The sequence below is a fragment of the Ammodytes marinus genome (genome assembly GCF_949987685.1).
Source record: "Ammodytes marinus genome assembly, chromosome: 16".
Lineage (NCBI taxonomy): Eukaryota > Metazoa > Chordata > Actinopteri > Uranoscopiformes > Ammodytidae > Ammodytes > Ammodytes marinus.
The window spans coordinates 21,220,154-21,499,759 of record NC_137220.1 but is presented as its reverse complement, the minus strand read 5'-3'; the positions used below and the strand labels follow the sequence as shown (position 1 = coordinate 21,499,759).

Here is a 279,606-nt window from a genome sequence, read left to right as displayed (position 1 = left end):
AAAATAGCTTATACTGTATATTCTCTTCATCGTTATGGAATTAAAAACCATTGTTGTGTGATGTGCTTCTATAATTATCCTGCGTATGCACCGTCTCAATGGGTTATTTATGGTGCTCTTTTGCTAAATCTGGAAACAGACTGCTAAATTATTAGGATCTCCGAGACAAATGACACAGTCGACATCAGTCGATGTCCAAATTGTTTGAGGGGTTGTTGTAGAGGGGATGATGTAACAATGAGCAGCTTTGCTCTTCACCAATCCAAAGTCCCTCACATCCCTCCCACACACTATCCATCTTCCCCCTCCCAAAAAATACATAAGGGCACAGCTGGTACAGAGCAGGCATGCTGCGAACCAGACTGACATGGATTGTGTGTGTGTGCCACAGATTGACAGGCCAGGACATCCATTACAGATTTTTCCCCTCTACCAAAGGAAAAGCGCTTCCAGCAATAAGGCTCAAAAAACACAACAATGTCCTTGGATGATGATGCACATATTCGCTTACAATAAAAATAACAAAATTCTGAGAAAGGAGCTTAGTCACTTTTAAAGCGCATGCTTGCATCTGACTCATAAACACATGTTGCTGAATGCATAACATGTTTTAACATCATGCTCAGAGTTCGTTATAAATAAATGTCCATCTTCTGAAATCAATATTGTCTGATGTCAGGTTCATGTAGGGACAATATGCATCTCTGTTGATGGTTTAACCAAAACACATTTCAGTTTTACACTTTTGTTTCCCTTGTGAAAGGAAGAATTTGACATAAGCTTCTTTTTTAGATTGAAGCGGGTATGATAGGTTTTGTAACTCGTTCATGCTGGTAGACGGTCGTCCACTAAATGCTGTTGTTGTTGATTGCTGGATGATTGCATTAAAATGGAAATATTGGGAGTGGGTTCCATCAGCCATATATATTTCCTCAGATTAATATTTAAATAAAGAATTGCAGACATCCACCTGACTGTCAGCATATAGGCTACACACAGGGCTGGCTACCGCACCCACATGGATTCATTCATGCAGCCTGGTGTTATGTAAGGAAGTGAGCGTCAACTCCCTAGTGCACCAGACCAGTACAGATGGAGAGAGAGAGAGTGGATCTACCCTCCATCATGACTATGCATTTTGAATTGTTTATGTTGATAGTCGTTTTTTCAGAACCTTATCCTTACGAGGATAGGATACTTGTATTATTTGTTATTATATTCAAACTATATTAAAAGTAATGCCCCTGAAAATGAGGTTTTAATATGTGAATAATCTCTCTTTGACCAAAATATATTTTGCTAAATAGGCAGTCAGCTATTCATATGTAGGCTAATGCTTTTAAGCTGATCTCATCAGCTGTGTGGGAGTGGTGCTGTATGTTCAGAATTGATTGACAGCTGCAACCGAAGCAAACAATCTCACACAACTATAATCATGTTTTTTCTGAGTTTTTTTTTTCAAACAGCGCCCTGCCCACTATGTCTTCATGCAGGCCCTGGACCCTTATAGTAAGACGCTAATTGAGAACATATTGTATGCTATTTTTCAACATCTATAACAAATGGCTACTGCAATTATTAAATATAAAAAAGTTTGGAGACATACAAAATATAAATCCAACTTGATGCAGTAGTAGTGAAGCTGCTACAACCCTACAGATTTTAGGTTTTGGTATGTCATTATGCTCTTCTCGAGCCTAGACGTTATATAACTCTTTTTGCTGTTGTATGATTTGGGCGTCACGTGTGAAATCGGTTGGGCTGACCTTTTTTTTTTAATCCTTCATGTAGAGATCGATTTTCTACTCAGATAAAGCTGCAGCAGTCTAAAAACAGAAGGCTAAACTATGTTTTGTTCAAGTGTTGCACGAGTCTGCGGAACAGTAGCTGCAGCAGTAGTTAAATCTTTTAGTATTCTTACTATTTGTTGAAGCTAATGGAGCCTTGTACAACACTAGTTATACGGCTCCCTCTGCAGGACACAGTTATTACAAGCCAGTATACTGTAGACCACACACATCTAGGCTACTATACAGCAGCCATAGCCTACAAAGCCTGTTATGTGTAATACATGTTTCAAACCGAATTTAGACCAGAACAATCTGTTAGCATTTTGTTTAGTGAAGTAGAAATATGTATCCAATGAAACTCATCAGCTCTCTTCAGACAGTCTTTAACTGCACTCTGATACAGAGCACCTGTTCAATATGTAGGCTTTCTATAGGCTGTGGTAATTTCCTTGAAAAGCTATAACTCAAAAGATTAGGGCTGTATTTTTCTGCACACTACATTTTGACAGATTTTGATTTGTCACAGAAATGTATTATTTCAAAGACATCATCATGTTAAATGTGTACTAACGACACAACACAGCTACAGAAATCCAAAATCCAATTAAATCTGGCTGGTGACATAGTTAAAGGAGAAGCAAGTGATATTTTTGTTTGTTAATATAAGTGTTAAATCTCTATATTTATACAGCAATCAATTAAACAGTACGCAGTTCATAACACAGGTCTCCCAGTCATTCGGTTTTGCAGTAGGCTAATTGCCAGTTAAAAATGTGAGTATCCCACTCCTTTTATCCAATCAGGAGAGGGAGCGCTATAAAGAGGCGGGTCTCTGTGCCCGTGAACGATGACTCGCTGCTCTCCATCGCGGCACTTTCTGACGAAGACGTCTGCGCATTCATCTAGTGGTGACGTATGGACGAGGGAGGGGACTGCTGAACGTCACCTACAACATCAAAAGAAACTGAGAAGAACTCTGCCATGTCCTTTTCAGTTTATTGACTGAATGTATGAAAAAAGGGCAACAACAATCACAAGTGTCATTAGATAAAGTGCACTTCAATATAAGCAGTTTTATAATCAGTGAGACTCAGTGAAAGTCTAGCGAGCTGACCAGTGACATCACATCCTACTCAGTAATGTGCATAATGGTTCACAAGTTACGGGGTTAAGAATGCACACTGTGACAAATAATATACACACTCAATAATGCACATGACTCCATAAATATAGTGGTATAGTTGTCTGTGCTAAGAAAGGAATAAAAACAACACTTAGGCTCACATGTACAGTATAACACAAAGCATGCTGCTGTACAATGTAAAACTGCATACTCTACTATACAAAAACACACATGTAAACTCACTCGTGTACAAAAGGTGTTGACTGAGAAGTTAACTTATAATATTAAGGTTAAAGGCAAATGTGTTTGACATTTTGGCAGTGTTTGATTTACAATTTACATTAACATGTATAGAATGACGAGAGCTCAAAAACACAAATTGGCTGTGTGGCACAAGAATCTTTACATTGTCAAAGGTTGCTTGATATAAAAGCTGTGATACATCTCCCATATTTGACAGAAGAAGAATTGGTTTACATTTTGGGAGTACACTTATTCTCTTTCTTGACAAAACATCGATATCCACTCTCCTGTCTATATGTTAGCTTAGCTAAGCATTAAGACTTGAAACAACAAGTTACCAGCATCTGTAAAGCTCATGTTATCCTGTGTAAAAACAAGGTGCTTTTGGGGGGAGGAATGGAAGTGCCTGGCAAATAAAGTCTGGAACATTTTGGGACAAATTAAACATATCAGTTGTTAATTGCTGGCTTAGTTTTTGGGCAAAGCTCTCTAGGTGTTGCCCCGTCTCCAGCCTTTGTGCTAAGCTAAGCTAACCGGCTGCTGTAATTAGCTTCTGAGAGTGCTATCGACCCGCCTCATATGACTGTGATAGCGGAGAATTTTTTTTCTCCCAAAATGCCAAACTTTTCTTTGTTTAATTTTGCTGTTCCAATAACACCACACCAGCAACAATTTTAACGGAACAATTCAATGGTCGCACAGTGTAAAAATGTTTTTGACTGAGGCAGGCTTCTAGACATGAGGGCAGTAAACATCAAAGACTGTGAAGTTTTATAAAACATACAAGACATATTAGCCAAAAATTAAAAACAGCAACATCATCCTCTAGTAGCCTGAAAATCCGATTCCACAACAGTAGTCTGGAGGACAGGACAAAAGGCGGTGACAGTGTCAGTATTTTCACTAATTGCCACAATGAGTGTGTTCAAACGCATATCGACATTCCCTTTATGATATTGTTCCCTGGAATAGTGAGCAGCAGCAAATCACTATAAACAAACTATTAGCCAACAGGACACAAACCAAATTATTAACAAATCTTCAGTGTGACCTGAACCGAGATAAATCTTATGTTCAGAATATTAGTGGGTGTATATAAACAACACACATAGTGAATGCAGTGCAGCTGGATTTACACATTGCATTACACGATCAGCACAAACGTATCACCAGTGTTAGGATAGTGTTAAAGGAATAGTTCAATGGTTGGCTTTTTACCTTACTCTCTGGCTCAAGGAAGGTAAAAAGATGAACTTCACAACATCACTAAACAATCCTGTGTGCTTGTTTGGACTTGTTTATTCACCACATTATGTTTTGCTCAATTTTTTTATACGTTATGTAATTTTAGAATCAAATACATACGTGACATCACGGGCACTTCCTGGTTTTCTTCCAGTATGTATTTAATTTCTAAATGAAATAACGTGTAAAAATTTAGAGCAAAACATAGCGTGTTAAATAAACAAGGCGCAACAAGCACACAGGACCGTCTAGTGATGTTGTAAAGGATTTGTTTTTACCTGCTCCCCTTGACTACCAGTGTTTGAGCTAAGCTAACCTGGACGAGCAACCTTTGCCCAATTCTATATCAAAAATGCACGCACAGTTACAGGAACGGTGTCCCCTTTTCTAGAGCCAGAGAGTGAGTCAAAAAGCTAAGAAATTTAAAAAAATTCAACTACTCCTTTAAGATTAGTTCTTCCTTCTGGACAGACAGTCTATCTGCATCCTCCTTCGCCTCATTTGTTCCAGAACCTTCCCTCAGCAGTCAGCCTCTGGTTCAGCCCACAGAGCTGTCGGAGGAAGCCGTCGTTTGGTCCAATCTCTCTTTTATGTCGCACCGTGGCCAGGGCCGTGTGGACGTCCATGTTTTGGCGAAGCATCAGGTAGGCTATGACCAAGGTGGGCGATCGGCTGTAGCCTTCCCTGCAATGGACGTATACTTTACCTGCGGAATTAAAAGATAGGCAAATGTTCAGGTTTGACCAAATTCACAACAGCTGCATCTGATATATTAGCCTACATTTAGGTTCAAAAGCTGCATCCTTTTTGTTCAGCCACTTCAGTGGCAGTGGGAAAAAGCTACAAATGTGATATTGTCATGTTTTCACCTTGCTCACGTGTTAGCCGTAATGTCTATTTAAAGATTCAGGATGGCAAATTAGCATTTATTTGGGATTTTTAATTCATTTTGTGCTTCATGGTTTAGTCCAATAATCATGAAAAAAAATCTCTTTCTAAGTTTCAGTTTCCACCGGCACTGGCTCTTTGCTAAGTGATCCACATTTTCACCAGCCAGGTGCTAACTTTGTTAGTTTTGTCAGCTCTGTGAATGGACATGTTGCTAGCTACAGTGGGCCCCCTTTGTTAATATACCAGTGTACAGAGCCTAGGCTGTGTATTAACACTGGATTTTTTCCAGCCATCACACAGTACATACAGGTAGGGGATCGTGAGGAGATATTCACTGATTTTTACAAAGAGGGATTTTGACAACAAATGTTTTGAATTGCTGACTCCACCTCTAAGGCTCATACTGTTTGTCAACCGTTCTTTAAATATCAATAAATAAGGGAAATTATTTATTTTGTTATTAATATTATTATTATTTCTTCATATAAAGATATAAGGGGATACACAAACCCCATATTTCTCCCAGAAACACAAAAAGAAATGTGCAGTTTAATTTTTATAGTTAAACTCAGCTCAACTATCCTTCCGACCTTTTCCATGTTTGTATGCCAGCGCCTTTTCGATGAAGTCCGCCGCCTCCTCAAAGTAAACGCTGAGGTCGAAGTGGTCAGTGTCGCTGGCCTGTATGCCGTGGTAGTTGATGCCCGTGCCGGCGTAGAACTCAGCATTGGTGTTGACGTGCATGAAGGAGTTTCCCTCCGCAGCGTTCAGGATGTGGGTGATTCCCTGACGCTTGAGACGCATCACGTTCATCGCGACAAACCTGCACGGTATTGGAAAAGTAAAACAAAATACATAAAATAGAGCTTATTCCACGCAAACAGGCATAATGCTAAACAGGCATGTTGCTACGGTGGACCCCTTTTGTTTACATACCCGTTTACAGAGCCTAGTTTGTGTATTAACACTGGATTTTCATTTTTTTCAGGGCACATTAACTGTAGTATGGACAGGTAGCGGATCGTTTCCAGATATTTACTGACTTTGACTAAATGTGATTTTGCCGACAAGCATTCTCAAGAATCCCTGACTCCAACTTTAAGCGGAAGGGGGTGGTGATTTTCTGAAAGATTGGATGGTGCAAAGACAGAAAAAGTGAAATAAATTAGTTGCAAAAAATATTGTGTAATTGGGAAATTCCCTTTTGAAAAAGGGGCAATTTAACATTTGTTTTTATTTTCATGTATCCACTTAACTTTCCAGTAGCAGAGTGCATCACATTATACACCATTTTCAGGATTTAAGAATCAGTTTTGTGTGCCTTGGAGTTCTTTTTCCTTTATCCACTTTTTTCCGTGTTCTTTCGTGCAGCACTGCTGTGTCAAAGAGAAAGCTGCTGCTTCCCACACACTGAACCTCTGGGATCACTGTACCACTTGGCAGCTCCTGTCTTTTAGATGTGGGGAGCTAAAAATAGTCGTTGCTGCTAATAATGAATGCAACGCCTCCACAAAAACATCAACAACAACAAAGAAATTCACACTGAAATCAGGACAGACACATCCAAACCTCTCAGAGAGAACGATGCGTGGGTGCATGCTCTCTTCACAGAGCGGGGTCTCTGTCTATCACTATACCCCATTAGGAAGGCAGGTGGAATAAATGAGTCGCTTGAGAGCTTTTCTCTACAGAAATACACTGGCATGACTCACTGTACTGGAGACAGTTTCTGTTTGAAAGTCTGTTATATCAGATCATAAATAAAATAGAACACACCATTTGCTTGTGAGCCTAAAACATTCTCTTTCCGGCTGGACAAACTGTACTGTACAGATCAGGACATGTTGAAGATGTGAACACGCTTCTCCTACTAATAAAGCAGTCAGGATATGCTCTATGTGCCTAAACACACTGAGTTTAGGCTGTATGGGGCTAAACTCCCAGTGTCCTTGGACTGGGAATTACTGCTCTATATGACATAACCAAGGGTCATTGTTGTCAATATCTTAAGAATTACTTTTAGACATAAACATATATATTTATTATTATATCGCAATAAGTCCTCATACAGAAACGCATGTATATCCTGCCTGTTAAACCAATACAGTATACCAATTGACCATATTGTTCGAATCATACATTTATCATAAATGCAAGAGATTGGTATTGATATGTGAAGAAAGCAAATAAGTGTAGATGTTTCCTGTAATGTTGAGCTTCTCTTTAAGCAAATGGTGAGTTGAACAGTGTAAAAAAAGCTGTACGCCACTGCACTTCTATAACAATAAGGAATTCACAATATATTTGAAAAAGGGTCACAATCAAAGCAGTAACCAAAAAACCTTGCATCCCACATTTTCAATAAAGCAACCGAGGTCAAATTGGTGTGGAGTGCCCGCTTCTTTTTTATCTTTCAGAACTCTTGGTATTTTTAGGGCTGGTATTCATTTAAAAGCAAAAGCATTCTTTTTTTTTATTTTCTAAATGGGAAATCATTCGTTATACATCCAGTTGGTAAAATCCACAATGCCTTTATGGTGATGTCAAACCCAGTCTGGTAATTCCTGTAACAGCCCGATATTGTCCATATTTTGTCATCAGATACCACAAGGTTTAAATATAAAATAATCATCATCAAGACAAGCTTCAGTTAATATACTGTAATAATAAAAATAATTATACATTTTATTTGTGAGCGCCTTTCAAGTTACCCTAAGGACACTTAACATGCAAAGATAAAATAGACACAACATTACCTAATACACGAGTGTTAAAAAGTAATATAGAAAATAAGAATCAGGCCTATGAATATACACACACATACAGTATAAGATTAATATTAATGGCAATATGCATTTACAAAAGATCAGGAACTGCAGATCAAAACAGGTATGTTTCTAGCTGAGATTTAAAATATATATAACTTTAAAATGACTTAATTAGCTATTGATATTGTGTGTGTGTGTGTGTGTGTGTGTGTGTGTGTGCGTGTGTGTGTGTGTGTGTGTGTGTGTGTTTGTTTTCCCCTCCAAACTGATGTTTGGCTGATACAGAGAAGTGATGTTCACTGCAGAGACAGAGATGTAGGGCATGCAGGCGACAAATGGGTTAAACACACAAGCCATTTATTTTTATCTTCACCAATTCCTTCTTCTGTTAAAGATAGTCTTTTTATATCACCTAATTTAAAACATTAATGATGGCCCAGCAGATATTCATAGGCTAATGTCCCTACTGTGAGCCTCTTCTGCAATAGTTACTTCTAGATGATTCCAATCAGGGCTGGACTGGGACAAAAAATCGGCCCTGGCATTTTTGGCCATGGCAGCCCACCGTTTATACGATATGTGGAGGCAGGGGCGTTGCACCAAATTCTGGGCCCCTATACAGGAAGTCCTGATGGGCTCTCTGAGAGGCGGTCTTACAATACAAACATGTAAAAGCTTTGTTTGTCTATAGTCCAAAACGTATGAGTGACTGGTCCCTCTCTGAGCCAGATAACAACACAATGTTTCTATTGATGAATGACCAGATTATTACGCGTACTTGAACACAACCCCTGGTCTAATGACTCTTAATAAACATACACACACACAGTGTTTCTCACAGGAATTTGGGAGACTGTGTCGTGGACCCTGGACCTTCTAGGGGGGTCCGGGGGAATGCTCCCCCGGAAGATTTTTTTTTAAATGTTAAAGTAAAATTCATCAATCTGGTGCACTTTGAGGAGAAAACAAAGGCTAAATCAACTGTTTCCTATGTAAGCTATTTAGTACTATTTTCTGGAATGATTCAAAGACACAGAATGACCAAAAAGCAGAAAGAAGAAAGTTTAAAAAATCCAGTCAGCTTCGGGAATTTTTTCCCTTCGTTTGTATTTTTTAATGGCCCAATATAGGCCCCTGATCTTCATAGCCCCTAAATAAAAAATGTCGGGGCCTTCAAAGATCAGGGGCCTATATTGAGCCAGTAAAATTAATATAAATCAAAAAAATAATTTATTTTTTCTTGGGTGCAGCCCCCCTCTGCCTTGGGCCCCCCCAAGCCTGTCCGCAGTCCGACGGCCCTGAATGTAAAACTGACCATCGTCAGATGCTCATAATTACTGAGTACAAGTTGAATGCGTGATAATACAACTCAATGCAGCCTCTGAATGGGCAGCCCTCTGCTGTGTGTGTGATTGGGCCAGGCCTAGCCTAGAACCAATCATAATGAGTAATGGCCTGGTAACTTTCAGGTGAAGTTGACAGCCTGCACGCACATTTATATGTCCATGGCACTCCCGAGAGGGAAGGGACCTCGGCCCTCGGCTGTGTGACTTGGCCGGGCCGGGCCGAGTCACACAGCCGAGGGTCCAAAAAAAAAAAAAAAAAAAGATTTTAATTTTTTTTTTTTTTTTTTTTTTTTTTTTAACCTCACCGGCCCAAAAGGCTGCCGGCCCCTCGGGCATTTGCCCGGTATGCCAGATGGCCAGTCCAGCCCTGATTCCAATGCTGGAAGGTTCTGTCTTGTTAACAGAAACAATGCATTTACCTTGCACTTTAAAATAGTTTTCAATGTTGATCCTCTAGGCTACTGCTGGTTAATATATCCTCTCATATTTTCTGGTATAGGCTATAAAATGTCATAATTACAAAAATTGACACATGATGTTGCTGCAATTGGCGAAGCAACGCATCCTTATAGGCTACGTGCTATAACCGCATTAATTAAGGAAAACGTGTTGATTGAATTGTATTTCATTGTTTTGATTGCGGTCCAAAGCAATGATGGGTCCGTGTCTATTTTTGATTGTCGATTGTAAAGGGATCACAACAATGACTTACGCATTGCCGACGTAGATCCTCGGGTAAACCTCGTGGAAGTGTTGTGTTGGCCAGTTGTAAAAGCCGCTCTCGTCCGTTAGCAGATCGTTGAGTTGCTGGAGAGTCACCTCGAATGCCGACATGACGAGCCGGTCCGGAGCCGCTGTCTTCACCTGTTGGCTGGGTTTATTCTTCATACCCGAAGAGCGAGGCAGCGACTCCGGCTGGAAGGCGGTGAATGTGGCGCACTGGTGTCGGTTTACCAGTGTGATGGAAGGCAAGCCTGCTCTGCTCTCCCTCCACCAGCCAGCGTGAGACGCTCAACACTAGGGGAGACTCAGCCCACATGCAGCAGGGCCGGCCTGGAGGTTTTAGGGGGAGGGGGGGGGGGGGGCACCACCACGCCACCACACCACCACTTCAGCGGTGGATCCCAAGAAAATAATTGAAAGAAAAACTATACGTTTTCAACACAAGGCCATGTTGATATTTGTACATTGAAGCCTTTGAGTTTTGTCTTTTTTTCTCAATGTAGACAGTAGCCCATATTTTTTTGTAAAAACACATAAAAATCAAGAAAAGTCAAAGGAAAAATGCGTGTTGATATAAAATGTACCGCTGGCTTCATGGTTGAGTTCAAATGTTTCAATCTGATTGTAAAGGTGCGAACACACCGCACTGGCCGCGCGACGAGATTACATACAAAGTCAATGTACTAGCGCATGGCCTCGCGTCCACCCAAGAATCGGCGTCCAGCAGCCGGCGGCGGGCGCATGCGCGGCGCGTGGCCGCGCCTCATCGAAGCGCGTGAATCGAAGGCGCTACCATTTGCGGCGCGGCCAACATATCCGGCGAACGCAGAAGATGAAAATATTTATCTTTTTGGCGTCGCCGCGATAGCCAATCAGCGTTGAAATTGCCCGGTGGTCTGCAAGACGATGTGGGCGTGTGGAGTGAGGACATTGGGCTTCCAATACATTCTGCAAATATGTGTATTTTGCATCTGTTTAGCTGTTGGTTGTACTTTAGCCAAGGTAGCACCGGTTAGCATAGTGAAACTCACCTAGCTGTGTGGTGTTCCGGAGGATAATATGAAACCAAACTTGACGGCAGTGTCCGTGTGGAATTCCAATACAGTACAGCTAAGCACAGGTGTTGTCCTCCGCCAGACCCGGCACACTTTCACTTTCAGGTAGGCTGATGTCTGCCTTTATTTTTACCGCTGAGCACACACTGCTGGTGTTAATGTGTTTAGTATGTTGCTGAATTGCTGTTAATGTGTGTGTATTTGCGATCGGGGTGCGTCTTCATGCTGTTTTAATGTTATTTGTGATATGACTGCCGCTGGTTACACAGTATAGGCCTACCTACATCTGTATTTTTTGGCACAGATGGACCATGTTATTGTTGTTGTTGCACCGTAAGTGTGACGGGTCTGATCTCAAAAACGACGTCAGGAATATATGGCCCAATATGATCAAGCGGCGAGCCTCTTGCGTTCACGCGGTTAACCGCCGCCTTCAATGAGGCGGCCGGCGGTGAATATGGCCCAATATGACCAAGCAGCGAGCCTCCTGCGTTCACGCGGCCAACCGATGCAGGGGGCCAGTGCGGTGTGTTCCCGGCTTTAAGGTGACGCATGTCTCGGTGCATTATGAACCTGTTTCACGTGTAACATGTCATTTTTCGGGAATTTGCCGAAACGTCTGATATACTGATGTGATTTTCTTGGAAAGACAGTTGTGCTTACTAAAAACAAAACTGACACGGAGAACTTACATTGCAAGAAATGTTTTTTTAATTATTGTTATACAGATTTTAAAGAAACATTGCAATTGATAGGCCTTCAAAGAAAAGCTGAATATAAAGCTTAAGTGCAAATGCAGCAGTTTGTCATCAGACAAGCATTATAGTTATAGGAGGAGAAAGATACTCTCCTTTAAAGCCCTGCATCCCAGTGTGAACAATGACTTTGGAGAGCGTCTGATGGAGGGATTTCATGCCACACCAGAGAAGCCGAACACTGAGGGGGAGTCACAGAGATACCACAGTTTGTGAACACAAATATAATCAGTTCACAATGCCAGACCAGCTGGAAACATCTGGGGAAGTGTCAGAGAGCCACGTTTAGTTCACTTCAATGACCCATTAGCGAGACTGGAAAAACAGTCTAACCCTTTAGATAGCCTTTAACTTCAAGTCAATAAGGAAACTGTTTCAAGTAAGACATCTGGCAAATGTACAAAGGAAATGTTTTTATCAAATTCCAAAAGGTCCAAAACCCTTAATTTAAATGCTTCCCAACTTATATCATTGTATATGTACACCCCTTTTACAAAATTGGATTGCACCATGACAGCTAAAAATGTGTCACGGATGATGTCCTGTGTGACCCCCCCCCCCCCCCCCAATATCTTAACCTTATAGCTTTTAATGCCATCTATTTAGCAATTACAAAATAAGCACAAATATCAGATTCCTAGCATAATGCTGATCTATTAGTTGTTAAGCAAGCTGTGAGAAGAAATCCTCCCTAAGAGTCAACCCTTTGCCTTTTAGCACATATCAGGATTCACTTTTGCCGCTCGGCAGCGTAGAACTTTCAGGAAGCTGTCGATCTTGTGGGAGTCCCGGCGGAAGCAGGACAACAGAAAATGGAAGTTGGTCAGTTTGGATATCCTGTCATGCCCGATGTCATTGCCTCCTCTGTAGGGGAGGGAGGAGATGGTCTGAGCCGCTGGACCCATCTGGCAGAGAGAGGACGCTGGGTTAAAATCAGTTTTTTAGAACACATTTCATATTAAAGGTGCAGTGCGTAATATCTGAATATGTAGTGGCATCTAGTGGTGAAAGTTCTAGAATGCAACGCTCCCTGGGTAACCCCACCACTTTCCAGTAATAACAGAAGCTACAGGGGCCTCCAAGGACAAGAAGCTTGTCACTAAAGATGGCATCATCCACCACTGCCTCAAGTCTTTCCACAACATCAAGTGACAAAGTGAAGATGTATTTAGTTATTCATTCTATATATATAATTATTTTTTTGTTTTCCAACAAGTGCATTTCCCCAGGACACCCACTTTAAAAATGCATTAAGTTGGTCCATTCAGAGCTACTGTAGAAACATGGCAGTTCAAAATGGTGGCCTCCATGTTGGCAAGCCCCGCTTTTATGTAAATATAAAAGGCTCATTCTAAGGAAATAAAATAAAAAAACAACTTCTATCTTCAAGCGATTATACATTATATGAAACAAACTTATGAATATTATATACCATTTCTACCAAATCTGTTCTGAAAAAATTTAAATATAAAAATTCTACACACTGCACCTTTAACAGTTTATAAACATGTTTGATTTAGCACACCTTGCCAGACAGGACGTTGAGGCCGTCTCCCAGGGTCTTTGAATGCCCCTGCAGCTCTATGATCTTGTTGGAGATGCTGTTGTGGGCCGGGTGAGGCAGAGAATTAGCAGAGGAGGACAGGGCTAGCAAGGGGTCTACCCAGGCCTGGAGCAGGGAGCGAGCCAATGACAACAGGTCAGACTCCTGGAAGAAGAAGTCAAACACACAGTCTGTGAGATAAAACAACAAGGCTGAAGCTCAATTGGGGGAAAAAGAGTCATCGAAATGGAAGAGAGAAAAACTGAATTGAGGGCGAGTAAATTAATCGTATGTCATGATAATAAATAGTCTGTGCAGATACAGTATTAAGGACAAGCACGGTCCTCCAAAGAAGTTGTAATTCCAACTTCTGGTCTGCAGAGGTCGGTAAGTATTGCATTTCTCCTACAGTGAATGCTTCAATGAAATGGAATGCCATTTATTCCATGTTGTCATACTGAAATAAGGTTAATGACTGTGAAAAAGGCAACAGATTTTCTTAAAACAAATTGAACCATGTGCCTGGGTTACATATAAGCTTTAGAAGAAAAAAACGTTTTTTGAATTATCTTGTAGAACTTTTCCAAGGTGCACTTCAGTTGTTTGGCAGAGGGTCACAGATGCTGAACGTATGGTACCCCTGATTGTTATTTCCAATCTTGGGCTATGTACAGTAGTTACAATTGACTTGACTTGACTTGGAGAGTAAGGAAAGTGACGCTGAAGCAAATTAGAATAAAGAAAATTGAGAAATGAGCCAAAGGTGTGAAAAGGGCCACGGTCACTTACTGATACTTGAAGGGCTTGTTCCTTGTCAGTGGGCGTCTGCAGAGAAGAGGTGTGGCACATTGAGGGGCGGGGCATGATCATCCGGCCTATAGGAGGGATGTGAGAGTCCTGGTGGTAGGAACAGTGGGGAAATATTATTATATACTGATGTACTGCACAATCACGGTTAAAGGTGGTGTTAGCGATTCTGGAGAATGCGTGTTGTCAAAGTCACTTAATCAATGAATATATTGGGGGAGGGGGGTGTGGCCTTGATTTTCAACTGACCAATTTTATTTAATTTTTGTGTGCTAGCGAGCGCGATGTGTGCTTGTGTATGGTCATAACCGCGCGAAAGGTCGCGTTTTGCAGTAAATAAACGTCCACGTGTCTCCAAGTGTCTCTGTATGCTATTTAAAAAGAAATCAAGCAAGTAGACTAATATTAACATTATTGAATTATAGGTTATCGCATCACAGAAGGCATATTGGCCTATAATAATAAAAAAACACCACCTTAACTATCTCTCTAACCTTTATTTATACAGGTATATCCCATTGAGACAGAAGACTCTTTTGCAAGGGAGACCTGTTTTCCTTTCCCACGTTACCATTCACACACACATTCATACACCGATAGCAGGCTAACTATTGACATTCACATGAGGCAAGGTGGGTGAAGTGTCTTGCCCAAGGACACAACAACTATGAAACAGGTGGCAGGGCGGGGATCGAACCTCCAACCCTTTGATCATCGGCTGACCCGCTCTACCAACTGAGCCACAGTCGCCCAACTATGTTTACAGTTTAAACATTTTTGAATTAAATGCAAACCTCAGTTAATCATTTGCTCTTGTTTCTCTGTCCTGAGATTCACACAGACTGAGCAGTCTTGTTTAAATGTTACAAATTGAGCTAATAAACTGAACTTCAAAAAATGTTTAAGTTGCTGCAGAAGTTATCTCAGCTAATTTTATAATCTAACATCTAATTTGATAATAAGGTGATTGTATGCAGAATGCTCATGCCAGAAACTCATACAGTGGTTTTGTACAGATAAATAAATAAATATTAGCAGGTTCTCAACAGTATTTCAATTTAGGGGGGCGGTGCGAAAAAAATTCTGTCCCCTAGGGGGGGCATGACAGAAAATAATTGAGAACCACTGGCCTAGGGTGTCTATTATTAAGACCAGATTTTATTTCAGGGCACACACAATCAGAAAGGTAGCGGATTGTGAGGAGATATTCACTGACTTTGACATAAAAGTGATAATGACGACAAGCATTCTCCAGAATAAATTTTTCTCTGTGATGGGAAGCAAGCTTTACAAATGATGCATGTTGCAACATGGCTGGCTATGGAAGTTATGGCTGGCTGAAAGGTTGACTTTACATCATACAAAACCGCTTGGTTGTGTCGGCTGGTGTTGAATAAATGAGATATCTAGACATACAGTAGTGCATGCAAGTTTAACAGGATATTCAGACCAGAGGTAATTAGGAAGCTTAGAGCACCAATGATTTAGGCTTTAAAAGGACGTTAAACACATGTTTGTATGTCTGGAAGGCAAACACACATGCACACAAAAACACACACACACACACACACACACACACACACACACACATAACTGACCAGCTCGTGGGTGAGCATTGTGCTGAGGGAGTGTAGCGTGTCCGAGTGCTGAGAGGCTCGGTCCAGCAGGTCATTGATGGGGATGGCACTGCACGCTGCCACCGTGAACAACACTGTGGAGCAGAAATGGAGATGGAAATCATACATTCGTGTTCATAATTTTTATTTGGTCCAGCAATAGTTTTAAATGTTAAAGGTGGAGTCAGACATTCTGTAAAACGCTTGTTGTCAAAAACAGTTGAAACAATCTGCTACTTGTTCCTACTGCGTGTGCACTGAAAAAAATCCAGTGTCATTAAAAAGCCTAGAGTCTGTAGACTGGTATGTAAACAAATGGTGTGTAAAGAAAGTGAGCCAACCCTAAATAGCAACATGCTCGTTTACAGAGTCTAGGCTGTGCATTAACGCTGGGTTGTTTTCAGCAGACACAATGTACCTACAGGTAACAGAATATTCTTCACTGATTTTGATAAAATGTGATTTTTCCAACAAACATTCTTATAGAATCACTGACTCCACCTTTAACATATACCTTGACAGGGAAACAAGTGAACCAGTCCTATCCAGCAGCAGGTACATTTCCTATTATTTCAGGGTAATCAATAGGATTGTTCAGATCCCAGATGAAACATTTCATCTTATTCCATAGGTGGAATAAATGAGGCATTCTAAGCTTGTCTCACCTGCCACAAACAGTTGACTTCCATTGGTTTTCCTGTGAGCCATCTCTTCTTTTTCAACCTTTTTCTCGTCTCTGCTTATTTCTCTCGCCTGTTGTTTCTTTCTTTTTATCTCTCCGTCCATTTGGCCTCCGTTTATATAGTTATTTGCTCTTCGACACTTTGGTTATGCAGCAGCAGGGCGAGTGTTTGCTGATTGCCTGGACCTCATTTGGTCCAGGTCATAATGAGAAACATGGTGAAAGAGGCCTGAATAGATGCAACAGGATGCACTCACAGGTTGATCGTGTGTGTGTGTGTGTGTGTGTGTGTGTGTGTGTGTGTGTGTGTGTGTGTGTGTGTGTGTGTGTGTGTGTGTGTGTGTGTGCGTGTGTGTGTGTATGTGCGTGCATGCGTGTGTGTGTGTGTGTGTGTGTGTGTGTGTGTGTGTGTGTGGAAAAAGTTCCATAATTAGAATGATGAATAAAAACACAGATGTTCACACCGTGTTTTGTAAGAACGTGTCTCAATTCATTAGAATTGAAGCGTTTGATGGTTAAATTACTAAAGTCCGAACGTAGCTGACCTTTTCAGAGGCGCAGTCGGAAGACATCCTCAGATGTTTTTTTACTTTGGTAAAAGTAGCAACACCACAGGTTAGAAATATTCTGTGGTAAAAGTACAACAGTATAGGAATTAAAATCTACTTCAACTAACAAAAGTAAAAGAACGTATTGTGAGGAACGGTCCATTTCACAATAATATGTTCTCACATCAAAGAAGGTTTGTTTTGTAACTGCCCCAAGTTTCCACTCTTTACTTTTTTTTATGAAAAAAATTTGGTTTTGATGCAACTTTCTTGTTTTACAATCAGTAAAAAACTGTGTGGACATCAGTTCTGGTTAAAGGTGAAGTAAGTGATTTATTTATCTTAATATAAATGTTAAATCGCTCTTTATTCATACAGTGATCACTTACAGTACATAGTGTGCGCGTTTCATAAAGCCGATCTCTCGGTCACCTGCTCTGCATGTAATCGGCAAATAAACTTTTCCGAGATCCCTAAACTAATATATGATTACAAGAGAGAATGCTATACACCGCCGGCACCCGTCTCACTGCCGGTGCACGCGCAGAGCGACAGATGGGTAAATGTTTATGTGCCTACAATGGCGGAGCAGGTAAAAATCCTTCCCAATGTCTGTTTTGATGGTTTTTATCATGTTTTATCACACTTATGGATCTGAGATTATGCTAGATAACTGGCTGCTTGAAGACTGCAGTGCATTAATGTGATGAGGGAGAGGACTGCTAACTGCAGGAAGTTAGCTAAACTGACCATTCCGCTTACTGAACCTTTAAAGAAACCTTTTACAGTTGTGAGGGGCAGAGGCCGCAGCTCAGTGGAGACGTCTGGTGGACGTGTGTGAAATGGCACGTCCACAATGACTCCGCAAGACGCATTAAAAAAACAGTTGAAGTGATTAGCTGATATAACATAAACTGTATATAATGTGAGGACACATTGACATACTCAGACAGTGTGTAGAGGCCTGCTATTTATTTTTCTCCATGAGCTTATTAAGACCCAATATGTAAAAGTACTGAAGTGTTGCCCTGTTCGTTTTGACACAAACTGGGCCCGAACATCTGATGAAAGTGAGAAAATACCACACCAATGCGCTTTTAGAAAAAAAAATATATATATATTTAATGTGTGTTATGTATGTGATTTACAGCCTGTTATCTTACCTATGACTGGGTTCAATTAGCCCTCACAGGGGTCACACTGCTTGTTAAACCTCTCGTAAACGTGATTTTAATAACGTCCCTTTAAAGTGGAGTCAGCAATCCGCTACCAGTATGTAGTATGTGCACTGAATGAAAGGTCAGGTCAATACCAACACCAATAAAGAGAATAGGAAAAGGCTGTGTCAGGTTTTCACAGCCGACAGAGGTTGCCATCTGTATAGTAGAGGAATCATTACATTAAACAGAGTGAGGGGTGTTTACTGAGCTGTAAACAGAATGGGGGAAGATCATAATTTCTTCTTCCTTTAAAGGAAACCCTTTTAGAAAGTTAAATATCAACTCTTCTGTCAGTGACCGTGGCAGCACCCTGCCTGCTGCATGGACCCAGTTCTTCTTGTTGAGCAGCCAAGAGGTAACCTTTGCTCCCCTTCCTGTGTCCTACCGCCAGAACTCATGCCTCCGCCATTCAATCTATAGTCCCCTGTCATGATGTGCCGCACACATGCGCCACACATGCACATGCGCAGCAGCTCTTGTATGTGTGACCTACAAACTGACTTTGAAGCTTCCTCTGGTTGAATCACTTGCACATAGAGGCCTGAGTCGCCTGCAAAAATGTCCTTTCTTTCCAGAAATGGCCTAAAAAGCTAAAAACTTTGGTTCTCACAAAAATTGTTATACAGACAGACACACACACACACACACACACACACACACACACACACACGCACGCGCACACACACACACACACACACACACACACACACACACACACACTATGTTATGTTATATTATATTATATTATATTATATTATATTATATTATATTATATTATATTATATTATATTATATTATATTATATTATATTATATTATATTATATTATATTATATTATATTATATTATTATTATATACATTTATTTCCAAATCCTAGCTTGCTTGCTGCAAACAAGGTTCCTGTTGTTGCCTTTGTCTTACAAAGCAAAAATTAAAAAGAAAAAAAAGAAAAGAAAACTGGTTTGTCTGTGGTTTGTGTGTTTTGGGTGTTTGAACATGGAGGCCCGTATCGGGTTTTGAAGCCTGAGGGGTCTTATCTCTGTGCAATGTGAGTGAGAAACGAGAAGGAGACCATTTGACTGAAGGAAAAGATGGAGGGTTATATTTCACTGAGGCATCGACCTTGCCGCAGTAGCCCTATACACTACACGCTGCAGACATGCGTAGGCCCCACGTTACACACGTCCCTCTCTATAGCTCTGCTCAACCTGCATGGAATCCCAAGCAGTCATCTCCTTCCCTTTTTCCCTTCCCCCTCCTCTTTGTCTTTCAGCCCTTGGCAGTTCACATACCATGAACACACACATGCACACACACGCACACACATGCTCACACGGTATCTGAAAGCAGAGCTACACGCCCCCTTTTCTATGAGCTCACATTCGACACAGAGCAGTTGCAGCACACTGAAGACCCCCCCTTGGCATTTTCTGCTGATTTCTGCACGCACTCAGACACTTTTTGCAGCTGTCTAACTCAGGACCAAGACGTCCCATCTGCAGATAGGTAGGTATATGTATGGATGGCATTGTTTTAATTGATTCAGTCTCAGGCAGTGGGGTTTCTGCACTGGAAGCCACGTATCTTACCTAAAGTACATGGTGTTCTTTCTAGTTCCTGGGCACATGGGCTCACAGGGAGGTGTGGAATGAGCTTCCCAATGAAGGACATTTCTAGATGTTTCACAGAGGAGCCTTTTTCTGTTACTCAAAAGGCTTCTTCACTCACAGAACCTCATTGACTTGGAGACCATGTACTTTGATGAATAATCTAGTGCTTCATTTAATTAAATTACATTAAAAACAAACCATTTTAGACTTTGTATTGCCATTGGTTCATACTTTGTACCTTGATTATCTTGTTTTGTTGCCAGAGAGTTTATGTATGAGGAAAAAAACATTATTTCTGCAGGTTAAGGCGAGGAGGGGAGTTCTGTTTCCATGCAGGGAGGTAAATGGTTGACATATGATGCTAATGTTATTCAGGCACTTCACACTTTCAAATGTGGAATATGTATGGGCTGCTTGCACTAAATTCGGAAGAAGCAGAGGCCAGTTATTGTGGGTTGGGCTTGATAACACACAGCTGTTGAGCAGAGGTTTAAAATGTAAAATAAATCAACTTTAACTCTCTCTACCTCTTTAAAAAGAGGTAGAGAGAGAGAGGGGGAAGTGTGTGGGGGGGGGGCTTCTGTTTGTCCCTTTCGCCATGACTACAACTATTCAGCTTTATATATTTTTGGGAGCAGCCTGAGGTTGTGAGGCACACACACGAGCGATTTCGCTCAGGACTACATATCCCATAATTCATAGGGTCCTATTAACTGACCGGTTGAGCGGCGGGGCCCAGCCAACTAAAGAACTGAGACACGCTTGGAGAGTTTTTTAGATCTAGATTTAAGTCATTGAAGTAATGATGCATGTGTTTGAACGAGGCCAGAAGATAAATGCTGCCAATATTAAGAGGAGAGTTGTAGAGTCACAATGAAAACTGTGCAGAGGAGTTTGGCCTGACCGAGTGTGTGCGGTGTGCGTTGATTGAGAAACAGCAACGGCGTCTTGCGCAACGCCTGGCGCACTGATTATACAATTGTCGGTAATGTGCCTCAGTAAAAGCGGATGATAACCTAAATCATCCATGTAACCCCGCTGACAGCGACCTATTAAGACTTAAATTAATTCCACAAAGTATTTATTTATTTATATATATATATAAATGATTAATATCTTAAACATTTTTTTTACAAAGTGTCTAAGTCATTGTGATTTTTCACAATACTTGTAATGGTAGACATTACACTTGGGCAGATATCTCTCAACATCAAAAGAAAACTCGATTATATTAATTGACATTGCTGCCTGTCTGTCCAAACTAAAGCTGAAACAATTAGTTGATTGACAAAACATTTGCATTATTTAATACGAATAGTATTGAGAAAGAGTTCGCAAAGTTATAAAAAGAGAAGATAATTAGTTGTAGGCTGTAGACCAAACTTTTTTTTTCGTCTTGGAAGTTTTAAAGTTCGATCAAGTTCTGAGTGTGACCTTAGAAGAACTTGAGTTTGTTCAAGGACACATGGCTCAATGGCCTCTGCTACCATGAATCAAATATCCACAATGTAAAAATAAAATCTATATATTATATTTATAACTGCATTGATCACTGATTTATAAAATACGCTGTGAAAGACAAATATCCCTTTTACTTAGTTTGGGCCCAAAACCTCTGGCTTCGTACCTTTCCCTGACCTCTGAAAAATGGCTGCCATGTGCCCTGATGAAGACTGCAGCAGTAGCAAGATGCTGTCGGCTCATGCACAAAGCTGCCACTAGGTGGCACACCTCATTCGCCTGTTACACTATGTTGGAGGAGCGGCTGTCTTTCTGATCATGTTCCAAGCACACCAGTAACTTCACCCCATCAAATAGTGCATGAGGCTTTTGAAATGTATGAGCGTGTTCAGTTCAATTCCCTACTACACTTGACACATTTAGTGTTTGGTGAGCCTTAGTCCATGTGCTGGTTTGAGCTTTCCAGTTGAGTAGGAAGCTTACTTGATGTAAGGTAGCAGTAGTAGTGGACATATCAGGCCAAGTTATGAGGTGACATCAAGGAACCTCAACTCACTCTCAATTCCCCTCCTATGCCCCTGTTTCCCAATGCTTCACCTTTGTACTTTAGTCTGGGTCACTGCACCTCAGCCCCTGCCCCCCTCCCCTCCTCAACCCCCCGCCCCTGACCGTTGTGTACACACATGTGCTGCTCACTCACATGTTTATCTCCTCCCACCTCCTCACTGTGGACCCTCCCCTTTCACTAACTCCCTCTCAACTCCACTGTCTCTCTGTCTCTCTCTGTGGCTCTGGGATCCATAGGCGTTCAGAGGACAGGAACCGGACAGGACTATCACCAGCACCACCAGCCACCCACCACACAGCAGCACCACAGACATGTCGGACTCAGAGACCGCCGCCGCCCCCGCAGAGGCCCCCGTCCCCGCTGCCTGCGCCAGCATCAAGGCTGACCTGGACAAATGGTAGGTGATGGTGTGAATATGAGAGGGAGATCAAAGTGTAAATGTGTTCCTTCAAAGAACTTCAGAGGAGAACGGTTCTTCATCAAGAGCTTCCTCTCCGCTCAACCAAACTTTGAGCGCAGAGAAAGCTCTTGCAATTGTTGGTCCACCTCTGAATGGTTGTACACATTTTTTTCTTCTGGCTACAAAGCATTGCCTTCAAACGAACTGTCTGACAGCATCACGTCAAAGCTTGGAGCAAAATATTGCCCAACAATTCTGAGACGATTTTAACCTTTAAACGGGTTTGAAATGGCGACCGAATTAGCAGCATCCCTAAGATGCGGCGCCATGCTAAAATGGAGTCTCTTCGGAGGAGGCTGTGTAAGCGCCGCAGACCACCAAGAGAAAACGATGTGTTGCATGTTGAAATGTAACTGGATTGGACATCCCAGCTTGGCGCAGGGGGGGTAAAGGTTATAAAAACTTGGGGTGCCGAAATGTAAGGGAGAGTGATTTGGGGATTAATGATGTGTGGCAGCGCGGCGATGTTTGATGCTCATCCGCTCGCATGGATGGAGGCTGGGAATCTGCTTGCGTCACTAGCCTCCCTTTCCCCACAATACCTTGCGTTAGCTAGTTCCGTTTGTCCTTTGCCATGCACCGTGTCAACAGCCAAGGACAACCGGCTCAGTGATATTTTAGAGGGATTGTTGCATTAATTTGTTTCTATCATCACGGGTTTAATGCTAAGACATGCAATGACAATGATTTATAAAGGGGAATAAAACTTAAGAATTTGGAAAATGTTCTTACAAAGCCCCACATGCAAAACCACAACAACAGATGCTGTTTTGAGTGCTCCTCAAAGAGAAGTGCAGTGACGTAACACTTTGGTGCACATCTTTCCTGCATTCAGCACATAAACTCTCCGAACCTCTTTTGGGAGCTGTCCATTTTGACAGTTTTTTTTAGGGGTTGGGGGGATGGTCCCTAAACTGGGACTTTAAGCTCTGGTCAAATGGATTATCTTGTGCAATTAACATATTTTTACATTTCTGTAACACTTGGTAATATAAGTATCATTTGTTATTGTTGTTTTGCCCTATTTTGTCATTTAATAAAGTGAATGTGTGCAGAGTAAACACATTTTGTGATCAGGTTGCCAAGTCTGTTCCAGCAGGACTGTCGGGCCTTGATAAGGTAGCAATGGATGTGTGAGGCCGTAAGATAAGGCCCTAGGTTTAGGTGGAGGAGGGCAGGGCAAGGCGTGGATGGTTGCCTAACCAAGTGTGAATGTTTAACAAGGGTCTACTCTGTCCCCCCTTAACTTAAAAAAAATGAAGTGTCTGAGGACAATTTGAGATCTATCTTAATTTATATGTTTGATAGTGTGATATGATGTATAATTTCCATGTTTATTTCATCAACAAAATGGTCCACTATTGATACATAACTTGTGTTAAAGCTGGAGACATTGTTCTTCACTTTTTATTCATGAGAGGCACAGACTGGTTTTACTGCAACTTGTCAAAGTCCAATTAGGCCTATCCCGGGAACTTTGGCCAAGGTTGGACACTATGTGTTTTAAAGCACAGAACAATAGGTTTATGGTGATAAGGTGTTCTAACACACATACTACATATCATGTTTCAGGTGATAACTGTATGTGAGCCATGATATGCAGAAGGCGCTCACATGACCCTGAGAGATGGAAAGTAGGCTAACGCTAGCAGATGGAGACTTAAGCTGCCAGTGATAACCGGAGAGCCACAGCGGCCCATTAATCTATACATTTTGATACTTTAACCGGCTTGCTCTGGATGTTTATTTGCAGATATATACACCAAACAAATTAGAGTTAAAGTAGAGCTAAAATATGGTGAATATTGGTCACAACTCCAAAGGATGCTAACGTCGCAATTTCAAAAAAGTGACGTGGCCGAGAAAATGTAGCGCTTTTGGACCAGCCATGGAGAGTTCTGTAAAAAAGAGATCAGAATTGCTGCAGCAGTGTCACTGACCTTTGCTTAGGGCACTGCCATCTTTGGAGCCATTTTAAATTTGTTGAAATATGCCAGCTTTCGGTCAAGGTAACTATTTGAAATGGATTAAGACTGAAGGTCGACATGGTGGTCCCTAATGAAACTTAGCTGTGTACAATATTTCTAAACCAGATTTTATAATAATTTACATTCTATTATTAGGTCTGCTGAAGGGAAGGTGTGTTCAAATTTCCATTACTCAGCCCACCCTTGGAACCCTGCCCCACTCTGCATGGGGCCCCTCGCATGACAAATGGTTCCACGTAGCACCACGTGCTGCCATGGGCCCTTTACCAAGACATTTGTAGATGCAATATGGCTGACTATGTGTAATGGATAACCACAACCCCTATGTATTTATAGACGCCAGCTTTTAGAAGTCATGAATAGAGGTGTGTACGAGCGAGACTGTATGTTAAGGATACCATGACATGTTCCCTGCCATAGATCACCTTACTGCTCCATCTGACACTTGCTTCTTTTAACCAGGCGGCCATCTTGGATATCGGCCATTCATGTTTTGTTGATAAAATAATTCTATTGTAGTTCGGTCTCCATCAGATATATTGATATCTCCATAGTTTCAGGACAACCTTTTTAATGGGATCTAGTTGGAGAATTAATTGTTAATATACTTTCCTTTTTAAATGGTAGCAGTAGATATTATGACCTTTGTCAAGGTCACACAGGCAAAGTCAGACAGTCGAAGAATGGGCAAAAGGCTATAGGCATAATGTACGCAATGTATTGCAATACAGTATTTAAACCTTTTAACATTTACATCAGTTTGATTTGTTCAACTATTTTATAGTTTTGGTTCCTTTGGCAGTGCTGCACCTTCCAGAGCTGGAATAAAGCAATAGCTTTGATGCTCAAATTGTAGTAACAGCACATACAATTCTTCCATTTATTTTTGAAGTACTACAGGACCAATTGTGTTTTTCTCTTTAACCCTCTGAGACCCACTGTTGTAAATTTGCAACATCTATTGGAAGCTGTTTTGTAGTCATTTTCCAGGACTAAATGTACACAAATACTACATATTCCAGCACTCCAGACTATACAATGTATCAAATCACCAATTTCGGCGGGAAAATATTAATATTGTAAGAACAGCAACATTTCAAATTCAAACAACATGGATGACTCCCACTGAGCTCCCAGCTCTCTCTGTTGGATCAATTTTAACAATTTTCCAAGTAAGTACTTGGCCTTTAATATTTTTTTCCTGTATTGTAAAGTTGTTCTGTAACATATTACTTCAATAACCAAACTAAAAAAGTTAAATTTACATGATTTTCAGTGATTTCTTTTAATGTTGCAAAAACGCAACACTGGGCTTCAATGGGAGTAATTTTTCCAAACAAAAGGCCCAATCACTTATCATGAGTAAATTGTGTATTATTTGTGTTTTAAGCTAAAGTTCACTAAAGTTAAAGGTTTAAAGTCATTTAGTTTTATATAAAACTAAATAACCTTAAACTTTAGCCTAAAACTATAACACAAATACAAAACTTTTGTTTTGAAAAATTACTCCCATTGAATCCCAGTGTTGCTTTATAGTATAATAATTTACAGTATATACATGTGTGAGATCTGCAAAAGATAAAAAGGGTAACCCTAATCCTAACCCCTAAACCCTAACCCTACCCCTAACCCTCTAACCCTAACCCCAACCCCAACCCTAACCCCTAACCCTAACCCTAACCCAACCCCAACCCCTAACCCCTAACCCTAACCCTAACCCTACCCCTACCCCTAACCCTAACCCTAAACCCAACCCTACCCCTAACCCTCTAACCCTAACCCACATTCCAACAAAGGAACCTTTTAACCCAAACCCTAACCCCACCCTAACCCTAACCCTAACCCTAACCCCTCTAACCCTAACCCTAACCCCAACCCCAACCCCAACCCTAACCCTAACCCAACCCAACCCTAACCCTAACCCTAACCCATAAGGACCCACGGTGACATCCAGGTCACACACACTTTGAATGTCCCAAAATTACGTATACGTCACATCGGGCCGTGAGCCTCAAAATAGTCAAACAAATTTGGAGTGATGTATTTGTCACAATAACAAAAATGGTAATAAGCTAATCAATTAATTTTAGTGTTTCATTTATTTTGAATTAATATATGTTCTTTTGCTAAATTCAAAGTACATTTGAACAAATCTAAACAAAAATTAATGACAACACATTGTAATATTAGGGTTAAAAAAAAAAATTTTGGATAATATTTTGGATAAAAAAAAATTAAAATTTCCAAAAAAAATTAAAATAAATGAGAAAACATCAGAAATGTGTTCTATGTGGTCTACTTAGTCTGTGTTCCATCCCTCATATTTTCCTATAAGTAGAACTGGGTGCGGGTTCTTATGGGCTAAATTTGTAACCACTAAGACCCGTTGTTGCAATTTTACAACGTTTTCACAAAATCCTCAGGAATTATAATTTTTTTTTTTTTAATATATTTTCCTGATCAGAGGCTTGCTAAAACAATTTTAAAAAGGAGAAAAAAATCCTACATCAACAAAATCAATGCTTGGGTTTCACAGGGTTAATCAGACAACAGTGATTGTTTTTGTGTCACTAATTGAGTCTCGCTTTATGTGTATTATTAATATTATCAGCATTGGTCAAGTATATTAAGTATCATAGTGTTTAGTAGAGAGGGATGGAGTATTTGGCAGTGTCTGTTTTGTGGACACTTGTTTGCAGGACTAAGATAATCAATGTACACAAATGGATCTTCAAAGCCTATGCTGAAATACTGTGCGGTATGGGACTTTTGAGATGTTAGTTTTTTGTTAATGTTTACCATGTATAGTATTTTGCCAACTCCTATAGCTAACATGTTGGTTAGTGGTGAGCCGATGAACTTTGGCCGTTTCTGGCTGTTTCAAAAGAGTTGAACATATGCACACAGACCACCCCCTGCCTTCGACACACACACACACACACACACACACACACACACACACACACACACACACACACACACACACACACACACACACACACACACACACACTAAAACACTGTCTCACTGATTGCCAGCAGTTGTATGTGAATTCTTGCCGGTGGAAATCATGCTGGCTTGCATTCTGGAACTGGGTGACTCGGCAGAAGTCAGAAATCCGAGTGCTGTGCTGTACAGTAGTTGTAGAAAACCGGGAACCTCACTTTTTGTACAACATGCAATAAAATAAAAAAGTGCTTATTGTAAACTATTGTGATACTTCTATATTGTCATACAAAATAACATGTTTGTGAACCTGGAACCAGTTGGGCCTACAACTTGGGAAGCTAGTTTTCTTATTGTGAAGTAGACAATGTTCTCTTTGTATCTTTTTTTTAAGCAGTCCAATCTGGTTTAGGTCACAGCAACCAGTGATGGTGGCTGACAAACCAAAATGTTTGGGGAAACACTGCCCTGGAGTCTGCATGGACACTTTGATTGATTCTTGTGTGTTCTCCACTAGATGAGGAAACGGCACACTCCGCCTTAATCACTGACACGATCCCTTGACTTAAAAGTTTGATCTCCACATCATCACTTGCTGCTGCACCTGCTTGATGATCCATTATGCATGTTTGTCCCAGAGGAACCACTACGGCTTGCTCAGTCTAAATAATTCAGCTTTCATCTCCTGATTGTGTCTCAAGTGGAATGAATTCACTGCTTCGCCACGCACCAAAATTCTGGTTTTGGAACACAGATTTTCAGAAAAGTGGGAAACATTTATTTTTCTCCTACTTTGGGAGTCTCTATTCACTCTTGGGACCCAGGTTAGTGTTGAGAAAAAACATGAACAAGTGCATTTTGTATAATAGGTGACCATTTTTAATGTGATGAGTATGTATTGAGTTTTGATTAGACAAAATTAAATGTGCCACTAGCCGCCATGACCTGGCTCTGAGTCCTGCCTTCTCTCTGGAGATTGCGTGATGGCTGCGGCGGGGGTGATGTCATCAGCTCCTCTCCCCTCTCCTCTTGCCCATGCATGTGACCACACTGCTCTGATGCTTTGTGTAATCCCCCCATCCACCCCACCCTGTGTGTGCAATTTAGATACAAATAAGCATATTCCTCTGGGCTATGCATTTTTTTAAATGTTGACTTAAATGAGAGAGAACCTGTTAGTCAATTAATTTGGGTTTATGATATTAAATTATAAATTAAGACATTTTGAACTGATGGCATTATGCTTAAATGGAACTTGTGGAGAGCTCACATTTGCAGCATAGAGTGTCACATCTTCTGTCTTTCTAACTGGTTTAGATGACATGGCACCAATAGATTGTGTCATTGAGATTCCTCTTCCATCCACCTCAGTTCAGTCAGCTGCTCTTGGCATTGAGCACCATGGGTGTGTGTGTGTGTGTGTGTGTGTGTGTGTGTGTGTGTGTGTGTGTGTGTGTGTGTGCGTGCGTGCGTGCGCGCACACCAAATGGGGCTGTGGCAGGATTATCTGACAACAAACCCTCAGGGTTAGACTCTGCTGCACCGATGTTGGGTCATCAGTACACTGCGTCAAATATATAAGCACTCATTGACTCATTGCAAACTCAGTGGCTTCCCTTTCCTCACGCACACACTTTGGCTCCATCCATCCTGGCAAAGAAAATCACTGATAGATAATCTGCAGCAGCCAGCTGTGTGTTGCATCACTAAAGGCACCTGGCCACAATAAAAAAAAGAGAAAGATGCGGAGATGGCCCCTGTGAAGTTAAGCTAGTAAATGGAAATGATTGTGATGGTGTTTGTTTCCTGGCTTTTCAGACTTGCAGAAGGGACTTTATTCAACCTTTTTCTGATCCCTCAATTCTGAAGATGTAACCAATTGTTGTTAATGTTGGCAATGGCTGCTGCCAGTTCACTTTATCGTGGCCTAAAGGCTGAAACCTGTCGCTACTTTTCTTTTTTGTTTGTGCTGAATAAACTAATTATACAACACATGATAATTGTTTAGCATTGGAGGTGCTGGTAGGTTGATTTGTTACCCAGCCGGGCTAACGGTTTCCCAAAATATTAAGCTTTTCTTTAAAGATGTAATCTTGAAAGGGACATTTGTAAGGATTCATCAATCGTGCAATGTGCAAAATGTTGTTTAAAGCCTTAAGTTATGTCACTTGAGCCAGCGGGCATGTGGAATTACAAAGAAGTGAGCTTAAAATCAAACACGATAATTCTCTATTTATTTACATGCATCCATTGTTTCCTGTAAATCCCCTTTTGAATAGGTTTGTCATCTGAATCCTGCACAGCATTGGTGGACTAAAAGAGAAAGAGTAGTAATGAGCGAATATTCAAACATTGTGTGGATATATTGGTCATCCCTAGAAAGATTCTTCAAAGTAAAATGGAGTTAGAATGGAGGGATGGATTTGTAGGAGATGAGCATTGCTGCCGAGTGATTGGAGGGTTAGGGTAGAACCTCATGATGACATCATGAGGTGATGGGAGGAGCCTAAGGATGGGTTTACATTCATGTATCATGAAACCCCTCCTACTGTGGGCTCGATCTTTTTCCTCTGTCGCTTGTAATTTCTGCATTATCACGTTCCCTCCCTCCCTGCCTGCCTCCCTCCCTCCCTAGTGTCCTATCAAACAGATGGAGGCATTCACATGGCTTTCTGTATCCTCTTTCTGCCCCCTATTTCTCTGTCGCTTTCACCCCCTCCCTCCCTCCCTCCCTTTTGCTCCATCACCCTAATGCACTGTGGCAGTGTCGGCTGCTGTGTTTGCTCCTGTATGGGAGCCTGAGATAATCTTTTAGTCTGCATTTTCACTTTCATTCCTTTTTTGTCTCATCCTTAACTCCTTTATTTCTTGTTTTTCTTCTGGCTTTGTGAGCCATTGCATTTTCAGATTTGATAGATTATACATATTTCGGGGGGGAAAGCTCAATAAAACATTCTAATTAACTGTTTATGTTGATCTTGCATCGAGGGACAAGACTAAGCAGTCTGACAACATGAGTCCCTTTCCATGTCTTTTTTATTAACTTGATGGAGTGATTTTCACTTATTCCCTCATTCATTTCTCCTCTATCCTTGACCAATAAAGAGACACAGGAATGGGACTGCGATGATGTTACCGTTGCTTGTGTTTTGTCGTCTCTGCCTTTTTAAGAATCTGTTGGCACATGAAACAACTGTCTGTTTTGTCAACAGAATGATTTGGACTGGGGAGTTAGTTGAGTCGGTCCACTACTGCTGACAAAAGCTGCAGACTAAAGCTGACGTTCCTCTTTTTTCTTTCCAACTCACTTGCCATCTGTCTGACAAGGTGACCTTGAAAGGCAACGGAAATGTGTGAAACAAAATGCACGTTATTCTTTATATATAATTGTAATTTTGTCTTTCTTTTTTTCCCCAGTGTGGCAGAGAAAGGAGCCGAGGGCTGCAAGGATCTGATTGAGGCCTTTGCTGCTTGTGTGAAGAGCGCAACTGAGGGGTCATGAGGAGTCGACCTCCCAACCTCAAATGTAAGGATGATGCACAATTTGCTGATTCATTTTATGTTCAAATAAAGTAGTTCCCATTGAGGGTGTTCATAGAAAAGTCTGGGAGTCATCCACATGGGCACTGTTTCTGGAAAGTAAAGTAAATTATTATTTTTTTATTTCCTTTTTTAATGATTTCAGTCCCAAAAAGAAGTGTAAGAATACATGGCTTTGTTTTTTAATAAAGCTACTTCTTAAATAAGCCAGAGGTCATCTAATGGCAACCTATGATATCTTGTAAACAGTACAGTAGCTCACAAAAAGATGAACATGTTGAGCTGTGATGCAACATTTAACTAGATTGACAACTGCAACAAGAACTAGCTACAGCCAGGCTTGCAGATCCGAGCTGTAGGCCTACGTGGATGCAACTGGGCATTTGCACCTAGTATTAACTAATGATCTGTATCTTAAATGCATGGTAAATGCCAGTTGTAAACGCACGCATAAAGCACTGCGATCTTAGTGCGATCCATCCGTCATCCACACCACATCTGGAGGTGATCTGATCACAATGCAGGCTAAATAGAGGAGGAGAATTCTTATTAGTACCAAGTGCACCTGTTGCACCAACTTCTTATATTCATTATCGATTCAACATTTTGTTTAATGTAATGTTAGAACATTTTGAAAAAATACCACCATTTGTAGCATCCATCTTTTTCACAATGTCTTGCTCATTATTGATTAATTGATGATCAAAATTGTTGCTTAATATTGTTGTCTTTCTCCTAACTGTTTAATGGACCATACGATTTCAGTTCAGCTTTATTCAAGACGCAGACCACACGTTAATACCTGGTTTATCTCATCTGTCTCTCCTCTCCTCCAGGTCCACTGCACTGAGTCCTCCCAAGTTCCCAGCATTCCCTTCTGCACCACAGCACTGGACTGAATGATGACAATGATGATGATGATGATAATTAGGTTCATGACGTGACAAACATTGTATTGTTTCGGGCTGAATATGGGATCTGGTGGCAGTAACCACAGTGTCCTCCCCCTGTCCTCCCCCCCTGTTCTGGGGTTATCTGGTGTCCCTCAGTCTTACCCTCCATTCCCCTTCTCCCTCTACAGCTGACGTACAGCACATCGACTTGTAGACAATTCCAGAGAGCTGATGGGCTGTATTGTAAAATTGTCAACTTGAGATGTGTACTTATAAATGGAAATAAAAGTATAAAATAATTCCTATAAAATGAATTGTGATCTGTTGTGTCTTTTTTGTTTTGTTTTAAGGGGAGGAGTTAAGTTGGTCATGCCTTGTATGCATGGACCATATTGATGTGGGGCACCCCCGGCGTGTATAGAATTCATCTATCAATAAAAAGGTTAAAACACCTAAAAGAAAATATATCTCTTAACCTTGAACACATGTGAACGTGAAGGTGCTAAAGTGTGACCATCTTTAGTCAAGATTGAGAAGACTGTCTTTGAGGGAATGTACAACCAAGAGGTAGGGTAAATAAAGGTAATCACTAGGCTGCAATATAACTGCTTGGCTGAAATGCAGATATGTGTTGTCATCCAAATATCAGAATGACTGAAAACCAAGTAGCCTAGGCCTGAAGTAACACTTTTATACTTTTGCTAATGTCTTTAAGCTTTTGTCAATAATTATTTTTTCTTACCATTTCCCTTTTTAATGCTTATGAGGAGATATCCATATCCATGTAGTGTATCCAGAAATGTGTTTGGTCCAGGGTTTTTGTGTTTTGAAGCTATAGCTAAGCTACATACTATTTGCTCAAGACAGTGAGTCACTCTATTCAGCTAGCTACCCAAAGCTAACCAAGTGGCATAAAACCAAACCAGCCAGAAATGTAATGTCAATCAACCATAAAGTATAGCCTACTATACCGCATACTGCAGTAATTATCTCTGAACAGACCATAGGCTGCATTTTAGCCAACAAGCTAATGCTTTCAAAGTTAGCTAGCTACCCAGCGGTGACCTTCTTCGAAACCTTCATCCAGGAAAATCATGGAAATAACTATTGATGTTTAATGCACTCGGCTTAATATTTTGTAGATATGTAAATTAATCTCATAATATTGAACTAAACTCTATGTGGTTTAAGAGAGCTAACTTTGTTAGAAAAGTAAACTATATTGGTGTAATTTGTATCAGGTCCCCTGAAAGTTGCAACTTCATGTTTTGTTTCTCTACTGTGACTTTTGAATCGATATTGATACCATTTAAATATAGTTTAAACCCTTTTATTATGTTCTGAAAAATTAATTATATAAGTTTTCCGAGATTGAGTTACTCAATGCCAGAAAACTAACACTTTTGAATAAAAATTATACAGTTAAGTTTTGTGTCACATCTTGACTGAAAGAAATTAGTAGCCTACATTATACATCAGTCACTTGTTATGGAATAGAAGAAAATTCCCAAGTGTGTACATTTTGAAGGTTATTCACATAAATACTGCCTGAAGAAACCAAGTAAGGGTCAATGCTCTGTCCAAACACACTTAAACATACACTCACAAGCAGAAATGAATACTGTCAGCTGTCCTCATCCAGCCCCAAAGGTTAAACGCAAACTTCTTTTGGCAACCCACTGGCACATTCCCAGATTAGCCTGACCTCTGCCGTCAGTAAGAGCCATGCAGAGGTGTAGTAGGCTACATCTAATGCCACTATGTGCATTTTGGAACACTTAAAAGCCATAAATAGACTGTAATACAGTAATGAACAAAAGTCTTAGCTCAACTCCCATCTCTTCTCGTAAAAAATATTCAGGCCTGCACTGTTCTTTTGGTGAAGGCTAACCATAGTCTCGTCCACTTGTTTCGAGTATGTTGATGAATAACTCATCTGACCTGCACATCTTGATAGACCAGTGCCCATAGTTTTTGCACACTGACATTTTACACTTTACAAATCTCAGTAATGCACAAGCATCAAATGTTAGCTGTAAACCACATCCTATTTATTGACATCTTTCCCATAGATCTAAATGCAAAAACACAAGCCAGTTGAACAGTCATTGTGACCTACGGTAAGCACCATGCCCCAAGGACAAAACCCTCTTTTAAAGTCACTTAGATCTTTTCCTCTTGCCATATTAATTCAAAATCAGAATCAGCTGAGCCTTCTTTGCACTTGTATCCATGCCACAGACCATTGATGTCATGTGAATGATTAAATATACAGTGCAGTGCACCTGTGTGGATGCATCTGTATCCATTATGTTTCTTCACTCATTCAGTTTTTTCCTTTAATACTGTATGTCAGCCGTCTGTACCTCCATTTAAAAAGTAGTTATATTTTAGGTACGATTTCTCAGACAACACAAGAGGGAGCTCTTCCTACTACCACACGCTATGTATAAGGTCCTGTCAAATGATGCAGGTGTAATGACCTGCTCTGCACGTGAATGTGACTAGTGTGGTTTCCAAGGTACGTTCATGTTATGTAATTCTGTACATGTGTGTACACTGTAAAGCACATGTGACCTATATGTAAACAGGCGTGCTATGTTTCCAGTAATGTTCCCTATCTATGTATCAACATATGAAAGAGCAAACCATGTCCCACATCCAAACACATGCAAACAGACACACACATACTACACTGCCTGTGAGGACAGCACAATACCCTTTTACCAAAGACAGGCTGTAATCTTCTGCCTTATCTTTGCAAGGGGCTCTGTTAAACACAAGAATTGGTTATGTCAGTCATTCATTTGCACACATGCACACACTTTGTACAGCCCTGTGCATGGCTGCACTTGTTGCAGTTACATGAATACAGTGGCAAACTGCACCGCTCTGCGTTTGACATCAGATATGTTATGTCCAACCACCTCAGTGGGGCGTCAAGTGAAATGCCTAAGGGGAGATATATCTGAGGGGGGAGGAGATGCAGTATTTCTGCCTGACTGCAGAGAGGGTACGAAAGGGCAAAGGTTAGGGGTGAGGCCAGGTACCGCAGTGGGTGTCTGTCTGTGCTTGTTGGAATGTGTGTAAAAGACAGTAGTTGATTGGAAGTAACCAGGCACAATTTATCGACCATCAAGCAATTTTCCAACCAATTGTTTAGAACTAGCCACAAGCCACTAGTGTCACAAACTAGCACACTATTCATACAGTATGATACATACATAGTGCTTATTAGAATCAACCTTTCTTTTGTTTGCCTATTCAGCTCTTGTGTGGGTCATATCAGTCACATTCCCTAGGAGTGGAGGTATATTATAAGAGGTTGCCCTTCAGCAAAATAAATGGTACCCTAACCCCTGAAACACACATTCTACCTCAACTGCACGTCTGCGTTTTTTCACCCGACCGTGTAAACACACCACATAGATAGATAGATAGATAGATAGATAGATAGATAGATAGATAGATAGATAGATAGATAGATAGATAGATAGATAGATAGATAGATAGATAGATAGATAGATAGATAGATAGATAGATAGATAGATAGATAGATAGATAGATAGATAGATAGATAGATAGATAGATAGATAGATAGATAGATAGATAGATAGATAGATAGATAGATAGATAGATAGATAGTATCATACTAACATGCATAGCTGAAATAAATCAAACATCTGTGATAAGTACTACAAAAGCAAATCGGAATAGCAGGCAAGAGGAATAATTGTGTAATACTTGTTAAGACTAAATACATATAACAAATGTAGCAAGCAATAAAAATGTGTCATATATCTATATGTGTGTGTGTGTATATATATACACTGTACAGTATATATGTACTGTATATACAAAATATATATATACAGTAGCCTACAGTGTGTGTGTGTGTGTGTGTGTGTGTGTGTGTGTGTGTGTGTGTGTGTGTGTGTGTGTGTGTGTGTGTGTGTGTGTGTGTGTGCTTATGTGTGTTATTTAAATATAGCCATGTGAAAATTATAGGGAAAATCACTCTTTGGTGGAAATGCTAAGAATTAACAGGCATCTGAAACGTGATATGGTGCCCCAACTGCTTTTAAATAATTTTTTTGGAAAATCCAAAACATTGCTAACCACTGGTTTAGTCTCTCTACATATGTAGAATATATGTTGATATGATAAATCATAATCTATAACGTAACTCTGTCTGTAAGATAAATATAGAGAAGTAAATATTACAGTATTTTCATTACAAATGTAGCACTGGAAAATTGTAAAGAACCATAAAATGTAAAATAAAATCCTCAATTTAGTTAGGCTACTTTCCACCACGTCCACCTGCAAGGCAAAACTAAAAACGCTAAGTCACCGCATCAATTATTGGTTGTCAATGACAAAGAGGAAAGGAACAGTCTCTGGACTTCATTTTTAAGTATTTGTTTCAAAAGAAAACACTACTCACATATTGTTCTCATAAAATGACCAAAAACACAGCGTATTGCAGCTGCAGCCTGAACACCAACCACTATATCACCATCTCATGGCTGGAAAACAACATTACAAATAGTGAGAAATAAAATGACAGCTCATGCAATAGCACCGCAGCGCCATCCTGTGGACAGAAAACGCACTTACCACGGCAGTACCTGATTCATCAGTGGAAAAAAAATATTTTTAGAGTTTTTATGTTGTTTTTGCTTACATCACATTTCTGAGCTCACTCTGTATGAATGTACACACCATCCTTTATTGATACGGTGATGCTTAAATAAGCATTTTTTTGAATGAAGGGTGTGTATTGATGGAGTAATTAAAAGTAAAATATAAACAGATGTACGAATAGGCTACGTTTCTGGGACACAAATGACACAGGCATGGACTCACACACAGCACCATTATATAAACTGAGCCGCATAACCCTGACTAGATAAAGAGATTAGGATCAAAGGGGGATTAAGATTTGGGAGTCAGCGTCATACAAATATCACAATGTGAGCTTTAATCACAGCATACAGTGATGCAGCACACAGGGATTCTACAAGCAACATCACAATCTGTCCCAGGAGCCAGTGGTGTGTATCCTTGCTGTCCTTGTTGTAGAAGTTTTTTCAATGTATTTCATTAAAGTATGGTCCCACGGTCTTAGCATTATTCACAAATATAACAAATATACATATAAAAGAGAGAAAGGACAAGAATCAAGAGTTGTTCCGTGAAAATATACTGTATTATTAGAGGAAGGTGTTACAGTGTGTCCATTATGGCACTGCATAAAGTCCACTTACTTGCTTGGTTGGTTGCTTTCAGTGATACTATGCAACTCTTAAATTAAGTACATATTTTTCCTTGTACATATTGCTCCATTCAAGACAATCAGATATTTTGCTACTGTAGCCGTAGCCTGGTACGTTTGACCAATATGGTCTATGGTGGCTTATTTTTTTTTTCATTTAACTTTTATTTATCCTCGAGAGACCAATTGAGGGGTGACCCTCATTTTCAATGACGTCGAGTTCAAACAAATTCAAAGGAAAAACAACAATACATTAACAATATTCAACGCAAATACATCAAATACACAACAGGTGAAGAGAAAAACAATTGAAACATTTACACAGTGGTGAAATTAAGTGGTAGCAATTAAAATTAAATGGGTGAGAGTACAATATAGCCTAATTAAAACAGTTACAGGTAGAGTTTGGCAGATTTAAAATAGTTTGTTTAAATTGGTTAAAGGATATGAAGTTATTTAGTTTAATTTGTTGCTGTAAGTTGTTCCAGGAGTCAGGGGCACTGAAGCTAAAAGCTGTCTTTCCTAGCTCAGACCGGGCTTGTGGGACATAAAGCATAAGCATGTCAGTGGAGCGGGTCTGATAAAGCCCATCTGAGATTTGCAGCAATTCAGTTAAATAACGAGGAAGCTTCCCGGTCAAGGCTTTGTAAATTAAAATATGCCAATGTGCGTCACGTCTCTCTTTAAGGGAGGACCACCCAACCTTTTCATATAAAAGACAATGGTGTGTGTCATAAGCATCTCCTGTGATGAACCTTAAAGCAGAGTGAAAAACAGAGTCCAGGAGTTTAAGACATGAATGTGATGCATGCCGGTAAACCACATCACCGTAATCAAGGACAGACATGAAAACTGCTTCAATAATCCTTTTCCTACTAAATAAAGGGAAGGTGGTTTTGTTCCTATAAAAATAGCCAATTTTTTGTCGTAGTCGACGAACAAGATTTTTTATATGAAAATTAAAAGTGAGTTTATCATCTAACCAGATGCCAAGATATTTGTACTCTGTGACTCTTTCAATTAAAAATCCATTATTTGTAAAAATATTAAAATCATTCAAATTTGTAGTTCTTGCTCTGGAGAAACACATATATTTGGTTTTGTCTGTATTTAGAACCAGCCTGAGGTCCACTAGACAGTCCTGCAGGGTGTTAAAAGAGCTTTGTAGGTTCTGAATAGATTGGTGCACCGAATCGGAAATGCAATACAGTACTGTGTCGTCAGCGTATAGATGGGCATGACAGTTTTTTAGCGATGAAACAATGTTATTTATATAAATTGTGAAAAGAACTGGACCTAAAATTGAGCCTTGTGGGACACCATTTGTAACAGTTAAAAACTCAGATTGGTATCTTCCGAGTTTAACTGACTGCTGTCTATCAGAGAGATAATCCCTAAACCAGCTACATGCAGAATGATCAAAGCCAATGTCATGCAGCCTCTGTAAAAGCAAATGGTGGTCAACAGTATCAAAGGCCTTTGAAAGATCAATAAAAAGTGCTGCACAGTGCTTTTTCTTGTCTAATGCTGTAACAATGTTGTTTACAACCAAAGTCACAGCAGAGACAGTACTGTGGCCTGCCCTAAAACCAGATTGGAATGGGCTCAAAATGGAAGCACTAGTTAGAAATGTTTTTAACTGATTATTAATAAGTGATTCTAGAATTTTTGCCAGGCATGGGAGTTTGGAAATTGGCCTGTAGTTATTAAGATTATTTTTGTCACCACCTTTATGTAAAGGAATTACGTGAGCTTTTTTCCAAATTTTAGGAACTATTCCAGAGGAGATGGAAAGATTAAAAATATGGGTTATTTGTTTTGATATTATATGTGTCGAAAGCTTGATTGAAAACGGGTCCAAATTGTCCTCTCCCATGTACTTCTTGGGGTTGATGGCGAGGAGCGCATCTACAACAACACTTGTGGGAAGAAGATCAAGGCTGAAAATAGGAGTTTGAGAGACAGGCGGTACGTTACTACTGGTTGTAGAAGGTGTACAACCTCCATTTTGAAAGAGTTGACCAGCAGCTACAAAATGTTTATTAAAAGCTAAGCCAATGTGTTAGCAATGTTAGATACTCTTGTGTGACAGAAATGGTATGAATCTTTTCTACTTGTGCTTACTTTTTACCATAATGGCGAGTCAGCAAAAGTTAATATTAAAGGCCAACCTTTATTCAGTTGCCATTAAAGTACAAGGGATTGGAACACTTGAAAAGTTGATGTTCAAGCTAACAGTGAGTCTAATATAAATGTATATCAGTTTATATAATATAATAAAAATATATATATATTTTGTGTGTTACAAAGAAAGTATTTACTACACTACAACATAAAATGAAGAAATAGCAAATGCAGTAACAAAGCGGCATGCTTTGTCGGGTGTTGGAATCCTTGCTCAAAAGGTCCTTCAATTTAAATGTATTTTTAGTAATGTGGTGGACTTCCACATTTATTAATTTAGTTGTACAGCAGAAATTATTATCTCTAATAACTCCAAAACATTTAGTGCTTACATTCATTTTATTGTATCATCACTTATAAGGTAGTATGGTAAATGTGACACACCATAACCCATGATAATGATTTTTTGTTCAGACAGTTTTTTTTAAATGTACCCTTTAAAGTTTTAAATTCTTTTTCAGCAGCATCACTGTAAAGTTGTGCAAGCTGCATATAAAATTCTTTTTTATGTTGTTGGCAACCTTGAATATATGATTTGTGTACAAAATAAATAGTAAGGGGCCTCACACTGAGCCTTGAGGAACTTCCTTGATGCATATCCATGTATTTTTTAAATCAAATAATAGCCCAAATGAAAACGACATGGACAAGAGTCCGTACTCAAAGTGCTCGTAATAGTGCAAAGTATCAACATCTTTGACAACTGACCAAAATGCATCTTCCCATGAAGAGGGTATATTAGGGTTTAAAGCATCAACAAACAAATGGGAGGACCTTGATGTAAATAATGTTCCCTGCTTTTGTCTTTTGTTGTATTTAAAGGTGAAGTCACTATCCTCAGGAATGCTTGTTATCTATATCACTTTTTGGCAAAATCAGTGAATTTCTCTTATCACGGTTGTGTCTGTACTATGTGCCCGCTGAAACAAATATCCAGTGTTAATACACAGCCCGGGCTCTGTTGGTAGCTCTACGGCTGGCCCCTTTTCTACATACCAGTTTACAGAGCCTAGGCTGTGTATTAACGCACTCTTTTGTTTTCAGCACAGACACTGTACGGACAGCTAGTCGATCGTGAGGAGATATTAATTGATATTGACAAAAAAATATTTTGACAACAAGCATTCTCCAGCATCAATGTGTCCACCTTTAAGTGGAGCTTGGAATTTTATGTTAATAATTTTTCCCTCTGAGCGCGTTATGGGTAAGTTTTTAGCCTTGGTGGAAAACCTAATATCCTCACATTCACTTTAGGATTATGATATACTGGATCGTACTGATCTTTTGTCCTATATTGCATATTTAAAGCCCCTGGTATGCTATTGTATTAATCATATGTCCATCTTAAACTCACAGCCCAACACTCAGCTTGTTAAGAACATCTAAAGAACACCGGGACATGTGGTATTGAAGTTCCTGGCTGGTATCCTAATATGTTTTTATTTTGTCTGGTGTTGCAGCCAATCACATATAATGTGAAACTATGCTGTGTATCCTAAAAAAGGGTGGGGGCGACAGAGACAGTCATATGGGAGGGGAGGGGAAAGCGGAACCCGGATGCTGAGGCTGACCGATTGAAGCTTGACAGAAGCAGGAGGAGGAGTGTGAGAAGTGGGGGGGTAAAAAAAAGAGAGAGAAAGGGGATACTACGGGCAGCAGCGAAGTGGAATGGAACAGGCAATCCCACTCCTATAGGTTTGGGCAACTTCTGACAACGTGGGAGATTATTTTTTTCTTGCAAAGCCATTTATGTTTAAATATATCTATACAGGCTTAGATATTCTCATTTGAGCCGGAGGACACGGCAGAGGGAGGAGAGATGCAGTGATATCATGAACAGAGCCGCCGGCCAAGGAGAGAGAAAGAGAGACAGAGAGGAAGAGGAGAGAGAGGGGGAGGGAGGGAGTGAGAAGGTGCACGGGGAGGAGGAGAGGCGGGGAGTCGGCCACCGCCAGGCCACAGCTGAGGATGCTTGTTGTTTCTAGAAACAGGATTCATCATCATCACCATCACCGGGCCGAGCGCTGATCCACGCGTATACCTCCCTCCGCCGCCGCAGCTGTCCCGACCGACCGTGGGCGAATTGTGGCACTTTTAGGCTTTCTATATCCGCTGTCTCGTCTCGCTCTCTCGTGTCTGTCTCGCCCGGCCCGCCCGAAGCTGTGTGTCTTTTTTTTCTCTTTTCTTGATGCTCTCTCCCCCTCCTCTCTCTCTCTCTCTCTCTCTCTCTCTCTCTCGCTCTCTCTCTCTCTCTCTCTCTCTCTCTCTCTCTCTCTCTCTCTCTCTCTCTCTCTCTCTCTCTCTCTCTCTCTCTCTCTCTCTACCCCTATTTCCTGATGCAGGGCCGGGGAGGGGTGAGCCAAAGTGTGCACCGGATATTGGAAAACCCATTCTTCTTGCTGATGCTGTTGTGATACTAGATTAGTGTATAATCTATGATGCTATATACATATAGCATCATTCTGGACAACGCCGCATCTGCAGAGAGCACAGGCAGAACAACCCTGACCAAATAAACGAGGCCCGTCTTAAAGAAGAAGAAGAAAAGTAAAGCTTGGAATGTATGTGCTTGGACGGACTGTGAAAACCGTATTCGGACGGTAGCGAGTAGGAGGGGAGGGGGGGTTCCTGATATCGATCACAGACATGGATTCAATCAGGGCATTCTGACTTGGGATATTTGAGACTCTTGCTGCTCTTTACGGGAATCAATCCGTGTGGCGAATGTATAGCCTTCCTGTGCAGGATCTGAATGAGATCTTTCTGTCCTGCTCCACTTTTGCCCCGCTGCATAAGGCTATAGTACACGGGATCAATCGAGCTTTAAACTACTATTTATAGCAAGAGAGTGGATCGCGTTTGGTGTGGACACGTCTCCCCATCACTGGCAACCGGTCAAACCTCACACGCTTTTTTTCTCTAAATATATATATTTTTTCATTCCCTTCTGAATGATGCTGCTTTCTCTACTGTAGTGCAAGAGACACGAGCTTGGATACACTTCCCTCAGTCCGGGGCCTTGCGGAGTGGGAAACTGGGGCCGGTTCTTCTCACACCGAGCACAGCAGACCTGAGCGCATGACAAACAAGTGCATGGGAGTAGCCTGCAGGGCCCGGCTTTAGATCACGACCAAGTCCAACGTGTGCAGGCTATAGGCTATACCTCTCCTCTCCACGTCGCCGCACAGCCGCCTGTGATGTGCGTTACGGCATTACGCACGGAGCAGCAGCAGCAGCAGGGACCGACCGCTATCTTGATCTGCCTTATATAGGCTCTATATACATACATATATCAGGAAGAGAGTTGCATCTCGGTAGAGAAAAGATGAGCAGCAAGGAGCTGACGTCGGGCCAGTCCAACCAGTATGTGGGGCCTTACCGGCTGGAGAAGACCCTGGGGAAGGGGCAGACAGGTAGGAACCACCCAAATCTATAGGCTTACAGTGCCAAGTCTGTGAGGGGCACCAGCTGATTTCAGGAATTCAAAGTCAAATCTTCATTAGATGTGTGTTTTTTGTACTGGGAAAACATGGTTCAGTTAGCATATATTTGAATTGGTCATGGTATGGCTCACCCTCCGCTCAAGGCGTTCATTCAACATAATCTTAAATCATTCACCAGAGCACCTCCAAAAGGGGATTGAAAAAAATGACCATGCAAAAAAGTACTTTTGGCCAGTCAGCCTTTATCTATGCATCCTGTGTTTCTGTTTCTTGCTTTTGTCTTGTATTTTTGTAGTTTAAAAAAAATAAACATTCTTGGAAGCTATCAACCTGCCAAGGACTGCATATGAAAAAAATGTGCCTGTATGGCTAAATCTGGCACATTTACATAAGGGGACTCTGGTGCTGATGTTGATGAATGTGCGTTGTCCCTTTAAAATAAAGAAATAATAAATATTTTAAAAAATCCCTCGCAACAGTATGACATCCAGAGCTCATAGTTTAATCCCTTATTCCTCGTGTAAGTCTTTTAAATCCTCCGTGCCTTTATTCTGCTACAGCCTTCTTAAAGGATGGCCTCAAACGCATTACAGGATGTCACTCTTTGAATGTGTGTGGAGGGAGAAGACTTCACACAACACAAGGCCTCCTGACAATTGTCTCGCTCGTTCTTTTTTTTAACGACAAGCCGAGTTTGGTCAATGTTTGTGACAATGTCAGTAAAGCCTTTTTGAATTATTTATGACATCCCCTCCTTTACCGTTTTCACTCTGCATGATGATTTCTGACACTCAGACCCTGTTCTCTCTCTCTCTCTCTCTCTCTCTCTCTCTCTCTCTCTCTCTCTCTCTCTCTCTTATTATCTCACTCTATCTCTCTCTCTCTGTCTGTCTGTCTCTCTCTCTCTTACTCTCTCACTCCATCTCTCTCTCTGTGTCTCTCTCCCTCTGTCTCCCAGGACTGGTGAAGTTGGGCGTCCACTGTATAACGGGACAGAAGGTGGCCATAAAGATTGTCAACAGAGAGAAACTCTCCGAATCAGTTCTAATGAAGGTTACTTCATCTACTCTATATCCATCCGTCTGTCTGTCTGTCTGTCTGTCTCTCACTCCGTCTCTCTGTGGGCATGTATCAATTGTGCCTGGTGTAGTCACTGTGGCTGTCAGGTTGACGAGCTCAAATTGTGTAAGCTCTCCAACCTTGGGAAATATACGTAGCAACAGACATTGAGTCTTTCTTTCTTTGTTTTTGTGTCAAGAAAAGCCCATTGCAAACTCGGAGCTGTCGAGTGTGTGGGCACTGCTTCTGTATGCCAAACAATAGGGATGATTTCTTTCTGCTAATTAAGCCCTCTGATGAAAGCTATATGCAGCTGAAGCACGCTGGACTGAAATGAAAGGGCGAATAGCTTCATCGTGTTGGCGTTTCTAATGTGGCTGATTACTTGCAGCGTTGGGCTTTTAAGTTTCTCTTTTAAGGTCAAACTGGGAGAACTTTGGGCACAGGGAAGTTGAGTTATGGTGCCTTATGCTTTAGAACTTAAAAGCAGGTATCCCAGAGTCTTGATGACACATTTTGGATATAATGGAGCGAATGCTAGCGAGCCTTGTTATATGTAAGATCAGACATGTGTAGGAGGTCAAGCCCTTGGTACAGTATGGCTCAAACACAATACATTTGTGTGTTTTTGACCAGATTACTTTCTTTTGGCAGATGACAAATACAAGTGGGGAAATAAACCTCCTTTGCACTCAAGACTTAAACCTCCCATTCATCCCCTGCAAATGCCACTGGTTCCCTAGTCATCTGGTTGACACAGACAGTATTGCTTTGGAAGTTTGCCAGTTGCCCGGTCTGTGGGCTGACTTCCAGCAACGCAATAATGGGCTGCTCTTTGTTAGCTCTAGCTTGACACGTTTCTGAAAAAGTGAACAAAAAGTTAGCATTTTGTGGAAAAGTTGTTGTATTTGGAACGCCTTAGATTGTACAGGTGTACCTCATAAAGTGGCCATTGAATACAACAGATCATCACAATCTTTTCATCAAATGAAACACAGTCTCTCAAGCACAGATGTGTAGGCTACTCTGGGGCCTTGTAAATGAATGCAGATGGACCAAAAATGGCTTTAAATCAATATAACCTGGTCCCAATTGAGGGATTTATTCTAAACCTGTTTCAAACAATTCTGACCACCATGAAAGGCCTTCAATTCCCAATGATTGATGAAATGGTTCATACTATGGACAGCTGCTGGTGCTGAAAATAAATCTGATTAACTCACCACCCAAATACATGACAACACATACTGTAACAACTGATTCATTTTAAAGGATAGTTTGGGATATTTTCAAGCCAATCCTCGTACAACACTCAAATGCCCTCATGTAGGTTAAAGTGGTATTGGTAACCTTGTTTCCACTCCATTCTCATTTTTCATCCACACTTTTGTTAATGCAAAAAAGTCATAATATAGTTGAGCCCGGGTAAAGTTATAAGCAGGACTCGACATGCACTTGAGCTAGCAGAGGGTACATGGACAAGGTGTATTTTATGTTCATTTTTTATTTCCTCCATTTATACTGGATACTTTTAAAAATACACGTCATCAAGTAGAAAATAATTATTATCTTATTTTGCCCCACCACCCTGTCGACAACTGTAACCTCCTTTGTTACCACAACTTGTTTCCCGCCTTGCAAATGAACACTAAAGAATTTACAATAACATTTAATACCGTCTCTCCCTCTGCTCCACATTTCAACTAACTCTGCCTATACACCTGCTTCTCCCCCCCTCTCTCTCTCTCCCTCTCTGCCTTAACCTTTCCTACGCATCCCTCCCACCCTCTGTCTGTCCAGGTGGAGAGAGAAATAGCTATTCTTAAACTAATAGAGCACCCTCACGTTCTGAAGCTGCATGATGTCTATGAAAATAACAAATACCTGTGAGTATCTCTTTGTCTTTCTCCTTTTTCCGCTGACTTTTCTTTAAAAATATGTACAAAAAGACTGAGATTAAGAGCCACATGGCATGGACTATTCAGAGTGGTCTGAGTGTGCGTATGAGTATGTATGAAGAAGATACTGTACGGCCATGATTTGTTTGCATGAATTTAGATAGCAACTTGTTTCTGTTAACAAGGATCCTTCCCTTTCCTAAACCAATAATCCTCTCTCATTTATACTGTATATATATATTTACCTCTCTGTCCTTCTGTCTCCCAGGTACCTGGTGTTGGAGCATGTGTCTGGCGGAGAATTATTTGACTACCTGGTGAAGAAGGGCAGGCTGACCCCCAAAGAGGCCAGGAAATTTTTCAGACAAATCATCTCCGCCCTTGACTTCTGCCACAATCACTCAATATGGTCTGTGAGAGTTTATTGACTACTATTAATATAGCATTTTCTTTTGTATGTGTGTGTGTGCTCCATTTCCAGTTTTATCTCTTAACATGTTGATGCTATGTAACCGGTGTTGTGTCAAAGCGTTTCAAAGATTGAACATTGGAAAGCTGATTTTATTATATTTTTGTGATTGGATATCAACTTGACATTACATCAGAGTTTAATTCACCTGCAACCTCGTACCTCTGTGTTGGCCAATACAATTCTTTGATCCTTTTGAGCACACACACACACACACACACACACACACACACACACACACACACACACACACACACACACACACACCTGTTCCTATAACTTTAATTGAAAATGTGAGAATTTAATTATCCTTAAGCTGATTGTAGTTTCTGAAAAGCGGACATGTTTCACATCTGCCAAAATCCAAAACAGTATTTAACCTAGTTCGCCCTTAGCATCAGAATGGCTTTGTGTCCTAGAACACTACACTGTATTAAACAGTAGATATCCCATTAGGTATAAATGTTATCGTGTCACGAGAAGACCAAGCAAGCGCACGTATAATGACAGTTTAGCCATAGTGACAGCTTATGACCTGGAAAAAGACTAGCGTGCTTATATTGAGCGTGTGTGTTTGTGTGTGTGTGTGTGTGTGTGTGTGTGTGTGTGTGTGTGTGTGTGTGTGTGTGTGTGTGTGTGTGTGTGTCCAGTCATAGAGACCTCAAGCCGGAGAATCTTCTCCTGGATGAGAAGAATAACATCAGGATAGCAGACTTTGGCATGGCCTCGCTACAAGTCGGTGACAGCCTGTTGGAAACCAGCTGTGGGTGGGTACTGATGGCTTACTGTAAAGGTCACATATTATGCTCATTTTCAGGTTCAAAATTGTAATCTGGGGAACTATTTTCATGGTGTAAAGTCCAAAAAAACCTTTAAAACCAACTGCCAGTTAGATTCAGGGGTATACAAGGAGGAGTTGGGGGGTAGTTTATCACAGGTGGAGGTATAGTAGTTCTAAGTTAGGTTATGATAGGTTTACTCTACTGTATTGTACATTAACTTCAAAGACTAAATGTATGTTTCCTAATGTGCAAGTTGTTTAAGTGACAAATTTGGTGCACTTTCCAAGTATAATCTGACATAGTCTATGTGTCGGGAGGAAGGTGGATTTAGATATAAATTAGCAGCTTTTACCTGGATTCACCTATTCAGTCTGTTTCATGGCCCAAAGAGCAGGTGTTCTATGTACACTCAGACCGGAGTGTTTTTGTTTAGTTTTAGTTGTTTTTATATAAACCAGAACTCTATACACACACCAACCAAACACACTTTACCTGTGTATGTTTGTGTATGGCTCAATTACTTCATAATGTCCTCTCTTTTAATTATAGATCCCCACATTATGCTTGTCCAGAGGTCATAAGGGTAAGTTACATCCTTCAAAGTGTTTGTGTGTGTGTTTGTGTGTGTGTGTGTGTGTGTGTGTGTGTGTGTGTGTGTGTGTGTGTGTGTGTGTGTGTGTGTGTGTGTGTGTGTGTGTGTGTGCGCGTGCTTACATGTCTAATGCTACCATGTCCTTGCCTTTGTTTTATCAGGGGGAGAAGTACGATGGTCGCCGGGCAGATGTTTGGAGTTGTGGAGTCATCCTCTTTGCACTTCTTGTGGTAAGAAGATCCATCACCTATTCTGTTCTTTTTCTATCTTTTTTTTCTAGTATATTTTGTCATTTTATCTGTGCACTTTGATTACCAATATTAATTTCATGTAGCAATGATAATATATTGCACTCATACGCTGTGTTCTTTCGAAGCTGTGCATGAAAATATATAATGAATATATGTATATGAATTTTTGTTTTGCCCTTAAATAATTGTACGGATAAAACTAACAACATAAAATGTGTTAAATTAGTGTGCTTTAGAGGTGCTGGTATGTGGATTTTAACAGAGCAGGGATTTAGCTGTTTTGCCCTTTTTTCAGTCTCAATGCTATGCTAAGCTAATCAGCCGCTCCTGGTAGAAAATGTGAATACTTTTATCACCCACAAACCCACAGACAGACGGTTAAGTGGTTCTACCTGCATACATACGAGTGATAGTATTTGTATCTATCTTTTTAATCCTCTTCTATCATTTCTGCTTCATCATTCCATCTTCTTCCATTCCTTCCCAGGGTGCCTTGCCCTTCGACCATGATAACCTGCGGCAGCTTCTGGAGAAAGTGAAGAGCGGGGTGTTCCACATGCCCCACTTTATACCTCCTGACTGCCAGGGTCTGCTCAAAGGAATGATAGAAGTCAACGCCGACAAGAGGCTCACGGTGAGGAGGGGAGGGGAGGGGACATTCTGGGCTTATACACATGGAGATGAAGAAGACATCTTGGCACATGTTCAAAAACAGCTGACCTACTACTTTAATTTGAAAATGTAGCCGTATCCCAGCTGAAACATCCTTTTGTAACCAAAGAGCGAGGGTTCTCTCTGGACAAATGCTCCATCATGGAATTCAATTATTATGTAATGTAATGTAACTTTATTTAAACAGGGACAATGTAGAAAAGAAACATTAACCTTGTTTAAAGCAAGGAGAGATGCATTGTACCAGGTTTTAGCAAACTGCTCTTTTCCACCTGTAGAATTATAGAAGCTTTTTACGAAAGCATATGAGACCCATCTCTACAAATACAATTTATAGCGTCAATATATTTGCTCAGAATTTATGAGATTTATGTAATTTTGAGTCTACAATCTCAAAAGACATTGGAATAATCTATCGAATTTAAAGTCCACCAAGAATTTGAGGGTTTTTGTCTTAGGGAGACTTGAATATCAGAAACTGTAAACATGACTAAGCGAGTCAAAAAGTTTATTTACTGATGGCATGATGTTGCTATTGGTGAACATCACAGAGACGACCCAACCAGCAATTGACCATTTGCTAAACCCCTTCAGTTAACAGCTATTGTCCAATCTTAGCTTAGCAACTAGCAAGTCTGTCAAGCTTTGGATGTCTCCAAAGCTTGAAGCTGTGTCCTTAAGGCTATACAAAACAGCGCACATGTAATTAAATCTACTTAACCATGTTTTTCTGCTATTATAGCTGCAAACATTAGCATGACAGTAGTTAGCTTATGGTGTTTGGGAGATAAAGGAAGAATACAGACTTTCTGCCCTATATAGTCTGTTGTTCTTCCTCAGTGCCACAGAGTTCTTGTTTAAAACAGGAGTTAGCTCAAAGCGAGTCGTCTGTGAAAATGTTTTCATCCGACTCATGGCACGAGTGTTAACTTAATTTGCTAGGTAGCAACATCTAATCAAATCTGTCGGCGATTACTATCAATTCATCCAGCGAAATGTTTGGTTGCAGAAATAAGAAGCCCCACTTTTGACTGCCTCCGTTTAGAACAAAGGACGTGCTTCCAAAAAAAAATTACTTGGCATATTTCATCACTAAAATCTGCCTCGGCTATCATTCTAAGCAACGTTTGCATGGTGAGCTTGACGGGAAATTTCCGAAGCACTGATAGCACGAACCAGGCATTTGGGGGGTGCTCAGGCAAGGAAAGAAAAGAAAAGACCCAGCTCCAGGCTTTGCTTCAAGATGTGACAAAAATCGATCCTGACGCAAGACCTTATCCAGAGAGGAAGATGGTCATGAGGAGGAAGGTGTGAAGACCAGAGCAGAGGGATGAATCTTAAAGCCCCTCCACAAAATCCTTCTACTATGTCATTTGGAGAATTGTTTGCGTGATAGTAAGCATCTGAAAAGAGTTTAGGCATATTTATCAAATCCATTTTAGTTTGATAAACTTAGACAGATATTCGGCTTAGATGAGGCGGGCTATGTTTGGTTCCTTATGCAACAATAAACACAGTATTTTGAACCAATCACAGCAGTTCTCTGCCCGAACGTTCTATAAAAACAATGACTGTTGCTACGGAGACCATTTGATACGGCCACGCCCACACAGTCCTTTCAAACAGTCTAGACAGTAGAAAAGCTGTTTTTTTTTTAACATTTATTATTACTTTATATTCAATCAGATTTTTTGCAAAAGTTTATTGAGACACGGATATCATGTAGCCTATTGATTTTTGCTATTTTAGAGTATAACATTTTTCCAGAGGCTCTCTATCTTTTCACCTAAATGCCAGTGTTCCCCCTCCTGAAAAGACTTGAAAAGAGTCTGAGAGGGCATGTGAATGAATAAATAAGTGAGGGAGGGAGTGGACAGCCAAGAGAAAATTTCCACTGGAACCAGGTTATAAAGAGAATCTGGGAGAATGCAAGCAGGCATGTGGGGTGGAAATAAATTCACGCTTAAGAGGCAGAAAAACTGACACACACAATTGTGATAATGTGGGCCTCAGGACGCTGTGAACTAAAGACACAGGGAGAACAGATAAGTCAGGCCAGTTAGTCGTTAAGCTACAACGGAGCAGATTTAATCAAAGTTGTGGGTTTGTTGATTAATGGAGCCTGAAACCAGGTCAGTGTCTCTCTCTCTCTCTCTCTCTCTCTCTCTCTCTCTCTCTCTCTCTCTCTCTCTCTCTCTCTCTCTCTCCCTCTGTCTGTCTGCTGGTATCCACCATGGAAATCCAATAAAGACTAGTCACATTACAGCTCTGAAGTATATCATGATATAGCAAGCAGAACATTAGCAAATTAACTCACATGTCTGCAATTTTGTCCCCTTTTCAACACATTCAATATCAGGCAGGAAGTGTGTCCTTTTTGCTGCATAGGCTATTCATTTATACGCAAGTTAGCAAAGCCTACTGCATGCAGCTGCGTGTTAGCATCCTCTCTTCAGACATACAAATACAAAATCACAGCAGGCCCCGCTTTTGACTTGTTTTTTTACATGCTTGCAGAACTGCAGCTGCTCCATTTATTCAAGCCAAAGAGATACTGTGCAGTTATTGATGCGGCTGCTGCCACGCTGTCCTAATGCAGAGAGGGGACTGGTACAGAGTGTAGCCTAACTGGGATTTAGAGACTGCGGGAAAACTTTTCCTGGGCTCATTGAAGTAGAAAGGTGATTCTGCAGCCACTCTGTGCTTGAGCTAAATGCTAACCTCAGTGCAATAACATGATCACACTCCGATGTTCAGCAGATAGACCACGTTTTTAAATAGCATACGTTTACCTTCAAATATACTAACTTAAAGCAGCTGCCCTTAAAAAATATGGACTCTAGCATGCTTTATGAAATTGGGACATACTCTGACTTGAACTTGACCCTCTTGCTTATTGATGCGTTGCATCTCTGGTTGTTCTCTCTCAGTGGCTCAGTCAATGTGATGTAACTTCCACTGCACAGAGGATTGTGGTTCAGAACAGCCAAAGAAGCATGCTGGTTTGCATACTGCAAAATGTGAATGTATGTAGTAGGACATCCGGGTATTTTTGGGCATATTGCATTTGACTTCCCATGTAGGACTTCCTAATAGTTTTCCTGCATGCTAAATTGCAGGGAAGTATGCAATTTGGGAGGCAGCAGGAGTCAAGTTTACTCTCTTATTTTTATTGTGTAAGAAAGAATGCTACCATTGGCTAATAAGAATTTAACACAGAGCACATTTTAGGCTGATGGGATTATCATTAGTTGTGCAGGTATTATGTCATGAAACAAAGCTGATGGCGCTAGATGATAAGTCATTAAAGTTCCCCCCAGGGGTTACAATGTTTGCACCATTTTTCACAACCAATCTTTTCAATGATTGTCGAAATATTTAAATCCGCACCCAAGTGATGGACCAAAATCCTAGTTTGCAGCACCGCTCATAAAAAATATCATTAGAATACTCTGAGACAGGCTGATTTCTAAAACACATTTTTGTTATCACATAAAAAAGCTTTTTATATTAGCACAGGAATGCATCTGCACTGCTGTCACGGTAGCTTTAAACTTACATAAGTAAAAGTATTGATATGAGACCATTTTATTTTTACACAGAACCCATTGTTAAGTTGGGTAACAGATGCTTGATTTGACAAATGCTTCAATATTGTCTCTTTTTTTTGTTGATTACAGCTAGAAGCAATACAGAAACACGCTTGGTACCAGTAAGTACATTCATTTTTGTTACTTACTTTCTTTCTTTCTTCCCTCTTTCTTCCCCGTTCTCTTATCCGCTCAACCTTAGCCTTACCCTTATGAACGAATACCGTGATCTATTTTCAGTCAACCTCAGGCACGAAAGTAAAAACCTCAACCCTGATTTTGTTGGAAAAATCATGTCGTCACACTGTGAAAAGTTCTCTCTCAACATAATTCTGTGTAATGTTGGACCATATTGTCTGGCTGCCAGGCTGGCTGTAACGATGGAGAAAATTATAACAATTCTGTTTGCACATCTCAACTCTTAACTAACGTACCCTGGCTCTCTCCCATCAGGAGTGGTCGTAACGAGCCTTGCCCAGAGCAGCCGGCCCCTCGCCGGGTGTGTGTGAAGAGAATCGTGTCCTTGACAGACCTGGACCCTGACGTCCTGGAAAGCATGTACTCCTTAGGGTGCTTCAGAGACCGGGTCAAACTAACACAGGACCTTACAAGTGAGGAGTGAGTAAATATAACTCACTTTGAATGAATGCCCCATATGTGGATGTAAACATCATGATAAATATTACCATACTAATGAAATACATCAAAACATGTGGTTGGGTCTCCAGTGCACCTGCTGAACATATGTAATCCATAAAGGAGTAGAACTGGCTTGCCAGGTCTCTGAGAGGCCTGCGTGCCATTTGCAGGTGTGCTTCAGTGCATGCTGACAAAACAAATGGCATTTTTTTTCTCTTTCTTTCTCTCACTGTGGCGGGTCATTTTTCGCACATCATTAAGCTGCCTGGCCAGGCTGGAACAAGAGCAGCAATATCTTCTTGTATCTCTCTCATCCCCCAAACCTTTGTGTCTCTCTTCGTATTCTCTTCTAAACTAATACAGCTTCTCATAAACAAAGCGATGTAACAGTGCAGTTCTCTTCAACAAGTCAAGCCAACAGACATGAGGCATTCACATTAAAGCTAGACTTTTAAACATTTTATATTAACAGTGGATCAAATTACTGTGCTATGACAGTGTGTTGCCCTGCCCCCATGTGGCCAAATAATCTATTAAAGCAATTTCCAATTGTGCTGCAACTTTAGTGATCCTCAACAACATTATTATGCGAATAGATACTTTGCTAAATTAGCTTGTGGGCTAATTAGCTAGTTAACAAAAATGTCAACCGAGCTAAACTTTTAAACTAAGAAGTACTACTCTTTGGGAAATGAAATTCTTTCACTTAGTTACTTTACATGACAAACTCATAGGCCCGAAACATATGCATGCCCACACACGACCTATAGACAGGCATGAGTCGTTCTAGAGAGATGGCATAGTGATCAAGCTGCAACTTGATCAAGCTGCAACATAGTCAGACTATAGTTTGGGGTTTGGTGTCTTGCACAAAGGGCACCTTGGCAGTGCCCAGGATGTTAGGTGGCACCTCCCTCCCTAGCCAACAGTCCAAACTGTATCAGCTGGTCCATGCTGGACATGAACCATCAGGCCTTAATGTTAAGTGTGGCATTCATTCTATACAGGAACATTTGATCAAATATTGCTTACTAATTGACCTGACTGACTGAGCATCAGTTAAAGTTATTTTCCATTACTTAGACATGAACCTCCAGGATGGTGCCAGCCGTAGTTAGGAGGAGACTTGTAATAACCCTGACAAGTCTCAGTCCTTTCCTGTGTTTTGCAATCTGTCTGCCTCCTCTACTCGCTCTGACCTTCGGTTACCGTGTCTGGGTTTGTGCAGGGAGAACCAGGAGAAGATGATATACTACCTCCTGTTGGACAGAAAGGAGCGATACCCCAGCTGTGAAGACGAGGATCTGCCACCCAGAAACGACTCGGGTGAGAACACTTGCCCTTCACCCCGTGTACTGTCTAACCAAGAGCAAGCTCAACAAAAGCTTGTTTATGAAAGAAAATGTTATTCTTGGCTTCTACCACTTACAAATCTTCCTAAAAGAGACCTTTTAAAAGATGCGAGAATGTAAGTTTTACATTTTTTATCCTCCAAGACCCACCCAGGAAGCGCGTGGACTCCCCTATGCTGACGCGTCACGGACGGTGTCGCCCGGAGAGGAAGAGCCTGGAGGTCCTCTGTGTCACAGAACAGGGGTCTCCCACCCCACCTCGCAGGGCTCTTGACACTAACGCACACAGCCAGAGGTACGAACCAGCACTGACAAACTATGACATATTTTTTTTTAAAGTAAAGGACATTTTGGAAATAAGCCAAGTTAATATCAACATCTTTAAAAAAATTCTAAGATACAGATTTAAATCATACATTTATTTTTGATTGTTGCACAAGATGACTCTCGTTGTTCTGTTGCTGTCTTCAATAGGTCTCGTTCAGTCAGTGGAGCGTCCTCGTGTCTGTCCTCCAGTCCCCTCAGCAGTCCCAGGGTAAGAACTTCACACCATCACAGTGACACAATGGGGTTTGACCTGCTGTTTTTAGACACACATTTTGTCTTTTAAGTCTTCAAAGTCAATTCAATGTGTATATTGTCTAGTTGAGTGATGGCGCTGGTGAGATTAAGGGTATTGGAACAGTCAGACGGCTGCATTAATGTGCGCAGTTTGCCCAGTTCACTCATTAAAATGACATCAAATATTGAACTCTGCAGCAACAGGGTGGGAAGTATTTTATATATACAGTATAGTACTACTGTTCTATATGGTGATTTGTTGGAATTCAGTTTCACAGATCATGTGTCTGATCAAAGGGGAACACCCTATCTTCATACCCAGCTATAGATTACAAGCAGTTAAAGGTGGAGTCAGTGATTCTGGAAAATGCTTGTTGTCAAAATCACTTGTTGTCAAAATGAGTGAATATCTCCGCACAATCCACCCCCTGTCCATACTGTGTGCTTTGTACCGTTTACAGAGCATAGGCTGTGTATTAACACCAGCTCTTTTTTCAGCGCACACACATAGTATAGAGAGGTTGCAGATTGGGAGAAGATATTCACTGGTTTTGACTACAGGGGATTTTGACAACAAGCGTTCTCTTGAATCGCTGACTCCACCTTAAAGGTATAGCTTGACATTTTGATGAAATACACTTTCTCCTTTTGGTTTGCCAAGAGTTAGATGAGAAGATCGATAACACTCTCTTGAAACTATATATTTGTGACCAGTTTTTAAACGTCTGTATCTTCAGTAGGGAGGAGTGGGTGCCAAAAAGTGGGGAAGTCAGGTAGCACTGAGAAGCTCTCTGCAGTGTTGTAGACTAAAAACAGTGTATCAGAAAGTTGCCTTATCTGTCTCTCCAGTCTTTTTCTATCGAGATGACATTATATATTGGCCCTAATAAGCGCAAATCCAAATTTTCTGTATGATGTTATAATCCCTGATAACTCTTTCTCAGACTCCCTGCTAGCCGTGTCTCTCCATCATACTGTCACATCATCAGTCATACACATTCCCATTTCATTTCTGCTTCATAAAAAAGTCTCTGTGCACATTCTGATGTGGACAAAAATGGGACTGAAAGACACTCATAACTGTACCCAAGAGTGGAGATCACCAACTCTATCATCCATGTAGTGCCTTGTTGAATTTTTTTTTCCATGAACCATAATTCACGACCATTGCTTTCTCTCTCATCTGTCCATCCCTATTCCCCCTCTCTCTCTCTCTGTCTGTCTGTCCATCAGAGCCCAGTCTTCACTTTCAGCCAATCAGAAGTCACCCCATCCTCCACCTCCACTACCTCCTCCAAAGAGCCCAAACCGGGAACTGCCGGCAGCAGCAGCACCACCTGTCGGCCCACGCGCCCGCTGCCTGACACAAAAACCCAAACCCTGCCCTCCAAGGGCCCCGCCGACCGGCCCCAGCTCCACTCCATGAAGTCCCTGCCCCTCGGGACCCCACGCTCCCCTTCCCCGTCCCCCTCCCCGCTCCTCTCCCCCATCCCGCGCTTCTTCAACTTCCCATCTCCGTCCGTCTTCAGGTCCAAGAACGTCCACGGCGCGTCCTCCCCCTCTAACTCCTCTACCACCCCTCCCCCCACTGTGTCGCAGGTCACGCCGCAGGGCTCCCCGCTGCCCACCCCGCTGGGCACGCCCGTGCACCAGATCCAGCACCCGTCCCCTCCCTCCTCCTCCTCCTCGTCCTCCTCCTCCAGAGCGGACGGAGGGGGAGGGGGGGCCTCTCTCTCTCTGACCCCGCCCTCCAGCCCGGGAGGCAGCGGTGGTATGGCCGCCTCCAGCTCCGCCCACTGGAGAACCAGGCTCAACTCCTTCAAAAACAACCTCCTGGGCTCGCCGCGCTTCCACCGACGCAAACTGCAAGGTAAGCAAATAGTTTCAGCGAACACAAAGTTATTCCTGTAATCACCATATCTCATGAAAATGGGATTTTTTCTTCAAACTCTGCACAAACGCCCACTCTAGTTAAAGGGGGAACTTATCTGGTTTTGGAGGTTATAGGTCACAGGTCAAGGTCACTGGGACCTCATGAATGTAAAGCTCAAGGACGCTTTGAGTATCAACTGATTACATTTTGGAAGTCAAAGGTTAAAGTCACGGTGACCTTGCATATTGTGAGCGCAATAGCTCATGAACCCTTTGAACTTCTTCAACGTTTTCCCAATTGTTGCTGCATCCTCACATATTGTGAAGTCGCTGTGACCTATACCATTACCTTCTTTAAAGCATTGCATACCACCTCTGTACTTTCACCTTTCGGCAATTGTTGGTATTTATTAATTGTATTGCATATAGCCACCAGGCGATATTTCAGGTTGGGGAGTCGTTCCTCAGCCAAGTCGAGGGTTTAAGGACATAGAGTGTTGTATTGGGGGTTTAATTTGAAGACGCTTTAATCGATATGGGGGCGACTGTGGCTCAGGTGGTTAAGCGGGTTGGCCAACGATCCAAGGGTTGGCGGTTCGATCCCCGCCCGGCCACCTGTGTCATGGTTGTTGTGTCCTTGGGCAAGACACTTCACCCACCTTGCCTTGTGTGAATGTGTATGACTGCTGTATGTTTGAGGTGGTGGTTGGAGGGGCCGTTGGCGCTGAATGGCAGCCACACTTCCGTCAGTCTGCCTCAGGGCAGCTGTGGCTACTCTCGTAGTTTACCACCACCGGTATGACTGTGTGTGAACGAATTGAACCAGGAACCCTGTAAAGCGTCTTTGAGTGCCTAGGCAATAAAGCGCTATATAAAACCTATCAATTATTATTATTATTATTATTGCTGTACAGATTGTAAAGCCCACTGAGGGAAATGGCTATTTGTAATATTGGACTATACTGTATAAGTAGAAATGATTTGATTTTTTCCACTGTGTGGAGATAGTAAATCATTAAAAACCAACCAACCACCAATTAGAATGTGAAGCTCTGCCATTTTTTGTTTAGTAGTTTAAACAATCAGACAGTCCCTTCTCTGATATATAATCTATTATTACCAGGAAACTACCACATGCCCCAGTCTGTAGCCTGAGGCTGTGATGATGTGTAATGTAATAATTACAGCAATTGAATTAGGGCCTGTCATCGGGATTCACTGCTCTTTTCCTTTTTTTCTTAATCTCTCCTCTCCCTCTCCCTTTCTCTCTCTGTCTCTTTTCTTTTCTTTAGTTCCCACATCAGAGGACATGTCCAGTTTGACTCCAGAGTCCAGTCCAGAGTAAGTCCACTGTCTCTCAGTTTGCCATACCTTATTTTCCTTGTGCATTTACACAATTTGAACAGTTTGATGTATTCATTGAGAAAACAGTCTCATCACAAGGGCCATTAGCTGTTCTGGAGCGTGAGTGCTTTCAAGCTCATTAATAGAGATTTTTGTGTCAACTACTGTTTCCAGGGTCATGAAAGAGATTCCGATTTCAATTTGATACCTTGTGTTCAGAACATTTCTCGATGCACGGGAAGTCGCACTGGAAACATTTGGAATGTTCTGTGGACATTTGGAAATCGGCAGAACTGTCCCTTTTCTTTAAAACTAAAAGTTTAATTTGAAGACGCTTTAATCGATATGTTTGTATTCACAATGGATCACATTACAGGCTATTCGAAATGAATACATTGACGCAAAATACCTTTGCTATGCTAGGTGATTTTTACTTGCTATGTGTGAATTCTGTTAATGGAACTAATCTGTCACAAACGATGGTGTACCTGTAGACTGGCTAAGAGGTCGTGGTTCGGGAACTTCATCAGCCTGGAGAAAGAGGAGCAGATCTTTGTCATGATTCAAGACAAGCCGCTCAGCTCCATCAAAGCGGACATCGTCCATGCCTTCCTCTCCGTGAGTACCACCCACTTTAGCTAAGCCTAGCTTTATGATAGCATCTGGCACGGATTTTTACTGAGTTTAACTCTTTTCTCTTTGACTCTCCAGATCCCTTCCCTCAGCCACAGTGTGGTGTCACAGAACAGTTTCCGGGCAGAGTACAAGTCTTCCGGCGGACCCTCTGTCTTCCAGAAGCCTGTCAAGTTCCAAGTACTATTACATTTTTAACTTCTTCAGCCCTACGGACCCAACACTTGATCTTTAAAAAAATGCACGTTGGCTGGCCATGCACGATTTCTAAGGCACAGAAGATTATTTCATACATAGACTTCGGGGGGATAAGGGGATATGTCCCTCTCAATATTTAGAAGAGGTTCATTTGTCCCCCTCCAAAAAAAAATCAAAGACAAAAGAGGCATAAAAACGAACAGTTCATGCGGTGGAAACATATATATATATATATATATATATATATATATATATATATATACAGTATATATTCTTCTTACCTATAACTGTGTATATTTACCAACGATTCCAGAAACCCCTTCAGTGGACCGTACCATCTTAACCTTACTGACCTCTCAAATTGGGGCCCCATACGAAATTACTTCCTTTACTTAAATAAAGACGTTTCCACCATATATTAATGCAGAAAAGGCAGAAAAAAATTGTGCATATTAATTCACCAAAAATGCAAGAAATTGAGTGTTTGACGCTCAAATTTTTCTGGGGGAGAATCCCCAGAGCCTAGCTTAATGTGTGTCCCCCCCCCTCAATTTTCTAGACAAAGGAACAAGTCAAGCAGAATTAATGGTTTAGGTTTCAGTGTGTGGTCTCTTTATGTTCTTGTTGTTTGGTATCTGTTTGATGTTTTGCATTCCAGGTTACAATCATTGGGATTTGTGTGTGTGCAAACCTCTTTAATTCAACAGTCTCGCTCCTGAACTTGGATGTTTTTTCTCCTTCAGGTGGACATTGCTTTCTCCGAGGGGGAGAGGGAGCGAGAGAGGGAACGAGCAGAGAGGGAAGGAAGGAGACAGATGGGCATCTACAGCGTCACCTTCACTCTAATAACAGGTTTGGATTGGGAAGATACCCAGAGAGCAACAGAAAGCTTAAGATACAAAACCCAATCACTGTTAAACTATATGTCTCATATGTCTAATAATTTGGCCAAACAGCAAATATTTAATGGCCCATACCCAAGAAGAAATTTGACAATCCAAAAACGGCTATATTCAGCATGTTCATATTAATAATTCATGAGTATTTGTATGTTAAAGGCTTTGCTTATCACTCACTATAATTCTAATAAGCATTTTTAAGCTCATTGTTTAGCCAACTGCTTTACAAAATGGCAACTAAATATTTTAAGATTCTGGACTATATGGAAAATGAGGCTTACAGACTCTGGTCTTCATATTTGTGATCATTATCCTTTGGGCTCAGTTTTCAATATTGTAAATTGGAGTTTAGACTCTTTTGAAATTGGTAATGAGTCGATCCTCTCTCCTCTCAGGTCCCAGTCGCAGGTTCAAGAGAGTGGTGGAAAGCATTCAGGCTCAGCTGCTGAGCACTCACGATCAGCCTTCTGTGCAGGCACTGGCTGGTAAGCCACACACGCACACACACACACACACACACACACACACACACACACACACACACACACACACACACACACACACACACACACACACACACACACACACACACACACACACACAGCTCTAACCCCCATATATTTATCCTGCTGAGTCGTTCACTCCTATAGGCATTTGTTTACTCATTTTTATTGACACCTATGTCTATAGTGAGCGGGATGCTGCTGAAATGTTTGCAGGACTATACAGTACTTGTGAAGACATATATTGACATAATGCATTCCCTACTAGACCCTTACCCCAACCCTAACCATCAAAAGTAATTGCCTAACCCTAACCCTTACACTAACCCGAAAGCTAAACTAATTATAACCTGAAAGCTAGTATCAACCAACAAGCAGCCATTTAAAGGCCTGTCCCAAAGTGAGAACAGGCCAAAATGTCCCCACTTTACAAAAAATGCCTCACTTTTAATGCCTAAAACTCAAATTGGTTCTCACAAGTACAAACACACACACACACACACACACACACACACACACACACACACACACACGCACACACACTACAGGTTCCAGATGCTTAGTTTGTTTCACGTCTTTCTTCCCCCATTTTACCCCATGCCCCTCAGATGAGAAGAACGGGCAGCTCTCGCGGCAGCCAAGCACTCCCACTCATCAGAACTCCAGGCGTTCCGAAAGCGGGTCGGAGCGGGTAGAGAAGGAGCGTGCGGCAGAGGCCATGAACGGAAGCGGGAGCAGCAGCAGCAGCGGGACCGCCTTACAAAGGCATGGGTCGGGGAAGGACAAGACCAGACTCCTCTCGTCGTCCAACGGGACACAGTCTCATCCATGAAAAGAATGTTGTGGAAGAGGGGCGAGGTTCCTCTGCCTGGCCTTTTTTTCTCTTCCTTCCCTCGATCCTACCCACGTTCTTTCCTTCCCTATTTCCTTACTTCCTGCCTTGCTTCCTACCGTTATTCCAAAGCAATGGGATGGAGGAGGGGGAAGTTTTTTTCCCCCTCAAAGCTGACCTAGGGAAATGACGGAGAATCGCCCCTCAAGTGGCTGATTTTAGCAGAAATGTATACTTGTTGGGGTGACGCCGGAGCTAGGTCGAACTGATCTCTAGTCAGCTTCACCCCAGAGGGACAAGACAGAAGGCAGGACGTCCAAAAAGTCCCTCCTTACCAGAGAAATACAGGAAATAGCTCATAGCCACGGATAACACATCATTCACCTGTTGTGAAGAGAAAGCAAGAAAGCACATGACCTTCCCACCGACCAATCACACGCAACACATGGTTCAAGTCCGACAGGAGACCTTCCAGGCAGTCAGTCAAATGGCGCAGGAAGTCACTGGCCAACAACGGAGCCCCTTCAGTTCTTCTGTTTTATCGTTTTCTGATCAGCCAACTGTCACCTGATGAGTCACGTGACAGGAAACCCGCTCTCCTTTCTTCCCCCCATTCTCTATTGAAGACCGATGTGTGCGAGAGAAGAGGAAAATGTGCAAAGAAATGACGAAGAAGGGATCTTTAGCCCTACAGCTCGGCTAATGTCAAAACGAGACAGACAAGACGCATCTTTTCTTTGAGTGTACGGGCAGCGTACAGTCCCACAATTATTTCCGAATTACACTGACAAAGCTATGATACCGTATTGCCTTTAACGGAGGAGAAAGAAAGTGGATAGCTAGTTAACACCACAGTTCGAATGTCTCCCCAATAGAAAAAAACTCCCAACTGGAAGAGAATAGAATAGATGGAGCAACACAGAGGATAGCTAGCAACAGGTACCTATTTGGTAGCAAAGGAAGGACAAGGCAGAAACTGGTAGCCAGAAAAAAAGCTAACGTAGAGATGAAAATGAAAGTCAGTTTGGTTAAACAGTAAATGTCGATTTGTTTCCCTCCTAGTCTATCTAAAAACAGCACATGCATTGAAAGAGTAGTAGTTTTTCCACCCATACATACTGGCTGTGAATACCTTCCTAATGCAGCTTCTCTGTGAAAGATGGTGGACAAAATCCAAATTTAATGCAATCTGATATTTTGCAGAACCTAATAGAAGGCTTTCGCAGGATGAGTTAGCCTTACATTTGCTATTACCTCTACCATGAGAAGCAGTTGTCCAATAATAGCTTAGCAACCATAGCTAGGCATGGGCAGGACTTTAAAACTTTGGATTTTTCAACATGCTAAAACTCTTTACTTTTAACACAATACCATGTAGGAACCAAATGCATACTTAATATCCACCTTTCAAAAGGTTTTCATTTGAAAATTGACTAACCAACTCATGGAGCTAGTTAACATTAGCTTAGTTTACAACCTGTGACAGTCAATTGACAGTTGCCAGCTAAAAAATACAAAGCCCACTTTTTTCTACCTCTGTCTGGAATCAAGGACTCACTGTCACAAAAATGACTTAGAGTTCGGAGTGGTAAATCTGCCATAATTGCCAATGTAATTTGCATAATAGGCTTATGCTACGTGTTAGCGCTTAATACTTCATATAGTACAGGTGCCTGAGAACCAAACAAACATGGATGCCTAATGTCAGCCAAAGTTCATTGTTCTTTATTATCAATCCAAAAATTAAATACAGCAAATAGCTGCTTTTAAATGAGCTTAATATATAGTATTAGCATTATTGATAATGGTTGATTTAATCAAGAAAAGCTACAACTGCCAGTAACTGTTGCTTCACGGCCATGTTACTAGCAGTCTGTTGACATTATAGGAAGGGTTCACTTCACAGCACATATGGCGAGATGGAATGATACAGTGGCCAACTACTCTCTCAATCTTTCAAAATACATACAGTATGGGCATGTGAATATTGTATGGAAGACTTGAAAAAAGCCCTATCCTATCCTTTAACTGAGAATAGAGAATACAGGAATTGAAGGTGGATGAGGAGGAGTTGACATAAAAAGGCTTGTCAAACAGGTTATCAAGTGTTTAAGCGTCTTAGACCCACTATTAGGCAACCGAAACTCTTCCTATGTCCCTTTTTGTTCGACAATAGATGCACAACTCCTCAAAAATGCCCTAAAAAAAAGCCTCTGCTGAGAGATGGAGGGAGGGCCAAGAGAGGCAGTTGGTGGTTAAGAAATTATTTAAAACAAGAAAGGTAACGAACTCAGGTGTATCTGTTGTCACAACATGCTGTCCTGAGGGGTATGGACAGAGGGAGGAGGAGGAATAATGAAGCCACACTTAAAGAATGATTGTTTTTTCTACTTGACATACCTTCTTTTTTTGTTCTGCCACCGACAAAACAGAGGGTGCCGCTTACCATGTGAATGTCAAAAACGTTTTGGGACTTGTTGCAAGGTTGTACACATATTTCTTTCCCACTTGTTAATCGAAAATGTATTTATTTATTAATGTATTTATTTTTTAATTTGCAATGTGTTTTCCATAAAAGGAAGGGGATGGGTTCAGAAAGGGAAAGGTCATTTGAAACTGCAGAGCAAAACCTTGCCTGAGAAAAGCTGGAAAAAAAATCTCTTTCACATTTTGAAAACGTATGCCTTCCATCTACATTGTACTTTTCTTTGTTTCTTTGCCTGTGTTCTGGTTCATTCATTACTGTTTGCTACTGAATATGTTCACATTTAACTACACTCGAAAAAACACCCAGGTGAGCCATGAGCTTCCAGCTCTAATCCCCAGATCTTTATCCTGCTGAGTCGTTCACTCCTATGGGCGTTTGTTTACTCTTTTTATTGACACTACGGCTATAGGGAGCAGGATTCTGCTGAAATGTTACTTAATAAGTTCAAATATGTTTTGTTGGGGCAATGTACGCACAAAAGACACACACATACCCTTTCAAATTATACATCTTTCTCATCTTCTAGTAATTTGGCTCTATTGATGGTAATGTTTGTCAGTCCACCACTTCGGGTGCAGATCGGAACATCTCAACAACCACTAGATGGATGGATATGATATTTCAGGAACATTTTGTTCATACGAAATTAACTTAACATTTGTGCTAAGAGATAACCAGCAAATGTTAGCATGCAAACTAGCTCAACTAATTAAGTGAACTTGGCGAATGTTGCCTGCTCAACGTCGGCTGTTGTTAGCATTGTCTTGGCGAGCATTGTCATTCAGCTCCGAGCACTCCTCCGCCTAAGCATAGTCTCACACAGCAGCTAGCATGGCTGTGGCTTCTGAGCCTCATTCACAAAGTTAAATAATTTACGCGACTGGACCACGCAATTGTGTTCTTTATCGTCATATTCATTCCCTGTGAAACTACTCCAACACTCCACTGAAACTTTCACTTTTCACTTCACTAGTTTAGCATTGGATATTAATGCATTTTACCCCAACCTTTCTCATGTAATCAGAGGCTTTCTTTTTCCATCGTGGGTCTCAGAGCGGGGCCTCCTGGAAAGAATCCAGCAGTGAAGTGCAACACATCCGACAGGTCAATGTTCAGGGAGGTTTATAGGTGACACACGTGCGTACACAAAAGAGAGTGTTTTGTCTGTTTGTTTGTTTTAAACACAAGGTCTAAGTAAAATTCACCTTACATCCACTATTAAAAATAAGTAAGCCGGGTAAAAGAGAGAAATGGGAAGAGCAAAGACATAGAAAAACAACAGAAATTCAAAGACACGGTGGGACACTCGGTGCGTTTTCCAGTGAAAGAAATCTCACCGCTCCCTCCTTGTTCCTCCTTTACCCCGCCACCCCCCCCCCCCATTCCCTTCACATTTTCTAGCCTCATTTCCCTCTTTGTATCTCTTGAATCCTGCCTCGCGCCTGTCCATGTCCCAAATGCACATATCTCACCCACTCATATACTATAGACACCCCCCTACCCTTGCATACATTTTATACACTGTATACTTCAAGGCAGACGCCATATACATTTGTATACGCCGTACGCCTGTCTCTGTCTCCATTGTATGCCATCCATATCTATGTAGCGTTCACTATCTTTTATCGACACTGTAGTCACCGTACTGCTCTTCCTCTCATCGTTATTGCTCATTCTTCTTCCGCAGTTGGAATTGTAGGCTATAATCTCTTGCCGCCCCCCTCCCCCCCGACTCCCCACCCCAACCCTGCCCATGTTCCTCTCCAACCACACCCCGCCCCTACACAACCTCACCCATCATGGCCACTTCTTACCAAACCCCCTGCATCTAAGACATTACCACTCCACACTCTTTTTTTTTTGTCACTCAGGATCAATTTGGTAACATCAGAGACAACTCATGAGAGAAAGAAAGAGGAGGTGTTTGGGAAAGGGTGGGTCGATAAAACTGCAAACACGACCAATGATGATGATGATGATGATGACGACAACGACGAAGAGAAATGTCTGTAGTATAATTACAAAAAAGGAAAAGTGCACTATTATGACAATGATTATTATTGCCTGTGAGAAATACTGACCAATTAAATAACGGGAAATAAAAAAGCCTTCTTGGGTGTTTGTGTTCCGTGTCGTTGTGCACTATTGTGCTCCTGGGGACATTTTTGTCCTTTCGCACTTTTTTATGCTTTGTTTTGTGTAGAACTTTGGCTGTGCTTATGTTAACCGAATACATTTTGGCCGGGGATTTTTTTTTACATATTTTGTGAATTTCTACTCAGCAAATTTGTACCATCTATACCATCTACACAACACTTTGTTCTTACACTCAGGACCCTCTGGAAGTTTTTCTCCCCTCTTGACTTCCATTCAAAACCTTTTTTTACCAGTTTGATCCTGCTGTCATTACAGCATTTCTCTGGTTGTCTGTCCTGCCATATTGTTGCACCCGACGCGATAAAAAAATATATTTCAACCTAAATGGTGTGGGTGTATTGATAGGATGACATTATGTGGTGCATATGTGTGTATTGTACACTCCGTACACTCAGCAATGTAAATCAACGCTGACATAATCATGCCAGGCCAGTAGGTGATGATAATGTGTCACGTCAAACACCATAGAAGAACATTGTGAACATGCACATTGAGCGGATTCTTGAACAAGGATGGCGCATGCTCAGTAGATGTAAACAACAATTGTCAAGCGCAAATTGAGGTCCTGACGCCAGTGTTTCTCAAAACCTACAGTTTTATCCCCACAACAGAGTCTTGCAAAATCAAAATATCCACTTTGGCCGTATAGTTTTCTAGTATCCTGTTGCGATGTTTGCGTTTGTACAAAAGGCCAAACCGCACAGAAAACTATCGTTAGAAAATATGTGTACTTGTGGGTGGCCTTGATAATGGCTCTAGCTGAGACTCTGAGCCTCAGAGTCACACCAGCATTATCTCCAAATGTACACATTGTGTTTTTTAAGGCTGATTTAGGCATTACTCATACATAATATATGGATATACAGTACATCTGTACAAATCTTTGGGAGATACACTTATTCACGTTATCGCTTGGAACCCAATGTTTATTGTTTTGAATAATGACGAGTTTTCGAGGGCCCAGACTAAGGCTTTACTCGTGTTTCAAGTGGTCATCATGCTAAGATGACCAGCTCACCTACACATACATTTGAAATGTCCAACTATTCCTATAAATTTTAATTTATTTTGCTGCAGCACTGTGCAGTATGAAGTCTTTGAAACAGCATTTAAATCGTCATGTAGGCTATAGTGAAGAAAAGCTTTAGCGTAAATAATGTGAAATAAGTTTCTCTAGGAATTCTTAATGGGGAGTGGGTTGGACTCCTGATTTGACTCTATTGAGTTTAAAAGAGCACGACCTATTCACCTATGTGCCTCTTAGAAAAAAAAGTTAAAGTATCAATGTGTCGGACGTGGGCGTGCCTCTGTGGCTGACGTCATTTGTTGCGCCCTGCAGAGAGACATGGAAAGTGAAGAGCTCTCACTCCGTCGTTAATAGGGTGTCAGAGAGGTAGAGCACACAATGTACACATTTCAAGTTCTCATGAAACAAACTGGACTTTCTCAGATAAATTAAGGTACAAATGCATACAAGTCATCTAAATAGGTGGTTGTAAAAAAAGACAATAGCCTATAGGTAGAATTTGACCTTATTGATTATATTGATGGCATAGATGTAGTTTTCTGTTGTAGCCTATCCTCTGATCTCATATTTAAACATGACAGAGGGGGGTGGAGGAATATCTAACACACGTTTGACTTCTTTGGGTCTATGCTATCCCTTTATTTTTTTTGTTTTATCTTATCTTATCACTAAGTGAGACTATCTCATACGTTATAGCCCTTGGCCATAGCTACTGTTCAGCATATCTTCGTCAGAGTTAACGCCTACATTTACACATAGACAGTTCGGCACCCCTTGGGCTCTCGCGAACTACTTCTTCCCTGAGCGCGCGCTGCTAAAGGCTCGAGAACAAGGGAGGGGTGCACACACGCAGGCAGACTTTTCTCTATCGACATTCTCAGCAAGGAAGCCCTCCAAAAAACACTTCAGGTACATTTCTGATAGCAGTTTACCAACTCTCGTCTAACTGTTGTACATATCCTTTCTTATTAGTTCTACGTAGTAGTAGTACGGTCCTGTTTCCCTCTGTGTTGGCTTTTGTGCACCGCACGGTGTGGGCGTATTAGGCTACTGTCTGTGTGAAATAACACATCCCATGTGTGCGGTTTTTATTGATTTATTTTCTCACAGAAGTAGCATATTGTGGAACATGTTGAATGTTTTCAGTTTGTTTGTTTTCCTCGTTCCTTCAACGTGACGACGTAGTGATGGAGAGGCGGCGTGGTTGTGTCGTCGCACTCATTAACCATTTCCTTGAAACCGTAAAGGCCACATTCAAACACTTTTTTTCCGGTAGATTTGGTTATTAACGTTACCCTTAACATGTGTTTACGTTTCTGCTAAAACTAAACAGGCCCGAGGGTACTGAAGTGACAGCCTCTGGACTCCACTGAGATCAAGCAGCACATTTTACACAACCAGCCTGTGTCAGCTTGCATAAAGAAAGTAAGTGTCACAGCGAAGCTAATGATCTGCATTTCCCTACTCCGGTTAGTAAACAATATGGAGCCTAACACCACGTAGTTTATTTGCTACACAACTTTGTGTTCAAATGCAGCTGAGTTGTAGCCTTGCGTTTGATGCACACACGTTTGACACATGCTATTCTCTTAACCTACTTGTTTCTGCTGTTGCAATATGGAAGTAAAATTAAAATGCAGCATGAGTTCATGCAAAAAGTATGAAACAGGCTTTAAAGAGTGCCCAGAATCTCTCTGGGTGACATTACTGCTGGGAAATCAAGTCTGTACAGGTAATTCCTGTTTGGTTGTTGAGCCGACCCTAGAGTCAACATCCCCCTTGGAGACAAAATGTTTGCATTCAATGTAATTAACTTATTTATGCTTCCTCCGGGCCGGTGGCAAAAAAGCTTTTATGGACCCTGCCAATTGCCCACACCTTTTCCTCCCACCGTCATTTGCTCTCTTTTCTTTGTCTTTTTTCGTTCTCTCTTGTGCTCTCTTTCATTAAGTCGCACACACTAACAGCTGTGTGAAATAGCTGTGGGAAGTGAGAAATATGCAGCAGTCATGCCCGGCTGCAGAGAGATGACAGAGGCCTCCCGCACACAACCCAGCCTCAGGGAGTTTGCATGTTGACCGACTTTCTGTAAGATGTTTGACTGTAACTGTGTACAGCGTGTCATTCACTGCATGCCAGAGGTCTCGTTCACCTGTCCATGCACACACTGCTGAAGACCATTTACTTACACTCTTTGAAGCTACAGAATGTTTTTGGACCTGAAAGACCAGTTCCCATTTGAGTAGTTGACATAGTCTTGGCCAGCCAGACGAGAAGGTTTCCTTCAGTCGACATCCATGTGTCTACATTCTAAACAGGTTACGCACTAAAGGGAAGGAGTAAAGGAATTCCAAACCAAAACAAGCCAGCAGCGCTGTCAGATTCCTTTACAATCAGTGACCGATTGGTTAGGCACCTCCCTGTCGTGCTGCCGAAGGCTGAACGATAAAATGTTCTTAGCCTGGATAAGAAAGTGAAAGATACATAACTGTACGCGCTGGGTCGGCGTGTAAAGTTTTGTTTTAAAGTTGAGATGCAGAGGGCCAGATACTGTCACCAACAGACTGAAAACACGATTAAGATGAAGACTGGAAGCCAATTTTATATTGATCCAATATTGATAGTCTTTTGTGTCCATATTATATCCATTATTGACCGCGTATTCCCATGAAGCAAGCAAGTCACTGTTGATGATGGGCGATAGCAGCGCTGCATTAGGAACGTAAACAAACAGCTAAGGTAAGCTAACGTTAGCATTACGCCAAGCATTAGGCTACTTTTCCTTCCAAAATCGCGCTAATGTTGTGGTGGTATAGAGTTAAGAGGAACACATAAGTTGCGTTCCGAATCGCATACTTTCTACTATATTGTATGTAGAAAAAAGATTTAGGATGTCCCGATTCTTGTGGCCAGATTTAGGATGGTTAGAAGTACCCGGATGTCCTACTTCATGCCACCAAGATTGTTAGTGTTGAAAACTGCATCCTATTTGGGCGATTCTGACCCACAATCCAGTGCGCACGTGAAGTGACATCACATCGACGAAGCCTCCACATGAAAACAAACGGGGATGCGACGGATATAAAAGCAAGAGGCAAGATCAAGGCGCAATGTTATGATGAAATAAGAGTAAAGTATGTCCCAATAGTATGCCTACTGCATCCTAACTAGATTATTTTTATCGTCGGATGTAGTATGTAGAATAGAAAAAAGAAAGAGTATGCGATTCGGAACGCAACCATACTCTATTCTTCCTCCATCTCTCTCTCCCTACTGCGCTTGGTGCCGCTTTTAGTTTGCCTCGCTCTGGTAACATCACGTAGCCTACAGCTGATATCACCGGTTGCGCTCTGAGAAGACAGTGGCCAACTAGTAATGCTGATACATCACGTTGTTTTTGTTTTTGATAACATACACCAATTTTAATAATGATAAAGTAAATTGATCTTAAATTAACTTTTATTAAATAATACTAGACACAGACCTCTGGATTCCTGTCCAGCCGTCTGTAAGTATTTATAAAAAACAAAATACAAGGTAAATATTGATTCAAAATAACAAATAGTGCAAACATTGCTCAACAGCAGCCACACTGACGAAGCTGCCTGCAGTATCTGCAAACATTATTTGTTTATGTTTTTTTTTTAGTCGGCCTCATTTGCCCAGTTATCTGACAATGCTGCAGATTATCTCAAAGTGCCATTATTCGGCCCGATTAATCAGTCTCTCTACCGAGACTTATTGAATAATTCCAAATGTCACACTGACTCAGATGATTTTATAACGACGGACTGCAAAGGTTTTGCACCAGGTTTAATCCTTTATATTTACAACATGCAGCTCTGTTTCCTGAGCTGAAACTAAAGCAAGCAGGTCACAAAGATGAATGACTGTCCATTAATGGGACCCTTCATTCTGAACGATGCATTCACCCTCCCTAATCTCAGTCACTTGTGCACAGTAAAAGTGCAGGAATTTGCCCATATAGTCATGCAACAGCACAGGAAACGCAAAGGTTACATTCATATAGGCTATGTGGCTAATAGCTGACTTTTTAATGTGTTCTTTATGTTAGCGGAATCAGTGCACCTGGCAGCTCCCACATAAATACAAAATCTTCAATTCTTTTTTTGAACATGAGCAGCTTTAGAATGTTGTATCTCAATAGTTAATTGAGGTTGTATTGTCTTCTTGTGAAGCTACCTACAACACAACACAACACAACACAACAAAGGCCTTGTACAGTGTATCACTGTGAGCAGCAGTGTTTACTCGGCAGTCTTGTTTCTGCAGCAGGATTCAGAGAGACAGCAACATTCCACTGACGCATTAAATTACCCAAGTTGTCCCAAAGCGTACACACAGGAGAGATGGCCAACACGCTGAGCTGCCAGCATGCTTCTAAAACAAGCTGCTGTACACAGTTCATGTCATAACACTAACTATGAAACTGTAACTGAATCCTATTTATATATTGGTGTTTCAATGTATGTTCACTTGTGTTTTTCCACAGCGATGGCGGAGGCCCACCAGGCAGTGGCGTTCCAGTTCACCATAACACCAGAGGGGATTGACCTGCAGCTGTCCCGACAGGCCCTCAACCAGATCTACCTGTCCGGAGTACGCTCCTGGAAGAAACGACTCAGCCGCATGCGGGTGAGGACGATGGGAAATGTGTCTGTGTGTGTGATGTTACTGAACCACCCAACACAAGGGTCATCATGATCCAGTAACCCAACAGTTATGTAAATAAATAAACCCGACTTTGGGTTATAACTCCCTGTCCATCTGGGTTATATTGACCTAGGCTAAGTCAATTTTTAACCAAGTGAATTTTAGTGTGTTGGCTACAACGCATTATATAGTGGGATGGGTTATAGTGAGTCATGGTGCCCGGACGTGTCTAAATAACAGGGATAACCCATGTTTACACACTTAAAGGTTCAACATTTCTGTGCTTGCATTTTTGAAGAACAAATGAGCAAAGGTCGCTCATCGCTAGTTAGCTTAGCTCAAATGTTGGTTGTAAATGGGAACTGACGGCCACAAAATTAACTTAACATCACTAAACGCTCCTGTGTGCTTGTTGGGACTTCTTTGTGACTCGTGAGAGCCGACCAGGACTTCCTGTAATTGGTCCGAAAATCTGAACCATCCAAAAATCCTCACACTGGAAACTGACAGAACCATGGTTCAGTATGATCCGGATGGAGACCACCTCTTTAGGTCGGACCAAGTTCCACCTGTTTAGTCCGGACCAAGATTTGCGGGAGTTTATTACCTGTAATATAGGTTTGGATCAAACTGAGAAGTCAGAAAGTCTGGACCAAACAAGGTTGGTGTGAAAGACCCCTAAACTTGGATCAAACCCAAACAATTGGTTTAATCCTACAGTGTTTAAATCAGCTGAGTCAAGTTTAAAGTTCAATTGGCTTTACAATTACCCGTTATGAACGAGAAAAGAAGTGGTACATTTTTTTTAGCAATTTTCTGACTGCATTCCACTTGAGCCTTATTTGCATTAACAGTTTTGCTCTCTGCTGTAATTTCTTGTTTTACTTTGACAAACTTTACCATGAGTGCAGTTAGCAGCAGCTATTGGTCCATTTTGGGATGGAGAAGAGTTGAATGTTGTGTGAAATGCCCCTCTTTTAATGTGAACGTGTACAGAGTCAGAAGAAGAGAACATGGGTTAACAAAGAAAGCTGATGAACACCTCTGTGCTATTAAGAACCAGCGTCGGAGTAGTTCACCCGTCAGGTGTTTGCCTCAAGTCAGCTTTATCTATAAAACTGGGAATCATGGTTCAGTCACTGAGGAGTTGATGTAAATGTAGGGATGCCATTTGTGCATGTGGGGAGCTGCCATTAGAAGGGTGCTATTACATGGTGTGAATTCCCTTCTGTATACATAAGGAATATGCTAACATGTACTGACTTGCATTTTCTCCCTGCTGTGGTGACAGGCAGGATACACACATTGTGTACTATAACTGTTGGAGAAAGAATATGCATGAAAGTAATGTTTTCTAAATTCAACTTGAGGGGAAATGTAAAAGGAGAACAGTAAAGGTTTCATCTATTTACATAGCCTGTCATTTCTTTTTCTGTGCTAACAGAACAGGGTGATCAAGGGAGTGTACCCTGCCAGCCCTTCCTCCTGGCTCTTTGTCGTCATTGCCATCCTGGCCACCATGTACACGCGCTCAGATCCCAGCATGGGGCTCATCAACAAGATACAGCAACACCTGCCACTAAGGTATATACACACGCACGGTACACAAACACACGTTTAACTCCCAAACTCAAGTTAAAAGATATAACGAGGACTGTGTAGTTGTATGTGCATTTGTAGAAATTATGACTTTAATGTTCTCATGTTACCATTTAAATATTTAATTTAAACACTACAGCCTCAAATTGGGTTGGGCTGAACGGGGATGCTGTCATCCATCGGCGATGGCTGTCAGGGCTTTAGGTTGCGACCAAATGCTTGCATTTTGTGACAATGTTTGGAGACAATGGTAGTATTTTGGTACAACTAGGGTTCTGTGTGTGTGTGTGTGTGTGTGTGTGTGTGTGTGTGTGTGTGTGTGTGTGTGTGTGTGTGTGTGTGTGTGTGTGTGTGTGTGTGTGTGTGTGTGTGTGTGTGTGTGTGTGTGTGTGTGTGTGTGTGTGTGTGTGTGTGTGTGTGTGTGTGTGTGTGTGTGTGTGTGTGTGAAGGGAGAGCAGGGCTCCACACAGAAGTTACAGAAGTTTCTTTTTACAACAAAAAGTTATTTAGATTTTTATTTTTTTAACAAAGTCATGTCGCTTCAAAATCTCATCTATTTGGCTCAGAACAGGCTGTTTTGAGCACTTTTCCAATAGTCTACTTTCAAGCATTTTCCTCTGTGTCCTGGTATGTGATGTCCGACACCTCTGGTCAGATCTACATTGTGGGCTATTTGCACTGAATTGCAAATTATGATATTTTAGAAGAAATGCACTGAATTACAAGGGTGTAGAGAATGGGTGTGATAAGAGCATTCAAATTAGAAAAAATAATGGGACAAAAAGAAATCAAGGGACATTTAGGCTAGAATAGATAAAAATGCGATTAATCGCGAGTTAACTATGACATTAATGCGATTAAATATTTTAATCGTTTGACAGCACTAGTAACAAATATGTCTAAATTCAGACATTATTATGCATTTCTTCCCAACTTGTCCCACAGTTCTGATTGGATCTCTTCTCCATTCGTCCCGCCCTAACAGTTTAGTCTCGTTCTTATTCGTAGACTATAGTGTCAGTTATATTCGTCTCAGTCTTCGTCATCATCTTTTTTATTTAGTTTTCGTGCGTGAAAATGGTTCGTTGACGAATATTTTTCGTCATAGTCTTAGTAGGGATGGGTCCGATCCAGTATCGGTATCGGGTCCGATATGGCCGAAATCTGCGTATCGGATATCGGACTGACAGCTCCGATATTAAAATCCGATTTTTTTTTTTTTTATATAATTTTTTTTTTTTTTTACTATGTAAGAGCGAACATGCGCCGACGTTCGGTGGAGGGAGAGAGGACATCACTTTAAAATTTGACATACAGTACATATCAGTTTGTTAGCCAGTTAGCTAACCAAAGCTAATCCAAGTCAAGGAAGTGGAGAGGCTTGTGACAAATCCAGCCAATGTAAAATACAGCCAGAGAGAGGAAGACTGTTTAGACAAACAGACCACCACATATTCTAGTGGGGCAGAAGGGATCATTGAGAAGGATTTTTTTTGTGTGACTCTATAATTCTGCCTTTAAGATAAACCTATATGCATTTGTGTATATTTATTGCTCTTTTAAATTAGAATTGCTTAAGCCTTCCTAGCCTAATACATAACATCACCACCAACAAAAAAATGCATAACAATTATGATATCGTATCGGTCAGTATCGGTATCGGCCGATATCCAAACCCCAGGTATCGGAATCGGATCGGAACTAAAAAAAGTGGATCGTCCCATCCCTAAGTCTTAGTCTATGAAATTAACACTGATTAACAGTCAAGCGATGACCAATGCCTCTGCTATTGGTTGCAGGTGGAACTGTCAAGTGTAAATTAATCCAATGTATTACAACACACCTGCTGCTGTAAATAGGCTATAGCATTAATGCTATTAGTTTAGGCTACCTCCAGGGCAGCAATAAATTTCACACGTTTGCTTAAAAAAATAAATAAATAAAAAACGGCCGATGCCGATAATTACGAAATATGCGATAATCGGCCGATAAATCGATCGGGCCCTAGTCTAGATATCGGCCACCTGCAGCAGACAGACGGCACCGTTACTGCTCTGTACATGAGCTGCCAGGTGAAGTTTGTATATACGTAAATAGTTTTATTGGTGCATATGCAATAGGTCACCACTTCATATTTAAAACTTATACTGGCAACAAAGAAAGTTTGTAAATGTAGTTTGTAAATAGTTAATTTGTAAACGGCCTGGTCTGCCTTTTCTATTCGTTTATCCTCTTCCAGCATTGCATATTATGAAAATGAGTTGATTATGTCATTTAGCTGCTACTTATTACTTTTGGTAGAGCCAACAGCTACTTTCCTTACAGAGGGGACATCCGAGGTATAGGAGGAAAGATCAGAGGGCTCAGATTTAGAAGTGGTTGTGGCGATTAATGGTAAAAAATTAGTTTTTTCCCTAGAGAAATGGCTGAAGAATTTCACATGGCTTAGGTGTTGCAAAATCACAATTCACTGTATAATCCACTGTCTGTGTGGTCCAAAACATGCTAGCAAAACAATATCATTGGCCCTAATATGGTTAAAATTGAGAAACATGAATAGATGCATTGCAGGTTGATTTGATTTGTACCCCTAGATTGTCTGCTTGCGCCCTTCAAAATGTTCAGTACGGAGGGCCAGTGCTCTAAGTAATAAAAGTCTAGTCTCGTCTGGAGCCCTGGCTGTCTATCGTCACATTGTGATTTAAAAGGCGTTCCTCGCGTCAGTGCCCCGCCAGATCTGGTAGAGTTTCTGTTCAGGAGTTATTTAATTTGTAAATTAAATCTTGTGCTTGAACGATGGTTTTATTCAAAATAGAGTCGCAAACCCATGACAAATGCCAAAAAATGCAGTGATTTCTCCTGCAGGAATATTGTGTGAGATATAAATGCCTTTTAATAATGTGATTTTAAGATTGCTATACTCCAGATGTCGTAATGCGACTAATATGCCTACCCCAAATATGACCTGATTTAAGGTGAGCAGCACAAACTGCTATATGCATTGCCGATGTCTTTTTCCAATATGACCTTAACTAGGTTTATATTGCTGTGCTAGTATGACGTAGACTATCACTGTTACATACACATCATATCTTAATAAGAAATGCAAAGCAATTGTGAGCTCATACGTCAGAAAATGTGTTTTGTAACATTTGTATAGAGAGCTTAGGTGATTTAACATCCAGACTGATTGGCTTAATCCAGATATATATCGGCCAATGAGAAATAGCAGTTGCACTGACAAGTATATATTCCTTCTGTCTAATTTCCTATTGGTTTAGAAATATGCTGCTATCATTAGTAGATTGTTCAAACTCCCAAATATCGATATAGGCATTGGCCTTTAAGGTCAGTCAAGTATTGACGGAGCGTGTGTGTGTGTTTCTGTCTGTCTTAGTTACATTCACAAGGAAGGGAGATCTAGGTTTGGCTTATCCAAAATACAAACAAACTAGAATAGTAATGGTATGTGTCATTGTGGAGCAGTGTGGGTGTGGTGCCTACCCTTGAACTCTCCCCTACTTACCTTCCAGTATATTCGCTAACTGTAGCTTTAGATAATTACAGCAATGCTTACTCACTGTCTTCCTCCATTTATACTTGCACACATCTGAAAATAGTGGACGCAAATGGGATGCATAGGCAACAATGGATATGAGACTGAAAACTGTGGCATTGCTGCTTGAGAGCAGTGCCAGCTGAAAGTGACAGCCTGTCTAAGTCAGTCCGTCTGTTTTTCCCTCCTTTATCAGCCGTTAACATGAAGTCAATGTGGCGCTGCAGTGATTTTCGCCTATTCTTAGGTATATGGTCTTCTACATTCTAAATGTATTTTTATTTGATACAAATATGCCACACGATATAATTAGACTACATTTTCTACACTGATCCTGATTAGTCTGAATCAGACAAAATATCTCAAATTCACATCCTCAAAGCACCAGCAGATGTTGCTGTTGTACTGTCATGGTGTTTGTGTGTGTCATAACATTAGTGAGATGGGACATAGAGTGCAATGGGAACAGTGTTTCTACAGAAAACATTATTCAATCAAAGTCGGGACAGATACATTGCATTTGTTGGCATATCATTCATATCATTGTCCCAGCATCTACACCACATAACTTTCCTTTTTTATTGGAACTCCTTTGCGAGGACAATTCGTTTGACCTTTTTCTCTCTTAGTTTTGTGTTTTAGTTTGTCCCTACTTTCAGCTCCAGGTAACATTATACATGTCTTGAGCTGTAGCCTTTTAACACAACAGAGGTACTGATTTACTTCCTTGGTTATTAATAGTTCTTCTCCCCTCCTTCTCTCCAGTCTCCACGTCTCCCTCAGTGCCCAGGGTCAGACCATGCTGTCGGCGCTGCTCTTCAGCACTCTGCTGTGGCTCTCGCTCATCCTCGCGCTCCGCTTCTGCCTCAAGCTGCTGCTCTCATACCACCAGTGGATGTTCGAGCAGCACGGCAGAGTCTCAAACACAACCAAAATCTGGGTGGTAAGCCATTGTTCCACCTGGCATGACGGCAGGATGTTTTGTATAACACCATGCAAAGGATGTTTTTTTTTTTGTTTGTTTTTAACTTCTAATCGCAATAAAAATGTGTTGAATTCTTTCTCTGATTTTCCTCAGACTCTGTTGAGGTTGTTATCGAGCAGGAAGCCTCTGCTTTACAGCTATCAAACCTCGCTGCCTCACCTGCCTGTTCCTGCCATCAAAGAAACACTGGACAGAGTGAGTGGGAACACACGCTTTAGACGTACAATCACAAGCATATCTATGTGTATTCAGTGTATGTTTACTGACCAGATGCAGATTTTGACTGATACTCCGTTTTCTCTCTCTCTCAGTATCTGAAGTCGGTGCGCCCTCTGTTGACTGATCCAGAGTTCAAACGTATGACAGAACTGGCCAGTCACTTTGAGTCCAACCTTGGAAACCGCCTGCAACGCTACCTGAAGCTCAAAGCTCTGTGGGCCACCAACTATGTGAGTGTACTCAGGAAACACCATACATCTGATACAATTAGAAGACTAATCAGTTGGTTTATTGAATAAGTCATTTGAATCCATCCTCGAGCTTGAACTCCAGCTTCTTGTATGCGAATATTTTCTGTTAACATTGATGACGGCTGCTGCGCGATGCCACATTGGCTCTCCTGCCTGATGCTGCGTCGCGCAGCATTATTACTTTATCTAATTTTCATGGCATTCCCAGCATAGAATGCACTGTCATTGGTTCAAATACACATGAGGTGGGTTTTGTTGATTTTTTTAAGACCACGTGACCACCCAAAAGTTGTGTGGTTTGCCGAAAATCATGTCAATCAAAAAAATAAAAAATAAAACAAAATAATAAAAAAAATACGCCAGCTATGTCGGCGACAGAACAGTTAGTGGCGTTTGGTGCGCAGAATCAAGGTCTACTATAGACTACTGACGAAAATCACACAACACATTGCATCTATTTATTAACAATATTTAATATTTTTCTAATTCATCTAATTTTGACGATTTTTTGAAATATTTGTTGGTTTGTAAGCGCTAAGGGAGCATGTTTAAATAAAACCTGTGAACCTTAACTTTTAAATGTATTTTATTTCATGTTTCTATGTGCTACACAGGCTTAGATATTAAGGTTTTGGTAGACTTGACAATTCGTACTATTTTTTCAGAAAACCCTCAGGCATTAAGAACATGCATCCTAGATTGCCATAGTCATCAATGGGTTAAGCTTAACCTCTTTGGATTTGAAATGTCCATCAGATAAAGCAAGGAATATGAATATGTCATCTTAACTATGGGGAAATGCGAAGGCCATTTTTTCCCTGTTTCTGACATTAATTTGTAACCTTCATGAGGAGGTTGACTGTTGTGTATTACACTATGCTAAGCGTACCTCATTAACTGAAAGCCGAGTGTATCCTTCCTTACATCCATAACTTCATTAGAATTAATAAAAAAGACAGCTATGATATTTTAGAATGCTTAGGTCAAAAGTAAATGAAGGTAAAATCCAGGAAGTGTACAGGAAGTGAACTGTATTGTTTTTTTGTAATTAATGTATGTGAGAGTTTATTGTCCTGTCTTGGTTCCAGGTGAGCGACTGGTGGGAGGAATACATCTACTTGAGGAGCCGAGGTCCCATAATGGTCAACAGTAACTACTATGGAATGGTAACCAGCTGCTTTTTCACAGTACTACATCTCAGAAAATGACACAACTTGATTAATTAAAGAATTGTAGTAATAAAGTTGAGCCAAAACGGATGGAATCATATATTTTTCTTCTTGATGTTCTTCCATCTTTATCTGAAACTAGCTGGTCTTCCTCAACCCGTCTCAACATTCCTCTCTGAACCCATTACCCTGTCTTATACAGTTCTTATTTACCAGTAAACAAAAATATCATAACATTTGACTCTTGTTTTGTATATCCTAAAAAGCATAAATCAGTGGTCTATTTTTGTTTTATTTCTAATGACCCCTATGCGTTCTTTCCAGGACTTTATGTATGTTACTCCAACCTCAGTGCAGGCGGCCAGGGCCGGCAACACCATCACCGCCTTGCTGCTCTACCGCCGCAAGGTCAACCGGGAGGAACTCAAACCGGTGAGACCACATGCACTTCTGAACAGCAGATGGATGTATGAGTTGAATCGTATGTGTTTTGTGGTAGGGAGGGCATGTTTGTAAGGGGCCTGGAACGACCCATTGGGTCTATGAAAGTCTATCAATCAATAATAAAACCATGAATATTTCATTTGATGAAAGATGTGCTCAGAGCATGTGAGCGAGGATTTTGGTGAAAAGCTTCCAGGAAATTCCTGAGTTTTACAATGATGTTGACTGTTGAGCAACACGTGCTCCATTCTAGTGAGGAAATGACCTGACCCCTCGAGGCAGTAGGTAAACGCTTATTAAGATGAATGATATGAAGCCATTTTGCATAAGGTCAACATACACTCTCACAGAGCAAAGATTCTTTTTTTAACAACTTCAAACTGTTGCTTATAAATATACATGTTCATATTAAAAAAAATGCAGCCAGCAAAGCCCAAAGAGAAGACGGAAGAGGGTTCCTCGTCCAGCAGTGTGGCAAAAAACGTGAATTTTGTACCAACACAGAGGACATTATTAGAGAACATGAATTAGTTAAGATTAATGTCTAACATTGATATTACCAATAATTCTTCTTCTTCCCCGTCTTCTTTTCAACTCTAGAAAATAACTAAATTCAAACAGAGAATGCTAAATTTATCAATACAATGTATAACCAATAAGTGTGTGTCTCTTCATCAGAGCCGTGTTCCAGGTACTGTCATCCCTCTGTGTGCCGCGCAGTGCGAGAGGATGTTCAACACGACACGCACACCAGGAGTCGAGACGGGTAAATCACTCACTCACTCACTCACTCACTCACTCACTCACTCACTCACTCACTCACTCACTCACTCACTCACTCACTCACTCACTCACTCACTCACTCACTCACTCACTCACTCACTCACTCACTCACTCACTCACTCACTCACTCACTCACTCACTCACTCACAAGCAGGAAAAGAAGTAGAAGAATACTCTTGCTCATCTGCTTACTGAACTGGAGAGCTTCAGTAGGTGAATGACCCACCGGACTTATCCTCCTTTTTCTCTGCAGATGTGCTGCAGCACTGGCAGGACAGTGAATTTGTAGCAGTTTACCACAAGGGACGCTACTTCCGCCTGTGGGTTTACCTCGCTGGCCGTCTGCTTTCTGCCAGGGAGCTGGAGTACCAGATCCAGAGGATCCTGGATGACACTTCACCCCCGAAACCAGGAGAGGAGAAACTGGGAGCCCTCACTGCTGGAGACAGGTAGGAACAATGGGTTTGGTGTTACGCTCCGGCATGCTATTTATTGGAATTAATTTGTTCATTTTTGATGTAGTAGCTTGTGTCTCTAATCTGTCGAAAGCACCAGATTCTTATTCAGTAGTAATAGTTTATATTGAAGTCTATATTTTAGGACCAATAATCTGAATCTTGCAACTAAATACATTTTATGTTGCTGCCGAAAGTTTGAAAGCTCTTCCATTTTGTTCTACAATGTCTGTCATTTTTGGGATTATAGAAAAGTGGTTGGGTATGTCCCCCAATACACCAAGAACATATTTTGGGGCAGGTGAACGGATGCACTGCTAAAAGGCCAAATAGGGCCTGATGATTTTCGTGAAAAAACAGACACAACAGGGCAATAAAAAACGTTTTATCCTGTGGAAACAACACTGGTGACATTTACGCGACAGATTCTTAAGCAGTCACTCCCACAACAATGTTGAAGCAGCTGAAGTCTGGAAATAAGATGTGTAATTCAACCCTCAAATACAGAGCTGAACAATATCATGAGGATTTCACCTGTACCAGTGTGAAAACTGGCATGATACCCAATACTACCCTTTCATTATTGATTTAAATCCGATCTGAGCTGTGAGATGGTGTTTGTGACCACCGGGTGGCACCAGAGTACATTCACCAACGGTTGAATTCCTATAGTCTCTGTATGATATTCTAACTGTTGTGCAGGGCCGGTTTTAGCCAGCTAGATTAGGGTAGGCTGATACAAATAATAGTTTGGAAACTTGGATATCTGTCTGTCTGTCTGTCTGTCTGTCTGTCTGTCTGTCTATATCTTTGCGCTTGCTTTTTGGCACAGTCACTGTGATGTAAGCTTTTAGACATATCGGTGCTGTATGAGGGGGGTTAACCACGATAGCACCGCTACCAGAAGCTTTCCACATCAGTATAACAACCATCTGACACCTTTCATGAAAAGCTAAAGTATTTTATTTTATTTATTTTTTTAAATAATAAATAGATCAAATATACAGCATAATTTAAACGCTTGTTTCAGTGGAAGACCTTCACAAAGACACCTCAGAAATTGAAGAAATATCACATTATCTCTGAATTGAAAATCCACTTCTGCTTGCAGAAACACTATTAGTGCATTTTCCAGACAAAAGTAGTCAAATTGCAAGGCAAAAAAAAAATCACATTTATGTAAAAACTGTATGCCTATATATGCAATCATAGCTACTTTGAATGTTACTGTTTGGGTGTTTTAATTCTTGCATGTTTTGTTTCCAAGTTTTTCATGAATAAAAACATTTCATAAACATCACCCCTTCTTCTTTTTACAAATCGCACCCTGCAACAACCTGAAAACCCATATTTACAGTAGGCAGCCTGAGCTGATAAAAGAGAAGGCTTTGGGGACGTTCTTGCTGAGTGATTAACGAGTGACCACACAAAAGCAGGTGATGGGTAACTTTGGAGGCGGGCTGTTGCTGTGCCCACCCACTCAGAAGATAAGAATAGTACTGGTATATTATATACACATTTTAATTTGCTGAAAAAATTCAAATACATTTTCTTCACTTTTGATTGGGTGGGCAAGACGCACACAAGGCCACGCTGTTGTGTACTGGACCAAATCACTAGATCAGTAACTAAAGTAAAGAAAAGTATCATGACTTTCAGAGAATGACAGGAGAGCGTTTGTCAGTGTGCTTCTCTGCGGCTTGTAGCATGATGGATGTACTCTATCTGTGTGAGGCAGAGTGTGGGTGTATACTCAGCAGCACCCAAACCTTTTAACAATCATTTCGTAAGTTGGGATGTTTATTGTGTTTGTGCTCCCTGTCTACATTCTCTAATCTCCTCCAACACTAAATGTGCGAACACACTGCACACCGCCGCGCGGCGAGTTTCCATAGAAAGTCAATGTATTTCGCGCGGAATACATTGACAGTTCAATATTTTCAAGAAGTTGAAACTATTGAACTGTTTGCCGCGATAGCTAATCAGCGTTGAACTCCTCCCGACGTCACTCGCTTCGGGACGACTGACAGAGGAAATTAAGATGGATGAAAACATAATAGTCACAGTTTGCTCCCATAAGTTCTGTGAATAGCCTGTGTCTGTTGCCTGCTGTGTACAGCTATCAGTTTTGCTTTATGAACCAAGTTGGCACCGGGTAGCTTGGGTAAAGCACCATCAGCAGAGCAGACTGGTGCTCTCGGCACCGGTTAGCACCAGTGCCAGCATATCCCCAGAGTAGGAGAAGGCTACTCTGGTCAGGCGGCGGACACAATATGACCCAATATGATCACGCGGCGCGGAACCTGCGATTTGCACAGCCAACCGCCGCGCCGCGGAGTGCAGTGTGTTCGTACCTTTAGGCTGTATGAGATCACATTACACAACAGTAATGGGAGAGTAATGTGACTCTATATCTTTGGCCACAAAAGACGAAAACTAAGGAAGATCATTATCTTTTAAATTGTCAGTCTAGTTTTCCTAAAGTGATCCAATGAGTAACAAAGTCATGTCTATTCAAAATCTCATTGGGCTTAGGACAGGCTGTTTTGAACACTTTTCCAGTAGCTTACTCAAGCAGTTTCCACTGCCACCTGTGAAGTCGAACACCTCTGGTCCATTGATTGAGATCCACATAAGATGTCTAGCAGCAGAGCTAACGTTAGCATCCTTGTCTCGTGCACATAAATTAGATAAATAACACCAGTGTTAAATTTATTTAATAGAATGGCACCTGATATATTTGCAAAGAGACCGTAGCTAGATGACTTCTGTTGTTGTTTCACACATATAAATTGCGCAAAATTTCAGGGGTTTCTTCTAAAGAATTTCCGGGGGGCCTTCCCCCCCAATACAATGGTAGGGGAAAGACTCTGTGTTTTATAATTATTTTAATGAAAAATTGCGGTTGATTAAAAACATTATTTATTTAATTTTTTATATTCACCACATTTCAAGTCCTCTCTAGACTAATCCTAGACTCCAGATTGTGAGACCATGAGAAAAGGAGCATGCATTGTTGTAACCAGATGTTTGTTGGAATGGCCCCAACTAAACGTTGGATGTTCTTAGTTGAATGTGTCATCTTATTTGTAAGGACATCTGCAGTTTCCTCTTTCGTAAACTTTCGATGCTCTGTCAGTGCTTTTCTGAACAATTTGCTAAATTTCTCTTTTATGACCATTTGCGACCGACTTGAGATTAGTGTGTGTGAATGTTGGCAATGCATATGGACAGATGCTGATAGGAGTCCGACGTGTTTCACAGTTTGTGTGTCACTCCCTTCCCAGGATTCCTTGGTCTCATATGAGGAAGCAGTACTTCAGCTCCGGCATTAACAAGCGATCGCTGGATGCCATCGAGAGGTCGGCCTTCTTCCTTACCTTGGATGACGATGAGCAAGGCATGAGGGGAGAGGATCCAGCTGGAAACCTGGACCGCTACGCCAAGTCCATTCTCCATGGGAAATGTTACGATAGGTGAGGAGGCTTTTGAATCCCAAGCCACTGAAATCTCCAAAGTTAGAATTTAACAGGCCTTAACATGACCGTGCAATACTGAGGCGTATGTCATTTTCAAATAATCCCCTTTTCCCAGAAATATAATCTGCAACTCCTTTTGAGGTAGACACTGTAGCTTGACTGCTATCCTACCTACATGTACATATTCTTACAACAACAAATCCTCATAAGATTATTTTGAGAGCCCATACGAGTCAGAAAACAACCCCTGAAAGACATGATGATGCAAGATTTTAGCAAAATACCCATGTTGTCAGAATAACCCCAAAAGTAATTGTCAGGATTTCCTTTAAATGCCAGAGCAGAGTTGGGGACAGATGGAGGAAGATAAGAAAGGGAAACCTGTGTCATTGGGAACAAGTTAGGAAAAAGTCTCTTGTTTTTACTTCTACTATTTGCCTCTATTCAATTCAAATGGAGCAGTGTTTGAATACAGTACACGTTCAGTTATTCATGTCTTCATGTCTTAGCTGTGTTTTATGTTAAATTCAAGGTAATTTATTTTCTCTTCGTTATCTCTTTCCTCCCCTCTCCAACCTTCCTCTGTCGTCCCTCAGGTGGTTTGATAAATCGTTCTCCATTGTTATCTACAAGAATGGGAAGAGTGGACTGAATGCAGAGCACTCCTGGGCTGATGCACCGACAGTGGCTCACCTTTGGGAGGTGTGTGTGCTTTTATGTGCTTTTGTTTGTTTCACAAATGTGAATCTATTACCAAGCATTTCACCATTCAGTCTGTCCCTCACTTCTTGGCAATGTTTAGAGAAGCAGGATGTGAAAAATAGATACAACATTGCTGCCAAAAGCACAGCTGCCACAGCTGCAGTGAGTCGCCTGAATATTTTGTATACAGTCATGCATGAAATTCGCCGTTTTGGAAACAAAATTGGCCATCTATGTGATTCGTGGAGATCCGTTGAGAAAATATATTTTGGAAGGGGGGGGGGGGTCTGATGGCCAGCTGTGTGTGTGGGGGGGGGGAGCGGAGCATGGACATGGAGTGACCATAGTGACTAACTATGATTGACGGATGTTAACTCCTATCATATGAGCTTTGACGGTCATTTGGCCAATCAGAAACAGTGTTTGTCATTGAGGGGCGGTGACATCAGTCAGTCAGAGCGTCTGCAGGAAAGTTAAAAATTTTTTCTCTCCGAGTCATCGGAGCGTTCAAGTAGCCGCAGTACTAGTATTTTACCGTGTTAATGTGCCTGCCTACTCGGTTTATGTGAATCACTTTTTAAATAAATTCACAGTTTGCCAACCGTTGTTTTAAAGCCATTTGCATTGCTTTATGCTCGCGCTGATTAACAGCGGATTGTCACTGCAGATTAACGTGTCACCTCAAGTTAATAATGTGCTTTTGTCTATTGCTGTTTTCACGGTTTTTGAATGGTGCGTGGTGTTCTGGCCGTGCATGTAGTGATTTTAGCAGATCAGCGCCGAAACAACACACTCACCTGCTTCCTCCACTATCGTCTCATTTTGCACCATTATGTTCCTGCGCACGACTGAGGTGTGTGTGCGTGAACACGAGATTAACTATGGTGACAGAGTGTATTCTTATGTGTTATATTGATGGTTGTGTAACAGGCAAATCCTGTTTGCCACAATATAAATAGTTAGTTTATTGTAAGGGAATTTGGTGTGATTGATTTGAGGCTCCATGTTATTTTCAATCTTATTTAAAGCTGGTTTTGCCAGCATTTTTAACCGTTTTTCTAAGCTGTTTTTAACCGTTTTTCTTGGTAAATAGGCTACCTACACACTTTGTATTGGAAACGTCAAGAAGGTTGGCTGACTAACTTGTTTTGCTCATTTTACTATTCATCTGACAACGTTTTTTTTGTCCTTAATTCTCTTCACCAGAATACACCAAATTGCTTCTCTTAAATGTTCAAATCACAAAAGAAATCTTCTGGGGGGATGCCCCCAGACCCCCCTACCGTTGTTTGTTTTCGGGCTTCTCACCTTTTTCATGGCTCATGAGTTTGCATGCCTGATAGTGAAAAGCGTTTGAAGAACATCTGACTGATGCATTGAAAAGACGTCCAAATGTGCAGACCTGCCCAACTGTATGCATTTTGAGTAGTAGAGCAGCTGCACATTTTGACATACATTTATAATGTATCATTCAAGTATGCAAAACGCTGGTGACATCTCGTAAGTTTCCAGTAGTTCAGTACCCAAGTCTTCAACAAGCATCTACCCAGCCATAAAGCAAAAGCAGAAGAGGATTATCATTAAGAGTATCATAGCGTCGTTATTGTTCCCCCTTGCCTTCACCCACCCACAAAAAATAAAATTTGCAAGCAGGAATGATTGACACAATGTCTATTCAAGAGACGACATACAGTATTGAGAGCTATTCTCGATGCAAATGCATTATGTCCCTTGCTGATGGCGTGGGCACCTGAGATAGGCTGGAAAGTTAAAACATTATGATACAGGGTTTATTTTCCAGGCAGCACGTGGGCCAGCTGAAGCGTTACTCTGGCAGTGAAACTCTATGCTACATAATCAAACCCACTGGGGGGGTGGAAACACTTCAGTCCAGATGGGGGTGTCATTTTCCCTTAGTGACAAATCTTTGACCTTTTTGGGTGATGCAGAAGACCACCTACCTTCATTCCATTGTCAGTCATCTACCATTTTAAAGAACGCACAGGGAATGTATGCATGAATGTTTGTCCGTCCATTGCCTTATATTTCAAGTGGATTTATTCCTTGACATTTATCAACACTACAGAAGAGCTTTTATCAATCCAATGGCTAGACATCAATACGTTCTCTATTAAACATTTAATTGTGTTCATGTCAGATATTTTCACTAGTAGCAATGCTGCAGCTTTAATATTGTACATGTACTGTATGTATAGTGCCCATCATTGCTCTGTGTTGTGAATACATTTCAGCCCTACAAAGCAAATAGATGCTATACTAGAAACATTTAGCTGGTATGGCACAGACTATCAGCTGAGCCAACCACAGAAAGACTTGCTAACATTTTATAATACCCTTAAGAGCTCTATGGGTCAGAGGGAATGGCAAACTTAATGCTGGGGCACGCTCAAGTAGCGGTAAAAGAAGAATTCCCAAGGCCGCAGTGACCTTTCAGGATCTTTGTTTAAAAGAGAAAACTAATCATTTCTCTGTGTATTTTGGACTGTGTTGTGTATAATTTGTTTGTGTTTTTTAATATGAGCGTGTCTCTTCTTTTTCCAGTACACCCTGGCAACAGATGCCTTCCAGCTGGGCTACACGGAGGACGGCCACTGTAAAGGTGAGGTGGACCGCTCACTGCCCCTCCCCCAGAGACTGGTCTGGGACGTCCCCTCAGAGGTACGTACACCCTGCAAGCATGTCCATATCTACCATTGTGGACACCCAAGGTCATATCCTCTGTAATTTATTCTTCAGGTTTGGTTTTATTTAGGCTATTGCTGTGAAAAGACCATTATCCCTGCGGTAACGCTGCGTCACTTAGTTGCAGAAACATCTGACTCCTCGAAATGAGACGATAGCACTGTATTGTTGGTTGGGTAACCTGGAGTGTTTTCATTTTGTACAACTAAAGAGTCGGGTGTCACTTGGATAGCTGGGCAGGAGGTTGGGGGACAGATTCACATACATTGACAATGGTAGGAGAAACACTGACTGTCCATTGCTGCTCTTCAGTTCAACTTTTATTTTTCTTTATAACCCACTGATTTCACCCTCCGGGACAAGGCGTTTGCTTCAGCACATTCAAGTTATGCGGACATTTAAAAAAAAAAATATTCTCAAAGGGATCCTTGTTAGGGCCCTGGTGGCTGTTGAGAGGAGGAAGGGAGAATTACACAGTCCAGCTGTGATGGATCAGGGACAGCAATAAGGCACTGGATTAAGAAAACAGTGGTGCATTTTTTTAAATTTTCTTTGGTGAAGTAGTGACTGTATTTACATCAGCCACAATTAACTATATATTCATTATATGCAATTAATATCCATCTTACTGCACCAAAACCTCTACATTAAAAGACAGTGATTTTAAATCACGTCTCACCTTTTACTTTTAAGGTCAGTTGATAACATAGGCTTTTAACAAATGACCAGTAAACAAGTAGTTAAGTGCGTTGTTTGACAAATAAATTATATGAAATATGAGTAGTGGTTAATAGCATTTTCGTTGCAGAAAAAGTGGTGGACTAGATCTTTCTTAACAATTTTTAATTGACATTCAACTAGCATTTTTTGCATATAGTTGCATTGCTGTCAGCTAAACATTGCTGCTTAATGTAACATTCACACTTACCTTTCAGTTATGTTTATCCAGTAAAACCCCTCCTAATACTAGCTTTATAATAAAGCAATCATCTGTATTCCCTTCTGCTTTCCTACTAATGTGGAGCTTTAGGATCTGTTTATTGAAGGCTAGCAATGTAGTTTCATTCTATTGACCTTGAAGCAATTTGATGGTTTCCTAAAGTCTGTGATTGTTTAAGTTGAGTGATGCACATTAAGTTCTTCAAAGGGATGATGCAGTCAGAGGAAGAAATAGCTGAGCAAGCAGCAATGGGGAGAAGTGCTTTGTTAACCTTCCTCTTCTTAAATACTTTACCTCCTGTTGGTGAGGACCAGTGGACTGTAGTGGACTGTATAGGTTGGGTTAAGGGGATTGTGTTGTATAGGTGGCGTCGGTTAGAACCCCATGAGACACATGAAGCAGTGGTCCAGTTTAGTGACTTTAATTATCTTCTGTTGGCATTACATTGGCATTGTGTGTGTGCAAGGGGGTGTGTGTGTGGGTGCGTGAGGGTGTGTGGTCTAAAAGAAAGATACAAAAGGAAATACTAATTAGCAATAATGTCACAGTATTAACTTAAGCAAGAACACACCACTACAATAGAAAGCTACAGTGTACAGGTTAAGCTACACAGTCACTGCATTAATAGCATAAATGAACAGGCTGCTATAAAGTGGCTAATATCTCTTATACGGTCAAATGCACTAACTGCCCACATAATATCAGCACTAGCTTAAAGACGAGTGAAACTCAACTGACGCACGGCACACTATTACACAATGAATAACTGTCAGCTGTTAACCTGCAAGCACACAGCTTTAACAATAAACATGATCTAAATAAACTAACATCAGTGTCCTCTCTACACTACTTACTTTCTCTCAGCGACGCACACGGGCCGCCACACATAAAACACAGCCGAACTTTGGCGAGACACACATGAACTGACAAACGGCTCGGAACTTCACATAAACGGAGCGCTAGTCCAAACGGTTGCTTAGCAACGGGGGGACGCTGCATGCAGACAGGCTGCGCTGCACGTGATCAGCAGAGCCTTTTGTACACCTCCACTAAAGTAGGCTATGTTTGTGCTCTGTTCAAGTTGGAAGTAGGAATGGAAACAATATACTGAAATATATGTACAGGAGGAAAACTGAAAGTAAATTGAATATCGTTAGTCTGCCTGTGCTCCACCTCAGACGTAGCCTATTTGCACTAAACCACACCTGAAAATCAATTGACCTGCTCTTTAGTGTTGATTAAATGTGCCTCCTGTTGGGGTGCAACAACTATTCTCAAAATGTTTTTGCCTTCCTGATGGGGATTAGCATCTAACAAATGTCATCCGGGTTCGTGTGAGAAGGAAAGGCAGTCAAAAGTTTGAGACTTTATTTGGCTTTCCTTCTTAGCCATACCGGAGGCATGGTCATAGAAAACCTAGCACTCAGGCACTCTGTCAATAGAAGGGCAAATAATGTGTCTAATGAGAAGTGCAAGCATCCACATGACGGCAGATATTTTATCACATCCTATTTAAATGTTAACCTTCTTCCAAATCACCCCAGAGTGATGAATGACATGGTATGGCTGTATGGACGCAGCATGTTTTGGACTATTATCTGTGGGTCTCAAACTGTAGTGTAGAGTAGTATTATGTGCGGGTAGCTGGATTTTGTCTCCACTTAGGTGACCTCATTTGAAAAGAGTTCACTGTAGAATTGACTTAATCATAGTTTAGCATAGAGATTTTACAAAAAAAATATTATTCCAAGTTGCAAAGGAGGTCATGGAGGGTTCTGCTAATTTTTATTTTTAAACTTTATTTCATGGTTGGTTTATTGTAACCTTAGGGTTTCTTCTTGCTCTCATGTACTAGGCTTGTAAAGCACGCCAATGGTAACCACTCATGGTACGGTCTGCTGTAAAACTAGCAAAGCTTTGAAAAATCTTTGAAATGATTCTCTCCCAATTGAAAAATAAACATATCTGCAGTAAATTGACTGTTACCAACAAATGCTAAACTTTAATTATCAAGCTATATTGACACTGAAATGGACCATTGGAAATACATAAATGAAGGTTACATCCTGCAATAGAGATAATATTTAATCATCCCATCACTCAACAGAAACAATAACAACTTCTTTTAAGTCATGCAGTAGTAGATGCATTCTTTTGGTTTGTAACAGATTGGAAAAGGTCTGAGACTCGCAACACTCTGACAACAGCATGATCCCATCCATGCAGCTCCCATGGATTACATTCCTACCAGACTTTTGGCAAGTTGGAACAGATTTTTGTAGTTTGGTTTTGTTCTGTATGGAGAGAGATTCTGTGACAGTGGTGCAAGGAGAACACCAGTGTGTAAAAGCATGGAGGCCACTAGATTGGTTCAAAGACTCTGGATATGCTGTGATGGAATGGGTGAAGGCATGCAGTTTTTTTTTCTCAGGGAAGTGATTAACTTAAAACTGATTAAACATGGATAATCATCTAATTTCCCCTGCACTGGGAGGATTTTTAATGGTTAACCTTTAATGGTGTGTGTGTGTGTGTGTGTGTGTGTGTGTGTGTGTGTGTGTGTGTGTGTGTGTGTGTGTGTGTGTGTGTGTGTGTGTGTGTGTGTGTGTGTGTGTGTGTGTGTGTGTGTGTGTGTGTGTGTGTGTGTGTGTGTGTGTGTGTGTGTGTGTGTGTGTGTGTGTGTGTGTGTGTGTGTGTGTGTGTGTGTGTGTGTGCAAGCCAATCGGAGAATGAGGAGCATTGTTACACATAGCTGACATTTACACACTAACCGATACTCTCACTGAATAGCAATCGGTGATGTCACTAACCACATACCACTGTGCGTTGGACTGTGAGGTGTTTTTCTATGGATGGCAAAAGTCCCGTGGTTGTCTCTGTTGCAGCATGCGAGCTATTCAGTCTTTGAGGGAAGCGTGGTGTTTGTGGAGGGGAGGTGCAGGGATTTTCCCTCGTTTCAAACTAATTGCCAAGACAGTTGGTTTTCTATTGGAAACGTCAGTGGAAAAAACCGAAAGGAAAGGAGTCATACTTCCTCCGGTTTAAAGAACACTTTCATTTTTGATTCATAGTCCGTTACATTTGTATTGTTTACAGTATATAACACCACCTGAGAAAATGTACATACATGTGATGAATCCTGCGTGGCTGTGTGTTAACTAAAAGTTTGAATGATCGAATGTCATTCTATAAGCCATCTTCCCTCTTCAACTAATTTGGTGTTTAATGCTGTAGAAGTGCTTAATCTTAAATGTATACGAGAAGTTCAAGTAGAAAGTTCATTTGATTGAGTTATTGTTAGAAAGAAGTGTCCTCTTAATTTTCTTGGAATAATTAACAATTATTGGTTGTCGCATCACAGAAGGCCTATTGGCCTATAATAATAAAAAAAACACCACCTTAACTATGTTTACAGTTTAAAAATGTTTTGAATGAAATGCAATGAAAATCATTTGCTCTTGTTTCTCTGTCCTGAGATTCACACAGACTGAGCAGTCTTGTTTAAATGTTACAAATTGAGCTAATAAACTGAACTTTGATTTTTTTTTGCTGCAGAAGATATCTCAGCTAATTTTTGTTATCTAATTTGATAATAAGGTGATTGTATGCAGAATGCTTGTGCCAGAAACTCATACAGTGTACAGATAAATAAATAAATATTAGCAGGTTCTCAATAGTATTTAAATTTAGGGGGGCGCGAAAACATTTCTGTCCACTAGGGGGGGCATGACAGAAAATAATTGAGAACCACTGCATTAAAGCGGCAACGAGTAACATTCAAATATCTTTTAAACAGCCTAATTTTTCCTCTGATAATCATAAATTACCTTTAACAGCAAACGAGACCATCAGTGCAAAGAAAGACGTTTTTATATAGTTTTTATTACTGCATTTGATCTGGTCGTACACCCAGTCCGATTTTCGGTTCACGCGTGCATGCTCTATGGTCACATATCCGTATTGGTCGCAGATTTCAGTGTGGCGCAGGAACGTGAATTGAAAAGCCTATCACTCCAGGTGAGGGAAGGGGAGCGGGAGACCAGATCCCAATTCACCAGATGTGGGACAAAGACTACGTTTGTGCGGGACAATGCGGGACAAAGTGCCGTTTTTTTAGCAAAATAAACTCGTGTCACCACCGGTAATGCCAGAGACACGGCTTTCTAAATTAAAAAAACACTATCTTTAGATCAGCGTGCAGCAGTTAAGTTAGCTACTGTTAAACAAATAGAGCATTAAGGCTGCGGCTTCACATTAAAAGCATTTCACTGGCTTCACATTAGCATTTCACTTGACAAACGTGAGTTGGCTTTTATTTTGAAGTAACAGGAAAGTGAACGTTGAAGCACTGCAGGCAGCACCTTCACAGAGCCACTGAGCCCAGCAGCCCGATACACACACACAGACAACCACACACACACAGACAAACGGAGACTGCTGTCTCCTCACAGCTATCGGATAAATGCCAGATTATAAAACACGCATTTAAAAAGGGGGGCTCACTTTCAATAACAATGCGGGACAACGTCTCAATTTGCGGGACGTGTGAAAAGTAATGGAAATGCGATCTGGTCATCCTAGAAGGGGAGCGGGAGCCTTGTTTGAGACAGTTATTTGTCGTCATAATGACTGATAACGGGGCTGAACCATCAAAGCAAAAAAAAATAAAATGCAATGAAGAAAAGCTCAAAGGGAGAGTGATAGGCGGGCGGGAGGGCGTTGCCAAGCAACGTATACACAATTTCACGCAGCGAACCTAGACTGCAGTGTTTACTCCTAAATGAATGAGCGGTAGCCTACTAAAACAAAGTTTACTTTGCCTCACCAGCATCATCAGATGACCATTATTCATCTGAAATAGTCATTATTTACAACAACATAAACACATTAGGCTACCTCATCGTGATCCATAACTAACTGCCGTCTCTCGTTCATTCCTTTGTGTGGGGACACGGACTTGTTCAGCTCCGTGAGAGGTGACAATGGATCAACTCATTGCAATCAGGTGTAGTTGATGCTGTGTCACTAACCACTCTCACCGAGCCGAAAAGAGTCCGGTGCCCTCACACTTTCAACACACGGACACGCACTATATTGCTTCCTGATTATTTGAATCTTGAGGCCCTGCACGAGCTAGAAAACAGCTTCACGACAGCTGGCGTCGTAAAAATACTACCGCTTTTGTTCAAAGGTGTCGCCAACGTGCCGACTTACTCGTTGTACCTTTAAGGTGTGTTCAGTTTCTCCAGCAGTTTGCTTTTAGTTTTCCATATGAAATAATTGACTTGACTTAACCTGACCAATCAAGTAAAACTGCCTTTGTTGTTTATTTCCTGACTCCACTTTCTTCCTCTGATCACTGCATCACTTTTTTCAATCTTTTAATCTCTCTCTCACACACACACACACACACACACACACACACACACACACACACACACACACACACACACACACACACACACACACACACACACACACGTAAGTTAAATTATCCATTCTAAATGTTGCTGTCTGATTCAAAATACTGTAGAGATGGCATAGTATAATAGGTAATGTATCATGTTTCAACTGTGATTTGGGGTGCAGCACAGAACATGTATCAGTTAGCCTCATTAGCTTGTATCAGATGATGATCATGCTGACGCCTCGTCAGAAAAAAGGAGTACATCTTCTTTTTTTGCTTAAAGATTCTGTCTGGAGCAATCTAGAAGTGTCTCATTTACTCTCACAAAGGTTGAGACGGTTAAGGGGGGTCATCTTTTATATGGAACTCCTGCCCTCGAAGTGCAGCTGCAAATGGCACAGGGGAATCAAAAAGCATGATTGATAGGCATATTAAAACAGGAAGAAATAAATTATGAATTAACTTTTTTCTCAGTAGACGATGAGTGAGGAAAAAAGTAGTTGACTAAATAATTGCTTAACAAGACTAGGGGCTATGCTAGCAGCATTTGGTGCATGTGTACTTACAAAGAAACAGTAGGCTAGTGCTTTGAGCTAAACTCTAACGTCAATATGCTAATATGCTTAAGAAGACTATGCTGACAAGTTGTATCTAATATTTAAGTTTAAAGAAACTGCACATTAGGGAAATTAGTGCACAGTTGTCTCCTGCTTAGGTCTCCTGTTTTGATAAAAGTGGCACTTTGGCATTTAGGCCTTTTACATGTAATGCCAGTGAGGGTCTCAACCGTCACCCTTTGTTAAAGTTTGGATGCCTTTTTCCCTCTGGTTTGTCTCTCAGGTTCAGGCTCAGGTGAGCAGCTCCCTAGCTGTGGCCCAGGCGCTGGCGGATGACGTGGACTGCCACGTGTTTCCCTTCAGTCTGTTTGGAAAAGGACGAATCAAGAAGCTTCGCGTCAGCCCCGACGCATTCATACAGATCGGCTTGCAACTGGCATACTACAGGGTAACATAAACATACAACACACACATTGTAGAATGGAATCGGTCTTATCTCGTTTTAAAGTTATTGATGGTGCCATTGTAACAAGAACATTTAGATCAGGGGTGTCCAAACTACGGCCCGCGGGCCAACTGCGGCCCGCTTTTTATTGGCCCGCGGCCGATTTTAAAAATATAATGTAATATGGCCCTTTGCATCTCTTAGTTAACCCACTAGTGCAGGGGTGTCAAACACTGATTGATTGGCCCGTGGCACATTTTAAAAATATAATGTAATATGGCGCTTTTAATTTTTAAATAATTTAAATGCACTCATTATATTACAGAGAAATATATCCCATAAAAGAAAAAGAGCAACAAGCCCATCCCAGAGGACCCTGCATAATATTTTATTTTAAATTAATATTATTATGGAAAATCTGTGTGTCCTTCTCCAATAGCTTCTAATTCATCTGACAGTGTGTCTCCATTTTTTTTTCATACAAAATTCTTCAGATTTAGCCCCTTAATTTCCCTCTCAAAGTGCACCAGATTCATGCATTTCACTTTAAAAACTTTAAAAAATCTCCCGGGGGGGCATACCCCCGGACCCCCATAGGAGGGTCGGGACCTCGGCTGGATACTATTTTCACCCTGTTGGACATTGGAAGCAAAAGCAGAAAACACTGGGTGTATCATTGGCATATAAACAAGAGGGGGAATGTGTCTGTTTAATGTGCAAGGAAAGTGTTGCCGTGAAGAAGGATTACAATTTACGAAGACACTATGAAGCTAAACATCAGAGCAGCTACATGTCCTGATAAATGTGTTATTTTTGCAAAGTGGCCCGGCCCTTCGTAGATTTTTCTGTGTGGCCCTCAGTGAAAAAAGTTTGGGCACTCCTGATTTAGATCAAAGTATAAGCTTTGAGATAAGTACTGCAAATATCCCGGCAACCAGACAGCCCTGGGTACTTTTTGTTTTTCAGGTAAATCAGTCATATGTGTAATTGTATTAATATAATGCAACGTATAGCTTTTCTTTTTCATGTAAGTCGAAGAGGGTACTTTTTTTTATTTTTTTATAAATATGGGCTTTTTATTGTATTATACAGTCAATAAGAGTAGAGGTTTCTTCTAGTCATGTTTTGCATATGCACTCATAAACTGCAACAGCATATTCTCACTATCCAAATATTAAACCTTAAAATCTATACTAGTAAATAAATACACGTTCTCTTCAGTTTTGGGAATGATTGTTGCTTTCTCTCGTTGGATCTATTCTTTCTTGATGACACTGTTAGAAGTTAAAGATTCTGGACTGATCGGTCGGTTGAACTTCTGTTTAAAATGTATTTTTCGTGTCCAGTCTTCTGCCCCCCAAGCACATTTAATAGGCTCTACTATTGGCTGCTAAGAAAGGTCAATCCAAAAACTCTTACAAAGACACATATATATTGCAGAAGAAGGTGTGTCTTACTTGTTATTTTCAAATATTTGTTATGATAAAGGAGGATACTGGCAAATGAGCCAAACTATTGCTTTACTGCAGCTTTATGCAGAAAATGGATGTAACTGGTAAAGAGTGTAAATTCTGCTCTTGATAACTTGTTTTTTTAGGTCAACATCATAATTGGATAATTGTTTTTCCTGGTTTTTAGAGGCTGCCCTCTGATTGTATCTGACAGCATACACTCTGGACCTTTTGTGGTGCATCATTTCCTTCATCTTCCCGTTTTAAATGATGTGACGGGAGTGTGGGCTCAAACCTCTTTTCCTGCGTTATCTGCGTGTTTTTCTTTCCTTTGCTGTTCACATATATTTATGTCTGTCTCTGTTTTTTGGCTGGTGTACTTTTTGTTTTTGTTAACTGCAACACGATAAATTTATCCATAATTTGATAGCAACCACCACTGAATATCATCTTTTAATTATAAATGAATGACCAACTTCACAATCTTCAAGCATGTCTTCAATAATAACAAACCTTTCCTCTTCCTCTGCGTCCAGGACCGCGGTGGTTTCTGTCTGACCTACGAGGCGTCTATGACTCGTCTGTTCAGGGAGGGCCGGACGGAGACGGTGCGATCCTGCTCCAACGAGACTAGTGCCTTCGTCAAAGCTCTAGAGAGTGGAGAGGTACTGACTCAATCATAGATTCTGCACTTTCCTTTGTCTATAAAGTAAAAGCTCACGCCAAATTAAAAAATCCCAAATGACACACTAATATTTGCTAAGACTCCTTAATCATCATTTGGCTGTGTGCCTTATTTCTGATATTTCTTGAGTTTGCATGTGATTTTGTTTTATAGATGTCAATGAAAGTTTAAATATGTTTGACAGACAGAGGAGCAATGCAGGCAGCTCTTCAAGCTGGCTTCGGAGGGCCACCAGAACCTCTATCGCATGGCTATGACCGGAGCTGGAATTGACAGACATCTCTTCTGCCTGTATGTGGTCTCCAAATACTTGGGGGTGGAGTCCCCCTTCCTCAAAGAGGTAAGCTTTTCCGGTTCTTGTTAATGTTGTGTAGAACATTTCTGATGTGTAATATAGACATTTTATATAAAGCAAATTTCAGGGCAATCCATCCGATAGGTGTCAAAATATTTCACTCTGATCTTAAGTGGCAAACAGACCAACATTTGAACAGGAAGTGGAAACCCAGTTTCATAGTCATAGTCTTTTAATTGATATTAAAAGACAACATCGTAAGTAAAGCCCAGCTAATAATTGCATCAACAGCGCACTGAAAAAAAATGTTGACCGCGACTATCCCAAGAACATGTCGGCTGCAAACTCCTCCATTCACTGGTCCCAAAGAGCATTTCAAGCCAAATAGGACTTTTAATCTCTACAGACTATAAATGTGCAACAACGGTTTAAAGGTGATGATTTATGACTGCAGGCCACATCTAATCTCTCCCGTCCTCTCTCCTACTCACATGACAGGTGTTGTCAGAGCCTTGGCGTCTCTCCACCAGCCAGACACCAGTTCAGCAGTTGGAACTGTTCGACCTGAAGAACCATCCTGATTTCATCTCGCTGGGCGGGGGGTTCGGACCTGTGAGTCACTCACTCTCATTCACTCACTCCTCTGGTTGTAACTAGAATAGCAAGAACATGTTTTTATATGTGTGTGTGGTTAGTGTGTGTGAGGTCTTAAAACTGATGTTGTATATCCGTTGTTGTTGGTCAGGTTGCTGATGATGGGTATGGGGTGTCGTACATCATTGTGGGTGAGGATATGATCAACTTCCACGTGTCCTCCAAACACTCATGCAGTGAGACAGTAAGTAAAGCCTTTATTGCTTCCATTAGTGTACCGTAGATAAGGCGATCAGATAGATAATTCATGTTTGTTACAGCGTAAAAAGCTCAGCACAGGAAACTTTGAACCATAGAGAGAATCATAGATCAATCATAGATCCTTGTTGTAGAGAAAGCAGAGGGATTATATTCTACCATGTATCATGTGTCTTAATATCTGCAAATAGACATATCGTTTCGTTACTTGTGCAACACCAAGTCAAACACACGTCCATCTAGGGATCTGACCTTAACCTTTAGAATCTATCTGCTCAGCAACTCTTGATGAATACCATTCAAATCTACCACATTCCTCCTCTTAGAAGTAAATACTTCTACCAAAATCAGATGTAACCATACAAATTTGAATGGGCCAAAGGAAACCTCCACCAAAACACAGAAACACTCTTTATGAGTGAAGTAGAATACAATGCATAGATGTACACATTACTGCAGTAAACTACATTGTAAAGGACCAACAATGCAAATGCAACATACACTGAACGATGATAATGTTAAGACAGTGAGCAGGGAGCCCCTTGCCAAGACGACAGCATAGCAAGATAGCTGAGTCTCTCAGTAGTCTCAAGTTCAGATATTTTTAGCCATGGTCAGCTTGCATGGGGATGTAGTCCATTCAACTTTGGCACAGAGGAGGGTCCTCCTCTGCATACCTGGCAGACTCCGCCAGACGTGGAATTTCGGTGGCCACCGGCCCAGGAAAGTCCAAGCTGGTATGCGGTTGGTATGCGCGGCCTCCTCCTCTATCAGCCATGATCACCGCATGCACTTGCGACAGCGCGGGAGCAGTAACCCGAGCAGTCAGCTTTCTTGATGACATTGAAGTTGGTCTCCAAACGTTGCATTTTTTCCTCCAAGTCTTTTTTCCTCATTTTCTTAGCGTACATAAAGCACAGAGCGACGTAACAAGCTTGAATCCAGTCCAGCCTTTTTCCCAAAGTCTTGGTCAATAAAACTGCACACGGTTTCTTTGTTATAACAGTGGAACTACGTGGATACCTGGCCATAACGGAGCCTCTGTGTGTAGTCCCTCAGACCGGACGCTCACGCCGTGACCTTGAACTTGGCACAGAGCACTATCAGCCGTTTACACATTATCTCCCATCGCAGTTCTCAGTTACTTTTAGATACTGGAACAGACAAGCACTTTTCAACAGCAACAGTCCATCTGATCTCATTCCAACAGATGTGTCCCGAAGTGTACAGGTAGTCTCTCATCATGTTCCTGTTATATCCGTTATCGTGACGCCAAATGTGGTGGCCGAATCCCCCGTGGCGACCAAGACAAAGGGTGAGGCCAGGACAATCATCATTGTGTTCAGAGAGGTTTATTTCAGGAGATTTCCATCAGACATCAGACATAGGATTTCATAGTAGCATAGTAGCAGCAGGCTGAGGCCGCAATGGCACTGAAGTTGCTAGTTACAGGACCCGTTTATATCTGTGTGTGTGGGGTATCATGTGTCTTAATATCTGCAAATAGACATATCGTTTCGTTACTTGTGCAACACCAAGTCAAACACACGTCCATCTAGGGATCTGACCTTAACCTTTAGAATCTATCTGCTCAGCAACTCTTGATGAATACCATTCAAATCTACCACAGTATCTTGCTCACTCTTTTGACTTCCTGCCATGGTTCCACTGACATTTAAAGGCCTGAGCCTTTACACTGAAGCTAAACACTGTGTGAGAGGCCGGAGGAAGCATCCCACTCAATTTGTAACTCCCCGACATTTGAGCAGCGTGACCGCCTCATTCACTGCGCTAATGCTGGACAGCTTACAGTTTGGTCCTCGCCTGCCGTTTCCTGTGGGAGTCATTCATAGCGCCATCTTTTCATATTTCTGAAGCGTTTGTTCCCACGCATTGTAGAATTTTGTATTGACTCCCCTGCACTGATTATCCTCCTCCTGCAAACCCCATTCAACTTTGTTTGTACTGTAAATCAAATCCGCACTTGATGCGCTAACTGTTTGGACAAGGAATGCTGCCAACTACTGCTAACTACATTACCCCTTCCTCCCTCCCTCCCTCCCCCATGAAATATGGAAAAGTGCCACTTAAGGACTTGTATTAATGGATGTATGATGTATAATCGTGCTCGCAGGGAGTAGTATTATTTACTCATTAATGTAACAGACTGATAATATCTGGAATTCTGTCAGGAAGGGTTGGTTAAACGGCGCCCACACATTGCTATCTGCCTGTCCAAACATAATGCTGGGAGTGGTTTCCTTCACCATTCAATGATGCAGACACCGCAGACTTGAGCACATGACAGGAGTTCCTGTGCAATGCTTTGCAGTCTGCTTTCTGTTCCCTTTTCCAAATCTCATATATTTTTATTGTGGAATTGTACTTTCGTGAATGGACGTAATGGAGTTTAAAGTGTAAAACTATGTGGGGTGAGAATTCTTTAACAAAACAAATCGTATGGATCCCTGAAAAGATTGTGTATGGCAGGGCTATTCAATAGGGGGCCTCCGGGCCGGATCCGGCCCGCGAAGGAATATTTACTGGCCCCCGCCTTGACTATATATATATATGTATATATATTAGTGCTGTCAAACGATTAAAATATTTAATCGCATTAATGTCATAGTTAACTCGCGATTAATCAAATTTTTATTTATTCTAGCCTGAATGTCCCTTGATTTCTTTTTGTCCCATTATTGTTTCTCATTTTAATGCTCTTATCACACCCATTCTAATTATGATATTAAAGAAGAAATACACTGAATTACAATGATGTCTACACCATTGTAATTCAGTGTATTTCTTCTAAAATATCATAATTTGCAATTCAGTGCAAATAACAATAGGCTATAGGCCTATACCCCCCCCCCCTGCACCCCACCCCTAGAACAGCATTCACAAACATATTGGAACTTATTTTTTTATTTAAAAACCAAACCATAAAACAACATAGTGTGTATTAAGGCTAAATTAAACTGGTTGTTGTAGGCCTAAATGTTTTGGGAGTCTTTCATCCACGGCTTATTTCAGACTGTGTGGAGTGGACACACTATGCCTGCGTGCAGATGGTTGCCATGGTGCTGCTGCAGCCGAGGCTTCGTAGCGAAAATTAAAGTGAAAATGAATGACTGGCAGCTACCACCAACATTCATGGAGGTTTTGGTGCGCGCGCAGGGTTATAAGTAGGACTTTTGCAAATGACAGGCTTTCTTTACTGTTCTTTTCAGCGAGGTCCCAAAGTCAAACACGGAAGACTAGTGAAGGTCGCGTAGCTGAGCTAGGAAGTGCTAGGTTCCGGTTTCTGCTTCAAAATAAAAGTCAGAATTGACTTGACGTTTTGCCAGTTAAATAATTTTATTGTGAAATTATGCTGTAGGACATGTTCCGTTTGAATTGACAGTAACTTAATTGCGAGCCATATGAATAGTTTGTGGTGTTTCAGTTGTTCTGACATTACTAGTTGATACAACCATCTATGGATACAACAGCATGTGAAACAACGACCACAACATTTCCTAGGCCATGACGAGCGTTAATCGCGCGATAAAAAAATTGACGCCGTTAAAATGGGTTTGCGTTAAAGGCCAGGACACACCAGTCCGACTCGTTCCGACTACCCAAAAAATGGAGTCGCCGTTTCAGGAAGCTCCAGTCTTCCCGTCGCGGCCAAAAAACACACCGAGACGACTGCTTATTTTCCGTACGCTCTGCGCTTGCGCGAGACGTAATGTCTCCACAACAGCAGGCGGCGCTAATCTGTATTGTGGCCCGAAAAAATACGAAAGCCGGAAATGATGGTACAGCTCTCTAGAGCATAAACATAGATAGAAATACGTATTTATATGTATGGACCATAAGAGCACAATTTTTAGCAGAGAGTGTCGAGCATGGTGTCGAGCAGTCAACAAGGGTTGATGCATGTGAGTACTCTCAAAACGAAACGAACAAACACATTAAAACGATGGCTAGCTGTTGTTAGCTGTTTGTGCTACCCGCCTCACTTCCGGGCTTCACTGATTGGCTAGCCCTCCACCAATCAAATTGCTCCAAATGAAAGACAGTCGGCCGCCGATTGATTCAAAACAAGCCCGACGACCTCTACGTCGGCCGACGTCACGGCACACACCAAACAGATTCGTGTCCCGACCCCCTACCGACACTACGACGGCGATTATCTGGCCGGTGTGTCCTGCCTTTAATATATATATATATATATATATATATATATATATATATATATATATATATATATATATATGCGCTTGCGCGAGACGTAATGTCTCCACAACAGCAGGCGGCGCTAATCTGTATTGTGGCCCGAAAAAATACGAAAGCAGGGATGGAAATTAACACCCACCACACGCCAAATGCGGGTAGATTTGCGTGCTGGCGTGTAAATTGTGTCACTTCACCCGCCACTGTGTCGGGTAATACTTTCCAGTCAGGTCCGATCTAATTTGCATATTTAATACATTCGTCATGAACATGATGACAGGGCGCTACACAGTTCAACATGTTTCTTTTTGCCTTTCTAGTCGAACTGAACTACGGCGCGATCCGCTCCGCTAGGAAATACTATCTGCGAGTTAACGTGTGGAGGCATAAGTCGACAAATCAATCGACTTACTTTGCCCCCTTTTTTTCTTCCCACAGCAGAGGTTGAGGTGCTGAAAATAAAGTGAAAACTGCGCTTTTCCTTTAAGCAGCAGAGCTGCCGCCGTTTTTACAGTATTTGCATCAAAGCCCTAATGGTAATACAAATGAGATGCTTTATTTAAACGCTGTCCGTGCTTAGAGGTGATTTTAATTGTGTCGGCTGAAACAGAAACTAACGGAGGGATTCGGCTCACATACAGTCCCTTGAGTCGCGCAGTCAGTTTGCCGACATGGCTTTGTATTTAAGGCTCGAGACATACAATCAGATCGCATACAAACAGGGAAGCCTTTCCCATCGGTATCGCTAACGGGGAGAATATCCCCGGTTATTATTTGAGCCTCAAACCACAGAGTTCTTCCCCGTGCGGTGGCTCGCGCACTCACTAATGATCTCACGGTGAAACGCTGCTTTGCTCGGACGAAGGCATCGTGTGTTTCTAGATGATTTAACGTCATAGTCTCAGACGAGCGTTTAATATTATGCTGCATCTTTTGCACTGCACTGTTTTTTATCAACAGTGAAAACATGGTCCCACACCGGACTCTTATGTGTAGCTGATTACTTCATGCACGCACCTTGCAGAAGTGACGCTCCTGCAGCGCGCTCACGACCAGACGTGACACGGTGACATCTCCCATTAATAAGACGGCATAACTCCCTGATTTTCAGATTTCTATTTTTAAATTCGACTTGAGCGCAAGTGGAAAACCGGTCAATGTGTCGACACATTCACATCCCTAATGCATATGGAGAAAGTGATAAACAATATCAACATTTCATATCATTAACTAAAAAGAAAAAAGAAATCTAAAGGTAACTTCAATACTGTATTATAATTATTGACTAAATGATGAAAAAAAGGTGTCTGCAGGGCCACTGAAAATATACAAGGGGCCAGTAAAACTCGGATCTATTGGCCAAGCGGGCCAGTTGGGAAAAAAAGTTGCATTGAACCCAGAGTATATATGGAGTTCAATTATACAATGTTTTGAAATAAAGATGACGTGTATTGTGTATCATATATAGTAAGAGTGTACCATTTAATTTGCAACTCAGTTCCTTGGTAGCACCTACTTACAGTACAAATGACTTCTGATGGAAAACATTTGTATGAAAAACACTTTCATTAGCTATTCTTACTATTGTATTGTTTAACATTAACGCATATATTAAAAAAGATATTGCGTATAAAAAGTGGCTGGTAAAAAAGATGAGTGGCTGGTAGATTTTTAAATCTACCTGCCACAGTGGCTGGTAGGCAAAAAAGTTAATTTCCATCCCTGATATATATATATATATATATTTGATAAAATAAAGACAATATATGCACTCCTATGTCGTTTACAATATATGTAGCTATTGATGTGATGCTCATCAATTTTAGGCATTTTTTTCTGGCCCCTCATTTTGGATCATTTCCACCAACCGGCCCCCATTCAAAACTAATTGAATAGCCCTGGTGTATGGTATGTGTTAATGTTTAACAAAGAATATCTGCAGTGTTGTCATACTTTCATTGATCAATTTCAGTATTATAGATAAACTTTATTTCAGACTCAGGTGGTCCATATAAAACACAGACAATACAACAAAAAAACAAACCCAACAAGTAGGGTTAAAAACATACAGGCATCTATGCCAGTGCAGTTGGGACTGTAGCACTTAACTTGAGTTAGCCACTTCTCCTTTCTCTGTGATTCTCGAGCCACAATCATTTTCTCTTCTCTTCCCTTTTTCTACCCACAATCCTCTTCTCTTCCCTTTTTCCAAGTCTCTTTGTTAATACTTGTTTCCTCTTTTTATATTCTAGGACTCCCACAGGTTTGGAGCTCAGATAAGTCAAGCTCTCCAGGACCTCATGGCTCTGCTCTCTGCTGACACCAAAACCTCCTCGTCCTCCAAAGGCTCAGCCCAGCCACAGGCCAAGAAGCTCCTCTGAATACGGCCAACAGTATCCCACCACATGAAGAACAAACCATTGTCAAGAACCCCCTAACAATGCAAACACATCCCATTTCATTTTTACCAAGTCCACACATAAACGCATTCATTAAACTGACAAAAGTGAATTGAACAAGTATAATCAAAGGGAGATCCCAGCCTTATCGCTCAATTCACCTGAATGATGTCATTGTTGCGTTAGAAAAACATGCAGTAAAAAAAAAATGCCATTCTGCCTGGGCATGTCCACTTTGGTTTATTTTTGTAATGTAGTGAGCGGTGTCAGTCGGAGAGATTGAGCCAAACGACATGGGAAGATTTAACATGCATCCACTCCCCGCTTTCTCTCAGAATATGAAACCCACCATGGCTGATTTTTGTTTTTTAGAAAGAGGGAGTTAAGGTCATCGCTTAAGAAGGGAAGTCTTCAGGAGAAACTGTGGGAAACACAGAAAGGGAGACGAATGTCCACGACAATAGGCGGAAAGCATTAAGAGACCCTCAATAATAGTGAGTGGGATTTTTTTTAATTTTTTTTTTAAGTTTGTGCTTGGTGTGAAAGGATGCTGTGCCACTCAGCCTACCGTTTTATATTCATGTTTGAGATTAAAGAGCGAATGTTGTAGGTCGTGGCTCCAAATCGGAAAGGATTGAGGGGAATAGGGATATATTTATATATATAATGTCTTTGCCCCCCCCCCCCCCCCCTTGTTAAGCTTAATGTCCACTTATCTTTATCTTTTTAAGTAATTTTTATTCAAATTATACAATGTTGTAGCTGGTTGTACCATGTGGACATTTTCTGAAGGTTTTTATGTTAATTGTTGACTTTAGGAAACCATGTTTCTTCCTCAATGGCATCTTTGTACTGCAGTTTGCTGTGAACAGCTGCCAACTTGTGAGCTGTGTGTGTCAGCCTTGTGCTCATACAATAGTCTGGGAAACACCCATTGCATTTTTCTAGCTAAACATTTGGATCCTTACATTACCTTTCAATTTATTTTAAGTCCCTACAAAATAAAAAACAGCATTTTCTATTATGTCTTTCCAAAAACGGTTTGAATGCACTGGTTCCAAATCAATTCAGATAAACACAACTGGCATACACTCTCTGGGGAAACGAACGCAAAGGTGATGGGAGATATTGGCAGGCTTTATTTTGACCCAGATAACTCAAAACGTAACTTTTGTTGAATGAAATGCGCCTCGTTGTTGCGCGGTAACCTTATTAATGTTACGGTCACTTTGTGTTTTTCTTTTGTTTTTTCTTTTCTTTGGGAAAAGGAGAAGAGGCTCCAGGTAACTCACTCTTTAGGTGAGCATCTTTGCAGGTCAAACACAAACACCATCACTCACGTCACTTTCAGGATTTAATTTATACTTCTCTCCGGTCTTTGGGCCAGTGGTAGAGAGACTAATAAGGTGTCTGTGACTGTGTGTGCGCACTCTACCCCTATCCTCACTTTCAGATACACCCCTGGTGTCAAAGCTATGGCATTTAATAAACACAGATGTGCCTGAATTCAAGTATCACTCAGTAAAACTGATTCAATGCAATCTTTTAATCAATGCAATTCCTAAGGGTAAGCTTGTGACATTGCGTCTGTGTGTGAATGCACTAAAGTTTTGTAGCAATTTGTCAGCATATGTTCTCAAGTGCAGTGATGTAGTGCTCAACTATTAATATAAAATGCCATCTTTATTGTGAATAACAGATATATACTTCAGTCATTCCAGTTTTCCACTTCCAAACTTCCCAATGTGTTAACAGGCTAATCCCAAAGGGGGAAAAGTATCTGGTTTTGTAACAGTGGTGTTAACCTCCAACTACATCCCTGCTCATGCTCATGATTTGGTCTCTTTTGACAGAGATCGTTGGCTTATATATTTGAATGGCATCAGACTCCACACAGTGGCTTCTGTTTTATGGTCAGGTTTGTCATTAAGCTGCTCATTCCCCATATTGTCAAGGGTTCTCATAATGATGGTACATTTAATATGATTGTAAAAGCTTGCACATGTGATATATGTTTAAATAATAAGCGACGCATTCAGTGTCATCTGGCCTTCAATGTTTCTGTCAATGAGCCTTGTACAAAAAAGGCAGCAAAGCTAGCCTTTAGCCGGAGATTCACAAAATGCCTTGTCTTAGGACTTACAGTTAACATTAAGATTATCACTCTTATCCTACATTTTACTGTTTATTTCTGTGTAAACTGTTCAACGGTTTTAACTCTTGATAGTGATTATTTTTTTAAAGAGTTTGGGCATTTTAGTTTTAAAAGGTTTCATTAATACCCACGCTAAAGGACTTAATGCTGCAAAATGTGCTTATTGTGTGTTTTTGTCAGAGGTTTTCATTCTATAAAGTAATATTTTAATGTGAGTTGTGGACATTGTGAATAAGGCCTTTTTACCGATGGTGACTGCTTCTTATGTGAAATAAAAAGACTCTACAGTGCATCTGCAGTTGGTATGTTATTTATCAGCAAATGTATTACCGGGCTGTCTGCGAAATTGGCTCACTGCAGAAAAAGTCTCTTTTAAAACCACAATTGACTGTTAAATATAGTATTTAACCGCTTTTATGTTTATATGTCATGATATATCTTAAACAGGTAAGTTTATTTGTTGGACGCTTAGAAGGAAGAGTAATAAGGCATTGATAGTGACAACTTTTTAAAAAGTAACTCATTTTGTCTGGAAGCTAATATTAGCCCGGAAATAGAAAAATCTCATTCATAATTTTTACATAGCTTATATTTCACTATGAGACTGGGTTAATATAAGAACAGCGCCTTCTAGGGTCACACATTCTGACAGGTCACAGCTTTCGGTGCAACACCGGGTTCGAGTAGCATGATTTTTTTGTTGCGCGCTTTCTCCCCCCATTAGATAAAGCCGTTGTCATGGGTAGTAGGCATGGCAGTAGGGTATATGCGCGAGCGCCGCATGCAACTTTACGCGTCTACCCCTTTGATGCGCATGCCTACACACAGTCTACCTCTCAAACACACCTCAGCGGTGTATTTCCTCACACGTATAGCAATCGTTCTCATGGAAATATGACCCCAGTAGACTACTCGGCAGAAAGACATGGCAGCGTGTCGCGGGAGCACTGCGAGAGGTTTCTGAGGAAGTAGGCTATAACTTGTGGATACTCTTTGACCTCTGCTCAGGTTAATAAATCATGAAAGACTAAAGCTTTCAGACAAACTCAGGAAGAGTCATTTGCAACTCATTGTACGGCACTATTAATGGACAGATCGCCTACATATCAGTGGATAAGTTTTTATAGGCGTTGAGCCGCAGCATCGAGATTTATAAGCTTTCCTCTTTCAGTCTGCGTAGGAAGGAGTTTATTTAAGTCAAATCGTTTTGCTGTGATCCCATCTCATGGGGTGCCAGACGCTCGTTTGGAAACTCCAGGGATGATATAGGCCTATCAACCACGAGGAGCGAGAGAGGGGGGAGCGAAAGTGTGTATTAAAGGAAAGTGAAAGTAAACATTGCAGAAGTAGGAGAATGTGCCTGATCGCCGCAGCTCAACAGCACAGCACGGTAAGCCTCACAATGCTCACATTAATGTTATGGGCGATTATTCTGTATCTCTTGGGATCTTCCTTCTCCCGAGATATACTCTGCACAGGGTGGATAAACGAATAGGGTAAGATAATATGAAATGAAAATATAGAATTCTTTGACGACACCCATATTATGTTGACTATGGTTGAAGATTATTTCCAGTGCCGTATTGCCTATATAGAGCCTATTTATCCTCAGCACGGTTCAGATTTTATTGGTAATTTTTTGTTTTATTATTAGACAGTGTTGGAGGGACCGAGATGAAATGGCGCAGAGAAGGGAATGACATGCAGAGAACGACCCGGGCCGGATTAGAACCCAGGTCATGACATGTGTTTTTAAGTCTTGGCACAAGACAGAAAACCACAGAGAGGGATGAAGGGGGAAAAGGAGCATTAAACAGAGCGTTACACTTCTGGTTTTCAACAGACTGTGCGACATTCTGTGGAATTATGGTGAACAAAATAAAATCAATTATTCAACGTTGTTCACTGAATCATCAGGTTTCCTTGCAGAAAGGCTGTAACCTATGGATTTCAGCACCAGGAGCTGTCTGACTTATTAATCAGCCTGATGTATGCAGGACAGGTGTGTACTAAATAAGCATCTTTTGGAAGTGTTTTTGGTTAAGATGTGTTTGCCTTTAATGGAAAGTGACAATTTAAGAGTAGACATGAAATGTGGGTAGAGAGAGAGAGAGAGAGAGCGAGGGATCTACCTGCAAAAAGAGTATGAGATTCTGTGGCATGCATAGGCTACCAGGGGATCTATAATGGGTGTCTAAGGGAACAGCTCCTAAAAAGTTCCCAGGGGAATAAAATAAAAGTTTACTTGTTTTATGACCTAACATGTAAAAAAATATTTGCTATTATGACTGTTGACCAAGCCCATTTGTTTTGAGGAAGGCTAACACTCAATTGATTTAACAGATGTACAGTATGTGCATCTACTGCATATAAGGCTGCAACCTAGCAGTGATCTTTATCTACCCAAAACAATGGGCAAGAGGACTGACGCAAGACGTATCAAGAAAATGTTTGTTTATTTAGCTCCAAAAGCAAGGCCGGATTATCCATAAAGGATCGGGCGAGTGCCCTGGGGCACCAACCAAATATAGCCAATAGGGGGGCACCAAATGATCAGGACAATGATTAGACCCTAAAACATTTTTTTCATATTTTATATCGGCCATATACTGGAAGATACACAAACATGTACAAAATGAACCATTGTTAAGATTATTAATGAAAAAAATCATTATTATTTTGACTTGGTGTAAGCAAAGTGCCCCCCTCCCCCATCATGGACCAGTCCACAATGACACGGCGGCAGCGGCGCCAAATTTATGTAAACAAAAGCCGCGATTCAAATTGTTCCTTCAGTCGAAAGTTTTTTTTGCCAGCAAGAAATGGAGGAATGAGTTATAAAAGGTAAGGCTTATCGACCATTATTTCTATCTGCTAATGTGTAGCTGTGGTGATTTTATAAGCCGATGTGACGCCACGAAGGTGTGGAGAGGTGCAAACTGCGGTCAAGCCAGCCGACCCATCGAAAGCGACAGTCAAGCCAGCCGACCCAAGTTTTTGCTGTACCTGTTTGTACTAGCCATTACGGTAATAGCGCCACAGAACTAGTTTCAAAATAAAAGCATAGTTTGTGCATTTGTCTGGTACATAACAGAAGACAGTAAATAAAAGCAAATACTATCAAAGGAAATGTACAGACGTTGTGATATGTACTTTCAAAATAAAAGCCAAACTAATTGACAAATGTAATAAGCTTATGTCCATATTTTTTTTAAATGTATATTTAAAAGGAAACGCCTTGTTATCGCAGACTAATTCCAAATCAGGTTTATAGTACACAACCCCAAAGTGTGACCCAGTAAGTTTCAAGACCTTCTCATGTGTAGTTTCAAAATAAAAGCCCACTAGAAATTGAAAATATGAGACAAATTAGATATGATTTTGGATTCAATTAAAAAAAGAACGCCCTGTTATTCCAGAGTCATTCCACTGCAGGGTCATAGTTCACGACCCCATGAGGCCACACAAGAAGTTTCAGGACATTCTGATGTGTAGTTTCAGATTAAAAGCCCACTAGATATTGAAAATATGAGACAAATTAGATATGATTTTGGATTCAATTAAAAAAAAAATGCCCTGTTATTCCAGAGTCATTCCACTGCAGGGTCATAGTTCACGACCCCATGAGGCCACACAAAAAGTTTCAGGACATTCTGATGTGTAGTTTCAAAATAAAAGCCCACTAGATATTGAAAATATGAGACAAATTAGATATGATTTTGGATTCAATTTTTAAAAAAATGCCCTGTTATTCCAGAGTCATTCCACTGCAGGGTCATAGTTCACAACCCCATGAGGTCACACAAGAAGTTTCAGGACATTCTGATGTGTAGTTTCAGAATAAAAGCCCACTAGATATTGAAAATATGAGACAAATTAGATATGATTTTGGATTCAATTTAAAAAAAAATGCCCTGTTATTCCAGAGTCATTCCACTGCAGGGTCATAGTTCACGACCCCATGAGGTCACACAAGAAGTTTCAGGACATTCTGATGTGTACTTTCAGAATAAAAGCCCACTAGATATTGAAAATATGAGACAAATTAGATATGATTTTGGATTCAATTTTAAAAAAAATGCCCTGTTATGCCAGAGTCATTCCACTGCAGGGTCATAGTTCACGACCCCATGAGGCCACACAAGAAGGTTCAGGACATTCTGATGTGTACTTTCAGAATAAAGGCCCACTAGATATTGAAAATATGAGACAAATTAGATATGATTTTGGATTCAATTTTTTAAAAAATGCCCTGTTATGCCAGAGTCATTCCACTGCAGGGTCATAGTTCACGACCCCATGAGGCCACACAAGAAGTTTCAGGACATTCTGATGTGTACTTTCAGAATAAAAGCCCACTAGATATTGAAAATATGAGACAAATTAGATATGATTTCGGATTCAATTTTTAAAAAAATGCCCTGTTATGCCAGAGTCATTCCACTGCAGGGTCATAGTTCACAACCCCATGAGGAGGCATAACAGGGCATTTTTTTTTTAATTGAATCCAAAATCATATCTAATTTGTCTCATATTTTCAATATCTAGTGGGCTTTTATTCTGAAAGTACACATCAGAATGTCCTGAAACTTTTTGTGTGGCCTCATGGGGTCGTGAACTATGACCCTGCAGTGGAATGACTCTGGAATAACAGGGCATTTTTTTTTAAATTGAATCCAAAATCATATCTAATTTGTCTCATATTTTCAATTTCTAGTGGGCTTTTATTTTGAAACTACACATGAGAAGGTCTTGAAACTTACTGGGTCACACTTTGGGGTTGTGTACTATAAACCTGATTTGGAATTAGTCTGCAATAACAAGGCGTTTCCTTTTAAATATACATTAAAAAAAATATGGACATAAGCTTATTACATTTGTCAATTAGTTGGGCTTTTATTTTGAAAGTACATATCACAACGTCTGTACATTTCCTTTGATAGTATTTGCTTTTATTTACTGTCTTCTGTTATGTACCAGACAAATGCACAAACTATGCTTTTATTTTGAAACTAGTTCTGTGGCGCTATTACCGTAATGGCTAGTACAAACAGGTACAGCAAAAACTTGGGTCGGCTGGCTTGACTGTCGCTTTCGATGGGTCGGCTGGCTTGACCGCAGTGAGGTGTGTAATGTACATGTTCCCAGAGACCATTTAGATCAATGTCAATTAGGCTATGATTTAATCTTAATGGTATAAAGATATCACTTCACTACAAAGTAATGTGACTCTAGGTTGTCTTCACTTCTAAATAAATCTATGCAGGAGAGTTAAACCTGCATGCTAATTATTGTTTTTGTATGCCCTAAGGTCATTTATTATGGAAATATGTATATTCATCATGACGTGTTGCATGGTGATGGGTGTTGCATTCTGATTTGAGCATCAGTGCAAGGCTAGTATGAGACTCCTGTCAGTGTCAAGATTTTTGGTTGGATCTAAATGTTTCTGTAGTAGTCTATGTGTGGTGAGTCTGTACTTGTCTTTAGCTACACGTTCTTGTAAATCTGTGGCCTTAATGCCATAGTAAATTTTAAGGACAGGGGCATTTCATGTGAAGTCACCCTGGGGCACCCTAAGGGGTTGATCCGGGCCTGTCCAAAAGATACAACAAAAAAGGCCAACAGGCAAAAATGCAAAAAGTCAAAAAGTCCAGGAAACAAATTACGTAATATTTATTTGATGAAAGGGTGAAATTCTTTCACATGAAATTGAAATACCTAGCAGTTTTTTTAGGAAAACAAAAATAAATTAAAATCAGAAGTATACTTCAATAGATACACATTTTGTATTGAAAACATTTCCAAATGTAGTATTTATCTGTGTAAATATTCTATAATTGAAATCAATTCCTGTAATGTTGTCATTTACTGTAAGGATGCAACTCTAAGCTGTTTGTTTGCTGGGAAATTCGTATTACAGATGCAACTTTAGATTTTTGCAAATTGGGTTGCACTCTCAACCCTGCTTCTGTCAATGAGAGACCATGATTCACAACAGGGTCTATCAATAGCCCTAACTGTATTTCATCAGAAATTACAGCTCAATGTCTTCTAGGTCTTCCTCCACACATCCACACTCTCACTGTCACTCTTCTCTTCTCCCTCCAACAACCTGGACCATTTCAAAAAAACTATATATTTTTGAGCTTTCCTTTTATACTGTAGATACGTTCACTAACAAGTCTAAAACAAGACATATTGGTGTTTCAATTGAAATTGCAATCCGCAGTGTTTGAAATGCACTAGGCATTCACGTTTTGAATGTGTGGTTTACAGTTGTGGCAGCAGTGTGTTAGCATTTGAAAAAAGTGCTGGAAATCCACAGTGTTGTGCAGGCTGTGGTTAAGCCATGAGATAGGTGTGTAGAGTTTTGAAAATTGTGTTTAAGCAATGAAAAACGAGCTACAGTTTGGTCCGAATGAACCGCTGCTCTGCATACTGTTAGAGTTTTGCACTTGTCGCTCCTGTTGTGCCCACTGTGGTTTAGCGATCGAAAAAAACTCTAAGTGGGATCTAGGGCTGGCCCGAATTATTCGAATACTCGTTCGGAAAATTAATATTCGGAGCTTAAATTAGTATTCGGAGCTTCGTTTTTTTTTTTTTTTTTTTTGCAAGAAGCTAGTACTGCAATATAATGTCATCAAATAATTTTATATTTGGATATAAAAGTTAGTAATATTGTAGTAGTAGTAGTAGTATTGCTCATTTAGGAGGATATTACATCACTAAGTGTCATAGCGCATCCATTACTTCACCTCCGAGCGCGTAAATCTTCAACAAAATATGCAGATACTGTCAAAATCGGTTCCAGGGAGTATATAGGGATTATTAACGTTTTTTTTTTTTTTTTGATTAAAAACATTTTTTTTAATATTTTTTTATTTTTTATTTTTTTATGTTGTTTTTGATGGTGTGTTTTTCTGGAACGAATATTCGAATATTCGCCCGGGAAAACCAACGAATATTCGAAGCCTGAAAAATGGCATTCGGGCCAGCCCTAGTGGGATCTGATAAGGCCTTAGGTGATGTAAATTGCACAATTGTGCAACACAATGCCCAGTCAAATCCCAGTTACAGCCCATATAGGCAAACACAGGTGTGGCCAATGTGGAACCCTGGACAAACCCACTTGGGTCAAAAGCAGTCAAAAGCGTAGCTCGGAGCCAGCAGCAGCCGTCCATACACACATGGACACGTTGGCTGCGATGACATGTGTAAGGCCCAATTTTGGACACACACAAACTTTGCTGGCAACAAATAATGAAACTCTAAAGAGATTCTTAATATATGTTTGGAATTTTGATCAGTGACTCGGGATGCATTGGCGTGGAGTCACGGTGATGATGAGGTAGAATGTGAGTTTGACTTTCCTTCTGAAAAGTGTTTAGTCTAGTACTCCCTCATCTGTCCTCTGTTCAGCCTGCTGTTTTTTGCAGTGAGGAAGTATGGTTGTTGGACGATTGAGGATGGAAAGTTATTTTTTTTGCAGTGTGATTAGAATGGCAATTTGTTAGTTTTTGTGTCCTCATTGTGTCTTGCTCTCGTTCAGTCTCTCTCTCTCTCTCACACACACACACACACACACACGTGCAAATAAAATTCCTTCTGTAATGTGATGCAAGTCGGATTAGTTTTTCCCTGTGATTTTTAGTAGGCAACTCACTCTAAAGGTGTGTTTTGTCTGAATTTCTTACCTGGCATTATCTGCTTCAATCCGACCTAAATGTTGACTATCATTTCATCAGCATCTGATACGGTAAAATATAATGGTAAAATGTAATGGATTTTGTTATGACCCCTTTAGAGCCTTCAATAAAACATTTCTATGCTGATGAGAGCGATCTATCCCAGGATGTAATGAGCCCCACGCTGAGAATGGAGCCAACTGAACATCCCTAAAGTAGAACTGAGGTAGTTGGACGACTCAATGCTGAGTGGATTCATGCTGCTCTAACTCCTATAAGACATTTCATATGAGTGGCATATCAATACACAGAAAAATAATCCCCGTTTCTTTTTATTGTGAGCTGCTTTTCAACATCATGTTTTCATTTAGATTTATTTTTTAAGGATTTCTCTTCAGTCCTTGGGCCGGTGGTGGAGAGACCAATAATTGTGTGTGTGTGTGTGTGTGTGTGTGTGTGTGTGTGTGTGTGTGTGTGTGTGTGTGTGTGTGTGTGTGTGTGTGTGTGTGTGTGTGTGTGTGTGTGTGTGTGTGTGTGTGTGTGTGTGTGTGTGTGTGTGTGTGTGTGTGTGTCCCAAACTCAGATACTCACCCCTGGTTTTAAAGCTGTTGCATTTGATATACACCTACGTGCCTGAATTAAAGTATTCACTCTCTTTTAATCAATGCAATTCCTAAGGGAAAGCTTGTAACATTGTTTGTGTGTGTGTGTGTGTGTGTGTGTGTGTGTGTGTGTGTGTGTGTGTGTGTGTGTGTGTGTGTGTGTGTGTGTGTGTGTGTGTGTGTGTGTGTGTGTGTGCGCGCCCTCGCTGGTCTGTGTGTGTATTAATTTATTTTAGGGTTAGAGATGACTGCTCTATAATGTGCCCCCTGCTGTCTGCTTCTCTGTTCCCAGTGTGAGTCCAGATGGTCACGGTGGCAGCATGACTACGTGGAGAAACTGGATGCCTCTTTTTCTCTTTGTAAGTGTGTCACCTACACAGCATTCATAGCCTGATGTAACCAAGCCAGGATGCACTGCTTTGATTTCACAAATGATGCAGTGTGATTATTATTATTATTATTATTATTATTATTATTATTATTATTATTATTATTATTATTATTATTATTATTATTATTATTATTATTATTATGTGTGTTTGACACACTTTCTCCCAATCTATTTTGAAAGCAGGTCTTCAATTGCCCCTGTCACATTTTTTTGTCTTCCAGATTTTCCTCGGTACGATTGACGTGTCAAAACAACACTGTACCGATTACTTCACTCTGGAGGAATTGGTACGTTCTTCATTTGGATTTTACTCATTGAAGCTTGTGAAATGAAACTGAAGGCAATGACGTGTTGATGTCCCACCTTTTTAAAGTAAAATCAACCAGAAATGAACAAATACAAATATATAACTGTGTGTTCCACTTTCAAGATGAAAAATCCATCGGACATTATCTCCCTCGTACAGACTAAGGATCCCAAGGTAAGCTACTCAAACAGTGAGCAACACATGATCTGTTGAGACTCTACATAAACATATGTAGGTGCATTGGGCCTCATTTATCCCACGCCAGCTCTCACCTCGTGTACGCAAGTTTGTAAACAGCACAGACTTGCAGTGCAGGCTGTGCCGGGTAGCCGATGACCAGTGGTGTAGTGGAGGGTATACGTAGGTATACGGCGTATACCCACTTATTTTTCAGGCAACATTGCGTATATCCACTTCTGACGGCCGCGACTTCTGACGGCCTCCATTCGTTTCCACTCTTGTCAATGTGTGTGTAGCTACTTCCATTGTGTGTGTGTAAAATCAGCACAAAGACATGAACATAACAAACAGTGACGGTCCGGCAGACCATAGCGGCCGTCAGCTGTCAGGACAGTGAACGCCCCCCTACTCTCACTAAGCGGGGTCTATTTTCCGGGGTTGTAACTGTAATAGCGTCACTAAAACGGCACCAATTTCCTCCAGAATGGTATTATTGTGTACAGAAAACTAAGACTGACATTTCACAGGCTTGATCAACTCACTAAAATCAGCGAGTCTCGCGAAAGATCAAAGAAACCGCGCCGAATATACATCCTAGTGTGACTGTGTGAATGAATGGAACCTGGAACCCTGTAAAGCGTCTTTGAGTGCCTTGAAAAGCGCTATATAAATCCAATCCATTATTAGTGCCATACGGCAGAGGACTGCTTAGGGACCGTCGCAAACGTATTTTTTTTTCTATTCTTAATAACTCACTGGAAATTCATCCTATCAACACCAAACCACTTCTGTTGTGTTTATGAACTCATTTTGTAGTTCCCACAACCCTTTGTTTTAAAGACAAACCTTTGAAATTTTTTTAAAGGCAAAAATCAGCTGTCTTTCTGTTTGTTAAAAATAAACTAATCTCTGACTGAAACACAATTTTTGCCTCATCTTGAATGCATCTTATATTCATGCATTAGGCCTGTGTTGGACCACTACTCGCAAGGGGCTGTGAGGCAGCGCAATTATGGGAAATGTAGGACCGGCAAAAGCGGCTGCGCACGCAGTACAACTTAGAGTATACCCACTTCTCCAGGCACCACTACACCACTGCCGATGACTTTGTTGGACAAGTGTTAGTAGATAATACTAATGCAGTGTTTGCTTAGACCGAGATAAACATATTAATCACTTAAAAATGTGCAGCTTATGGTGTGCAACTGAGTAGGAGCGCTGATTCAATAGTGCGCTCACGGGTCACTTTGGAGCGCTGCATGGGACTGCGTAAAGGCAGTTATCTCCGACTTGGAGCAGCTGGGGGGACTCTGCAGCACGGGGGCTGCATTCATTCATCGCTTCTAAAATGTTAGGCTAAGTATTCAATATGTAGGCTGCGCTGCTCTTTATGATAAAAACACACGGCACAACATTCAGCTTAACATTTTATTTATTTGACGCACTTTTGAGATTTTAGCGAGCGATGTAGTACCACCATTAACCGGCACATTTCGGCTTGTTTTTCCGATCCTGGACCTCGGCAGTAAGGGTCCAGGGTTGCGCTCGTGGAGCAAGACGGTGGGCGCTCTCACAGCTGATAGTTGCCGGGTCGGCTTGTGCAGCTGACGGCGGGGCTGACCACTCGTGCCAAGCGCATCAGTCATAAAGTAAAACGCAAAATGTTTTATTTTTATTTTTTAAAACCCTTTTGAGTAGTGCTATCTAAAGGGCCAATACATTCTAATCATTCAAATCTCTGCAGACGTATTTATTTCATGGGGACCATTATAGTTGGTACGTCTTTTTCTCCTCTACCACTTATGTAATGCCCGCACCTCCAGTTGGTGTTGCATTTCAGAGCAGCAACACGCTATTTTTAGTGCCGATTTTTAAGTCAGACCACTTTTTCTTCATCTATGTAAATAAATTGCGACATAAAATTGTATATGCTGTTTTATATCATTTGAGCAATAACACTGATGTAAACCTAAAATGCACAATCCTCAGCTGGAGATTGTTTGTCAACACCAACGCTGTTGAGCATTTCCTTCCACACTGCTGCCTTCTGACGTTCTTTGATGCCGCTTTTAATGCTCCGAAATGAATTTACTTTTATTTTTTCTACGTTCGCTGTTATTCTGTCAATTTGTACTTCAGAGAAGTTCCTCTTCTTTGCCGTAATGCGCATATCCATGTCATAAAACCTCTGGGCGAGGCCTCTAAACTGAGAAAATATATGGGCGTGTTATTCAATTTACGATTGTTTTCAGCCGCCGCATTTATCAATGCTGATCTGGTGTACGCTGAGATTGGTGAGATACGACTGTTTGATAAATCCCACGTGATACCTGGCGTAGGGTGATATTTGCGCCAGGATCTGCACCAGTTTCCACGCAAGTTTGATAAATGAGGCCCAGTGTGTGCAATGGTGACGTGTCCATGTTTGCTCTTCCCTAATGCAGGACATGACTGAGTGCACTCTAGAAAACGAATGCAGAGAAAAACGCACATTATGTCATTTTCTACAATGTTTTGACAAAGTGAGTGAATAATACCAAACAATCCTTTTACTGTCATTTGATTCAAGTTTTTTTAAATATTCTTTTTTCCTTGTCAAAGTGGATTGTTGTAGCTGATAAGGCACTATTTTAGTTTCTTTGTTTATTTTTTAGTACCCAGAGGATATTCCAAAGAGAAAAATTTGCGATGGGCCGGCGTCTCACAACATCAGCTACCACCACTTCATGTGCTTGATGGCAAAAGCTGCCAACTTAACGGTTGAGAATCTAAGTCATATAGGTACTGCATCAGTATCACCCGCTTACACACACATCACAATGAACTGAGATCTTCCAATCCAGCTGTTACACTTTACCACTTCCATGCTCCATCACTTACCCCCCAACCACTACACTTCATTCCTGACGTTAATATGCTTTGAAAAACAAATCCCTGCCACTCACTGAAGAAATATCGACATTCGGCACAAAACAAAACACTACGACACAAAGGTCTCGCAAGTTGTACCCCAGCCACATTTTGGTTAAAACTCCTCCATTTTGGGGGCGCCCTTAGCTCAGTTGGTAGGGCGTTCCCCCCCATGGGCCTCGGCCAGCAGCGGACCCGGGTTCGATTCCAGCCCGCGGTCGTTCTCTGCATGTCACTCCCCTCTCTGCCCCATTTCAACTCTGTCTCTACACTATCAATAAAGCATAAAAATGACAAAAAAAAATCTAAAAAAAAAAAAATTAAAAAATCCATTTTCACAAAAATGAATTTACGATTGCCACTTTAAATAGTGTACAAAATTGCATAAAAAACCATCACGGCTGAATATTAATGGTGTCATCTCATCAACTATTACATTTATTCACTTCTCTTTCTCTCTCTGCATCACAGGCTGCGAATACGGTGAGCACACATGGCGTCTTTACTGTTATTGAACCATATACATTCATTTGATTTGTCTTACAATATACATAATGCTTGAACAGTCCCTTGCCTCCTTTGATATAATATTTCTGCATGTATAAACTCTGTTTTAGATACTGTATGCCGGGTCTATACAGGAATGGCATCCACTGGTAAGGCACAGCTTTTTATCAAAGTGCACTTTGATGCTGGAAATGTTGCTGGCTGTCGCTTGAATGCAGTTCCCCCCAACTCACCACCCAGAAAGTCTATTTTACTTAGAAGACGTTGATGCATTATTTAACCTTTGTTTATTATAGCTTTTGACTGCATCATTGTTTCTGGCTTTCTGCTTTGTTTTGATTGCTTGATAACAACTAATGAATGATTTTCGGGAGGAACATTCTATCATTTATTTTAAACACTTTTACCAATCACATAATCCTAAAGCCCTTTCAGACAACTTTGTATTGCTCCTAAGAGAGGCCGATATTGTCTGTTAACGTTAATCCAGTCCAAAACCCATATGTGGGATTTTTACTCTCCTTGTTATCTGAGTGCACTCCTGGTGACAGATTTGTCATCCCTTCTGAAGAGGGCAACATTGGTCAAGTGATCTTTGGTCTAGTGATCTTTTTCTGGTCTAGTGATGTCCAAATTCTTGATTGCAAGGAACTACTTTTTGTGCAGCTTTAAAGGGGACGTTTTATGAAAAAACATACTTTTCCAGTGTTTGTTCACACGTTTAAGGTATTTGCTATCCCAACCAGCCCACACAATCTGACAAAGGACAACTCAGTCAGTTTATTCAGGGCTGCTTATGTAAAAAAAAAAAATGTAAATAAATATACACAAGCTTCGAAAAGTGATGTCACCATTCGAAGCTTGTTGACATATTACATTCCCACGGGAAAGCTCCAAAACAGAGGCCACAGACTCTAGGTCATTGGCACAGCAACACTGAAAGAAGTTATCAGTGCCAACCAGTGCCAAAACCCATGTAGGCAGCTAGAGTTAATGAGCAGTGTACACCCATGTAGATCTGACCAAGCAGAGCAGACTGGGCTTTTGAGAGAGAGGGCAACAAAGGCTTGAAATAGGTGATAAGACATGGGCAGTTTGACAAAACGAATGGGTTTTTTGAACAGTAAACCATTAAAACCTTTCTATAGACACATTTGAACCCAGAACATTCGCATATGTCTCATTTACATATTGCAGTAAAGGTACAGGAAACGGTATGTAGAATTAAACTTCCTCCATATTTATATGCAGTCATACCTCTTCAGGTATTTGGCAAACTATTTAAAGTTACAGGAAAAATCTTAAAGGATCACTTAGAGCTAAAGCCAAAAACACTAGCATCAGCATCAACGACAGTGCTAAAATGGTGTACGGGTTGTTCTCTGTCTTTGTTTAGCTTGTTAACACGATAACATTTGCTCACACTAATAATGTATTGAGACTTTTAACGACACTAGGAAATTAAGATGATTAGATTTTGAGAATTTCCTAGAGCAGTATTATATCATTAAATCACAAATTAAAAAAGTTTGAGTTGCCTGTGCCTTTTTAATACTGCTATCATTTTACCACAAGTCAATTCCATTCGAATATTTCGTTCAAAGACATAGACTTAACTTTTTGTAATTGTTTTTAGTGCCTACAATGCTAATATTGTAAGGTGTTATTACTGACTCACTGATTGCCTGCAGTTTTAGATCAGACAACAACACGGCCACCACAGCCAACATCTACAGTATCAACAACATCAATGGCAGAAAAAACAACAGCAGCACCAACAGTATTGTCGCCAACAACGACGGTATCAACAACAGTATTGCGAACAGCAATAGTCACACTTAACGAAACCAATGGTAAGCTATCAACACTTTACTTGAATAACATTATCTTTGAATTACTTTTCCAATATTCCAGAGAGTCCGGAAGCTCAGTCTCTTCTCTTAAAAAAATGAAATAAAAAACATACGGTTAGAAATTGGATACAGCAGAATACTTATCTTTGTATGGATTGTCCAAGAACACTTTTGGAATGACCTGTCTTTCTTTGAAGATGATCATTTGACCACGATGGGCAGTAATGAACCTTTTACACATTAAAATGCAACTTTGGACAACGGTTGCTCCTCTAGGTTTTTCCTTTGGGAGGCATCTCACGCAGGGAAAGAGTATTTTTTCTTGGGGTAGCCAACAATACGGCCCCAAAATCATTGAAATTAACAATGAGCATTGTTGTATGTGCATGTCCTGCATCCAAAGCTGTGATTATGTATGAATCCATGGTTTTACGGTGGTTAAAACAGAATTTGGCAAGTTGCCTGCTTTGACTTATCCAAACTAGAAAAGAGCACAGTAATGTTGGCTGGAAGGAAAGCTTAGTGGGTAAAACCACTGGCCTCGCTACGGGAGGCTGGGGTTTAGTTGCTGGTCCAAGCATGGCAAGAGTAGGCCAACCTCATCAATAAATGTGTTTTGCACCAGCTAAATGACCTGTGCCTATTGTGGTCTTTTATTCACCCAAATGAAGATGTCAAACAGGCTTAAAGCCAAGAAAATTTGGGGCGATCGTGGTGTAGTGGTTAGAGCGTCCCCCTAGAGCAGGGGTGTCCAAACTACGGACATTATATTTTTATATTTTAAAAATATAATGTAATCTGGCCACTTGAAAAAAAAAATTTTTTTTTTTTTTGCATTTCTTAGTTAACCCACTAGTGCAGGGGTGTCAAAACTGATTGATTGGCCAGTGGCACATTTAAAAAATATAATGTAATATGGCCCTTTTAATTTTTAAATAATTTAAATGCACTCATTATATTACAGAGAAATAGGTCCCATAAAAGAAAAAGAGCACCAAGGCCATCCTAGAGGACCCTGCATAATATTTTATTTTAAATGTATGTGTCCTTCTCCAATAGCTTCTAATTCACCTGACTAATTCTCCATTTTTTTCATACAAAATTCTTCAGCTTTAGCCTCTTAATTTCCCTCTCTAAGTGCACCAGATTCATGCATTTCACTTTAAAAACTTTAAAAAATCTCCCGGGGGGCATACCCCTGGACCCCCCTTGGAGGGGCGGGATATCGGCTGGCTACTATTTTCACCCAGCTGGACATTGGACGCAAAAACAGAAAACACTGGGTGTATCAATGGCATTTAACAAGAGGGGGAATGTATCTGTTTAATGTGCAAGTAAAGTGTTGCCGTGAAGAAGGATTACAATTTACGAAGACACTATGAAACTAAACATCAGAGCAGCTACATGTCCTGATAAATGTGTTATTTTTGCAAAGTGGCCCGGCCCTTTGTAGATTTTTCTGTATGTGGCCCTCAGTGAAAAAAGTTTGGACACCCCTGCCCTAGAGGCTCAGCCCTCATCGAAGCAGACATGGTTCGAGTCCAACCCTTGGTCGTTCTCTGTCTGTCATTCCCCTCTCTACCCATCTCCATCTCCAAACTGTCTAATGAAAGCAACAAAAAGGTTAAGTAGGCTACATACTTAGTACAGATAAAGTAAGTGTCTACTGCCAATAAAGAGATGCTTATACCTTTAATGACAATAATATTCCAAAATGCATCCAAAATTACTTTCTACTAATTTTATGTTAGATGGATAATAATTTTGTGATGGATATATTATCTTTTTATAAGCGTGACCTTAACATACTGCAAATAATATTAACTGTGGATCAGTTAATTAGACAGGAGAGAAGTCATTTAAGGGTCAGCCCATTTTTACCTTGGTATTTGAAAGATCCTGGCTGTGGCCTTGTCTCTATCCTCTGTATTTGAACGATAGACACTACACTGAAAGAAATACAGAAGTATCGAAGCAGTGTGCTTGCCTTACACTGTAAGTTTGCAATTGGACTGATATTCTTCTCTTTTTCATCTTTCCAAAGGCCAAAGTGACTACGTTAAGCTTGAAAAAGGTAAGCCCACTTGATTAAATGTGAACATTAGATGCAAATATGTCAATTACGAGGTGCCGTTTAGGCCATAATATTTCAAGACACATCAATATCACCTCGCACTCATACTACTTTTTCTCGCACACACACAGATAATAAGTATGCACAATCACCACTTTCATCTGGAACACATTTCTCTCAAAATGTTGTGTATCTACCAACTAAAAAGTTGTGTGTGTGTGTGTGTGTGTGTGTGTGTGTGTGTGTGTGTGTGTGTGTGTGTGTGTGTGTGTGTGTGTGTGTGAGCAAAACGTTGTGTGTTTGTGCTGAAAAGTAGTTTGTGTGCAAGGTTTTCCCTACATGTCTGAATTGTATTGGCTCCTCCATTTTGACCTGAACCGGAAGTGAAAAAAGGAACTTGAAAATATTGAGTACCTAAAGTCAAGAAAAATGAACTTTATCTGACTGACTGGAAAATGAATACTCATGTTTTTGCGCTAGGGTTATGCAATGGTGTCCATAGGCACCTTGTGGTGGCGCGGGTGGGGTGATGTACCCACAGTACTACTCACAGAGCTAACCCCCGTTGGACGCTACCCCCTTAGTGTATGATGTGAAAATGGTGCATGTGTATGCTTTTCATGTGTGTGTGCTAGAAAAGTATTATTTGTGCAAGGTGAATGTGCATGCTTTCTTGATATGGGCCTAAACGGCTCCTCATAGTGTCCCATGTTTTGTGTTTGTGGGATTATTCTGGAGAGTGAAAAATCACCCATGCAATAATCAGATACGTTGAGTTAAACCACACCAAATGATTATTTGGAGTTAGGGTTATTGGCTCGTTTATTATTACTAACTCTACGTTGGAAAGAGTTATTTTACTTTTCCTGCTAATTGTTTTGGATTCCGCTTCAGCCTGTGGTCCTTTGACATTTCTTTAGTAAAGTTCATTGAAATGTGTCTCTGATCTCTGATCCCTGATCTCTCTCTCTCTGTCTCTCTGTCTCTCTCTCTCTCTCTCTCTCTGTCTGTCTGTCTTAACACAGAGAGCTCAAACCTGAAGATAGCTTTATTGCTGTCTTTGCTCAGCAACGTGGCACTGCTGGCTTCTTGCCTGTACGTGCGGCACCAGAAGAGGGTGAACAAGGACGCGCCTTTTCAGAATGGAAACCCTGTGTCGGGCAATGAAGCCTCACTGGGGGCTAAGGCAATAACAGAGGTAAAGACGCTGTTGGAAATGTTTTTTTTCTTTGTGACGTTCCATGCATACTACGTATAACGCAAGAGTCCATTTTTAATGTTGTCATACTAGACTCGTTGTTTTTATGATCACAAATGAAAACACTGTATGGGAAATAGTATACCTAAGCAGCTCTTCCTTTTAGTAAAGTGATGAAACATTGATTTTGTTAGCACTGTACAGCTGTACTTATCCCACAAGTATTTTGTCATTTGCAATGCTGTCAGAGCCGGATTTTATATAAATGTACTTGGGGTGTAACGATACACGTATCAGGGTTTTTCCTGGCTCATTATGGGCCTTTGGGGGGTGAGAACACGGAACAACTTGGGGTCGGGACTGCAACAGTAAAGCCGAAAGGTTTGTGAATTTTAAGAGCGGTGTGGTTGAGAAAGGAGAGTTTCAATGATCGTTTTATTACGATTATTTAGTTTTCATGATCGAGGGAAGTAGTAATATAAATTGAAATGCAATGCATCCTCCAGCCCTACAAGAAGGATGACTTGTATTGGGCTGAACTAGAAACACATTTGGGGAGGTTTTAAATAGCTAAATATATTCTCAATTTTTGTCATTTTGGCTCTGGTGATTTTCCTTTGGGGGAGGCATAAAACCACTTTGGGGGGCGCCAAATATTTATCTATGCAGGAAAAACCCTGCGTATTTGTACCGTACCGTGACGGTACAGGCACTTCTGGGTGGTTACAGGTGTGGACCGCGGTCTGTATGTGGAGTACATAGTGTTATATGGCGAATGTACAGGCTTGTTTTGCGGTGTGGAACTTAAAACTTGTCGTCGGAGTTCCCCCCCGGACCATATAGCCTCCGGGTCGGCTCGATTGAGAGTCTCTTATCTCCATGATGAGCATGAGGATCAGGCAGTGTTGCCAACTTAGCGACTTTGTCGCTATATTTAGCGACTTTTCAGACCCCTCTGGCGACTCTTTTTCAAAAAAGCCGACCAGCGACCAATCTAGCCGCTTTTTCTGGTGTTATTGGTGACTTTTGGAGACCCTGTCGCTAAAGCATGTATCGCTCTTAACTTCTAAACGAGCAGCGGGTGACTCCGCGGCCACTCCCCCGTCCCAGAGCACTGACAGGCGGCAGAGTCCTCACGCAGCAGCCCCTCCAGCTGCAGTCCGCTCAAATCCCGTTTGAGAGATAACTTAAGATTCCAGGTGAATTATGAAAACAGTGATAGACGTTTGGAACAATCTCGGCACACTGGTCATTGTTTCACTGCGATATCGCCTACAACACAATGAGGCAACACGTCAAACATGCATACGCATTTGAGAAGGTACCATCCAGGTGTTACTATCACCGTTACTGTGAAGAGAAAACGAACTGTGCAAACCCAGGCAGTAATTTCTTTTTTATAATGAACATACATAAGCTGTCATTTAATTAATGCTGCAATTTTTATATTTATAAGAGAACAGCTTAAGAGAGCTGCAGCAATATTTTCTTTTTATAAAGTCAAAAAGACCCTTAAAGACCCATTAATACTGTATATTTTTCATTGCAATTTTAGTTTATGCTGCACCTACACTATTTTTTAATAAGTATTTTATTTATTGGAGAATTGCAGCAGTATTTTTATATCTGTTATGCATTTTATTTTTATGTTACATACTGTCAGCTAGTTACTGACTTCTAAAGCTGTTCTTTAACTATGAACCGTACCGTACTGCAACGTACCGTGACTTCAAAACCGAGGTACATACCGACCCGTGACTTTAGTGTACCGTTACACCCCTAACAATTACTGTATAAGTGAATCTGAAGTGAATTTTAACACTGCAATAACTACATCCATACATCAACACAGACATATCCAGTATAGTCCCCTTTCTGTATTTAATGTTTATAACGTCTGTATTATAATGAATCCACTAGGGAACCAATATGATCTGTCAAAACCTTCTTTTTAGAAGTAGGTCAGTCAGTCACGTATTCCAAACACTGGATTTCCTTCCCTTGTTCCCGTTTCATACACACACCCACCCACACTCACCCACTCACACGCTACACACACTGTGCTGCTACACCCACCTTTAGGGAAAAACTTTCAACAGAATGTTTTGCAACAGTGCTCATGTTAAACTCTTTTCTTTCTTTCAGACAAACACACTGCTGGAAAATGTTGAAGTTTCATTGAATGCAGGTAATAATAATTGTTGTTGTTGTTGTTGTTGTTATTATTATTTTTTGGCCTTTTATCTGTAGTCATCTAGGTCCGCGGCTGCTAGAGGCTGGATTTTTCTTTAACCCATTGATGACGGCTGCTGCGCGATGCCACATTGTATCTCCTGCCGGCTGCTGCGTGCGCAGCATCTAGGTCTACTATAGGCTACTGACGAAAATCACACAACACATTGCATCTATTTATTAACAATATTTATGAATTTAGGCTATATTTTGCTGCTCCAACTCAAATTCAGCCCAGCCAGGCGATAGTTAAGTTTCAGTTTTGTTTTCATCTCCGTGGTATACAGCCGTTTGGACCAGCTGATCAGGTCCCGACTGTCGGGAGTCAGTCTGCGTTCCAGTTGTACTGGGAAGTCGGATTTATGGTGCCAGTGATAACTGAACTAAATTATAAAATAAAGCTATCTCCTCCTTCCTATATATGTCTATCTTTATCCCTCCACTGCACACTCAGTCCCTACTAACTTTGAAATGTATTTTATTCATGTTTCTACTTACAGTAGTCTGGATGAGCACAGCTGTGGCCGAGGTGGCGAGGCTGTAAAACTGCTAAGACTGGAGAAACGAATGACTGTCGTTGGCAATTTTCCTCTCGCGTCGGGGAAGAAAGACTTTTCATGTTCAAGCTTCAACTCATACGTGAAGAGGAGGGCTACGCAACAAGCCGCAGCATGCCAGTTTACTCTGCCGTGCTGACAGAGTTGTTATTACTCCACCACTCTGTCAAAGGGAAATGAAATGCAACATCAGACTAACCCTATATAATATCTCTGTCGGTTATTTTAATGCATGGAAAAGATTCTGATGTGATTGAGAGGCAACTGTAGAATTACGCAACCAGTCTGTAAACATGCGTGTGAGTTTTTGTGTTACATTACTGATTACTCAAATATATAGTTAATATATCGGATACTATTCAACAGAACCCGAGTCCGACAGCTTTATGGTCAACCCTTGATAAAGCCTATTCACTCACAAGCTTCCTCACCGGGCAGAGACCCACCTCCTTCCGCTTCATTATCAAGTCCAACTGTCCACATTCATAACAAAGAGTATGCATGTAAAGTAAACTGCACACTTGCATTCTTCAAGCAGCGAGTTATCTAGCATCATCTCAGATCCATATGTGTTAAAACATGATAAAAACTATCAAAACAGATATTGGGAAGGATTTGTACCTGCTCCGCCATTGAAGGCGCATACACATTCACCCATCTGTCACTCTTCACATGCACCGGCAGTGAGACGAGTGCCGGTTTGTAGCGTTCTCTCTTCTGATTGGTTATCAGTAGTGGGATCCCCAAAAAGTTTATTTGCCGATTACATGCAGAGAGTGACTGAGAGATCGGCTTTATGAAACGCACACACTATATAAGTGATCACTGTATGACTAAAGAGCGATTTAACACTTATGTTAACATAAATAAATCGCTTACTTCACCTTTAACTGCTCATAAATCCAAAGTTGTACATCGTATTAAGTCCTGAGTTGCATTGGAGGCTTGGCCCGCGTTCATAACTGCTTGCAGTTCTATTTTTATTTTTACAGTGCTGGCATTTGAGTATATTTCTGTTGTTCATGTTTGACCATGTGGCAAATGTGACACTTGTGCCTATTGTATATTTTTTTTAATCGACCAGTTTATTTATTGTGTATTGTGACAGAAAGAATATGATTGTGTGTGGTCAGTCTCAGTGGATGGAGCCGTTAGTGTCATAGTTGTTGTGTCCTTGGGCAAGACACTTAACCCACCTTGCCTTCTGTGAATGTCGATAGTTAGCCTGCTATCGGTGTACGAATGTATGTGTGAATGGTAACGTGGGAAAGGAAAACAGGTCTCCCTTGCAAAAGAGTCTTGGGTCTCAATGGGATATACCTGTATAAATAAAGGTTAAAAAAAATAAAAAAGGAAAGTAGTAGGAATACAAATGACTAAAATGCCAATGCTTTTTTGAAAAAAAAGGCCCTTTGGTTAAATTGGCCTGCCAACTGGCTTCCATTCTGAGCCCTCATCCACTGAAGTTTAGAACATTGAGATTGTGCTCCATTATTTGATGAGTATAATGTAGGCTATGCCTGATCACTGTACTATCTTTTTGTAATGTGTGTGTTGTGTAAAGCTGTGAATAAATGTATTCCTACTTGGTAAACTATGGGCAGTGTTGGTATGTGATGCCTTTTTAAAAAACTACCAATGGGGGGAATCAAAATCTGGAGAGAAAAAATCTGTACACTGTGACTTTAAACTGTGTGTGACATTCCCTAACAAATAAAGTAATTATATTGGGATAAATTGTGATGGCGTGATGGACTGCTGCCCATCTTACATTTCCACCTAAAATTACAAACAGTACTTCATATTTTGCTTTATTTTATAACTATAATTTGTTGTGTTCATTAGCATAACAAATACTGAATAATTTTTTTAAATAAAAAAATATTCTTTCAGCTAAGACATGCACTTTCTCGAGCTAGAATACTCAGTAGATCTGTTTCTATAAATAATGTACAATGAGTGCATACATTTGTGCTTCATGAACTGTTTTCCTGGTATTCTAAATTATTTTAATCATTTTAAAGATGCACGACTGACTTGTTGCAGCAAAGTGCTTCACTTTGTTCATTAGCTAGTCGCCAACATTGTCTGGTGGTTCCTGAATCATTGATGGATGGCCTCACTTAATATCAAGTGATTGTTAATTTGTCTTTGAGTGCTCTGCATGTCTCAGCTGGGACAGACATGATAGCGAGCGATTACATTACAAGCCTCGGACTGAACTGATTACCTCAATAAAATATTCAGGCTGAGACACGGCTTGCATTTGAAAACACGTATAGCACTAAACAGTCAACTTTATCATGCCCGTGTTTACGTGCATAGGGATGTAGGCCTACGTGACGCATCCCTACAGCTGACTGTGTGGCAGAGTCACACATCGGGACAACAACCATCCCTTTTAATGGCCCGTAGCAATATTCTTCTACTTCTTTTAGCAAACAGATACAAGGGGGGTATTTCTTAAACATTTTTCATCCGTGTTTTTGGCGGTTGGTTCAGTTAATAGTGCAACAACTGCTCGCAATTTCTGCTCTGCTACTTTGCTCCGGAGTAGGCTTTCAGCCCCTTACGACGACCCCGCCCACGTTCAGGAGGTAGGCTACTATTTGCGGTGGAAAACGACCCGTGCTGCTACCAAACCAAGTTGAGTCGAGTCGAGTTGAGCTACATTTGCGGTGGAAAAGCGCCATAAATGTCTAAGGCCCCACACTGTATAGTGTACCAAGGTTCATGTTTTTGTTGCAATTAGTGTGAGATGGACCCTATTTTTTGCCTAAAATGCCTGGAGTATTGGGTCGTCCTAAACTTCCCTGGCTATCAGGCCGCTATATGATTTAATAAGATGGTATCAGCTGTTCTACCCTGCATCATGTCTGCACAGGGTATCCCCATTGAGACTGCTGCCACCTACAAATCACAATAGGTATTTGTTATCATCACAATTGATGATAAGAAATGGCTATTTGTGATATTGGGCTGTTTGAACAAAAACTGCTTCTACTTTATTTGATTTCAATGGGCAGAACTCTGCACCTATAATCTAGAATTCTATTCTTGCAAAATTACTTACACCTGGCTTGACAAAGCGGCCCCTTTTCATCCTGGATTGGCGTTTATGCAACTGACTAATCCAAAGTGCCCAGGCTAGACTTTGTCAAGGCTGGCTTTATCAATCATCCTGGATATCTTTATTCCACTTTTATGCAATAGGCCCCAGGTTGGTAGAGAAAGTTTCCCCCTATTTCGAGTCTGGAGGCAACACAACAAGGTCCAAATCTCCTTGTGTATTACTGTCTGTACTATGGGAACCTTCCCTAGAACTCGTAGCCTACCAACTATTTGCATTCGGTCTGGCAACATGGGTGGCTAATAACATTGACTTTTACATGAGCCCATTTATTTCTTTATGTGAGACCACACACACACACTCAAACACAAGCGTGCATACACAAACACGCGCACGCACACACACACACACACACACACACACACACACCCACACACACAACTGCCAAGTACACATGTGCTGTATATTTCTCGGACTTTACCCAGAAAAACGGCGTTGGTAGCGGGTTGATGGAAGAAGACACAGTTTGAGGCAGATGAGGAGGTCTCAGGAACAATTCTTTTATTTAAAACAAAACTCATCCTGCAGTCAAAACGAAGCCAATAAAAAGTTAAAGTGTTTGTAGCCAAAAAACAAATAGAGGTACATGCATAAAACAAAAAGCTATGAAGAGTTCCTGTATACTAAAAGACCTGTCTTCTTCTTCTTCTTTTCGGTTATCGGCGGGTTGCAACCATAACTTTTTTGGTGCATACCGCCACCAACTGTACCGGAGTGTAACAACCGCATAACCTGTCTCTTCCTGAATTGTTGTGGCCTTTAACCTGCAAATCTAAGTGAGCTGATTGGTCCTTAGGTCAGTAAGCTCCACCTCGCCTAACTCCTGATTGGTGGACCCTAACTAACTCTGACCTACACTGTTCAGAGGACATCTGGGGTAATCATCACCTGAAGGTGCTATGCCATTTGGGGCCAGGAAGTCTGATTCAGTAACTTTAGGACAATCCCTTTAGCCAATAAATTAGCTATTAGACCTTCACCCTTTCCCCAAGACCTGTAAACCCAAACCAGACTGTCCTAAATTGCCCCCCACATAGGATCATCTCCGAGTCTCCCTTTGTGTGCAATTTAAATGATCTACAGATCAGCCTGCTGGCTTCCTCAACTTAAGCAATCCATATTCCTAACTCTGCACACACATATACCCACGAGAGCTGCTCTCCCCTTATAGTTACTTATGTATGTAATTAAACAATCTCCTGATTATCAGTAATCTTAGAATGTGTCATAACGAAATACACTACACATGCAATAACTAAAGACTGCTTCCCATCTTACATTTCACATAAACAGTGGTGCAGCTATAAGGACTACGCTCTTGGAGCTTGGTAAGCTTTCTTCTATTCTGCCCCCTCAACCTGGAACAGGTTTCAACATGAAGAGAAGCAATCCAGCTCGATTACCCTTGGGGATTTGATAATTATTTCAAAAAATCTTGAGAGGTCATCTGTGGGTGTTTGCTCTTGCAAACGCACATTGCACTTATCACTTTGATGAGTTGCATTACGTTTTTACTGTATTTGCTCTCTCTCTATTCAATGGCCTGTCTGTCTATAACTTTAACGTGTGCTCTTAACGTCAAGTGCTAACATACTAACCCCTCCAACATAGGGTCGACACGGTCAGCCAAGATCGTAAAGTGAGCAGCAAAAAGGGCAAGTCTAAACAAAGGACATCTGTTTCATCCAATCCCCTTTACCCTTTCACGGATGACAATTATGATGACAATTATGATGACGCGATTAACAAAAAGGGTTGTAACAGTTCTGCTAGTGTTGTTTGTCCTGCTACATTCCATGCACATGACTGCATTGATCAAAACTTTATAGATTGTCTTGTGGCCTCTGTCCTATGCAGAAGAAAATATTCCATAAGCGCCACTGAAGGAGAACACATAGGCCATCGGAAATTCACAAATGATGTAAATAATGAAATGCATAAGGCCTTGTGCACCACCAAGGGCTTAGGTCATTACTGTGGATGATCGCTTGCTCCTGCTGTCCATATATTTTGCTTGCCAGATAACACCCAAAATGCTTCCAATGTGTTTGCTGTGTACCAGAGGGTTTTGGACAAAACCTGACCAAGCTGGGTTTCATGCTGCTACTCCAGGTTGGTTGAGAAAGATTCCCCCTCATCCAAATCTCCTCTTGTCTTACTGTCTGTACTATGGGAACATTCCCTAGAACTCGTAGCCTACCATCTGTTTGCATTCAATCTGGCAACATGGGTGGCTATAACATTGACTTTTAGATGACCCCATATGTTTTTCTTTGTGTGAGACCACAAACACATTCCCACACACACACAAACACAACCACACACACGCGTACAGAAACACGCGCACACACACACACACACACACACACAAACACACACACACAACTGCCAAGTAGCCTTCACTTCACACAACAGGCTATTTAGCTTTGGCTTAACACGTTTAACAAATATTAGGCTACAGGAATAGAAAACAGCAATGGGACATGAAAGCAATACAACGGTTGATTGAACTTTGAATTCCCAACATTTACAGAACTTTCCAAACCCTTTAGACAAAGCCCAGCTGGTTCCTCTGTGTGTCATCCTGACCTGCAGGTGATTTCTACCATGCATCTACCTACATGATGTTGGGCCAGCTAATGTTTAGAATACATATTCAAAGACCATCCATATTACAACATTTCACACGGTTTAAATGGGGGATCGTCAGTCCCAATATTTAACCAGCTGTAAAGACCCTGCCAAAATACTATCATGACTGTTCTGATTGAATCATAACTCACTGATTGATTAACACTTTTATGCTGAAGGTTCCGTACCGGAAGTGTCGTAGCTGTGACGAACAATACGGCGCTTGGGTTTCATCCGGTTTCATCTCAAAGTAAAGTAACCTGCAACGGGAGGAAAAGGTAAACAGACTGTTTATCCTCGTGTGTCGAGAGTAGGAAGGAACGTGGTTTAACTCATAGTTACCACAGCAGAGAGTGAACATGTTTGACATACAAAACATAAAGCGAAGCAAGTGTGTACTGTGAGGAAGCTAAAGCTATGCTAACGTCTCTGGACGGGGACATAACATGGACATACTGCTCGTTACCAAGACGACCACCTTTCCCCAGGCCTTTTTAGGCGTACTTGAACGAAACACTTTCTTTTTGCTAGCTTCGCTTCCCAATAACCACAACCTCTTACCTGTGTTTTTTGGTAAATGACATTAAATAGCACGCACACAGGAAAACTAGCGCTGATAGTAGTATGACTATTGACAGTTTGCTCTTTAACCAGAAAGTTAATGGTGCATTTGATTCTAGAAACAACAGAGAGTGGTATATTGTCTTTACTGGGCTATACATTGATTTTACACGTGAAGTTCAATTTACCTGTCGCTTAGAAATAGAAAAACCTACTCGAGGAACTTTGAATATTGAAAAAGTACAAGTCATAAATAACACTGAAGATTTCATCGTCATAATCCTCATAGCAGTGGTATTTTGGGGGAATTTTCATGGCTTGATTAGATGATGAAGGATGTAGGCTAAGTCACCTCCTGTCCAAATCAAACAGTTAATATGCTGCCATCACTCACAAACCTGGCTGCCAGTGTCTCTTTTCAATGGTCGCTTGTCAGAGGGCAGAACAATAATGTACAATACAATAGTACAAATGTCTTTATATGTACATGGCCAGCACCTGTACTTTAATTAAATGTATTAGATTAGATTAACACCATTTGTCCACCATAGTTGCTTTGTTAAATAGTATTTGTGTCTTATGTCATGTTTATGCACAACTGATTATGGTGACTGTTGTTAGCAGCCCTCTCACCTTACAGGGAGCTATTTACTTTCCTTGTCATTTTAAAATTGCTTATAAAAGTTTGATTGACCGACTGATTTGTGCCCACACAGCCATGACGTCAGACTCCTCACTCCTCAACTCCGAGCTGGAGTTAGAGCAGCAAGAGGAGCTCTATCAACAGCTGCTGTTACAGGTAATAAATGCTTTAAAGTCAAATGTGCTTAAGTCAGACAACATAGGCTGTGTTCAGAAAGCCATAATAGTGTCCTACATCCTACGTACTCACCATCTATATACTGCATACTGTCTACTCAAAGATCGATTGTGTATGCGAGGTTGCTGTTTAAAACAAAGAGACCAATATTCATGGTATGTTACAGTGTATTTGCATGAACACAAAATAGCCCAGCCTCCTATCACAAGGTCACCTCCTGAACTATGACCCACATAATATACAAAAACAGTGACGTTGGAACTATTTTCTTAGGGGGGGGGGGGGGGGGGGGGGTGCTGTAAATGGGAACAGATTCAGTAATGTCCAACACAGAAGTAGGCCTACTGGTTATTATGAGCAATTGATAAGCACAACCTAACACTATAATTAAAAATAGTGTGATTAGAATTAGGAAGAATCCTTATGCAAAGGCCTATAGATAAAATTAATGAATTTCAAGGGTGACGGTCGTGATTAAACCTTGGTTTGGGACACATTTTAATTGGGGGTGTGGGGGTGCCCCCCCAGAAATGTTTGAACATTCAACACTTCATTTCCTGCATTCTGGTGAATTTGTTTGCATCAAGTTTATGTAAAGTAATTGACAACATTTAGGTTCCCGGTGCCAAAAATAGAATAAAATACAATGCAGTAATATCATGCATTCTGTATTGCTTTCAAATATTAATTCTCCTGTATTGTTGAAATTGGTTTAGACTGTAAAAAAAAAAGGAGTGATTATTCATGTCTATCATTGAGAATGTAGTGGCTGATGGTATTTTACTAGCCTGCAATCTTAAAATATTTTAAAATAATAAAGTGCAAAATGAGGTTTTAATCCTCATTTACTTCCTTTAAGCTACTAGTAGTGACTGGCTGTGCAGTGGACAGAGGGAGGAAGAGATTGCTTTATTTGATAATTTAGCTTTTTGATTTGTGAGAGTGATCATCGCTGACTTTAGACTGACTCCCGCTGTCTGCTCCGTGAGGCTCGAGCCCATCAGCTGAGCCAACAGCTGTCCGACACAGAGATGAAAAACAAAACTGAAACTTAACTATCCTGCTTAGACTGACTTTTGGTGGAGCAACCAAATATAAATGAATAAATATTGTACTAAACTGTAACACAAGTAATGAGTTGTGGAATTTGGATCAGTAGCCTACAGTAGGCTAGTGCACATTCGTCACTCATGTGAAATAAACGTTATTGTAGTTTTTCCAAAGCATTCACAAGTTCCTAACGTTATTATTAACCTCTAGGCATTGTCACCACACAGCAGCATAATACCTTTATAGGAAAACCACAACTCCATTAGCCCGCGGCTCTGTTCTAATTATTGTCATTTCTTCATAGATAGATAGTTGATCAGTAATACCTGGAGAGTGTAATCTCTCCTGTGCTGCTTGCTTCGGTAGTCTGGAGTTTGGATCTGCCTCTCGCGTGCCTTCGTTGTTTTCAAAATCAGTGCCGTTGGGAGTGCGGCGGGGGGCGATCGGGGTGGGGCAATATTACCTGGCTGCATTCACTTGCAGTCGGACATTTGAAACTCGCGCTCATAAATGTCTCTTAACAGCCAGAAATAAATGTTTAATTCGGCGCTGCCAAATGGGGTGGCAGCTGGGGTGGCAAGGCTTTTTTTTAGGGTGGCAGATGCCACCACGGTAGATCCGCCCCTGTTGCTTAATAGTAAGGCTGTCCCGAATAGCATTTTACAGGTTTCGAATTTCGAATACCCTTTGGTTTTTCGAATGATAATTTAAATACTGAAAAAAGCACTGTTATAAACAAAATGTTTAATCCCAATTTTAAACATATAGTATGTGCTTCTGCAGTCCTTAATGGATCCAATATGTGGCAAAACTCTATAAATTATGGTAAATGTTAATGTCAGGCCTACCGGTGATGAGCAAGTCACCCGCCCAGAGGAAAAGAAAATTTGAAAAGGGTTCTCAAAAATGTTTCATGTACTTCTCCTAAACAGCTAGGAGATCTGTGTGACACCAAACTGAAACTGAGGTTTATTTCTCCTGTCTGCCTTTTTTCTTTTCTCCTTTTAAGTTTCAGAAGATATCTCATCAAACACTAATATAATTCTCAGATTTTCTCAACTTTAGTGTCTCTTTGTGATCTCGGGCAGAGAAATCAGAAAGCTCCCTCCATGAACTCAATCTACTCTCATCCCAGCTTCAGTTCATGCATCTACTAAACTCAGACCAGAGAAAATGAAGAGCTCTCCACAATCACTCATTGAATTCTCAGACTTGGATAAATGATTTGGTTCTTTTTGATAATCTGATTTCTTGTTGACTTTCTTTTCCAAAGGAGAAACAAAGCAGCCATTAAAAACACTGAATTGAGAGTAGCAAGTATTACTCCCTCTAAACATTCTGTTTACCTTATTTCTAGTGAATTTTAGGAGAAAAATACGAAAAACCTTTCAGACAAAATAGAAACTAAAATGAGGCTGAGATGAGAATGCAAAATCTCCCGAGCTGTAGCAGAGCAAGCTTTGAGCAGTACATTTTTCCCTCTGGGCGTATTCAAATGTACCAAGTACGATGTTTGAAAACAAAACTAAACTGAATTTATTTTTCATGTGATGTTGAAATATTGCCAACATTTTTGTGGAAAGCTGTGGTTGTGCTACGCCGTTTAATAATGCATCTTAAATGAGCTTTTGATTTTGATTTTTCATTTTCTATATTTTAATAACTGCTATATCTTAAAATAAAAAGTTATTTACTGACAATAATTTGCTGAAAACTTAACTTAACTAGTGTAAAAGTTATCTTTGCTCTTTAACAGTCTCTCTTGTGACATAGTTGGGGCCATATTATGTCAAATGACCTGTCTGATGACAAGGATATCTATAGGCAGCGTAGGAAGCTGTATGCACAAGCGAACAAGCTGTGTTGTAAGTTTAGTATGTGCTCTGTACTTGTCAAAATCTCACTCTTTAGAGCGTATTGTACACCGCTGTATACTGCCCACCTGTGGTGTCGTTATAAACAAGGCAGCATTAGAAAGCTTACAGTGGTTTATAATGACAGCATGAGGCTGCTGCTGAGAGCTCCAGCACAAGCCAAATGTTTGTCAATGTTGGGGTACCTACCTGCTCTGCTGTGTTACGTGGCCTTAAGTATGGATTTATGTGTAGGGCATCTTAGTCCAAAAATGACTTAATTGTCTAACCACGTTCGCAGTTCTGTCCGATTTTTTCCAGACTGTGGAACCATTGGCGAACATGTCTGTATGCTAGACACTGAATATTGTGGATGGCTGTATATTTTTTACTCTGTGTGTCTGTTTGTTGATGTTTGTTTGTACGGATATGGATCCTCCTGGGTCTGAAATAAAGAATTATATATATAGTTGAATATGTGTCAAAATTCCCAATGGGTCTTCAAACCGTCACTGAGGATACGCTGTCCTTTATCTCTCCAGACAATGGGAAAGGTGCAGGCTGAGAATCCAGACTCCACAGTCATTCGACCACAACCTGGTAAGTGTCTCCACAAGACGAGTCACGTCACACTTTCAAGAATGGAAGACAGTGTGCCATAATTTGTTAAATGGATAGGGTTTATTGTGTTTATTTCTTCTCATTTCTCACAGGCATGTGTGTGAAGACCATCTCCGAGCCAAGCAAGGAGAAGGTCTTCGTCAACATCTGTCAATCAAATTCCGTCCCACATCCACCAGAGCTCTCCAGGGAGGAGCTGGTGGAGCTGCTCCAGTCAGAAGACCCCAGCGGCTACAGGGTTCCCATGTCCCTGGGCGAGCCACACACAGAAATAGACAACAGTACGTCGTGACTAAAGCCAAAGATGAAACCTTTTCATTGCCGGAGTAACATACCTATATTAACTTCATTCAGAGACTCTTCATAATCGTCCCTTCACGTCAAGACAGCAGCTACTCATAGTCATTATCAGTGTTGAACTCAATGTAATGACACTACTAGTGTTTAACTACATTTAGCTGTAGCTTGCTGGTAGTTCAACTAAATTCATATTTGCCTAGTGAAGTAGTTAGAAGTAGTTTTTTTTATTTTATTTTTTTTGCCATTTTATGTATAGTTATAGCCTGGAAATCCAGATAGGTTCTGGCCATGATTAATATACATTCCAAACTCAAGGGGCGGCACCTACGCGTGCATTTCGAATACCGCTGCACACGACCATTTAGAGCAATTAACAATGTGACGCATTAATATATTATTTTGCCGTGGTTGGTCGGCAAAACGGAACATTCTTCTTTCTTGCTAATGAAAGATCTGAGTGCCGTATTCCAAGTTGTTAAATGTCGAGGCCAAAGCCGTTTCAAACTCAAAACAACGTATCCGTATCCATCTTTGTTGTTTTCATGCCCAGCACTGTCGTCATCCGGTTACGTCCGCCCCAGAGCCCCATATATAGGGCTCTGGCCCGCCCATATCAGATAGAACGATTTGATTGGTAAGTCAGAATTTTCCGACATAGTTAATGAGCTCCAATGCATCGTGTCCAGACCAGCACGCTGAGCCAATTTTAAATTGGCCAGCGGCAGGTCTGGATATCCAGGCTAGTATAGTTACTGAAACTGCAAACATTTTTGGGCCATAAAAGGAAAGGAATGAATTTAAATTTTACCATTGCCTTTTTAATTGAAACACCATTTACGAGCATTGACTGTCAATTTAGCGAAGTTTACACAAGTTAGCTTAGCTGTTGGCTAAATGAAGATTTCATCATTTGTACATTGCCAATAGGATAATTTTTCTGTACAGTAGTATGAACATCTTTTTCAAAGTAGCTTTAGTTCACCAAACTAGATTTCTGCCTAGGGTATCTTTGTTCTACTTTTTCCACTGTGCTGTAATTTTTCCTCATTGTTTGAGTGCTATGATGCATCAGTTAACATTAATGGAAGCAGTGCGATGATATGGTTGTAATGGCACTTTCGATTGCAGCTGTTTTCACTTTGGTTTTTTAAGTGTCAGCAGCACATAAAGAGGCTTGTTTAGGCCTGTGGGTTCAAATAATGATTCCTGGCATTGAACTCCTGGCACAGATTGAGAGGGCTCTTGGTTATATAGTCTTAAGATAAGATATACTTTATTCATCCCAGCAGGGAAATTCAGATGCTACAGCAGCCAGCATACACAGAACACAACACAGCACATATAGGCCTATCCCCACCCAAACATGAGCATACATACATAGCCAAGATGAGAAAGTGGTATGGATAGTCTCTGTGCATAAGTGCATAAGTAGCTGTTACTCGTATATAACAGTACACAAATACTAGCTCTGCCAGTGCATATGATATGATAAAAAACAAAAATTATGCTAAAAGAAAAAGCAATCAAGTGTGCAATTATACATGTGCAAAAAATGCAAAATATGCAGCACAGGCTAAAGTTTAAAAGTTCAAATGTCCTCTGTCCTTACTGAAAGGGGAGTCATTATAAAGTGCAATTGCAGTAGGTAAAAAAGTGTTTTTGTATCTGTTATTTTTGCAGCTTAGCCGCCGTAGCCTCCCACTAAAAACACTCCTCTGTTTACACACAAGACTGTGTAAGGGATGCATGTTATTGTCCATAATGTTCAGCAGCTTCTGTACCATCCTTCTCCCCATCACCACCTCCAGGGGCTCCACAGCAGTACCCAGCACAGAGCCAGCCGTCCTGATCAGCTTGTTGAGCTTTTTAGAGTCACAAGCCCTGATGCCGCTGCCCCAGGAGATGGCCGCAAAGAAAATGGCACTTGCCACAACAGACTGATAAAAAGACATATCCCTCTGTAAACACAGTTAATGCTCCCACATGCAGTAGGCAGGAATGACTTAAGTTGCCAACTCCACATCTACAACTCCATCGTTGTTATATGTGTTGGCTCCCATATATTTTCCTATGGGATGCTTACAAAGGAAAGCGTTTAGAAAAACAAATTAACGAAAAACACTATACTGGGAAACTATCATGGGAAAACAACACAGTCTGTCTTGTTTTCCCACAATAGTTATTGTGAACTTTGTTTCCTTTCGTAGCTATGATGTTCTATTTAAAAACTCTTAAAACACGCAGTTTATCTAAGGCAATTCAACTCTTTTATTTTTTAAAGCATGTTTGATGGATTGAATATACATGTCTTTCTGTGTTTCAGACTCTCAGGGCTGCACAGCCTATGATGTTGTCATCAACCAGGACTTCTTCCAGAAGTGTCAGGTGTGTTTCTCTTATTTCTCAATCTGGTTCAAGAAAGGAGTAAGGAAATAGTAAAGATTTTAGAGGTGCTTGGATGGTGTATGCTCAAAGGGGGAGGTTTAGTTTAAAGTAATTGTCTATTTCATATAAGAGTAAGTTAATGAGTATAATATATTACATCTGCCTCAACTGCCTTATAAAATACATCATTGTATGTACTAACAAACTAGAGAAACCTGTAGAATATTAAATAATTCAACATTGCAAGTGATCTATATGTTAGGTGGATGTGTGGTTTTAGAGGTTATTTTATGCACCTGGGTCACATTTGAATTTCCGATAAAAAAAAATAAAAAAAAACGAAAACTCAACAATGTAAGGAACGGATTAAAGTGTGTGTTTATATTCTCAAATGTTAGCATAGCAGACTAGCGTAATACTGCCAACCTTGCTCTGTCCTGCTGGATTTGGGGAAGCAACCCCAGCCAAACTAATTATCAGAGGAAGTGCTGCATTTCCTTAACACATTTAGTTACACCTAGTTCTCAGCCTAAACTCCTGTTGTTGTTGTAATATTGAAAGTGAAACACACATCCAAGTATATAAGCTAAGTAGTCAGTCAGCATGAATGAAAAAATGTGTGTCCCAGGCAAAATGTGGAAGCACGAGTTGATAATCCACCTACCGTACTTTTCGGCCTACAAGCCGCGACTTTTTCCCCGTTTTTCGACCCTGTTATTACACAGCACAGTATATATTCTGTAGCTACTGGGGATGGGCGTTAGTAATCGAGTACTCGAGTACTCCTCGTTTCAAATGATCTCGATTGGTGGATGAGGAAAATCGTTTTTTGTTTTTTTTAGTGTTTGTAGCCTTTAGGCCGGCCGGCGGGCCGCCCCTATTTTAAAATGTTATATACGTGTACAAAACGGCACAAAACGGATGTAAAGTTTAACAAAATTAAATATTTTGATCCAAGTTAAATAAACTAAGCGTTGTGTCAAACAGAAACCGCAAATAACTGCCACCTCCGTGCAGCGCAGCCAGTGTGTGGCCTCCACAGCACCGCGGAGCTGAATGCGGTGCTGGAAAACTTGGAAAGGCACGTAAAGAAGCCAGGCTGACTTCGGGCACATTCGAGCAAACGATAAGAAGCCTTTATAATGGAATATAGGATTGAGATTCAAAAGCCGACGATGTAACGTTCCGTTAACGAGGAATTAGTCGCGGTAATTAGTCACGGACAGGAGTGAGCATACGCGGTTGGATATACTAGCCTACTACTTCTACTGCTTTGGTGAGTTATTTAGCCTATCTATGTGTTTAAATTGTAGGACAATAATTGTATTGTATTTGCTGCCCTTCTTATTTAAAATGTCTATTTTGAATGTTAGCCAACTGCAGCCCATGCTTTTTTCTCTCTTTTTTTTCTCTCTCCACCGCAGACCTACTCGATCGGTTTAAATTGTGGCCCGCTTATTTAATTACTTTCAGTTAGGAAAATGTGTTTTAAACTTGTGGAAAATAAATCCTTAATATCATATGGCAACTGTGACTGTTTGACATAAGCATTGAGCGCTTTATTGCGGTCAACCGTTGTTCTGTAGACAGATGCGTTGCGTCCTAAAAATAGAAAAAAGTTTAACGAGGAATGATTGATCCTCGAGGAATGCAAGCGATCACACGAGTAGCGAAAACACTCGTGCCCATCCCTAATAGCTACTATTGCACAAAATGGTAACACTTACGTACGTTATGCAAATATGCAACTTGTTTGTTGAAATGTGGGAGCTTCCTCAAGCAGCCATCTCTTTCCCGACAATCCCCTCCGTGCACGAACTCTTACATATGGTAATTAAACATTATAACACCTGCGGCTTATTGTCCAGTGCGGCATATAGTACGGAAAGTACGGTAGTTAAACAATGAATGCTCTTATTACTCAGTCTCGTAATCTTATAGCAGTCTGGACTGCTATAAGATTACGAGACTGAGTAACAGTCTCGTAATAAGATTACGAGACTGAGTAATAAGAGCATTCATTGTTTAACTAGGTGGATTATCAACTCGTGCTTCCACATTTTGCCTGGGACACACAGAGCTTCAGCCTCACCTTTTTAACATGGGATAATGTGTTTGTGTTCTTTTTTTTTAGAAGGAAATGTCTAACCAAATTGCATAATATGAAATTATAAAAATGAAGTCAGTTGTGTATTTTACATTTGCTGAAGGAAATCTGGAAAATTGACCATGTCTTCCTTTGAGTCGTCTATGTTGTGCTGATCTTCTGTTATCGTTAGAGCCTCCTAATGCCATAGTGAGTGACAACAACCAGCAAATGTCCTCACCTCTTAATGTGAAACAATAGGGAATTGTTTGTGTCTTGTAGAAGGATCCCTTGTTCCAGCAGTTTGTCATTCTTGTGTCTCTGGAGGGTTTGGAGAGCAAATACAACCTGGAGTTGAGTAGAGGTGAGTGTTTGTTTTGTTCCTGCGCGTGTGTGTGTGTGTGTGTGTGTGTGTGTGTGTGTGTGTGTGTGTGTGTGTGTGTGTGTGTGTGTGTGTGTGTGTGTGTGTGTGTGTGTGTGTGTGTGTGTGTGTGTGTGTGTGTGTGTGTGTGTGTGTTCGTTCCTTGATGTTGGTGGCAGTTGTTGAGCTTCTCCTCTGTGTTTGTACAGACTGGAAGGTGCTGAAGAACAGGAAGTTCCTGGGTTCTGTTTGCGAGCAGAACATCCGGACCAAGAGCAAGCCGGTGATCCAGGAGCTGCAGCCTCAGTACGTCTATGTTTGCTTCTTGACACAGGAAACATACAGAGATTAACCTTTCTCTTTGTTGGAAACTTTTGGAAGACGGCCACTCCCCCTGCCGAGCACATTCCAACTGTCCTTTTTTTGTCATTTCTACCAATTCCAGAGGACTTAAAATAAAGCTACAGCTGCCAGTATCCCCTCTTTGTATTATACCCCACCAATGATCTGCGCATTAGTCTGGTTGTAGTTTACTTCCTTCAGCAATCAATCAGTAAAACAAATACAACTTAATTGTTCAATTCCGTGCAGAGTAAAGCACATGATGTGCTATACATGGCAGTAGACAACAAAATAAATAGCAGAGTATAAGTGAGTAAATAAAAAATATATAAATAAGAGAATACAGATTAAAGTATAAATATGAATGTAATGGTGATATACTGTGTAAGTATAACAATGACTTTACTGACAGTAAGTCTATGATCAGATGCTAATATCTGTCACTCTGTGTCCTTCCTACAGGGAGAGCTCCACTGCAGCAGCCAAAAGGTAAACCTCTTCTCATTTGTCTGTTAGAAGTGTTATGCAAAGTTAGAATAACATAAAGCCACACAGATGGGGTTTGTTCCCTCATTTCTCATTCCCGCTCTTTCTTTCTCCTTGTCTCTGAATCTTTTCCTTATTGTCCCCATATTTCCCATCCCCTCTTTGCCCACTCACTCGTAACTCTCTCTCTGCGCACATCCTTTCGCCATCTACAGACCAGAGTTCACTTTGCTTGTGGAGCCCCCCGCTGGTCAACCTGAGTACCTCATTGCAGAAATCAAGCTACCAGGGCTGGTGAGCCATACCACACACACACACACACACACACACACACACACACACACACACACACACACACACACACACACACACACACACATATAAACATACTGTTACTAATGCCTACCATGTTTCTTTCTTGATCCATTTGAACCTCACTGTCCTGTTGGGGAAGTATGAGTCGGAAGAAGGATGTAAAGGAAAATATTCTTAAACCCTAATAGGACAAAAAGGCATGCAACCAAATTGCCACTCGTTAGTCACTTTTCAACTCAACATCCCCACTGTCGACACTGTGACACTGTAGATTTAAATTCATCTATTTATTTTAATAATGTAGTAGCTATCGGTGCTGGAAGGTTTTGTCCGTGAAGAAGCAGCAGGCACATGACATAAACTGAATAACTGAATCAGCTAATAGCCGTCATTGCTAAAAACAATGAGTGAGTGTGGATTCTGACTAATCCTTAATCATGATAAATGTTCATTGCTCTGCACTTTCTCGCTGAGCTTTAGTTGCAACAGGGCACAAGGGAGATGAACTTCGTGACAAAGCAGAGAAGGCATTAGTTTGATACAACACAGCCTGTTCCCGAAACTGCATCCTCCAACAGGGAGTGTTTCTTAATCAGCAGTTTGTGGGGTTACAGGTTACATTAGAAAAATATCTGTTTGGTCCAGTTCAGATTTGGACTTCCCCTTATTTGGTCTGGCGAAGTTTGAGCTCCAGCAACTCCAGCCAAACTCTGATGAAATTGGGTGTCTATCTAGAAATGAAATAAACGGTTTTGCTTTCATCTGTTTGAAATTAAAGACCTAAAATATTTATGTGAAATCTGCCACCATCTTTATTTTAAGATTTTAATGTGCTGTAAAAAAAAAAAGGAGGGCAAGCCTTAGTAAAAGTTCAATTAAGACAAGGTGATGTGTCATAAGTTGCTTCATACTCACTTTAGAAGTAATCAGTGGATCAGTTTTAAAATGTAGTGTGGTAGCGTGTGTTTGAGTGTCATTTGAGTGTCATTTGAGTGAACTTGTCTCCCGTGCAGCCTTCGTCTCGCTGTCTGGTCCTGGACGTTGGCGAGGACCGGCTGGTGTTGACGGCTCGGCCCTCGCTCTTCCATCTGGACATCTTTCATCCATTACTCGTAGACCAGGAGAACAGTGTAGCGCAGTACAACAATAGCACTCAGGTACAACACACACACACATACACACACACACACACACACACACACACACACACACACACACACACACACACACACACGTACGTACAGCATATTCTATATAGTGTGCACTAAAGCACCAATGCATTGCTAAAACACACATGAAAATGAAACAACATTGTAGTACACCACAGAAGCAATGCACCACCACCAACAACATATAGTGCTCTGATATACTAAATAGAAACACTAAGGTATTATCAATCTATTAACATACTGTGCTCCTGTTTCCTCTTCTCAGATTCTTACAGTCACCATGCCTGTGGTGTCGTCATGAAACTGCACAAAGAATGTCCCATTTATGTTTACATAAAAAATTATGCTGTGTTAATAAAACATTTTTTTTTTATCAAATCAAATGTTTGTTGTTCTATTCACGACTTGAATCTCAGCAACCGGTCCCGAAATCTGTAAGGTGTCTTATTTCTGTCATTTTGCTTTTGAAACCAGGGGAGGGTAGGGATGACACTTAGAAGCACACAAATACAAATATTTGTCCGAGATTTAATCCCTTTTTACTTTTAAGCGCACAATAGTTTTGTTCATAAGAAAACTTGAACTAAAACATTCTGATTAATTTGGCCACATGTAAAAAATAAAATAAAATAAAATAAATACCCTGGCATCAGCTTATCATGTTAACCTTAGATTCCTGTTGTGCCAGTCATCTGCTGTTGGCCAGTTGGCCACTGAAGCCATGCTGAATCCATGTGATACTGTAAGCTGATGAGAGAGGGGGCGTTTCACTTCCATGATCCACGCCCACATTTTTTCTTCAGCCCTGAGCAGCCATAATCAGCATAGGTATAGACAGAGGCATAAAAGTGTCATGTATTCAACTATGTTTAATGTCAGTAGTCCAAATTCAAATAGATAATAATTTGCTCAATTGACCAGAGTTAAGCAGTTCAAATGTGCCTTTTTCTGACTATATTGCATAAAAAAATAAAATTATGATGTGTGGCTAAATCTGGCATGTCTTTGCCTCATAGGCAATAGAGTAAACAGTCATGTAAAGTCCCACTATATCCAAAAGGGTAAAAGTTCATTCTTAAGTTGGGAAATGTTGTTTTAACTCAATCTTTTCCAATGATAAAAGCAGTGAGATAGTAAGTAGACCTTGTGTTAAGGTTCTTTTGACAAACTAAGGTGCCGATGTAGTCAAGGGTCACTTCAGAAGCAAGCAAGACTCACAGGCTTCTGTGGCCAGAAAATACTGTTTGATATTGACAAAAGCTTTGGTCAGGGCTGGGCGTGCTTAGGAAAGCCTTTCTTGTTGCTCATTGCTATATCTTTTTAAATATAGCCACTTGCACGTATTAGAATCTTAACGATGTCTTCAGTCAATAACTTAAATCATAGATATAAATAGAGCAACATTTTATTTCTGTTATACGACCTCCTTAACACTTGGATTTAGCATCAGGATGCGTTGTGGTATGGTTCCTTTTTGTGTGAAGTCTTTCTATGTACGCCTCTTTCCGTGAATTGGAACGCTCCCCTCTCATGGAAAAAGCAAATGAAAGAAGCAGTCACTCTTCTATTTCTGCATCAGCCCCAGACATCCCTCTCTCCATCCGCTGCCCTCCCTCCCTCATTCCGCTATGATCTCTCTCCTGCTGTTACTAAGCGTCCACATCTGTTCGCCGTGCTCACGCTTTTTTCTCTCTGCCATGAGGTGGGTCCAGAAGTAGAAACAAATGCCATTGACGTAGCCATTGTTGATTCTGGTCCATCTTCAGATTGATTGAACAGAAGTGCATGCCACTTTAATGGTTGTGTGGCGTGTGAAAAGGAGGTAGCAATTTTTTTGAAAATCCTCTATGCCGTGATATTTTCGTACATTAATAATATAAAGCTATATTTACATGAGGAATGTATAGGATTACTGGATGTAATGTGAAAGAGATGCCTCTTAGGGATGAACCCACTGAGATGAATTACTGGATCCTGCAACAAGCATGTTTTGGTTGACTCTCAACTAGCAGGCAGCCCCCTCAGCGAATAAATGATTTGCCCAGCACCAAACAGAAAAACAAAACAAAAAACACATTTAGGATTGTTTCACAACTACAGAGAAAGTTTTTTTTTTCCAGTTTTTCTTTTCCATTATGCACACATTAAACGAATGAAATAAAACGTGTGATTGTTAAAGGTGCTGGTGGGCTGATTTTGTAACCTTTGGGCAGGGCCATGCTAGCTGTTTCCCCCTGATTCCAGTCTTTGTGCTAGGCTAACCCAAATGGCTGGAGAGAAATGTGAGTGGAATCGATCTCATCTAACTCAGCAGGAATGTGAACAAGCGTGATAATGTTAGAGCTCTGATAGCACCGTAGTATTTACAACCGAAATCCTTACATTTTTGCCTCTTTTCCTTTATTTTATGTTTCATCTTTCAACACTGACTCATCACAGCATGTTGGGTCACTTTTAATGAATGAAAGTACAATAACCATTGTCTTTTAACAAGCTGCTGCTTGTCCTCCGACGCATCTATCTCTCCCAGCTCTTCCCTGTCAGCTTTCTCTCCCTTCCATCTGTCACACCCTCCCTCTTCTTTCATCCCCCTCTCCACCTGCCCCGCTGCACCCCTCCATTTGTCCAGTGAGGTCATCCCTCTGTTCTCCCTAATCCTGCGAGGTGCTCGTCTTTCTGCCTCGGCTTAATCCGCCTGTGGCCCCCGGCCCTGATCACACATACACACACACAAACACACACACACACACACACACACACACACACACACACAAATCTGCACACTTGCGCACAAAGTCTCACAGTTATTCTTGTGTTGGATACTTGGACACTCAGTAATTCTCACAGCATGCATTACACACATAGTTATTCAGACAGTGCTGCTCATACACACGCACACGCACACACACACACACACACACACACACACACACACACACACAGTGCCCGTCCATTTCGCTGTATAAAACTTCCACTGTCTCTGTGTAATAGCCACTCAGTCTGTCTGTCCCTCTGTCCGTCCCTTGTGTCTGGTGAGACCACACCTTCATACAGGTATGTCTGTTTCTAATATGTCCTCATTAGATTGTGTTCCCATATGAAGGATGACAGTAGAATAGAATATAATAATGTAACACTTGAAAGATTGTTTATGATTTCTCCAGGCAGCCATATTTATTTAGTTAAAAAAAACTTTTATTTGTCTGGAGTATCGTCACAGGGGACATTTTGTGGCATGTATTCAGATTTGTCAGTGCTTTCAAAAACTTCTGAAAAACTTGTTTTTGTGTTTAAGGGTACTCTGGCATGGGTCCCATCAGCCAATAAGCAACCCTTTCAATGCAAAAAAAAAAAAGGTTTTAGGATTTCTGAAGTTACATATGAGTCTGCTAAGCTTCATTTTGCATTTGCATAGGTTGTCTGTGCCCTGCTTCTAAATATAGCAGACTTAAATATTGGGCTTCTGAGCATCTTGAAATGCACCATAAAAAGAAAATGAATAATAAAAAGTTAATAATAATAATAATACCATTTTAATGAAAAAACTATATATAATAGCAACATTTAGAGTTGAAGGTATTTAGATACCGGCTTCTTAAACTTTTCCTGCTACATCAACACAGTTTGGAGCTTTTTAGACTGTGTGGTGAGGATTACCAAGACGTCTGTTTTCAGATAACATTCTTCCTAGCTGTGAACAGAAAAAAAATCCCTTCACATTTATTGTTTTTGAGCAACTTCAGAAATCTATTATTGGATATTGCAATTTAGCTTTTGCTGTTGATTTGTAATTTAAGTTAACCAACTCATTTATTCTTCCAATTTCAACAATCACCTCTTTATGAAATACTTACAAAATACTGAAAATTATTATTTATTGCATACAATGTATGAACAGGCTGGGTGCATGTTCATTGTCCAGTAGATTATTAATATGTACTCTGGTCCAGCTGGGTAGGGGATTTCATTTTGTAGCTCAGACACAGGATGAGTACAAACACTGACCTAACAACATGTTCCCACCTTTCGTTTTTTAGTAGGAATACTGGATGAGTCGGAGGGATATACTCATAGGGTATTAGGCTTTAATACAGTACATTATGGTGTGTGTGTGTGTGTGTGTGTGTGTGTAACATTTGCAGTGGCTAGTTCAGTGTGAAGTTCGCTGTTTGGTTGCTTCCTTTAGTGTGATTATTTCATTCCGATTTGTTCAACAGTCTAATTCTTCCTCTGATGACATGTAACAGCAAACTAGACCATCACTGCCAAGAATGCTATTTTATATAGTTTGTCTTAATGCCTTTGTCATGGGTACACTCACCCTGGAACAACAGCTGGCTAGTAAAAGCACTACCACTTTTGTCCAAAAGGGGTGCAAGAATTAACAAAAACTGAAAGTTCCTCGGAGCACCTTTAAAATCAAATTTAACACAGTGCCGACCAACTGACCGATAAGCTTGTATTCAATATGTTGGAATATTGGGCTGTCGGAATTATGCATCATAGTGACGTCTCTGATTGGTGGAGAGCGCATGAGCGGGGCTCAACCTGCCAAATGGCTCTTCTGTGAGCAGCCACTTGAATTATTGGCAGTGCACTAATAAAGTTTCAAAAAGGAATTTTTTGCTCAAGCAACAAAGTGGCTCTTTCTTCCAAATTGTTAAAGTGATAAAAAGGAAATTAACCAACTTAAAAACAATTTAGATGAACAACTTAATTTACTTGGGCTAGCTAGCTAGCTGTAGGCCTACAACAAAGCACATTGTTGGCTTGAAGCGACTAAGGATGTATATTAACATTTAAGCCAACTCTGTTATGTTTTCATTTCCTTCTACACATTTTTCATTACTATTATTACCCCCAATTTTTTGGCTAGCAACATAGAACATGTGGGGCGACTGTGACTCAGTTGGTAGAGCGGGTTGGCCGATGATCAAAGGGTTGGAGGTTCGATCCCCGCCCTGCCACCTGTGTCATAGTTGTTGTGTCCTTGGGCAAGACACTTAACCCACCTTGTCTCGCGTGAATGTCGATAGTTAGCCTGCTATCGGTGTATGAATGTGTGTGTGAATGGTAACGTGGGAATGGGAACAGGTCTCCCTTGCAAAAGAGTCTTCGGTCTCAATGGGATATACCTGTATAAATAAAGGTTAAAAGAAAAAGAACATTCAGCTCAGTTATGACATTCCGGCTACTTAATTTCAAATTCGTAACATACTTTCAGAAATGTTAAATGTTTTCTGCAGAATATCCTCCATTCAAACCCTTAAAAACCCATCGTACTCATTCATACCTCATCCTACAAGTTTCATTCAAAAGTCAAAATGTTCAGGAATGTTCATACATCCATTTTATCGTACAACATTCAAATCATATTCATAGGTTTCAAAATATTCAGCCTTGTTTGAAGGCTTGTAAAATTCATCTTCTCAAATTTGACAATAAAGTGGGAGCAGATGGAACGGAATGTGATACAGTGGGAGCTACAATGTAGAACTGGTTAAAAAATAAAACACAATCGCTTTCACTCGCACACATCTAACCCTACATGGAAAATATTGATATCAAAACGTGGGAAATCCTGTGCTGGTCGCATACATGATAGGCCTACTACTGAACCAACACATGGGAGCTGTAGCTTATGCTTCCAAGCTAAAGGATGCCCAACCAACTGCCACATGAACTCATATATTACCTGAGACCTGAAATTCCCGGAGGTAGGCAGACAGTCCTACACTTTTAACCTGATCTGGTTCTCATGTTTTTTCACATTACAGACACAATTGACTCACGGATTGGGAGTTAGAGCCTGAGGCAGCAGTTTGAGGTGAAGTTTTGGATGAAATGACCTCTCTGAGCCCTCTAACAGGTGGGATGTCTGCCTCATTATGACAAACACACAGCTTGGTGCCTCACTCTGCCGACTATTAAGCAGATTTTTAGATTTTTTATTCAACTTAATAAGAGTTTCATATTCATATTACAAAACATTCTTATTTATACTTCATACCTATTACATTTTAGGCTATCCACTCTAGCGTCAACTTTTTTACATTTATGATTGAGCTTTTTTTCACTTTTCATATTTTCAGTTAGAACTAGTTACTATTTATTTATTCATTTTTTTCATTCAAAACTTTTTACATTTCATTGTCATTCAGCTGTTCAGTACCTTCCATGTACTGCATAGTCATACTCATTCAACATTCAGCTGTCCGGTGTACCGTCGGCTTTTCAGCATCAGCATTCACACCGGAATGTCTTCAGAAATTGCATTTCTAGTTTGCGCTCTGTCTCTTTACCGACCTGTTTCCATCTACGCTCCTCTCCCCGTCTGGACTCTATTAATAGGCTACAATATCATCTCTTTAACACTAATGAGGTATCGCTGCATGCCCATTCTCTTTTACTTTACACACACACACATGTTGCCCTTGACTAAAATTAACCCTGCTAAGGCCCTATAGCCGTTTGACTGCTGGAACTTGACTCCTCTCCCAAATCCCCTGTCTACTCATGCCTCCCACACCCTCTCTCAATTCAACTCCAAACTGGGCTGTTTCCAGACTCTCCAGGCAGGGGTGTTGAAATGTGCCCCTCTTATTCATCCATCCATTATTTCTCCCACTAGTCACTGTCTCATCCGTCATGTACTTATTTAGAGGTCTTACCTTTGTGTCCCTCTTGAGTAAAGTGTAAGGCCTTCCGTCTTCATTTAAGAGTGAGTCATAGGAAAGGCCCCATCAAAATAAGAGTACCTTTCCCAAGTAACTACTTGTGTCCTTTGACTGTATACAGCGAATTAATATAAGAAGATGCATAACATAAACTGTAGAAGAAAATATACTTCTCTCTTTAAAGGAATAGTCAATTTGAGAAATATTTTGTTTTTAAATGTATTCTTTTGCTGAGTTACAATAAATGAGAATATCAGTACATCTCATGTCTGCACAAAAAACATAGGCTACCAGCAGCTGATTATTATTTCATACCTTGTTATTATAAATATGTATTTTCTTTGCTTCAATCAATACAAAAACAGAAGTGAAAGACCTGTGGTTTTATGGGGGGAAATTAGATGGTCTATTTCTTGGTTGGTGCAATAGCTTCCCTCTTCTTTACATTCCATACTGAGCTACCCAATTGCGAGCTGTAGTGTAAATCTACCTTGTGCAATACATTTTTCTTATCAAACTGTCAGCAAGAAGTGAAGAAAAATAATCAAACTATGTCTTAAAGGTTCTATTGTATGGTCTATTTTTGTGACATGGAACCACATTATTACATCATTTTAAATGGAAAGTTTGAAACTGAGAAGGCAGACATTAGACTGCTTCAAAGGCCCTCCCTCCCGTGTGTATGAACACAAACAGAGAGGGGCTCAGCAACAGCGCATGGAAGATTGGACACATAGCGATTTGCCGTTGAAAGGACTGGCTGCCCGGCTATGCCAAGCTGCTGGTTTCTGGCACGGCCGGTGGGCACGAAAACAGACAGGGAGAAGATGAGGTAGAGTGTTTGATGACAGTTACCACCTTGATACATTCAACCACGTGGCTGCTCTAAATTGCTCCTGATGAAAGGAATAAAGAGTGAGTGGCAGAGAAGATAGAAGGGCCTGGCAGTGTGTTGAGGGATGATGGAAGGAAATGGAGAGATGTCTGATCTGAATCTTAATGAGTTTGTTGGAAATAAGATTTACCTCATTTTAAAAGCTACTTATTTTTTTAACAGTTTTGAATAATGTCTGTTGGAAAGAGTGCAGAAATATAATTGGACGCTTAATCAAGTAAAGGGAACCTCATGACCTGTGTCCAAGACCTCCATCCAAACTGATGACTGATTTTCTAAGCCTATCAGACGTCTGTGTTATGCTTATCCAAAAATGTCTGTGAAAGCAGATATGATGTTAGAGGTGCTAAGTTGAAGTCAACACTCAAGTGTGAGGAAATGCCCCTTTCATTTTGTGCTGGTGAGATGTTCAACAGTATTTCAGTATCTTAAGGTACATGATCACATCTAATAATTAGTCTTATACAGCAGGACAGAGGGAGATAGGCTGAATGATAACAAGAGTGGAGAAGAATGATATAAAGAGATGTGGGGTGGGGAGGGGGGGGGGTGATCAAGGAAGTGAGGAACTCTATCCCGCCTGGCCTTTCTGCGTTGTCACATTCTCACCTGTTGACGCTCCATCAGTGTCCCTGTGTCCGCAGCCAGGAAGGTGTCAGCACACACACACTGTGTCCGTCTGTCTGTGTGCGTGGTTTGTGTGCCAGGACAATCGCAGCTCACAGGGACAATTTATAGACGAAACCATCTCAGTGTGCATTGCTTTGCGTCTCTATGTGATGTGTGTGTGTGTGTGTGTGTGTGTGTGTGTGTGTGTTTTATATCTTCAAAGTCATTCATGGCCACATACGATTCAGTAATGATGACTTAATCATTCACTTAAACGCAGACAGGTCATTAAGCTGGCATTTAAACCACATTGGCTGCTCCCTTGAAAAATAATTTATAATGTTACCAAAGCGCCTGTTATGTTGCAGTCATTCAAACTTCAAGGCAATTTTCTTACAATGACAGATATTGCAATGCTTTGTCTTGAAAAACATAATGGTGGATGATAGGTTATTGTCACTGTGTGGTGAAACTTTTCATTACAAATACAGGATTTCTCATTGTCATGTATTTCTCTTGTTTGCAGCCATGTCAGACATTGAAGAAGAATACGAGTGAGTAGAGCAGCATCCATCACTGCCAATGGCTTGACAGAACAGGATCATTTCAGCACAAACGCACCAACTGTGACGTTAACTAATAAATATGTTCTTCTGCTTCTTTTTTCCTCGTTTCCCCAGGGAGCAGGCAGAGGAGGGTAGGTTCAATAAGAATTTGAAAATGATTATTTGGGCTAATTCTGCTATCTTTAAAGCCATGTACAGTATACCTTCCATGTGTTTAGTTCATTTGCATTGTCCCTTTCTTAAATAAACAATCAATCAATCAATAACTTTTATTTTCACTCGAAAGACACTGAGGTTTTTCCCTCATTTACAGTGACGACAAGTGTACAAAATAAACACAAAGGATAACATAATGTAATGAGCAGAGAAAACAGATATAACAGTCAGATGTGCACAATTCAGAAATCATTGAATAAACCAAAAGTAGGAAGAGCATGTCATTTTTCCACGAGTTAGGAGCACTACATGAAAAGGCAGTCATTCCTGGCTGGAGTGAGCTCAAAAAACCATAGGTGGAGTAGCTCACTGGACCGGGTACATAGGTCTCTGTGTTATTAAATTGAACTTTAATTCCCGGTCCCTTCTCTCTCTACCAGAGGCTGAGGTGGAGGAGGAGGAGCCCGAGCAGGAAGAGGAGGAGGAGGTGGAGGTGGAGGAGGAGGAGGTGAATGCTGGAGGTAAGGTTACAAAGACTCCCAGAATCCCTGGATGACGTTCAGGGAAAGCTGCAAGTCTGTAGATAACACTGGTTTGATCCCAACATGTTGAAAATACATAACATTATTATGATTATAATAAAATGTCCTTCTTTGTCGTCTGAGGAAGTTGTCAAATAACCCAGAAATGATGTGAAGGCCATTGTAGCTTTTGTAAATTCTCTGAACAGGAGTGGTAGATACAGAGCATTGCAATCTAGAACTTTCAGCACTAGGCAATGCCAAAACACACCTATTATTTCACACTGCACCTTTAAGCCCAAGTTATTTTGGCTATAGCCTATAAATCCAACACAAGTAAAAGTGTCTGAAACTGGGTTAGATATTTTGGATAACAAGCCCAGCCACTGATGTTTTAAAACAACAGATGAAATCTACGTGTAGCTGTAGACAGGAGATGGTTTACTATGCATTAACTACCAATACGCCCATGGTATTACAAGGTGAAGAGGCTTGCCCGATGCCTGGATTGGGTCCCTTTAGCCCCACTCATTTAGGTTTATCTCATCCGATGTGCATTTCGACGTCAGACAAATGTTTACTTCAATGTCAGTAAAAAATCCAGTCTTATGTAAAAGATTATCCATCATGCAATAATGAATGCTTGATATTCCACAAACATTCTTGCTGGTGTGTCATTCCTTTCGCTGTTTATGTCTTGGCTGTCTGTCTGTCTTGGCTTCCTCGCACCTACCTTTGCATATTTTCACCTTTATCTCTTATTTTCCTTGCCTTCTGACCTCAACCCATCCTCTCTTCCTTGAAACCGCTTTTAGCCATAGTGCCCCTGACTCCTGGAACAGCCTACAACATACAATTCAAATAAATACACTCATAACTGTTAACCAATTTAAAATAATTATTTTGAATCAGTCCCTCTACACTTGTAACTGTTTTAATTAGGCTATTGTCTCTTTCATTCAATTGATCTGAATGTTTTAAATTGTTGTTGTCTGTGTGTGTGTGTGTGTGTGTGTGTGTGTGTGTGTGTGTGTGTGTAAACTTGTTATGTATTCTCATTGTATATTCTGTATCTGTACAAACTCGACGTCATTGTAAAAGAGGGTCACCCCTCAATTGATCTTTCGAGGTTAAATAAAGGAAATGAAATGACTTTACTTTACTTTACTTTACTTTACTTTACTTTACTTTACTTTACTTTACTTTACTTTACTTTACTTTACTTTACTTTACTTTACTTTACTTTACTTTACTTTACTTTACTTTACTTTACTTTACTTTACTTTGCTTTACTTTACTTTACCTTTTCTATTCCCTTTCTCATAATCAATGCTGCCTTTGTCGCTCCATTATGTTTTGTATGATACCCTCCTTCCATTTTCCATTCGCTCTTTTCATGTGACTGGTGCACCAGATCAAGACGCCCAAGAGGAAGGTGAGACATGGTAGACGTGTGGTTCCCTTAAGGGGTAAAACTCTCACCTCCCCTCCTCTCCTTGCCCTCAAGCTCAACACCACTTTGGCTAACTCAGACTGTTTTAAATTAGTAAGCTAACATATTAAAAGAAGATCTACTTCAGGAAACCCCATTGAAAAAAAGGTTGTACTTTATAGAGAAGTTTGGTCTCATCAATAATTCCTGACAAACAACCTTATATTTTAGAAAAATGTTAAGGAATAGCTGATAGCTTGTGATCCAATATGTAAATGCAAAATGTATGTTGTCTTTTCTGTTCCCAGTCCCATGCCTGCTGTACTGTTAGTCGCATTAATAGCGTAATCAACAACTTTCCGATTTTTAAATTAAAATTTATATTAACTTTCTCTTTTCTTGTCTTTCTCTCTTCTATCAACAGAAGAGGAGCGCCCCAAACCCAAGTATGTTCACTTTATTTTATTTGGTTTGGTTGCAGCAGTTGTTCTTTTCTAATTCCTATCAATCTTATTTTTATCTTTTAATTAACCACAAACATCTGTGCATCCTCTTTTTTTTCTCTCCAGACCAATGGTGCCTCAACATGCCCCACCAAAGATTCCTGAAGGCGACAGAGTGGATTTTGATGTAAGTTATGATCATTTCTATATTAAGACCAACATATACAGTATGTAACATCTATCATCCTGTAACAGCATACAACCCCCTCCAAGCTTGTGGATCTATGAGTTCATCAACCTCTGGCAAAGAAGAAGCAGCACTGTCACACCATATGTTACACAATACAATAATTCATTTTCCAGAAGTACTGTAAGATAAACTGCAAATAAAATGTAGTCCATCCCATGTATTATTTTTGACATGAGACTTTCAGTTGAGCCATGCCTAATACGTTCCTGTAGAGCCCTGTTTGTGAAAATTGATAGCCCCCTTGTTCAACCAGGACATCCATAGAAAGCGCATGGAGAAGGATTTACTGGAGCTGCACACTCTGATCGACGTCCACTTCGAGGCAAGGAAGAAGGACGAGGAAGAACTCATCGGCCTCAAGGAAAGAATTGTGAGTTCACTTATACTGAAAGCTTTGTAATCAAGGTTAGATAGGCACATAACTTTTTCATATAAATGAATATTGGTTACATTCAAGACATCGCCAAACGGGTCGACACAAACTTTATTAAGCCTGTAAGTTCCGCAAAACTCTCTGTATTTCTCAGTATGGCAGCCTTTACAAACTGGTGTCGCCCCCCCCCCCCCCCCCCGACACTGGCGCAGGTGCTCAGAAAAATCACAAGAAGCACCTAAGAAATCTTTAAGTAGTTAATTCTACTGCTAAGAAAAAAAACCTGGACATACAGCAGAAGGAATAAAACCATCCGCGATCACTGGGGGCTTACTGTACCTCATGAATATGTGTCAAAAGTGTTGTTGTAATGACTTAGAATTCCTCATGAGGGCGACAGAAGTTACGCAGTAAAGCTTTATTCATACTATACTTAAGTACAATATCGAAGTACTTGTAATTGGTATATTTCCATGTTGTGCCTATTCATGCTACTAATAGAAATAAGCAACTTTTTACTCCAATACATTTATGTGACAGCTGTAGTTCCTATTTACCGTACCTTGGCAGATAATTCATTGGTACATACTTTTGTATGCTACAAAACCTATGAAGGATCAAACCAGGGGCCCAGTCCCCCACCTTTTTCAGCTTGTGACTGCTTACAATATGCAGTGTGTAGTTGGGGCTCCTTGTCACTATGCAGACGTGTGTGAGTTGTTAGCAGGTCAACCAAAGAGACATTTCACATTAAGACAGATGTCCCAAAGAAATCAAACCATCCAATATTTCACTAAAAAAGCAAAGATGTTAACTTTTGAATACCATATTAACGGAGGGTTCCTAACAATGCCACACAGAATATATCACTCACAGGTGCCCCTTGTTCTGCAGAATGAGCACTTGTACTTCTGATATATGTAAAGACTTTCTTGTAATATTTCAGTGCCTTCAACTTTTGTAGGATTTTCAATGCAGTACTTACTTGTAAATGAGTACCGGGTATTTCAACATCGGTGTTTTGACTGGACTTGAGTAACTGATCTGAGTACTTTATCCGTCACTGTCTCACAGTGTGAATGTGAAAGTTGCTAATTAACTTTGAATTATAAAAAAAAAGATAATGTGTAATGTGTTCTTTTTATCCAAATGTTGCTCAATGTTTAGTATACTGCATTTAAACAGTTGCTGACTTTCTTGTGTGCTTTGCTGTCCATCAGGAGCACCGTCGCTTTGAAAGAGCAGAGATCCAAAGGGTTAGAGCCGAGAAGGAGAAGGACCGACAGAACCGAATTGCGGTAACACACATTCATAATAATCACATAAAGATTAATCTCACAGTCCACACAGTCACACCTAAACGTGATCTTCCCTCTCCTTGTTCTGCACCACACTTCTTCTTCTGTTGTCAGGAGGAACGGCAGAGAAAGGAGGAAGAGGAAGCCAAGAAGAAGGCTGACGATGATGCCAAGAAGAAGAAAGTACTGACGGGTATTGGAGCCAACTTTGGAGGCTTCCTGACCAAGGTCAAAAGGGGTTCTGTTATACTCTATGGAGAAGACAGTGATGATTAGAATGATGATGAGGAGATGTTGTTATGGACCATGACTGTGTACTGTGTGTGTGTGTGTGTGTGTGTGTGTGTGTGTGTGTGTGTGTGTGTGTGTGTGTGTGTGTGTGTGTGTGTGTGTGTGTGTGTGTGTGTGTGTGTGTGTGTGTGTGTGTGTGTTCTGTCCCAGGCTGAGGCCAGGAGGGGCAAGCGCCTGACAGGCAGAGAGATCAAGAAGAAGACTCTGGAAGGGAGACGCGAGTCACTATGCCTAGACAATATTCGGGAGGATGGGCTTAAGTGAGTGTCCTCCAATTGTACTTTAGACAGCTAGGCTAACACAAATAATAAGAAGATGAAGTGTTTTTTGTTTGTCAGCAACAAAGATGACGCTAAGATTACTAATATTTTGTCCTTGTGTTTTACAGGCAAAAGGCCCAAGACATGTGGAACTCCATCTACCAGCTGGAGTCTGATAAGTTTGACTTCATGGAGCACATGAAGCACCAGAGATATGAGGTGAACTGCAAACAGAAAATAACAGAAGGTTGTAACAATGATGTTGAGATCGGATTGGCAGAAAAAAACAAAAACCTTGATTATTATAATTGTATCTGTTTGTTAGAGAATAATCAAGCAATTTGAAAATGACAACCTGGGCTATGGGGAATTGACTTTTTCCTGACATTTCATTGACTAAGAAATCATATTTAAAAAATGAGTGTATAATGGGAGCTGTACTTACAATTATTTTTTTAATGTTGTTATCTTGTAATAAATGGTGGATTAACTTGTGATTCTCAAGATCACAAGATAAGCAATGAAAGGAGATCATGTAATAAACATGAGGGGAAACACCCTTTTGTGATAAAAGCAGTACCGCCTTATCTCAAGATAAAGACAGTTGATATTATAATATAAATAATAAGAGGAAAAAAACCTTTGTTGAGCTTTGTTTTCTCATGATCGCAAGAAAATTAACTTGTTAAAAACAAGGTAACATCATAAGGTAACGTCATAAAAAAAAAGAATTGCAAGCACAGCTGTTCTTAGCTTCCACAGTGTAAATAATACATCACGAAAATACATTGCAGCCCTAGTTGCTAATCAGTCTCGCAAAGTCAGACCAAACTATAGCTAGTAGTATGATATCAATCAATCTGGCTTAGATCAGTATGTTATGATCCGGAATATTTTTTTATACATTGTACTGTGCTGATAGTATGGATCTCTTTCGTAATCATTTGAAAATCTCTCTGTCACCTTTTAAATTCTGTTTGTATGTCCCTTTCAGATCACTGTGCTGCTGAACAGAATCCAGCATGCTCAGAAATTGTGAGTAGCTACTTTAACATAAAGTATGATAAACTGTAGCTGTAAACTTAATCTGTTAGTTGTATCCTTAATTCTCTTCCCTTCTCTCTCCCTCCAACAGTAAAAAAGTCCACGGCAAAGGGAAGGTTGGCGGCCGCTGGAAGTAAAGAGGAAAAAAAGAGGAAAAAGAGAAAACCAAAAAAACACAGTGACAACAGAGAGGGAAAGGCGGTGAATGACCGGAGGTCAGTCCACTCAACAGTCCTCTAGTGCCAAAACTGCTCGCCAGCACTTTCCTCTGTGTGTGAAAGATATTTAATGTGTGTTGTTCCAATGTATTGATAATAAAAAATGACATTTTGTGTCTGTTTTGTCACAAGGTTGTTCATTGGTCTGTTTGTGATGACATCAGGGAACTCAAACAGGAATAGTAGCAGTAGCAGTTTTGAAGTTGATCCTACCTATAATACATTTAATACCTTCCCTTTTGATGGTCTTTGAATAGGCGTATATTCCTAGGAACAGTGCAACATGGTGACTGGCCAACATCGTATGTTAAAACTACCGTTGATCTTTGTGGTGGTGGGGTTCATGCAGAGACAAATGTTAACAGCTGCATCTCAGCCTCTTTGGAACGTTGCATACCAGTCACGACAGGAACAGCGGAAATGAGGCGTACACAGTAATACCCAACCTAGTTATTTCTATTCTTTTAAATATCTATCCTTCATCATCCGCTTATCAATCCACATTAATCCTGTTCCTTGTCCAGAGTGGAGATAACATGTCTAACATTTCCTCCTCCACTAAATCAAAAAGTGTAACAAGCATTTTAAATGAAGATGAGAGACCACTGGTCAACACGTTTGAGTAGAGACGTTTGCAAAGAACTCCAAAATCACATTGAAGGGCTCCCTCCAGTGGGTAACCCATGTCTTAAGTGTGTCTTATTCACACAAATATGTATGCTTTGACCCAGTAATAATGCAGTTTAATAAAGGATAGCTAATTTACCAAGTGTTGTGTTATCTACTGTCTTTTTTAGGCAGTGTCATAAGTAAGGCAAACCTGTCCTTTTTTATGGAAGCTTAGAACGAACATAGGCATACTTTTTTTGTCCTGCTATTGCTATCTTGTAAAAACAAGTGAATGGTTGCTTGAGCTCGAGAAAACAAAGCTCTTTTCTCAATGATAAAGTTTCAATTATTTTGTTGACTGAAAATACACACTTCTTATAACTTATGATATTAAATGCCATTATTTCAAGGTCACAGGCTAATTACAGATCACAACAAGTATGTAAAATTCGTACTGCTGACTTGTGTCACTAAACCAGGTAAGTCCTGTGATTCTCAAACAGTTATCCCTAAATGTGTCCAGTGCACAGGGAATAATTTTGATAGCTGGGAATTTTACTGTCAGACACTGTTGTGTTTCATAATATTAAAGGAAGCATAAACACTAGTCAAATTCGTGCTGCTGACTTGTGTCTCTATAACGGCAAAGTCCTTTAATTTTCCCTCCCCCACCACCGAACCTTTCTAAATCCTGTCCCACGTGTTTGGCTCGCTGCGTGAGACGAGGGCTAAAGAGGACACACTTTTAATCCAGTCTTTCACTCACTGCATGAAGTCAGGGCACACACGCACACACACACACACACACGCACACACACAATGACATCATTGAAACAAAATTCATCAGTGAGGGATCCAATGCCTTTGGAATGTGAATAGCAGAGTTTGTCCAGAAAAAGCATCCATTCTCATCCTGTTAATTGAATTATTGTCTGGGACAAATGGCAGCAATAATCACAGGGTGAAGGATAAATTACCAATTAATTTATTCTAACAACACCACTGATTGTATTAGAGGATATAATCCCTTTCTGAAGCATGATCAGAAATGATTGATGGTTAATGGACTATGGTATCTTTAACCCTATAGATTATCTCACTGGTCTGTGTGTGTGTGTGTGTGTGTGTGTGTGTGTGTGTGTGTTATGCTGTTGGTCTGCACATTTAAATCCATCCATCTGCCCAACCATCTGTTTCTGTTTAGAAACGTTTTATTTATTCAGCTATTTATTTACAATCACATAGTATGTATGGAAAGGGAAGCCATAGCTTTCCACACACACACACACACACACACACACACACACACACACACACACACAGACACACACACACACACACACTCAATCAATATGCTCACTCGCCAGACACACCAACAAGATACCCATTCATTTAAACACAAGCACAAAAAAAGCCACAGATATAGAGCTTAATCGTCAGTAAAAACGTGTAACTAAATATTTTGAACAGGATAAACAAGAAGAAACATGAGGAAAATAAAGAAGATACACACAAATGTTTAGAATAACTAATACAGAATTAACTGAACATGACAAGATATTGAAAATGCGGGGGAAACGTTTTTTTTCCATCAAGGACATTGATGACATGAAAGTAGGTGAAGCTCAACAAAAGAAATGTGGTCGGTGGGGAGGGGAGTGGAGTCCCTCAATATAATTGTTGGGTCATTTAAGTAGTCAGTCAGTCAGTCAGCGTAAATGTGGAGCCCTTCAGTGTAAAGTATGAGCAAGTGCTACATTTAGCTGCACAGCACTAGCGTTGTATACATTTACACACGTTTTTGTATGGAATGTATTCAATACAATACAAAGCACACATAGTACAAAGACATCCCCAAATAAGGTATGACAACATGATGATTGGTGTGAAACAGAAACACATCACAATTGAAATAAAAGGTAATTTAATAAAAACCTTCAGTTGTTTGTTTTCACAAAACAATACCCCTTCTATGCAGATGATGGTTTACTCAGTACCAATGTGTGTTTATGAAAGTGTTTAGCGGATGGGGGCCTTCAGAGCAGCATCCACCTCCTCTTCAGGGCACAGCATGTGCCACTGGGCAACTGGACGCCTTGGATTGGCCAGCATGTCTGACCAGTGGCGCAGACCGACACCAGAGGCGCCATAGCCGATCCAGCACTTGCCAATAGCGTCATTGCTGCCCAGCTTGTCGTAGTCGTACACAGTTATCAACACCTGGATTTTCTGGAGACAGTAGAGGAGGAGAAGCCACAGTTAATACAATGTATTCTGTGTGTTTATTTCCCATAAACTTAGAATGAAATGGTGAGTCTAACTGGTGGAACGTGCTGCTTTTCTGAACTAACAAGCATGCAAGCAGCCGTTGAAGGAAAATAGAGACAGTTTTTGAAATTGTTTTGGAGGTTTTTAACAATATTAAGTTCATGATTGTTGGTCAAATTGTTCACTGCAGGGTAACACTTAAGCATCTCCCAGAAACTTAGGCTACTTCAGTAGTAGGCTACTGAATAACCTATTTAACTCCACTCATTTTAGACATGAAGCTGAGTTTACTTGTCACTGCCTCTATGTAGTTTTACAGCACCATGGACCATTACATAACAGCAATATTTGATTTTGCCTAAACTGTGTCTTGACCTTGGAAGTTATTTGTCTTTGAGATGTTAGCCAACTAGCCCAAACCAAGTGAATTTCTTTGACTGACGTACTCACAGGTTACAGGTGTAACAGACAAGTTGAAGTTAATATGATGAAACTATGGCAATATGTGATACAAGAGTAAGAGTCTACAGGGCTCTTACATCTGCAAGGCTGTACTGTGAGCTAACACGCTGATGTAAAATATAGCTTTAGCCTATAGTTCCCCATTTTAGTTGACTGTGTTGGAATACTAGCATTAGCTAAATCATTCAAACCAATGTACAGCATGCTGTAAGGGGTGATATTTGTTTTGCCTGTGTTTTGCCTTGAATAAAAGTATTGGACCAAATAAATAATCAACCTGACATCAACTTGCCAAGAAGGCAAATCAAATGCATGTTATAAATAACTCCTTGCTGTATGTGTCCAGAATAGAGGTTGGTCACACCCAAGGAAGTGCACAAACCTGGATCTGGGAGAAGGGGATCTCGAAGCTGAAGCTCTCATTGAAGTAAGGATTCAGAGTGTTTTGTTTGACGGTGGTCTTCTTCTTCTTCAGTCGTTTCCCTTGGTGCTGCAGCACCACTTTAACAAAGGGATCTGAGAGAGGGAGCAATGACATCATACAGTGGATCAAAGAGCAAGCATGAGAACCAGGATCCGGTAGGCCTACTGCCATCCATTACCCGCATGTGTACAATGGTATGTGTGTTCACCTGACAGTCCTCCTACGTCCATCTTCTTCAGGGCCTTGGCTTCCATAATGTTAATCGTTAGCTTACCAGACGTGGGGACATAACGGAGGGAAATACAGATATCACCAAGCTTCTCTACCTGTGGGGACAAAACACATTCACAAACAAGTTGTCAAATTGCACATTGCTTTGGTGTCTCTATACATCGGCACTGGCTCACATCCATTACGTGTTTCATTGGACTGAAATCACATACCTCATCTTTCTCTCCTCCACTTAGATCCTTCCATTCCTGTATTGGCTGCCCCAAGTCTATAGTGTTCATGGCGATCTTGATCTCACCGATGACGTCATGTTTACCAAAACGGTCAAAGTCAAATGCCTGTAGCACCAGAGTCTGACCTGCCAAATCATTGAAGGGTATCTGGGGAAGGATAACATTTTGAAATAAAATAGAGAAAACGTTATGTCACTGAAAAATACTTCTTCTGATACTATAATCAAAGACAGTTCAACATGTTCTCCAGTGTCGACATACACACCTTAAAGGTGAAGGACTCATTGAAGACAGGAGATAGGTTCTTGCGCTGGACTTTAGTCTCAAACTTCTTCTTCTTGTCCGGAAGCATGTAGACTTTGACATAGGGATCGGAGGTCCCGCCAATGTCCATGGCTGGGAGGTCCTGAGCCTGGATGATGCCGACTACTAGCTGGAGGAGGGAGGGGAGATAAGTTTAAATGTAGGCAATATTTGTTTCCAAATTCTGAAAAGGATCTATCTTTTCAGAATAAAGGGCATCATCTCTGCTAGGTTATCTTTTTAGATTGGATATTGGTGTGTGTGCTTGCAAAATTCAATGTGCAGATGTGTGTACTGTACCTCGTTCTCAGTAAATTTATAGTCCAGTGAGTACTCTAGTTTTCCTAAGTACTCCTTCTCCTCTTCTTCCTTCTCTCCATCCTGGAAGAAGCAGGGAAAGGTTAGCAGTTAACAGACATATTCAATGTGCACTTTGTAACTTTGGGTTAGTCAGAGAAGTTAACATTTGTCTAGGGATTTTCCAAGCTGTGTCTAATCACAAGAGAGCAGCTGCAGCTCTGACTCCGTCATCGCTTTCGGCTGTTGCTCCTAGTTGAAGCTTTCAATTCATCCTTTCACTAGTCCTAGTCCTAAACCTGGATAAAAGCCAAACAGCTGTGGACAGGCACGCATACATTACAACCAGATAGAAAGCAGTGCAGCTCTGTTGCTGCTATAGCTAAATCTGTTGGCCTGTGGAGGGTGTAGTCAGACACGTACCTTCTTCGGATACACATGTCTCTAGTTGCATCCTTTGACCTGACCTTAAAGGGGCAGATCAACATTTTGAAGAAAATATGCTTATTCTTATCTTGCATGATGCATTAAATGTGATGTTACTGCCAGCAGCTGGTTAGCTTAGTGCATAAAGACGGGAAACAGCTATTTCAACTGTTGAATTTTGTTTCCAAAGCCTTCTGTAATCACACTAGTAGCATAATCACCAAGTGGCAACTCATGAATGCACAGGACGCCCTCATCTTTTTATTCTCCTCCTCACCTTCTTGTCGTCTCCTTCCTCTCCATCCTTGTCCTTCTTTCTGCGCCCTCTTCCTCCCTTCCTCTCACGGACTTTCTTGGGCTTCTTATCCTTTTTAATGCACTTCTTGTAGATGCAGAATCCCATGCAGGCGATAAGGGCAAGGACCACGACCACGATGGCTCCCACGGCCCACATGGGCACTGGAGAAAATAGGAGAGCGGCAGGTTTGTGCTGCGTAGTTTGATAGGAACTAGTGGTGGTGACACCGCCTAGATGATTAACAAGTGGCCCTCTACTGTTAGATGAGACAAATCTTAAAACTAATAACTAATTGGACCAGGATTTCCAATTTCTCAAAAAAAAATCTGTGTTAAAAGGGGTGGTGATGCTGCCTGAAGGCTGTGGTTATTTACAGTGCAACACAAAAGCCTATGCACTTAAACGTACAAATTATGACTTCATCATTTAGAGTTACTTTTTATCATTATTATCATTTCCTTTTTCTTTTGTTTATTGTTTTAAGGGAATTGGGCCTCCGTAAATTTGGCTTAAACAAAAGTTTGTTTTAAAGCTGGTGAAGGGGTGTGTCTCCATGACACTATGATAATACTACACTCCTCTACCAAACTTATGTTGAACTTCTCTTGTAGAGTGATACAAGGGCCACCAGTAGGGGACGTGACTCATATTTGTCTTTGAAACACAGAAAAACAGAATGGTACAGCACAAGAGATGGACTTACTCCTTAGTTTATGATCTTGAAGAGCAGAGTGGAATGGTCACATGAAAGAATGGCAGGAAGACAGGATACAGGAAAATGGAAATGAGAAGACAGGATGGTTAGATGATGGTATGATTGAAGATGTGAGAGAAGTGTAGGTCATTCTAAATAGTTGTGTGTGTTGACCGGTTGACCTCCCTTTAATCAAACTAACCAGGGCCAAATTTTTGATACAGTATTTGAGAACGCACCACATGTGTAGCAACAACTATGAGAATGAATGTGTTTGCATTGTCTTTGTGTTTGTATTAAAAAAAAATACATGTGAGTGTCTGTGTGTGTGTGTGTTCTCACTTGGCAGGTGGGTGAGCTCATCGAAGAACTTGTTCTTCATGCTTTCAAACTTTTGGTTGGAGTGGTGGGAGGTGGGTGGAGCAATTGGGCGCTCCCTCTCCTTCTCCTTCTCCTCCTCCTCGGCCGCCCTGCGGAGCCGCACCATGGCCTCCCCGGCCACGCTGACCAATCGCATCACTGCTCTGCCAAATCAAAGGAAGGAGGCAGACGACAAATGGTCATAAACGTTCAAATCTCCTAATCAATTCTGGAGACGTCCACAAAACACCGAACCCGCGGCTGTTCTCTCTTTGGACGTGTCTGTTAAATATTCATCCTGTTTGACCTTTCACCTAACTGTAGTTTGGTCTGGCTGTGCGACACTATACCTTTCACTTGGCTGTAATCTCTTTAATCCTCTCTCGCGTGCTTGCCTCTCAACATTTACTTACTCTTCGGTTGCAATCCAAGCCTCTCCCAGAGACTAACAAACCCTCCTCGTACAGGTCAAGTGCTTTTATTTCATTTTAAAGTAGAATCATGGTGAAATGTATGTGGTTAGGAACTGACATCCAAAAGTAGCAATATCCCAATGTTAAAATACACACTATAATTACATTTCAATTACTGTACATCACTGGTTGGAGGGGATAATAACTTTACGATCTAATACAACCTCTTACATGTTATTCATATACACCCCTTCCCTTTCTGTTCATGTTTGTATTTCTAGTCTTGCTATATTCCTCATGTTATTGTATTGATTTTATCTTCAAATAAGAAAGTTTTGAAAAAAAAACTTTTCATTTTGTTGGTTAATTTAATCTCTAACTGTTCATTGGATAACCATGTATTTTGTACAAAAACTCCCAAACATATTGAAATGTTGGATACACTGTAGTGGTGTAGTATTCCTCCTAAATAAAGGACTTCAGTAACAACTTTAGCCTGCTAGCAGCATACATAGCCTACGCTCTAGCCTACGTTTGAAAAGGGCAAGTAAATCAACATGCTTTGGCCTATAACCTTTTCAAAAACATAATTTTAAATCCATTATTCAGTGGGATATTAACCCCTGTATTATGTTCACTTTTTACACTCTCTGTTACCGTTTGGGTCAAATTGACCCGAGACATTATTGGGGTCATACACATAAACAAAATAAAAAAACATTAAAATCCTTTACATTTATGGCCTTTATCTCAATTCATAACTATATAGATACAATTTGTGATTATTGATCAATGTAACAATGAAAATGTTATTTGTTTTAATCATGAGGTTTTAATAGGTGTAACAAAAAACACTATAATTGAGACTTTGGTGGCCTACATTTGGGGACAATTGATGATACTGGTGTTGGTTGTTTGGAATCTGTGAGTAAGTGTGTGTATGTTTATTTGAGTCTTTGTCAGTGCAGGCACGTTTCTGTGTGTCTGTGTGTATTTGTCTGTATTCAGGTCAAATTGACCCAAACACCTTATGAGGGACATACATAGCAGGTGGTACTCTAGCATTTGTACTCAATTAATCTTTAACAGATTCTTCACAGAAAATAAGCAGGTGATAAAAAGTATTCTTGTACCATTTTTCTATTCGTAAAAAAGATAAAACGGCCCTATTAGTTCATGTACTAATTCCGAGACGAAGATATCAGCAGTTTCTCCCACTTGACCTCGGTGAAATAAACTGCAGACATGATCAAACTTTCAGTAAACTGGCAACAAATGAACCACCAATGGGCAGTAGGCCTACATTGAACTATACCACTAATACAGACAGTTTTTCTGTCTATCTTTGCATTTATTCGGTAACAAATTGCTACAAACAATACGACAAAAGCGACTTATTCAGGCTGTTATAGGTGATGGTCCAACTACAAGGTTAGCACTACTGCAACACTTTGTAGTAATGTTTGAACACTTCTAAGTCAGAATAAGTTAAAAATATTCTTCTCCTCCTGATGCCATAGTCATAGTGAATGGAGCATAATAGCCGCTGGACACGCTAACACATTAGCAAACTAGGTGACAACCACTCACTTCCTTTATAGATTTTTGGCTAACAGAGAGATAGCCTACATTAAGTACAGGGCTTCAGTACACGCCGGACATTTTTCATTATACAATATGCACAATTGCAGATGAATTATACTACACGCACAGACCACTTTCCTTGAATATTTCTATTATTTGCATTATCTATTTACATTTGATGTCTCTCTTCCTCTCCTTTCTCCCTTTGTCCTCCTCCCTTTACCAATGTCCATCCCAACGTCCCTTTTTGCTTCCTCCGTGCTTCCCTCCCATGGTGGCAGGGTGTCAAGATTCAAACTGAGCTCTGCAGCTCATTGCTTGAATAATCCCTTTGACTTGTGTCAGTAGGATAGGCCTATGTGTGTGTGTGTGTGTGTGTGTATCCAACAGCCTTTGTGTCACAGAGAAAAACATGCTCTTATACATTACATTATCTCTCAAAATTTTTTTTCAATTCAGTACATTCTAAAAAAACATTTGTTTAATAGTTTTCAAGTGCCCTTGTAAACCACAACAGTCTGACAGTGACCCAGCATGTGTAATATGCCTACCAGGACGCTTAAACTGCAGCAGCTAAATGGAATTCAACCATCAGTTATTTTATTATTTAAAAATTCAGCTTTTTCTACTGCGACAGGTAAAAATATCGCACCCATGAAATAATTAACTACTTTACCCTAATACATAGACAATATTGACTCAATTGATTGCATTATTCTATTTGTGCACTCATACGCACACTGACATTTACACATTGATACACAAGCCCCACTGTACTGCAGCCACGTAACAAGATTAATTGCCAAAGGTAATCCAAAAATCCCTTCGGTTTAAACAAATTAAGGACGGTTTGCCTCTGTGGGTCTCCTCCCCTTTCTCTCTGCCCATCCCAGTTTCATGTGTATACCTCCCTCCACCCTTCTGTTCCCTCCCTCTGTCTGTCACGTGTCCTCCCTCATGATGACAGCTCAAATAGAGGAATACACACTCAGACGTACACATCATGTTTCCATCATGATTTGATTTAGGAACGATCTGCTACATTAACTCTTTTATCTCTCTGGATTGCATAAGCAGGGGATTAGAGGGAGACTGCAGTGTGTGTGTGTGTGTGTGTGTGTGTGTGTGTGTGTGTGTGTGTATGTAAGATACACTTACAGTATATGCTTTCTGATTTAGATAACAAGATTTACTGTAGGCTATATGATAACTTGATAACTATAAAGCCACTGCCAGCCGGTTAGCTTAGCTTAGCACAAAGTCTTTACTACCGTAAAATAAAACATTATCTCGATGTTACACTCCAATTTGTGTACAGATTAAACATATGAGATGATAGTGAGCTTTTAGAGGTGCTGGCAGGCAGATTGTGTTTGGACAGAACTAGGTTATGGTTTCACCCTGTCTTCAGTCTTTATGCTAAGCTAAGCTAAAGCTTCAAATGTAGGCTACTAAACGGAACAGACACAACAGTAGTTTCCATCTTCTCATTTCACTCATGTCAAGAAAGTGAATAGGTCCACTTCCCAAAATGTTAAACTGTTGCTTTAAACTACATTATTCAATTCACTGAAAACATAAATATAAAATAAAGATAAAATGGTACGGTGTGCTGTTGTGAGTTTTTAGTTATCTGATACCCACTGGAAAACCTACTGGCATGGTAAGTCTCACTGTGCACTGCCAAATATGGCCATACTAAGAAATAAATATTGTTCATTTCAACAAAATCAAAACAAGTACCCCAGCGTATTCCACACAAAACTGTTTGAGTGAAAGACCCCTCAGGCATCAACTGTGAGATTTTGATGGAGCAGTTAAGTCAATATAAACAATAGAATTGCATTAATTGATTGAAATAGCAAAGAGAGATGCATAGATGTTTGAGGATGGGACCTCATTTCATCATAACAGAGGTAAACTTAATAGAAATAATATTTGATATCAAATAAATGTTCAATAGCAGTTAAGCTTCCTGGTACACCGATTACTTTGGATAAAAAGCCCCCACTGACTTCTGTTAAATCAGCTGTCTCTGCCAGGACTCTGTATGTTGCATAAAGCCATTCCAGCTCAAGTTTAGAACAACCCAAAATCAGGGAATGATGACCAAAGTTGGTATCTGGGAGACAGTGGATTAAGACCAAAACTTACATCAGTAAGTCTCTGTCCAGAGTTTTGCGATGTCATAATTAAGGGAGGGGGGGGGGGGGGGGGTTTTGTTCATTCTTGCAGCCCCTTTGGACAAAAGCCGTAGTGTTTTTGCTACACCAGCTGTAGTTCCTGGGTGTACCCATGACAAAGGTATTAAGAAAAAACATATAAAAATAGCATTATTTGCACTGATGGTCACGTTTACTGTTACAGTACATGTCATTTATGATCATCAGAGGAAAAATTAGACTGTTTCAGAAATATTTAAAAGTTCCTCGTAGCACCTTTAAAGACTGGAATTCAGTTGGAGCAGTGTAAGGCTGCTTTGATGTAGAAAGATAACAACACAAACACTGGTAGAAAATGGTATGAAGCTGATGGATTTTAAAGTTCTAAGAAGCAAATATATAAAGTAAATAACAAATGATGCCACTGATGCCTCTGTTGAAGTCCTGTCAAAATGAAGAAATTATTTGAGAAAATATAATACAATACTGAATAAAAGTACAATGTCACTGACACGTTTAACAAAACTACTTATGAACAATAAAACTGGGAGGAAACGTTTGCGTTACGATCATTTAACATGTTAAGATATAGAAGAAAATATTAAATGGGTGAAGCTGTGCATGGAAGTTCACTGTTGAATTTTGGGTGATAAACAGCGAATCAGCGACAAAAATCTAGCCATGTTAGAGTCATGCTAGGGGCATGTTTCTACCGATGGAGATACATGGTCCACCACTTGTTCAGACTGAAAGGATAGATTGTGTAAACATAAGTGGTCCTATATTATCTTTTTTAATTTTGAACTTCTTGCAGCAAAATCACTAGGCTGCTACATTAATACGGCCGTCGCCTATAAAAGGTTGAAGTAAAAGTCTGACAGTTTGGAAGATTTCTTGCTGCGAGAGATGAGAAGAGTGATACCAATCATGTCTTTTCCATAAATATAAAGTGACTGCCTTAGCTTAAGTTAGCTTAGTTTAGCAAAACAGAGGGAAACGGCTATTCTGGCTCTGTCTTAAGTCAATATCCACCGACCAGCAATTCTAAAGCTCAATAATTAACAGTTTATATCTTATACAAAAACAATTGTAAAAATGACTGGGTTAACTAATGTTCATTCATTTTGTTTTCCTTGGACAGTGCCAGGCTACTCAATTTGCTTATATTATCCCTATATCTGGCATCATCATTTGACCTGTTCTCCCAATTCAAAGCAGCAGGATTTAAAGGTTATGATACAGTGTCAAAATGTGAGAAACTTAAAAAATAAATGGACTCCACTTATAAAGAACTTTTCCCTGGTTTTTCACAGACCCAAAGCACTTTACATTGTTTTGTACACATTCACCCAATCACACACACATAGTAGTTTGGGATTCAGTGTCTTGCCCAGGTACACTTTGACATGTGATGGGGAGATGGGAGGGGATTGAACCACTGACCCTGCAACCAAGTTGACGACCGCCCTACCCACTTCACCACAGCCACCCATGTAGGCTATATAGGCTATTGAGGTAAACACCAGCACTGTGAAGTAGCCTACATTGCATTGCATGTGACATGGACCCTGCAAATAGATGTGCGTTAGCCTCCTCTAATCCACTTAAACTAATCTCTGACGTTTTGAAAAACCTGCTCTAAAATCAAATGTTTCTCTCTGTGCGATAAGTGCATTCATCAAAATATAGAGTGTCATATACATGAGCATTAAAGTTTAAAATCCAATAGGTTAACATTAACCTTGTGCTCCAGGTCAGCACAGTTGCTTCTTAACAGATAAACTGCACAACCGAAACACATGTAGAAAAGACTAAGTGAAGGAAATTGAGCAGAAACAAGTCATTAATGGATCTAAAGAAAACAAATCAAAGCTTTCTTTTCTCATGTCCCGTTATAAATTGAACACCTTCAAGATAAGTTAAGACTCTGGAATAAGATATATTAAAACTCCAATCTGGCTTTGGTAACACTGACCTAATGTCTCCCTGTAAAACTGAGTAAAAATCAATATATAACTCACCTTATTTAGTGTCCCTCTTGGTTCTTTGTACTTTTTTAATTTTTTTGCATCCAAATGTACCTTGAACAAATCCACCACCACTGACTGAAGAGAAGCCGCTGCGCCAACTCCCTGTCTCTCTTTCTGTCTCTCTCCCCCCTCCCCCTTCTGTGTGTAATCCCTACAATATCCCTCACTGCCAACTACTTACTGTCAACCTCCACTGCAAAAAGAATAATACAAAAAAACTCGATGTCTTTAAAGCAGGATGTTGTTCCAACACTGACACAAATTTCTTCCGACATAATTTTTCAGCTTTATTCTGGCAGTGCTTTAACACTGTCTAAGAAGTTAATAAAACACAAGTCAGGAAGATTTGTGTTAGTCAAGTCAAGTCAAATTTATTTATAAAGCACATTTACAAACAGCGGGTACTGCCCCAAAGTGCTGTACAGGCTAGATAACAAGAAAATAATCCACATTTATTACAAATAAGAAACCAAAAGAAAACACATAAGAAAATACTCAGCTCAGCTGGTTCCGAAGGCCAGTGCAAAGAAATGTGTCTTCAGCAGACATTTAAAATTTTCCAAAGAAGTGGCATATCTGATATGTAAAGGAAGAGAATTCCACAACTTGGGTCCAGCTACAGCGAAGGCTCTGTCTCCCCTGCTCTTCAGCTTGGACCTGGGACAGTCTAGAATACATTGGTCAGAGGACCTCAGTGCTCTGACAGGACTGTGCAGAGAGATCATCTCCGACAGATAAGTTGGCGCTAGACCATTTAGACATTTAAAAACAAACAAGAGGATTTTAAAATCTATTCTAAAAACAACAGGCAGCCAATGAAGAGATGCCAGGACAGGAGTGATGTGTTCATATCGAGATGCTCCTGAGAGCAAGCGTGCAGCTGCACTCTGAACCATCTGGAGGCGCTGAATTGAGGACTGGCTCAAACCGAAATAAAGTGAATTACAGTAGTCCAAGCGACTAATTGTTATACAATAGGTGGAATTATTTTACTCTACATATATATATATATTTTTACTGATTCATCAGATTTGAAACCTCAACAGGAGCTACCAGGCTAAATCGTATGTTCAGGAGTCCTTACTTGACAGTGCACCACCTGCTCACCCTCGCCCATGTGACTCCCTAATCTGCTGAGCAGTGGGACGCTGATTTTTCATCTTATTTTGTGGCTAAATTAATCGTTTTTCTTTTTTCAGAATGCAACTGAATAGAATAGAGGATGAGTATGCAGAATGATCTCTGTGACTGGAGCACGAAGATGTTGGTCCTAGAAGTTGCTTTCATTTGGTCGGCAATGCAAGAACCGAACTGTCAGTCATTGGCGACCTTCAACCTGGGCGCTGGCTTTGATTTCTCTGAAGGTCATGACCCCTGAGAAATGGGCAGCATTGTGTGAGCCTATGTGATTGAGTATCTGTTGCTGACTGACATAGTAAAATAGTGATTCATTATGTCACCTATGTCAGGTTATGAAAGATTCAAATAGCTGCTGTACACTCAGTCTAGTAGAGTTTACAAGTTTAATTCAATACATGCAGGAGGTAATGTAGTTTTTGCCAGGCTATGTATAACCCCTTTTGTTTGTTTTTAAACTGTAATTCAAATTTAAGTTCCTATGGAAGGTATGTTGCAGTACCGACTATCTCCAGCAGATGGCCATGTTGCATTTCAATTATTTTTCTAAAGCAACTAAAATCGTGTCTCCAACAGCTCTAAAAAAAGCATACTGCTATCTGAAAATAAGAAAAAAAAATATATTTAGAAGATAACTATTTTACTTTATAAGCATTGTCATAATATTGTTATTGAATGATGGAGATGTTAAAGGATCTTGTGATTGATTTGTGACAAGTGGTGGAAAGTATAAAGTAAAGATATAATTGTTACCCAGGGGTAAATCAAAGAACATGTTACACCTCAGCTACCTGAACATGTCGTTTAAATTAATGCATCAAATAATCTAATTATTCAGAATCAATTTGTACTTTTGGTACTTCGAGTATATGTAAAGATGCCAATACTTTAGAATGCAGGACCTTTGCTTATATTCTACACTGCAGATTTGCTACTTTTACTTCAGGACTAGATCAGGACGTCTTTCAACACAGCCATTTCTATCCTAAATGGTTTGTTTTTAATTTTGAAATAAACGAGAAACTGTTGGACTAAGAGGTGAATTTGGCTTGATGCCACAAACTCTCAGATATACTGTATTCTTCCCAATTTTACACTTGGGTAACAATGCAAGCATCGAAATTGAAATACCCATAATTTGGTGATAACGATCATGCTTATTGAATGAGGTCAAAGTGTAAGGGAACATTTTAGGAGACAAATATTTACTTTGATATAAATCTCATGTCATGATAAGTGTAGATCTTTCTATTGTACACCATTCAAACCCAAATGGCCATATTAAATGCTTATTATTATTTAACTGGATTCATGTAAAGTTACTAACAAATGCAGACCGACACCAGAGTCCAGCTCAAAATGTTTATTCAGATTTCAAAGCAGGTCAGAACTTTTATTTCGGTCGATAAAAAGTGACAAGAGGAGGTTACATGAGACATTAAAAAGACAGCAACACCACCAGAACATAATATGAGAACTGATCAACTTTATAGGTGAAGCAGATTAGATACAAATTTTATGCCGAGTGAACAGACAGATGAATCATTTAGTTTAAAGCCTGCGTGTTGTTAAGATTGCCGCTCGAGGGTCATTCCTGGCACTTTGGCGTTTAACTCTTTCCCCCCATGGAATGCTTGTCAAACAGGTACTCGGCCATCTTGTTGTTCTGGGCGTCCATGCGGGTCAGGTTGGTGATGAAGTCGCCCAGCTTCTTGATGGCCTCTACCTGCTCGTTCAGGTAGTGAGTCTCCAGGAAGTCACACAGCTGAAGGAAAGGAGGAGAGGAAAGTTGTTACGGAAGATTAAAACATTTAAAAAAAATTAATAAAAAAAAAAATTATGCCGATGGTTCCCATGAGTTTGGGGTTAAGCATCTTAGCAATAACAGGCTTGACATTAAACTTACATGGGGGTCTGTGTGATCGGCTGCCAGTTTGTGCAGGTCCAGCAGAGCCTGGTTGACGTTCTTCTCCAGTTGCAGGGCACACTGCATGGCCTCCAGCCCGCTCCCCCACTCATCACGCTCAGGTTTCTATGGATAAAAACATTACATTGTAAGACACTTAACACTCATTAAATAGGAAACAATGAACTATGCCAAATGTGGTAATTCATTAAGATTAAAGTCAGATAATTCAAACAAGCATGAATAATTAACAAGATTGCTCATAATATTGGAGCCAAAAGGTATATCAAATAAACTGGATGCATTATCCTTCGCAGTAAAATAAAATAAATCCTTGAACAGAATTGGTGGCAAATGGGAGGGGACAAATTTCAGAACACATCTTGTCACTCCCAGTTTATCTCTACCAGACACACAGGGTCTGGTGTTATACGTCACAAAGTAGGCTAGCTACCTTGATGTCCTGCAGGAAGATGCGTCCTCCACGATTGTTCTGGAAGGACAGCAGCTTGTCAGCATGCTCCCGCTCCTCCTCACTGTTCTCCTTGAAGAAGTGGGCGAAGCCTTTAAGGGCCACATCGTCACGGGAGAAGTAAAAAGCCTGTGAGGTTAAAACATAAACAGTGATTAAGATACGTCCCCCATCATTATTTGGCAAAACACGCTTGTAACAAACAGTAGTTATGCAGCCAGGCAGTGGTCAGGCACATGAGTCATAGCTCTGAAAGGTCCAGTATGGGTTAAGACACACAGCATTGAGTAAGGAGGGGTTTGGGGTAAAAGCAAAACATGCAGCACAAGCATGACACAGCACTTTTTTCAGTGTGTGTAGGCCACAAACACTCCTTATCAGCCTGCTAATTAGCGATAAACAGAAATAAGCTACTTATACAAATCTATTTTAAAGTAGACTGTAGTCCCATTTTATACTGCCAATATGCAAATAATTATAAGCAATAACATTTAATATAGCCTAGAACAAGAAGTATGCCTAGGTCAGACATAGTGTATGGAAAATTATCAAGACACCACGCAGCAGAAGCATAACATGTTATAAGTACTATAAATGACAATATTTAAACTGTCGTTTGTCTCACCATTGAAGTGTAGGTGTACGAGGCAAACAGCTCCATGTTGACCATTCGGTTGATGGCGGCCTCGCAGTCGCGGTGGTAGTTCTGACGCACTTGGGAATCCATTTTGGCTGGTGTTTCTTGTGCTTTTGTTAACAAAACGGTAGAAAAATAGAAGCTTTGCGAGGATGTTTTTCCAAGTAGTGTTCAAGTAGAAAAGGTTGGTCGTGTCTGGAAGGCTGACTGGTTGAAGTAAGAAGCGGGACGAAGGAAGAATTCCGTTCAAACACTGTTGAAGCAAGAACTCTTTAATTTCTCCCCGGGTGTGAAATGGAAGACGCGTCGCCCCGTGTATTTATACCCCTGGCAGACCTCGTGACGGACGTAACGTCAACAGCGCACATTTCCGCCAATCACTGAGCTCACAGAGCACATGATAATGACAAAGCTAAAAGATGAGAAGTGAAGTTGCATTTTCCCTCCTTGTAGTCTACCTTTGATGAATTCCAACCTGCTGATGCAACAATGACTTAGCACCTTTTTTTGCTTCAAGAGAATAAACTGCATTGCATTCGGTCTATATGGATATTTTGATTTTAATTCATTTAAATACATAATAGATGTGTGTGTGGTCTGTCTAGATGTAAACGTGGGTTCTTGATTAATATTCAATTAGCATAGAAATATAAAAAGAAAAACATTTATATTCTTGTAGCCTACTCTCTCTCTCTCTCTCTCTCTCACACACACACACACACACACACACACACACACACACACACACACACACACACACACACACACACACACACACACACACTTTATTAGGCCTATATCACTGAAATCACTTAAATAGCCAGTAGGCCTAAGTTCCTTTGTCTGTTAGGCCTAAATAGGCAAATATGCTGGTGCTCTTTTTTATCCTACTTTTATCCAATCTTAACTTTTAGTGTGCCCGTTTTTCTATAAACTGACAGAGGCAGCCCTGGATTATAGTTGAATACTGAGACATTTCGGCAATCTATAGAACTTGATAAGATATATAGTACCGTAATTAACTTTGAGTCTATAGAGCCATTAAATGTGAACTTGTTTTACCTCACAAATACACAGTCAAAAACTGCTGATAATGTGTTTTCAACCAAGGTGGTTTTTATTGCATTACTCACAGCACTGTTACGAAACATTACTGACGGTGAAATGCCTAAAAAGGTCCCATGATCGCTGAATCAACATTCAAACCAAGATATTTCTTTATTGAAGAGTCTCATTTAGGTGTAATTCCCGCTGATGTAGCAGAATAGTCTTGCTGAGACAGGCTCACGGCAGCCCATAAGCAGGATAAACGTGATAGAAAATGGATGGACCATTATAATAAAAAAAGTCAAGTGTGCTATAAATGCTTGTGTACTGGCAATACAGAGGCTTTGGAGAAACACATCAACTAATACTTACACTTACTCTTATTTCTTATGTGAGTGTCAGATAAGTGATATTAGCATTAGTATTATAGGCTATGATATATAGTCAACCTGAAAAGGAGTTTCAAGATATGTCATTAACCGAAAACTGTAACTGACTTCAAAATACTCTGCAATGCATGCTGTGTTAAATGTTTATTCAGTTGAACTAGTCCATCTGGTTCTTTTAAAGGAATTTGAAAAGATCGGATTGAAATGTGGTGGCTTCAGGTTTTTTCTCATGTAAACTTCATGCTCTATACTTGTCACCTTTCAAGGTATCAATGCCCTTATAAGGCTGTAATAAACTGCACTGTATGTGAACCAGTAGTTTTCCACTTGTATAACTTTGCTTTGTTTAGGCTCCCAGCCCTAGTGGATTTGTCAGTCTGGACTGGTGATTTGTTTAGCACCTGTGCTTAACACAAGAGGACACTTCTTCTGTTAATTTAACATTTTGTAAAATGTCTTAAGAGTTGTGGCCTCCTGAATGCTTTTTTAAGAGAATATAGTAAGGCTTTAACATCTTATTTAGGACACGATGAATATGGACACCGTGCAGGCTCACATCTGCTGCTAAAGTTTAGCAACTACATGTTACAAAAAGTAGAGAAAACATCAAACAAATCTTTCATCTTACAGATATATTCCACCAGAAACAAATATATTTGAACAGTTACATGTTTATATTTCAATATATTTTCCAATTGTTGCTGGTAGTTATTATGGTAAAAGATGATGAAAAGGCCAGGGCTAAAGAGAGGATTACATGCACGGGTTAATGGTATCAGTTGCACTGCAATAGACACTTTGTCCCTCAGTGTAATACAACGCACTATAGCTGTATTTTAGATTAACCTTGGATCAATAATGCCAACGAGCTAAGTACATGTCATTACAGTGCAATGTGTGTCATTATTCATGTTTGCACAAAAGCGACTCGGCAAATTAAGACAGCACAGTCCTTATTTTGTGCTGTGTCATGTTACACAGCTTGTCCGCCTTGTTGGTTCAAAAGCATGTATCAAGTTCAACTGAGGTATCGTGCTGAGTCACTGTTGTGACTCAGCAATTCCACATTTTCAAGGCCACACTTCCTGTTTCTTTGTTCTGTTTTTTTAACAGTTGCATTGAGAGGGATGGGTCTTATGACCAGGGAAATGTCTAACTGGAACCAGTTTGGGAAAAGAAAAAAGGAACAAGAAAGTTGAAAAAAAGAAAAAAAAGGAACCAATAACTGGACCAAAGTGTCCTATAACTGTTAACATTTTTGAATTAATAAGTTATACTTAATGAAAGTGACAAAATGAGCCACGTTGAAATTAAGCATTTTCTCACTGTTGAATTGATAAAGATATATACGTATATTAAACTTAGTCAAACCTGCTGGTTTTAAAATATACAAGACTAGTTAACATCTTTTTTATTTTGTTTCTGAATTGATTTTGCCAACCTGTCTTTTTGTGGTCATACCAATGTTCCCAGATCTATATAGTATCAAATGACACGGTTAATTAATGTAATTCCAGTAAACTGGAAAGTGGAATATGGTTTTGTGGATAAGTTGTATAAAGTAACCAACACTGACTTGATATTCGTGCTAAATTCCTGATCCCGTTCATGTCTTCATTGCTAGCAGGACAAATCATTTGTCTGTCGTTTTATCTTTTCTTCCCAAAAACCAATAACCCTTTTCTCAGCAACATTTTTTACTTGTTGGTACTTGGAACTCTTAACATTACCTATGGCTCAGTTCTAAACATTACTACATGGAACAACTGATAAGTAACACATGTTGTCTGAAAAAGGTCAGCAAGTCCAGTCAACAATAACTACTTCAGGTCAACTAGTTATAAAGTGATTATATTATGTTATTATATAACTAGCAACATGTGCCAAGGATTTACAGCCATGCTAGGATCTCTTTGAGGCTGTACTGGCAGTGGTGCTTGGAGCCAGATGTTATTGTCAACATGCTAACATGATATGGACCTTGTTCATCATCTTCTTAGCATGCTAACATTTGCAATACGTGCTACACACAAAGTACAGCTGAGGCTGATGGGGGTCATAAATCGAAGTAGATTTAAACATAAAGGTATCACCAAAGTTAATCAAATGCATACTAAGGAATCATGAATGTCTAATACATGTCATGGTAATCCATCCAACAGCACATGTGAACCAATCGACCAACAGACCAGCTTTGTCATGTAGATATCCTGGATTAAAAACCACAAGAAACTTTGTAAATTCATTACATGATTATTTTTAAATGTATTTTTCTTTCAAAAGTATGACCCACAGTGACCAAATACTGATTGAAAAAAAAAATCTTAACAATGTGGATTTGGACATGGAACTAAACTGGATTTTACTGGGAATGTCTGCGCGGCAAGTGCACTTCCATGGCTAAGAGCTACAGTATTATTGTACAGTACAGCTGAACACATTAAGATTAAGTTCGCAGAGGTTTGATCCATTTTTGCTTGGTCATTGACAGAATTCTAAGGCAGGTGGGGTTTCAAGCTGTGGACTGAAAAAAAAGTTAAAAAAGGTTTTTCACGCAATTCTTACAGAACAAGCAGATGTGTGATGACCAATAAAAAAGAGGCATGATAGTAGAGGACAGAGGTAGAACTTATGATGTCTTGTATTAATGATTGCATAACAATACTGCTTTGCTAGTTTGACAAGGTAAGATAAATAATCTAAATAGGCTGTCTTTATCGTAATGAAGGAACGTGTAATGTCCCCTAGTAGATGTTTAACTTTTTAATATCAGTGACACATATTTATATCATGTCAATAAATCAGCAATGCTGCCTGACCTGAGTCAAAGTATTATTTAGGGAAATCCCCCTTGGTTCTAAGTGCTTTAATTGTTTTTGGGGTTGATTTTTTTCGCAAAAGACAACCCAGACCGAATCTCTGTGGTTTCTCCTATCATAACCTGCTGCTAATTTCTAGGGACCATTTTGGTCCATTTGGAAGGGAAATTTTGGTTTGGTTTAGTAATGTTTAAAATCTAAGAGAAAAGGTTATGCTAAATTCATTTTAATGTTGCATGTTCAATAGGGTCCTATAGGACCCTTTAAAAGCTATTGAAAATCCCTGAACATGTATGGCTGTACTTCATATTAAGATATCAATAAGATATTTCTTGGGTTAAAAGATTTTTTTTCACTTCTTTTTCCCGTGCTGGCTGCTAAGTGCCACATTTCCTAGTACTTCAGGTTGGTTTATTTCTGATGCAAAAATACTTTGGCGGTAAAATGTTGGAACAAAACCCTTACTCACAAGAAACAATGGAAAACAGTGAAAAAGACGAGCACACTTTGCACTGACAATTTGCTAAGCCCCTCCCCCAAACAGCCATTGCCAAATCAAACCTTAGCAACGCCAACTTAAATGTGTACATTTAATTAAAAGGCTAAATTAAATTGCTCTAATGTAGGCTGCAATAGTACGCATGTCCGGCTTTAGGGCTACAGGCTACATTATTAGTTAATGTTGAATTTATTGAATTGTCATATATCTTTGATAATATCAGGGTTTTGGCACATGATTTAGCACAATGTCATGTATTTAGCTTATGAGCCGTGCCAGAAGAGAAAGCTCTAGGTGTAGCAACAGTATCAAAGGAGGGCTGGGCTTAGCGAAGAGTCATCTCTACTGTAGGCATCATCTATCTTATCTTTTAATTTCACTGACAAAGTTACATTTTGCTCCCTTCCTTTGAAATCTCCATCATACAGGTCACAGCTTAACTCTACATGCTGATGTGAAAGAACTTCCGCTGTAGTCGCCTTCATCTTTCATTCTTCTTATGCAGTAGGAATCCAGACACTCTTCCACTGGACGGCATTCCTCCACATCTCTTCCAGGAGCGAGGGATGAGACTGAGTCCAGTCCTTCCCTCCATCTTTCCCCTCTTGGCAGAACAGGCACAGGGTTTTCAGGGGGCTCGTGCAGGTGAATTGGAGGTACTGACAGCCCTACAACAGGAAATCAAGAGAATTAAAATGTATGGGATGGCTTGGTGATAACATTTCTTAAGATGTAATTCAATCTTGTGTGCAAGGGGTTCATGTATGTGTTGGTGTATAGACCTCACCTCAGCACTGCCCCAGTACCAGATGGCCTTGATGACACTGTGATTAGCCAGAGCCGCTGTCACCTGATCCCTACTTCCTGTAACAACATTTACCAAGCCTGCTGGCAGGTCTGACGACTGGAGCACCTGAGGAAGATTTTTTATTTATTTTTTTTACAAATGATTAATTTATTATGTGAGTTTCCATTGTTTCCATTAAACTACTGTTGTGTGAATACTAGGAATTGTTTTTTTGTTGTTGAGAAAAATAGAAAGTCCTTTGCAATATTTTACGACGAGCTTCCATTAAAAAAAATGAATGGGAAAAATGTATAAGGGCAGGATGTTTTTAAGGACAGGATGTTCCATAAAACTTAATCCATTTTTAAAAGGATCAAAAAGCAGTCCCTATAGACCAGTTCTCTCTGAAATGTTTAATCTTTCCCAAAAATGAAGTACAAGTAAGGTCTGAGAAATTAATCCATTCTTTTGCCTCTCCCCAACTAGATTGTTGTATTGCTTTATTCAGCAGCATGTTCAAAAGGCTGCAGCCCATTAGTGTTGGCTGCTAGTGGAGTTTACAAATGAATAAAATGTTTAGGTTATTATCAGGCATCACAGGTTTAAGGTACATTTCCCAAATGTTGTGTAACTTGTAACCATATAGTAACTGAGACCCTGTTTCCACCTGGCATTAATATGTGGTTCTGAGGAATCCGATCGTTATATGTAAATGTGATATGCTTGTTCACACCTGGCCTTAACAATGCGTCTTCTATGCGCGTTTGCGATCTGGATTCGAATTCCCCGCGCTGTATGGAAATCAGCTCGTACATCATTTCCGCTTATACACTCCATCTTCAATGTTTTCTGTTTTCTGTTGTCTGTTTACCTGCAACGGTGCGCTTTTATGACGTGAATTGTCGCGTGAATGAGTACGCGTTTCCGCCCAGTCACTCGCCGCAGTTGAGTGGGCGGGGCCTAATGTGTATGAGATGCGCATACGCGTTTCCACTGTTAATGGGTATGTGGATAAGTGGTCTCAAACCACCTCCGAATGTGGATAATTTCAATGCGCATTCAATGCGGATTGAGCGTGTTTCCACCTGTAGTTAGCGCGATCGGATCCTAAAAACCACATATTAATGCCAGGTGGAAACAGGGTCTTAGAATCTCTCAGGTGGGTGAACCAGTCTCTACTGTATAAGTCTAGATCCAGCATTCAATGCTTTTATCACGAAGCATTTTATCATGAAGCATTTCAACTCAAAGCACTTTTAACCAACTTGCTGCACATCACATTTAAAACCTTGATACTAACCTGAATGAAAGCCAAGGCTGGCAGTGGATACTTCTCACTGGGGACCATGATGATGGCGTTTCCAGTGGCAATGGCTGCTCCAAGAAGTGTTACCATAGAGAGGAGGGGATTTCTGTCGGGGAGGACAACCCCTACGACTCCCAGGGCTTCTGGGTAGGACAGAGCAGAGCCAGACTGTGGCACAGGCTGAAGGAGAAGGATACATCAGGATGTAGATGTGGGTAAGAGATCAGCAAATGCTACCAGACGTTTTTTTAACTGTATAACATTAAAAAAGCCTTACCAAAGTTCCTCCTTGGACTTTGTCACAGTAAGCTGCCCAATCAGTGAGCCTCGCAATGCTAAGCTCCACCTCCTTCTCAGCCTGGTCCACTGAGAGCATGCACTGGACGGTGATTGACGCAGCTATGTCCCGCCTCTTTGCCTCCAAGCCCTTGGCCAGAGAGTAGAGCGACTGAGCGCGTGCAGACGGACTCTTCTTCATCCAACTGGAGGACGGGAAGGACGTTTTAATTTTTTTTAGGATACATTTAATTATTTTGGTTGAACTAAACAAACAAGGAATGTAAACTATAAGTCTGAATGTCCAGCACGAAAAACGCATCATATAACCTAATTATATTGATTTGTATGTATTAACAAGAAGAGCTGTGTGTTGATTGGACTAAAGTGTGTTCATACGTACTTGTTGATGTACTGGACTGTGTACTGTGCCCTTTTATCACCTCCCAGAGTCAAGTTGGACTGCGAATTGTGATAAACACACACCCCCCACTGGGTTGCGAAATACTTTGCTGCCTGTGTGGACTGTAAAAGTGTGTGCATGTGATAGTCCTGAGTAAATGTGTTTTATAAGGGAACATTTTAACCTCTGAATGCTTTATTTTTTTGGCAAACATTGGCAGGTTTATAGCCCGGTTTAGCCTTCAAAGTAGGTGTTGAATTTTACTGGGAAACAAGGACAAAAGACTTAAAATAGGAGAAAGTTAGATCTTGTGTATTACACTTACACAGCTATCAGTATTTATTAGGAATTCCTTTGTTCTGTTTAGTTTTCAATGAAATGTCGTCAAGGTACTTCCTGTGTTCTTGTTGTATTTTCCAAGTTTTACTTAAAATTTCTATACCTATACTACTTTTTTCTTACTTTATTTATATTTATTTCACTTTCGTATCGCCACGCCCCCATCCCAGATTTATTATTATCCTTTGTTACAACCGGTTTCCCCCCCAAAAAAAGCACCTCTACTTAGTCTTACTACAATGACTACATTATCAGTCGTCTGTGTGTGAATTCGCTCTGTTTCACTTGGGTTTGTGACTTTTGAAAACAACATAGCTTCATGTTTGTTGTCAGTGTTTTCTAGCTGGACTTTGATAGCCCAACAACAACTTACCAGGGTTTTGTGTGTCATTTGTGAATATTTGTTTGTGTGGTAAAGCTCTCACCCAGGCTGGACTTTGACAGCAGCCTCCACGGCGTTGCGTACGTCTTTCCGCCCTCCGTCTGGACAATAGGCTAACACACCTTCGCCCCCTGGTGACTGCACAGCCACACTGCAGCCAGACACGGATTTACAGGCCTTACCGCCGACAAACTGGAGGTAGGACTTAGGAGCGCTGTGTGTAGAGAATGATGGAGAATTAGGGAATAGAGTGATATATATATATTACAACACATCATGCTGTATTGAAATACACACACTATTTTAATAATGAGCCTATTATATGCAGTTATGATATTACGAACATTGTGATGTTCAATGCATTAACATGACAAAGTAAAGAGTGCCTTACAAACCCACCTGGCAGAGTCTGAATCACCAGGAATGATAGCTGGACACACTGCTGTTCCAAACTTTGAGTAGTCAATAGAGACAGGGGAGGAGCGAGGTAGAGAGGAAGAAGAGGACTGGCGCAGAAACTGGTACAGACCCTGACACACAGAGAAGAAAGTGGTCAACAACACAGTGCAACACTCATCTGCTTAAGTAAGACTGGTGTATAGAACTGACTAAATGTAGCACAATGTTATCAGACAGGTCAGAAATATGACTGAATACATCAATAAATATTTGTAGTTTAATCACCCAAATGGATTGTAAACATTGTATACCTTCAATTAAGGGGTTTCAATTTAAATACAATTTCTAACAAACAGAACATAAAATGATTTAAAAACAACAAAACAATGAATGTGTGCTAAATACATAGAAAAGCAAGACACTTTTCTTTACTGAATTTCCAGTGTTTATGATATGGGTCCATGTCCAGTTAAATTAATCCGTGGGACACAACGGTAAGATATATTTTATGAGTTTACACTCAGTCAGTTTATGGACCCCTGTCTAAGTGTCAACTGTGTGATAAATCATATAAACCCACCTCCTGTCCTCCGTCAGTGCAGGTGCCGCTGTCTTTGTGCCCAGAGACGGGCAGACATGGGTCGGACACAGAGTGTGAATTCACCCACACTGAGCCGACTGACAGACTGAGGGGAGAGGAAGAGGAAGAAAATATCGGTAGGGAGTGTAGGGACTTTAAAAGTGTCCCAATAAAACAAGACATCGAATAACCATACACACTATCAGAGCTCTGGAATAGACATATCCAAATCGGAATGAAGCCATTGTTAATGTTATTAATTCCACCTGTTCTTTTCCTGCTTTGACAAGACAACATGTCTTCTGTAAAATGCATCAACAGAAGTATCGTGAAGAAGATAAAAAAAGAAACACAGGATATAAATAAATAAATGTTAATAATATCGGGAACAATTGGGATACAGGTAGGGCCAACATGATAAAGGATAGAACAATATAGGGGAGACATGTCAGAAAGTATTAAGGTAAAGGTGGCGAAGAAACATATGAGTGTGTGAATGCGTGTACCTCTTAGCGGTCTCCAGAGCCAGGGTGAGATCTTCAGTCCAGATGGAGGCCGCCTGGCCATGAGGACTGTGGTTTCCTGTTAAGATCAGAGACTGTTAGTCAGTGCGTTTACATGCAGACTCATAATCGGGTAACTAAACGAATATGACTTCAACAGGACTTTTAAACTGCATGTAAACACCTTTATCCGATCTACTTCGCACACAAATCGGCACAATAATGGACAAGAGAAGTCGGATAAGAACACCTAGATAACTCGTTCATTGTCGGCATTCTCTCTGCATGTATACAGGGATCGGACATCGCATATCGGAGTTTGCTTCTGCGCCTGCTCGAGAATCCCTGTAGAGGATTTCACAAGGAAGTGGAAGGAGACAACGTAAAAAAAATAGTAGGGATATTGCATAGATACTATATAAAAATATAAATATATATTTATATATATATATATAATAATGTATGTATATATATAAATATATATATATTAAAAAAATTGCCGGAAGGGAACCGAACGTGGCTCTAACCACTTGTTGAAAGTGGTTAGAGCCACGATTACTGAAGGGCCATGTATACTCAGACAAGTAACACGGTCCGTTCGAGTGTCTAGTTCGGTATATGTCTTAATCCAATCTAGTTGTGCCATGGAAACGCACTGTGTTAGTGTGGCTCAAGAGAAAATTCAATAACACATTTTTTTCTGTTTAATCTCAATCCCTGTGATAGTGAATGAATGGTGATGATGATAACTCAAAGGCTTGCATGTCAATCTACATAGGCGTCCTTACCCAGGCTGACTGCTTCTGTGTTGCTTCTGAAGGACATGAGAGGCAGCACTGGTCCAGGGCAGGGGCTGACCACAAATGGAGAGGAGGGGGCCGCTCCACAGAGCACTGTGGGAGGGTACTGAGCCCCTGAAGGGGGGGCAGAGCAGGACTGAACCAACTGGGGACCAGAGAGAGAAAAATAAAAAAAATTCCATTCACAGCAAGTTAGAAAAGCAAACAACTGTTTGGTATATTGCATCATTGTTTTCAAAACCTTATTTTCCGACTTTTTGTTTTAAAAATATTTTGTCAAAAAAGCACAACTGCATTTGATAGTAATCATCCACAGTGTTGGGAGTATCTCTGTATGGACTCTTGGAACAGTAGCAGCGGCTGTTAATTTTTAAGTAGCAGTTAAGTGCTAACTTTGTTAGTGTTAGCTGAAATGCGTTAGCTACTATTCCAATAGTATATACGGTGACACAACTAAGCAGTATGTAGCCGATAAAGTATGTGAACTGTCTGATATAGTAGTTGTATGTTAAAAGTCAGCTTTAACTATGTCACTAGCTGAGCATATTTAGCTCTCAGTGTTTAAAGTTAAGCTAGCGTGCTAGAAGGACAGTTTGTACAGGGGTTGACACTAAGGTTTCAAATGCACTTGCCCATAGGGCAAGTACAGGTAATGTTTTACTTGCCCGAATGTTGTGTTCACTTGCCCAAAAAAAACAAAAACACTGTTAAACAATGATATATACAGTATAGGCTAATTGAATTATACATTTTAGCGATCTCTTATCTCTTAAATGCAAACACTGCTTACTAGTCTCATCCTGACCACATAAAACGAACAACAATTCATATAAGCCTAGATATCATGACATCACACACTACACCAAGCGCTTGGTCCTGCTGCAGCATCGTGAAAGGGCCTCTTTTTGCCATGCACCTTGCCCAGGGGCTCAGAAAACTCAGTCTAGCTCAGAGTCAAGCTGAATGTTAGCTTCCACAGAAAAATTTTACTTATTTAAAACGGTCACATTGTGCCAAAATGTGATCGTGTGCCATAAAATGATTAAAGTCCACCATGTTAAAGCTATTGCCCAGTTATACTGTAAGTAAGGAGGTGGATCATTAATTTCTATTCATATTGATACCATTATAAAGACTCCACAATCCAAATCTTTATCGATACCTTTCTATTATTTTGTTTAAAGAGAACTGGTATTATTGCTTTAATTGCTTACAAGATGAGCAGAGCTCAGGATAGGACTTTAAGCAGGTCATAATTCCATATTTAGGCCTACTATTTAGTTTATATTGCTGGGAAAACAAGTTTTTTACCCAAACTGTAGGCTATTATTCAAGCTTCCCGCGAAAAACTCAAATTTCTTATTTTCTTGATGTTACATTTGAACACATCATGACGTCATTTTATTGACCTTTGCCTAATAATCATTTTACTGAGCCGACCTGAACACATCACATTTGAACCGTTTGCGATTTGTTTTAGCTAAAGGTCTTATCCTGCAGATTTTAATATGGATTTAAAAACTATCCGATTTTTTAACTGCGGGACTTGTCACTTGCTACAGTCTCCCGTTTGTTGATCACCGCTGCATTGAATGAATGATGAGACGGTGCCGAGCCCGTCTGCAGCGGCTCAGCAGACAAGAGTTTTTTTTTTTTTTTTTGGAGACGGAGCGGGTGGAAGGAGTTTCTTCAAGACAGTCGAAAGTAGAACACTTTTACAGTCCATGATGCGGTCCAGTGATGGAATAATACGCTGAAGTAGGCCTAATTAGATGAAGATGACCCGACTCGATATTTAAAATTATATAATGTGACCTAGCCTACTGGACTCCATAGCGGTATCGATAAGCTCAAACGTTATTGATTTCTGTGTTTTGAATATAGCGGAACCAGGTCCGTAGGATAGAGCCGGCTTTCGGAACGTAGACAGCGAAACTGCGCGCACACAGGCTGTGTGTGTGTGTGTGTGTAGTGTGTGCGTGTGTGTGTGTGTGTGAGAGAGAGAGAGAGATAGAGAGATTGAGTGCGAAAGAGCGACCGTGATGCTGCTGGCTGCCGCGCGCAGCTGCTCAATTGCGAATATAGCCGATCTATTTTGTGTTGAGTTAGCGGGAAAAAAAATGTTTTGCAGACTGTAAAACACATGAATACATAGCCTAGACTACAGACAAACCCTCTGAAATCCACTTGCCCGTCCGGGCAACCAAGAAGCAATCTCAACTTGCCCAAACATTATTTTCAGTTGCCCCGGGCAAGCGGGCAACCGTTAGTGTCAACCACTGCTGATTCTGAACACAAACACAATCATGATAGTAGGGTGAATTTCTAATTAGCAAGATGATTATAGGATTATAATTTAAAACAAAGTAAATACATTAACATTAGTTGCAGCTAAGCACAGCTTTTCTCTGCATTTGTGACTGACCGTGGCCCCCTGCTGCTGAGCTCCCTGTACTGCAGCGTCCACCAGGGCTCTGTCTCCGTCGCTGTGCAGAGCCACACACTTCATCCCTGCCATACGCTGCCTGAGGCGGGCCACCACACCGTCCAGCACAGACTCCTGCACGCACAAAACCCAGTGGACCTGAGGAGAGAGAGAGCAGTGTTAAAGAGACGGGGAGGTCTGAGGGGACAGCAGGAGACGGCCTCCACCCTTCTACTAAGGACACTTATTTGTTTAAAATCACCTCTCTTTTCTTCTTGAAGGCGGTCTCTATCACTCCGTCCACTGCGCTGTCAATGTCGGCCGACTCAAAGATGATGAAGGGACAGGTAGCGCCGATGCTGGGGGAGACGGACAAGGCAACGCCCATCCCCGCTGTCGCCTTACACAGCGTCAGCCCATCCTAAAGGGAAGACAAACACTGGTGTGATGATTTAAGAAAACGTGGTCACATTAAAAATCCGACTGAAAGCTTTATAGCAAATGTATATGTAGCTTTGAACTTTCTGCTTAGGAAAACCACACCAGATTTGATCACCAACACACCTGCTTGTTGCCACTGTAGGTGACATAGCTGATGCTGGGGCTCTTGGCCACTTTGGCACCCAGAGACATGTCACTTCCTGTTAAAACATTAAGAGCCCCAACAGGAAGTCCCGCCCCCATAAAAAGCTGTGCCAATAGGAGCACCGCAGGGGCGACGCTCCGACCAGGGACAACGATGACAGAGTTTCCTAGGGAAAAGGCAGGACTCTATTAGAAATCACAAAACATTTTACAGCAGTTTGACATAGAATAGCAAACAACAACAAAGTATATTACAATTTGTTAATTAGCTGATTATTTAGCTAATTTTTAAGCTAAAATCTATTTTTTTAAATTATTTTATCCTCTCAAATGTGAACATTTGATGCTGTCACTGTGTGTGATGGACAAAAAATGACTTGCTGATATAATACATATTCACTGTTAAGCGGTGCATAGACCAACTAATTAATTGATCAAACTAAAAAACAACAGCGGCTTAGAAACTGAAAGTTATTATACATTTCAGACTTAGATATTATTTTAAGGGAACTTTTCAAGTTTGTCTTTATACATTGTTTTGTGTGTGTTTGTGTATATGTATGTGTGTGTGTGTGTTGTGTGTTACCCATGGCCAATGCTGGTACAACTTTGAGCATAAGGGAGTAGAGAGAGCAGTCATCGGAGACAACTACCGCCACCACACCTGTTAAAGAAGGGGGAAAGAAGAACACACACCAACAAAATTAAAAATTAAAACTTCCATTTAAAATGAGTACCCAAATGCTACTTTGTATAAGCGTTAACCTTACCCAGCGGTGTCCAGTCTGCGATGAGAGTGTCTCTAAGCTGAGCCCAGCCTCCGTAGTACTGCAGCAGCCTGACCAGGGTGGAGGGAGAGCACGAGGCCCCACACAGCTCACCCAGCTCGGACACACACTGACCGTGCTGCCCCAGAACGCTCACAGCCCTGTCAGGGGATAGGACAGGCAAACACAAGACATTCAGCTCCACATTAGGACAGCGCTTGAAACTAGGCACGGGGCTAATATGTCTGCAATCTACGTATCGCATATCGGACAGACAACTCAAATTAAAAGAAATCTATAAAACATTTTTTAAATTTTTTTTAGAAATCTAAATTATTTTAATTTAAATTTTTTAATACATTTTCATTTTAAGCCCATAGTTATGAGATATGGCACACATTAATATTATAATTTAGCTATTCAAAAGTTGAGTTCTGATGTTCTTCTGCATTCAAGCAGTTCAAAGCAGATGAGATAAACCTTGTTGCATTTGTGTATGTTTATTGCTCTTTTCAAATTAGAATTGCTGTGTTGCTTAAGCCTTCCTATCCTTACACATAACATCACCACCAACAAAGAAATGTATAATTATAATGATATCGGCCGATATCCAAAACCAGGATATTTCGGAATCTGATCGGAACTAAAAATAGTGGATCGGTGCATCTCTGGTTGAAACAGTCAGTGCGGAGGATCCTGATGTGTGCAAAGGGGGAGTTTGTTTGTCGCACCTGAGCAGCACTTTGGCCCTCTGGTAGCAGGTGAGGCCACTCCAGGCCTTGTAGCCACCAACAGCAGAGGAGACACACTGGGAGACATCCTCCTCCACCGCGCACACTGTGCTGCACACCATGTCACCTGCCGCCAAACATAGGAGTGTAGAAGAAACTCAAGTAAGTTCTTCTTCTACTAAAGTAATAATAACACATCAACAACAACAGATTTTTCTTCTTCTACTAAATCCACCTAAATAGCTCACCAGACAACATATTAAGAGGCATGAAACTGTAAGTTACTGTATGAACACTGAAACACAAACATTACATTTACAGAAAATATATTGTAAGAGCTGTAGTAAATTAACCACACCTCAAGAACTTGCCTTACAATCATCATGTTTCAAGATTTCTTCAGTTTTAAAGTTACCCATCAAGATGCTGTCAGAATGTTTTGACCTCTACCCAAACATGTCTGAACACTTTAGAGCTAAGTGCATAAGTTGTGGATGTGTTCCAAACTCCTGCTGCTCGTACCTTTAGAATCGGTCAGAGAGACGCTCTGTCTGTCTGACGGACAGACAAACTTTCCGTCGATGAACAGACCCAGAGAACGGGAATGGTGTTCCAGCCAGGCCTGATGGAGGGGAAGGTAACAGTCAAAATGGAGAAAGGCTAAAAGATGCTAACCTGTAGCATCTCTGACAAGTAGACAGCTCTAAAAACAGTATTTAAAACACCCAACATGTAGTGATGACATTCAGGGGTGCTCAGGACAGCAAGGAGAAGTGTCCTAAAGACAAGAATCCTGCAGGATTTGATTTTAATTACTTTAAATGTCCTACTTGTTTTGGTATGTTTGCAAACATCCGAATGAAAGAAATAAGAAAGTTAAAAAAAAATATATATATGGACAACTTCCTATAAGTATGATATACAGTAAACAATATGATATACAACATGTGAACATTACTTTGTTTAAATAAATATTATGCTTCCCTCTGCTTCACAACAAACCTCCTGAAAACAATTGGATACAGTTGATTTGCGTTGCTGGACAACTTCCTTTCAAAAACTGGATTTTTTTATGTGAGAAGAGGAATATTTCCTTACAGCTGCATGCAGATAGGCATACCATTGAATTGAATTAAATTACACTTTATAAAATGCTTGACACCAAGAACAAACGACAATGAAAGCTTATTGCCTTACTGCCTCTAAATTCGTCTGATCTGACACTGTTCATGAATCATGATACCCAAGGGGGCCTATTCTCACATTTTATTGGTCAGGAAGACGAAAAAAGGAATAAAGGCCTGGCACAGTTGGTCAACTATTTACAGACAGAAGACCAAAGTACAGAGAGAGGTTAATGTTCAGATTTGACTCAGGGGGATTGGTTGACAGCCTCAATGCTCTCAAAAAAACACTTGGCTGAGACTTTCCAAAATCGGAAAACCTGTGTCCAAAAGTTTGGCTTCAGCCTTGACATTTCATAACAAACTCCTGTTCGGACTGAGTCCTATGCCTGTGTCACATGATTGTCTTGTGAGCTACAGACAGCTACCAGTTAACGAACCTAGCGTGGGTCACACAACAGGAATATGCTAAACCCAGTGAACAGTAGCTGAAACTTGCTGATATTTGACAGCATGCAAAAGCATAGTTGTATCTTATGTATGCAAACCACGGGTGTGATGACTTTACCTGTGCAGTTGCATTGCTGGAAGCTCCTGTTGGTCCGGACTCCATGCTTTGAAAGATATCGTGCACTGTCTTCACGGTGCTACCGGCCATAATAGTTCAAAATCAGGGTGAAATTCTTCACTTTGGAGCTCGTGGGACGGTTTCAAAGGGCAGGGAAGCGACTGCTGAGCTCCTACTCCACGTCAAACTGCAACGTGCTGACTTCCCTCCCACTGACAAACGCCCAGAGGACTCCCTCCTGTTTACTTCCGGTGTAGCGCTGTTTCATTTTCTTCTCTTTTTTTCTTGTGTGCAATACGAATAAAAATCACAAGATACATAAACCGTCAGTAACAGATAAAACATATGCCAGGGGGAAATATAGGCCAACAGTCTCACACAAAGGGAGCCCACATAAAACATTACAAAGGCCTGCGATATTCCAATTTAAAAGTTCATTTTTGAATGCAGCCGGGGTTTTGCATTCAATCATGAATATAATATTAGGAAAGTAAAAACACATTTATTATGAAAAAATGGTTTGCCTCCTATGACTGCGTTAAATAAAACACCGTAATTCAATACGTGACTAACCCAGCATAACTATACATTAACTATATATATGTAAAAAGTGGATTAAGGTAATTCAACGCCCATACAGTGTTCCGCTTGAGCGCATTTGGCAGTGATCACAGGCAGGCCTACATCATGGGCCTACATGCATACAACTGCTGTTCCACGCCGAGGCATTTTGTCAACGGACCAGAAAAACCAACGCGCATGCGCAGTACTCACGAGGAAGTGCAGGGAGAGAAATTGGTGCACTTTTTTCAGCTGAGTAGGGATGTCAAAAGCTGCTGGATTGTTGTTCTTATCACTTGAACAACGTAAGATAAATAGTTCACAAATAACGGAGTAATAGTCTGTCTGAGGCGACGCATCACACATTTGAACATGCCTCGTAGAAAGGTAAGGCGGGGTGTTTGCTGCATACTGACACAACAACATAACGTCATAGCTAATGTTAGCAAAGGTAGAACGACGAAACCGCCTGCGAGCTGAAATACAACCATACAATATGGCGTTAGTAAGATGTGGGTGTGGGTTCTATCAATATCGGTAATGCACACATCTCTGAGCTGTGTTTTGTGTTGTGCTAAAAGCTACGCTAGCTAATGTTTATTGCTGAGTTCAAATAAATGTGTTGTTTAATAAGCATCGATTTTTCTTACAAGTATAGCTTTGACAATGAGTTATTTTAGCGGGTTATGTTCAGATTTGTACGGGCAGGCGTTGAGCTGCAAGACGTTTAAACCAGTTAATATTGGTAACGGCTCTAACTGATGAAAGGAACAGGCTGTTCTTTGAGTGCGAGGCAGGAACGAAGCGCCCGCACCAAAACAACGAGGTGATTGGACAGAATCGGGCCAAGCGTTACGCTCATTGGGCCGGCTCTCTCAGACACCACCTCCTCTCTAATGTGATTGGTCGTATGTAAATGAGGCGCTCCGCTTCTTGTTGTGAAGTTGTCAAATTCGCTTGAATCTAACGTGCGCGGGTGGTCCATGCTTCTGTGTTGAGGTGTATTTCCCCGTTTTTTTCTTTTATACTTTCTAATTACTCGTTACCGTCATTTAGTGCTATTGCATTGGGTTGCGTTTATTTGTTTAGGCCTAAGTTGGTAATGGACACGTAATAGCCTTTACACATGTGCATTCATGAATACATAAATTATTTGATTATTAACATTAATTAATTTATTAACACGGGGATAGGGAATTAAATTATATATAAAAACGTTTAAATACAAAATAATGATTGAGTGTTTTTATTTATTTACTCGACACAAATATACCTATGCTATAGGCCTATGTTTATATATAAATGAATATGGTTATAAGTTGTGTATGCCTATATTTATATATTGCCATTTTAATTGATGATGTAGCTCTCGATTATTATTTTCTTTGCTCAGTTTTCATTATGTTTCCCCCCTTGATGCCTAATTTACCCCCAGTGCATTATGTGTTATCGTATCTAAACTTCATTTCATGTTAACTCTTGGGTGTACATTTAATTTGGCATATTCATACATAGGCTACTGTAAATAATAAAACATATTAGATAGAGAAATATGCAAATTGTTATTTCACCATGAACTGATGTTATAGCCTTCTGTTGTAGATGGGATATTATTCCAGGGGGGTAGATGGGGCCCGAATGTGTTTTTTTTTTCCTCCAATGCAAATTGAATACTACTGGAGTCCCCTTACCCCACCCCCACTCGTCTATTTTGGTGTCGGGTGAGCCCTCACACGCCCCCAAAAGCACCATCATTCATTCCGTGAGCAGGCAGGCCCGCAGATGCGACATTTTATGCAGCAAAACAATCTTTATGAGACAATTCATGTTATAATTTGTTTTACCGAGATGTCAGACGCTGGCAACAGTCGACTTAACTGACTAAAAACTGGAAATTTTACCCGTAAGGTGACGTAGAGGAAAATTGGGGTTGTCACAATATGCAATCGGCTCTATTCGGTGACACCGGTCAGGTTTATTTTGAGTATGTATTGACAAGTCCATCGTGACAAAAGGGGGGTGCAGAGCCGGAGGAGATGTGGAGGGGGTGATGCTCCTCCTCCAGCATGGGATCTTTGTTGAATTATCCGCTGGTAAAGCATACAAAAAAAAAATCTTTACCCAAATCATTCTCAAAGAATATCTCTGACTGATCTGAGACGGTTGGAGTGGCTCTCCGGACTCGTATTTTGATAATTGCTCTTGTTTCCAGAGGACCGCAGGCAGCAGCTCGGACGGGACGGAGGATTCGGATTTTTCAGCCGACCACGAGCACACGGAAGCCTCCGAGAGTGCGCGCAGGCGCAGCAGCACGCGCCTGACCCGTGCGTCACTGCGCCTCAGCCAGAGCTCACAAGGTAAACATTGAAACATTTTTGCAACAAGAGAAAAAGCTTGAGTTCAAACAAGTTCATCTATTTCTTTATCTACATTTACATCTATTCAAGCATTTATATAGCCTACATTTATACCAATTGTAGGCTACATACCATTATTTTTTACATTTCAGTTATCTTGAAATAGTCCTGATAGCTTGGTTGATATATTTGTTGTGTTGTAGTAATGGCTTGGGTTGAACTTGAAGGTGTGATTTTCAAATTTCCTCAAATCAGCGAGATCTTCTGAAAATATCAGAGCTAAGGGACGGGTGAAGGCTGAATGTTCAATGGCATGCATTCTTTAGTCAAATGTCTTTAAATACTATTTAGCATAAGTATTTTTTATTCCTCCATTGTTGACATCCATGTTTACTTGCATGCTGTCTGCATTGGCCCTTTACCTGCAGGTTTATTTGGCCTGCCTCCTTAGCTTGTAAAGTATAATAGCCATCTAAGCATCGCTTTAGCTTTAGCAAGGCTTAGTATAGTGGACATAAGTGTTATTACATCTGTTTATTTTACAATGGCTAATTGCACCAAAGCAGGGTATTGCAGAACTTTGCTATTTTTCCCTTAAGATATTGTTCTATCTTATTTAGTTGTGTTTGATGCTCCACACCCATAATGAAATGTAGTCGTTACTAAATACTTTTTATTGACACATTTTGTGCATATATTTATTGTCAAGCCAGACATTTTCACATGCATGTGTAGGTTCATTTGAATGGGATGCCTTCATTCAGGGACCACGGGATTACTTTAAACCCCCCTTCACTTCAACATCTCAGCTGAAGCGATTATATATGGGCAGCCCTTTGAGCATGAATGGGTTCAGACAGCCTGACCTCCACACACACACACACACACACACACACACACACACACACACACACACACACACACACACACACACACACACACACACACACACACACACACACACACACACACACACACACACACACACACACACACACACACACACACAAACTCTGCTCCCACCCCCTGTGTGTGACCTCTTTCTGCCGTGGGTGCCAGAGGGGATTTACAGCAGAGGAAGAAAGGCCCACACTGTTTCCTCTGCCGTGTTGTTGCCGGGAGAAGTTGGCAGCGCTGGTCGTGGAATCAACACAGAGGCTTGTTTTTTCTCTCTCCGAAAAAAGAATTAGATTCAGACTGAGGTGCATTCTTCCTTTCTGTGGCGGGATTACTCTCTTCATAACCATTGAGGTCGTTCGCAACAAGTAACTCAACTGTTTTTTGAGGCAGACGTTTCCACCTTAGACTGTGAAGCAGAACTGCTTACAGACTAAAAAGTATTAGCAGTGAAACGTATCAAGAGTAAATCAGTATGTTAATGTATTGGATGAGTCTAATTAGGTCATTAAAGCTGCACACTTTAAATTCTAAAGCATTTTATTGGTTTATGTGGTTTAGCGTGTTTCACCGTGTTCTGCTCTTCTCCTCTCTTCTCCCTCTTCTCTTCTAGATAACGGTTGTTCAGTACGGAGCAGTTCTCCAGTGGCCACGGGTCCTGACCAAGGCCTGGCTTCAGCAGCAGAGGCAGCAGCAGCAGCAGCAGCAGTAGTAGTGGCAGCGTCGGTGTTCTCCGGGCGCAGGGTGACACGCAGCCAGCAGGGGGCGACAAACACTACAGCCAAAAAATACCCACTGCGGCAGAGCAGGTCCTCTGGCTCAGATACCGAGGCTCATGGTGAGACCAGCAGTGTTTTTCCCTGTATGTCCAAGAAATTGTATCCGTATCATGGTACGTTAGAGACATTTTAAACATATATGTATTTTTATTAAAGGTGCACTATGCAGTTTCAGAGGAGGGGGATTTGTTTACATGTATAGAGCCCGCAGATATATTTTTCCGCCACATGTAACTCTTAATATTGAATTATTCTATCCTCATAAATGAAAACAAAATTATTTTGATTGACCTGAAACCACACATTAGACTAGGTCTAAACAGTTAGACAAAACTGTGGGCCCTGCTGCTGTAAACAACAACAGTGAAACAGTAACTTTTCTGGTAGCTTTCTAACTTTCAAATAGTGAGGGAAGTTTGTTTATTCAGTGATGAGAATATACCTTTTAGAAAATGTTCACTTCTCTGACACCCAAAGTTACACAGTGCACCTTTAGAAGTGGAGGCTGTGAAGAGCATGCATACACTGAATAAGGAGGAAAAAAGCAAAAGCAGAAGCATTTGTTATAAGAGAGTAGAAAGGAAATGAGAGAGAAAAGACGGAAAGATGGAATGACATGAAGATATCATATGGTGGAGAAGAGGGGCGTCTGTCTCATGTTGCATTCATTGTAATGCAGTTCAGTCTGTGATCACAGTGTGTCCCAGATTATAAAGAAGACAAATATGTCTGAGAACATATCCTGGACTTGTGTTTGTGTCACCGCAACAAATAAATGACCTTACAGAGACCAGGATCTGTTGTCTAACTTCAAGACACTGGGGAATCATTAAAGCAGATCTGTCTGCGCTTAGGTTGTTTACTTATTCAATTTGATCTTTTATTGGCTTACCAATTTTAAGAGACTGAGTGATCTCCTGATGTAGGTTAAACGTGATTAATATATTTTTGATGGGGCACACAATATACATAGACATAGAAACTTTTAGCTTTTCTTCATTGCATTTTCTTTTTTTTCTTTGATGGTTCAGCCCCGTTATCAGTCATTATGACTACAAATAACTGTCTCAAACAAGGCTCCCGCTCCCCTTCCCTCACCTGGAGGGATAGGCTTCTCAAATCGCGTTGCTGCGCAGCGCCACACTGAAATCTGCGACCAATATGGATATGTGACCATAGAGCATGCACGCGTAAACCGAAAATCGGACTGGGTGTGCGACCAGACCAAACGCAGTAATAAAAACTATATAAAAACGTCTTTCTTTGCACTGATGGTCTCATTTGCTGTTAAAGGTAATTTATGATTATGAGAGGAAACATGAGGCTGTTTAAAAGATATTTAAATGTTACTCGTAGCCGCTTTAAGCTATTAAGTTATGTAATGTACTTTATTATTAACCTTGTTGTAAGAATCAAAGATAAAAGCATCAAATGCAAATATAAATATTATATGAAAAAATTATCTTAGGAAATGTTTTCTCGAGTTAGAAATTCTAGAATAGGCAGGATATTTATTACTCAAATTATTTTTTTTAAAACAACTGTGATTAGTTATTCTGATCACTCTATTATTTAGTCAGCCTTAAAAATGAGTGGTATTTAGGAATGATGTTTCTGGGGGCTAAACAGTTACTTTGAAACCGCCACAGTAATTGTTTAGCATTGACAGAGGTTTGCCCAACTCAGAGTTTACGAGTTTATCCTGACATCTTGAAAAAAGCAACCAGTGTGTCTGGAAAAACCCCAGAAAGGAAAGGAAATGAACTGCAACATGTCCTCCCACTCACCTGCCAGCCTCTCTGAGCTCACACACTGGCTTTCTGCTGCAGTGGCATCCATCTTTACTATTGGATTTCTCCGCTGGCAGCCATTGCCGCATGTGGTCACTTTAGAAACCTACAGAGATATCCCTGAAGATACTTTTAATCACAGGAAAAGTGGTAAAATATTTTGCAGGACTATTAAAAGCTACTTAACCCATTGATGACTATGGCAATCTAGGATGCATGTCCTTAATGCCTGAGGGTTTTCTGAAAAAATAGTACGAATTGTCAAGTCTACCAAAACCTTAATATCTGAGCCTGTGTAGCACATAGAAACATGAAATAAAATACATTTAAAAGTTAAGGTTCACAGGTTTTATTTAAACATGCTCCCTTAGCGCTTACAAACCAACAAATATTTCTAAAAATCGTCAAAATTAGATGAATTAGAAAAATATTAAATATTGTTAATAAATAGATGCAATGTGTTGTGTGATTTTCGTCAGTAGTCTATTGTAGACCTTGATTCTACGCACCAAACGCCACTAACTGTTCTGTCGCCGACATAGCTGGCGTATTTTTTTTATTATTTTGTTTTATTTTTATTTTATTTATTTTTTTGATTGACATGATTTTCGGCAAACCACACAACTTTTGGGTGGTCACGTGGTCTTAAAAAAAATCAACAAAACCCACCTCATGTGTATTTGAACCAATGACAGTGCATTATATGCTGGGAATGCCATGAAAATTAGATAAAGTAATAATGCTGCGCGACGCAGCATCAGGCAGGAGAGCCAATGTGGCATCGCGCAGCAGCCGTCATCAATGGGTTAAAAGGCAGATACTTTTTTTTTAATCATTGATGTTTTTTCTTTTAGTTGGGCATTTGTTGCTGTGCTGCTGTTATCCAACCTACCATTAACCACAATATGCAGTGTTGTTTGTGCTGGTAAAAACTTAATTTCAACTGCACAGATTCATTAAAAGCAAATGTATGTGTGGGCAAGCTGGAAAAGTACTTCTACTACCCCATAATTAATGTTTAATATAGTTTTTAACATCTCTATGTGCAACATTCTAATCTCGAATGTGTGCACTTTTTGACTTACCATTTTCAGCTAAAAATGTTCTTTCATTACTCTGTAAACCCCTGGCGTATACAGGGTTCGTACCTTAATACCGAAATGATTCCCTCTCATTCCCTTTGTCCTGATTGTCTCAGCAGACCTAAAGCAGAGGGCCGGCCGAGACGAGACCCCTCCCCGCACCCCGACAGGTAACGCCCAGTCGTCTGAGTCAGACATCGAGGTCTCCAGCCCCGGCAACCACCTGGTGTCTTCCAGCAACGACGTGGTCGTGTCACAGGAGGAGGACGAGAGATTGGCCAAAGAGCTGTCACTCAAAGAGGCCGCCGCCCACGACCTTTCCCACCGGCCCAAACGCCGCCGCTTCCACGAGAGCTACAACTTCAACATGAAGTGTCCCACACCCGGCTGCAACTCACTGGGTGAGGGCAGAAACACTGCAACCTTTAGCATTGGTGTTAGACATCCTGCAGAAAGGGTGCACAAACCCCTGACCTCTCTGCGTCTCCCTACAATCTTTCTGCTTGTCTTTTTTCTCTCAGGCCATCTAACAGGGAGGCATGAGAGACATTTCTCCATATCAGGATGTCCACTCTACCACAACCTCTCTGCTGATGAGTGCAAGGTACGCACCAACACACACACTCACAATTATACATCCACAGGGATTCCCAGGACAATAAGTGAGTGTGACACCGAATGCTATTTTTAAACTGAAAAATGTCCAGGGGGAAGCTCTGGCCTTTTAATGTGTTGTCACAGTTATCTTACAGTTTCTCCTCGTGTTATTTTCTGACAATTATCCACCACATTGAAGTAAAAAAAATATCTTTCATTTTTTTTGCTACAGTTGTGCTCTGTAGACTTTTATATAATTACTCATTAGTCAAACCCAAGTTTCCATGGTGAGGAACAACACCCTCCGATCAGGTTTTCAGGAGATGAAACCGAAGGAAACCAACACGCTCAAATTGAAGTTGTCAAGTAGCAAGAGTTCCAGGAATACGGAGGTTTGCCGCTACTGTTGCGGGGGTCGGTTGTGAGACGTTTGGTGGCAGACAGACCTGTGTTGATGTTTTGTCAGGGCAAGGCATCCACGCGCGACAAACAGACTGAGGAGAGGACGCTGTCACACCGCCAGGACGAGAACAGACACTCCACAAGAAACCAGGTAACTGACAAAACACTTGAGGAAGAAGGAGCAAGTTTATCAGAAAGGTTTAACACACGGCAACACATTCTCACATCTTAACTAGACAGATGCTCTTACACATTTAAAAACGTGCTGTCACTTCCTAGGAAGGTACGGTATACCAGGAATCCACTGAACTGATGTGTGTGTGTGTGTGTGTGTGTGCGTGGGGATTTCCCATACACTGCAGCATTACTGTAGCAGGGCCAGAGGCAATTTGAAGAGGGCTGTTGTAGGTTGAGTCAGGTTGTAGGTTGAGTGTGAAAGGTCTGATGTCAATTAAATAATGTATCTGACGGAAACAGAGCTCATTGATCAATTAGACTAGAATGAACCAAGAGTTAGACTACAAGACTGATTTCCATCAGTTGTCACTGTCCAGATGTTAGAAAAGCAATCATAAATCATGTGAGCTATCTTAATATAATTGATAAACACAAGATAAAAAAATAGTATAAAACAAAATAGTTCAGGACATTAACACCTTGTAGCTAGCAGTCAGGAAAAGAAAATTGATAAAAAGACAGATAATTATCTCGAAAAAATTGTAGTAATAAAATGTTTCGTAAATTTTTTTCATCATGATAAATTCTATCTAGCTCTGATGCAGGTACTTAAATGAGAAAGTTTAGTTTAGTATTTCTGAGAAAAAGGTACTAACCGATTGTGTTACATTGGACTTCATTGGCCATTGCTCACCAAGGAAAGGCGCTAAACATCTGCGTGACCGCTTAATAAAGTAGTGAACATGGAGTTCTGTCCTTATCTTTACTTCAACATTTGTGCTCGAAGGGTTCAGCACCCAGTTTTCTCATGTGAGTTTTTTTGAGCGCGTTATTTCCTATTCTTGACTTCATCGATTCAGCCACAGTGTATATGGCTCATTTCATTATGTTTATGGATCAGTGTAGCATCAGCATGTGGCAGGATTTCTTCAGATATAAGGCAAGTCATTTATACATAGTACTTATAATACTTACCAATTCTGAACCCTTAATTTCTGTGTTAATTTTTCAGTTTAACCAAATCATTTGTATGAACCGAAATTACTATAAATAGCAAGAAATAACTTCTTAATATGTTAACATCAGATATTTAACTGAAAGCTAGTAATCTAAGATTGCCATTGCCATACCAGTACCACTCCTGAAAGGTTAAGGCATTTGCAAAAACCAAAGTGAGGGCTCATGTTTGTCTCTGTGTGATCTCAGGCCCCTACGGAGCGCCAGCTTCGCTACAAGGAGAAGGTGACAGAGCTGAGGAGGAAGAGGAACTCAGGCCTCAATAAGGAGCAGAAAGATAAACACATGGTAAGTGGAGGAAAAGTGAATGTGTCCTAACTTTGCTTTACTCCTTTTATATATCTCTCTCCCCCCGCATCCTGTCTACATTCAACCTGTATAGAGTTTGTACAGAGCCTGAAAAGTTTGGAAAATGCTTGATTTTAGATTTTGGTGTTTACGAGGTTGGAAATTTGCTTGCCTTGCACATTACTTGAAAATGCTGATTTTCTTCATATTGACCAGACTGTCCATAAAAATACTGTGTAGTCAACAAAAAACAGATTTCCTTTTTTAAAACCTTAATGCTGACTGTCATTTTATTCAAAGTTATGATCAGAGGTGTTTTTAAATAAAAATAAAAAAAAGATTTTTCTTCAATACCTTCCATGTTACGTGAACAAGTACATGAAAATCAGCCACAGAAAAACACATGACACACCTTTTTTAAAAATGATTTTAGTGCATATATACTATATTATATTAAACTCCACGTGTTTTCCTTCAACAGCTTTATTAAGTGATTGTCAATATACATTATACTTAAAGCTTCAGGGTCCTTGAAGGTTTTTTTTTATCTTGGAAAAGTGCTTGAATTTCACCCTTTTTAAAAAGCCTTTATGAGCCCTGCTTGTAGACCCAACATAGTATCATGAAAGTATTTTCTCCTGTCCCTATCAGGAGCACCGGCATAGCCACGGGGCGAGCAGGGAGCCACTGCTGGAGAACATCACCAGCGACTACGACCTCGAGCTGTTCAGGAAAGCGCAGGCACGTGCCTCGGACGACCTTGTAAGAGAGAAAGCTCATCGTCACCTCCCTCCCTTACTCCTTTTTCCTTCCCTTTCTTTTCTTTTAATTTACCCCCACCCCTGCCTTAATCCCCCCCCCACCCCTCTTTTCTGCAATATTCCTCTTCTTCTCTGTTTCAGTCAGCACACTCTCCTCTGCAGCCACAGAAGGAGGCTGACATATCTTTGGTAGTTTGGACAAATCCCTTCCTGTTTGTCTTTTCTTCTTCTTCTTCTTCTTCCTCCTTGTTACTTTGTGACCCGTTCAGATGACACGCTCTCTTTAAATGATCCCAAAGTTGGTTATGAACTCATATCATATACAGTACAAACTTTATATAATTTGTTGCTCCAGACAGGTTATCCATAATTTCTCTATATTTATTTCTCGTTGGCAAAGTAATGTTATCATTGCAGGTTAATGCAGCTAGTCTTAAATGATCTGAAATCCACTTTCCATCCATTCACAGCCTTAAATTACTTTTACACCCTTGAAGTCTTTAATCAGTTTCAAAGACGTGGAAATCTTACTGTGCACTATTTCCACAATTTTTCTATTTTCTGTTTGCAGCTGAAAAGGTCTTAAACATCCTTGCAGACAGAATGTAAACAGTCACTGTTGTAACTTCATATAGAACCTTTCATTCATTCCTCACTCACCCGGCCTATATTTTCTTCCTGCATATGTTTATTGCTACATTTTTCAAACGTTTTTGTGACTGGTTGCCTCCACTGAGGCACGTTTTCTTAATTGTGATGTATGGTTCAGCTAATCCTCTTCCCTGAGTAATAGAGATCTTTCCTCTTTCTCCTCTCTCTCCTCTGCCTGCCCGGCCCGCTCTTCTTGTCCTCCTTTCCTTCCTCTCTCTCTCTCTCTCCCTCCTTTCCTGTACAGGAGAAGCTACGTCTGGCGGGCCAGGTGCCGGAGGGCAGCAACATGATAAAGACCATCGTGTTCGGCCGCTATGAGCTGGACACTTGGTACCACTCTCCATACCCGGAGGAGTACGCACGCCTGGGGAGGCTCTACATGTGCGAGTTCTGCCTCAAGTATATGAAGAGCCAGACCATTCTGCGCAGGCACATGGTAAGAAAGACAGCCCGGTCTGTTCAGGAAATCACATGAACGTTCTGCTTATGTGATGTGATGATGCAAAATAATACTAGTAAAAAAACAATCCCAAATCTGTTCACTACAGGGTAAACTATTGAGTATCAGTGAGTGAGTGAGTGAGTGAGTGAGTGAGTGAGTGAGTGAGTAAGTGAAGGAGGGACTGATTTCAGATGCAGGTTTGGTAAAGGGTCGGCACTTTTATCTCTGCTGAAATGTCTCTGATGCAGAACCAAAAGGATGGACGTGTCTAGTCTTGAAAATGTACTGTTGCACAAAAACTCTGTTCAAACTATACCCTTACAATCTCGATGCCTAAGGGCATGTAAGACTTGATTCAGATAGATTGTGTACCTTTGCCCTTGTGATGGGGTTCACACTATTTCTCTAACGGAGTGAAGGCGGGTAAAAGTCCTTCTTCTAAACTGACTGCTGGTTGTGTAGATTTCAGACAAATACATCGTCACAACGACACTGTTACCTGTAGAATACTATCATCTAACATCAGTGGGAAGAGCCCACTAGGTGTAAAGGAGCTCTTCGCTGGTTTTACACATGAAGTTAAAGAGGACAGCCAGAAGCCAGTCTTTGTGGGGGAATAAAAACGAAGAACAGACTAGAGATGTGAATTGAATCTTAAAAAGTGTTGTTTTTTTCACACTACAGAATGGCCATGCGAAACTAAAAGGGAAATAGTTGTCTTTACTTGTATTCAAAACTAACCACCTCTGCTCCCTCTCCTCTCTGTTGCACAAAGGCCAAGTGTGTTTGGAAGCATCCTCCAGGTGACGAGATCTACAGGAAGGGGAACATCTCTGTCTTTGAGGTGGACGGAAAGAAGAACAAGGTAAAGGAGCGCTGCACCACTCCCCCTGACCTGCACACTGCCATGATGCACCACATTCTCCTCACTGCTCAAACCTGTCGGAAATTGCTTCTTTCTTACTTAGACTGTGTTTCGAAAAAGCTATACTAACATCCTCCCTCCTACATACACACACTGGGGGCGGCAGTGGCGAAGTGGGTAGGGATCAAATTCTAATGTGTGTGCATGCTCTTCCCCATAGATTTACTGTCAAAACTTGTGCCTGCTGGCCAAACTCTTCCTGGACCACAAGACACTGTATTACGACGTGGAACCTTTCCTCTTCTATGTCATGACCGAAGCTGACAACACAGGCTGCCATCTAGTCGGATACTTCTCCAAGGTGAACGGAATGTACATAAAACGTTAAAGTACAGTTTCCCACATTCCCCCCCCCCAAAAAAATCACAGTGTTTGACAAACTTCTTTTTGGAAGTTGCGGAATATTAAATAACTTTACGACTGGGTCATTTTAAAGAAATTTTCTACAATGTATATTTTTCTAACTAACGTCTGTGACACTCGTCCCGCAGGAGAAAAACTCTTTTCTGAATTACAACGTGTCCTGCATCCTCACCATGCCACAGTACATGAGGCAGGGCTACGGCAAGATGCTCATAGACTTCAGTGAGTACATACACCCAGTGTGTCCATGCATGTGTGTGTGTGTGTGATTTTGTCTCACAAACTTACACCTGGCCAAGGAATATTGCACAGCACAATAACGCTGGATTTAAGAGGCTGCCTGAAGCACTCAGTCTTTTGAGAAAAAACATGAAAAGTCTGTGCTGTCTTTCATTTGTTTTCTTTTTGATGTTCCAGTATGTTTCTCTATTCTTTTCTCTTTTTTCTCAGTGGTAGAAGGGAATGCTTCAAGGTGCACTATGCAATTTCATGGGAGGGTGATTTGTTAACATTTGCAGAGCCTGTCCTTATCGACATGTCCTTCTTACTATTGGATCATTCTATCATCATAAATGGAAACTAAATTATATAGAGGAACCTGGAACCAAACGTAAGACTAGAAAATGTTTGTAAACAAAACTGTGGGCCCGGCTGCTGTAAACAACAGTGAAAGACTAACTTTAAAGGTGGTTTTCTAACTTCAAACAGGGTTCCAGGGGTCACATTTTCTCGTAAGGAAAGTTCTCATTGCTGTATGTTTGAGGTGGTGGTCGGAGGGGCCGTTGGCGCTGAATGGCAGCCACGCTTCCGTCAGTCTGCCCCAGGGCAGCTGTGGCTACTATGGTAGTTTACCACCACCAGTATGACTGAGTGTGAACGAATTGAACCAGGAAATGTAAAGCGTCTTTGAGTGCCTAGGCAATAAAGCGCTATATAAAACCTATCAATTAATTATTATTATATATTATGAGAATATACCTCAGAAAACTTTCATTTCTCTGTCACACCCAAAGTAACATAGTGCACCTTTTAAGGCAGAGTATAGCCACCAACCAATAGAAAAAAAAAATTCTGATGTGTCCTTTAAGGTTACCTGTTGTCCAAGGTGGAGGAGAAGGTGGGTTCACCCGAGCGCCCCCTGTCTGACCTGGGCCTTATCAGCTACAGAAGTTACTGGAAGGAGGTGCTGCTGCGCTACCTCAACAACTTTCAGGGCAAGGAGATCTCCATCAAAGGTCAGAATGTGCACCTGTAATGCTGGGAGAAGACATGTTGCATCCAGACCACTCATTAGGGGGAAAGTCTTTCAAATAAACAGCGATGAATCAGATGGATCAATAAATCCAATAGGAATGTCTTTAGTTTTACAGGTATTTGTCACTCAGTCAGCGACATTCACGTCCGACATTTACGTATTCATACAGTCCCCTACAAAAGTATTGGAACAGTGAGACCAATTCATTTATTTTTGCTGTAGACTGAAAACATTTGGGTTTGACACCAAAAGATGAATATGAGACAAGAGATCAACATTTCAGCTTTCATTTCCAGGTATTTACATCTGGATCTGATACACAACACATAAGATAGCATTATTTTTAAAGAAACACCACATTTTTAGGCGAGCAAAAGTATTGGAACAGATAGACATAAAATAAATTAAAGTGAATAAAACTTAATATTTTGTTGCAAATTCTTCTCTTGCAATAACTGCATCAAGCCTGTGACCCATTGACATCACAAAACTTTTGCATTCTTCTTTTGTGATGCTTTTCCAGGCTTTCACTGCAGCCTCTTTCAGTTGTTGTTTGTTTCTGGGGCTTACACCTCTTTAGCAAGTAAAATGCCTGCTCTATAGGATTTAAGTCTGGATACTGACCTGGCCAGTCTAAAACCTTCTATTTCTTGCCCCTGATTAACTCCTTTGTCGTTTTGCAGTGTGTTTTGTGTCACTATCTTGCTGCGTCATGAAGGATCTTCCAATCAGTTTGGTTGCATCTTTCTTTAAATTGGCAGACAAAATGTTTCTGTAAACTTCTGAGTTCATTTTGCTGTTGCCATCATGTGTTACATCATCAATGAAGATTAATGAGCCCATCTGAGAAAAAGCCATGCAAGCCCAAGCCATGACATTGCCTCCACCGTGTTTCACAGATGAGCCTGTATGTTTGGGATCATGAGCAGATCCTTTCTTTCTCAAAACTTTAGCCTTTCCATCACTTTGGTAAAGGTTCATCTTGACAACAACACAGTAAAACATGATGGCGGCAGCAAAATGAACTCAGAAGTCTACAGAAACATTTGGTCTGCCACTTTAAAGAAAGATGCAACCAAACTGATTGGAAGATGCTCTATCATGCAGCAAGATAATGATCAAAAAAAACTGCAAACACAACATAGGAGTTCATCAGGGGCAAGAAATGGAAGCTTTTAGACTGGCCAAGTCAATCTCCAGACTTAAACCCTATAGAGCATGCATTTTACCTGCTAAAGAGGAGACCGAAGGGAGTAACCCCCCAAAACAAACAGCAACTGAATGAGGCTGCGGTGAAAGCCTGGAAAAGCATCACAAAAGAAGAACGCAAAAGTTTTGTGATGTCAATGGGTCACAGGCGTGATGCAGTTATTGTAAGCGAAGGATTTGTGACAAAATATTAAGTCTTATTAATTTTAATTTATTTGAGGTCTATCTGTTCCAATACTTTTGCTCACCTTAAAATGTGGTGTTCCTTTACAAAAAATGCTATCTTATGTGTTGTGTATCAGATCCAGATGTAAATATCTGGAATTGAAAGCTGAAATGTTGATCTCTTGTCTCATATTCATATTTTGGTGTCAAACCCAAATGTTTCCAGTCTACAGCAAAAATAAAGGAATTGGCCTCACCGTTCCAATACTATTGTAGGGGACTGTATATATGAATTTACGGCATTAAAGTATTTTTTTTTATTCTAAAAGCACTAATTATAAATACCACACTATGCACTGTGGCATTTCAGATAATTTCATTTGTCAACTACAACTGACTTATATTGCACTTAGTTTTAGATGTACTAAGTTATTATAAATAACTGTTACTCACTGCAATTTAAAAATGTAATTGTGACGCATAATAAAAGAGGCAGCCAGCACCTCAGATATTAGACTGTGACAAAACACTCAGTTCGTATCCAAGCTTCTTTTTGTCTTCCTTTTTCTTTTGAGCTCAAGTTCTCTTTTCTTTTCTTCTGAAACATTGTCTGTTGTATCGAGATTGTTTTCATGATCAGACGCAGTAATACAAATCCGTCCCAGTCTGCGTTCAGAATTCGACCGCTATCTGCCCACCATTCAAAAGCTTTTGATTACCGTAGTTCTAACTACACCGCAGTGTTTGTACATTTCAATTCATAAAGAGCTGTGTTCATACTGAAGAAGTGGAAGTTTTTTTAATATCGATTGGTTTTTCAATTGCATAGAAACTGCACAAGCCACAACAACAATGCTGCTTTGGTGATTTCTGATTTCTTTTGATATTACTGTGAATATGTAACTTCATAGAGGAAGGATCCTTGATGGAAGTCAGTCAGTGAAGTCAGTGAGTATCATCACTGTTCTCTATGATGATGAACTATCACTGACCTCGGAGAATAGCTCATTCTGTTGTCGTTGATGAATAAATAAATAATAATAAAATAACCAGTTTGCATTAGGCATATAAACATTAACAGAGGATGAATTGTTATACCTTTGATGATCCCTTAACATTCTAGCATCAGGTCATAATTTAAATGTGCCCAGTACTTTGGTTTATGACATTAGCCTAGGCTAAACTTCTCAGTTAATTGCCAAATAGCAAAAGCTAGCAGTCGATTACGCTAAGGCAAGCTGTTGATTATAGTAAACATTATACCTGCTTACTATACTATTATAGTCCAAAATGATTGGAAATGCGTCTGAGCAGTCTTCTCCAGTTGCCTGGCAACCACATTTTGGTAACAAGACTCCAGAAAGTTACTGCGTCAGAGCCAAGAAATAGTCTGTGGCACAATACATTTATTTTCTATACGGGATATTACACACAGGCACAGGATTATGTTCCCTTTGGACGGTGCCAGGCTATAATTTTCCCTCCGTTTCCAGTCTTTATGCTAAGTGGCTATTCGTGGTATCTACTGAATATACTATGCTGCTATGAGAGTGGTAGCAATATTCTCATCCAACTGTTGGCTAAAAGGCATATTTCAGCAGAGCCCCACTGTGCCTAAGTACAGCTTTTAAAAATCTCTTCTCCAAACTCTCCCTCGTGTCTTGTCTTCACAGAGATCAGTCAGGAGACGGCAGTGAACCCAGTGGATATCGTCAGCACACTGCAGTCCCTCCAGATGCTCAAATACTGGAAGGGAAAGCATCTGGTTTTAAAGAGACAGGTATAGGAAACCAAACAATTCCATCTCTTTCCTGCTGTTCGGTTCATTTGGTAGAAAATCCTCAACTGGCTGGTACCTGCTGCTTATTAAGTTATTGTTCATTTTAAAACTCTTACAAAGGTCCTGAAGGAAGCATATTTCAGATCTCTCACATAGCTCAACACTAAGATGCATGTTTCTTCCTGTAGGACCTCATCGACGACTGGAAGGCCAAGGAGACCAAACGTGGTAACAGCAAGACCATCGACCCCACAGCCTTAAAATGGACTCCGCCTAAAGGGACGTAGAGGAGCTTCCTTTCACACATTTCAAACACACACACACACACACACACACACACAGATCCTCCTCCACACACTGGCATGCTCACACACCCTGAGCCTAAACTCTCACACACCCTCTTGTACAAAGCGCTTTCGGTGGCCAGCAGCCGTTACTTAGTTACTCTGGGTTCAGCAGTCATCGTCATGGCTCGGTTAATTAACTTCAGTCCAACAAACAACAACAACATTTCATCACTGATGCCTGTCCAGACTGACTACAGAAAACACTATTAAGAGAACAATAGAAGGGGCTGCATTTCCTTAACATCCTTTTAAATGACAAGCTCAGTGGTATGGATTGTTCAATATTAGATAAATAAATACTCACAGGAATACATTGTATTAAATATATAAATCAAACAATTATTTTTGTGAAATAAATATTATTATAGAATGTTATTTCACCATTACTTTTCTCACAACACCTTAGTCTTATAGTACTTTTTCTCAGCCTCCTGCCTCTCAAGATAGCGATTTTGACAACTGCTTCCAAATTAAGCCGGTTAGCTCCTGATAGCTGCAGCAGCAACAATGTCAAAAAGTCATTCGGAGTCAGCCCACGAGAGGCTGCTGCTGTAAATAAGCCCACTACGATGTGTCGTTATTATGACAAGTGGCATTATGGAATAAAAAAGCAGATATGACGTACAACTCTGTGTCTGTAGGGGTGAAGTGTGCATTTTGAAAAAAAATTAAAAATAAAGGGTCGATGAAATTCTATTTTAAGTGAATGATGAAAAAAAAAACATTTCTCAATGATGAGTGTAGTGACAAATTAATTTATATGTGTTTTACAGTTTGTATTAATGTGATCATTTATTTCACAATGTCTATTTCTTTAATATTCAACACTCTGGACATTCATCATTTATGTTTTGCTTTGCAGAATAATGAGGTAATGTCAGTCTACACATATAATATCTCTTCCACTTCATTTGTTATCTGAAAAGTGAAAGTAATTGCGCGCCTCCTCCCCAGCCGCTCGTTTAGCACAGAGCACCAGGCACACCCACTAATCCCATTTGCGACGGCCGGTGTTGGAACCTGCGCCGCATTTCATTCTGTTGCCGAGACGGTCGACACGAGGCAGGCCGGCACGCACGCACGCTGACTCATGCAACGGGTTTTTGGCCAGACGCAGGGCAGCTGGCTGTGATTAAACAGGCATAAGGTTTCTATGAATAGAAGCCCTGACCTCCATTAAACACTCAGGTCACATGAACAACTAAAGTGTTTACTATTCTATGTCGGGAACAGAAGTGCAGACAGCTTAGAGATGTTACATGAGCATTTCTGTTAAAAAATGGTCTCAGGTCATTTTGTCTCACAGTGACGGTGGCTGATCTGAACCCAGAGCAATTCAAAAACCCAGTGTCTCTCTTGCAACAAACACACACATTGTGTCCAGTATTCAACCCGTCAGTTAGTCAGGAAGCTATAGCTGCCATTGGTTCGTTTGGAGCGTGTTATGTCACCGGTACATGACCTACGTACAGTACCTGGATGTGTTTGGTCACAACCAGTCTTCCCTTTGATTTTTTTTTCAAGCTTTTATCTTTGTGACGGCTACTGTGTGGTTTCATTACGTCCGCCATTCTATTGTAATAGTAAAAGAACATGGGGGGAATCTCCGCTGTTAGGAGTGTTTAAGTTGGCAAACGCGTTGGTGTTTTCTTTTTCGTTTTGAAGTTCTCAATGATATTTTATACTTTTTCTACCTCTAAGGTTAACCACTGTACAAAAGCTACAACGGCTCATTTTAAGCTCCTTTTGTTTTCATTGTTTTAGTATTCTGTGTGTTAACATGTTAAACTATGTAGCTGTGTTCAGCCTACAATGTTTTTGTTTTACCTAGATTTTAAAAAACATATGCTATTTATATTCTTTAAAGAAAAATGTTAACTACGTAGAACGTCAAAGTCTGGTAGAGGTATGTCTACTCTATAAGACCTGTTTCCTTGTGAATATAAATATTTATCTCAAATTTTATGTAGATTTGAATGTGTAGAAGCTCTCGAAAGGTACAGTTGGGAGAATCCGGGGCACCCCACCGTTAAGAAAAGAAATAACACAGACAATGACAGTAGACATTTACATTATGTAAGGTTTATCTCCTGTGATCAAAAGTGTCATATTGATTTAATCAAAACATGTCACTTTTGCACATTGTCATTACTTGTTACCACCACACTTGCTGCTGTAAGCAGTCAGGATACAAGCACACGCTTTCTATGTAACCATAGCATGGTCAGCAGCACCTTTCTGTCATTTTTGTTTTGTTCTTTTTAGCCCACATTTCTTTGATTGAAAACATTTAATTGACAATCTCCGTTTTTGTATTGTTTTTGATCAACATGTTAACTGTACTACCAGCTATTAAGATTTGTTGAAAGGAATAGTTCAACATTTTGGGAAATAAGCATATTTACTTTTTGACGAGAGTTAGATAAGAAGATTGACACCACTCTTATGTTTGAACTATTAATGAAACTACTGTTAGCTTAGCTGAGCACACATACTGTAAACAGGGGGAAACTGCTAGCCTGGCTCCAACACATTACCCTCTGTAAAACAACAAGTTGTTGTTTTAGCACTTTGGTTTTTGTACTTACGTAATGTGTTAAATTGGTGACCTTAAAATGTGCTTTTTGCTAAGTTTGGACATGGCCAGGCTAGCTGTTAACCTCTTTATGATATGCTAAGCTAAGTGGCCAGTGCTGGTAGCTACGTATGCTTCATGCAGATGTGGTATCAATCTCCTAGTCTAACGATTGGCAACAACGCAAATAACTGCATTGGCCAAAAATGTCCCAACTATACCATGTCAACAGTGTGTGAATAATGTCAACGCTTTGACATTAGTTTGCTGTGAAATTCGAGATGTGTGGCCAACACTGTCAAATTGAATCATATATGATTTGCTAGATTGCTTCTTTTTTTCTCTTTCGTAGCTTTTGTGTGAAAATTTCACGTCCTTCACAGAATCCAGCCCTGACTCCCATTTCCTTTTCTCCATTCAATGTATACAAAACGTTGCCTTTTAAATCCTGTAAGGTTGAAGATGTTTTTCCTTTGTGTATCTTTTTTTCCTTTATTTTTTTATGGTGACGTTTTCTTTCTACCATCTGTAGATATATTTATCTGTTTTACGTGTTTATATTTTCTCTAAGCCTTCTGTTTTTTTCTGTTTTTGTCTTTTTCTTCTTCTTTTTTTTTTACTCACAAGTGGGTTCCAGAGTCACTGCACTGACCTAGAGACTTTAAATCAATACAAACAGGCCTGTAGCTTAAAGGACTGCTGTTATCCTTTTGGCGCCTGCTATCAATACAGCTCTCTGAAATGTGCTCATGACTGTCGTGAGTGTAGACCAGTTTTTATTATATATTTATATTTAATTTACCTTACCATTTTTAAGTGCATTTACAGGGAAGTGCACTTAGTTTTTGAAAAGTCCAACCATGACTTTACATTAACATATTATATTACCTGTGTAGGTATCATGGATTGAAAATGATTTCAGTCCCTCCGAAATTAAAGAGGATAGGCGTCTTTTATGGGGTGGGCTGCCGGTTTTTTTACTGACATTTAACATAGGCTACTAGAGAAAATAGGTAAACATTTATATTCACCCAGTAGCAGAAAAGAGACCTGAATGTAACATTTTAAAAAGGCTCATTATACCCTTAAATTACAACTTTGTAAAAAAAGAAAAAAGATCCCTCGAATATGTTTAACATCACAAATCAATCAAGTTTAATCACATGAACGTCTGAAAGGGATTTTGTTACGTCTGTCTGGAAGTTTTTTTTATTTCTCATTCATGTTTCACCCCGTTGTCTTGCTGTGTTTCCTCCGTGCCAGTGGCAGCTATAGACGGGGCAGCTTCACAGCACCTTGCTTGTTATTAAACAGTCTGAATAGTGTCACAGTAGACTTTAGAGACAAACCACAAGCATTCCATCACCTTCCGTTGGCCCACCTCTAGTGAGCCTACAGCAGCACTTTCCATGCACCCCGCTTCCTTATTAAAACTGCACACTCAAAGCAGAGACACACTATAAAGTAGCGTGGCATGGATATGTAGCCGAGTTGTGCTTTTTGTACTTGCTTCTCCCTCTTCCCTTTTCTCTCTCCAATAAATGCAAATGGTGAAACACACGGAGAGCTTTGGCTGATTTGTTCTTTGTGCAATGGCATGAATGGTCAGTTTGTATTTTAGGATTATTGTATGGACAATTGGCTCACCACTTAATAGCAGCTGCCCCTGAAGTGGACTTTAACATGTTAACCAGACACAATCTTCAGGGACGCCATGTGTAAAAAACTAAAAAAACTAAAACAAAGTTTACGTCAGCTGAACAAGGACATAATGTTGCATTTATTTTCAGGGACAGTTATGCATTGCACTGAGGCTACTCTTAATTGTAAGTGTTCAGACTTGGTCCCAAAAAACATCAGGTAGACATGATTGCAATCCTTATTTTACAAAAGGAGTCACTGTAGTCAATCATGCTTAGCCTACACTTATTTAATAAACGTTACTTTTTTGCCAAGAATTTTAGGACAATCTTTAAGACAATTTCTGAAAAGGTTCGTTCATACCGCCCCTGTCATCACGTCCTCAATTTAGGATGCAACTAAAGTACAAGGGTTACATGTGAATTTGCAATAATTGCGAGTTCTCAGCATCACTGCAGATTCTTCTCTAAGGCAGTGATTGCCAATCTGGGGTTCAAGGTTTCACGACATGATTACAAAGTCAAGGGAATAACACTGAATTGAATTCCACTACACAACATTACTTTAATCTTCGCAGATTTTGTTTTAACCTTGGTGGTTTCTTTAGAATACCGCAAGGTTTTCCAAAGAAAAGTTTGATTGGGGGATCATTCTTCATTTTGATTCGGTAAAATGCGACTTTCTTTGAAAACCATTCCTGGTGCGTCTATGGACACACTCTCGCACATCCGGATTCTAGAGTTCTGCCCGGAAGGTTGCACTGTCCTTGAATACACCATGAAGAAATGTGTTTGCAACTGCATAATTAATCCAGAAGTAATTAGACCATTTGAAAACGTGGGGTGTGCAATGGAAAAAGTTCAGTAAGAAGTTTGAAGTTTAAACCTGCAACACCACTCATTCTTTAAAGGGACATTCGACCAATTTTACACATACAAGTCACCTATCTAGATAATCTCTGTCAAGTCTGACGAATTCACGGAGGGATGCTGTTGAGTTGCATTATGGGGACTGTAGGATCTAAAGGTTTTTTTGTTTTATTTTTCCCATACCAGGGACTAAAAGTCAGGACTCTTCTTTTTCAAAATGTTTGTTGACAGTTCCCACTTTTTTTGGGAAGTGTCATACGGTAGATCCTCCTTTAAAGGACATGATGTTGGAATCCTTTTCCCAATGTGTAATACAGTAAGCCCTCACAGAATGTTTTTTAATCTCTATGTGTACAAAAGTAAGTGCAGACAAATGTGTGTACAAAATATGTGTTTATTTGTTAACCTGCCACATTATGCCATTACTATATTACTATGGAGTTAACAGTGAATGATTTTTCCCCCAACAATGAAAATTGTACCTGAATCAGCAGTAAATCAATGATTTGTTATGCTAGTCCATCCCGGTGATACAACACAGAATAAAGACACACTTATCAGCTACAATGGATTTAATTAAAATATGCTAAACTCATTTAAAAGAAAGACATGAGCATAGTTTAAAATGTGACTAAATATGATCGATAATAATAAGAATTGCAACAGTGATGGAAAGGCGATGTAGCTTAAATGTATTTGTGTTAGTTGCAACAGGTGTGCAGAACGCCTGTCCCAGTGTGAGACACTGTTCGTTGATCAACAACATAGGAGTGAATGGGACATTGTAGTCAAATCTGGGCTTTGATTATGGGTGTCAACGTGATTTTTTTTGTTTCATATGTCGTCTTTAGTAGGAGTCCTCTTCCGTATCTGGAAAACACAGAGAAAAAAACACAACGTTTAAGACTCAAACTTGGCATTTCTAAAGCAGAAGGACTTCGTAAAATTATGGGGTAAGGGATTATGTTTTCACAAGCAATGAATATGAGATTATTTAATCATTATTATACAGAATAATACCATAAAAAAACTCAAATTCCTGCCCAAGTAATTGTGGGAAATAATCCAGATTTCTTGTTCTTACAAAATTACGAAAGTATAACAAGATTACATTACCTCCATCTAAAGTCCTTTTGCCCATAAGTCCAACAAACATCTCCCCTTTATTTCCTGATGAAGACAGATGGAGATATTCTATTTTAAAATGAAATACAAAACTGAACAATACAACTTTCTCCTAGTGTAATAATTATACTCACTTTTCCTGCCCTGTCTTACAGGTTGAGATGTGCCTGAAATAAAGAAGGGATGAACATGTTGTATTGATAAGGAAGTTTCAGTAGGAATATTACACAGGCAATATGTTTACTATAAAAAGTAACAAAAATAAAATTGCCATAAAATTGCAATAGATTTTAAATTCCCTTTGTTCCTCTAGTTAAATACGATGCTTTGCTTTGCGTTCTTTTTGGACACACTCAGCGCCACATCACTTTATCTTACTCGATCCCATAAAAACACATTTTATTGTTTTTAATCTATTGTACTGTTATTTGTTCATTTTCACTGTTTAGCCGTGCTCTGCTGCGACCCCAATAGGTAGATAAAGAGCTGAACATTATTGATAAGTAAAATCATGACACTTTTGAAATCTGTTTTGTTTACCCGAGCTCCTTCCCATCAGGCCGTGGAACTGCTGTGATGTGGAGCGTCTGATGAGGTCTGCCAGGCGGATGGTTATTCCTCTCTCCAGCGGGTAGCCCTGCACACACACACACACACACACACACACACACACACACACACACACACACACACACACACACACACACACACACACACACACACACACACACACACACACACACACACACACACACGCACGCACACACACACACACACACACACGCACGCACGCACGCACGCACGCATTCAATCAATCATCTGATGGAATGGGAGAGCTGATGCTGGCCACGGTGCTGAAACCGTGAAACTGAGCAGCATGTAGGATAATGTAGCCTAAATTAAGCTTTTCCAACTTGACTATACACAAGGTCAATTTTTCACAGGAGATTGGGAAGACACCTTCATTCCCCTTGATTTGGCAAAATCCTATTCCTCTGTCGCACCCAAAAATCTGGATTCTTTTTGTAACAGTTAATATTCTCCCAAAAAGATAAATTGTTAAAATGATATAAGGCACTCAAGGACAGATTAACATTCAATATTGATATGAGTTTTTGATTTATTTTAAATGCAAAAAAAAAAAGCCTTAACAAACTTATTTTACTTATATTGCAAAGTGACGATCCTGTTTGGGTGTCGCTCTCCGCGGTGCTGAAATCTGAGTGCAACAAACATGCTACGGACTTGAAGAAAACGTAACTTTTCCTTGACATTTTTAAAATAAAATAAATTAGATACATCCATAATTTCCACCTCTAAGCACTTCTCTACCCACCTGCCAGTTCTCCACCGTCCAGATCTCTCCGTCGCCCTTCTCGCTGGAGAGCGGAGTCCCCAGCGCGCCTAACACCTGCACGAACACGACCGCCAGCAACACAACTAAAAACTTCAGACTAGCCTCCATCGTCACCTGAGGGGGCCGAGATAAAAACTGACTGCAGATGGTCGAGATGAAACTTCCCCTGTCTGGACGCTATAGCAGCAGACGGAATAACTTCAGACTTAAGGAATGTGTTTGGTAGTTGCACTTTGTGTGATGCGCTTCCCGCTCTTATAAAGCTGCTCTGCTCGCTCCTCCCCACTTCCCTCAATCTTATATTGAGTGAATATATCCGGCACGTCGGGGGGAGGGGAGTGGTGGTTCTCTCCCTTGTCTGACTCACAAGTGATCTGCTTAGACAGTGAACACACTGCACTGACTGCGCCCTTATCTAAAGCCAACTGACCACTTCCCACACTGTGATGGATGGCTGTGTTGATTGTGTTTGGAATATGTTACTCACCTGTGACTTTTCCCCACATACATGATTGAGGAGCATATTAATCAGCTAAATGTGGTATTAACGAACTGAGTGTGGAGAGTGAGAGCTAATACAGTATGTGACGAACATGACATGGGGTAAGGCACGTGCCCAGATAGGCCCTGAGGGGGGCTTGAGCCCTTTTGCCCCCCAGAGTCTCAAAGTGCCCTGCCCCTCAATAATTGTTTGTTTTGATGATGCAAGTGGATTTCACAAGGAATAACAAGCTGCAAAAGAACAAACTGTTTTCTTTGTTTTCTACACAGAAATGAAATTGAAGTGAAAGTGACTTCAGTCTGAGGTATACTGTATGTTGACAGTAAATGACAAGAGATGTAGGCAGAAATTTGAATTTGAATATTTTTATTGAACTGTTGTTGTTATTGAAGCATTCAGTTTTTTTAATGACATCTAATAGTTTGGTTCTTATTGCTATAATATGTAACCCGGCGCCCCCCACCCAAACCCAAGTCCTGCCTGACGATGAAATGAGATGATAGATGTTACAAATTCTTATTAATAAAACCAATAGCTAGTGTCTAATTGCTGTGTGGTTTTAGGGAAACCGGAGCACCCGGAGTAAAACCCTATGATGGCAGAAGCCAGCAGATGAGAAAATAGATTAGATAGAGGCAGGACTTAAACTCTGCATTGTATTCATTCTGAAAAAAAGAAAATTGACTATCAAAACATTTCCCCCAAAATGAATGCTACATTTCACCTAATACTTAATTCTACATTTTAAAGCTGCAGTAAAGGGCATGCAGATGATTTTGCCCACAAAGGATGAGAATCTAAAGATTGCACAATCATTATTTTGATGGTGTCCCCCTGCAACTCATGTCAGATGAAGATGACATGAGATGAGATGATAAATGTTACAAGTTCTTATTAATAAAACCAATAGCTAGTGTCTAACTGCTGTGTGGTTTTTGGGAAACCGGAGCACCCGGAGATAACCCTATGATGTCACACTGAGGTGGCCCTATGAACCCAAGTCCTGCCAAACATTATGGTAACAACAGAGGAGAAGATAGATGACTTGGACTTGAGGCAGGACTTGACATCTGTATTGTATTCATTTTGAAAGAAAAAAAGAAAACATTTTCCTTCAAGATGAATGCTACATTTCACCTAATACCTATTTCTAGTAAAGGGCTTTGAGATGACTCTGAGAGTAGCTGAAAGGAACCTGCGGATGAGGCCATGCTTTGTTGGTGGTACAATCAAGTAATACCCGAAAAATGAGGCAATGCATTTTTCAAGTTCTGGTTCCCCTAGATACATTGACACCAGAACCATCTCTGCACAGCCCCACTTTTTGCACAGGTCCTTCATAATTACCTTGTCTAGTTTCTTAAATGTTTTTATGGAGGTGTTAAAATCTGTTCCCTCAACTTCTGCCCATGTGTTTTCGAAGATACGCTGGATGATGACCTCTATGTCACCAATCGTCCAGCTAATTTTAGCCTCGCTGAGTGTACGTGAAACCAGTTTCTCAACAAAAACCCTGACTAACATCTTACGTTTTTCTTCCTGCGGGTTAACATCCATCTGTTCGTTAACATCTATCTGTTCGTTAACATCTATCTGTTCGTTAACATCTATCTGTTCGTTAACATCTATCTGTTCGTTAACATCTATCTGTTCGTTAACATCTATCTGTTCGTTAACATCTATCTGTTCGTTAACATCTATCTGTTCGTTAACATCTATCTGTGTGTTTATATCTATCTGTTCGTTAACATCTAACTGTTTGTTAACATCTATCTGTTCGTTAACATCTATCTGTTCGTTAACATCTATCTGTTCGTTAACATCTATCTGTTCGTTAACATCTATCTGTTCGTTAACATCTATCTGTTCGTTAACATCTATCTGTTCGTTAACATCTATCTGTGTGTTTATATCTATCTGTTCGTTAACATCTATCTGTTCGTTAACATCTATCTGTGTGTTTATATCTATCTGTGCGTTTCTATCTATCTGCGCCTTTTCATCTATAACAACTTCCGTTGGCAAAGGGTCACTCACCTCCACGGCGGTGATCTCCAGCGTCTGTGCTGGTGGCCCAGCCTCCATTAAGGCCAGTGTCACCCTTCTACTGTGGCGGAGGACCTGGGTATTAACCCACCAGCCCATCAGTGCCACAAAACCCCACACTTTGGTCTTAATTGTCGCATACATGTCGTCATGTGATGGAGAAACAGACACACTCCTGCAGGTTGCCCTTCCACTAATTGTTTCTGAGATGATCTCTGGTGTCATCCCATCCGTAATGTGACTGTAGAGGAGATCTGATAGTCCTTGAGTAAATACCAGCATTTTATCGCTGGAAACATTTTTAAATTTACGGAAGACACGAACCTCCTTTCCACTCTCTTGTTCACCCTCCTCTGTCACAAGCAGGGAGTTAACACTATCTATTAGTGACTCCATTGACTTTGTACTTTCAACTTTTGGGTCAAGGTTGAATCTAGTTTTAAGCTTTGTCACTATGTGATAGATAGTAGCTTTGGCAAAGCGCTTTGCAAGGAAGTTCCTCACCTTGCATCCAACACCTTTCATGGCTGGTTTGCCCTTCAGTGTGGATTCTGATTCTGGACTTGCATCTTTTGCTTCTGCCTCCTCTGAACTCTTTTCAATTATGACCTGAGCAATGTCATCTGCTGCAAAATCAATCTCCATGGAGGTTTCTTGGTGAAGCAGCTCATAGTCAGAGTCCGAAACATCCTCCAAAAGAGGTTCCATCATGTCATCGACCTCCTTTCTAATCAGCTCCTGGACAGCCTTTGTGGTTGCTGTCGCCAAGCTGTTGTGTGAGGAAACCTTATCCGGGGTCGGCGTTCTTACACGTCCGACTGTTGACTGAGAGCAGTCATCAGTGAATACCAATTCCTGCTTCTCTTCACTGTTCCTCTGTCTCAGTGGTCGTGGAGAACACAACACCTTCAGCTTCCCTCCGAATGCCTGTACCATTTTACAGGCATTATTGACCATGGCGTTGAGTTTGCGTGGGGGAGTGACACGCTGATTAATAAAAGGCTCTGCCCTGCCCAGACTGCTGGAGATGGCAGAGTTTACACTATCTGCTATCTCCTGACCCATCAGGTCCGTGAGCCGCTTTGAGCTGTCACTCACAACCTGGTCCGTTACTTCGAGAATCTCGGCGAAGCACTGAGGGAGTTTGTCCCCCAGATTAGACACTACAAACTCCTCAGACACAATAGCATTGATGCCCCTGAGAGCCATCACAAGTTCCTTTACAACTGCTGCTATAACATCTAACAGCAGGTCGGCCAACAATATCTTAGTGGCCTCCTCAGGGGTACCTGACCTTAAAAGGGTCCACTGTTCCTCTGTCATATGATTAAAAAAGTTTTCTATCAGTGGACGAACCCCTTCCACTGTAAACTGTGGCAGCTCCTCTGTCAGAACTGGTACTGCTCCATTAATGGGGACAACTTCCGTATTTTGATCCATTTTGTTTGATGTGTTTCGGTTTTTCTTTTCTAAACTCCTTGTTTTTTTTAGTTTTCACGAACTGTTTGGTTAGTATGCGACCGGCTGCAAAGAAGACCAAGAATGTTTTGACCAAAGGAATTCCCTAGAATTGAAAGTCTAATGTTCAGGTGACATCATCACCTGAGATCAAAGGATCTTCAGAGATTGAAGGATTAATGTAACTTAAGCTCCGCCCCTCAAACCAGCCGGCTCAGAGATCAAAGGATTCTGTTCCAGAAGCTCCACCCCTCAAAACAGTGACAAAAAAACTAAAAAAGCTGCAGCCTAGCAACAGTTGCTAAGCTGCAGCTCTTTTTTTCAGCTTCATTTTCATGGTAGTTCAAAGTAGGCCTATGAGTGTATTAACCCCAGTGATAGCTGTCATTTAAAGGTGGGGTATACTGGTCAAGCACAGATCCTCTTAGTGTATTGTCGGCAAGTCTGTCAAACATTTCGGCTCTCGAACTGCGCGGCAGCTGTCCAATTTCAAACAGTCCCTCGCACTTCCGTCATGACGTCACATCCTGGCGCTATGGTGCTGGGAAGTTTAGTTACTAACATAACACTCACAAACTTAGCTACAACATGTCAACATTAAGCTTTAGTAGGCTACACAAAAGATTACAAACAGGGAATGGATCATACATGTGCCCGCAACAGTCCCTCCCCCTAATGAGACAACAAACAAAATATACAAAGATCGTTTCTGATTTTTCTTTCTCTCTCTCTTTCCCCCTTTTCTGCTATTATGATAATTTTTTATATATATTTGTTTTTCATAAACCTCCACCTATAGCCTACTACAGTTATTTATAAAATAGTTTGTCCCTTTCGTTTGGACCTAAAACCAAGAGTTGTCAACTGGGTATTACATTCAAAACTGTAACCTCCCTCTCTTTAGTGCACTGATAAATGAAAATTCAGAAGAGACATGTATTCATGTGCCTGTGGCTGTAAATAAAAAGCACTGAACTCTTGTCTGCTATTTAATACACGTGGAAAAAGTGAAGAGCTGTGAATACTTTCTGTAGGCGTTTTCAGCCCCACCAAAATCACCATCGTTGTGTTTAAATGGACGGCCAGGACGTAAAAAAGTTTTGCATATTGTAGTATAGAAAACGCTTTCCTTGTACAAACCCCCTAAGTGCCTAGTTCCACGCTACCTGCTCTGTGAGACTTTGAGCTATACACAGATAGCCTACATCAACAAATGATATACTGATCTTTTAATATTGATTTCTTCATGATTAGTCATATAGTTAACCAATACAACACATTTGTGAAATATCAGCATACCATTTTTTAGATTAAGATAGAAATGTTTACTAGTATCCACAAAAATATGATTCAACAATTTAGAAAGTAGCTACTCAGTATGAAGCCCCCTCTCAAATTAACTTTGCACTTTTTCAATTATGAAACAACATTGACTTTTTTATTTGATCTATTTAAAAAAAAAGGTCAGTATGTCAGTAGGTATTGGTAATCAAGCAATCAAGCTAGTTTAATTAGCATTGAAAAGTGTTCCTTCATATATATCCAACATGATATGCCATGTTATGAACAAATGTACTGATTATGGATGGCAGCGTTGTGACATCATCAGGGTGGGAATAGTGCATGTTGCTGGGGTTAGTGCACCTTTCCTTTTTATTGCCCCTGCCCACCGAAATGTCTGTGCACCTCCCTGGCCAGGGTGTGTTTCAGTTGTCAGGCCAATGAACCACAATGAAGAAGGGAAAAAAAAGGCCACAGGCAATGACAGGCAATGTTTTAAAATTTACAGGCCAAAGAAAAGAGCCCAAACAGAGTCACAAATACTGCTGACAACGTTATACTTTAAAATGACAGGCCTGCCCTGCAAAGCTGAACCAGAAACCACAACAGCCATGTTTTGTGTCGTCTTTATGGCTCGTGTCACCTTCTCCAGGTGCAATTAGATTTCCAGCCGTGATGTATTCAAGCTGGGTTTTATGTGGCTCTGCAGGTGGGTGCAGAGTAGAAGCACCATGAATTTATTCTTGAAATAATCTCTGCTGCAACAGCCTCGGACAAGAACTCTCTCTTTCTGTCTCTCTCCCTTTGTCTCTCTCTCTCTCTCTCTCTCTTTAGTTGGAAAACAAACAACATTACATTAGAAGCAGTTTGGGGCGTTTCTCCAGATTCATGTGCAATTAGTGAAAGAGTGGGTTTTCTGGGTGGTGCTGTCCCAGTCTCCCCTGTGGCTCATTGGATGTAGGCTCATTTCTAATACCTCATTGGTTCCCTAACACTGTGGTAGACATTAGCACTTCTACTAGAATTCTTCTCTTCTTTTACTAGATTGCTACAACTGCTGACACTTCATGTTTACACTGAGGTCACAACCTTTGTGAAGGTGTGATACGGCAGGAAGGACATTTTGCATAGCTGCATTGCTCAAATCGAGCAGGTTAACACAATCAGGTGGGCCAAATTGATTGATGAAATAGACCAATGTAATGAGAGATCTTTAGGGAAGAAATTGGGTGGCATTAGATAAAACAAAGATAAAACCAGGTCAGTTTAGGCTCACCAAACTGAACCCATACAGGTCAGACATGCTAAAAGGGAAAAAAATCTCAGAGGATTGGTCCATTTCATCACTCAATTTGGCCCATCTGATTGTGTTTACCTGCTCGATTTAAGCAATGCAGCTTAGGGTTCACAAACTTTTGCACATACAACAGTTGTCAAATAATTTGTTTTATCTGTTTTAACAATTGATTTCTGGAAAAGATCATTTTTGAATTGATAAACAAACATCTGTTATTTCATATAAAAACACTGGTATTGATAAAAATGTATTGATTATATTTAACATAAATACAATTCCAAAAGGTTCAAGGGGTTCACAAACTTTCACACAGCACTGTATATGGTAAATTAATGATTGCACTGCAGAACGCCATGCCCTCAAAGTGTAAAAGTGTTTAGAAAAATAACCTATATGTCCCTTATTGTTGAAGAGCATATTCTCTAAATATCTTTCAATGAAAAATGGCACCCTCTGTCAAACAGGAGCAACCCACATCCAGAGACTCACCAAGATCCGTATACCTGACTATTCCACTTCATGCTGGCAATCAATCATTTTCAACCGTGGCGACACTACAAAACTATGGTTTTATATATCTTCTTTAATCTAATTACAATGGCTGGAGTTGTGTTTCTCTTATTGTTTTGATAGTAGCCCCTCTCTCAAAAATGACTACCTGCAATCAGTCTCCTTTGACAATCAAGAACTATTGAAAATCTAAGAGAGGCCATCATCCTATAACACTTCCAGTTCATGACTGATAGAACAGGTAGGAACGTTCACCAAAGGGAATAATAACCTTGTAACATGTTCAGGCTAAAATGAAACTGTGTGTGAAGCTGGGGCTGATAGCTGAAAATATTGAACCTTGCTAAATCTTCAATGATCCTCACCAGCCTCACATATGCACCATTTTGACATTTTGGTAAAATATGATGAATCACTTTTATGCATCAAAAGGTGTCAAATAGCACCAAACATTTTTTTTGATTGCTTTTGTTGTATCTTTCCTTTACCCAAACACCCACCTGTCATGAATGCCAGAGAGCGCCTGCCTTGATTTGAAACCGTTATCCCTTGGCTTTAACTGAATCAAACAATAGAACACTTGTTATGTTCCTCGTATTGCACATTTTAGGTTGGCTTTCTTATTACTTTACTTATTGCACAGTGGGTCTGAGAATTTGATTTAGTTGAAGCATGATTGATTATCATATGCATAGCCTATTTATTTCAACCCACTTGTAGCCTAATTTAGGCTCACTCAATACCTCGACAATTAAATAATGTTCATATAACACCAAATTAATGATTGCACTGCAGAACGCCATGCCCTCAAAGTGTAAAAGTTTTTAGAAAAATAACCTATATGTCCCTTATTGTTGAAGAGCATATTCTCTAAATATCTTTCAATGAAAAATGGCACCCTCTGTCAAACAGGAGCAACCCACATCCAGAGACTCACCAAGATCCGTATACCTGACTATTCCAGTTCATGCTGGCAATCAATACTTTTCAACCGTGGCGACACTACAAAACTATGGTTTTATATATCTTCTTTAATCTAATGATAATGGCTGGAGTTGTGTTTCTCTTATTGTTTTGATAGTAGCCCCTCTCTCAAAAATGACTACCTGCAATCAGTCTCCTTTGACAATCAAGAACTATGGAAAATCTAAGAGAGGCCATCATCCTATAACACAGTAGCCCCTTTTACACAGAGATTGCGGCATATTGACGGAACAACATCACTCCAAAATGCCGGCTTTGCTTGCTTCTGTGTTATTTACACAGAACCAAGCAATGCCGGCCTGCTGGCGCATCAGTAGCCCCTTTTACACAGCGTCCGGAATGAAAGAGGTGCTTGTAAACAGCGTCAGGTGTGACGTAAACATTTAGCGCCGCGCCGGTCAGCTGCTTTACAACAACAACACTGGCCGGTGAATTGAGAGCAGAAGTGCTGGAGCTTGCAGTAAGAGGGCCGTATTTTACTGTCCCCACGATGTGCCAGTTGATCTCGCTACGCGCTGAGTCCAACATCACACTGGGAATGTTAACCAAACTGACAAAATCAATCCGCTTCACCTCTGTGTCTGTGTGTGTGTGTGTGTGTTTGTGTGACAGGTTGGTTGTGAGCGAGTCTCTTTGTGAGGGCAGAGATCTGCCAATCAGACATAAACATACACATACACACAGTGTGTGAAGTCACGTTACTGTAGGCAGAAATAAAGTGTGGATATACGCTCAGACTTTGGATAATTATAGCGGCGGCGGAATCCAGTCAAGACGATGTGAGTACGTTTGGCTGCATATTGACAGTTAGACAGTAACTTCAGGCTGCAGCCCGCAATGTAAATGTTCCGCAGTAATTTTGTTAGCTAGATGGAGAGAGCTCTTGTTAAACATATTGGCCGATTAGAATTATTATTTGTAGAGTGTGCGAGTCTTGAGTTGTGTTAGCAAAACAGTAGCTCTGTGGCTAACAGCTGAGCCGGAGCCTTCAGTCAGCTGAAGCAGACAGTCTAGCGGGGCGAGCAGACTATTCCCCCGTTACTAGGTCGTATCCTTGGTCGTTCCTATTTACTGGCGTACTGAACTACGTTTTAGTTACATAAGAACCTAGTGGGTTTGCGATGACTATTCCAGTTATTAGACAAGGTCTCAGGGTTGCTGGGGAAACAAGTTGTTTTTTGTTAAACTATTCTAGGTTGGCCGCAGCTTGACATAGTAACCGTTGCTACTGAGTGAGTTCCGACCGTGTAGCGGTCTGTTTTTGGCTGTTAAAACAACATGTTGCTTCAATGAATTGCTTTATTTCTTGTAGTAGCCATGTAATAAGCGGGATAATGTATAGCGAACGGGTCACTTGCTAGAAATAAAGACCTTCAAGCTGCTTCAGCTTGTCGGTCTTTATTTCTAGCAAGTGACCCGTTCGCTATACTTTATCCCTTACTTAGCCTAGCCTAGCTTTCCCATTGTACAACTTCTCCTGGGCAGAAATAGACTCATACACTCTGCAAAATGAAGCGCGGGGGTTTGGATTGAGCAACGGACCTTATGATCAGCTAGATTATACGCCGTTCCTTTTATTTGGTGATTTTTACGGGACATCAGGCCACCGTGATTAATGTTATACACACGTCCTTCAACTGCTAACATGGTCGCATGTTTAGAACGTAGGCTATGGAACGTCAAACGCCCCCCTGTTCCGCAACAACAAGCTGGAGCATTTAAACAGAGAGGCGGAACTGTGTCGGGAATCTTACTACCCCCCGAGGTAGTAAAATTCCCGGAACAATCTCTCGCACCTTTCTTCCCTCGTTCCGCAACTGTCGCATTTAAACAGCAGGGCCGAAAGGCCGGCATATTCCCGGCTTTCACTGGCTGTGTAAAAGGGGCTCAACCTTTTTTGAGCCGCGGCACATTTTTTACATTTACAAAATCCTGGGGCACACCACCAACCAAGATGACACAAGATGACACTCTAACACAGTACATATACTAATAATAATAATAATAATAATAATAATAATAATAATTAAAAATTATGTCGGCGAATTTCCCGGTCGCGCGCGTGCCCCTAGTTGAAAAAAGTAATCGTCTCAAAAAATGGTCGCAAAATGCGAGCATTTGGTCTCTGTCTGGAGCCCTGCAGCTTTGAGTAATCGTACCTCTCGTTTGTCAGAAAAACTTTAAGTTCCTCTCGCAGCTCATACACACGGGCCAGCACTTTGCCGCGCGACAGCCACCGGACCTCCGTTTGGAGCAATAAGACTTTATGTTCCGCTCCCATTTCCTCACACAAAGACACCCGACAATGGTTAATTAGGTGATATTAGATCATTTCCCATGGCACACCTGACGATCTCTCATGGCACACTAGTGTGCCGCGGCACACTGGTTGAAAATCACTGCTATAGCCTAACACTTACAGTTCATTACTCTGATAGAACATGTAGGACCGTTCACCGAAGGGAATAATAACCTTGTAACATTTTCAGGCTAAAATGAAACTGTGTGTGAAGCTGGGGCTGATAGCTGAAAATATTGAACCTTGCTAAATCTTCAATGATCCTCACCAGCCTCACATATGCACCATTTTGAGAATTTTGACATTTTGGTAGATTATGATGAATCACTTTTATGCATCAAAAGGTGTCAAATAGCACCAAACATTTTTTTTTGATTACTTTTGTTGTATCTTTCCTTTACCCAAACACCCACACTGTCCTGAATGCCAGAGACCGCCTGCCTTGTCATGACGGTGGACTGATGCATGCTTCGTAGAACAAAATCACCCACTCATTATCTCATTTATGTTTAACCATTCTACCATGATGACTGCATCACTCACATAATTGCAAATCCTAAGAGTATGTGGTTTGAGGATCAATGTTTGGCTCCAATGATACAGACAATAATGTTAAAAGTCTATTATTAGGGTTTTCTGTGTGAGTATCACAGAATATCTCTCTGACTGTGGATACGATTATTACGTCCAAGTCACTGGAAGTCAATCAATAGCAGGATGGCGATACATTGTGCACCTGCCTCCTTTTCTGTGATAGTTCCTTTTGAAAAGTAAGGCTTGATCACACATCTATTCATACTTGTTAAATGTCATAGCTATTGTCAGAGAGTTGTGAAAACAAATGGGCTGGAAGAACAGAGCAACTAGGGGCATAGCTTGGTCAGTCAAGTGTTGGGTGAGAAAAGATGTGGTTTATGTGAGGGAGGGGAGTGGGGGTTGTGTATGTATTGTGTGTTTTTTTGTCCGTATCCAAATAAGTTTCAAAAAGAACAGATGTGAAAAATACTAAGGCTACGTTTACATGACAACGGCTTCAATCGTCTTGGTTTTCAGCCAAAATCACCATTGTTGTGTTTAAATGGACGGCCAGGACGTAAAAAAGTTTTGCATATTGTAGCCTATAGAAAACGCTTTCCTTGTACAAACCCCCTAAGTGCCTAGTTCCACGCTACCTGCTCTGTGAGACTTTGAGCTATACACAGATCGCCTATAGCAGTGATTTTCAACCTTTTTTGAGCCGCGGCACATTTTTTACATTTACAAAATCCTGGGGCACACCACCAACCAAAATGACACAAAATGACACTCACAGTACATATAATACATATAGTTAATAATATAGTTTCTAAATGTATTTACTCACTAAGTGTGAAACCTGGGCCTGTTTCGATGAACACAAAATGGATATCCTGGCAGGAATGGTAGAAAGACCGGGATTTTTACCCATTTTCACCACAACCCCTTCTACACCTGAGCCCTGTGATTGTTCCTTCTCTATCTCTGCTGACTCCTTTATAAGGAAAATTGTTATTGGCCCAAAATTAACTAGTAGTAGGCCTAGCTAGATGACATACTCAACTAATTTGCATAATATGCAAATCTGAAAGAGGCTAAGGCCCTGTTCTCACTGTGAAAACGTGACAGTTTTCCCGTTTTTGTTTTTTTTTAAAACCCCGTTCAGACACAATTTGTCTGACATCTTCACCCATGCACATGTTTTCAGAGGAAACGGGACGAAATCGATGTAGTAAGCATGCCAGGCCAGCAGTTGGCGGTACAAGGTATTAGTAGATAGCTTTTCCGGTACAATTTGATGCATAAAACCTTACTGAAACCGAAAATTAATGCCACTAACGTTCATAAAGCGGTTGGTGTAAGCTTGGGGTTACAAGTACTGTAAATGACAAGCTTTCTGTCCTCTTATTTCACCGCATTGAACTCGTGAAAACAGAAGACATGCTGATAGTGAAGGGGCTTTGTGAGCGGCTACTTTTCCTGTTAGGCGTACTTCAAAATAAAAGTCAACTCACGTTTGTCCGGTGAAATGCTGTTAATGTTTAGCCAGTGAAATGCTTTTACTGTGAAGCCTCCTTTTGTTGAACAGTAACTTAACCGCTGCGCGCTGAACTATGGATAGTGTTTTTAATGTAGAGAGAGCTGTGTACACAAGTTTATTTTGCTAGAAAAAGCGGCAGAGCCCATTCCCTCACACAAAGACACCCGACAATGGTTAATTAGGTGATATTAGATCATTTCTCACGGCACACCTGACGATCTCTCACGGCACATTGGTTGAAAATCACTGGCCTACAGGATCGACACAATCCAATCCAATAGCTGTCAAAGCTGTTTTACTATAAAATCACAAAAATCATTGTGGATTTCTCCTCAGGGGACCATGAATTCATGTAAATAAAAAAATAAATAAGTTTGCTAACCTCATCTAGCAGATTTTGAGATATTTCATGTGAGATGTCTAAACTTGAACCTGTTCGGGGCTATAGATGAAAATTCATGGGATCACCAAGTGTCCAAACGTTTTGTAGCAATCCACCAGTTGTGAAGATACGTCCGTCTGGACCAAGGTTTTTATGGCTGACAGTTGGATATTAAGGGAAAATAGATGTATAATCATGTCCATCTAAAGTTAAGTTATCTTTATAAGTCAATTTACAGAAAGCAGCACATTGAAATTTGTCCTTTCGCATATCCCCTCTCAAGTTACCACACATTGGAGGGGGTCAGAGAGCAGGGTCAGCCATAGTACAGGGCCCCTGGAGCAGTTTTAGGGTTAAAGGCCTTACTCAAGGACACAATGGTAGAGATGCTGGGCACTTTAGGTGTACTACCAGCCACCACTATAGTATTACAAGTAACAACCTCCTCTCCGGTGCCGGGGATTGAACCAGCGACTTCATGGTTACTGGTTGGCCCCCTTTTCCTATAGGCCATCCTACCACTCTGAGGTTAAGTCAGGACCTTAAAATGACAATCACCATTCACTGTTGAGAAACACATAGAAGCACATTATCCGCCTTTGCATCTCTCCATCTCTCCCAGGCAACATGGATGCCACTTGCTGATACCCACGGTTGGGAACTGCCTTCGGCTATTTTGAACTTCAGTCCCTTTCAGCAGCTGCTTGCCAATACAGGTCTCAGAGGTGATGTTTAATAATTCACATTATGGCCAGTAACACTGCTGTTTTCATATCTCATTCGAGCATTGACTAGCTGCTTAAATGTATTGCTTTCTAAATCTACTGTCAGTGCCCCTGGGGGTGGGAAAGACATTTCCATATAACAAACAATGAATATTATGTGGATATAAAAGTTCAAGAATCTACAACCTCAAGAACTCAGTGTGTGAGTTGTTTCCACTAGAGAGTCGTCGCCTGTTTTCCCAGAACAAAACCGATTGTAAAGTGCTGTGAGTTTACTTTTAGCTCTAGGAGAGATCTGAATCTGCAGGATGAGCTGAGTAAGATGAGCAACATGAGGGTTTTGATTTGTAATGTATTTCTAAAGAGGCATGGTGTTGAGCACTGTGTTTTCCCTGACAATATGTTAGTGGGGGGCATTATTTTGGCAGCATTCAGCCTACATCTTAGCAGTGATAAGCAAGGGTGGCACCAGGGTAAAATTCAATTTAAGGCTAATTGCAATATGACATTTTACTCCAGTAGGACTGTTGCTCGGAAGGACCAAAAAAGCCAATATAAAATCCAGAATAATAATCAACATAACAATGCTGGTATTAAATATACGACACCCAGACGAGGAAGAAAATGAATGCAATCAAATAAACAACCGAAACACACAACAAATTAACTTTTGTCTTGGGTAAAAGTTTGACATTTATGATCTCTTTGTTGTTTGCAACAGTGGGAGATTTGCAACTAGAAATCTTTTAATTTGTTTGTTGAACAATTGGGTTTTCCATTTCAATATTGAAGTATACCAAAACACTTCTCAACCATTGTGTCAGACTGGAATGTCTCTGACTTTATTGGTCAATCTATCTAGTGTAGCCTAAGCTAACACTAAAAACTAAACATCTAACTCCAGTGGGATATTGAACATTTCCAGCTGATATGTTTTTAAATTAGAGCCTGTAATCATGTTTTAAACTTGCTTACATCATATAACTGAGGCTACAGCTTCAATATTAGCTTCTTCACAGTTGGTTTTGGTTAGATTGTCACTAACTGTTCCATGTCTTCTACACGGATCAGCAAGAGACAGCTTTGATCTTGTAATGCAGTAATGAACTAGTTAGTTATCAAGCAACTATAGTCTACTACCTAAAAAGCAGCAACGTTAACCTACAATCTTTCAAACAGCAAGGACCATGTCATTAGCTTGCAACTTATAATTTTGTGATGGGTTCGAAAAGTAGACTACCCCTTGAGAATCCACGCTACACAGTCCATTTTGAAGTGTTAAAATAACACTAAAAGAGTTAAATTTAACACCATTTCCGAGTGTATTTGGTCCCACTCAGAATTGGAGTTAAATTAACTCTCTTCAAAGTGTTACAATTTTAGAGTTAAATTAACTCAAAATAGAGTTAAAAATACACTGTATAGTGTTATTTAAAGCCTTATAGAGTACTTTCTATACCCCGTCTTTTAACTACCGAAATTGACACCAACACTAGGAGGCATTCTACTCCAGCTGTTGTTATATTAACTCAGATAGAGTTAATGGAGTTTGTCACTGCATATTTAACACTGGGGAATTTACTGTGTAGTGTACTGTAGGCAGGAGCGTGTCTATATATGTTCGCAGCTCTATGTTGCCATATTTCACAATACATTTTGACTTTTTGGTAACAATCTTTGTTAAAGGGTTTGTTTTCATTTAAATATCGATGACCACTGAATATATGCACGTCAGACAAGTTGGCAAGGTTAAAATTTGGCCTCCTCATGACTTTAGTGGCATATCTCTCCACTGTATTTCAAATAACACAAAGTGTCACTGTTGTAAAAAAGTCAAAAGAAACATTCTCGTGTGGCCACATGGTAAATGAGCTTTGTTTGGTAAAAAAAATAAATTGAAAGGAACACCCAGGCCCAGAATTGGGGACGGCAAAAGGCAGCTTCTGGTCTCACTGCCCAACCATTCTGCTGCAGATCCAATCAGCTTTTATTAGTCTGATCAAGACTCATCTCACCTTTCCCTCCCTCCTATCCAACCTCATTCAACCTTCTCTCATGCTGTGGGTCCATGGCAGATGCAAACCAAAATGAGCCAGGAGACGCAAACGACCGAGCAAGGACGTCAGCACGGGCAATGACAAATAAAGAAACTAATTTGAGTGCTTGATCTTCTCCCGTGAGTTTGGCATTTCTTTCATAGCTCTAGCTAGGCTGATATTTTATATCAGGACAAACTAAATCTACAGATAAAACCAGAGCAGTTTGTCTTTCTTGTTGTCTGTTTTTGCCAAAAGCTTTCTCTTCCAGTGGGACTGTATCTCTTTGTTGGCCATTTGTCTGCTTATCTGCTTTTATTCTAAAAAGAAACTGACCGATATGATCACGCTGAATCACAAAGTGAAGCCACGTCAGATAAAGAGCACCCTGTTGACCACAACTCTTAGTCAGATGAGGGGCAGCTGTGCTCAGGTGATGAGCGGCTCTTCCAAAATGTTGATTCCCGCCCACGGTCGTTCTCTGCATGTCACTCCCCTCTCTGCCCCATTTCACCTCTGTCTCTTAACACTGTCAATAAAGCATAAAAATGCCAAAAATATCTTTAAAAAAAAAACAATTCTGTTGATTTTTCTTTCTTGTCAAAATAAATACTGTATCCTTATTAGCTGCTGATTAATAAAAAAACAAGTATATTGTAAAGCCATGGCAGCTGGCTCTAAGCTATGAAACAGCAAAACAAATGTAGGCCTATTGCTCCCCTGAGACAGTATGTGTGACTTGATGTGTTTGTGCAGGCATGTGCGCTGTTTTTGCATTAATTTGCACCATATGTTACAGCTCTCTGCTGGTAACCACTACAGGTAATGATTACTGGTAGTAAATACGGATGAATGCTTCCCTACACTTCCTTATTAGATCGTTCAATCACTTGCTGCAGAAACCTTTGCTTTGACGTCTCTTAGAGAAAGAGATGTGTCTGGGTGCAGTGTGTTGTCCGATGGCATTTTAATGTTTATGTGTGCACTGCATACATAAGCATCTGTCAAGTGTTAAGGTGAAAGTTGGTGTGATTAAGCATGTTCTTCTGTGTAGTGAATGTGCTTTGTGTGGCTACAAGAGCAAGTTTGCATACAGTATAATTTATTAATGCGTGTGTAGTGTATAATTTGTACGTCTTAACCCAAGTGTCCCTGGATCTATACAAGAATTAATCTTATTGAGGCACTGGTTTTGGTCAAATGTAGCCAAGCTTAGGTCCAGTGAAATGTACAAAGATGTGTGTGTGTGTATGTGTGTGTGTGTGTGTGTGTGTGTGTGTGTGTGTGTGTGTGTGTGTGTGTGTGTGTGTGTGTGTGTGTGTGTGTGTGTGTGTGTGTGTGTGTGTGTGTGTGTGTGTGTGTGTGTGGCATCACTTCTCTGAAACAACGGCACTGTTCAGAGTATTGTTTCGACCGAAAGGACAGAGGCGAGTAAATGAACAAGCAATTACATACATTTTTCTTCCCAAAGTCAGCTGTAATTTGCATGTCTTGCCCAATCATCCACATCACCATTGTCGAACAATAAAGTAATACAGTAGTTTAAAATTTTAGAAAATACACTTATTCGATCTCTGGAAGAGGGTTAGATGAGATTGCAGCCCCTAAACATATAATACTATGATGCAGTTCATAAGCAGGCTTTAGTGTTGATGCTAATGTTTAATCTTTGGACAGAAAAAGGACAGCTGTTCCCCATGTTCTTTATGCTGAGGCTATGAAAAGACATGGTGCTGGCTTCCGGCCTCATATTGTAAAAAACTGATATCAATCTGTTCCTCTTACTCTCTGCAAATGAGCATATTTCCCCACATTTTTGAAATTGTTAACACATTTCTGTTAGCAATTGAGCCCTCAACACACAGTCAAGATCCCAGAGTTGAGAGTTCATGCCCATGCAATGTATCCCATTGACCTGAGCCTTCATAATAGCCTGCTCGCTGTTTGGTGAATTACCCTTTGGGGGGGGGGGTCGTCATCCCTGTATGTTTCTATAGCCCGATGGTCCCACAGCCTGGTGGTCCCATAGCCCTATTTGTCTCTAAAAATTAGGTTCAGGCATCACAGCTTGGTGGTTAGGATAAGGGGACAGGGAGAGGTTAGAATAGGAGAGACACGCACACGCGCACACACACACACACACACACACACACACACACACACACACACACACACACACACACACACACACACACACACATACACACACACACACACACACACACACACACACTCACACACACACACACACACACACACACACACACACACACATACTATTCTTTATTATATAGTTAGATTACTTATAAATGTGGGAACATAGACACGCTCCCCCTCTTTGTTAGCAGTTGCTCTACATACTGTCATTGCTGTTATAATTAATAATTGATAGTATTTACCAGGTTACTTTCACAGTGGCTCTGGGAGAAGATGGAAGTGTTCTTTATTTGAGAAATGACATGGTGTGTGGTGACATTAAAACACACACACACACACACACACACACACACACACACACACACACACACACACACACACACACACACACAGCTGTGTCAACAATGAGGAGAGGAAGGTGGAGACAAATGAAGTTATCATGTTCTGCAGATAAAATGATTTACACACAAGCAGCCCTGGTCTAGTTAATCATGTCAGGTTGCCACTGACTGCAACACAATTAAACAACTCTTTAATTGCTTTAGTCTTCTGGCAGAGAGAACCAACACATTTTCACTTTAATTTAAAAAGGGTTCACTGAATAGGATATGTACCCGATAATGTTTGTGGGGATGGCAGTACTTTTTTATATTGTGATAGTAATAATATAGCCTAAGCATTGGTGTTGCCAGGGTGAAATATGTGGTTGCTGTGGAGGTTCCAGCAATAGTTTAAAGTACTGTAATAGCAGTGAATGATTGTTGGTATTGTGCGCATGCTTGTATATTTTTTGATACCATTATCTCTTGCTCACGACATAACGGAATTATAAAAATCTGTACAAGAATGGCCGCTCTCGTTTTCTGTGGTTGAAAAAATCCCATTCACAAAATGATCTAATTGCTAAATGCTTCACCTTGCTCACCAGCTACTGCTGTCGTTTGCTGCTGAAGAGGTAGTGTAGCTACAGTGGGTTTAGCAAGCTAAAAGAAAGCTAACTTCTAGAGGCTAAAGAGTGGATGTGTAGTGACTTGAGATAACTCTGTTGGTTTATATCCATAAATAACACCTTTCACGTTACACATAATTAGATTGACTGTCTCACTATATATATATATATATATATATATATATATATATATATATATATATATATATATATATATATATATATATATATATATATATATATATATATATATATTTATACCCATTAATGCAGATTTAATGTCTGGACTAAATGAAATTCGGCTCCTTTAAAAGAATTGAGAACTTTTTGTGTGCAGACTGTAAGTTCTCGGTAATTGTCAGAATTTAAGCTGCGATTCAAATGTTTGAAGTGCCACATGCAGGTTAATTTTTTTTAATTAAAATTATACTTAACCTGTCCTCAAAATGCCAATTCAAAAAGTTTATGCATGATTTTAATTTGTTCAATATACAGGAGTGAAAATTCGGAGAGAAAAGTGTTTGTGTTGAGCAAAGCTCCTAACAATGCTCTTTTTTAAACTTCATAAGTAACATGTATCATATAACGTCACGTGGCCGAGAGCCTGGCCATGACTGACTCAGCTCAATGTGCAGTAGTTGGTAATCCTGGATTCATGCGTTGTCATTTGCGTTGGTATTTCGATGTATCTCATGCTCCCACAGCCTGCATCCACCTGTGCTCAACCAAAGCAACTTAATCCCTGCTGTGCTGTTATGAACAAACTTAGACAGTGTGCATCACCCAGAAAACCAGCGAGTCATGTACACCAGAGAAATGCAGTAGTAAAATGTAATACATGTGATAAAAAGTCCCTCTAAAATCAAATTAATATGTAACCCGTTATAATTTTACAATGGTCATCAAAACACAAGGGTGATCTGTTGTTAACATGAATTATAAAATGATATTCTAGATGTGTGCTTAGCTTATGCTCAATGCAGAAACAAAACAAAGATATGAAACAATAGTTTTGTGATGGTTAATGTTATTCAATGCTCTGGAAGTGTGTGTGTGTTGTTTTAAAATCAGGTTTTATGTAAGTTGACCAATTGACAAGAGACATATTCTCATTCAATAACTTCTTATTTGTCACTGATGATAAATAATTAGTTTGTACAAAAATGTAACAGTATATGAAAAGTAAAAAATTAAAGAAAAGAAAGTGGATTTGCCTAGAATAAAAATAGAAAAGAAAAAACAAACATTAGACCATACCGCTACCTGGTGGTGGAGGGCATCTACCACACATCAGTAGAACAGTGTACTCCATCCATGACATCGGTGCCTATTCAACTTTAAAAAGTAAAAATTGTTATTGAATTGGATTTTTTTTTAATTGGCTTGGATTGAAGACAGTTTTAAACTTCACAAACATGAGCCATCTGAGGCTGTGGAATTTCATATTTAATGACATCATTACAATACATTATATTTTCTAATTAGACAGCCTAGATGGCACATATATGAGCAGTAGGCCTACGTAAATCACTTTTTTCATTGAGATTATTTTCAGATGGGGATATTTTACTCCAAATTGATATCATTCATACAGATGATCAAGTGCACCCAAAATGTGTACATGAATTACATGTCTCCACTAAAGAAATATATATATTCCCCAGGAGCAATATTTGAACAATGGCCTGGTTCAAAATATGAAAGGCTAAGCTGAACTCAAATGCTTGGAAATCCTTTGATCAAGACTTCAATCACTGCTGAAAAGAGAATTAATTAAAATGTGACAATTGGGATATTCCTATTGTTGTGAGATTCACCAACAGACAGTAGCTGCTTCATATTTTACATATTATTTAATTAGTTCATTTGTATGTGGTGTAACTGGTTAACTATAGACTAACTTGTCCATCGATAAAATAATTTAAGATTTTGTAAACAAATCTTTCAACGACTCCGATAGGACAATGACACGACCTCTTTTCTGATTGGCCGATCACAGTTAGGTTCTATCCAACCAATCAACGACCAGCAGTGTGGTCATATAAAGTCGGGTCATTCTTGACCTCGGCATATTTTCTTCGTCTCTCTCGTTGAAATCAATACTCCTACATCATGTCTGGTCGCGGCAAGGGTGCTGGTAAAGTCAGAGCAAAGGCAAAGACCCGCTCCTCTCGTGCCGGTCTCCAGTTCCCAGTGGGTCGTGTCCACAGGCTGCTGAGGAAAGGCAACTATGCCCACCGCGTCGGAGCCGGAGCTCCCGTGTATCTGGCGGCGGTGCTTGAGTACCTGACCGCTGAGATCTTGGAGCTGGCTGGAAACGCTGCCCGCGACAATAAGAAGAGCAGAATCATCCCCCGTCATTTGCAGCTGGCCGTCCGCAACGACGAGGAGCTCAACAAACTGCTGGGCGGAGTGACCATCGCTCAGGGCGGCGTGCTGCCCAACATCCAGGCAGTGCTGCTGCCCAAGAAGACCGAGAAGGTCGCCAAGAAGTAAACACGAGGCTGATTCACCTAAAAACAAAGGCTCTTTTAAGAGCCACCCACTTCACTAAAGAGTAAACCTTCAACTAGTTGTTTGAAAATCCGAACTAAAGTTACAGCCTCGACCCTAGACTAATGTTTTATAAGCATCAACAGTTGGACTGCACTGAAAACATATTTTCCCACACTTTGCTTTAGAGCTAATCTGTTTATTCTTCATCAAACTTAAATCTAAAGCTGTCCCACAATGAAAGCCTTTTGGCACATTACCTTAAGTGTATAGTCTTCAGTCTGTGGCTAGGCTATGAATACTGTAATGGAAACTATATTTTCATGGTCAACAAGCAGCTGTTATAGAAAGACATGGTGATACTATATATAGGCTACTATCCCAAACACACCATGCCTGATATGTCAACATTACAAATTACTTTAATCCTCCCTTTGCAAAAAATACCATTTCCACTATTTGTTTCTTGCATTGAGATTAAAAAAGAAATCTCATGAAATATGTTATTAAAATATTCAGACTGGTCCTGTCCTCAGTCCTGTATCCAAATACTTTGCATTTTTAACTTCATATGTGACATGCTGTAACTAATATCTTATTATGTACAATAAGTAAATAGTTTAGAGTAAACTATCTTTCCAGTAACCTATATCTATAGGCTACAATATGTTTTGGAAGTGGACACACAGGACAGAAGGTTAATGTTACATATGGGCTAAACTTCTATACTAATATGAATATAAATTAAAGAAGTCCATGATCACAAAGGTTCAATTAAAAGTAACACATTTGAAGAATTTGGCAATAAAGTAAAAAATGAACAAAAGAAACGGCTGCAAATGGTTAACGGCCTCCCACTGCAAGTCCCTCCCCCATCCTCTCTTACGTCCGCAGCTACGCTTTAAATACCGAGTCGAGCAGCTTCAGGTTCATTCTTCTTTGTAAAGCTTAAACCAATAGGCTGAAGCAACGATGTCTGGCAGAGGGAAAGGAGGCAAAGGGCTTGGGAAAGGAGGCGCCAAGCGTCACCGTAAAGTTCTCCGTGATAACATCCAGGGGATCACCAAACCCGCCATCCGCCGTTTGGCTCGCCGTGGTGGAGTGAAGCGTATCTCCGGTTTGATCTACGAGGAGACTCGCGGTGTGCTCAAGGTTTTCCTGGAGAACGTCATCCGTGACGCCGTCACCTACACCGAGCACGCCAAGAGGAAGACCGTCACCGCCATGGACGTGGTGTACGCTCTGAAGAGGCAGGGCCGCACCCTGTACGGCTTTGGAGGTTAACTCAAACCGACCCAATAACGACCCCGGAAAACAAAGGCTCTTTTAAGAGCCACACACTTTATTCAAAGAGCATTTCCCTTTTGTGTCAACATGTAGCCATCATAATGTCCTCAAAATGCTTTTAGCATAGGTTATATGTCCAATCAATGTGTGCAGAAACTTCTACTAGTGCAGTGACTGCCCATCCAACAAAGTCTACAGTGAAATTGCACAAGTGTAAACATGTTAACAGTACTCACATTTATTAAGTACGAAACTGTTTATAGTGTGCTCAATAATGTATTTTGATAGGCTACTAACCCATTGATGGCAGCCACTGAATCCTGTGAAACATTTGAAAGAAGACATTAAGCACCAAAATAATGTAGCCTATATATTATTACATTTTATAATCCATTTCCATCCAAGGACTTCATATTGCCTACACCAAACGTGATCAGTTTATGATGATACATTGTTACATATTGAACAACAGAGCAATTAAAAGTAGCTTCACCTTTGACCAGCTTACATGTTTATGCAACATTAGTAATTATTTTTTAATAGCCTGTTTGTAATTTGAGGTGGGCTTTTTGAAAATGTTAGAAACTGAGGAGTAGGCTATGTCCTCCATAACTATAGGCTACATTCTAACATAAATGTATATTTCTAATGAGTTACAATTTAATTCACTGCAGTCATATTGTAACCTATATAATTGATCAAATTTCAATTTAGAGAAAAACAAGAATAGCTCTTTGTGTGTAGTCGGTAGCCCTCACCGTGTGTCTGCACATGCTCAGTCTAGATCACATTAACAGCCAATCGTGTGCAAGCAACAGCACACTGACATTTACAACAGGCACATACAATATAGTGCCACCACGTCAATGCAGCATTCTAGTCAGTTGATCTCCACTGATACAATCATGCCCGGAGCAGCAGACACCGTCAAAGCCCCAAAGAAGGGCTCCAAGAAAGCCGTTTCTAAAGCCACCAAGACCGGCAAGAAGAGGCGCAAGTCCAGGAAGGAGAGCTATGCCATCTACGTGTACAAAGTCCTGAAGCAGGTCCACCCCGACACCGGCATCTCCTCCAAGGCTATGGGCATCATGAACTCCTTTGTGAGTGACATCTTTGAGCGCATCGCCGGTGAGGCTTCCCGCCTCGCTCACTACAACAAGCGCTCAACCATCACCTCCAGGGAGATCCAGACCGCCGTCCGCCTCCTGCTGCCCGGTGAGCTGGCCAAGCACGCTGTGTCCGAGGGAACTAAGGCTGTCACCAAGTACACCAGCTCCAAGTAAACCACCCCGCTGTTTACCAGCAACACAAAGGCTCTTTTAAGAGCCACCCACATCAGCAAAGAGTTACTACTTTCCTAGAGTTACTTACGACAAAAAAATATATATATATTTAAATGAGGTCTACAAGTGTTGTAAAGAATGGCGACCAGCAGTAAGTTATATAAGGACCAACCATTCTTTTACATTATAGAATATATTATTAACTACATCCTGCCTTAATGAAGTCCTGTTATTTTCAGAACTTTGCCCACAGCACCGTTCCATGTTCCTGTAGCCTACAGTTAAATGCACATCATAGACACTAAAACTTTTAGGATTCTATGAGAAGGAAGGGTTTTGGGAAAAATACATTTGTCAATATTTGTCTCTTTAAATGTGTCACAAGCTGCAGTTTGTTTGGTTAAATATTTTACTCGTATTACTGCTCTTGGCACACTTAATCTGGCAATGAATTCTGTTCTGTAGGCTATATTATCTAGTGGGCCTATGCAAATGTATACAATTTATATCAAGAAAACATGTCCATAGTCCATTTCCACACAAGGGTTGCTGTACATAGTAAAATGTATTGCAAGCAGTGCAAGTGTTACGTTGTGCTTTTTGTGAGCAGATTAGTAAACACTAAAAAGTATTCAATATGACATTATTCTATAGTTGTATGAACCTTACTATGGCTGTGTGTGTACACTGCAACAGCATATATATTAGCCTACTCATTCCATTTCTGATAACAACCCAGTCTCTTCAATCTGCTGGGGATTGGTGTTGCATATAATTTGCATTAAAAATGTACAATATATATATAGCCTATACATATTGATATAGTCATAAATATATCAAGTCAAGTAAATATACACCCAATAACGTGCACAAACTGGATCTGATTAAAGTATTGAATCCATGTCTCCGTGCAGGATTAATAAATATGACGTTACTGAAATTTTACATGATGGGCTAATTATTATTTTATTACATCGCATTGTCTCTCTTCATGTTTTTGGCCCCCCGTTTTGACATCTGGCTCATATTGGCACTGAAATTTATTGAGAAAATTCGATATGAGATTTCAGGGAAAGCAAAGAAGTTAAAACAAGTTAAAAAATGTATCGCCTAAATAAAGTATTTTTTTTAAATAAAGCATTTGCTGGAAACAAAGTCTTTACCCAGCGGATCCATATTGTCAGAGTCTGTCTGACCGCCCGAGTCACCGGCAGCATCCGTGTGTTTACTTCCACCCAAAACAGCTCTGATTTAAACCAAATTAAACTAGACACTGAAGCTATTTCACTTTTATTCTATCTTCATATATCTCTGTTATCTGGACCACCACTTTCACATTGAATACAAATCACTTTTAACCATTTTAGGAGACGAAATGTGAAGGAAAGTCGCTGTGAGTTGCACAAAGTGACGGTGTATGGGAGAGGTTAGACGCTTCCTGGAGTCAAATACACGTCTTCTCGGCTCCAAACATGAGCTCATTCTGAAGAGAAAAACGTTGTGTCACTGTTGTAACAACATTTATGGTGTTAAACATTTATATTACACGAGTATTATCCCCGAAATGTGGTGGAGAAAACACAAAGTGTCGCCACATTTGAGCCGGACAGCAGAGCGGCTGTGTGGTTGACACTCCACGGTTCTCATGTGCTGTATTTATAAGCTCCGCCTCGTGCGCTCCTTTCAGACACTTACAGTCGAACACAGCAAACAGTAAAGATGGCAGAAGACGCCCCAGCAGTTGTCCCGGTCAAATCCCCGGCTAAATCCCCGAAGAAGAAGGCTGCTGCCAAGCCCAAGAATGATGGACCCACCCTCCCGAAGCTGATCCTCAGCGCCGTGGCCGAGTCCAAGGAGCGCAAGGGCATCTCTCTCTCGGCAGTCAAAAAGGTTCTGGCCGCTAAGGGCGTTGATGTGGCTAAGGCCAACAAACGCATCAACACCGCCGTGACCAAACTGGTGTCCAACGGGACTCTGAGCCAGACTAAAGGGACCGGGGCCTCCGGCTCCTTCAAGGTCGCTAAGAAGGAGAAAGTCGCCAAACCAGCGAAGAAAGTGGTGAAGAAAGCCCCTGTTAAAGCCAAGAAGCCCGCCGCTGTCAAGAAGTCTCCAAAGAAGAAGGCACCGGCAGCAAAGAAAGCAGTAGCAGCCAAGAAGTCTCCGAAGAAGGCAGCGGCCAAGAAAGCCGTCAAGAAGCCCGCAGTGAAGAAGAGTCCCAAGAAGGCTCCTGCTAAAAAGGTTGTGAAAAAAACTGCTGTCAAGAAAACCCCGGTGAAGAAAGCTCCCGCAAAGAAAGTTGCAGCTAAGAAGGCAAAGAAGTAAAGCGGCTCACTCATCCAATAGAAATCACCAAAGGCTCTTTTAAGAGCCACACAATTTCTACTAAAGAGATCTTCCTGCTTCATGCTTGAGATAAATAGTCTTTGATCAAATGTTGAACCCAAACACTCACACAAAATAGCCTTCAATGCAGCATTTAATTTAATCAACAAATTCATATTTAGATGAGCTGAATCAATATATATATCACACATGCTTTATTGATCCTTGAGGAGAAATTCAGTTTGTTACTGTTGCTCCAATTTACAATAGGCATTTGTAGAAATAATAGAAGCTTTATTGCAGACACAGGTCCATATATAATACATCAGGTCTATCGTAAAAAAAAAATGCAAAATTGCATCAATGTCGTTTTAAGCTAGAAGTGTGTAAGAGGTAAATACATCTGAACAGTGTTGGGAACGTTACTTTAAAAAAGTAATTAGTTATAGTTACTCACTACTTGTTCCAAAAAGTAACTGAGTTAGTAACTGAATTACTTTATAATAGATGTAACTAGTTACCAGGGAAAGTAACTATTTGCGTTAGCCTACTGTAAAAAAAAAAAAAGTTGCTATAGCCTATGTCAACAAATTTGGATTTTTCTGGGCAGTTTTCACAAGTCAGTTGAAATGAGTAGAACAGACAGGTATGCCTACTTGTAGGCTACATAACCTTCAATATGTATTGCACATCAACAGACAGCAAGAGGTTTATCCTGCACTTCAAGCATTTTGTTCTCAACAAAAGTAGGCCTAGTAGAGGAAACTGCTGAATGTACCGTGCTGATCTGCTATCACTGGATTCAATTCAGGGGTGTCGGCTAAAACACCACTTAAGGCCAAAAACGTCAGACTATGAAGCATGAGACGATGAGAGGAGGAGTAGGATTTATCCGCTGTTTATTTCTTCTTTAACATGCACAGCAGCATACAGATCCCAGGAAAAGAACAATAGCAATATTCGGCTCGTGATGACAAGCTAAACAGCTGTTGCAACCGGCGAATCGCGGCCGTTTAATAACGTGCATAAATTATATTAGAGATCGGGAAACTCCATGCACTTACTCACAAGGGCTGGGCGATGCAAACAAACTCAGGGAGAGAGCACGTTTCAACCGTGGATTGATAGGTGGTTACTGCGCCAACGTGCACGCTCGCTCGCTCACACAACAGAGAGAGAAAGAAAAAGAAACTTCACCAAACAGCGCTCCGGCTGACTGACGTGACGGCGCTAACTGACAGTTATGATGTAATCCACAACACAATTTAAAACACACCGGTCTCCTCACTAGCAGTTTGTGTAGTATGGAGCCAGGGGTGCGTTCGGATTACACAGTTTATTCAATCAATGTAACGCACCGCATTTAACGTTCAGTAACGATAACGGCGGTGTAACGGCGGAAAAAGTAATTAGTTAGATTACCCCGTTACTGAAAAAAGAACGGCGTTACCTAACGCCGTTCTTTTAAACGGCGTTATTCCCAACACTGCATCTGAACAATACAAGACAGTACACAATGTAAGTAGGCCTACTGGGAATAACTTTGTCAGAATATGAGATATTTAGGCCTAATATAAAAGCATCAAGTAGATAAGATCAGATAAGATATCCTTTATTCGTCCCACATTGGGGAAATTTCGGTGTTGCATCACACATTAGAGCAGGAATAAGAGCACACAGGAGTAAAGAGCACACAGAGGGCACAGCAATAGCTGTAAATGCTTATTTAGCTTTAGACTTTGTATAAGCTTATGTTTTAGCTTTAAACTTTGTATAAATATAAACTATAACTATGTGAGTTAGCAGAATATGGGCAGCATAAATAATGAAGTGACAGTGACACATGTAGCACCATTATTGCACGTTCTTAAGTTACAGTATTGCACATGATTTCAGTATATACAGGTGAATGACATGTACAGGGTCAGCAGTTCTGATTGTACAGTCTGACCGCAGCAGGAAGGAAAGACCTGCGGAATCTCTCCCTCACACAGCCTACAAGTCTTACAAGTAGCCTACAATATTAATATTTGGCTAATATAACAGCTGTAATAATGATTACTGATGTGTAGATTTAAATTATTGCACTGATAGGCACATGAAAACAGATTATAAAAAGGGAGTTGTCCGGAGTGATGGCTTCATATGGTGCTCTGTGGTGACCATAATTTAGAAAATATTTAGATTAAGATGTAGAAATAATGCTGATATTTTTTAAACTATCACAATAAGTGGGCCCTCTAAGCTAGGCCTACAGTTAAACAAGACAACAACGCATATCAATCAACGATATTTAACATCAACTATGCAGGTCTGCTTATTTAAAATTACAAAACAATAACATTAAATATGTATAGGCTACAAAAGTATAAAAAGCAACAATAATGTGATCTACATCAGTCCACTGTGGAGGAGGGCTTTACTTTGATTTTATCCAATCAGCTACAGCGCGCGCTTCTCCGTCTGGTCCAATCAACGCTGAGCTCGCTCCGGCAGTTCCTTTATAAAGCCGCTGTTCGCCGTCTGACTTCATTCATTCTATCGCTGTGAACACAGACAAGAACTACAATGGCCAGAACCAAGCAGACAGCACGTAAATCCACCGGAGGAAAAGCTCCCAGGAAGCAGCTTGCCACCAAAGCTGCCCGCAAGAGCGCCCCCGCCACCGGCGGAGTGAAGAAGCCCCATCGTTACAGGCCCGGTACCGTGGCTCTGAGAGAGATCCGTCGCTACCAGAAATCCACCGAGCTGCTGATCCGCAAGCTGCCCTTCCAGCGCCTGGTGAGGGAGATCGCTCAGGATTTCAAGACCGACCTGCGCTTCCAGAGCTCCGCTGTCATGGCTCTGCAGGAGGCCAGCGAGGCTTACCTGGTCGGCCTGTTCGAGGACACCAACCTGTGCGCAATCCACGCCAAGAGAGTCACCATTATGCCCAAGGACATCCAGCTGGCCCGCCGCATCCGTGGCGAGAGAGCTTAAATTGACCACATCTACAAACGCCAATAACGGCTCTTTTCAGAGCCACATACTCACAACCATAGAGCAACATCTCCTCAAAAATGTCTAGGCTATATGCCACCAGTATAATCAAATCTGGTATGGGTCATATTTTACATCAACCTTAATAACTCTTAACGTTTATGGTATTATTTTATATGTACAATAATTAGTATAACCATGTTCTCTATTCCATGTATTATTTTAATACTTATTGACATTCAGTGTTATAGGAACATTATTTAATTTTTGAGGTATTGAATGAGCCTAAATTAGGCTACAAGTGGGTTGAAATAAATAGGCTATGCATATGATAATCAATCATGCTTCAACTAAATCAAATTCTCAGACCCACTGTGCAATAAGTAAAGTAATAAGAAAGCCAACCTAAAATGTGCAATACGAGGAACATAACAAGTGTTCTATTGTTTGATTCAGTTAAAGCCAAGGGATAACGGTTTCAAATCAAGGCAGGCGCTCTCTGGCATTCAAGGCAGGCGCTCTCTGGCATTCATGACAGGTGGGTGTTTGGGTAAAGGAAAGATACAACAAAAGCAATCAAAAAAAAAATGTTTGGTGCTATTTGACACCTTTTGATGCATAAAAGTGATTCATCATATTTTACCAAAATGGTGCATATGTGAGGCTGGTGAGGATCATTGAAGATTTAGCAAGGTTCTATATTTTCAGCTGTCAGCCCCAGCTTCACACACAGTTTCATTTTAGCCTGAAAATGTTACAAGGTTATTATTCCCTTTGGTGAACGTTCCTACCTGTTCTATCAGTCATGAACTGGAAGTGTTATAGGATGATACCCTCTCTTAGATTTTCAATAGTTCTTGATTGTCAAAGGAGACTGATTGCAGCTAGTCATTCTTGAGAGAGGGGCTACTATCAAAACAATTAGAGAAACAAAACTCCAGCCATTATCATTAGATTTAAGACGTGGATATGTAAAACCTTAGTTTTTCGCCATGGTTGAAAATGATTGATTGCCATCTCCGTGAGCATGAAGTGGAATAGGCAGCCGGCAGGTATACGGATCTTGGTGAATCTCTGGATGTGGGTGGCTCCTGTTTGACAGAGGGTGCCATTTTTCATTGAGAGATATTTCGAGAATATGCTCTTCAACATGCTGCAGTGCAATCATTAATTAACCATATAGATGCAGCTTTCTGCAGCCTATATCTGCTGTTCTTTGGGTTAAACTTCACATTAGACCAGGGTTTAACTTGTTTGGCTGCAGAGAGCACACCCCAACCCCTCCTTTCCTTTAGAAGTTGAGATTTGTTTGAGTATTGAAAGAAACTATGGTTGTCTAGGAGATATATACAGACGCGGTAACAGACAAGTTATAGTAAAATGAACGACTAAATGTACATTTCGGACCTTTGATTAGTATGAAAGAAGACATGCTATGGAAGCAAAATAGGCAAAAATTCAGTGTAAACATGAAGTGTCAGCAGTTGTAGCAATCTAGTAAAAGAAGAGAATAATTCTAGTAGAAGTGCTATTGTCTACCACAGTGTTAGGGAATCAATGAGGTGACGCCACTGGTGTGTGTGTGTGTGTGTGTGTGCAAGTCTGTAGCTTTGTATTTAGTCCTGAATCGACTATATTATACCTAGTTAATTTATAATAACCTAGGCCTATTTAAAGGTGCAGTGTGTAATATGACATCATCAAGAAAGTTCTACAAAGTTCTAGAATGCAACGCTCCCTGGGTAACCCCACCCCTTTAGAATAATAACAGAAGCTACAGTGGCCTTCAAGGACAAGAACAATTCTAAATTTTAAACAATGCACCTGATGACATTCCAACTATGACACTTTCAAGATGGCGGCACTAGGCCTTGGTCCAAAATGTGCAGAAGTATGGACATATATGAGACCCTTTCTAAGGGAAAAAATAATAATTCAAAAAAAAATTTCAGCTATTATGCACTAAATTAAATGTACTTATGGATATTATAATTACTTTCTACAAAATCTGCTGGGAAATAAAACCCAAAATTCTACACACTGCAGGTTTAAGTATAGGCTAAATTAATATTTTGTTAGTTGGACTTTCAAAATATTACTAAAGCATGTTACTAAAACCAGTAAACAAATGGTTACATACAGTTCATATGGAAGTGTTCACAGCTTTTCACTTTTTCCACGTTTATTAAATAGCAGACAACAGTTCAGTCCTTTTTATTTACAGCCACAGGCACATGAATATATGTCTCTTCTGAATTTTCATTTATCAGTGTACTAAAGAGAGGGAGGTTACACTTTTGAATGTAATACCCAGTTGACAACTCTTGGTTTTAGGTCTAAACGAAAGAGACAAACAGATTATAAATAATTGTCGGCTTCAGGTGGAGGTTTATGAAAAAAAAAATATATATAAAAAAAATCTTAATAGCAGAAAAGGGGGCGCCCTTAGCTCAGTTGGTAGGGCGTCCCCCCCACGGGCCTCGGCCAGCAGCAGACCCGGGTTTGACTGTCAAAAAATTGATTTGATGTCACTCCCGTCTCTGCCCCATTTCAACTCTGTCTCTACACTATCAATAAAGCATAAAAATGCCAAAAAGATATCTTTAAAAAAAAAGAAAAGGGGGGAAGAGAGAGAAAGAAAAATCAAAACGATCTTTGTATATCTTGTTTGTTGTCTTATTAGGGGGAGGGACTGTTGCGGGCACATGTATGATCCACTCCGTGTTTGTAATATTTTCTTTACTGGAGTTGAATGTTGACATGTTGTAGCTAAGTTTATGAGTGTTATGTTAGTAACTACACTTCCCAGCATCTTAGAGCCAGGATGTGACGTCATGGCGGAAGTGCGAGGGACTGTTTGAAATTGGACAGCCGAAATGTTTGACAGACTTGCAGACAACACACAAAGAGGATCTGTGGTTGAAAAGCTTACCCCACCTTTAAATGACAGCTATCACTGGGGTTAATAAACTCAGAGGCCTACTTTAATGTTTCCATCGAACTCCCATGAAAATGAAGCTGAAAAAAAGTGCTGCAGCTTAGCAACTGTTGCTAGGCTGCAACTTTTTTTATTTTTTTTGTCACTGTTTTGAGGGGTGGAGCTTCTGGAACAGAATCATTTGATCTCTGAGCTGGCTGGTTTGAGGGGCGGAGCTTCAGGTACATTATTCCTTTAATTTCTGAAGATCCTTTGATCTCAGGTGATGATGTCACCTGAACATTAGACTTTCAATTCTAGGGAATTCCTTTGGTCAAAACATTCTTGGTCTTCTTTGCAGCCGGTCGCATACTAACCAAACAGTTCGTGAAAACAAAAAAAACAAGGAGTTTAGAAAAGAAAAAACAAAACGCATCAAACAAAATGGATCAAAATACAGAAGTTGTACCCATTAATGGAGCCGTACCAGTTCTGACAGAGGAGCTGCCACAGTTTAACGTTGAAGGGGTTCGTCCACTGATAGAAAACTTTTTTGATCATATGACAGAGGAACAGTGGACCCTTTTAAGGTCAGGTACCCCTGAGGAGGCCACTAAGATATTGTTGGCCGATCTGCTGTTAGATATTATAGCAGCAGTTGTAAAGGCACTTGTGATGGCTCTCAGGGGCATCAATGCTATTGTGTCTGAGGAGTTTGTAGTTTCTAATCTGGGGGACAAACTCCCTCAGTGCTTCGCCGAGATTCTCGACGTAACGGACCAGGTTGTGAGTGACAGCTCAAAGCGGCTCACGGACCTGATGGGTCAGGAGATAGCAGATAGGGTAAACTCTGCCATCTCCAGCAGTCTGGGCAGGGCGGAGCCTTTTATTAATCAGTGTGTCACTTCCCCCAGCAAACTCAACGCCATGGTCAATAATGCCTGTAAAATGGTACAGGCATTCGGAGGGAAGCTGAAGGTGTTGTGCTCTCCACGACCACTGAGACAGAGGAACAGTGAAGAGAAGCAGGAATTGGTATTCACTGATGACTGCTCTCAGTCAACAGTCGGACGTGTAAGAACGCCGACCCCGGATAAGGTTTCCTCACGCGACAGCTTGGTGACAGCAACCACAAAGGCTGTCCAGGAGCTGATTAGAAAGGAGGTCGATGACATGATGGAACCTCTTTTGGAGGATGTTTCGGACTCTGACTATGAGCTGCTGCACAAAGAAACCTCCATGGAGATTGATTTTGCAGCAGATGACATTGCTCAGGTCATAATTGAAAAGAGTTCAGAGGAGGCAGAAGCAAAAGATGCAAGTCCAGAATCAGAATCCACACTGAAGGGCAAACCAGCCATGAAAGGTGTTGGATGCAAGGTGAAGAACTTCCTTGCAAAGCGCTTTGCCAAAGCTACTATCTATCACATAGTGACAAAGCTTGAAACTAGATTCAACCTTGACCCAAAAGTTGAAAGTACAAAGTCAATGGAGTCACTAATAGATAGTGTTAACTCTCTGCTTATGACAGAGGAGGGTGCACAAGAGAGTGGAAAGGAGGTTCGTGTCTTCCGTAAATTTAAAAAATTTTCCAGCGATAAAATGCTGGTATTTACTCAAGGACTAACAGATCTCCTCTACAGTCACATTACGGATGGGATGACACCAGAGATCATCTCAGAAACAATTAGTGGAAGGGCAACCTGCAGGAGTGTGTCTGTTTCTCCATCACATGATGACATGTATGCGACAATAAAGACCAAAGTGTGGGGTTTTGTGGCACTGATGGGCTGGTGGGTTAATACCCAGGTCCTCCGCCACAGTAGAAGGGTGACACTGGCCTTAATGGAGGCTGGGCCACCAGCACAGACGCTGGAGGTCACCGCCGTGGAGGTGAGTGACCCTTTGCCAACTGAAGTTGTTATAGATGAAAAGGCGCAGATAGATGGAAACGCACAGATAGATATAAACACACAGATAGATGCTAACGAACAGATTGATGTTAACGAACAGATAGATGTTAACGAACAGATAGATGTTAACGAACAGATGGATGTTAACGAACAGATAGATGTTAACGAACAGATGGATGTTAACAAACAGATGGATGTTAACGAACAGATAGATGTTAACGAACAGATAGATGTTAACGAACAGATAGATATTAACGAACAGATAGATGTTAACAAACAGATGGATGTTAACGAACAGATAGATGTTAACGAACAGATGGATGTTAACGAACAGATAGATATTAACGAACAGATAGATGTTAACCAACAGATAGATGTTAACGAACAGATAGATATAAACACACAGATAGATGTTAACGAACAGATGGATGGAAACGAACAGATAGATGTTAACAAACAGATAGATGTTAACGAACAGATAGATGTTAACGAACAGATGGATGTTAATGAACAGATGGATGTTAATGAACAGATAGATGTAAACCCGCAGGAAGAAAAACGTAAGATGTTTGTCAGGGTTTTTGTTGAGAAACTGGTTTCACGTACACTCAGCGAGGCTAAAATTAGCTGGACGATTGGTAACATAGAGGTCATCATCCAGCGTATCTTTGAAAACACATGGGCAGAAGTTGAGGGAACAGATTTTAACACCTCCATAAAAACATTTAAGAAACTAGACAAGGTAATTATGAAGGACCTGTGCAAAAAGTGGGGCTGTGCAGAAATGGTGCTGGTGTCAATGTATTTAGGGGAACCAGAACTTGAAAAATGCATTGCCTCATTTTTCGGGTATTACTTGATTGTACCACCAACAAAGCATGGCCTCATCCGCAGGTTCCTTTCAGCTACTCTCAGAGTCATCTCAAAGCCCTTTACTAGAAATAGGTATTAGGTGAAATGTAGCATTCATCTTGAAGGAAAATGTTTTCTTTTTTTCTTTCAAAATGAATACAATACAGATGTCAAGTCCTGCCTCAAGTCCAAGTCATCTATCTTCTCCTCTGTTGTTACCATAATGTTTGGCAGGACTTGGGTTCATAGGGCCACCTCAGTGTGACATCATAGGGTTATCTCCGGGTGCTCCGGTTTCCCAAAAACCACACAGCAGTTAGACACTAGCTATTGGTTTTATTAATAAGAACTTGTAACATTTATCATCTCATCTCATGTCATCTTCATCTGACATGAGTTGCAGGGGGACACCATCAAAATAATGATTGTGCAATCTTTAGATTCTCCTCCTTTGTGGGCAAAATCATCTTCATGCCCTTTACTGCAGCTTTAAAATGTAGAATTAAGTATTAGGTGAAATGTAGCATTGATTTTGGGGGAAATGTTTTGATAATCAATTTTCTTTTTTTCAGAATGAATACAATGCAGAGTTTAAGTCCTGCCTCTATCTAATCTATTTTCTCATCTGCTGGCTTCTGCCATCACAGGGTTTTACTCCGGGTGCTCCGGTTTCCCTAAAACCACACAGCAATTAGACACTAGCTATTGGTTTCATTAATAAGAATTTGTAACATCTATTATCTCATTTCATCGTCAGGCAGGACTTGGGTTCGGGTGTGGGGCGCCGGGTTATATATTATAGCAATAAGAACCAAACTATTAGGTGTCATTAAAAAAACTGAATGCTTCAATAACAACAACAGTTCAATAAAAAATATTCAAATTCAAATTTCTGCCTACATCTCTTGTCATTTACTGTCAACATACAGTATACCTCAGACTGAAGTCACTTTCACTTCAATTTCATTTCTGTGTAGAAAACACAGAAAACAGTTTGTTCTTTTGCAGCTTGTTATTTCTTGTGAAATCCACTTGCTTCATCAAAACAAACAATTATTGAGGGGCAGGGCACATACTGTATTAGCTCTCACTCTACACACTCAGTTCGTTAATACCACATTTAGCTGATTAATATGCTCCTCAATCATGTATGTGGGGAAAAGTCACAGGTGAGTAACATATTCCAAACACAATCAACACAGCCATCCATCACAGTGTGGGAAGTGGTCAGTTGGCTTTAGATAAGGGCGCAGTCAGTGCAGTGTGTTCACTGTCTAAGCAGATCACTTGTGAGTCAGACAAGGGAGAGAACCACCACTCCCCTCCCACCGACGTGCCGGATATATTCACTTAATATAAGATTGGGGGAAGTGGGGAGGAGCGAGCAGAGCAGCTTTATAAGAGCGGGAAGCCCATCACACAAAGTGCAACTACCAAACACATTCCTTTAGTCTGAAGTTATTCCGTCTGCTGCTATAGCGTCCAGACAGGGGAAGTTTCATCTCGACCATCTGCAGTCAGTTTTCATCTCGGCCCCCTCAGATGACGATGGAGGCTAGTCTGAAGTTTTTAGTTGTGTTGTTGGTGGTCGTGTTCGTGCAGGTGTTAGGCGCGCTGGGGACTCCGCTCTCCAGCGAGAAGGGCAACGGAGAGATCTGGACGGTGGAGAACTGGCAGGTGGGTAGAGAAGTGCTTATAGGTAGAAATTATGGATGTATTTATTTTAAAAATGTCAAGAAAATTTAACGGTTTCTTCAAGTCCGTAGCATTTGAGTAGCCTACTTAAAACGTGCACTCACACTTCAGCACCGCGGAGAGCGACACCCAAACAGGACCGTCACTTTGCAATATAAGTAAAATAAGTTTGTTAAGGCTTTTTTTGCATTTAAAATAAATCAAAAACTCATATCAATATTGAATATGCATCTGTCCTTGAGTGCCTTATATAATTTTAACAATTTATGTTTTTGGGAGAATATTAACTGTTACAAAAATAATACAGATTTTTGGGTGCGACAGAGGAATAGGATTTTGCCAAATCAAGGGGGATGGAGGCAAGGGCGTAGGAACCGGGGGGACGTGTCCCCTTCAATATTGGAGACAGGCGCATTTGTCCCCCCCCCAAAAAAAAATTAAACCGCGAGGAGAATAATATTTAATTTTGAAATTGCTTTTATTTTGAAAGCGCAACACAGCTTCTTGTCACAGCCCCCCTAAATGTGTTTTTTGTGCCCCGAACTGCATTAGTATCCAGCTGCAACCCCGGAGACAAACACCCAGGCGTGACGGAAGTACTGTGGTGTGACAGACGTTACCTGTAGATTTTATTTTTGCCACGTCATAAACAAGACCGCAGACCGATACTAATTTTGTGTTATTTATATTGTTTTGGCGATTAGGTTCAGGCATCACAGCTAGGTGGTTAGGGTTAGGGCAAGGGGACAGGGAGAGGTAAGAATACATATAGATAGAACATTAGATTAGCCACGGCGCTATTGAGCTCCACTCGGCTGACGGAACGGACGGAACACCGTGGCGGCCATCTTGAGTACGTCACGTCAAACAATAAAAAGGCCGCAGACCGATAGGCTACTAAGTTTGTGTTATTTATATTGTTTTAAGTATTAGGTTCAGGCATCACAGCTGGGTGGTTAGGGTTAGGGCAAATGAGTGACGTAGCACTCTACTACGAGTAGACTCTACTCCAGAACTGAGCCTTTAAGGTAGCGCGCAGGGTTGGGAGTTAAGGTGCGAACACACTACACGTGTTACACGCGTACAGACGCGTATAAAATCGGCTATTTTTCCATAGGGAACCATTGGTTTACGCGTAGATGCGTCACTCGCGCTAAAGCAACATTTTAGCCGCGTTAGCCGCGTATGAGCCGCGTATTAACGCACCTACGCAGAGATCAAAATTTTTTACTTTTTACGCTCCTACGCGTGACAATTAGCTGCGTTGGCCAATCAGCGTTGGGCTTGACCCGACGTCACATACATTGGCACGGTCGGAGAACAGTGTACTGTACACAGAGGCTGATGAGAGACACCGAGGAGGAAAATGTATTGCAGGCAGCCGAGCCGGTGCTGTGTGACAGCAGCTCGGGAATAGAAGACGTGGGGAGAGTAAACCAGGAGAATGGACTTCCTGGTTAATTCAGTGAATATGTGCGGCTGTGCTTTAGCCGATAAAACAAGTTAGCGCCGTATAGCATTAGTTAACTCACCCGGTTGTGTGCGGGCGGCTAGCGCCTCATATTATGAACCCAAACATGACGGCTATGTCCGGGGGACTTTCACAACAAGTACAGCGAAGCACCGGTGTTGATCTAAGCCAGCCACGGTCCCCTGTCACAGCCAGGTAGGGTAATGTTGGCTACTTGGCTTTATGTTGTGCCGCCGTGCACCGATGCTGCTGTAACTGTGTTTGTTATGTAGCTGCCGTGAATATGCAATGCTGTCTTAATGCTAGGCTATTTGTGCTGTTCAGTTTGTCTTTTGGCACAGTTGTTGGCCGTGTTGTTGTTGTTTTTGTGCGGACATGCACGCTGTTGCGTCGGGTCGGGTCTGATCGCAGCCATGGTTGATTAGGGGAAATACAGTATCGGGAGGGAGACTACGCACGTTACGCGCGTAGAACCATTTTTGACACAAAATGATCAAGCAACATTTTAGCTGCGTTACACACGTATATCTTACGCGGGTAACGCGTGTAGTGTGTGTTCGCACCTTTAGGCATTCAGGCGACACCATGCCATAAACTAAAGCAACAACAAGCAACCGCAGCAGGTCAGCAGTCGAGCCGTCATCCAGTCAGTCAGAGAGAGAGCCAGCCGCCCAGGCCACGCCTTTAAACTCTGCAGGATTAGGAGCACCTGCCCCCAATCAGGCCCCAGAACACCTGAGAGAGAGAAAGAGAGAGAGTATGGAGGAGGCAAGAGGAGGGAGGAGCAGAAAGGTGGGAGCGCGTAACATGCATAATTATTTTGGTCCAGGGAATTTGTTATCTTTTCAATTAGCTCGATGACTGCTAATGAAGTGGATCGGTTGGGTCTGAAGCCATATTGGCTGTCAGTTAGTACATTGTGTTTATTGATGAATTTGTTCATATCATCATATATCTGGCAGCAAAGAGTTTTTCAAAAAAAATTGGAAATTGAGGAAGCAGTGAAACAGGCCTGTAGTTTGTGAAGTGGTGTTTGTCTCCAGTTTTGTACAGCGGTAAGACTTTTGCAATTTTCATTTTTTTGGAGAATTTACCAGTTTGAAATGATAAATTACAGATGTGCGTAAGTGGTTTTGCAATTCCTTCAATGACATGTTTAACTATTCTCATGTCAATGTCATCATAGTCGGTAGAAGTCTTGTTTTTACAATTATGAACAATCTCTATAATTTCACTCTCTTCCACTGCTTTTAGAAACATTGATTTTGGATTAATGTCTATTAAATCATAAGTATTGTCTTCAGATCTCACAGATCCTGGGTCATTAATTTTTTCTGACAAATTTGGTCCCACATTTACGAAGAATTTGTTAAAATCATCAACCACATCATCCATATTATCTATTGTCTTTTCTTTCTACATAAGATACTTAGGGTAACCTGTAGGCTATGTTTTGATCCATTTCTAATAATACTATTTAGCACATTCCATAAACCTTTCATGTTGTTTTTGTTATTCTCTAGTATTTTATTATAGTATTCTTTTTTACATATCCTCATTATATTGGTTAATTTATTTCTATACTTTTTATACTTATTTTCTGCTTCTGCAGATGAATTGTTCATAAAATTTTCTACACAGTGTATTTTTCTTTTTGCAGGCATTTTTCAGACCCTTATTGATCCATGGACTAGTTGTCATGTGCATGCACTCTATGATTTTCTCACACCTCACACCTCACTTACTGTTTACCCATTTGGTCACAAGCTATACTGTTACATCTCTGAAACCTATACAATCACTTTTCAAACAAACTGTTAAAATCCTGGACAAAAACCTTGTAGATTTCATCATTGTCCAATATTACAAAAGCACAGATTACTAAACTGGGAAAACAAGGTCAAATATTAAAATCTATGTCTTGTCTATAAAATCATTCACGGTTTATCATCCCCTCCGCTCCATCAGCTTGTCAACATCCGAACAGCTGATCACAGCAGAACTAAAAGTTCAGCGAGGGGAGATTGTATTATCCCTTTTAGGGCGAGTGTATTTGGCCATACTTCTTTCTCTGTTCGTGCAGCTACTGAGTGGAACCTCACCCCCATAGCCATCAGAAATCTGAACACATATAGGCCACTTAAATTCCAGTTAAAGAAATGGCTCATTGATAATCAGAGCTGTCTACATTACCATTAACCTGTTCATGTCATGGTCTGCTGTTGTCTAATTGTTGCTCTGCTGTGTTTTTATTGTATATTTTAGCTTAATAGTACTTTTTACTCTACTTACTTTTTAAGAGTACTTTTTACTATAGGTATGTTGTGTTATGTAAATGTGTAACTTTATTTTCTTTTAGGGTGACTTTTACCATCTGTCTAGGGACTACGCTCCTCCTCCTCTGTTCACCTCACTGTCCCCTCTGCCCGTCTCAAGACGATGGGGAGCAGAGCCTTCAGCCGCTCTGCTCCCCTGCTCTGGAATGCACTACCCCCCGACATCCGCAACACTGAATCCATAACCCAGTTCAAATCCAAACTCAAAACCCACCTTTTTAAATCTGCATACCCCCCCTGATCCTGCCTTCCTCATCACCTCACCACCCTATTGTGTATTTATTTTAAACTGTTTTTAATTCTATTTGTGTACCTTGCTTTTAAACAGTATATGTTATTGAATTCTTTTAATGTAAGGCGACCTTGAGAGCTTTTGAAAGGCGCCTCGAAATAAAATGTATTATTATTACTACAGATGAAAAATAGCCTTCTGGCTAATTCTGGCATATTGACAGAAATGTTTATTAATATGCACTGTATTAAATAAATACTTTTTTTTAACTTCAACCCACTTGTAGCTTTATGTGTAGGTTTTTAGCATAGTTGGGCTCACTCAATACTTTGACTGAATTTGTGTTGGCAATTACATGTTATAAGTTTCATATTATAGGCTAACACTGAATGTGATTAAGTTTATAATATACATGTAATATATTTGTCTTTACTCAGGACCTTTGTAAAATGGCTATACTTTTAATAGTAGGCTAATTAAATAATACCATAAACTATAACTTTAAGGGTAAAGAGTTAATAAGGCTAACGTAAAATATATGGGATACCAGTTTTTATTATAAATCCTAGACCTAGTGCAAAGCCGATTTGAGGATATGTTGCTCTATGGTTGCGAGTATGTGGCTCTTAAAAGAGCCGTTGTTGGCGTTTGTAGATGTATTCAGTTTAAGCTCTTTCGCCACGGATGCGACGGGCCAGCTGGATGTCCTTGGGCATAATGGTGACTCTCTTGGCGTGGATTGCGCACAGGTTGGTGTCCTCGAACAGGCCGACCAGGTAAGCCTCGCTGGCCTCCTGCAGAGCCATGACAGCGGAGCTCTGGAAGCGCAGGTCGGTCTTGAAATCCTGAGCGATCTCCCTCACCAGGCGCTGGAAGGGCAGCTTGCGGATCAGCAGCTCGGTGGATTTCTGGTAGCGACGGATCTCTCTCAGAGCCACGGTACCGGGCCTGTAACGATGGGGCTTCTTCACTCCGCCGGTGGCGGGGGCGCTCTTGCGGGCAGCTTTGGTGGCAAGCTGTTTCCTGGGAGCTTTTCCTCCGGTGGATTTACGTGCTGTCTGCTTGGTTCTGGCCATTGTAGTTGGTCGTTCTTGTCTGTGTTCACAGCGATAGAATGAATGAAGGCAGACGGCGAACAGCGGCTTTATAAAGGAACTGCCGGAGCGAGCTCAGCGTTGATTGGACCAGACGGAGAAGCGCGCGTTGTAGCTGATTGGATAAAATCAAAGTAAAGCCCTCCTCCACAGTGGACTGATGTAGATCACATTATTGTTGCTTTTTATACTTTTGTAGCCTATACATATTTAATGTTATTATTTTGTAATTTTAGATAAGCAGACATGCATAGTTGATGTTAAATATCGTTGATTGCTAGCTTAGAGGGTCCACTTATTGTGATAGTTTAAAACATATCAGCATGATTTCTACATCTTAATCTAAATATTTTCTTAATTACGGTCACCACAGAGCACCATATGAAGCCATTACTCCCTGTAGCCATCAAACTGGACAACTCCCTTTTTATAATCTGTTTTCATGTGCCTATCAGTGCAATAATTTAAATATACACATCAGTAATCATTATTACAGCTGTTATATTAACCAAATATTAATATTGAAGGCTACTTGATGCTTTAATATTAGGCCTAAATATCTCATGTTCTATTGTAAATTGGAGCAACAGTAACAAACTGAATTTATCCTAAAGGATCAATAAAGCATTTGTGATATATATTGATTCAGCTCATCTAAATATGAATGTTTTGATTAAATGAAATGCTGCATTGAAGGCTATTTTGTGTGAGTGTTTGGGTGCAACATTTGATCAAAGACTAGCCTATTTCTCAAACATGAAGCAGGAAGATCTCTTTAGTAGAAGTTGTGTGGCTCTTAAAAGAGCCTTTGGTGATTTCTATTGGATGAGTGAGCCGCTTTACTTCTTTGCCTTCTTAGCTGCAACTTTCTTTGCGGGAGCTTTCTTCACCGGGGTTTTCTTGACAGCAGTTTTTTTCACAACCTTTTTAGCAGGAGCCTTCTTGGGACTCTTCTTCACTGCGGGCTTCTTGACGGCTTTCTTGGCCGCTGCCTTCTTCGGAGACTTCTTGGCTGCTACTGCTTTCTTTGCTGCCGGTGCCTTCTTCTTTGGAGACTTCTTGACAGCGGCGGGCTTCTTGGCTTTAACAGGGGCTTTCTTCACCACTTTCTTCGCTGGTTTGGCGACTTTCTCCTTCTTGGCGACCTTGAAGGAGCCGGAGGCCCCGGTCCCTTTAGTTTGGCTCAGAGTCCCGTTGGACACCAGTTTGGTCACGGCGGTGTTGATGCGTTTGTTGGCCTTAACCACATCAACGCCCTTAGCGGCCAGAACCTTTTTGACTGCCGAGAGAGAGATGCCCTTGCGCTCCTTGGACTCGGCCACGGCGCTGAGGATCAGCTTCGGGAGGGTGGGTCCATCATTCTTGGGCTTCGCAGCAGCCTTCTTCTTCGGGGATTTAGCCGGGGCTTTGACCGGGACAACAACTGCTGGAGCGTCTTCTGCCATCTTTACTGTTTGCTGTGTTCGTCTGTAAGTGTCTGAAAGGAGCGCACGAGGCGGAGCTTATACAGCACATGAGAACCGTGGAGTGTCAACCACACAGCCGCTCTGCTGCCCGGCTCAAATGTGGCGACACTTTGTGTTTTCTCCACCACATTTCGGGGATAATACTCATGTAATATAAATGTTTAACACCATAAATGTTGTTACAACAGTGACACAACGTTTTTCTCTTCAGAATGAGCTCATGTTTGGAGCCGAGAAGACGTGTATTTGACTCCAGGAAGCGTCTAACCTCTCCCATACACCGTCACTTTGTGCAACTCACAGCGACTTTCCTTCACATTTCGTCTCCTAAAATGGTTAAAAGTGATTTGTATTCAATGTGAAAGTTGCGGTCCAGATAACATAGGTATATGAAGATATAATAAAAGTGAAATCGCTTCAGTGGCGAGTTTAATTTGGTTTAAATCAGAGCTGTTTTGGGTGGAAGTAAACACACGGATGCTGCCGGTGACTCGGGCAGTCAGACAGACTCTGACAATATGGATCCGCTGGGTAAAGACTTTGTTTCCAACAAATGCTACATTTTTTTTAAATACTTTATTTAGACTATACATTTTTTATGATCATATCCACATCAAAAATAAAACGATAGGCTACAATAAAATAAACAACAAACATGGTGTAGGCTATTCATACAGGTTTCTATGTCATATGTCAAATTAAAATTATTTGAGGTGTCAAGTCTATAGGTCCCTCAGATCTGCAATATAGTCAAGGGAAGGCTGCCAAATGTTTTAACTTCTTTGCTTTCCCTGAAATCTCATATCGAATTTTCTCCTTGTATAAAGTACTGTAGAACAATATGAGCCCGATGTCAAAACAGGGGGCCAAATTACAGTTTTTCTCAGTTGCTTTGGTGCTTTTCTCAGATCAGAATGAAAATTCTCATAACTATTAGTTCAACCTCCACAACATTTAGTCATTTGAGCACATCATAGTAGCAATTTCTCCTTCCTCTGAACAAATTGCAAATGCTTTTGGACATGTATCAGTTGCTTTCATACAATTCTCTGCTGTTTTATAACATTGTCATTTGCTTATGTCATGTCAGTCAAAATGAACTATACTTATGGATGCTGAATAGTCGTTCCCAATAAAACTAATAGTCTTCATTTCATTGCTTGAGTCATTACATACAGAATTGTTGAACTAGTTATCAAATTCTGTCAAGCAAATTCTATACCTTTCTTTATAATTTTTTTTATCACAATTGCTCTCAGGTGGACTTCAGCTTTCACTCACGAGGAGGTGTGTGAAGTATTAGTTGTAACCAATGACTTTCCTCGCTGCATTGCAAGGGATAATATCCGTTGTGATGTAGATGAAAATATGTGGCCAGACAGACAGGAACGTCTGTATGTGCCAGAATAATTTACCTATATATGTTCAGTTACAATATGTCCTGTTATATTGTTCACATTTGTGCACAGCTCTACCAAAAGGGTGTTTTAAAGGGTTGGTTTGGGTTAAGGGTTGGTTTGTTCTAAATAAGTGACGGAAGTGTATTTTTCTTTTGCACAATGCTGTAGAATTGCAAAGAGCATATACAGTAAAAATGTGAAACATACGTATTCAGTGTCTTGTACTCACTTACTCCCCTAACTACAGCAATGTGTAACTTTACTGTAGTTTTCAAATGGCTGTACAAGTAGTGTATAGTGCTGTCTTGAGCATTTTCAGGTAGTGTCACCGAGTTCTGACCTTTTTTTTGCATTGGAAAACACTGAGAGAATAAATTGTCATAATGAAAACATGACAAAGCCATTTGACTATCTTGTTCATAAACAATGGTGTCAAGACTTCTCATTTTGATGACACTGGCAGTTTCATTGACATGAATACTTGCTTTTGAGGAATAGACTATCCATTTTGAGCAAGTGACGTACTTTTGCAGGTTATCCACTAGGTTTTGCAGTTTGCACTAATTGTTTTGAGAAATGCACTAACTGCTGTGCAAATGTTAATAGTGATGTGAGAAAAGCACCAAAGCGACTGAGAAAAACTGTAACGTGAAGAGACTGACAATGCGATGTAATAAAAAAATATAAGCCTATCATGTAACATTTCAATAACGTCATATTTATTTCTTCTGCACGGACACATGGATTCAATACTTTAATCAGATCCCGTTTGTACACGTTCTTTGGTGTATATTTTCTTGACTCTTTGGGGTTGTAATGACATGGTAGTGCATTTCATTTAGCCTATTTTTAACCCAGCAGTTCTAAGTGTGTATGCGATAAATTTTGCATGCAATTGATATGCTACACCAATCCCCAGCAGATTGAAGAGACTGGGTTGTTATCAGAAATGGTATGAGTAGGCTAATATATATGCTGCTACAATACACACACACACACACACACACACACACACACACACACACACACACACACACACACACACACACACACACACACACACAGCCATAGTATGGCTACAACTATATAATAATGTCATATTACTTGAATACTTTTTTGCTTGTATGAATCAACAAGTTCTCTTTAATCTGCTCACAAAAAAGCACAACGTAACACTTGCACTGCTTGCAATACATTAGAGTATACTGCAACCCTTGTGTGGAAATGGAAGCTTGTGGAACACATTTAAAGAGACAAATATTGACAAATGTATTTTTCCCAAATCTCTTCCTTCATATTGTAACTCCATGTCTTCTATGATGTGCATTGAACTGTAGGCTACAGGATCATTGAACGGTGCTGTAGGCAAATTTCTGTTAATAAGGATAACAGGACTGCACTAAAGCAGGACGTAGTTCATAATATTCTATAATGTAAAAGAATGGTTGGTCCTTATATAACTTACTGCTGGTCGACATTCTTTACAACACTTGTAGACCTCATATATATTTTTTTTATTTGTCATAAATAACTCTAGGAAAGCAGTAACTCTTTGCAGATGTGGCTCTTGAAAGAGCCTTTGTGTTGCTAGTCAGATCAGTAATATGAGTAAAATAATAATTCTTAAAATATTTATCCAAACAAACACATTTAAAGAGTCAAATATTGACAAATGTATTTTTTCCCAAATCTCTTCCATCACATATAATCCAAATATGTTGCAGTGTAACTCTGTGTCTTCTCTATTGAATCACCTTAACCTTTTGCTATGGTGTGCATTTAACTGTAGGCTACAGAAACATGGAACGGTGCTGTGGGCAAAGTTCTGAAATTAAGGATAACTGGATTTCACTAAAGCAGGATGTAGTTAGTGATGTTAGGTCCGACACGAAAGCCCCGAAGTCGCGCAAAGGGGGCGTGTCCAGATGAAGCCTGCCTCGAGGCCTGTATCGTTTGTCACAGTACCACGTGACTAAAGACAAACGAAGCCCCGTTTTCTGAAATCATGCGACTGCCTCACTTTATACAGGTGAAACTCGAAAAATGAGAATATCGTGCAAAAGTTCATTTATTTCAGTAATTCAACTTTATAGGTGAAAATAATATCTTATACAGACTCATTACATGCAAAGTGAGATATGTGAATCCTTTATTTTTTATAATTGTGATTATTATGGCTAACAGTTTATAAAAACCCCGAATTCAAAATCTCAGAAAATTAGAATATTACATAAAATCAATAAAAAAAGGATTTTAAATACAGAAATGTCGGCCCTCTAGAAAGTATAATCATGTGTATGTACTAAGTACTTGGTTTGGGCCCCTTTTGCATGAATTATTGCCTAAATGCGGTGTGGCATGGATGCTATCAGCCTGTGGCACTGCTGAGGTGTTATGGAAGCCCAGGTTGCTTTGATGTGGCCTTCAGCTCGTCTGTATTGTTGGGTCTGGTGTGTATCATCTTCCTCTTGACAATAGTCCATAGTTTCTCTATGGAGTTCAGGTCAGGAGAGTTGTCTGGCCATTCATGCAGAGTAATACCATGGTCAGTCAACCAGTTACCAGTGGTTTATGGTACCGTGGGCAGGTGCCAAGTCTAGCTGGAAATGGAAATTGTCATCTCCATAAAGCTTGTCAACAGACAGAAGCATGAAGTGCTCTAAAATCTTCTGGTAGACGGCTGTGGTGACTTTGGACTTGATAACACAGTGGACCAACAGCATCAGATGACATGATACCTCAAATCATCACTGATCCAAATTAAATGTTGCGTTTCATTTGGAAATCAAGGTTCCACAGTCTAGAGGAAGAGTGGAGGGGCACAAAATCCAAGGGGCTTGAAGACCACTGTCAAGTTTCAACAGTCAGTGATGATTTGAGGCACCATGTCATCTGATGGTGTTGGTCCACTGTGTTATCAAGTCCAAAGTCACTACAGCTGTCAGGGTTCAACATAACTTTTTTTTCCTACTGGCCCGCCGGGCCAGTGGATCCGAGTTTTACTGGCCCCTTGTATATTTTCACTGGCCCTGCACACACTTTTTTTTTCTTCATAATTTAGTGTCAATAATTATAATACCTGTATTAGAAAAATAAAGAAAGATAACCAGATCTAAAGGGAATATCTATACTGTAACAGTATAGATATTCCCTTTAGATTTGGTTATTTTTCTTTTAGTTAATTATATGAAATGTTGATATTGCTCATACACATAATATAAAACCAGGCAAACATATTGAATTAGAAGCCTACAACTGAAAGTATGTTGAAGGGGTCGGCCAGTATTTTAAAGTCCAGTAGTTTGAAGGTTGTTTTTATTCTTGAATTTGGGCAGTTTAATGAATAGTTCACCTGCAGAAGTCATGTTCAAACATAAAAAAAAAAATAAGAGATGGTCTGATCATTTTTTGTTGTGTGGTAGGCTGTTTTTATTACTTTCTCTATATGCATTAGGGATGTGAATGTGTCGACCGAATGACCGGTTTTCCACTTGCGCTCAAGTTGACTTTAAAAATAGAATAGAAATCCGAAAATCAGTGGGTTTTTTTAATGGGAGATTTCACCGTGTATGTGAGTTCACGTCTGGTCGTGAGCGCGCTGCAGGAGTGTCACTTCTCCATGAAGTGTCAGCTTCACATAAGAGTCCGGTGTGGGACCATTTTTTCAAACTATTGATAAAAAACAATGCAGTGCAAAATATGCAGCATAAGTTAAACGCTCGTCTAAGACTATGACGTTAAATCACCTTAGAAACACACAATGCCTTCGTCCGATCACAGCAGCGTTTCACCGTGTGATCTCGCCAGCGAGTGAGCCGCCGCGCAGATGAACTGTGGTTTGTGGCTAAAATAATAACCGGGGATATTCTCCCCGTTAGCGATTTCAATGGGAAAGACTTCCGCGATCTGATTGAATGTCTCGAGCCTGAAAACACAGTGCCAAACTGCGCGACTATAGGAACTGTACAGTGAGCGGAGTCCCTCCGTTCGTTTCTGTCTACAACCGACACAATCACCGGAGACGCATTCACAGCGTTTAAATAACGCCTCTCATTTGTATTACCATTGGGGCTTGGATGCAAATACTGTAACATTACGGCGGCAGATAAAGGAAAAGCGCAGTTATCATTTTCTGCACCTCAACCTCTGCTGTGGGAAGAAAGAAAGGGGGCAGAGTAAGTCGATTGATTTGTCGACTCGCAGGCGGACGGTAGGCAGCTCTGCCAACGGAGCGAGAGTGCAACCGCTTGTTGCTCCGCCTGTCAAAACGCCCACGCATCGGTTGTCCACTGGCCTTTCATTAAAAAATATATTTTATATTAGGTTTATTATATTGAGTCTTAAATAAACACTGCTTTCATTACGACTCTGAACGCGCATTTCAATGAACCATGATGTAGTCTACAAAAAGATACTGAACTGTGATTGGCCAGTCACTGGCCCGGGCGGGACAGTGACTGGCCAATCAACTTTCCCTGCATATGATTTTACTGGCCCCGGGCCATCGGGCTATACGTTATGTCGAACCCTGAGCTGTCTACCAGGATATTTTAGAGCACTTCATATTTCCTGTCTGTTGACAAGCTTTATGGAGATGCTGAATTACTTTTTCCAGCAAGACTTGACACCTGTCCACAGTGCCAAAACCACAAGTAACTGGTTGACTGACCCTGGTATTACTGTGTTGATTGGCCAGACAACTCTCCTGACCTGAACCCAATAGAGAAACTATGGACTATTGTCAAGAGGAAGATGATACACACCAGACCCAACAATACAGACGAGCTGAAGGCCACTATCAAAGCAACCTGGGCTTCCATAACACCTCAGCAGTGCCACAGACTGATAGCATCCATGCCACACCGCATTTAGGCAATAATATGTGCAAAAGGGGCCCAAACCTAAGTACTTAGTACATATGCATGATTATACTTTCTAGAGGGCCGACATTTCTGTATTTAAAATCCTTTTTTTATTGATTCTATGTAATATTCTAATTTTCTGAGATTTTGGGGTTTTCATAAGCTGTAAGCCATAATAATCACAATTATAACAAATAAAGGCTTGAAATATCTCACTTTGAATGTAATGAGTCTATATAATATATTAGTTTAACCATTTAGGTTGAATTACTGAAATAAATGAACTTTTGCACGATATTCTAATTTTTCGAGTTTCACCTGTATACTATCTATGCTCGCTATGTGAAATAAGAGAGCCACTACCATAACATACCAGCAGATGTCAGTATTCCTAAATGAGCTGTTAAATGTGGCTTTGTTGATCAGGCTTTTCGGTGAAGCATTTGGCCAGAAAGATTCGACACATTCACGGGGCTTCATCTCACCATCACTAGAAGTAGTTCACAATATATATTAGCCTATGTAAAATAATTGGTCCTTATAGCTGGCCCACATTAGTTACATTGATAATAATAATAATCAATTATTTATATATTTTACTAAATAACTCCATTTAGGAAAGTAGTAACTCTATGCTGATGTGGGTGGCTCTTAAAAGAGCCGTTGTGTTGCTGGTAAACAGCGGGGTGGTTTACTTGGAGCTGGTGTACTTGGTGACAGCCTTAGTTCCCTCGGACACGGCGTGCTTGGCCAGCTCACCGGGCAGCAGGAGGCGGACGGCGGTCTGGATCTCCCTGGAGGTGATGGTGGAGCGCTTATTGTAGTGAGCGAGGCGGGAAGCCTCACCGGCGATGCGCTCAAAGATGTCACTCACAAAGGAGTTCATGATGCCCATGGCCTTGGAGGAGATGCCGGTGTCGGGGTGGACCTGCTTCAGGACTTTGTACACGTAGATGGCATAACTCTCCTTCCTGGACTTGCGCCTCTTCTTGCCGGTCTTGGTGACTTTGGAAACGGCTTTCTTGGAGCCCTTCTTTGGGGCTTTGACGGTGTCTGCTGCTCCAGGCATGATTGTATCGGTGAAGCTCAACTGACTAGAATGCTGTGTTGACGTGGGGGCGCTAGATTTGTACGTGCCTGTTGCAAATGTCAGTGTGCTGTTGCTTGCACACGATTGGCTGTTAATGTGATCTAGACTGAGCATGTGCAGACACACGGTGAGGGCTACCGACTACAAACAAGAGCTTTTCTTGTTTTTTTCTAAATTGAAATTTGATCAATTATATAGGTTTGACTGCAGTGAATTAAATGGTAACTCATTAGAAATATACATTTATGTTAGAATGTAGCCTATAGTCATGGAGGACATAGCCTACTCCTCAGTTTCTAACATTTTCAAAAAGCCCACCTCAAAGTACACATAGGCTTTTTATTGCTCTGTTGTTCAATATGTAACAATGTATCATCATAAACTGATCACGTTTGGTGAAGACAATATGAAGTCCTTGTATGCAAAGTAACACATAACTTAACAAGTTAAAGAAATGTAGCTTTAGTGGAGCAGTTAATTTTTCTCTGTGGAATGTATAGTGAAGAAGAAGGATAAAGTGGCAAAAAGAATACTTGTGTCAATATATTAGTGGAACCAAGCCACTCAAGTCAAGTCAGTCTGTAAACTGAGTAGTGTTCTTTACACTGATGCTAATATGTGAAAACTATTCTATCCAAATGTAATCACACGTTTTAACACGTAGCAGTGATCTGTATAAATGTGTTCATCTTCATAGGGGGAACATGAAAAATTAAATGGATTAAAATTTCAACTTTTATAAAATGTAGTATGTAAATTCATTGTGTGATTATTGTCTATACTTTCAATGTTGCACAGGATTCAGTGGCTGCCGTCAATGGGTTAATAGCCTATCAAAAAAACATTTAGCCTATTTATTTTCCCTATATTTCAAATTCAAAATACCATATAATTAATAAAGCAACAACCCAAAGCTGTGACAAATATTTTAAACTTTTACAGAATTATGATTACTATAATACAAATGTATTCATTCACACCACCTCAATATATCACTTTCAGACTTCAGTCCCAATTTATTAATGTTTAGCAGCTATTAAACCATGTAAAACCTGCCTTTTGAAAGAGTCATTGAAGAGATTATTGAGCACACTACAAACTATTTGGTGTTAAATAAATGTGAGTACTGTTAACATGTTTTCACTTGTCCCTTTTCACTGTAACATTTCTAATTTAACAATTGTTTAAATCCTCACTGCTCCAACCCATATAACCCTAACTGTTGATCTGGGCCACATATCCATTGTTTGATAGGTCTATAGCATGGCTGGATGGGCAGTCACTTCACTAGTAGAAGTTTCTGCACTAATTGATTGGACCTATAATACATACTAGAAGCATTTTGATTTCTGACAAGAATAGATTGTACATCATATGCATAAGGCCTGGCTTCATGTTGACTCAAAAGGGGAAACGCTTTTTTGTATGAAGTGTGTGGCTCTTAAAAGAGCCTTTGTTTTCCGGGATCGTTATTGGGTCGGTATGAGTTAACCTCCGAAGCCGTACAGGGTGCGGCCCTGCCTCTTCAGAGCGTACACCACGTCCATGGCGGTGACGGTCTTCCTCTTGGCGTGCTCGGTGTAGGTGACGGCGTCACGGATGACGTTCTCCAGGAAAACCTTGAGCACACCGCGGGTCTCCTCGTAGATCAAACCAGAGATACGTTTCACTCCACCACGGCGAGCCAAACGGCGGATAGCGGGTTTGGTGATCCCCTGGATGTTGTCACGGAGGACTTTGCGGTGACGCTTAGCGCCTCCTTTCCCAAGCCCTTTGCCTCCTTTCCCTCTGCCAGACATCGTTGCTTCAGCCTATTGGTTTCAGCTTTACAAAGAAGAATGAGCTTGAAGCCGCCTGACTCGATATTTAAAGCGTAGCTGCGGACGTAAGAGAGGATGGGGGCGGGACTTGCGGTGGGAGGCCGTTAACCATTTGCAGCTGTTTCTTTTTTTAATTTTTTACTTTATTGCCAAATTCTTCAAATTTTTTATTTCTAATTGAACCTTTGTGATCAGGGACTTATTTAATTTATATTCATATGTTCATGCGATTATAGAAGTCAAGCCCATATGAAACCTTAACTTTTTGTCCCATGTGTCCAATTCCAAAACCTATGGTATAGGCTAGATATGGGATATTATAGATTACTGGAAAGATATTTTACAATAAGATATTAGTGAGTGTCACATGAAGTTAAAAATGCAAAGTTTATTTGGATACAGGACTGAGGACAGGACCAGTCTGAATATTTTAATTAAATATTTCATGAGCTTTCTTTTTTAATCTCAATGCAAGAAACAAATATTGTAAATTGTAACCTATTTTTTTGGAACGGGAGGATTAAAGTAATTTAAAACAATCTGCCTTTCATCTGTAGTGTTGACATATCAGGCTGTTTGGGCCTATTGTGTATGGTGGTTGATAGTAGCCTAATTGATAACCTTTTTTATTTCAATTTGTTTTGCTTGTGGACCATGAGACTCAACAATGTAGGCCTATGAGCTATCATTGTGGAATAGCTTTAGATTTTAAATCACATGAAAAAAATTAATGAATACAAAACAAATTAGCGCAGAAGTGCAAGATTTTTTTTTATATGTAGCCCAACTGCTGATGCTTATAAAACATTATAGCCTATGGTCTCTAGGCCACAACTTTTTTACCATTTTCAAACAACTAGTTGAAGGTTTACTCTTTAGTGAGAAGTGGGTGGCTCTTAAAAGAGCCTTTGTTTTTAGGTGAACCAGTCTAGTGTTTACTTCTTGGCGACCTTCTCTGTCTTCTTGGGCAGCAGCACCGCCTGGATGTTGGGCAGCACGCCGCCCTGAGCGATGGTCACTCCGCCCAGCAGTTTGTTGAGCTCCTCGTCGTTGCGGACGGCCAGCTGCAAATGACGGGGGATGATTCTGCTCTTCTTATTGTCGCGGGCAGCGTTTCCAGCCAGCTCCAAGATCTCAGCGGTCAGGTACTCAAGCACCGCCGCCAGATACACGGGAGCTCCGGCTCCGACGCGGTGAGCATAGTTGCCTTTCCTCAGCAGCCTGTGGACACGACCCACTGGGAACTGGAGACCGGCACGAGAGGAGCGGGTCTTTGCCTTTGCTCTGACTTTACCAGCACCCTTGCCGCGACCAGACATGATGTAGGAGTAATAATTTCAACGAGTGAGACGAAGAAATTATGCGGAAGTCAAGAATGACCCGACTTTATATGACCACACTGCTGGTCGTTGATTGGTTGGATAGAACCTAACTGTGATCGGCCAATCAGAAAAGAGGTCGTGTCATTGTCCTATTGGAGTCGTTGAAAGATTTGTTTACAAAATCTTAAATTATTTTATCAATGGACAAGTTAGTCTATAGTTAAGCAGTTACACCACATACAAATGAACTAATTAAATAATATGTAAAATATGAAGCAGCTACTGTCTGTTGGTGAATCTCACAACAATAGGAATATCCCAATTGTCACATTTTAATTAATTCTCTTTTCAGCAGTGATTGAAGTCTTGATCAAAGGATTTCCAAGCATTTGAGTTCAGCTTAGCCTTTGATGGTCACTCCGCCCAGCAGTTTGTTGAGCTCCTCGTCGTTGCGGACGGCCAGCTGCAGGTGACAGCGGATGATTCTGCTCTTCTTGTTGTCGCGGGCAGCGTCTCCAGCCAGCTCCAAGATCTCAGCGGTCAGGTACTCAAGCACCGCGGCCAGATACACGGGAGCTCCGGCTCCAACGCGGTGAGCATAGTTGCCTTTCCTCAGCAGCCTGTGGACACGACCCACTGGGAACTGGAGACTGTCTCGTTCCTATTCGTAGACTATAGTGTCAGTTACACCGCTGTGGGCTTCTGGATGAAGCCTTGGCGAGTAAGTGTCCAGACCGGCACCTTTTTCTCCTCCGCTGCCTCCCCCGGCACGTAGCTCCCTGTCCTTCTCTTTTGGTTGTCCGCTGGCTGCTGTTCTCCTCCCTCTGTTTCAGTGCTCCCGCTCGCTGCCCGAGTATGCCTCCACTCGCCCCGGTGGACCATGAGTTGTCCTGTCTGAAGTCTGAGCTCCGCTCCATTGCGACCCTCCTGGATGATGTCCTCCTGCGTCAATCCTCGCTCCTCGCCCGGGTGGAAGCGCTACAGCAGGATGATTCCAGCTCGGCCAATGCTGTCCACCGCACATCGGATATCCCTCTTCCCCCCTGGACAAGCGTTGCTAAGAAGGGGAGGCGGGTCTCTCTCCCCTTGTTTTCCCCTGGCATGGATGATTGTGATGACGATCCCATCCCGTTGTCAAACTTCTTCTCTCCCCTGGAGAAGCTAGCTGAGCTACCGGCTACTTCCTCAAGCACCGCTTCGGAGCAGCCAATCCCTCCAAACTCCCGACGCAGAAAGCGTCGCACCCCTCCATCCAGCCCGCTGATGTCCCAGGACAAACGTCAAAGGTGCTCATCCCCTTCATCTGCATCCTTCTCAGAAAACTTTCCTCCTCTCCCAGCCCCTCAGCGACCTTTCCCGCTTGGTGCGCTCCCCCCGACGCTCAATGATGACGTCATCTGCGCAGGTGACGTTAATCCCTCTTCTACTGCTCTGCATAACTCTGGTCCCTCCCATGTCTCCCTGCATTCTAAACTGTCATTCTATGACAATGGCTGTAAGAATCAGACTCCTGAAATTCTATTATTTGGTGACTCTATCATCAGAAATGTACATCTCCCTGGCGCCATCACTTACTGTCTCTCCGGTGGGATCACTACTGACTTTATAGAGCTGATACCTGTCTTCATTGATCTCTATCCGTCTGTTCACACTGTTTTGTTGCACATGGGCACAAATGATGTCATGGCCAGGCGCTCCCTCAAACTCTACCATGATCTTGAGTCATTGATTCTCACTGTTGAAAGCCTTGGTAAAAGATGTGTTCTCTCTGGCCCTATTCCTACCCTTTTCAAGAGCTCAGAGCGCTTTAGCCGTCTTTTTGGTTTGCACACATGGATGCAAAACTTCACCACTGCAACAGGCCTTGGTTTTATTAGCAATTTCGACTACTTTTGGACTGAGCATGACCTCTTTAAAGCTGATGGTCTGCATTTGAACAGGAAGGGGTCCGAAAGATTAACAAAGAATTTCATTAATTTCATTGCGTTTAGCCTGAAATGATGTTTTCCCCAGAATGACCCTGACCCTGCCCTGCTCATGTTGTCTTCCTGTCACAACACTGTCTTAGACAGTGCGGGTCCTGCTGTCATCTCTAGTATGGGCGCTGTCCCTGCATTCGGCCCCCTTACTCCACCTTGTTCTCCTGTGGCTATATTACCCATAGCTCATCCCCTGACCCATTTCCCTATGTTAATTTCTGCCCCTATTCGCTTCCATATTCCTATTAGAGTTACTGATAGGCATAATGCTGTACTGCTTGACCCTATGTCCATAGAATCAACATCTTGTGTCAACTACTCTTCTCTTCGATGCAGAAAAGGATTGAAGCTGATTCATTGGAATATTAGGAGTATACTCCAATCTGAGAAATTGGATCACTTGAAAATATTAGCCCTGCAAACTGATCCCGATATTTTGATCATTACTGAGTCATGGTTAAAAAAACATCAAAATGACAGTGATGTGGCCTTGCCTAACTTCAACATTTTTAGATCGGACAGGCCTCAAAGAGGTGGTGGTGTGGCCATTTATGTTAAGTCCTGTCTTTCTGTTTCTGTTTTACTCTCAATCTCTATACCCAAATGTTTTGAATTTCTGGCTCTCAAAATTGATTGTGGTTTTAGTAATTCTCTCATTGTTGTTGGAGTATATAGACCTCCATCAGCTGACGCTGGGTCTATTGATCGTTTGGCTGACCTACTTTCCCACTATTCTAATTCTGAAGTTTTAGTTATGGGTGATTTTAATCTGGATTGGTTGACAAATGCCTCTGATCATTTAAAGGAAATATCTTCTAACCTAAATTTGTCACAGTTAATCATAAATCCAACCAGGCCAAACATGAAAGAACCCTCAAGATCAACACTTATAGACCTAATCTTCTCTAATAAGAGTGATAAAATATCTTTATCTGGAGTACTTGAATTAGGTATAAGTGACCATTGTCCCATTGTATGTGTCCGTGATACACATATAAAAAAATCCTCAGCCAGGGTTTTAATTAAGAGAAACCTAAATATTTTTAATAAGCAAGCCTTTCTTCATGACCTTTATAATAGTGATATTCACAACACCCTGGCTATTCCTGATGTCGAACTAGCTTTAGACTTTTTCATTTCCACCTTTCTATCTATTTTAAATACACATGCCCCCTTTAAGAAGTATAGAGTTAAGGATAGATCCAGTCCTTGGGTTAGTCCAGAACTTACATCTCTTCTCCGAACTAGAAACAAAGCCTGGTCTCTTGCTAGACGTACTAATAACGCCTCACATTGGACTGCATTCAGAGCCTTAAGAAATAAATGTACATCCTTAGTGAGGAAGAATGTATCTGACTACTATTTAAAATTGATCACAGACACCTATTCTAACCCAGCAAAATTCTGGAAGGTGGTTAAAACCAACAAAAATAGCTCTGCTACATCAGCTTCTATTCCAATTCAGGTTAAATTTGATGATAGTTTTATTACCGATCAAACCGAGATCTGCGCTGGTTTTAATAGACATTTTAATGTTGCTGGCCATATCTTCAAAGAGGACAATTCTAGATCTTCTCTAGCAGACAACCAGCTACCCCTTGAACAGGTTCATATGCCTACCACCAATGATGTTCCTCAGTTTTCTATTATTCCTGTGTCCTCCAGTATGGTTCTTGATGCTCTCTTAAGCATTGACCCCAAGAAATCCACTGGAGAAGACAACCTAGACCCATTCTTTCTCCAACTCTCAGCCCCTGTAATTGCAGAGTGTATTACCCACATTTTTAACCTTTCTATATCTTCCTGCGTTATTCCAAGGATCTGGAAATCAGCTTGTGTCCTTCCTTTGTATAAAGCGGGAGAAAAAACTGACCCTAATAACTATAGGCCAATATCCAGACTGTCATGTCTGTCAAAAACGCTGGAATCCCTTATTAATTAGGGGGCCAAGCCCGAGTAGGGCTGGGACCGCGTTTTGCAGAGCAACGCGGTTCCCAAGCCCTGCGGGGCAGGGAACCCTATTGATCTTGCTGGGATTATTATTATTATTATTATTATTCCTATTCCTTACGTACAAGTGGTGCTGCAGCCCAAACCGTAAAGGGTTGGGACATGCCACTTGCATCACTAGTTCAGACCCCCGGTCTCTCAGCATACAAAAAAATTCAGACATGCCGGCCACTAGGTGGCGCTACAACAAAGGAAAAGGCGTTTTGGGCTATAACTTCCGCACCGAAAGGCCGACAGTCAAAACCTTTATATCCACAGATGCCCACAAGTCAGCTGCATCTTTTGAGATAGGCCACGCCCATTTGCGATAGGATAGATATTTTTCTACGTCGCAAAAACTGTGTCAGTCACCAAAACATACTCCTCCTACAGTTTTCGCCCGATTTGGACAAAACCAAAAGCATTATACTTTACCGACTCCCACGAGCAAAAGTGGGTCAAATACTTTTTCTACGACCATTGGAAGACCAAACGGTAGCGCTTTAAAGATTCGCGAAAATTCCTTAAAAAAAAAAAAAAGGGGGATTTTCTTGAAACTGAAGGGAGACTATCATGGGGCATACCTGAGCCTATGGAAAAAATATGGGCAAGAAATTCCTTTGTGGGCCGGACTTATTAAAAAAAAGAGTTTTTCAATTTTTTTGCCTGTTTTCGCCATTTCCTAAGTCTTTCGGCGGGAAAATGGGAAAATTCAAAAAAGTGTCTTTACAATGGAGAGGTTGACAATTTGATTTTGCTATAACTCCCCAACCGAACATCGCACATTCAAAAACTTGACATCCACTTGTTTGGTACATTGAGCTGCATCTTTCTATCTAACGTAGTTTTGCGAATGTCATCCATAGGGGGCGCCAAAACCACAAAAAGCAAAGGAAACGCGTTTGGGGCTATAACTTCCACACCGAACATCCCACAGTCAAACACTTAATATCCACAGATGCCCACAAGTCAGCTGCATCTTTCTACATAACACAGTTTTGCGAATGTCATCCATAGGGGGCACCAAAACCGCAAAAAGCAAAGAAAACGCGTTTGGGGCTATAACTCCCACACCGAACATCCCACATTCAAAAACTTTACATCCCCGGATTCCGTGAAGCGAGGGGCCGGCGCCGCGGACGACGACGCCCAATCCCGAGTCGCGTGGGAGGCTTGGCCCCCGTTCACAACTGCTTGCAGTTCTAGTTACCAATTGAAAACATTTCTCTCAAGTCACACTATTTTATCTGTTCACCAATCTGGTTTTAGAACTAACCATAGCACTATCTCTGCCATCACTCTGGTTACTAACAATATTGTCTCTGCCTTAGATAATAGTAATCACTGTGCTGCCCTCTTTATTGATCTCAGTAAAGCCTTTGATACAGTAGACCATTCTTTACTATTAGATAAATTGGCTAACATTGGTATTAGTGAAAATGCGTGTAGCTGGTTCAGTAATTACCTTTCTGACCGATCTCAATGTGTGAAGCTAGGTAATATCCAATCTGGTTTCTTACCCATAACCAAAGGTGTTCCACAAGGTTCAATTTTAGGTCCGGTACTATTCACCATCTACATCAATGATATTGTGTCTCTTGTCAGTGGTTGTCAAATCCATGTATATGCTGATGACACCATCTTGTATTGTGTTGCTGACTCTGCAAAGTCAGCTATTGAGAACCTGCAACTGTCCTTTAATGCTCTTCAGAATGCTCTTATTTCACTTAAACTTGTCCTTAACCAGAGTAAAACTAAATTCATGTTGTTCTCTAGGGCTAGAGATTTAGACAATAGTGCATGCATCTATGCTGTGAACGGTTCTTTGATCGAGAGAGTCTCTGAATATAAGTACCTTGGTATCTGGCTAGATGAAAAACTCTCTTTTACATTTCACATAAAAAATCTTGTCTGTCGTCTGCGACAAAAGATTGGATATTTTTATAGGAATAAAGCTACCTTCCCGTTGTTTAGTAGGAAAAGGATTATTGAGGCAGTTTTTATGTCTGTCCTTGATTACGGTGATGTGGTTTATCGGCATGCATCTCGTTCATGCCTTAAACTCCTTGACTCTGTATTTCACTCTGCTTTGAGATTCATTACAGGAGATGCTTATGATACACACCATTGTGTTTTATATGAAAAGGTTGGGTGGTCCTCCCTTAAGGAGAGACGTGATGCACATTGGCATATTTTTATATATAAAGCTCTGACTGGAAAGCTACCACTCTATCTGACAGAAATGCTGCTTATTTCAGATGGGCTTTATCAAACCCGCTCAACTGACATGATCATGTTATATGTCCCCTATGCCCGGTCTGAGCTTGGTAAAACCGCTTTTAGCTATAGTGCCCCTGACTCCTGGAACAGCCTACAACATACAATTAAAATAAATACACTCATATCTGTTAACCAATTTAAAAGTA

The 279,606-nt window shown here is 40.6% G+C and overlaps 22 protein-coding genes and 1 long non-coding RNA gene across 28 annotated transcripts; 12 read left to right on the top strand and 11 right to left on the bottom strand.

Moving 5' to 3' along the window:
* Positions 1-4,898: 4,898 nt before the first annotated feature.
* Positions 4,899-10,294, bottom strand: LOC307262369 (dual specificity protein phosphatase 3-like; the record flags this gene model as incomplete). Its single annotated transcript, XM_080043230.1, has 3 exons — positions 4,899-5,107; positions 5,883-6,115; positions 10,119-10,294. The coding sequence occupies 3 exons, from the start codon at positions 10,292-10,294 to the stop codon at positions 4,899-4,901; spliced, it is 618 nt and encodes a 205-aa protein (XP_079899356.1).
* Positions 10,295-12,652: 2,358 nt separating this feature from the next.
* Positions 12,653-16,691, bottom strand: prl (prolactin; the record flags this gene model as incomplete). Its single annotated transcript, XM_080044601.1, has 5 exons — positions 12,653-12,844; positions 13,465-13,647; positions 14,272-14,379; positions 15,888-16,000; positions 16,571-16,691. The coding sequence occupies 5 exons, from the start codon at positions 16,689-16,691 to the stop codon at positions 12,653-12,655; spliced, it is 717 nt and encodes a 238-aa protein (XP_079900727.1).
* Positions 16,692-19,703: 3,012 nt separating this feature from the next.
* Positions 19,704-32,125, top strand: LOC307262660. The gene is made up of 4 exons (XR_013845255.1): positions 19,704-19,861; positions 22,231-22,391; positions 30,806-30,914; positions 31,765-32,125. It is a non-coding gene; the product is annotated as an uncharacterized lncRNA (long non-coding RNA).
* A 10,483-nt stretch (positions 32,126-42,608) lies between these two features.
* Positions 42,609-60,872, top strand: LOC307263074 (serine/threonine-protein kinase BRSK2-like; the record flags this gene model as incomplete). The annotated part of the gene is made up of 20 exons (XM_080044112.1): positions 42,609-42,696; positions 43,685-43,779; positions 45,586-45,671; positions 45,952-46,092; positions 46,803-46,919; positions 47,484-47,517; positions 47,688-47,756; positions 48,265-48,411; positions 52,130-52,161; positions 52,493-52,657; positions 53,907-54,004; positions 54,175-54,325; positions 54,505-54,565; positions 56,191-56,461; positions 57,756-57,804; positions 58,302-58,425; positions 58,519-58,620; positions 59,382-59,490; positions 59,933-60,022; positions 60,649-60,872. The coding sequence occupies 20 exons, from the start codon at positions 42,609-42,611 to the stop codon at positions 60,870-60,872; spliced, it is 2,253 nt and encodes a 750-aa protein (XP_079900238.1).
* A 6,270-nt stretch (positions 60,873-67,142) lies between these two features.
* cpt1a2b (carnitine palmitoyltransferase 1A2b) lies at positions 67,143-107,257 on the top strand. Of its 5 annotated transcripts, none has more exons than XM_080044129.1 (20): positions 67,143-67,453; positions 67,878-67,969; positions 71,058-71,200; positions 72,663-72,802; positions 77,139-77,316; positions 77,452-77,553; positions 77,670-77,807; positions 78,917-78,994; positions 79,322-79,429; positions 80,120-80,207; positions 80,478-80,673; positions 83,967-84,155; positions 84,755-84,860; positions 87,423-87,539; positions 94,751-94,915; positions 96,900-97,028; positions 97,233-97,388; positions 97,842-97,955; positions 98,089-98,181; positions 104,666-107,257. In XM_080044129.1, the coding sequence occupies exons 3-20, from the start codon at positions 71,060-71,062 to the stop codon at positions 104,792-104,794; spliced, it is 2,367 nt and encodes a 788-aa protein (XP_079900255.1). In that variant the 5' UTR covers positions 67,143-67,453; positions 67,878-67,969; positions 71,058-71,059; the 3' UTR covers positions 104,795-107,257. The 5 variants fall into 5 exon arrangements, with proteins under 5 accessions (XP_079900255.1, XP_079900256.1, XP_079900257.1 ...); XM_080044131.1 differs by lacking the exon at positions 67,143-67,453 and adding an exon at positions 67,676-67,785; XM_080044130.1 differs by lacking the exon at positions 67,878-67,969.
* Positions 107,258-107,890: 633 nt separating this feature from the next.
* LOC307262724 (uncharacterized protein) lies at positions 107,891-129,158 on the top strand. Of its 2 annotated transcripts, XM_080043687.1 has the most exons (14): positions 107,891-108,357; positions 114,775-114,881; positions 115,550-115,616; positions 115,870-115,935; positions 116,079-116,129; positions 118,580-118,657; positions 118,790-118,916; positions 119,517-119,528; positions 119,663-119,701; positions 121,244-121,405; positions 123,450-123,479; positions 124,505-124,677; positions 126,823-126,865; positions 127,410-129,158. In XM_080043687.1, the coding sequence occupies exons 3-14, from the start codon at positions 115,578-115,580 to the stop codon at positions 127,451-127,453; spliced, it is 864 nt and encodes a 287-aa protein (XP_079899813.1). In that variant the 5' UTR covers positions 107,891-108,357; positions 114,775-114,881; positions 115,550-115,577; the 3' UTR covers positions 127,454-129,158. The 2 variants fall into 2 exon arrangements, with proteins under 2 accessions (XP_079899813.1, XP_079899812.1); XM_080043686.1 differs by lacking the exon at positions 114,775-114,881.
* Positions 129,159-133,424: 4,266 nt separating this feature from the next.
* On the top strand, positions 133,425-145,959 carry pih1d1 (PIH1 domain containing 1). Its single transcript, XM_080043830.1, has 11 exons — positions 133,425-133,505; positions 134,505-134,587; positions 138,054-138,111; positions 138,225-138,413; positions 140,756-140,817; positions 143,186-143,267; positions 143,474-143,570; positions 144,069-144,095; positions 144,308-144,386; positions 145,421-145,564; positions 145,842-145,959. The coding sequence occupies exons 2-11, from the start codon at positions 134,507-134,509 to the stop codon at positions 145,875-145,877; spliced, it is 855 nt and encodes a 284-aa protein (XP_079899956.1). The 5' UTR covers positions 133,425-133,505; positions 134,505-134,506; the 3' UTR covers positions 145,878-145,959.
* Positions 145,960-156,422: 10,463 nt separating this feature from the next.
* LOC307262512 (troponin T, slow skeletal muscle-like) lies at positions 156,423-160,528 on the top strand (the record flags this gene model as incomplete). The annotated part of the gene is made up of 10 exons (XM_080043411.1): positions 156,423-156,435; positions 156,857-156,878; positions 157,002-157,062; positions 157,379-157,495; positions 158,719-158,796; positions 158,911-159,024; positions 159,238-159,347; positions 159,476-159,566; positions 160,342-160,382; positions 160,483-160,528. Exons 3-10 carry the CDS (start codon positions 157,006-157,008, stop codon positions 160,526-160,528), a joined length of 654 nt encoding a protein of 217 aa, XP_079899537.1. The 5' UTR covers positions 156,423-156,435; positions 156,857-156,878; positions 157,002-157,005.
* A 2,709-nt stretch (positions 160,529-163,237) lies between these two features.
* Positions 163,238-167,371, bottom strand: syt5a (synaptotagmin Va; the record flags this gene model as incomplete). The annotated part of the gene is made up of 8 exons (XM_080044648.1): positions 163,238-163,447; positions 164,331-164,464; positions 164,581-164,698; positions 164,816-164,983; positions 165,102-165,269; positions 165,440-165,520; positions 166,140-166,321; positions 167,197-167,371. The coding sequence occupies 8 exons, from the start codon at positions 167,369-167,371 to the stop codon at positions 163,238-163,240; spliced, it is 1,236 nt and encodes a 411-aa protein (XP_079900774.1).
* An 8,517-nt stretch (positions 167,372-175,888) lies between these two features.
* Positions 175,889-177,855, bottom strand: LOC307262399 (ferritin, middle subunit). The gene is made up of 4 exons (XM_080043266.1): positions 177,544-177,855; positions 176,901-177,047; positions 176,447-176,572; positions 175,889-176,305 (listed from the first exon to the last, which is right to left on the bottom strand). Exons 1-4 carry the CDS (start codon positions 177,643-177,645, stop codon positions 176,150-176,152), a joined length of 531 nt encoding a protein of 176 aa, XP_079899392.1. The 5' UTR covers positions 177,646-177,855; the 3' UTR covers positions 175,889-176,149.
* Positions 177,856-178,244: 389 nt separating this feature from the next.
* On the top strand, positions 178,245-248,742 carry LOC307262849 (histone H3.2; the record flags this gene model as incomplete). The annotated part of the gene is made up of 2 exons (XM_080043846.1): positions 178,245-178,316; positions 248,320-248,742. Exon 2 carries the CDS (start codon positions 248,332-248,334, stop codon positions 248,740-248,742), a length of 411 nt encoding a protein of 136 aa, XP_079899972.1. The 5' UTR covers positions 178,245-178,316; positions 248,320-248,331.
* On the bottom strand, positions 181,010-194,461 carry aldh16a1 (aldehyde dehydrogenase 16 family, member A1). The gene is made up of 17 exons (XM_080043135.1): positions 194,285-194,461; positions 193,115-193,214; positions 192,593-192,719; positions 191,865-192,022; positions 191,681-191,758; positions 191,074-191,261; positions 190,772-190,930; positions 190,510-190,668; positions 188,073-188,229; positions 187,288-187,363; positions 186,782-186,887; positions 186,202-186,332; positions 185,846-186,016; positions 184,680-184,884; positions 184,397-184,582; positions 183,097-183,222; positions 181,010-182,977 (listed from the first exon to the last, which is right to left on the bottom strand). The coding sequence occupies exons 1-17, from the start codon at positions 194,372-194,374 to the stop codon at positions 182,807-182,809; spliced, it is 2,388 nt and encodes a 795-aa protein (XP_079899261.1). The 5' UTR covers positions 194,375-194,461; the 3' UTR covers positions 181,010-182,806.
* Positions 195,078-216,179, top strand: LOC307262286 (histone acetyltransferase KAT7-like). Its single transcript, XM_080043119.1, has 15 exons — positions 195,078-195,232; positions 197,058-197,202; positions 198,713-198,937; positions 201,870-202,151; positions 202,272-202,354; positions 202,814-202,900; positions 204,133-204,231; positions 204,883-204,993; positions 205,888-206,079; positions 206,861-206,950; positions 207,171-207,311; positions 207,502-207,595; positions 208,462-208,608; positions 211,676-211,782; positions 211,971-216,179. The coding sequence occupies exons 1-15, from the start codon at positions 195,218-195,220 to the stop codon at positions 212,067-212,069; spliced, it is 1,917 nt and encodes a 638-aa protein (XP_079899245.1). The 5' UTR covers positions 195,078-195,217; the 3' UTR covers positions 212,070-216,179.
* Positions 218,062-219,804, bottom strand: LOC307263451 (uncharacterized protein; the record flags this gene model as incomplete). Its single annotated transcript, XM_080044600.1, has 3 exons — positions 218,062-218,084; positions 218,880-218,976; positions 219,676-219,804. 3 exons carry the CDS (start codon positions 219,802-219,804, stop codon positions 218,062-218,064), a joined length of 249 nt encoding a protein of 82 aa, XP_079900726.1.
* Positions 240,491-240,874, top strand: LOC307263396 (histone H2A-like; the record flags this gene model as incomplete). The annotated part of the gene is made up of 1 exon (XM_080044548.1): positions 240,491-240,874. The coding sequence occupies one exon, from the start codon at positions 240,491-240,493 to the stop codon at positions 240,872-240,874; it is 384 nt and encodes a 127-aa protein (XP_079900674.1).
* LOC307263535 (histone H4) lies at positions 241,844-242,155 on the top strand (the record flags this gene model as incomplete). Its single annotated transcript, XM_080044697.1, has 1 exon — positions 241,844-242,155. One exon carries the CDS (start codon positions 241,844-241,846, stop codon positions 242,153-242,155), a length of 312 nt encoding a protein of 103 aa, XP_079900823.1.
* LOC307262848 (histone H2B 1/2-like) lies at positions 243,064-243,441 on the top strand (the record flags this gene model as incomplete). Its single annotated transcript, XM_080043845.1, has 1 exon — positions 243,064-243,441. One exon carries the CDS (start codon positions 243,064-243,066, stop codon positions 243,439-243,441), a length of 378 nt encoding a protein of 125 aa, XP_079899971.1.
* Positions 245,161-245,763, top strand: LOC307262845 (histone H1-like; the record flags this gene model as incomplete). The annotated part of the gene is made up of 1 exon (XM_080043842.1): positions 245,161-245,763. The coding sequence occupies one exon, from the start codon at positions 245,161-245,163 to the stop codon at positions 245,761-245,763; it is 603 nt and encodes a 200-aa protein (XP_079899968.1).
* Positions 248,743-260,823: 12,081 nt separating the features above from the next.
* Positions 260,824-261,234, bottom strand: LOC307262846 (histone H3.2; the record flags this gene model as incomplete). Its single annotated transcript, XM_080043843.1, has 1 exon — positions 260,824-261,234. The coding sequence occupies one exon, from the start codon at positions 261,232-261,234 to the stop codon at positions 260,824-260,826; it is 411 nt and encodes a 136-aa protein (XP_079899969.1).
* Positions 261,235-262,091: 857 nt separating this feature from the next.
* On the bottom strand, positions 262,092-262,697 carry LOC307262844 (histone H1-like; the record flags this gene model as incomplete). Its single annotated transcript, XM_080043841.1, has 1 exon — positions 262,092-262,697. The coding sequence occupies one exon, from the start codon at positions 262,695-262,697 to the stop codon at positions 262,092-262,094; it is 606 nt and encodes a 201-aa protein (XP_079899967.1).
* A 6,974-nt stretch (positions 262,698-269,671) lies between these two features.
* Positions 269,672-270,049, bottom strand: LOC307262847 (histone H2B 1/2/3/4/6-like; the record flags this gene model as incomplete). The annotated part of the gene is made up of 1 exon (XM_080043844.1): positions 269,672-270,049. The coding sequence occupies one exon, from the start codon at positions 270,047-270,049 to the stop codon at positions 269,672-269,674; it is 378 nt and encodes a 125-aa protein (XP_079899970.1).
* A 1,383-nt stretch (positions 270,050-271,432) lies between these two features.
* On the bottom strand, positions 271,433-271,869 carry LOC307263342 (histone H4; the record flags this gene model as incomplete). The annotated part of the gene is made up of 1 exon (XM_080044481.1): positions 271,433-271,869. One exon carries the CDS (start codon positions 271,867-271,869, stop codon positions 271,558-271,560), a length of 312 nt encoding a protein of 103 aa, XP_079900607.1. The 3' UTR covers positions 271,433-271,557.
* Positions 271,870-272,825: 956 nt separating this feature from the next.
* LOC307262804 (histone H2A-like) lies at positions 272,826-273,209 on the bottom strand (the record flags this gene model as incomplete). The annotated part of the gene is made up of 1 exon (XM_080043795.1): positions 272,826-273,209. The coding sequence occupies one exon, from the start codon at positions 273,207-273,209 to the stop codon at positions 272,826-272,828; it is 384 nt and encodes a 127-aa protein (XP_079899921.1).
* Positions 273,210-279,606: the final 6,397 nt, after the last annotated feature.

Bases quoted from the DNA above. Each gene is read 5' to 3' on its own strand.
- aldh16a1 (XM_080043135.1), bottom strand. From the start codon at position 194,374: ATGGCCGGTAGCACCGTGAAGACAGTGCACGATATCTTTCAAAGCATG. The intron at 190,669-190,771 runs GTGATTTTAAAC...CTCTCTCCTCAG, and splicing joins CCTTCAAGAAGAAAAGAGAG to GTCCACTGGGTTTTGTGCGT. The intron at 187,364-188,072 runs GTAAGGACGCCT...TGATCTTAACAG, and splicing joins CACAGAAGCAGTCAGCCTGG to GAAACCACAGTCCTCATGGC.
- cpt1a2b (XM_080044130.1), top strand. From the start codon at position 71,060: ATGGCGGAGGCCCACCAGGCAGTGGCGTTCCAGTTCACCATAACACCA. The intron at 71,201-72,662 runs GTGAGGACGATG...CTGTGCTAACAG, and splicing joins AACGACTCAGCCGCATGCGG to AACAGGGTGATCAAGGGAGT. The intron at 79,430-80,119 runs GTGAGACCACAT...TCTCTTCATCAG, and splicing joins ACCGGGAGGAACTCAAACCG to AGCCGTGTTCCAGGTACTGT.
- LOC307262286 (XM_080043119.1), top strand. The intron at 197,203-198,712 runs GTAAACATTGAA...CTTCTCTTCTAG, and splicing joins CCTCAGCCAGAGCTCACAAG to ATAACGGTTGTTCAGTACGG. The intron at 202,152-202,271 runs GTGAGGGCAGAA...TTTTTCTCTCAG, and splicing joins ACCCGGCTGCAACTCACTGG to GCCATCTAACAGGGAGGCAT.
- LOC307262724 (XM_080043686.1), top strand. From the start codon at position 115,578: ATGACTACGTGGAGAAACTGGATGCCTCTTTTTCTCTTT. The intron at 115,617-115,869 runs GTAAGTGTGTCA...TTTGTCTTCCAG, and splicing joins GGATGCCTCTTTTTCTCTTT to ATTTTCCTCGGTACGATTGA. The intron at 118,658-118,789 runs GTGAGTGAATAA...TTTATTTTTTAG, and splicing joins TTCTACAATGTTTTGACAAA to TACCCAGAGGATATTCCAAA.
- pih1d1 (XM_080043830.1), top strand. From the start codon at position 134,507: ATGACGTCAGACTCCTCACTCCTCAACTCCGAGCTGGAGTTAGAGCAG. The intron at 134,588-138,053 runs GTAATAAATGCT...TTATCTCTCCAG, and splicing joins ATCAACAGCTGCTGTTACAG to ACAATGGGAAAGGTGCAGGC. The intron at 143,571-144,068 runs GTACGTCTATGT...TCCTTCCTACAG, and splicing joins ATCCAGGAGCTGCAGCCTCA to GGAGAGCTCCACTGCAGCAG.
- LOC307262399 (XM_080043266.1), bottom strand. From the start codon at position 177,645: ATGGATTCCCAAGTGCGTCAGAACTACCACCGCGACTGCGAGGCCGCC. The intron at 177,048-177,543 runs GTGAGACAAACG...TTAACCTCACAG, and splicing joins CGTACACCTACACTTCAATG to GCTTTTTACTTCTCCCGTGA. The intron at 176,573-176,900 runs GTAGCTAGCCTA...TTTTATCCATAG, and splicing joins TCTTCCTGCAGGACATCAAG to AAACCTGAGCGTGATGAGTG.